The sequence below is a fragment of the Mya arenaria genome, chromosome 12 (genome assembly GCF_026914265.1).
Source record: "Mya arenaria isolate MELC-2E11 chromosome 12, ASM2691426v1".
Taxonomy (NCBI): Eukaryota; Metazoa; Mollusca; class Bivalvia; order Myida; family Myidae; genus Mya; species Mya arenaria.
In genome coordinates this window covers 22,403,842-22,692,199 of record NC_069133.1, presented here as the reverse complement: position 1 = coordinate 22,692,199, position 288,358 = coordinate 22,403,842, and the positions used below count along the sequence as shown (strand labels likewise).

The 288,358-nt window shown below is 34.7% G+C and overlaps 14 protein-coding genes and 4 non-coding genes across 31 annotated transcripts; 10 read left to right on the top strand and 8 right to left on the bottom strand.

Annotated features, from left to right (window-relative positions):
- The first annotated feature begins 27,879 nt into the window (after window positions 1–27,879).
- LOC128212471 (uncharacterized) lies at window positions 27,880–40,275 on the top strand. The gene is made up of 4 exons (XM_052917946.1): window positions 27,880–28,009; window positions 30,927–31,034; window positions 34,565–34,759; window positions 36,409–40,275. The coding sequence occupies exons 1-4, from the start codon at window positions 27,926–27,928 to the stop codon at window positions 36,433–36,435; spliced, it is 414 nt and encodes a 137-aa protein (XP_052773906.1). The 5' UTR covers window positions 27,880–27,925; the 3' UTR covers window positions 36,436–40,275.
- A 4,784-nt stretch (window positions 40,276–45,059) lies between these two features.
- On the top strand, window positions 45,060–45,131 carry Trnam-cau (transfer RNA methionine (anticodon CAU)). The gene has a single exon. It is a non-coding gene; the product is annotated as a tRNA-Met (tRNA).
- A 53,221-nt stretch (window positions 45,132–98,352) lies between these two features.
- LOC128210318 (uncharacterized) lies at window positions 98,353–100,559 on the top strand. Its single transcript, XM_052914585.1, has 3 exons — window positions 98,353–98,533; window positions 98,751–98,958; window positions 99,632–100,559. Exons 1-3 carry the CDS (start codon window positions 98,470–98,472, stop codon window positions 99,894–99,896), a joined length of 537 nt encoding a protein of 178 aa, XP_052770545.1. The 5' UTR covers window positions 98,353–98,469; the 3' UTR covers window positions 99,897–100,559.
- A 7,053-nt stretch (window positions 100,560–107,612) lies between these two features.
- Window positions 107,613–109,621, top strand: LOC128210962 (uncharacterized). The gene is made up of 3 exons (XM_052915314.1): window positions 107,613–107,801; window positions 108,025–108,232; window positions 108,905–109,621. Exons 1-3 carry the CDS (start codon window positions 107,738–107,740, stop codon window positions 109,164–109,166), a joined length of 534 nt encoding a protein of 177 aa, XP_052771274.1. The 5' UTR covers window positions 107,613–107,737; the 3' UTR covers window positions 109,167–109,621.
- A 15,473-nt stretch (window positions 109,622–125,094) lies between these two features.
- On the top strand, window positions 125,095–149,377 carry LOC128212511 (uncharacterized). 2 transcript variants are annotated; one of them, XM_052917996.1, is made up of 11 exons: window positions 125,095–125,332; window positions 128,804–128,964; window positions 129,549–129,707; window positions 130,153–130,317; window positions 132,316–132,379; window positions 132,755–132,842; window positions 133,558–137,023; window positions 137,443–137,557; window positions 138,530–138,686; window positions 139,624–139,735; window positions 140,676–149,377. In XM_052917996.1, the coding sequence occupies exons 3-11, from the start codon at window positions 129,555–129,557 to the stop codon at window positions 140,853–140,855; spliced, it is 4,500 nt and encodes a 1,499-aa protein (XP_052773956.1). In that variant the 5' UTR covers window positions 125,095–125,332; window positions 128,804–128,964; window positions 129,549–129,554; the 3' UTR covers window positions 140,856–149,377. The 2 variants fall into 2 exon arrangements, with proteins under 2 accessions (XP_052773956.1, XP_052773957.1); XM_052917997.1 differs by lacking the exons at window positions 125,095–125,332; window positions 128,804–128,964; window positions 129,549–129,707; window positions 130,153–130,317 and adding an exon at window positions 131,604–131,844.
- Window positions 149,378–151,316: 1,939 nt separating this feature from the next.
- Window positions 151,317–156,524, bottom strand: LOC128211897 (serine/threonine-protein phosphatase 6 regulatory ankyrin repeat subunit B-like). 2 transcript variants are annotated; one of them, XM_052917010.1, is made up of 5 exons: window positions 156,383–156,524; window positions 154,998–155,174; window positions 154,290–154,615; window positions 153,481–153,790; window positions 151,317–153,025 (listed from the first exon to the last, which is right to left on the bottom strand). In XM_052917010.1, exons 2-5 carry the CDS (start codon window positions 155,119–155,121, stop codon window positions 151,962–151,964), a joined length of 1,824 nt encoding a protein of 607 aa, XP_052772970.1. In that variant the 5' UTR covers window positions 155,122–155,174; window positions 156,383–156,524; the 3' UTR covers window positions 151,317–151,961. The 2 variants fall into 2 exon arrangements, with proteins under 2 accessions (XP_052772970.1, XP_052772971.1); XM_052917011.1 differs by having other exon boundaries at window positions 154,998–155,170; window positions 156,383–156,514.
- Window positions 156,525–157,810: 1,286 nt separating this feature from the next.
- On the top strand, window positions 157,811–175,845 carry LOC128211774 (telomeric repeat-binding factor 2-like). Of its 2 annotated transcripts, none has more exons than XM_052916823.1 (10): window positions 157,811–157,930; window positions 164,436–164,704; window positions 165,668–165,757; window positions 168,333–168,479; window positions 169,588–169,676; window positions 169,936–170,050; window positions 170,557–170,593; window positions 172,584–172,755; window positions 173,500–173,612; window positions 174,006–175,845. In XM_052916823.1, the coding sequence occupies exons 1-10, from the start codon at window positions 157,816–157,818 to the stop codon at window positions 174,251–174,253; spliced, it is 1,395 nt and encodes a 464-aa protein (XP_052772783.1). In that variant the 5' UTR covers window positions 157,811–157,815; the 3' UTR covers window positions 174,254–175,845. The 2 variants fall into 2 exon arrangements, with proteins under 2 accessions (XP_052772783.1, XP_052772782.1); XM_052916822.1 differs by having other exon boundaries at window positions 157,811–157,939.
- A 514-nt stretch (window positions 175,846–176,359) lies between these two features.
- Window positions 176,360–176,436, top strand: Trnan-guu (transfer RNA asparagine (anticodon GUU)). Its single transcript has one exon. It is a non-coding gene; the product is annotated as a tRNA-Asn (tRNA).
- Window positions 176,437–178,799: 2,363 nt separating this feature from the next.
- On the bottom strand, window positions 178,800–180,371 carry LOC128210553 (uncharacterized). The gene is made up of 3 exons (XM_052914902.1): window positions 180,245–180,371; window positions 179,665–180,049; window positions 178,800–179,196 (listed from the first exon to the last, which is right to left on the bottom strand). The coding sequence occupies exons 1-3, from the start codon at window positions 180,369–180,371 to the stop codon at window positions 178,800–178,802; spliced, it is 909 nt and encodes a 302-aa protein (XP_052770862.1).
- Window positions 180,372–188,499: 8,128 nt separating this feature from the next.
- Window positions 188,500–189,966, bottom strand: LOC128210552 (uncharacterized). Its single transcript, XM_052914901.1, has 3 exons — window positions 189,837–189,966; window positions 189,274–189,658; window positions 188,500–188,839 (listed from the first exon to the last, which is right to left on the bottom strand). The coding sequence occupies exons 1-3, from the start codon at window positions 189,964–189,966 to the stop codon at window positions 188,500–188,502; spliced, it is 855 nt and encodes a 284-aa protein (XP_052770861.1).
- A 5,588-nt stretch (window positions 189,967–195,554) lies between these two features.
- Window positions 195,555–197,650, top strand: LOC128210551 (uncharacterized). Its single transcript, XM_052914900.1, has 4 exons — window positions 195,555–195,561; window positions 196,091–196,216; window positions 196,428–196,773; window positions 197,245–197,650. The coding sequence occupies exons 1-4, from the start codon at window positions 195,555–195,557 to the stop codon at window positions 197,648–197,650; spliced, it is 885 nt and encodes a 294-aa protein (XP_052770860.1).
- Window positions 197,651–203,501: 5,851 nt separating this feature from the next.
- Window positions 203,502–212,655, bottom strand: LOC128210550 (uncharacterized). Its single transcript, XM_052914898.1, has 6 exons — window positions 212,529–212,655; window positions 212,027–212,321; window positions 211,146–211,543; window positions 204,748–204,873; window positions 204,156–204,567; window positions 203,502–203,772 (listed from the first exon to the last, which is right to left on the bottom strand). Exons 1-6 carry the CDS (start codon window positions 212,653–212,655, stop codon window positions 203,502–203,504), a joined length of 1,629 nt encoding a protein of 542 aa, XP_052770858.1.
- Window positions 212,656–216,129: 3,474 nt separating this feature from the next.
- On the top strand, window positions 216,130–238,932 carry LOC128211468 (nitric oxide-associated protein 1-like). 2 transcript variants are annotated; one of them, XM_052916287.1, is made up of 10 exons: window positions 216,130–216,266; window positions 218,410–219,379; window positions 219,588–219,716; window positions 221,051–221,218; window positions 221,612–221,716; window positions 222,388–222,524; window positions 223,041–223,172; window positions 225,653–225,769; window positions 226,119–226,236; window positions 238,689–238,932. In XM_052916287.1, exons 2-10 carry the CDS (start codon window positions 218,419–218,421, stop codon window positions 238,856–238,858), a joined length of 2,037 nt encoding a protein of 678 aa, XP_052772247.1. In that variant the 5' UTR covers window positions 216,130–216,266; window positions 218,410–218,418; the 3' UTR covers window positions 238,859–238,932. The 2 variants fall into 2 exon arrangements, with proteins under 2 accessions (XP_052772247.1, XP_052772246.1); XM_052916286.1 differs by having other exon boundaries at window positions 216,139–216,274.
- On the bottom strand, window positions 231,849–235,712 carry LOC128211467 (uncharacterized). Of its 2 annotated transcripts, none has more exons than XM_052916285.1 (2): window positions 235,212–235,712; window positions 231,849–234,675 (listed from the first exon to the last, which is right to left on the bottom strand). In XM_052916285.1, exon 2 carries the CDS (start codon window positions 234,666–234,668, stop codon window positions 232,569–232,571), a length of 2,100 nt encoding a protein of 699 aa, XP_052772245.1. In that variant the 5' UTR covers window positions 234,669–234,675; window positions 235,212–235,712; the 3' UTR covers window positions 231,849–232,568. The 2 variants fall into 2 exon arrangements, with proteins under 2 accessions (XP_052772245.1, XP_052772244.1); XM_052916284.1 differs by lacking the exon at window positions 235,212–235,712 and adding an exon at window positions 234,849–235,093.
- A 2,166-nt stretch (window positions 238,933–241,098) lies between the features above and the next one.
- LOC128211784 (serine/arginine-rich splicing factor 10-like) lies at window positions 241,099–250,883 on the top strand. 6 transcript variants are annotated; one of them, XM_052916842.1, is made up of 9 exons: window positions 241,099–241,229; window positions 242,921–243,025; window positions 244,381–244,484; window positions 244,934–245,036; window positions 246,019–246,051; window positions 246,743–246,784; window positions 247,473–247,502; window positions 248,340–248,396; window positions 249,546–250,883. In XM_052916842.1, the coding sequence occupies exons 1-9, from the start codon at window positions 241,165–241,167 to the stop codon at window positions 249,643–249,645; spliced, it is 639 nt and encodes a 212-aa protein (XP_052772802.1). In that variant the 5' UTR covers window positions 241,099–241,164; the 3' UTR covers window positions 249,646–250,883. The 6 variants fall into 6 exon arrangements, with proteins under 6 accessions (XP_052772802.1, XP_052772801.1, XP_052772805.1 ...); XM_052916841.1 differs by having other exon boundaries at window positions 247,470–247,502; XM_052916845.1 differs by lacking the exon at window positions 242,921–243,025 and adding an exon at window positions 243,314–243,418 and having other exon boundaries at window positions 241,104–241,229.
- A 1,107-nt stretch (window positions 250,884–251,990) lies between these two features.
- On the bottom strand, window positions 251,991–282,461 carry LOC128211574 (FHF complex subunit HOOK interacting protein 2A-like). Of its 4 annotated transcripts, none has more exons than XR_008257306.1 (19): window positions 282,326–282,461; window positions 279,055–279,133; window positions 278,438–278,607; window positions 277,167–277,271; window positions 276,661–276,783; window positions 275,741–275,857; window positions 274,893–275,086; window positions 273,055–273,246; window positions 272,579–272,658; window positions 271,774–271,883; window positions 268,292–268,745; window positions 267,890–267,956; window positions 266,784–266,874; window positions 265,796–265,942; window positions 261,305–261,445; window positions 258,842–258,945; window positions 257,448–257,480; window positions 255,798–256,878; window positions 254,488–254,616 (listed from the first exon to the last, which is right to left on the bottom strand). XR_008257306.1 is itself a non-coding variant. In XM_052916530.1 (18 exons), exons 1-18 carry the CDS (start codon window positions 282,368–282,370, stop codon window positions 254,505–254,507), a joined length of 2,364 nt encoding a protein of 787 aa, XP_052772490.1. In that variant the 5' UTR covers window positions 282,371–282,461; the 3' UTR covers window positions 251,991–254,504. The 4 variants fall into 4 exon arrangements, 2 of the variants coding, with proteins under 2 accessions (XP_052772490.1, XP_052772492.1); XR_008257307.1 differs by having other exon boundaries at window positions 255,798–255,958; XM_052916530.1 differs by lacking the exon at window positions 255,798–256,878 and having other exon boundaries at window positions 251,991–254,616.
- Window positions 262,166–262,327, bottom strand: LOC128212614 (U1 spliceosomal RNA). Its single transcript, XR_008257534.1, has one exon. It is a non-coding gene; the product is annotated as a U1 spliceosomal RNA (small nuclear RNA).
- LOC128212613 (U1 spliceosomal RNA) lies at window positions 264,391–264,552 on the bottom strand. Its single transcript, XR_008257533.1, has one exon. It is a non-coding gene; the product is annotated as a U1 spliceosomal RNA (small nuclear RNA).
- Window positions 282,462–288,358: the final 5,897 nt, after the last annotated feature.

Below are 288,358 nucleotides of genomic sequence, written 5' to 3'. Positions count from 1 at the left end.
TATTACATAGTATTATAACACACAGAGCAGTATAAATAACATAATTTATATTGATGATGATTTATATATGTTCATTCATAAGACTATTTAATAGTTATACTGTACCTGGTAATATACATACAGATTCCTCATTATAGATTATCATAATTACATGTCAGATAGTAAAACAGCTTAATGCATTATTTGTGTTAATTTTCAAAACAAAGGTTTTAGAATAGATGATATTTTTTATTAATAATACTCCAATAACAATAGTAACCGCAGTCTTTTCTGAACCATCTCATCTACCCCACCCACCAGAACTAAACTGTCCAGGTAAACAGTCAAGCGATTTATAGCTCATGACATTCAAATTATATCACAATAATGTAATATAAACTCATTTAAATGACAAATCTAATAAAAATAAATAAATAATAACAAACCTGGAACGATAATTAGTCCATATTTATCGCTGTTATAACCCGGAAGTCGCTCTGCCGCAAAGGATTATCCGGGTGAGCTAAAACCCGGTACCAGGTATCGATATCGAGAAAAGCCGTTATCACAGTTTATGATACCGGATTATGTTAATACTGTGTTATTTAAAGTATGCATTGGTTGTCAAAAAGCAATTAATAACGGACCGTGGATACTTGAATTTATCATCTGATATTAACCCTGATATTAACATAATTCGGTATCAGAAAGTGATACCGGATACCGGGGGATACCAGGTACCGGATACCAGGTTTTTAGCACCAGCCTGCAAATCAGATGAATGTTTTTCATTGGCTTAAACGTTTTTAGAGATGTTTACACCAATGTTTTTACAACAATTGCGATATCCTCTGCTTTTAATGATTTGCCGCGATAAAGTTTCATCGGCGGAAATAAAAAAAAAAACGAAATCACAATTTTATTTTTATTTCAAAAATGAGTTTTTTTGAGCGGCGGTGTTCGTAAAACATAGAATCAAATAAAAAAGGCCTTAAGGAAATCAACTTCCGAAGATGTGGCATCGCTTTCGGGGACAGTCAAATTTGTATCCTCATGTAAGCTGACGATATAGTGTTAATGACACCGAAGAAAAGTAGCAAAACATGCTTGAAGCCCTAAACAGTTACTATACACGTTGGCGTGTCGTTGTCAATACGTCTAAGTCGAAATACATGAACTTCTGGAAAGGCGGCACACAGCGAATTCAACACTCATTTCGAATTGGCGAAAGTGAACTTGAATTTGTTAACAAATATAAATACCTCGGAGTAATTTTCCATGACAAAGGCGATTTTATTTTCACATGCAATGGCACAAAGGGCATAAACTAAAAGACATTGGTTTCAGGCCATACGAGAATTAAGTTGTATAATTATTGTGTTGTACCTGTATATTACTGGACCTCAGTATGGAGATTTAAGCAGTTCCAATCCTCACACAATGTCCAAAACCGTTGATAAGATATGCCCTTGGCGTACATAGATTCGCCCCTGTTTCCGCACTTACTGGCAACACTGGCTTATATCCTAACCTGTAATAGACGTTGGATTAACATGTTGCGCCTCTGGAATAGGCTCGTGCTCATGAACCTAAACGGACTGTGCACCCAGGTGTTTTAAATGGACTATAACAGGTGAACTTGTAATTGGTAAAGCGAGTTTCAGAAGATCGTGACACACATAGGGCATATAGACAGTTTCAATAACAAACCACTATATAAACATTTTGTCAAGAGGGGTCTAATCTATGTCGAAATTTAGAACGTATACGGTATTACAGCGATACTTTAAATACGAAAGCTATTTGGACTTAGGCCTGACCAAAAATGAACGTTCTTTGCTGGCCCAAACACGTACTGGTATATTACCTTTAAGAATAGAAACTGGGCGGTATCTATCTAGGTGGACCTTTGGATGCAAGATTTTGTAGACTATGCGAAGCCCAAGAGGTTGAAAATGAGTGTCATTCTGTATTAAAGTGCTCATTGTATACTAATACAATAATTTCATGCATCGGTCCTGTGCTTTCTGAAGATCATTTCATTTATCTTACTGACATCGAAAAATTAGCGTTTTTAGTGAATTAAAAAAATGTACGGTATTACAGCGATACTTTAAATACGAAAGCTATTTGGACTTATGCCTGACCAAAAATGAACGTTCTTTGCTGGCCCAAACACGTACTGGTATATTACCTTTAAGAATAGAAACTGGGCGGTATCTATCTAGGTGGACCTTTGGATGCAAGATTTTGTAGACTATGCGAAGCCCAAGAGGTTGAAAATGAGTGTCATTCTGTATTAAAGTGCTCATTGTATACTAATACAATAATTTCATGCATCGGTCCTGTGCTTTCTGAAGATCATTTCATTTATCTTACTGACATCGAAAAATTAGCGTTTTTAGTGAATTAAAAAAATGAGGTAGTTTTTGAAATAATGTGAAAGCTTATGCTCTAAGAAAAAGTACACTGTATGCATAGCATTTATACTTGTATTAGTATGTCTTGTGTCATTTAATTTGGTATCAAACATGTATATGTTTCAACATTGTATAACCGACCAAGTATCCTCATTTACTGAAGGAAGTTAGATTAACACATTAACTGTTCGGTATTCTGGAAATCTTTATGAGTACTTTTAATTTTTAATAGTACACACTATTTGCTTAAGAGAAACAGGACCGCGACTTACATACTTATATAAGTTAATATATGTACCAATGCTTCAGAAATGTTAACATTAAGGTGACTTATTGTTTTGTGAATATCATTTGTGTTGTGCACATGTCAATGTCAAACTTACTTACTTACTTTCTGACTTATAGTATTACTATACCCGAGTATTATTTAATCCACTCCCCCCACAGAGTCCACATACTTGCATAATAGCTTGGTTTGTATCAGATTGCAGCCCTAAATGTCCCCTTTGTACCAGAACCTGGTCTTTGTGCGTCACATCACCTTCATTTAGTAGTTTTAATCTTAAACTTTGCATATAAAGACCTTTTTCGTTTAATTATGTAAAACATGAACTTACACCGTTACCCGTATCGCTATTTCTGAAAAATGACATGGGCGTAAACAAATTAAGCAGAGATATCTAATATTTTAATGGTATTTAGCATTTCACCATTTAACAGTCTAAGTGCATTTCTTTTCTAATTAGCTGCTACGGTGATATTACTTCCTAATACCGTGGTTATACTTTGTATTTCGGCTTATCCATTCTAGTTATTGGCTTCTGGCTGCGGTTATTATATTTTACATGTTTAGCAGTTATCTTCACTTGATTAAAATAGAGCCTATTTAAGGTTGATGTCGTTCACACATGGAGGGTACCTCAGATACTTTGATTAACTAGTTGACTGCATTTTTAAAACATTCTCACTTTCATGCGATGCTAAGTAATTATAAAACTAAAATGGAAATATGATTTTGGAACAAGCAACGAAACACTCAAGTTGATTTAAAGAAGATATTAGTAATAATTGATTCTTATGTGTTGTCGACTTAGTTTATTGCAGATACGTAATGTACGTGCATCATGAATTTAGTTTGAATTACTGCTTGAGTTGTCTTGAGGATTTCGAAGAAACTTGTTACATGTGGCGCTTGTAAATATATATCCTTTAACCATTCATCTTTAAATGCCAGGCCAGACCAGGTTTGGCTGATGCAAGAAGTTGCGACTAGTTCAGTGAAATTTAATGCGTTATTTTAAAGATTTTACCCAAAGCATTATTATACAGACATTTTCTTATTTAAGGAAAAACACTTTGTTATTATAGACAAAAATAACCCCTTTAATATAGCATATGATAATAATATTGTCAATTTGGTTTATTTAAAAATGCCATCAATAATACTATAACAGTAGATCAAAATTAATACAATATAAGTATCGTGATATTTTCAATTACTCTCGAAGCAGGAAACTAACTGCTAAATGTGTCTACCTATCTGTACCAGCATCTTAAAGATTGAAAGGATACGACCAAGTGTATGTTTATACAGTAGATATCAATAGCAGATATTTGTATATCTGCCTTTGAGAACGTGTTAATCCTCTTGAGAACGAACTATTCTAAATCGGCTTAAACCAACCTTATCTCTCCACTCGAGTGATGATTCTATGCGATAGAAATATCATTATAAAACCACTGATGAATGAGAATGAATACATACCCAATGTATAATTGCATGATCAAAACAAATCCTATAATCCGAATGCAGACAGTTTATTTCCCTATCCGGATGGAAATATCATAGCATTTGAATAAATTATTAACGAAATTCTTAAACATCAATTATTAAAATATATAATTTTAGAAATAAGTCTTTAAAACATTTTATTTAGTATTTGAACGACATACATCAAATTGTTAAAGCTTGCGATGCATATCCACGAAGTATTTAAACTATGTTTTACTTTGACGTTTAATAAACGGACTCGTTACGCATTTTTATGTCTCATGTACATGTTTACAAAAAGTCTGTAATCGTTTTAGCTCACTTTTAATCTTGAAGACAAGATATCGCTCATTTTGGGCAAACAAAACGATACAAGAAACACATACGTGCCTTCTGCAGTTTGGATTTTTTTGGAGGTAAACATACTAATTCTAACAACTTGTAAGAAATAATTTATTTCAGTTGCAACAGAGCTGAAATAAGAATGAGTTTTTTTGTTTGTAAATTCTGTTTTATACATATTAACGAGTTACGTATAGTTTACTACATAATATTGTATGTTTTTTAATCGACCGATAAACTGTTTTAAATACGTTTTATGTGTGACTGTCTATTAATGAATATCCCCTTAATGTTTTACAAACATAATTTGTGTGCATAAATGATGATAATGATGGATCGATACAAAGTAGATTAATGCGTGTGCGTGTGTGCGTGTGCGTGCGTGCGTGTGCGAGTGCGTGAGCGTGTGATTTGCGCGTGCGTTCATATTTCTAATAAATGATTGGTCTGTGTTACATTGATCAATGTGTAAATGCATTTGTCCAGATGGCTTTATTGGGATGAATGAGTGAGTGAGTGAGTGAGTGAGTGAGTGAGTGAGTGAGTGAGTGAGTGAGTGAGTGAGTGAGTGAGTGAGTGAGTGAGTGAGTGAGTGAGTGAGTGAGTGAGTGAGTGAGTGATCGAGTGATCGAGTGATCGAATGACCGAATGAACGAATGAACGAATGAATGAATGAATGAATGAATGAATGAATGAATGAATGAATGAATGAATGAATGAATGAATGAATGAATGAACGCATGAATAAACGAATGAACGAACGAATGAACGATGAATGAACGAACGAACGAATGAATGAATGATGGCACGAACGAGCGAACAGACGAACGAACGAACGGACGAACGGACGAACGAACGAACGAACGAATGAACAAACAAACAAACAACAATCAAACAAATAATAATAATAATAATAGTAATAATAATAATAATAATAATAATAATAATAATAATAATAATAATAATATACAATTCATTACTTATAAGCTGGACCCAAATATCTTTATTGATTGAGGCGATATAATAGATAATACTGACTTTGCGGTCAACATGAACTGTATATTTAAAAAAAATAATAAGTTAATAGCTGTTTATCTACTTGATTATGCATGTCATAATATCACGTCACGACAACAGTATGACTGTGCCATTATTTATACAGTCGGATTATATTTTAGAACTTCGCTTGTTAAGATCATCCGTGCAACATCGATGTTATGTAACTAAGTTAGTTTAGAATTAAACTGATATTAAACGTATTGTCAACCAGGTACGACTGCTGTATATTGATCTAAAAAATACCTTAAATCACAGTACAAATTAATCAATCTTTATACATGAATATTGATTTAAAAAAGGAGAAAATTAAATAGTCTATTTTCATTTTATCACCTTATCTAAATGTGTTTTCGTACATAATTGTTTTTGTGTTTGTTTAGCAAAAACCGGTCTTTAATGTTAAAACACAAAATGTTAAGTCGGAAACACTTAATAAAGAAAAGCACATGGACAGAAATAGCGAATGAATCTATTTCGGGTTGTAAAATTACATCTCGGAGTGAATAACAACTCAAGTGATGTAGGATTTTTTTTAAATTATCAACTGCTACTACTACTACTACTACTACTGCTGCTGCTGCTACTACTACTACTACTACTACTACTACTACTACTACTACTACTACTACTACTACTACTACTACTACTACTACTACTACTACTACTACTAATAATAATAATAATAATAATAATAATAATGATATTAACAATTATTATATTACTACTACTTATAAGAATAATAATCCAACTGACTGTTCGCTATGAAATGCATATCAATTCCCTGACCGCACTCTGAATAATAAAAATGCGTAAAACCTCAAAGCTGCAATGTACGTGATGTTAGCGGCCTATCGGTATTTCGGCCAAGCTGCTTGAAGCAAGCGGCCTGGCGACCAGGCAGCCTAGCGGCTTAAATTGCTTCCTAATTATTTTATTTGCGTTTTCTTCTAAAACATTGATAAAACATTGATAAATCTAATGTTCCTTTTCACAAATCAATATCCTTTAGCGAATACCAGCATCTTCCCTAGCTGGACTGGTTGATTGAATATTTTTATACCCGCTTCAGAGTGTTGAAGTTTTTAGAAAAAAAATATTGTTAAAGGGGAAAGCTCATATAAAAATGATTTCTGTTTATCTATGAATAAATATGCTTTGATTTATCATTGTTTTTTTCCCAAAACGGATGTTCAATTTCATTGAATAGAGAACAAATCTATGCTGATAGGACCCTAATTCGCGAAATTTCGCGCCGCACGGCCGCTCGGCTGCTAACTTCACGAACTTATAGCTAGCTGCCTATTCTTGCATCAAGGGATATACTGCAACAATCAGATTTGCTGGGCGTTCATAATCAGTACGAAACAAAACAATTATCTGATATGCGCATCCTTTTGAAAATTTGATTTTATAGAAGTCCAGTGCATGTACATCATGTAGCCCAGTATTTTCAGGTCACTTATATTTCCAAATAGCTGATAGTTTCTCCTTGTCATGTATATTTAACACTCAGACTCATTCGGTTTGTATTTACATCTAATCCTCCGAGGTCGGTTCAAGTGGCCTTGTGAATTTATATGAGATATATTTGGGTGCCATTTATAAAACTTATTCAGTCAAATCCACACATATGTCATTTCAAAGTGAAGAATATTACTGGTCATAAGATTTTCATGAATACAAGCCAATGTGCCTGGTCAGCTTTTTTTCTAGGTGCATAATTTTGACAATTTTGGTCTAAGACTGGACTCGGAAATAAAGGGCCGAATTCAGAATAACCAATCTCGCCCACACACAATGAGTTAATCCTCTGTAATAACGGCTCAGAAATGATTAACACGTAAGTGTTTTGTGTGTGGGACATTTGTAAGTGCACGACTAGACCACCCATAATATACATGACAAGCAGTAAAGATGAAATATTTAATAAATTTGGAACGACTATGGGGCATGATCGTTCCCTGAAAATATTCGATAGACCGGGACAGTCCATTGGAGTACATGTACTTAAAAAACGTGACTTCTGTGAAGACATCAATTTTCAGAAGGATGCACCATTCACATATTTATTTTGTTTTATGATCTTGACCGCCTTGAAAACTTGATGGGTGTAATTCATCGATGACTGCAATAAAAAACAGCATTATGTACGTGAAAACAGCGGTTTAGTGGTGTGAAAATAGCGGCCTAGCGACGTTATAATCGGATCGGCTAATGATGACAGAAACAATACTACTACTACTACTACTACTACTAATTATACGATCTTAGTTTTCCTACATTTCTTGATTTGCTTTCTGTCCGAGTTGTTATTTTTCTTAAGAAGTAGATGAATTCGCCTTTTATATCCATGTGCTTTTTTATAAAGTGCATTCAACTTCCATCTTTAATTTATTTTCAAACGCTAAGCCCACTTCATGCAGACTAAATTACATTACGATTATATACGAATATGTTCAAATCACGTGATACAATTGAAAACGGTTATATTTTAAAAACAACAGGAAACAGAAAACATGCAATTTAATGAAGTTTAGAACTGTTATTTACAATCCAAAATGTTTATTTTTTATTAGCGAACTGTTTTAAAAGGTAAGTTTCATTTTAAGAACAATAATTTTAATTGTCATTTGTTTGTCGCAATTACTGACAAAAGGTACTCAAATCACATATGTTTACATCGTATACTATAAACACCACCATGATAGTGAAGCAGATAATCCGATATGATCATTAAAACATAATGTATTTGTACCGTATTAGTCACTTGATGAAGTGGAGTGTAAGCGAGGCATGAGGATATGAACAGGCCCAAATTTCTTGAGACTTCTTAAGCTTAACAGGCTTAAGTAGCTTATTTTATTTAGCTTAAATACTGACTTAAATTGATTTTTTATAAATGAACAATGGTGTATTGTGATTATCATAGAGATAATTTCTATTTAAAGTATAACATTTCTGAAAGAAGTTAATATAATGCAATAAATTGAAAACAAACAATAATGAGATTAGCTTAATCCTGTTATAAGGGACTTAAAAAGTTTGGAGAAATCGGGGCCAGATCACTTGAGTGTCACTTCCCTTTTTCCAATCAATTGGTTACTTGAGTTTCTCTAACAGGAATGTGGTTGGAGTGTGAGTGAGAGTAGATGTCTTGAATTCGGGCAAAGAAGATTTGTAAAGTAAGGCAAAGTATATTGAAAACCTTGTACCACACTGGGCCAGTCCGGACAGCAAAAACTTAATATGAACAAACTGTGTTGAGCACCATTACATAATGGTTAAGATCTTATTTCAAGGGTCTGTGCCTTGCTGTTTCAGGGGAAAAAAGTGTTGTTTTTTTACTTCAGACGTTATAAACGAAGGCCAAGGCATGCTTTGACCAGGGACAGCTTGGGCATGGTCACTTATGACAACAAAGCTAATATTTTATCATGTTGTTCAATTGGCATTGAAAAAAAACATTGAGGCTCCTCGGAAGAGTAAACATCGCGTCCCGCACTCAACCACCAATACTTGGGCCTGACATTTTGGGACAGGCCCTGATCCTAGTTAAGACCACACACACACGTACAACAGCATGCCAATAAGAATAAATTAGTGTTCGGTTTACAGCCATAGTCAGGAGCGTAGCTCTTCCTCTATTCGTGAATGTGTTTGCCTCCACTTCTAAATTTTTTTTACCATGGTGCAATCAGGTGCATTCTGGTAGTTCGTATGTTCTTAATAAGGCTGTAGGCAGCTAGGCCTGCATACTTTTATAACCGTATTCCTGAAATCGCATAGGCAATTCGACAGAACATTTTTAACTTTTGGCGAATTAATGTGCGCACGGTCGTATCAACCCCACCGCGGTTAAAATTGCGGTGGTCACCGGCCTAATTTACATTAACATTCGCATCGAAAATACCTCGAGGGCAAAAGCTACTGCTTATTAATAAGCTTGCTATAAATAACGCTGTAATGAGTTTTCAATCTATGCTATGCGGTTAATATAGTTCGAATAAACTGCATTTTACGTAATATAACGCGATTGAAATTGTAAAATAAGCAATTATTTAATTATCTGCGAGTTACAGAACGTAATATAAAAAGCAGAATCCTATATACCTGTGTTTCGATTTTGCTTCGGCCGATGAATGATAATATCTGCATGTACAGTGTCGTTTAGAATAGAATGTGGGTCATCGTTTTCGGACAGGGATACTCCCTCTGCGAAGTTGTCAAAACCCGGAAAAATATTAATCATATCATGATGCAATTAAATGCTAAGTACGCGTTAAATATAAATTCATAATGTTTTAAATGAATCATTCATTTTATCCTACAAGCATTTTGTTTGTGGGGGGGATTTAGTTTTTTCATTAGTATATTTTCTATGTTTTAAATGTCTTGACAATTTTTATTGAGATTCTTATTTTATCCTTGTGTTTATAAAATGTGTGTCGCATTAAACCATAATCTTACTAACAACCTTTTAACCCTAAATAAATGCATATTATACATTTTTACCACTCAAATTAAATGGCGTAAAACGTTAAAAGGCTATCGACCTGCTACAATTTGTATCATAGTCATGTAATGCCAAACGGAAAGTATGTGAATATTTCTCAGTTTGTCTCAGTTATTTCAGTCCAATATTTTGAGCATGATCAATATTTTTTTTAAAAAGAACTGATATAAATGTGTTCATATAAATATGTTCATTTTTTCCACCAAAAATATACATAGAGCGCATAATTAAGATACAAGTATGTACATCAAACATATATATATATATATAAATAGTATGTGGGTTATTCGAGCCATAGGTATTTGGCGTTGTAGAAAGAAGGCTTTAACATAAACCTAATTAAAATGTCCAATGCATTTTGTTGGGATTCATTTAGTTGAGCTAACATACCCTGGTAGTAAATTAAGTCTGGTTTCAAGAGTAGAGTAGATTCTACTAAAATTTCCTTCATGCCTTATTCGTGGCAGTGCATTGTTCATGAAACCAAAGCTCCAGATAAGGGTTTAATATGATTTTGAGAATTACTCCCTACCTTATATGTAACGTTTGGCGTAGTCCACATTTCAAGTGACTTATACTGCATGATCTCATTAAGAATCAACTTTAAACTCTAAATGTGTTGGCGACGGAAATTATGAGCAAGCATATACTATCTTTAAAAAATGATGGTCTTTCGAGAACGTTTAGTTTAATTGAAAAAAATACCTTGTAGAATACATTTGCTGAGTGCTATGAGTGCAGTTGTAATTGTGGAAAGTTGCGTAATGATATAAGAATGCAAATGCAGGTATTAAGTTGATCATTTAATTGACTTACACAGCAGGGTATGTGTATAGCTATAATACGGGGACACAAATCGTTATTCATCTTTTTACTTGAATTATTTGAACTTTTAAAAAGGTACTAAATGGCTAAATAGTTAAGTACACGAGTCCTGCTTATTTAATACGACATATGGAAATTTCTTTGCTAGTAGTTTTTGCACAATGATGAGCTTGAAATACCAGAACTGAAAGTCTCTGACGTTTTGCCGAACGAGTGTTAAAAGGACCATAGTGAAAAAGTATGTTTACCATTACTTTGATTACTTTTTTAAAACTGGTTAAAGATATTATTTTAGCAAATGATGGTTTGATCAGTTTCGCAAAAATTTAAAACAAGTCTAAGAATTTGAGGACTGCTGTAGCATATATTGCAAGGTCGTAAACTGAGGAGCTGGCCGAAAGGATAAGTATTGAAAATGTATCTGTTTACAAACTTTGACATTGGCTCTCCGATATGGGTGCCAGGTTTGTGCTTCGACATTTGAAAGTGACGACAATGCTAAAAAGGGCAATTATTATATTTTTTTTATAAAAATGAGTCATTTACCAGGCGGTTGAGCGGCATTGTTGTTTCGCACGAAACCCTGCTTCGAATCCTGGTCCGGAGTGGAACTATATCCAATCAAGGAAATATGGTCTTCTGATAACTTAATATTGCCACCGTTTAGGGGCCATTTTGAGTTAAAAGTAAACGGTTTCTAACTTATCTGAATGTGAAAATATATCTCTTTATCAGTATGACCAGAAGCACATACTTTCGAGTTACTCTCGTGTACAATGCACAAAATACCCTTGACCAACAGTCACACCCAATGCTTTCTTTTTATAGATTTTATCGACATTTCATGATGTTTGAAGTATTTGTCTCATTTCAATTTTAACATTAATTAAGTCACTTTGTATTCCAAATAAATTTAAACACGGCTTGCATAAACATATATCGTCATATACTCGACATTAAAGTCATGAGATAACGCGTTGTATTGTCTACATTCAAAAAAAATATTTCTAAGACACAACTTTTATGCTAATCTGGAAAATGTACACTCTTACTTACACTAATATAAAGGTGAACACATATCAATGAGTTTTTTTACAGCGACTAAAAACTACATGATATGGGTAAAGGTTCTGGCATTAAAAGACAGCACGTGTACGATGTAACCATATAAACACAGTACAGCAAGATTGCTTATGATTGTTGGGATCACATTTTATTTGACCTGTTTTTAACAACAAAACTATTTTATGCAATTGCTCAGTTTAAGTTCCAACGGCAGGACATTCTCAGACGGGACACTAGTGCTGTCTCTTCATCGCTCAGTTCAGGGTTCAAGCGGTTAACTGTTGGATGTTTACAAACATTAAATTTGAGTATACTTAAATTTGGACTTTCTTTGGACATTAAACAGTAGAGAACTATTTTGCGACATTTTGTGTTACAAATTTAGTAGAAGAGTAACTGACAGGGAATCTCATTTAAAGATACACTCTCACTCCCACATAAGAAGTACCACCATTTACCGAAACTGAGAAAAATAATGGTTGTTATGAAGGATACCGAGTTAGATATGAAAGAAAGATGCGTAGAATACAGAATTTCCTTATTATGAGACAATAATTGATTACTGTCGGACCCACCAGTCATTCATGTTCAGTGCGTTCTAAGCTACTAAATACATGTTTACAATTCTATTATCAGCAATAAATAGTTCCCATAAATGCATAATAATGCAAGAATAAAAAGTTTATCACTCAAAAGGTATGTTTGTCATACATATGTATGGGTTTACTTTTCATACGATTGTCACCATAATATGATTTAAAACTATTTACGTACATATATTTTTCAGTAATATATCATTTCGCAGTTCTTTTTACCGTTAATAGAAACACACATACAATTTCATTAAAACAGTCAGCCATAATACTATTTTGTCCTAATTCAAAGCTATTGACGTACATATAATTTTTGCAGTTCTTTTTGCCGATAAATGAAACACATATATGATTACATAAAAACAGTCAGTCAACTAATCATTCACTATAAAGTTAATGCCGCTCAACTGGCTGGTGATAGTATTAACGCATCATTACGCGATGAACAGTTTTTCGTTTGCTAAACCGTTCTTTTTATAAAGAAATAAACATATATTAACTGAGCCTGTAACATAATAAAAAAGGTATAAGATCAAAAAATAAATAACCTAAACCACTTGTTTTTTTAATGAATTCCGCAAAATTTGTTGACAACGGAAATAAAAAAAGACTTTAATGACTAGTACGATTAGACCACACATTTTGGAATGGTTACCGGCAGCATGCAGTCTTTACGCATTCCATATAGGAAATTGTTACCTTTGATTTATGTTTCTGTAGATACGTTACCTTTGATTTATGTTTCTGTAGATACAGACTGGTCAATTAGTAGCGATTAAAGATTTTAGATACAGCTTTTGTATAAAAGGCCACATATTTTGTAGTCAACCTTATAAGTTTTCATGATAAAATGATATGTGCAGTGAAAAACATTTAAATCTGTGATGGCACAATACTAAAATATGTCAAATAACTGTTATGAATCACTATAGGTCCATGACTAAGATATATGTGCTGTATTTGGCTTGTAATGGTTCACTCTGAGCTTATTAGTTTTATCTGAGAGTTAGCATATGAACTTAAAATTGCCATTCGTTGTTCTCACGTAGTTGCGCCAGGACCGCTACCCTGGATAGTTAGGGTGGTGCAATTGTTCAATAAAACATTTTAAAATAAAACTATTATGATAAGCACTTTTGACATTTGTGTCTATAAACTTTTAAATAAAGTAACAAATGCAACGAAAAGTACAGGTCTTTCTTATATTTTGTAAAGTATTGCATTCACATCAACCTTTGGGCGACACAATAACACGGAATTTACGCATATTTCGAAACTATTTTTTTGAGGGAATTTTGAAATCTTTTAAGTTGAACACAATTAAATTTTCTGTTAAAAAAAGTTTTGTTTTTCACATTTATGAACTCTTATCTTAAACATATAACTATGACAAGAAAATTATTAATAAGAATATAAATGTATCCCAAAGGTTGTTTTCAAAATATACACACTTTTTTGAAATTCATGATTTTTCCTAAAATGGTATTCCTGCTGATTAGTGCTTAATGACTGAACCTTTTTAAAGCGTTCAAAATCGTTTGCAAAATTGTTTTATTATTTTAAAAAATAAATTAATAGAAAAAAACACAATTACTTTTGGGCGACACAACATATATCCTATGGGCGACACGAGTCTCCCAAAGGTTGCATCAAAGTTACCCAAAGGTTGGATTGTTCTAAATATATATATATATATATATATATATATATATATATATATATATATATATATATATATATATAATTTATATATAGTAGTAATACGAGCACATATACGCAGTGCAATTAGAAACGCAATCATTTTTGATGTCGAAATATTCTTGAATTAGGTCAGCGGTCAATATAGTAATAAAACAACATTTAAGTATGAATATCATTTTAACCATGTAGCAAAATTTCTGACCAACTGACTTTATTTTTGTTTACAAAAACCTTCTATCATATTAACCTAAAACTCAAATTTTAAAAACAATAGCGCGTATATCTACCTAAGGCATTTTTGAAAGGTTAACATCGTCTACGCACAGAACATACAATGCTTTCTATTTTCAATTGTAGAATAACTTGTCATGATTCAACAACAGCATTTCTATGCAGATGCATGTTGGTTGGACTGTTGGTGTGTCTTCTTGCATAAAATTGGATTTTTTTAACTAATCCTAAACCTATTAAATTGGGGACAGGTCAGGAGATAGGACGCATACATTTTCCCTTTTTTCTGTGATTAAAAAAGCTTTGAGAAAACATATTATCTGATATTTCATTTTTTGTTCCATGTTTATGAAAAATAACTATTTGACACCTGAGATAACACTTTAACTTCCTCAATTTCAGCTTATGTTTCAAACTAAAGAAATAAGAATCATTTTATCATATTTCATGAGCAGATTTTGTTTATTGTCTGTTTGAATGATACCCAAAATAATAACATCAAAATGTTTAAATTTTAATCAATAAAAATTTCATTCCAAAACCAAAACTGGGCTAAATTTTTTTAGCTATGTAGCCTGAATATTTCAGTTTTTTTATTTGAATTTATTTATCAATTACATTTAAAGAAAGAATATCACATCTTAAAACTTATCATATAAATACGTAAAAAAGTTGTATTGTCAACAGGAATGTTCATCAATGCTATATGAAAATCAGGCCACAGTATCACAAAAAATATTTAAGTCAAATCTCAATCACAACCTCATCGCATTTTTATGGGTTTTAACACCTTTTAAGAGCGCATTTTATCAAAGAATATGTCGATTAAAACCTAAACAAATGGTCAGAATTCCATTGAAATAATATTCTACTGACAAAATAGTGTTTAAGTATGATCCATTATTTTTTAACATTACTCGAGTATATGTTTTGCTCTAGAATTATTTTAATTCTGAAATATTGACAATATTTTTAACAAAGAATTCAATTAAATAGTTTGATTTCAAAAAGAGTTAAAACATGCTTTTATGTGGTTCAATGAGTCTGAGATTGAGATTCGACTATTTTTGGGATTTTAGGGCCAGACCTAGTCAGAATAATAGCCGTGCCTATATGTATTTATTTTTGTCATCGGTATCTATATAGTTAAAAATGACAGGTGTATATCAATTTGAAGAAAAAAAATCGGTCTTACGTCCAAAGTCTTAATCTTAAACGTTGAAACAACACTGACTCTAGGACCAGTACTTATTTATGTGCCGATATAATTTATTTTAAATGATGTGTGGAATGCTCGTTTAGAGTATTTTTGTAATTACATTTAGTAAAGGTCTTTATATCAAATGCGTGTAGTAAGCGTTATTCATATACCCACCTAAGATATTCATTTGAGGGCTTGGTGCAGCACTATTGTATCTTTGATATAGTTTCGATGGTGATACCATAGTTGTGGATAAACCCTTGTCATTATTGAAATATTCTGCAAAATTTATGCGAAAAGCTACAGAAACAAGCTCAGTAGCAAAGAGTTTAAACATAAACCCGGTTTAATGGCACTGGGTAAACGTCAAAGACGTAGAACATAAAATCACCAACAAGAAACATGGAAGAACAGCACAAAGCTCCACAAACAGCACAGTGGATAATGCCATTCTTCTAGCAACGACTTGAGCACTATTTCTATCACCCTAGGAATAATTTCAAAATATGTATTGTTCGGTCAGCTACAAAGGAACGTTTTATGCACATCAATAAACCTATTCACTTTTATATCTACTGATACATCCTTCGCAAGCCAGCATTGTTCATTCTGTAAATGATCCGCAATGTTTTTATACGAGTTCTTGTTAAGGTTTACTTTGTTCAATTTTTCACACAAATCACAAAATCCGTACTGGGAACCAAATGTGTAAGGGATACTTTCATAAGTGTCTTTGCGTTTCATCATATCCATATACTTGTTTTTGTCATTTCCCAACTCAATTAAATGGTTTGCAAGATCCTGTATTGTTTCAAAGTTGTCAGCACTTACGTAAGTTCCTGTAGGTAAAATCTTATCATATTCTGCACCTCCTCTGACCACTAGAATAAGATCATCGTTGTATCGATCAAAGAACTTTTCCGTAACATAATCCTTACAAAAAGTGTTCTCCAAAGCTAGATAGAATTTATGTCTCTGTAACGCCTCCTGCGTCTTGTTAGTGTCCGGTTTTCCCTGACCACAGGATCCATATGTGTTGACTTTCAATCCATGTTTCTGAAGTTCATACACAAAAGCATCCCGGCCACTTTCAGCTTTGCAGTCACCCACCATCCAAAATGCAACGTCTGTTTTCATATCATAAATAGCACTGTAGTCTTTATGCTGAGGTGAATATTTGGTCGCCAAACTTCCATACGGTATGAATACATCTGAATCGAAGCGATAAGTCATTGTCCAATTGAAGGTATTTAACCATGTTTTTGACTTAAAGTTTTGAGCATTAATTTTCAAAGGTGGTTCGTGGTTTAGGTACACCCACACTTGATTAGGGTCACGTTCAGCTCTACTGATGGGTGGATCCTTATCAATTCCAAAGGCCGCGTGATAATAATATACAACTGCAGATACGTTTCTCCATTGGGCATGCTTATTTGTTGCTTTGCAGTTATTATAGAAGCAATTTGATAGCCACTTATTGACCGCACGTTCCGTCGCGAAGGGTTGCTCTTTGTAGAGCAGTATGCCAATGATCTTGTTTGGAATACTGGTAGACTGTATTTTCGTGAAACTTGTATTTGTTGTGTGCTTAGAGTAGAAGTTAATTGGAATATCTAGCAAAGTCGTTACCTTTCCGATTGTATTGTATTTTTCTGGCGCTGATTCTCCTAACTCCCTTTTTCCAGTACACAACAAAGCCCGGTTTAAATAGACCTTCCTGTACGTCAAATAAAACGGTATTTCCTCTGACAGAACAATTATCATCACAATAAAAATAGCAATCACAACGAAACACAGTTTTGTTCCAACTTTAATACCCATAACGATAGTTTTGAAATCGTGTACGTAATCAAACAAATAAACCACACTGTTGTGACTAAATTATCCAAATTTGTGACAGTCTTCACACAGTATTATAGTCGCGTTATCTTGTTGCAAGGGAGATTGAGTCGTACACTGTACGCGGATATATTTACAAAAAAAATTTCATTATCTATCACCAGTAAAAAATATTATCAATCCGGATAAACCGTGTTGATTAAGCTTTTTTACAAGTTTCATTGAGTTACATAAAATTATTGCATGCCATATGTATAACTGGACGAACAATGTTGAGCCCTGGCTGGTTGGACCAGAGAAGCAGAAGAGGGAAGTTGACGAGGGCAGCTGCATTTCGATTACCCTAGACGATTTAAAGGTTATTATGTATTATCAATATGTAAATAGATAATAGTAAGATATCACCAAAACGATGGCTAATGTTAGACAAATACAGTTTGGATAAGCAAAAAAAACGTAGTAACAAGTTTGCCCTCATGATATAATTCCTTTATCCAATTGATTTAAAATAGAATAAATCTCCTGGCTGAATGCTTTACTGTTTTGTTACAGCTGATTAGGGAGTTTGCAGTATTTCACATCAGATAGACAAACACTTAGGGTTTCACTGTGGTATATATGAGCGTTTGGAAAGCAGTCAAACCGTAGTACGGAACGTTTGTGTAGCATTGTTCAACAAGTACTCACGATAGTCTGATCTTTGCATAAACACATAAACAAGATTGCGAAGTATTTAGATATATATCCGTATTTCCATATACTTCAATTTTGACTCCGTTTAGGTAAAGCAAAGGTATACTTTGTAAAATACATAGGAGCAACTATTGAACACCTTTTTAATTAGATTTTATGGCTATGTCTGTTTCTAAGATAGCAAATACAAGATTCAAGTTTCTTTAAAAAATGCGTGAAGCTTTACCAAGACGCTGATTGTTATTACCTTTACCCTTGTTATTCGATTATGCTTTAACTGTTCTATATCGCAAGAAGTATGAAATGAAATGCAGATCACCCATAAAAATCTAATTAGTTGCAATTTTATTTTTCGAGGACCACAATGGATTTTTGTTATCCTATGTATGAACAAGAAACGCCGCAATGCGACGAAACCAGGTTTTCAATAATTGACACCTTGACCTTGAAACTAGAAGCCCTTTACGCAATCCAATGAAAGGTCTCCATAAACTCTTCTTATATACCAAGTTTGGTTAAGATATGTGAACCCTGACTAAAGTAATTCAGTTTCAACCATTCTTCTATCTTAGTCACTGTGACCTTGACTTTAGGAACCCCAAACGCAATCCCATGAAAGGTCTCCAAAAACTCTTCCTATATACCAAGATTGGTCAAGATATGAAAACCCTGACTATTGTTAATCAGTTTCAACCATTCTTCTTTTTTTAGTAACTGTGACCTTAACCCTAAAGGCCCCAAACGCAATCCCATGAAAGGTCTCCATAAACTCTTCCTTTACACCAATGTGGGTCAAGATATGTCAACCCTAACTAAAGTCATTCAGTTTCGACTGTTTTTCTCTTTTTAGTAACAGTGACATTGACCTTCATTCTAGGGACGCCAAATGCAATCCCATGAAAGGTATCCATCAACTCTTCCTATAGACCAATTTTGGTCAATTCTTACTGAAATTATCCAGTTTCATAGGTGAGATTGACGCAGCCCGTACCAAGCTTGGTCAAGATATGCGAACCCTGATAAAGTAAAGTTTCAACCATTCTTCTATTTTTAGCAACAGTGACCTTGACCTTGACCTTGACACTAGAAGCCCTTTACGCAATCCCATGAAAGGTCTCCATAAACTCTTCCTATATACCAAGATTGGTCAAGATATGTGAACCCCGACTATTGTTAATCAGTTTCAACCATTCTTAGTAACTGTGACCTTGACTCTGGGGACCCCAAGCACAATCCTATAAAAGGTCTCCATAAACTTTTCCTTTATACCAAATTTGGTCAAGATATTTGGCCTGACTAAAGTTATTCAGTTTCGACTGTTTTTTCTATTTTTAGTAACAGTGACCTTGACCTTGATCTTAGGGACCACAAACGCAATCCCATGAAAGGTATCCATAAACTTTTCCTTTATACCAATTTGGGTCAACCTATGCAAACCCTAACTAAAGTTATTCAGTTTCAACCGGTCTTTTTATTTTAGTAACAGTGACCTTGACCTTGACTTTAGGTACCCCAAACGCAATCTCATTAAAGGTATCCATCAACTCTTCCTAAAGACCAAGTTTGGTCAAGATATGTCAACCCTTATTGAAATAATTCAGTTTCATAGGTTTGTTTGACGCAGCCCGCCCGAACAACGACGTTCGTCATTCTAATAATTAGGTTTCACTATGTGAAAACCTGGTTAATTATAAAGTACTTGACTGGGACAATTGTCTCATTATTGTTAATGTTACTTAGGGATAATGTTATAAACTGTCATCTTTTTATCATTTCATTCATTAGATAAACATTATAGGTCAGATCTTTATCATTTCCCTATACCAGCCGTCATCTTATTTATGTGAACAAAACTTTATTACAATGTACTGTGATTGGTAGATTTAAATCATACTGTATATATAATATATGAACTATTTTATTGTGTTTTATGCATCAAAGACTGAGGAGGTAGTTGGCGTCAAAGGTTCTACTGACCAAAGTCATGAAAGCATTACAGCAAATGAAATTGAGCTGAGCCTCATTAAAATACTGAGTCTAACCAAGGAAGAACTGAAGTTCGGGCATTTAACTATTGTCTTGATAGATAGGTGCATATCCTTTCAAGAAAAAAGATCCAACAGACTTGGATGTTTATCATGACGCCAACACAAAATTCTTGAAAGGCAAGACAGAAAACATAACAATTGCAACACTGGTGTTGAGTAAGATTATAGATGAAATCAAGACGAAACAGATTGCACTTAATTAGCCTCTCCAATGTATATAACAGCTTGAAAATTAAGCCGGATATAAGAAATCGTTTGAATACCCATTTAGCCGACGTCAAATTCAACGAAATGGAAGGTAAATGAAATTGGTGAGATTGAGGCCTCCTGTTTTGACAGGTGTTGGTTTGGAAGACAGCGGAGATTATACATATTGTAGGAGTTAATGCAAAGAAAAAAACCATGTCAAATATTCATGATACATATCATTGAAAAGACTAGAACTTTAAATATCCACGAGGTTATTTGCTCACTCGGATGACAAAAATCGGAAGCATATATTTGGATAGAATACAAACTTCGAAATGGTAGAAGAAGAAAACATTGAATGCCTTGCTAAACACTCCTAGAGAAAAAACTTACAAGAGGGAACATTTGATATCAGATTTATGAAAACGTAAATGCTTCGTACCAGATTTACCGAGGAAACTATCTAATCCGGTAGTTACATTGACCTGTGGGCGTAAGGTTACTAAATTTTGTTAATTTGAGTACACACACGCACGCAGGCATGCAGGCACGCACGCACGCATGCACGCACATACACATAACAGACATAACATATGAAAGAAAATCATATACAAATCAGCGTGAAGACAAAAGACATAGTCAATAGAGAAGTAGATTATTTAGTATCAAATTATTCTTAACATCATTAAGCTCTCGATTGTAATAGAAATACATGAACTTACTAACAATTTACAAAGTTCTTCTGCTGTCTGGTGGCATATGTGTATTGAATTTTGTTTGTTATTTTTCGTTTAATTATCATTGGGTGCCTATCTAATTCACCGAATAGCGCGGATACATAGCTATTACCATTTGGAAGCGCCAAAGTTCACCGTATAATCCATCTAGATTGGTCGACCTTTTTACATTTAGGGTTAGACTGTCAAATAGTTAACATTTATCAGTTGAATGTAAATCAATTTGATTGAAAACGATAAACACGTTGTGGAGTACGTATGAAGCATGTTGCTATATATTGAAGTCTATTCAAAAGGTATATCCCGATGCTTGCCGGAAATAGCCTAGTTGTTACGATTGGAGCTGAAGGCAAAACCGTTCAACCTCATTAAAGTCATATCCCTTTGTCCATTTGTCTGTCGTTGGTCGTGACAGGTCGGTGCCTGACAGATATCCCGCATATCAAGCAAGTAGTCCATTTTTGAAAACTGAACTTATATGCCCCGTCTCATGCAAACATCGACACAATAACTCTGAGCCAGATGCGTTTTTCTTCATAATGAAGAAAAAATAACTTATTGTTAAATATTATGATATCATCAACGCAGTATCTGATCGCATATGTTTGTTTGCCACATAACTCCTCCAGGCAGCAGGTGGACACATGTTCTCTTCTATCATTCTTTAACAATCAATTGATTTCAACACCTCATTGCGTTTAATACCTGTCGTTCGTTGTGCACAATGAACCACCTGGCCCCAATATCAAATCACAATCTCAATATTAACTCGTTTTAGTATTTTACATCAAAATTTATTTAAAAATGCATGTTTTACTCTTTTTTAAAACGTATTTTCGGCTGATTCGCCACTAGAAACATTCCTCAATGTGTCAACCGTCAGCTTACATACGCAGAGAATAATAAAATCACCTTTGAATAAAATGCTGACAATCTAGGCATTAAATAGAGTTAATAAAACATTTTATCAGCAATGACCTTAAAACGTGTATATTCTGAGAGTCTTGCATCAAACATGTCATTTGTCTCTTGCAGTTACTTTTATTTCAACGCCTTCCTACCAATGTATCAATTACAAATGTAATAAGAACTGCAACGATAATCCAACCAGCCAAAGAGTACCATGTCCGTTTGCCAAGAAATTGTTCCGTAACGTTTGTTTAAATCGAAATAAAATGTAGTATTCATAGTTCATACCGAACGAACAATTTTACAGGTAATTAATAGATCATAAGGATGTATTTATGTATAATATTGAACCTGTTGTGTTTTTTGTTTAAAAATGTCGTCCGAAACATTGCATTTCAATATATTAAAAAGAAGGGAATGCTGTTGCCCACCAAGACCTGGAATCAGGAGGACAGTGTTTCAATAAAAACCGCGGGATACTTAAAGCTTTAAAGAACGATATTTTTCTACAAGTATATAATCTGAGGATGTATTTTTATGACTATTATCTAGTCTGTTTTTACAAAATGTGATCAGAAAGGACTATTTGTCGGCTATTCGACATGGTACGTAAATAAAGTCTACACAACCTGAAGTGTGTGCGAATCAGATTTCTGGTGTCAACAATCTCATTTTTATTTATGAATATTACATATACCGTATTTCTATTTAAATACGATCGGATCACACGCGATACTTATGATCAAAGATAAGGTGTCGGCCCGCAACAAAATCCGTTTGTGTCGATGTATGCATTTGAGTTGTAGTCGATTAAGAAAACTCTGAGAGCTCATGTTTAGCCGTAAACGTAAACGTAAGTAGTTCTAAAAAAACAAGGATTCTACCCATTTATGGAGCATCTATTATTGTATGTATTGCAATAGTGTGTGCATTTTTATGATTGTATTTGATTTATATCATATTTGAAGACATCCGGATGTATGCGTTTCAATGATAGCTTGCATGACCTCTCCTTTGGTAGATGGATTCAAAGATGACCATTAATTTCAGCCCCTAAATGACGTTATAAATAGTGAATGTAAACATGGAATGATTGCACGAAATCAAAACGGTCTTGATTTTGTTTTATAATGTTGAATTAATGTGATCGCAATTTTAGGAAGTACCTTGTTAGAGCTAGAATACATTCTGGGAGTTCAGAATAAATGTGTATACATGAATGTATTTATATATTTCAGAGCGGGGAATTTCGGTGCGGTGCTGAATGGCCTGAATACGGCAGGCACGAATTAAGATAAAAATGTGGAGTACTAATAGTGTGTTCGAACTATAATTGCTAAAAGTTTTTATCAAAAGCAGGGGCGGTTTCATGAGTTCTAGTTAGAGGGTGCGTACTTTGGAAGAGCAGCAGAGAAAATACGCTCGTTTGTCAAATTATACGGACAAAACAACTTTTACAATTTAAGAGGAGGGCGCGTACCGGGTCCGCCCACGTCTAAATCCGCTGGTGTATACATCCTTAACAAGGATATATATATATATATCCGCTGGTTTATATATATATATATATATATATATATATATATATATAAATAAACCAGCGGATTTAGACGTGGGCGTCTTATTATAAGTATAATGTTGAAACTCTTTTGTTTTAAACGTTATCAGAGACAACGCATATGATGATGACAGTTCTATCAGAGATTGTAAGGTAATTCTTCAACATCACTAGTCCACCTAAATGGCCGTCTTTTGACGATTTTTTTTTTACTATGGCAGACTCGATGAGTTACAGGGATACATAAGAAATGTCAAAATAATTTAAAAAAGTAAAAATGAAGAATGGTAAAGAAAAATGGTCCTTTTAGTTCATTCATTATTTCATATTTCATTTCCGATATTTGACTTTTTGGGCGAATAAAATATAAAAAAATAAATGAACTAAAAGAACCAGTTATCTTTCCTCGTTTATTTTCAGAAATGTGAAGAAAATTAGAGATTAGTTTGCCTTCGCGTGACTTTTGATTCTCCATCGCTAATATAATTAATAAAAATCATTACTTCGTAAAAAAGAGAGTGTTCAATGAAGATTCTATTCTGTCAATAGTCCACTAATTGTTAGGGAACAAATAGCCCCCAAATCAAAACGTTTTTATTTGAAATTATATTTTAAGGTATATTGTAATATTTTTAAGATGTATTGCATTTACATAATTGCTAATCAAACATTTATAACCCGATTTCAAGACAAAACATTTGTTGACAATTAAAATGTATTAAAATTTATTAAAAATAATTTGCACATATTAAAGACTTATGAACAAGAGAAGATAGGGCATTTAAATTATCACATTGTGCAATAAACGTATAAATGTGAAGCGCATATGTTTGAAACATAAATAATATGCTAAAATAGTAATTAATTATGCACAATATGAATAATGTTTGCTAAGCCCCAATAAAAATATGTATTCGTACTCTTTTTGTCATAAATTTGTAAAATGAGTTAAAAAATATAAACATTAACTACACTTGCTTGCTTTTATTTATAAGTTTTACTCTGTAAAGATGCTGAGTAAAGTCTACAAGCTGTATGAAAAAAAAGGTTGAATTTGAATATTATCTAATACATACACCATACCAATTTTAAATATGTGATTAAATTTAGAACAAGAAATAATAAATTGACAGTTGAAATTGGAAGCTGGACTAATGTCGAGTATAATAATAGAAAATGAGAATTTCATCGTCTGTTAGAATTTTATGATATACGAAACGCAGTATATATATATACTGTATAGATAGTAAATACAGACTAGTCTCGTTCTCAATATTGTGTAATAAATATTATTTCAATACTCTTCTTGTCATGAAGAGTGACATGAGATTTATTTAATAAAATTGAAACTTGGTAATATATACTATTAATAAACAAATAACCTAATGAAATTTTATCCAAATGACTTGAATTATTTATTGATATATAATATACATTTCCCTTCTATGTTAATATATATTGTATTCAGGGGCGTAGCGTGTGCAAAATTGAGTTTACTCGGAATATGGAATTTGATTGCGGGGGGTTTTTTTTTTAAAAAGAACGCAAAATCAGGGGTTTAGGGGCTTATATTGATTTCAACTGTATTGTTTTTTAAGCTGATTTTTTTTTGTCTATTTTTTCTATGACTAGCCAGACTTTTAACAAAACACGTTTTCATACACTCTAATATATCAAGGTTCAAATTCATGATCTACTTCCAATGTATAACTATCAGTCGTCATAGTTTGGTAAGTATAAATGACTACAGACGTTATATATAAGTTATATTTAATATTAAAGTTAAGAATTTATCTATTCTTCTTTTTCATTGTTTAAACACGAAAGACAAGAGCTTGTCTTCTGCTCTTGCGCCTAGCAAAGATGTCGACCACTCTCTCGAAACTGATCTCCCTTTCTCTGTAAATGTTCATCAAGCCTAACCCAGAGAGCCGTTCTGTTGTCATGGTGTTTCTGAGATACGTTTTCACGCGCTCCATCGTCGAAAACGACCTTTCTGCTGTTGCCGTAGAAACTGGCATAGCCAGTAAAATTGACAGGCACATTCTTATGTTTGGATACAATTCCAACGGGGCTCTTTTTATAGCTGTTTCAAGTGAGATGGGGACATATTCCGGCGTCGCTGCTGTCCATCTAGTTTCCAAACGTCGAACTTCGTTGCAGAGTTGATCATTGTCGCCGATGATATCAGCCTCAAATTCTGTAAAGATTTGCTACACCGTCTCATTTTCCAGCTCACCAACCTGGTTTTGAAAGAGGTACTGCGCCCAAAAAAGGCCCATGTGCAACAAGAAAAGGGTCCCTTAATTCTGTAATGAGATTGTCTACGAATGGATTATACATGTTTCGTCTCCAGAAGTCTGATGGTGTTGCTGCTGGAGCATTAGGCCTGTTTTCCTGCCTATTAAACAAATTGTCCCAAGTACCATCATCGTTCCTATCAGTATCTAGTTGTGCTGTTAAAACCCTCGCCCCTAACGAAGCTTGACAAGATCGCATTTTCCTTCTGCAACATCTTTGACAGAGGGACGACGCCACTGAGAATGTACCAGACAGCTAGAAGACTGATGATGAAGTCGAAGCTTAAGATCCCGCTCCTGTATGATGCTGCCTTTGTATCTCCATGTCCAGTTTCGAGCTCATTCGGCTCTGATTCAAGGCTGTAAATGCGGACACAAACGTGAATAGAGCGTCAGCCCTGGCAGCCCAACGCGTTGCACAGAGATACTTAAGTTTGGTTCTTTTCTCCATCTCTTGCTTGCTAGCCTGATCTTCTGCTAGCTACTCTTTAAAGCAAAGCATTCGCTTAGCAAAATAGTTAAACGCAAATGCGATGGTTTGCACAAAATCCATCATATTCCTTGCGTAGATAACAGTTGATGCGTAAACAATGGCAAGATTCAAACAGTGTGCCTTACAGTGTGTGTATACAGCTCCTGGATATTGTTGTCTTATCCTTGCTTGAACACCTCTGAACCTGTATATCAAAGATGAAATAGAGTAGGATTAGCAATAAACAAATCATATATTGTCTATGTGTGTAAGTGCATATTAAAGCCCTAAATTACACATAAACATGACATTTTCCCCAAGAGATTAACTTAAACTTACGCAAAGCTATCGATACTAATACTAGCTATAATTAGCTTTTTCGAAAACCACCGAACAGTTCGGGGCGACTCTTTCGCGTATCGAGATTCAAATCCAAACATCCCAATTGAAAGGAAACGTTTTTATATGCTAACGGGAACGTTTTAAATGCAATGGCTGTTGTATAATAACCTTCAAGCATGTGTTATATATAAGACAGCCATACCTCGTATCCGTGTCTATGATTTTTATTTTGCAGGTTTGCTTAATGATACCTTTAACGATTTGTTTTAAATGTAAAATTACCGTCCGCACATGTTAGCAGCGCCGTCATAGCCCTGACTTCTCGTCTTGTCGAATTGAATGTTCAAGGCGCGCAGATTGCCCAAAAAGGCTGCGGTCAGCGTGGCACTGTCTGTGGCTTAACATTCGGCAAGATACTCGAGCTAGCTTACCCAGAGCTTACCGGTCATAAACAATATTGACACAGCGCTAGCACTACTGAGCAACTAAAAAATTGGCGTTGTTTGTTTTAAGAGATGGAACACTAGTATATTGTATCCGTTTTATTCTTACAGTAAGTAAGAATTCATCTATGATAGACCCCCCTACATTCATTCGAAATATTTTTATTGTCTTTTTCGTATTTAAAAGTGATTTATTTTTTTACTTTCAGTTCAAAAGTTTACTCGAACGAGTAAACGAGTATGCAACGTTACGCGCCTGGTATTGTACAATGCACAATAAAAACTTATGGCTTAGAAACATTTAAAATGTAGATATGATATATTATTAAGTAATATTTAAAAACGTTTGTTATTCTTACTTGGTTAAATTGTCAGATTTATCAATACTGTACAGTATACAAATAATGTTTGGTTGCACTTCATTTTGTAAAATTAAAGGTTTAAAAATGTTTTGGAATAACATAAGTATGCATACATACATATAAAAAGTGTAGGCGTTTTGGGGGGCTTTTTGACCAATTTTAAAATGTGAGTGGGGGCTATTTGACCAAAATTGGGGTTATTTGACATGGGGCTATTTGACGAGGAAGCATTTTAAGGGGAGGTCATCGCGTAGGATAATGAAACGCTACTTGTGGATTACAGTACTGTTGTGTGCTACATAAAAATGGATCGTAGATTTTGAAAATATTGAAATGCTACCTAATGCCAAAATGTCAAAACACAAGCTTTTGGACGACACTTATTCCGAGTATGAAAATTTAAGCACGCAGCCAAATGTAAGAAATACGACATTAATATTTATGATTTTGTGTAACATTGAGCATATTCTGTCATATCGATAAAAAGACGTCGATATTTAATAATAATTTTATAATTTATTAATTTGAATTTGTTTGAGGATTTTTTTATTATTTAAACGAGCATTTTCTTCACATTTCATATGGAATTATTGTTTTTAATATTTGACGCAATTGAACATAAATGAGTCCCTTTAAAGCTGCATTACAGATTTACTGTTTTGACAACATTTTTCATTTTTTGTCTTGAAATCAGCAATTTTTTTAGTTAATCACTAAATGTCTGGAAACCAGTGATATAGCATAGTCGACATAAGATCAGATTGCAGGTTTACATATTGAAGCTAGACATTAATACAATAATTTGCTCATTCCAAGATAAAAAATAAAATAGTTGTCAAAACGGTCAATATATATGTGAGAGTGCAGGTTCAAGTTATGTGTACATTGACCCGTCAACTCACTGGTGATATTGTAGCTACAATAATGAGTGATCAGGGATACGTTTTTATTATGTTGACATTTCTTATGTATCCCTGTAACTCCTCGAGTCTGCCATAGTAAAATAATCGTCAAAAAACATGTTGACATCCATTTAGGTGGATTAGTGATGTTGAAGAATCATATAAACTTTAGTTACAATATCTGAAATACTTTTTTTCATTGATTTTATTGAATAACAGAACAGAACAGAACTTTTATTAGGCATAAAACATTAACATGTTCGTAGCCAAATGCATATATATACACTCACGGCGGTAATATAAAACAGTATTGACATTAATGTTGTATGAGAAGAGCATAAATTCAATTACAAATATTAATATAGCTATTCAAATACTAATAAGCAATAATTAAATTAAATTAAAGCACTTTTGCGCTTTTCAGTGGCAATATAAACAAATTTAGCAAGTTTCCTTAATAATGCTGCATTTTCAGAACTTAACAAATTACATAGTTTTTTCTTGTTTGGCCAATGACAATAATATTGTGGTAAGCACATTTGTCTACTATCTTTATAAAATGGACATACAAGAATAAAATGATATTCATCTCCAATCATATTCATATTGCAATATATGCATTTTCTATCATGTCTTGGTATATTTCTATATCTGCTTTCTTCTATAGCTAACTTGTGTGCTGAACATCGCACTCTACTTAGAGATACTCTATCGTTAACATTAGTGACACTATCGAGATATTTTTCATAACAAAATCTTGTTTTTATATCTTTATAAGTACAAAGTTTGGACGAATCATTTAAAGTCGCATACCATTTCTGCATGTGCTGATCATATAATCTTTCAATAACTTTTGACAACTGTAATTTAGTGACTGACATATTATCCCATAGGTAGTTAAATCCTAAATCATTTAACAATTTTTTAACATCAGAATACCATGAGCTGCTTATATTTAGTGAACTACAATATCTAAAACATCTAGACAACAGTTTATCATTTGAATTTACAAGCTTATACCAATATTGCAATATCCTCTCTTGGCGTATAACATAAAATGGCACTTTGCCAAGTTCACCATAAACAGTAGCATTAGTTGTTTGACATCTAACATTTAGTAATTGTTTTAAAAATTTCAAATAAACCCTTTCTATATCGGGAGCAGAATGAAATCCGCATATTTCACAACCATATGTTAATATTGGTAAAACCATTGAATCAAATAATTTAAGTTTTTCATGTACATTTAAGGGTATCTTTTCAAACAAGGAATTTAACGAAAACATTGCACGTAGTGCTTGTTCAGATAAAGCTTTCTGGGCCACTGAAAATTTCCCATTGGATGATAACATTACTCCCAAATAGCAAAATTTATTATCAATATCCAGTTTAACTTTATTATAAAATAAACTGACATTTTCTTTCTGTGTATACAAACAAATATACAAACTTGTGTATTCTGACAGAGTTTTCTTTCAATATTCGCGTAAATAGCACACTTCCAAGCTTTCTCTTGCCACATTTATCTGGTTCTTCGAAATGGTGTAACCATTTAGCGGAAGTATTTCCATATCATATTTGACATGATTTTGTTCCTTTCAAAAGCTGTAAATGATCCCTCTCACTGATTGTCTGTGTTGACACTTACCAAAAAGTTGTCTCAGAATCGGCTGACTCTGGCATCAATGCCTTCATTTTAGTCATATAAGACCATTCACAATAGTCTGAAAAGTTCATCTACCTTAAACTGTGATTTGATCCTTTGTCAGCAGTCTTATATCACTGGTTTCTAGACATCTATGCAAAAATTGATTCACTCAAAGGCAAACAATAAAAAAGTTGTCAAACGAGCAATCAGGAGAGTGCATCTCTAAGAAAGCTCAGGTAATGTGAAAAAATAAGAAAAAAGATCAATAATTGATTTCTTACATATGTACAAAGATTGGCAATTGTAGCCACTTCTCCCCCAGGTCCGGGGATAGCTGGGGAAATGGGCCGTGTTTTTACCTTTCATGGTGGCCCCGCAGTGCTGGGTGAATGCGATGGTTTTGTCTTCGCGCAAAATATAGCGTGGAATGGGCCTTACCTAAGGTCCCTGGAGTGCGGGGGCATTCGGCGGGGATTTTACCATCAGTTCATCCCTGCAGGGTGGGGGTTGGCTGGACCGAAAGTCAAAGTCCCCGCTATTCCCCGGATCTGGTGGGGCCATGGTTACAACTGACTGGTGCATTAGACTTAGGACTGCATCTATCTATATTAGCAATTTATGCACTAATTGTGTATGTGATGTTAATAATTGATTCAATTTTGTTGTTCAAACAGTCCTTTGATTAGTATTGTCACTATTTCGTGATTGTAAGAATATTCCATAATAAGTAATGGGCTTATGGCTTTGAGTTTGATATTTAGCAGACTTTTATTATATTTTACAGAAGAGAAGATGTTTCCATGTGCAAAGCTTTGCAGACAAAAATACATCTTCATCATATATCAGTGGTTCATCACCATCCATGGTTGAAGATATGAGCTGGCAGTGTTCAGTGAGTGGTTTTTGTCTGAATTAATTTTATATTATAATGAGTGTTGTAGGGTTTTAGCGGAAGATTTATGGAAGGGTGCTGCACCCTATCATTTTTCAGTAGCACCCTCCTGCACTCATGGAGACCAGCATGGGCACCCTTCTGCCTTCATAGAATTAAATGCTCAAGACTGTCAAATATTTCTTTTCTGTTTAAAACTTATTATAAGATTGTAAATACATACACGCTTTACATATATGTCATTTAAAACCTTATATTATTTCAATTAAACACAATTTCTAACAGGTTCTGCCAAATTCATGATGTTCAATTTTTCCTAGCTTGATTCAATGTGCCCTTTTTACCCTTCAATAGCTCCCTTTCCCTTTCTATGTCCTTTTTAAATCCAGGCTAAAACCCTAGTGTTGTTTTCCCAAAAGTGCATCATTTTGACTAAAACTTGGGATTCCAATATCACCTAGAAATGGACAATATTTTGCTCTTAAAAATAGACAGAAAAAATAAAAGAATGTGATAATGTTTCTTTCTTTCAAAATAAACCAACTTTTCATTCAGAAACAGTTTGCTGGTGCATTGGTTTTTGTTGTCGTTTTTAGCAAAAAAATTACATTTGGGTAAAAAGTACCATATCATTATCAGGGGCGTAGCTGACTGTACGCAAATACTCAGTTGCATATAATGAAATTTTGACCGGTCATAGTTTTTGTCATACTTAAAACCCCAAATTTGAAATAAAAACCAAAGGGGGGTAGGAGGTGAAGGAGTTTATATGCTGCCTGTCAATGAACTAATTTCGATCTGCATAATCCCAAATTGGTCCTAGCTATGCGCCTGATTATGTTTGAGCATTGGGAATGGCCCCTGATTGACTATGAAACTCAGGTTAAAGTTTTAGGGCAGGTTGGGATATTTATAAATAACTTCTATACCCTTTGTTCAATTGACTTAATACTTCACACAGTTGTTCAGGACCATCACACAATGAGGTTACATAACTCCATATTATCCTTAATACAAGTTATGGCCCCTGATTGTCTTAGGTTAAAGTTTTATGGCAGGTTAAAGTTTTAGGGCAAGTTGGGATTTTCACTTAAAGCTCCAATACCTTTCATTCAATTGAGTAAATACTTCACACAGTTGTTCAGGGCCATCACATGATGAGGTTAGATAACTCCATATTATTCTTTACACAGATTATGACCCCTGATTGACTATGAAACTCAGGTTAAAGTTTTAGGGCAGGTTGGGATATTTATAAATAACTTCTATACCCTTTGTTCAATTGACTTAATACTTCACACAGTTGTTCAGGACCATCACACAATGAGGTACATAACTCCATATTATCCTTAATACAAGTTATGGCCCCTGATTGACTTAGGTTAAAGTTTTATGGCAGGTTAAAGTTTTAGGGCAAGTTGGGATTTTCACTTAAAACTCCAATACCTTTCATTCAATTGAGTAAATACTTCACACAGTTGTTCAGGGCCATCACATGATGAGGTTAGATAACTCCATATTATTCTTTACACAGATTATGACCCCTGATTGACTATGAAACTCAGGTTAAAGTTTTAGGGCAGGTTGGGATATTTATAAATAACTTCTATACCCTTTGTTCAATTGACTTAATACTTCACACAGTTGTTCAGGACCATCACACAATGAGGTACATAACTCCATATTATCCTTAATACAAGTTATGGCCCCTGATTGACTTAGGTTAAAGTTTTAGGCAAGTAAAATTTATTGTTAAGGGCAAGTTGGGATTTTAATAAAAAAAAAAACTTCTATACCTTTCATTCAATGCACTTAATAAAATTCAAAATTATTTACGACCATCTTACAACAAGAAACATAACTCCATTTTAACCCTAAATACAAATTATGTCCCTTGAATATATTTTTTTTTAATTTCTTTTGACAGGCAAATTTTTACATTCTTAACCAGTTTTTTACCAAGGGCAAACAAGGAGGGGCTATACTATTTGGCCATTGATGTTTTTTTTTATTATTATTATTATTTTTTTTTATTTTTTTTTATTTTCTTTTGAAAGGCATATTTATTCTTTACCACATTTTCATAATGGGAAATCAAGTTATTTGAATGACTTGCGTCATTTTTCGGGTGGTGGGAGGGCAGCATCAAAGTCACCTATACAAAGTCATGTATTGAATAATTTTAGTTAGGTTTGACATAAATAGACCAAACTTGGTAATATTACATTGTTATTGTATTCACTTCTAAGTCAAAGCGGTGAAGTCGAGCCCGCTGTCTTACGACGGCTCTTGTTATGATACATTGTATCATTTGTTGAATATACTGTGTTTTATGATTTAAATATTTAGGATATACTTCGACAGTTTTATGACTTTTTTTATTTCAAACTATTTCTTTCTAGGGACTGGTTTTAAAAACATTGTAGCAATTTAACAAATTCATATCAATGTAACAAGTTTAATATCAGTAAATGATAGGTGTTAAGACCAGGGGCAGACCCAGGATTTAATGATAGAGGGGGCCTCACTTCAGGGTGTCACCTTTTAACTTGTGCGCCTCACTAAGAACCAAAATTTATTTGTTTATTTGGGCTTATATTATTACTTTTTCTCTCCTATATAAAAATAACAAGTAAACTTGGACGATTTTTGTGTGTGCATCCGCCAGGTGCACCCCCATCCCTCCCCTGGATCCGCTTGTGAAGACTGTGAATGATTCTTGATTTTGAAAGAGTGACAGATTGCCAGCTGTGTAATTACAGTTATGATATAGTTAATGCTGGAGCTATTCAAGTCGAGTGATAAGATACCCAAGTAGATCTCTTGGCCTGAGAACTTAACAACTGGGTTTGTAGTTCACTGTGATACATAAGATAAACGAGCATTATAAATCAACAGTAACTGTTGTTTGTATGTTTTTAATATTTCATACATTCCATAATATTAAAGCTGCACCCTTACAGATTGACAGTTTTGACATTTTTTTTAGTTTTTGTATTAGAAACAGCTGATTTTGGTATCAATGCCTTCAATTCAGTCATATAAGATAACTCACAACAACATTTCTCATTTGATTGGAAAACTGCAGGTAAGCTCATTTTCTTAAAGCGTTAGTTAAACACCTTTAGCCATAAAATATCAATTTACAAACCTACCCTGGTACATGTGAAAAAACTGTGATGTGATCTTTTGTAAGCAGTCTTGTAGCACTGGTTTTCAGACATAAACATTTGTTAATGCAAAATTTGCCAATTCAAAGACAAAAATAATAAAAAATTGTCAAAACGGTCAATCTGTGAGAGTGCAGCTTTAAATCAACTGGAATAGCTTGGCTGGCTGGAACTTAACTCCAAAATTCAGGGCATTGTTGATTTTAAAATCAAAGATTTTCCATGACTGGAAAATATAGCTTTGACATGTGTTGCAATAAAAATCTACACAAGCAATATTTATAAATTTATGATAACATATGACGTGATATTTACTGGCAAAATGTGTGAGCAAATTATTTTTCTTTACACTAATTACAGGAGCAAAAGAAAGTCTTCCCAGATTTGAACAGGGAAGACAGCTGGTCTAGAAGTGATGTGTGCAACAACAGCAGCAACTTCAAGAGCAACAACAACATCTCACACTTTAACAGCACCACCATTGATAACAATGCCGCCTTTCGTGCATCGAGCATTCAGAACACGGCATGTCTGCGGTGTAAGGCAGGAGAACCGGTATGTTTCAAACTAAACATATGGCCAATTGTTCAGAGCTTTGTTGAAGTTAACAACGTGATTTACGAAAAAGTTATTGTTAAAATAGTTGATAATGTGATCATATATTTAAAACAGCTTAGTTCAGCTTAAAAAGATGTCAAAAGACAAATCTTGTTAGAAATACTGCTGCAAGTATATCCATTAACTTTCCGAGAAGTAAAAATTTAAAAGTTAACATCATGATATTAACATCATTTGTTAATTTTAACAAAGTTTCAAACTAACATATTGATAAAATTTGGCTACTCTAAATTTTGTTCAAAGAGTGATAGTGGTCAAGTGATATAGGTGTCTGAATCTCACCCCCAAGAGGTTTTGGGTTCAAACCACACCAAGAGTACTTTCTCATAGCCTCTTAAAAAGGACACCCTTCTTGTTTCTACCCATCAAAAGATGAGAGAGTGATTTATATCAGCTTTGAATTGTCTTCACAATCATGCTTAAATAAATATAGAATAAACTGAACCATCCTCTGCTGATATATGTTATGAATATACCGAGGTGCTGTGGATGAAACTAAACTAAATGTTGTTCAAATAACTAATTAACTAATTAAAATGTATGATTTGTGAACGGGTAAAAAAATTCATTTAAAGGCGAATATTTATTTATCTGTATCTGATTCATATATGCATTTTTTTGTTTCGATTCAATGTTAAATTCAAAAGAGCTAAACATAAAAGTTAATTAATATGTTTCTTTTGTGCAAATACATGTATCATGTGTAAATGTATATTGTGTCTATTGTGCTTAAAGCTGCACTCTCACAGAATGACCGATTTGGCAACATTCAGTATCAGCTGATTTTTGCATCAATGGTGTTAATTTAGTGTTATAAGATAGCTCACAATTGAATAGATCTCAATAATTTGGAAGACTGCAGAAAATCTCATTTTATTCCAAAACGTGAGTAACACTCATAGCCATAAAATATCAATTTTCAAAGTCAAACATAAATATGAAAAACCGCTAAAAAAAATTCTTTAAGCGTTGGTTACCTGTTTAGGCATAAGACATCAAATTTTTTTATGTAAATATTAAAAATGTGATCTGATCTTTTATAAGCTGTCGTACATTACCAGTTTTCAGACATCATCGCAAAATTTGGTTCATACCAAATTTAAAAAGTTGTCAAGAGTTGTCATCTGTGAGAGTGCAGCTTTAAAAAGACAAATTCATTTTTTTATAGCATTCAACATCAAAAACAATAATATAATGAGAAATTTGAACAAAATTTTTGTTTCAATTACCGATAGAAAACCTCGTTAAAAGTTCTTTAAATAACAGAAAAAGTGACAGAAATCAATCTATTTTGCCAAAGAAACCATTAGTAATGCTGTGAAATATGAATGATTTTAGACTTAGAATTCTGTTCAATTGAGTATATACTAGTTGCTACTTGGTGTGTTCTCATAAAATAGATTTAGATAATTCAATTTCAACCAACAAGTGTTTTTTTTAAATAGTTGCTGACATAAATTTGTCTCTTTAAATTAAGAATCACCCACTGGTATTAGTTCAATGTGTGTGTTTTTTGTGATATATATGTTGAATGAATAAACTGTACGGAGAATTAATGTCGATTGCATTGCTACTTTTATTTTCAGGGACACATTGGTCATATATTAAGATGAGAAGTGTTCATGAACAATGCAAAGAGGAGCAGGTCTCAATCTCAAATGGCAGCATTTAACAACATACTTGTAGTCTTTTACAGTGTTTTATTGTCTTTTCATTCAAGATGAAAAGGTCCCTGAGCATAATATGTGTTTTTTTATAATTTTTGAATTGATTTTTAAAAGTTCAGTCTACAGTGTTGAGTGAACAGGTACAGGGGGGTTTGGGGGAACTCCTCCAGAAAATTTGAACAATTTCTGGGTGACCCCCATTATTATGTTACATCCATCATTATAGGATATTGATATTTGTAAGTTCAGCCTAACATGTTACATGATATGATCATTATATGATATTGATATTTGTAAGTTCAGCCTACCATGTAACATGTTACATGATATGATCATTATAAGATATTGATATCTGTAAGTTCAGCCTACCATGTAACATGTTACATGATATGATATTGATATTTGTAAGTTCAGCCTACCATGTAACATGTTACATGATATGATCATTATATGATATTGATATCTGTATGTTCAGCCTACCATGTAACATGTTACATGATATGACCATTATATGATATTGATATCTGTAAGTTCAGCCTACCATGTTACATGATATGATCATTATATGATATTGATATCTGTATGTTCAGCCTACCATGTAACATGTTACATGATATGACCATTATATGATATTGATATCTGTATGTTCAGCCTACCATGAACAACTCAGTGAACATGATATGGTTTTAACTAACATATACTTCAATGTATGAACCTGACTTTTATCTATGATGGACATATATCTGAACATGAGGTGATATTTATGGTATAGACCTCCTTCAATGTATGATATTGACTTTTGTAAGTTCAGTCTTTATGGTATAGACCTCCTTCAATGTATGATATTGACTTTTGTATTAAGTTCAGACTTTATGGTGTAGACCTACTTCAATGTATGATATTGACTTGTATCAGTTCAGTCTTTATTAAATAGACCTCCTTCAATGTATAATACTGACTTTAAAATTGTTTAATTCAGTCTACAATGGACATTTTACTGGATATAGTATTTATATTCTTACCACAAAGCAGGCCTACTAAAGTCACTTAGAGCTACTAAAAGCTATATACAACTTTAAGAAAGGAGTTATGAAAATAAATATATATAACATAAAATATATATTTATAATCTATTGAGAATAAATTATTTTTGACATTATTAAAAAGGTGTTATGATCTTTTAGTGGAGCATCTGTTTGTGTGCTCTAATAGAAGTAGTTCTGATATTATTTGCACATTTTTTTACATATGAATGGGATTATAGCAATATTGAAGATACCTTTAAATATAACACACTATCAAGGTAGTTCATTTATCAGATATTAGTACCTTTTATTCACACACTTATAAAAAAAAATCAAAAAATGAAGAACAAATGAGGTGTGAACGGTTGAAACACTACATTAATAAAGCGATTTAAAGTATTTGATTTAAACATATTTTATTCAACATATACAAACAAACTACACAGAATATACACACACACACAAGTTGTCTATAATATTGAAATGGATTGGAACGAAAGCAAAGCTTATAGAGTTCTTCTCCTTTAAAGTATTTGATGACAGATCTGAAACAAAGCATAGGCTTTTAAGTGTTCAAGCTTATTTGTGTACAAATTGTGATTGAAATATCCGAATTGATATTGTTTAAACCGAAGTATTCAATATTGATGAAAGTGGGATCTTTTCCATCATAGTTTAGATTTTTTGTAAATAGTTTGAATATCTTGGTTGTTTTGTTTTAAAGTAGCTCTTAGCAAAATTGAAAGAATTCACACGAACATGCATTGTTTTTTCAAACCTTTGTGTCTGAATGTTTTGGCATTGCGCCATAATCTGTTTGTTTTTTTAGGTAGCTCTTAATAGTTCTTAGTGGTTTTTAGAAGGGCACCTGCTAAGCTTAGTCTATCATTTAAATGCAGCTGTGCATGACAATGTCTTTGATTATATTAATCAAACTATTTGATATGTAAATATACATGAATGATGATTTTGTTGAACTACTATCAAGCATCTCTATGTTTTTCAAAAGTGTGAATTGACTACATTACAACTGCGATCGCTCGAGGACGCAGAGGCCCGATCTTAAACATTGAGTGATCTGATGTTTCAAACGACCCAAGTTTCAAGTGTAGTGGGACAGGCAACAGTGCTCAAGTTCTCAATTTATTTAGGTTTTGATCCGTTGTCTGTATATTTTATATGAAAAAAGAAGGAATAACGGTCGGGACTAAGCTTCGACCTCGACCGATCGCCAGTTGTTGAATGACCGCCTGGTCGAACGACTGCAGTTTTACGTATTTTTAAAAGTGTTGTGGGGAAACGAAGACATCTGAAAATATAAACCGACATGTGAACTGCATGTTTTTTTGCCAAATGCAGATGTTAAAGGGACTCATCCACAGATTTTATATATTGACATTTTTTTAAATGAAGTTATTTTACTTACCTTTATTACTAAACATTAAAGAGCACCTAAAAGATTCTCATTTGTACAGAATTTTATAAAGCCTGAAATCTTTCAATAGCGTTGCTCATGCTTTTCAGTGAACTAGTGAATGTTTTGCTACATTTTTCAACAAAAATATTTACAATAGAGCTCAAAGTTGACATTTAAATGATCATCACAGTTTTATTATTAAAACAATCGTTTTGTTCACATTTCACTTAAAATTTCACTTTCAATGTCTGACACTAGAGTCTCTTTAAACTTTATATTCTCAATATCGTCTTATTGTTTAAAATGTTTTTTGATACACAATTTGACCGGTATGTCTCATTATTTTACTGCATTGTATGTTTGTTTACTTTTGTTATTATAGTACATGTAAGTAGGTAGGGTTTGAGCTAATAAGTTATAGAAGGGTGCTGCACTCTGTCCTTTTTCGGTAGCACCACTCAGCCCTCATGGAGACTGACATAATAGTCGTTAGGATATTAATCGGTTTAAATGTACTTATAATAGTCGTTAGGATTTATTTCTATGGAGGCAAAGGGTGAACATAAGTACATTTAAACCGATTAATATCCCTTCCATTTAACACAATTCCCACCATTTTCTGTCCGATCCATAATGTTGAAAACATTTACAGCCCTATACAATGTTCCCTTTTCTGCCTAAGCACCCTGTCCGTCTTCTGCAGCACCCTATTCTTTTTAAAACCTGGCTAAACCCTAGTATGTGTGTTCGTGAAACATTGATTGTGTACATTTAACTATTGCTACTATGAATGTTCAAAGAAATTAAGTACTTATGAATAAGAACTCTGGGGCCAACTTATGCAAGCATTTATCGAAAGAACGCTTTTTAAAAAAGAATTTCTGAGTAGTTATAGTGTATCTTTAAAACATTAAAAGGTGATCTCCTTTTTTGTCATGAAGGCATTATTTAGCCAGTAGCATTTTCAATTTAATTTGTGACAATCACTCAGTATCTACCTGAAATTCTCGGCTTTACGATATTTTGTCTTGCACGTGTGATCAGAACGTCACTCTAGTGTCATGTTTTAGAGGTATGTTCTAGAGGTACATGATGTCATCTTTTTCTTGTTTTCTTTTTCGAGGGTAAAATGTCGACGTATTGTCATGGTAATGATCTCGGCGTCTGCATCGTCTTGAAATCGTTTTAATCTTGGCCAGAACTCGAAAACCGATCTACATTATAAACATTTGCGTTCGCTCTGCGGCTCTTGTTTTGTTTGTATTAAGAAGTATTATATCAGTTTGCAATGCAAGTAAATTGGCAGCGTTATTTCATCATGTTGAATAAAATGTTGTACTTGTATTTGACTATCTTTTTTATTTGACTTTACATATTTTAAATTAAATCGACTCGGTTTATATAATTTTGCCCTTTGTCCGTCCGCACGTCTGTCCTTGATCCCTTCGTTAGTATATTGCGAACTTGTGTCATTCAAAACTCCAAAATTATTTGACCCAACATCTTGAAACCTCACTGGGATGTTTCTTGGATGGGGCTCTTACAAACTTGTTGAAAAAAAATGAAATCCATGCACAGAGCACTGGTTGTCATGGCAACCGAAAGGGAAACCTTTAAAAATAGTCTTGACAAAAACATGAGACTTGGAGCTTATATATTTGGTGTATAACATTTACTTGTGGTCCTCTACCAGGTTTGTTCAAATTATGCCCCTGGGGAAAAACCTATCTCTGCCTCGGTGGGTCACAAGATTATTACAAACCCTTTGAAACTCTTGTTTGAAACCGCTAGGTCCAGACCCTTGATATTTTGTATGTAGCATTATATAGTCATCCTCTATCAAATCGTGCCCCTTGATTCAAAACTGACACCGTCCCGGGGGTCACAAGTTTCTTAAAGACTTGTATAAGAAAAGCTTTGAAAATATTCTTCTCTGAAACCGCTAGGCCCACACCCTTGATATTTTGTATGTGTAGCATCATACAGTGGTCCTTCGCCAAGTTTGTTTAAATTATGCCCCTTGCGGTAAAACTGATATTGCCCTGTAGTTCATAAGATTCCTATTTACTTATATACGGAAATCTTTGAAAGCTTCTTGCTTAAAATCGATAGGTTCAAACCCTTGGTAATTTTATGTAGCAACATATAGAAGTCTTCTATCAAGATTGTTCAAATCGTGCCCCTAGGGTCAAAACTAGCCCCGCCCAAGGGTCACAAATTAACTATAGAAATATAGATGCCTATATGCATATAATAAATGAAAAAAAAAATGTTTCTGTGAATGATAGCAGTATATTTTGCCTCGTAAACACCAAAAGTGAATATTTCTCGGTGGCTGAGCCACTCGTAAAATACAGCTTTCGATGCCCACTTAGTGAAATATTATAAGTATCTTCCATGGCTGAGAGTGTAAGATAGGTTAATTCCGACCTGAGCGTAGGGTGTTTTGCAGAAACGAGGTTTACCGAGTTTCCGCAAAACACCCTGCGCGAGGGTCGGGATGAACCTATCTTACACGAGCGGCTATGGTAGATGATTTTCTCCCACCTCAGTTAAATAAAATTGTGTAAAAATGTATTTTTTGCTGGAACTCGTAGTTGCGTTGTGAAAATAAATGCGTATTGATATTTGATAATTCGTAGTTGTCATGGATATGCTCGCACAGATTCAGATTATGTTACTTGTCAAATAGTTCGAAGGAGAGTGGAGCATTACTTCTTGAAATATGCGTGAAAACCTTTTTAGGTGACATTTGAAGCGAGAAATAGTTAATTAGCATTCTAAATATTGCCACAATACAAGGTTTCTATGATGCTACAGACGACTGTTTTCAACAAGGGAGGTAATTACAATGTGGTGACCATTAAAAAGGAGTTCCATACGGGCATTTTATCTTCGCCCGTGGGCAAGATAAGAATTTCTAGCATGGCTAAATTATAATTTATTGGGTCTACTTATCTGAGGTTGGAGAAATTGCTATCGAACACCAGAAAAAAAACCCTCTATCTTATTGGTCAATTGATTGTTTGACCGGCGACTGGTCAATTCAGGCCGCGACATCACGAAAATCACGTAGTGTTTAGCTTGTATTTTAATTGATTTAAGATTAAATTGATTGCCAGTGAAGTGTATTATTGCAAGCATAATTAATATTCCCAAGAGTTTAGTCATTAAGTTTAACTGCTTAATTAAATTACTACGCGATCTAGTCGCAGCGGACTTTAACATACCGATTTCATTGTACGTAAACCGTCTATATACATCCGGCCCTAATTTCTCGAAACTTCTTAAGCTTAACAGACTTAAGTAGCTTATTTCAATACGTCAAAATACATACTGAAATTGATTTTTTTATAAATGAAAAATGATTAATTGTGATAATCATAAACATAACTCCTATCTTAGGTATGAAAACTCTTAAAGAAGTAATTATTATGCAAATTATTGGAAAGCAAAAATAGTTAGCTTAGCTTAATCCTGTTATAAGGTACTGAAGAAGTTTCGAGAAATTGGGACCGGAAGTTGTTTTCGAGAAAAATGGCCGAGGAGTTCCGAATGCTCCATCGCACATTTTTGCAGAATGTTAAAGTATAAAAAAATAAAACTTTGCAACCACAGGATTAACTTTAACAGTCATTTAATTTACTAAACAATTTATGTGTAGTTTATGCATTGCACCTACAAGTTTTATGATATGTGTAAATAATGTGAATTTGGAGCCGGTGGCCTTTGTTTACTCCAACAAAAGATATCAGATCAGTTTATTTCCTATCTTGGGTCTTAATACAGTGCATGTTACGTACAGTGTACATAATGCACAAACATACAAAACTAACATATCTCGTATAGATATATAAGGCAAATTAAAAAAAAACATACTTCGATAGAAACTCTATCAAAATGTCAAAACAAAAACATAAAAATCACTTAATTGCTATTGCAATTGTGAGCTTTTATGGCTCATTAGGTGAAACGGTAAGATTTAATACGGTTTTTTCAAAAAAAATCTAATTTTGAAAAAAACGTCTTAATATCTTACCTGCACCTAATGAGCCATAAAAGCTCACAATTGCAATAGCAATTAAGTGATTTTCATGTAAAACACAAACAAACACAAGTTATGAATATTTTAGAAATTTGTTTTTGGTCCTATGACGTAGGCACGGACCTCTGAGAAGACATATGTCGTAAGCATTGAAGTTAAAGTAAACTACTTTGAAGCTCTTAGACCAAAATGTCAAATGGAAGCAACCTCATCACAGTTCCAACCATGGATTGTGACGATCATGAAGATATCAGAAGTACTGATGGACCTACCGGAAAGAAACGTTGAAGAGGGAACTGTTGTGCCAACTAAGAAATATCATCGAGATGTTGCTAAAGCACACCTCGGCGAAGCCCACCTCAGTAAAGCAGACCTTCAAGAAGCCGACCTGCATCCTACCTACGAAGTTTGACCTAGTGGCTGCAGCTCTACACCAGACAGTGGCGCTGATAAACATGGCATAATACAGATACCTCTGTATTTAGATTGATCATTTGTAGCATTTCCCTTATACATTGTCTTGATATAGCCAAGCTTCAAAGTTTATTGTACACTCTGCACATATAAAACATGTGATACGAGCAACAAATGGCATACAAAAATAGATAGGTCAAGCTGTGCTAGAACTTAGAAAAATAATACTATAATATATCTTCTAAAGTAAACTAAACTAATACTTCATTATATATTTATACATTTTTAGCGATTTAAAGACGAATTGAGGTCATGCTAATAAGCCTGGTGTATTTTTTTGAAAATAATCAAGTATAATCTTTTAAAAACTTCGCTATATTTAGTTAACAAATCGTATGTTTTATTCATCATCTTTTTATACAATTGTGTTTCAGTTATTACTTTTAATATGCGGTAACAGTCATTTTCTTGCATCAACAGAGTGAGTATATTTAAAGAGATAATGACATCGACATTGTATGATTGACAAAGATGGCTTTTCCTATTATAACGTTCAATATGAAACCATCGCCCATACGGAGGGGTAGTTTCCAATTATGCAATATTTTTAATACTTTAAGAAGACATGACATTTACACCTTTTGACCACATTTAATCATTTCATTTGATAAAAAATCTAATCCTGCTGACTATATTATTATTTCATTTTCAGTTATATGATATTCGAGGTTATTAAAACTTTCAATCTCTTTATAACGTCTCAACATTTCTTCAAAATGACACTTTTGGCTAAGAAAATCATTTTTTATACCATATAAATTTGAAAAATGATCAACATATTTATTCTTTGATTCTTCTTTAAGGTTAGTACACAATTTTGTCATTATTATTGAACACGTTTAAGCGCTGGATTATTAATTTCTTAAACTCATCCTTCTTTCTTACAGCATTTACTTTACATGTTTCTGAACCCCCTAATAATTGGGGCTTTTTTAATGAAAGTTTTTTTTGCATTGAGTTTAAATCATTATCTAACCACTTTTTTACGAAATCGTGCATTGTTTTCTCTTGACCCTCTTTCGAAGGTCTTTTCACAAAGATCATATAGGACAGTATTGAAGGTTGTTACCAAGTCATTGACTAATCTTTCACGATTAACCAAGGATTACTTTACAAATTCCTGAATTTTAGACTTTATATCATTTGATTCAAACGCCTTTCAAAAGATGGCAGACGATTCTTTAGTCCATATATAAGCAGATGCAACAGTAAAATTTGTTGTATTTGGCATAACAACAATATCAACAAAGTTTGCCGTGATTTTCACAGATATCAAAGCATGGTCTCTCACTATTACTAGTGTATTTAAAACATGTTTATTTTCTAAACATATAAAATGAGTTGAGTTAAACTGAAGTTGAGTTGGGTTAATATTATTATTATTATATTATTATTATTATTATTAGTAGTAGTAGTAGTAGTGGTGGTGGTGGTGGTGGTGGTGGTGGTGGTGGTGGTAGTGGTAGTAGTAGTAGTAGTAGTAGTAGTAGTAGTAGTAGTAGTAGTAGTAGTAGTAGTACTGGTAGTGGTGGTGGTGGTGGTGGTGGTGGTGGTGGTAGTGGTAGTGGTAGTGGTAGTAGTAGTATATGAATTTATTTACCTCGCACCAAGCAGAGTGGCGCAGTGGAAGCGTGCTGGGCCCATAACCCAGAGGTCCGTGGATCGAAACCACGCTCTGCTAGACTTATTTTACGAACGAATAACTGTTGACAACTGCATGTCATTGCTTGCATGCGAATAGACAGACGGGGTACGAATTAATGCTTCGAAAACTGAGTATTATGTAAATATAACAAGATCTATGTATAATTTAAAGTCGTATTTTGATAACAATCATTCATTGTTTATACTGTTACTAAACATCGAGCTCGTCTTTCCAAGGTAGACTATAAATCCATATACCTTTCAATATACAAGCAGCTAAGATGTACGTGAATTCGTGAGTCGTCCGTAACGTCAAAATACAGATACAGGAACTAGTTGAGATTAGTATTTGATGACCTAATTTTAGCATCTTAATGTAAAAAAGATTTGTTTGTGTCAAGTCATAGGCATTTATCATTTTATGCAGAAAATGACGTCATATTAAAACACCTTTGAACCTTTGATGTCACTTCCTTTTTTAATGACGTGAACGCTATTGATACAAAATAAATGCAATACTCGTGGTTGCGTATTTCTATTACGATGTTGATTTGTGTAATTTTCCGAAACAAATATGAACACACACATACCAGAGTACTAGGCGTACTAAGGTTACGAAAGCATTACAAGGAAAACGATGACGCTTGACCCTTTGGGTATGAATAATAGTAGTATTTGTGAAAATGCTAACCGCGTTAAAAGCAGATCATGCATGAAAAACATGTAACGGGCTTCTTTCAACAGTCAAATTCTCTTAGCGTACCGTGAAAATCGCCTCTAAAGAGGTTCTAACGTTGAAATAGACGTCAATAAAATTTCGATCATGGCATGCGTTAAACCCCAGATGTTGACTGAAATGTTGTTCAATGAAACCAAGACGGGATAATTTGCGGCAAGTATTGGACGAAAATACATCCATCCGAGGATTTTAGCAGACAGAGCATTCTCAAATATTGTACATGATTTGCAGATAAAAGAAGTTTCTTCAAAAAACACCTGCCGGTATTACTGAATACAAGGAAGTCGATCCAGATCTTCAAAATCACACAGCGAGTGCCAAGACAACGCCAACAATAAAGACGATAGTTCCACTAAACCTGTAAAATATTTGTTCTATGCCGGATGTGGCGCGCTTGGATTTTTAAACCCTGAATAAAATATTGATATCTTTAGGAATATCTGTCTGTTCTGCTTTGAAGTATTTTTTGTTACACCATTGTTTTGGTGAACTTGAATTTACTGATACTAATACTGTTTAACAACTTCATACATATGTATTTAAGTCTTAATTGTTTTATACATTCAAAACATTAAGCATCTATTAATATCATTATAATGTAATATCATGCAATACCATGTAATGGAAACAGAGGAAAAGGCGCTTAAGTCCAAACAAACGTTAGCTTTACTTATATAATTTTAATAAAACGGACGATTGTTAATAAAGACGTGATAGATTTTGAACACAAGTTGTGTAAGTGTATTTGTATGGTACCGAATTGTGGGGAGCAGAAAGGATGTCGGTGATTGTGAAAGTACACTTTGTTTACTATTTTTACATATCTATTAGCAAATTACAATGATATGACAAAAATCCCTTCAACATACGGCTAAAATCTTGTTTAATTGAGGAAACCAGACCTTTGTGTAATGCTAAGCCAGAGACTGATAACAACGCAAACAAGATTGTTATTCTTTAATTGATGAAACTCGCTGTCTGTACAACGAACTACTTTTCATCGCAAGACAAGCGCCTAATACTAATTATTATACTTACGTCTCGGCAATACAAATGTTTAAGTGTTAACAATAACTTAATAAGCAATACGAATGTATAAATGTGAACAAGAAATCAATAAACAATACGATGTGTTAATCAATAAGCAATACAAATGTTCCAGTCCCGAACGAATGTTCAAATGTTGAAACTCAGTAATATCATAAAACATATGTCACTTACCTAGTGAATCTATAATACAGCAGAGTTTATCAACAGCTAGCAATTTTACGTTCAAGTATTTATTTGCATAATGGTTTCCATGTTTGAAAATAAGCGCGGAATGGTTTTCCCTGACACCTTGCAAGTCAAGTGGTCGTTTAAAGTTGCATTCTCACAGATTGAATGTTTTGACAACTTTTTTATTTGTTGTCTTGGAACGAGCTTATTTATGCAAAAAAGCGTGGAAACCAGTGATATAAGCCTGCTGATCGCAGGTTTTTATATTAAAGTTAAACATATGATGATGTTTAAAGCATTTTCTTATACCGTTAGTAAGGCTTTAAGCCATAAAACATTAATTTCCACACGGAAGTTTTCTGTCTGCAGTCTTATATTACTGGTTTGCAAATATTTACGCAAAATGACCCTTCAATATCATTAAACCTTCAAACATTTTTCAATTACAATTACTCAAAATATCAGACAAAAGAAATCTGATCACTCATTTCGTTCTACAAAAAAGACAATACGTTGAAATAGTAATAAATTCTCATTGGTCAACAAACTAATGAAGACCCCCAATCTGTGCTAAAATAAGTCTGTTATCAATTTCACTGCTTTTCTTTCGGCATTTATATTATGTTTGATTCATATTTCTTTCCGATAAATTATTTTCATGTTGTTGGATTCCATTATTTCATATAATCAATTGAGACAGGTTCCATTCGTGGTGGCATATCGATCAGTCGTGTATTTTAATCCTACCGCCTATTTAACCCACAGAGAACAATTTATTTAGGAACACTCCCTTCTAGTTTATTCTCTGCTAAAACAGACAAAAATAGCTCCTGTAATGCCATGTTAGGGTGTGGGAGACAGCCAGTAATTAATTCCACTGTTGACGGAGATGATGAAAGCGGGTTGTAATTGGGATTAAATTACTCAAAGATCAGCAGAAATGAATGTACGTATAAACAATTAACGTCCGTCCTTTATCTTTGTCTTATCGGTCTCACAGAGTAATATAAGAATTTTATTTTTGACTTTTGTTTTTCTCTTTTTATATTTCTTGTCATTAACAATGAAGTACATCGTGCAAGAGTAAAGTACACTATGAATGAACAATAACAGGCTTTCATACAGAGCGGGTAATCGACCTGAAGCGTACTGTTGTAAACATAAAGCCGCCATCTTGGATGTAAAAAACTTTTGACTATAAACCGTTTATAGAATAAACTTGAAGCAGAAATATAGTTATGAACCCGCTCCCCAATTTTCCAAATATTTTGGTACCTACATTGAGTACTTCATCATTTTAGGACAAAAGTTACATTTGCATGGGAAATTGAATCGATGTAAAATGACAGGATAAAAGGGCAGTGCATTTTTCTTATTTCTCGCTGTTTTTGCTCGTATATAAACATGTAGTGCGTCAATTTAATGTCACTCTTTCTGATACTTAAAGAGCATTCTTGTATAACGCAAAGAAAGACAGAAAGGATCAATGTCGGAGGTGTAAAAACTACTTAACTTTGAACGTGAAACGAATGATATAAAACGAAAGTCTCCAAGAGAATGTTGGAAAATATTTAAACCATCGATTTTTGCCGATAATATCACTTACGAGGAATTTCGGACTTTTTAGTAACATCATGTGTTGATTCTCGTGATAATAATGACTATGATGATTTTGTTGGTCAGTTTGATGCAAATTTAGACATATTGACACGTTTGACTTATTCTCTAATGATGAAATTAAGAAAGCAATTGGAAAATTAGGTTCAAATAAGGCAGCCCTACTATTGATAATGTGTTATACGAGTATTTAAAGGTACTAGTTCCACTAGTTATTCGAACTTGATTTCCCTTTTTAATCATATATTGGACATGATGTCATTTCAAATATCATGGACATCTGGAATTATTATCCCAAACCATAAAAATGGCAATCAATCAGATCCTTATAATTACTAGGGGATAACTCTTACCAGCTGAGGAAGTATATTAAAAGATGCTCAAGTATTTCACTGTGGATCCTGTTTTTATTTAGCACGCATTGATTCGAAAGCAGTTTGAAAGGAAAAGAAGTTGTAACGTTGTTTTATTGATTATAAAATAGCTTACGATTGCATCGATAGAATAGCTCTGGTATAAATTTATGAATATATATATTTATGCAAAAAGCTACAGAAACATGAAGTTGGGAATTGATGGTAAAGTTTTATCCCTAGTAAGATCTTTGTATAATGAGGTAACCTTTGTGCAAAGCACTGGAGAACATTATCAAAAAAGAAAAGTGACATTGGCCTGTTTCAAGGGGAGATAACCTCACCGATATTTTTTCCTCTTTTTCTAAATGTAATGCTATATTGTAATGCACGAGAAAACCTGGACGTCGGTATTTACATTGACCATGTTTCAATTTTTAGCTGCTTTTTGTCGACGATGCGGTAACTTTATCAGAGACTAAGGTAGGATTGAAAAATTATCTTAATAGTTTACAGTTCTATTCAAGCAAATGGAATCTCACTGCAACCATTAATAAAAAAAAAGGTTATGTTTTTCAGGAAGAGTGGAAAATTGGGGGTTAATGTCAAATGTTTTTATAATAACACGGAGGTGAATATTGTTAATTATTTCATTTAATCTAGGAGTTGTATGTTCTAGTGGTGTTTTATTTATGCAAGCTACAGAAACTCTAGCTAGAAAGGGTTTGAGAGCTCTCCATTCTTTGATAGCGCTTATTCATTATATCAAAGTTCCAATAAATATAATGCTTGACGCATACGTATAATCAGTTCTTAACTATGGTTTTGAAGTCTGGGGTTATATAAATTCGGACATTGTGGAAAGAGTCTACAAGATATTTTGTTGTGTTGAATGTGAAGCAGTCTACCAATACTTTGGCCTTGTATGGAGAGTTGGGCAGGTTCTCTCTATATATTGAAAGATTTGTTAGAATTGTTAAGTTTTCTTAAATCTTCATTTAGTGAAGCAAGAAAATTGTACTTTAAATGCTATATAACAGGATCAAGTTTATAGTATTAAAACTATTCTTTTACAAACTGGGTTTCAACAGTAAAGCAGATTCGCCAATCATCTGGTCTTTACGAAGTATAGTTACTAAGTATACATTGGATCTGTAAAAAGGAAGGGTTTGTTCCAGTACTAAAAAGTAGATTAAAAAACATTCATATCACAAATTGGGGGTTTGGGTCAGACTTGATGTATTCAAAGAAATTAAGACCAGTTTTTAACAATCTGAGTCTTGTAGAAAATACAAAGTATAGAAAATTCTTATCTTGAGTATGGTCGGTACAATAATGTTCCAATGAATGAAAGAAAATGTAAAATATGTTTTTCAAATGATATTTATATTATTTTTATGCTTAAATCGAATAAAATGTATGTTCTGTTCTAATTATTTGAAGAGGTCTCTAAGTTAGCTCTTCAAATAGTTGTGTTTATTTGGCGTTCCATTCAGTTCATACCTTTCAGGTGACGCTGAATCTTTTATTTGGTTCAGTCTGAACAAATATTATCTTATCTAAATAAGTAAAACTGCGGTCGTTCGAACAATACAGACATGAACTCATTGTAAAGATGGAGGCTCGGAGTTAGATGGGAAACAGCAAGGAGGAATGAGAGCACACTATATTACCAACTTACAGGCTAGGACTAAGACTTGAACATCTAGATAAGAGCTGAGCATGGGACATTAGAATGTTCTAGACTAAAGGCTGAAATGTGATTTCAAAATAATTGTGTTTCAAAACTTGCTGAATTATATAAGATACATGCAGTTAAGAGTTTATAAGACATCAATGAGAAATGACAACAATGCATCTCTAAACCTTGTGAAAATGTTTTATGTTTAATCCGTTTTCATACTAATTTTACACAGCAATTTTTTCAGCACTGTAAGACAAACGAACATTTTGAAAGAGCACCATTTGGTAACAGTACGTTTTGCTATTTATCTTAATAAAATGTTAAACTCATCAAAACTTTATTTTAACTCGGCAATTGCAACATACTGGAATGCACTTGTAACTAGACCATTGTGATCTTTCAATGTGTCCTGATTAGGTGTGTTTCGCCTTAACGCGCCTGCTGAATCCAGATTTGAGCTTGAATGCTGAGCGAAACTGTAGACATTTGTGACGTGTCATTCCCCTGTGTCTAGTAGAAATCTGGTCACTGAGATTGGTCGTGTCACCCAATTTGAACCCACACACATCACAGCTTAGCTTCAATTGCCCGCTTTCGCGTCTTTCGTGTATCTTCAAGTCTTGCAAAAGCGGTTTTGCCACAATATTTGCTAACGTGCAACTTTGTCTCGTCGTGATTGCTGCACCTATAAAAAAGACATGTACTGTCACAAGTTAGCGAGAAATGCTGGCAATGTCAGTACTTGAATATAATTTATAAAAAACACACTATATTACTGCCACGTAATGTGTGTTTGATCGTGTAATCAGCATCATAAAACTAAACGACCCCGTCCATTGAAACACGGACCACATTATTATGTGAAAAACGCGAACCCTAAAAAACGTTAAAAACACAGTCAGACGACGGCAAATCTTAACCTCTACACGAGGGGAGTCATAATAAAAGTATAACTGTTAGTATATTCTTATTTCTCTGCGAAAAAATAAAGCTAAAAACTAGCCTGTGTCTGTGTAAACACTTTCCCGCAAAAACGATGGCAATTGACCAGAATGCCTTCTATCGTGGTCTACTAGATGTTGTTTTTTTATTGTTCTTTCTCAAAATTGACAAAATGAAGAGTTATTAAGCAGTTATGAGTTACTGTTTACCATGTATAATGGATACAAACACGTTTTACACATACGATACGAAAAAGAAGTGGAACACCCTTTACAAAAACTTCAAGCCCTTTGTTTGTCAATTGCGAGTATATTGTTAAAATACAGGAATGAATTTTAGTGTGATAACACTTGTTTCCATAATTCATGAAAATGAGCCCATCATTTAGGCGACTCCGTCGGTCTAACTGTTAAAATGCGTTCATTCTTCCATTGCCACTCCATTACAATGCGTCTTTTCAAACATGGAGCAATGTTCAATAATGAATTTGGAGAATAGAAATAATAAATAAATTGATAATAACTCGTTTTTGCACCAGTCAGCGAAATAATGAGTATATACACTAAAGGTTGTAAACGACCGTGTACTTTATCAAACCTAAAATGTCGGTGTACTTTTATCAATTTGGTTTTAGTTCATTTTCGCCTTTGAAATAACTATAAAAAGTTCAACAATACACGCTGAAAACTATCAAATACATAAATTTTGCTTAAAATAAGATTTGTGTATGAATTATTTACGGCTAGCATGAAGTAAAGCGATAGATTTGTCAAAAGCCGTGTACTTTGCCTTAGATTTCAACTCTGAGAAATCAGTTGGTCAAGATTTTCAGGAAAACTTTAGAATATTAGAGAAAGTTCTTTATTACCGTGGATAGAGCTCTTAAATGCGGGGTTTATGGTCTTTATTTCACAAAAATTCTCCAAATATTAAGAAAGTTATCTTTAAAAACCTTACCTGAATCGAGACTTGTTGACATTTGTTGCCGTGCACTTTACCAAATAAGTCACGTGGGTTCTCCACCGTGATATCTGTCATGTGTTCACGTTCCGGATAGAAAAATCCGACCCGAGGGCACCTGCGTTGCTAGGTAACGAGGCTTGCCGAGTTACCGGCTACGCAGCGTGCCCGAGGGTCGGATTTTTCTATCCGGAATTGACACACATGATATATATTTTTTCTAGCATACCTTAAATTACATTTTTTTGTGAAGAAAATACATAAGAAAGCGCGTTTTTGTACATTTCACCAAAAAGCGCGTGCGATGATGTTTACTGTCGTCATGACGCGCAGTAATTTGTATTCACTGCATACGTCAATAAGTTCCTTCGCTATCACGTCTTTTAAGGCTTATTTTGTTTTGTTTTTAAGGAATATTTTGTAAAGTTAATGTTAATGGAACTCATCTATTGAAATCTCATTACTATGGTTACATTAAGTGTTTAATAAAAGAAATTGAAAGTATTACGTCACAGCGCGTGACTCATCTGGCATGGGGGATACCAGATGGAGTTTTCCAGCACGGCTGAAATCACCGGAAATGCCTATCCGGTGTGCTAGAATGAAATATCTAGAATGTAAATCAATGATATCAAATATGATACGTTCAAGAATACAAACAATGGAAATGCAGCTGACTAGCGGTTTAAACACTGAAAATACAAATAAAGATGAAAACATGTCTTTGATTGTGGGACCTCTTCTGCTACTTCCCTGTAAACCTCAGAGAGCAGAAACTGTATAAGAATAAACAAAAAAATCTAGGCTATATATAATTATAAAATTAAAATGATTTGCTTGTGCTCCCCTGGTAATTGCATGAATTTACAGTAGTTGCTTCGTTATAACTGAGAAAACTATTCATAAAAAAAACTACATAAAAATACTATTCATAAACATTTCTCTGAGTTCGTTGGAAACCAACGTCTAATACGAAACGAAATTCTTCTGTAATTTCTTGTGCGTTCCAATATATACAAAATCGTTCATTTTCTTGAATTCTACTTTGATCATATCTTCCTGATTCAATACGTAAATTGTGATCTGATTCGCGTAATTTAGTAATATTTATGCGAAAAGCTACAGAAACAAGCTCAGTAGCAAAAACGTTAAACATAAACCCGGTATTATGGCACTGGACATGTTTTATTTTAGAAGGCACATCATATCTATTGATATTCATTATAGCTTTAAGAGCCTTACCCGCTACGGTTTAAACTTTTATGTAAATATTGAACTAAGTTGAATTAAGACATAACTAGAATGACCATTTCTTCTGCAAAAAGTGGTATCATTATATATAAATTATATAGGGCAATTCCACGTTCAGTATCCTGCTTTAAACCCAACACTAACTCCTCCAAAAACAGTGCAAATAATACTGACGATTTATTTTAGCATTGATGTGCAAATAGATATATATATAAAAAATATAAAAATGAGTTACACTATTTTACACAGGATTTTATAACTGAGTTCATTGCTTTGAACATATTAAGTATTTTACTAGCCAAACCCATTTTGAAAAGTTTCTACCACAATGCGTTCCTATATACTGAATCAAATGAGTTTTTTTCAGATCAAAAAATGCACAGAGCATACGTAATTTCGTAAAAATAGCAGTTTCAATCGAATTATGCAAACGAATTTCGAATCTTCTGTACTTAGACCCCTTCAAAAACCTTAATTGTCCATCAGACAGTCAGTAATTTACATGGAACTACTTCTTTTCTCTCTTTTAATGAGCACACAGTTGAACGTTTTCCCTGGATTACTTACTTGCGTTTTTTGCCGGTTTCATATATGTCCCCTTTCTTATGTTTAGGCTCTATGAAATCATATGACCATGACAAAGGAAAATAATGTTTCATATACATGTCCGATTAAAATATCGATAGTTTCAATAAAGATTTTTGTTAAATAATAAAACTGTTTACCTCAAAAATCACATTTTTTACCATGTGATTGTTCTGTACTATCAGTACATAAAATGTGGTGTCGGATATGACACAATTCCATCCGAACTATTTATGTGCATTTTTCCCTATTTTCCCCGGTTTTTGATGACTTCATGCAGTTTTGAAGTTTTATGACAATCTTACAACATATTTTCAGAGGACAAACGAACTAAGTTATAGATCCCGAAATTATTATAACATGATCTGATTGTATTAACTGCATATTTTTCCAAATGTCAGTTAAAACAGCCCTATCATATGTTGAATAATGTCTTTAAAACACAAACGGTTGAGATTCCCTTTTCTCAATTTCCATTTAAAAACATACGCCTACATGAGTTCAATATTAAAGATGCACTATTACTCCGAAATAAGATTTACCACATTTAATAATATTGTTTTAATATTCCAAAAAAAGGGACGACTAAATGTCGAAAACAATCTATGAGACGATAGTAGATCACAGTAAATCTTTTAGCATTCACCAATCATTTAATATTTTTACATTTTCTGCTAGTAAAAACACGGTTACAATCTTATTATCAGTAATATATATTTTACATAAATGCATTAATTAGTAAGTAGTTAAAATCTAATCCGTCAAAATTGATGTTTGCTATGCATGTGTATTTATTGATTTTGAATAAGAGTGACACTTTAAAACATAAAACAACTTTTTTCTCGAATTATGAAACTTACAATTAACGTTCATTTGTCAAAATAACACAACACTTGAAACGCTCGTTCAGTTATTAAAGCTGGCTGTTCTGGAACATTTTCCTGAAGATATGCGCTCTTCTTTAACGGTTAAATGTTTCAAATCAATGTGAAAGACATATTTACATACATACAGTCTGTTAAAGTTCAACAGATCAGACAACAATCTTAGCCACCATAACAACATTATGCCTACGTCCGCTAGTTTGACTACTTGTGTAACGTTCCGCTGTAGGTGGAAGTGCGTTCATAGTACGTTGATGTACTTGATAATATGCAAATTGGCATAACCAGTTCTCCATGTGGAGGTTTAGGTTCTATTTATATAAGACCAGTCGAAACCCTTCTTTCTCTAAAGGGATCTGTTGGCCTTGCTTGCCTCGCACGTCACAAATTGTGGCAGCGATTGGATGAAGACACATGTCGGATCGAAGTTGCCTTACTCACGAGTTTCTCGGAGGGGAATGTAATGTAATGTTCCGCTGTATGCGGAAAGGCGTTTATAGTGTAACGTTCCGCTGTATGCGAAAGTGCGTTCGTAGAACGTTGATGAACTTAAGGTTGTTGAAATGCAAATTGGCATATCCAGGTCTCCGTGTCGATGAAGAATATATGTATATAAAAACCAGTCGACCCCTTCATGTTGAGCATGCTTTTCTCTAAGGGATCTGTTGCGTTATATTTTGAACAACACAGACTTAAAAATAGATTCATCAACATTTATTATGGACATGTTATTGTTGTTAAAATTCAACGTTTATATGTATTCGTATTGTTTTTATTGGCGGTGATTATTGTTGTTTGTTTCACAAAGATCGCTGTATTGTGAATAAGATGGGGTTTGCATTGAATATGTATTAAGATTTATCGTTATTATACTTTTGTCTTAATGTGTTACCATCTGAAAAGTTGATATTATTATTATTAATACATCTACTTCAGTAGGGAATAAATATTTTTTATGTTCACGGAGGAAGAATACTATTATATATAAGAAGAAATAAAATAATGAATATATGAAAAAATACCATTTAATTTTGGAAACATACATCATTATCGCCATAGTCTTTACGATACTGAAGTAAACAGCGAACTGAATGTGTCTCGTACAGTTATGTTACTGTATATATATCAAGCAATATCTCACAATGTCTGTATTAATTCTGTTTATAACTTCTTGGCAGCTTTACTACTTTTTGTTGGATAGTCATTGGCGATAAATGGAAGATATGATTAAAAGATTCCACAAACACACGCTGATTTTTTGATACAGTATAACGTAGTTATAATAATTGTCGTTATGTCTGTCAAAAATATGTTCTCTTATTTGACATACCTTCTGTGGTTTGGGTGTTCATTTATATGGACAAAATAAAAAAGTCCATATCTACCCCAAACTCTGAGTTGTTAATTAAATCTTAATTTGAATGAAGAATCTACACCAACAAAACAGATTTGATTTTTTAATCAAAGTGCTGAAAGCACTGATGGACTAGGGCTTCATTCAGGGGAATGTTGACAACCATGTTCTAAGCATTGAAAAAATCGGCTCACATCACAAGGGGTCACTGTTTAATGGGCTAGCTTAAACTTTAGACTAAAACTGCTTGCAAGCTGCAAATTTGAAAAATCTAGTTAAGTGTGTGTAGAGTGAGGGGGTGGGGGATGGGGGGGGGCTAAAGCGTTAAATCAGATAAAGTCATAGTTCTTTTGAATTTCTTAAAGTCGTTAAATCAGACTTGTACAAATTAATTTACGTGGTTGGCACACATACCTATGATTTGATCAATTACGTTTATATCAAAAGACTGTTATTTGCAGTTTCAGAGAAGATTTTTAATGATGTAATTATATACTATATAGAAAACCTGTCATCTCTTTTTCAGGGGAGCTTTAAACCACAGGGCCATACTTTGAACAATCTTTGTAAAATACATCTACATTGTACACCTATGTCAGACTGCATACACAATGCTATTAGGAAGTAGTTTTTATTTAAAAAGTGAAGAATTATTTTCTCCCTCTTAATTTGTGCTTGGTATTCAATTCATATAACATGTTACCATGATAACTTAGTGCTGTTGATAAATATTAGGCACTGCCTTCTGTCTAATGCTATTCATATAACTGCTGCAGACTTGTGTACATAGCAAAGCAAGTTGAGTAGACTTAGATGAGATGAATATCGTTTTTAAAGTATGAAATATTGAAATGTCTTTTACTTTGACCATCAAATTTCACAACATGGTGTCAGCAGTTCATCACACTGCTAGTGAGAATGGAATACCAAACATAATTGTGTTCTTTATTTTATACCCATCATCAATATCCACAAGCAATACATATCACAAAATACTTTAACCCATATTCCGCTCCAGTGCAATACGGCCATATACCACTCTTGTGACGTCACGTCATAACAAGTATGTTGCGCAATATTAAATTGACGTCATTAAACCAATGAGTGCATCCTTAAAATGAAATTTATTATGCAAAGATGTGGCTTCCAAGTCATCTAATCAGTAATGTATATATTAAAAGGGTTATTAGTACTGCGTTTTGATCCGGATATGGCGGAATGTCATATTTGATTCTGGTAGTTTGTTGTAGATTTTGATTTTACTCGGCTTGTTCCTTGTGGTATCCGAATCTGCAAAAATCTACTTGAGTCGAATACAACCTCCTGGATCAAAACGCAATACTTATAACCCTATTATGTACAAAACCTGTTACCCCGTGGACAGAGCATCTTTAACCCACAGGGCCATTGTAAGTTTGAACAATCATTGTAAAAGACAACTACATACATGTACAAGATGCTTAAGGAAGTAGTTTGGAAAAATTAAGAATCATTTTCTCCGTCTTAATTTGTATGCATTAGATAACTCAATAAATGTAGCAGTTGGCCATTTTTGTATTGTCCTCTGTCACTGTCCTGATAGCTCCCTATCTCAATAGATGCAAAATGTTGTAGGTTCATGATTCTCCTGGTCCAATATGTCATACAGAAAGAAGATGTTGAATGTAGAATCAAGAAGCTTTCTTTTCAGGCACTCCAAATTGAATAGTACTGTAACATTTGGAGTGCCAAGAATTTGTTGGATTCCTAGGTAACAGGTATCAGGTGTTGCAGTACATTTGGCTAATACTTTCCCCGTCCTTGTAAATCTAAAAAAGTTTTTATTTCGCAAAAGTAGTTCATATACCTAAATTAAGGTTGCTAAATCAGAGTTTGAATAATTCTGAAAACTAGATGTGCCTTTAATTGCAGCAATTTGAACTCCAACTCATAATGTCAATTAAGTTGGTTATGCAATACTGCAGTTCCTTGGTGTTGGGATTGCTTTATTTACTTGAATAAACAAACAGTTCTTGTGTTGGAAAGAGCAATGTATTAACATGAATTTTTCTTGCCCTGACTCCATCCAAGCCTAAAATCTTAGATCAACATGTACTTGGGGCTATGTGTAATATCAATGAGAACTATAAATTGTGTTCAATTTAGTGCCACTTATGATACTTCATTCCACATACAAAAACACTAACATGTTCAAACGAATATCCTATGTTATGATAAAACCATTGCCAAGTTGGTAATTTGAAAAGACAAGAAATTATATCTGGTCAGGGTTTGACATAGTCTTTCTAGACAGCTGGACTTGTTTCGCAGTTACTTTGAAAATCTTCAAAAGCTAAACTTAACAAGACTTGAGCTAAAAACTCACATTACCAAAAGGGGTTTTAAAGACTTATGAGATCATTCTCACATCACCTATACCATTAGTTCTTATCTACAAACTTAAGTCAACATAATAATTAATGTTTTACATAAATATTGCAATGAATAAAACATATTGCAATAAGTGCCAATAACATAGCAATCAAGTATGATCACTGTAGGCCTAAACATGAGATTTCAACATTTTCCTGATAAACAATAAATAATTTTACTTAACAATTTTCTCATTTTTTACACAAGCTGAAAAAAATGGTCTCTTTTTGAATACTTCACATATTTCATGGCTTTATCATTCAAACTAACATTTCGCTTGTTATTTAACGATTGTGTAAACATTCATAAATGATGGTTAAAATTAACATTCATGCTAATCATGCCTACCAAAAGCACCTGACTGACCAATCAGTATCCAATTTTGGCAGGGCTTATTGGTGGTTCATTGAAATCACCCATGACCTCCCACAATCTGCACTGATCAACAGTAGTTAATGAATTGTTTCAATTATTCTTATTTTCATAAACTTAGAAAACAACTGCAGTGAATAAAATTTATTCCTCATCTCTGAGAGAAAGTTTAGAAAAATGAACGAAGCCGAGTTACATCTAGTAGGATATCAAATCCTACAAATGCATTCATCATTTTATATAACCATATTTAGTAAATGTTATATTTTTGAAAGTCTAAAAAGTTTCATTTTTTGGTATATCAAAGAACATTTGTGTGTATAATTTTGATGATATTTTGTGATTCATTTAATTTCATTCTTGTTTCATTTAGTGTTCAATCCCAAGCTTTCTTGTTCACATTTAAGTGCAAGAAAAGTCACTGATCTGAATAAATTCATTATAATGTAAGGTCACATAAAGGATATATTGTGCTTTTTAAAAAATAACATTTTTTTTTCATCTGTTTAAAATTATGTTAAATGAAGTGCATTGACATTTTATCATGAGTTTAAAGCTGCACTCTCATTTTGACAACTTTTTTAATTTTTGTCTTGGAACGAGCCAATTTTTGCGAAAATCCATGGAAACCAGTTATATAAGACTGCTGACCAAAATTTAGATGGCAGATTTTTATATTAAAGTTAAAGAAATTGATGTTTTAAGCATTATTCTTAAACTGTTAGTAACGGTTTAAGCCATAAAACATAAATTTTCGAACGGAAATATGACAAACTACGAGCTAATTGTTTGTCAGCAATCTGATATCATTGGTTTGAAGATGTTTAGGCAAAAATTTGCTCTTTCCAAGACAAAAAAAGTTGTAAAAACGGTAAATCTGTGAGAGTGTAGCTTTAAACTATGACAGGAATAATTCAAGGGAAAGATTCTTTTATTTCTAGCATTAAAATTGTCTGAATCGCATGAAAATTTATAAATTTTGTAAGGTATTCTGACATTGGTCACACTTTTTGAACTTTGTGCTGTCTTCTTTTTGTTTGTCTCAAATTAATACAGCATTGGCTTCACTTGTTGTTTATGAAAGGGACTGTACACCAGATAGGCACCAAAAAGGTTTTTTTCCTGTAACGAATCTAAGGACACTTTTTTAATAAAATATTTTACTCTTTGATATCGTTATTGTAAATAAAATACCAAAATGAAAAAAAAAATGCAGTGAAGTGTCGTATCCACTATGCTATGAAGACTTACTTTTACTGGATGGAATTTTCCAGATGTATACCTAACTCGCTAATATCATGTAATAACATCAACGGCAGATCACGCATAAGGAATGAATTCTACTCGGTAGACATACCTAATAATCCTTTTTTAATGGAAAAACACGAAATAACTGCTATTAATAAATCATTTGTAAACTATGGGGATCATCAGTTAGTAAGTTTCAATGCATTAATTGTACACATCGATACCTAGTTTATGTCAATTTTCTACAATTTTTTTTTAATTTTGGCTTTTTCATCATTAACTGAGTACAGCCCCTTTAAACTGTACCTTATAATGCCTGTGACTTATATATTTAATAGTAATGGTCTACAACCAAGATTTGTTTTAATTATTCAGGTTTCAAACTGCATTGTGTGTGCGATTGGAAAGGTTATCTTGAAAGCTCACTTAGTATATTTTTTACAAATAACATTCACCCTGCAAGGTACTCATATTTGGATGATACATAAAGATTTGCACAGTCATTTATGTATACTTGCATTTATTGATAAAGGATACCTTTTTCAAATCTTTAATTTAGATTACAAACTAACTTATATAAATAAATATATATTCTTAACTTTATCTGAATACACAAGCTAATGCATCAGTCAATTGTAACCATGCCCCCCGCCCCCCGGTCCCGGAATAGCGGGGACCTTTACTTTCGGTCCAGCCAACCCCAGCTAAAATCCCCGCCCTGCGGAGATAATCTGATTGTAAAGTCCCCACCAAATGCCTCGCACCCAAGGGACATTAGGTTAAGCCCCATCCACACTGTATTTTCCGGGAAGACATGGCACTGCGGGGCCACCTGAAAGGTAAAAACATGGCCCATATAGCCGGCTATCCCCGGTATACCCCCGGATGTGGAAGCCGTGGTTACAATTGACTGGTGCATAATGATACATAGTGATCCAGTCTCATGCCAAGATGATTTCTGGTCTGACATCGCGAGGTTAGATATTCTTAAGCATAAAAAAGCTTGACAGCATTTGAGAAAGACTGTTGTGAGATTAAATCTTCATTACTTTACTATTCCACAACATTGGATGATAAGGGATCTTTATTGAATATTTTGATTTTTATTTTGTTCCCTAAACGCCACAAGTCAACTGATTAACTAATACAAATTCAATTCTATCTCCACAATATTCGGCACTGCATTGTTAAATAAAACTCAAAAGTTACACTTTAAATTATTTAACCAAATACCTTTCCCTCAAATATTTCACAATTTTATATTGATCTATCAACAACAATGCATCACCATACTGTATCTCTGACTGATTTTTGATTTTCATTCTTGGCTAGAAAACAAAAAGTGAGCACAAAGCGTCTTCAGAAAAAGAACTTGTAAAGTATGCACCAGTCAATTGTAACCACGCCCCCCCCCCCGGATTTCCATCCAGCCAATCCCCGGTAAAATCCCTGCCCTGCGAAAACGAACTGGTGGTAAAATCCCGTGAATAACCCCACACCCCGGGGATCTAAGGTAAGAGCAATTTCCTGATATATTTTGAGGGAAGACAAAACCACCGCAATCACCCGGCATTGCGAGGACACTAGTTCTGGCTTCCATAACTGTAATGTTGATATTTATTTTTTTTTGATGTTTACAACACGTCCAAAAAGGTATTATATAATATGTTCGCTGAAGTTCTTTAGCTACGAGGACACCTGAAAGGTAAAAACACAGCCCTTTTCCCTGGTATATCCCCGAGGGGGCCGTGGTAACAATTGACTGGTGCATTATATAAGAGAGGAAATCAAAATTGAGCATGCAAGATTGTTTTATCAATGGCGATGGTTTATCACAATGTCATGTACTTACACTGAGAGTGGCTCCAAGATTTTTCTATGCACATAGGTACACGTCATATTATTCACAGATGCTGTGCACATATTCATACATTTGGCTTCATTTAGAATGAAACTTCATAAATAAGTATGCGCATATTTGATATTTTTTTATCTCCATTTTGCAAAATTGAAATCACATGAGTTTTTCAGACGAACTTGTATTGCTTGAAAATGTACGTGTCAAATTAAAAATGCTACCCACGGTAAGATGAAAATAAATCCGTTTGATGGTGGTAATCATTCAATGGCGGCTTTATTGATAAATTTCCTCAATAAAACACTATGAAATTCACATCATCAGCATCCGGAAGTAGTGATGACATACATGTCTGATTCATTCGGCCGCTATGATCAGAGTAAATTTTGAGGTCAATAAGTAGACTTGTACCCTGATTTACTTTTCCTCAAAAATATAAAGTTATACAGGTACGCGGCATAGGGTTTTTAGTTAACATTAATAGTTTTTGAACAATAAATACCAAAAATCATGATGTATTTAAAAAAAGTGCTAAGTGCCATGCGATGATAAGTTAAAAAAAAACTTTGTATCGAAAAGAAAATATCACGGAAACATGCAAATTATGTCGAAAAAAAGATCAGGGACCGACCTCGGAATACCAACATTGTATACAAAGGATAACTATACTTTTTTTAAACCAACTTTCCTGGTTGTTTTCTACTTAGACTGCACGCTTTATTCGCTTTTAATACGTATGAATTCACAAGACATTTCGAATGCGCGACGGGCACCGCGGTTAGCTGATACTGGTTTCTTTTCAGATAAAAGAGAAAGAGGGTACCAGTCTATCAATACAGAGCATTGAACGGAAAATTTTCGATGCGTACTTTTCCAATATGTTCATATTCTTATTGCATATAATCTGACCGTATGCAAGAACATTCATGAAGTTAACCCGATTAACTCACTCGCTACGTATGAATTTCTTGTGCTTCATTAAAAGAACATACAGTTAGCTTGAATTGTTAGGAGAACTATTTGTATTGGATGTTTTTATTGTAATCAGTTCTGGTACTACTTTGATTATTCAAATTCGCTAACGGCAATCCAAACAAAATACAGCGTATGAATACATTACGTCAGTAAACCCCCAGCTGGGCTTGAGAATGCAGATAGCGTGTTTATGGCTATGAACTAGGCCACAAGTGCCCTAGTCCAAAAATGAAAACAAAAAATCGCAAATGTCCCGCACATAGCATAGAAGTGGATCGACAAGTCGGATAACGCAATCATTATGCATATGCTTTGTTTTCCGTAAATGTTTTTTGAATAAAGAATGAACGGCGCTGGAAGTGTGCACTGAATTGCCGCATACAGTTAACTACTGCATACACAGTTTTATGAGGACCACGAGGACCTATATGATGCGAAAAGGCATGCTTATACCGCATGACCGACATACACTTAATTTTCCTATTGAAAAAACTTATCCAATGATGTATTCAAGCGATTCATTATATTCAAGCTATTCGTTATTAATGCCAATAAACGCTGAATCTTCCTATTAAATGTCTTTAGGTTCGATTGTGACAAAAGCTGATGTCTATTTTGGGAGGTCATGAGAAAGAAACCTGGCTGGGGACGATCCCACAACATCATGGTTTAGGGGCGGACAATTATACCACGAGTGGTTAGCGCACTCGTTCCTCTCACATAGGCGACCCGGGTTCGATTACCAACCTGGGTGCGTTTGAGTTTGGATTGCGGTCACCACCAAGCCGGACAAGTGGGTTTCCTCCGGGTACTCCGGTTTCTCCCACAACACAAGACCACACACTCGCGTAACATCATGCCCACGAGAGTGTTAAATATAATAATGTAATAACTTGTTTCACAATTGTTCTAAAATAAATAAGTTTAAACTCTGCTTTACCACCAGATCTCGTTCACCTTTCATTAAATGATATTAACCTATCTTCTTTGAAGACGGTAATGTACACATGTGTGGCTGACTCAGTAATTGTGTAAATCCCTATTGGTTGGCTGTCAACCACACCTGTGATAGGCTCCTGGATGAATAACCCAAGAACAGGTGTGTTTCTTGGTAAAAACACAGCATTATATTTATATAAATACCAGGCACTATAAATGGAACGGTATTTGAGTATAATACAAGGGCTTATCTAAAATGACATGAACCATTCAATTTAGATCAAGTTTATATCTTTGTTATAATATCACATAAATAGTCAATATCTCTTCTTTTATAGTGACAAGTTAGTTTAAGGTATCTTCGTGTTGCTTCGAGTAATTATATTTTTAAAAGGTTAACGTAGATCAAGACAGTGTCATCTGTATTTATTTTCAAATAATTATTATTGTTGTTTTCATTATTATTTTTATTTTTAATATCTTCAGATAAATTTAAGATTATTTTTTACCAGCATCACTATTGCAAAACGTTGCTGTTTATAAAGTTGCATTACTTTATTTATTTTAACAAATACACGCTGAGATGATGCCTTAACTTCATGTTGATCTGTTTGCATTTGATGATGTAGAAAAATGAGAACCGTTTAATGCTAGCATTATAAGTTAACATATGATAATTGCTGAGTGGAAGCGTTTCATCTGCATGTTATATAAGAACGCGTTTGAACCCGAATATAAACATAATGCATTCATCGAATATCCAAGATATGTTCATACACATTTGGACGTCATTTATTTCTACAAGTCTCTTTAAAGTTTAAAGCCAAATCGTAGATATTGTGATTCAGAAGTATACATTGTTTCACTTTATAAACACATAATATGTGTAAACACGTTCTTTCAAACAATAAAACACTAATGAATCATATCATTAGTCATACGTTTTAATTTAAAGTTAACATTTGGTACACATTGGCCTTTTTCCATCGATTTTTTTCCATCAATGGAAAATGGCTAAGGTGAACAGAACGCTAAGGTAATGTCACGGTTTATTTGTTCACTTTTCTTTCAAGGATGTAAACAAAAAATATGTTTATGTAAAAGTTAAACAAAACATTAAAGATATGGTGCCTTGATTGCGAAAAGTCTTAAGTTCAAAACTAGACTCTGACTAAGAAAAGCTTTTTTATGATGGAACAAAAATCATATCTATTCCATTTCTTTTACAAAATATATGTAAATAATAATAGTACAACACTCCAAGAGTAATATAGTTCAGCAAATTTCACCATCAATGCTTTGCTAGGACAGTTACAATAAGAATAGATTTCGCCATTACTAGGCATAAGCCTTGTGAATTTGATAACAATAGAAATACACCATAGTTACATTTGGATATTTTGTACACTATTTACATTCATATTATTCATTTTATTTTACATGTGTATTTAAATTCCCTACATTTCATCCAAACACCAGTCAAACAAACACAGAATAAATTAACAGCGGCCAAAATGGTGAATTTCATGCTCAATTCATGGAATGGCGGTAATCTTTTTTTTCTAAATTTCAATTTCAAAAATTTGTTTTTATTTTATATAACCATGTTTTTTTCATACTGTGTCACATAAACATTTGTCCAAAGAAAGTCAAATAAATATTAAAATGTCACATCAGCATAAACATGTTACATCGATCGAAGAATTTCACATCAAAATTAGAAATTCACTTAAAGTAACACTCTTATTCAAAATCAATAGATACACATTTATAACAAACAAAACATTTGAGATGTAAACCTTTTAATACTTACTAAGTAATTCATTTATGGAAAATATAAATTACTGATAACAAGATTGTAACTGTGTATTTAATAGCAGAAAGCGCAAAAATATTAAATGATTGGTGAATGCTAAAAGATAAACTTTGATCTTCTATAGTTTATATGTAAAAATACCATGTTTTATGCTCATTTCTATCAAATTCAACTTGGCATCCTTTATAAGAACCATTGTTTTCGACATTTATTCATCCTTTTTGGAATATAAAGATGATATTAATAATTGTGGTAAATCTTTTTTGTGAGTAAAAGTGCATCTTTAAGCTAACCTAAGATTGTCCCATGAGTATAAGATTTTCCATTTTCTTTTCTTGGAATGTCACCAATTGTTCTCCCTTGAATAAAAAAAGAAATAAGTATGATAATATTTATAATGCCTATCCTACAATAGGTGAAATTGTCATGCCTAGTAAACCTGTTTATTTCCGGTTAATATCAATTAGAAGAAGAAAAAAACAATGTAAAAATAATTCTACAACAAGTTAACTAGCTTTTATGCGTATCGAATACCTTACTTTAGAGTGCCATTGTGACCCCATAACATCAACGCTAGTAGAATAGCTTTAGTTCAACATTTAACTATTTAGCGAAGTTAATAGGCGAGTTTTATGGACTGTTTTAAAGAACAAGAACGCCGCGGAGCGAACATCAACGCTATTCTAAGTCGAATAAATAGTAAAACTTAACAATTATTACAATCAGAGGTAAAGGCTATACTTGTCTCAAGACCACAGTTATCTGCCCCCCCCCCCGTTGACCTGGATGTGAATACAGAAAAAAGAGTGCTTGTGTTCAAGTATCAATATTTTATTAAAATTGAATGAAAAAGAAGCAAAAAATGTTCTTTTTGCAGTGAACTTGACTGAATTTGATACTCTATTGCAGAAATTGGTAGTTTTCAGTGTAAATATTGGAAAAATCATAGCTTGTGGAAGTCTGAAAATTAGTTGTTATTAGCTGATTGACTCCTTGGCGGAAGGGTTATGTATTTGAACTCAGTTTTGACAGTCGGGTCAATGGTCAACATGGTGTTTTCTTGTGATTATATTTTGTGTCTTGAATTGTTCTAGAGATGCCATGTCCTTGTTTTTCAATTGGGATGTGTTTAAAGTCAAAAGCCAGGTTAGTATCTATGTGAAACATATAGTAAAAATAACTGTGGTCTCACGCCACTTGTCCGAATTGTCATTGGTAACACGTGTACAATGTGTCCGTGCTGCATTGTCTTATATTCATGAAACTTGATCAGACTGTTTTCCTTGATGAACTCCTGGACATGTTTTAAACTGGGTCACATGTGATTAAAAATTAGGTCACTAGGTCAAATCTTTCAAAAACCTTGTCCGAAACTATATTATGGTGGTGATTCGTCTGATTAAGTTCAAATATGGTCAGAATGTTCTCTTAGGTTGAATTTCGACTGCCTTTTAAAAGTGGGTTAATGGGTCAAAAACTAGGTCACTAGGTCATATCTTACAGAAATCTTTGGAACACTCTAGATGCAATACATCTGCTCTATTTTCCATGAAACTTAATCAGAATGCCTCGATGAAATCTTGGAATAGTTTGAAACTAGAAGGTCATGTGGGGTTTTTTGCATATATCTCGACCAATCTTCATGAAACTTGATCAGAATGTTTGCCTTGATAAAATCTTAGATTAGTTTGGAACTGGGTAGCATGGAGTCATAAACTAGGTTTCTTGGTCAATTCTAAATGTTATATATATACAATATTTATTTTTTTTATTTCAAACAGTTGCAATCAAACTCGAACTCATATATATATATATATATATATATATATATATATATATATATATATATATATATATATATATATATATATATTTCATCAACAATTGATTTCCATTCCTTGACTTAGCCCAATCAGGCGGGGGATATCAATTCAACGAATTTGCTTGTTTACTTTATATTTGGAATCCCTATCACAAAAAAAAAGTTTTGCATTGAAATACAAGATGTACGCCGCTTTTAAGTTAAGTAAAGCGAATCTCCAAGTATGGTTGACGAAAATGAGATAAAAAAAAATATCACGCCTACTGAACGCAATCTCCACCACTTGTTTTAGCAAAGAAAATGAGCTGTGTACACTTCCGTGGTGCAGCTTTGCCTGTTGTTTATTTGTACACACACGGGTATATTTATACCCATATTTCCATTCCTTAAATGAACTGCATTTCGGCAGTTGCGAGTTTATTTCCACAACATCTTCAGCTATCATTCGGAACTCCTCGGCCATTTTTTCAAAAACAACCTCGGATGTATATGGACGGTTTACATACTTAAAAAGTGGTACGTTTAAGTCCGCTGCAAATAGATCGCGTAGAAATCTTATTTAGTAGTTACAATTTGTGACTTAACTCTTGGGAATCGTAATTATGTTTGCAAAAATACACTTCACTGGCAATCAATTTAAACTGAGAGCAATGAATACAACTCTTAAACACTACATTTAATTAATGCTTTTATTCAAAAAAATACGGACTACTTCAACAGATGTATCGGCATATATCCGAGGTTGTTTTTGAAAAAATGGCCGAGGAGCTCCGAATGCTTCAGCTATGTTTGCATCGCAAATCATCACGCATTAATAGGTCAGGAACCACTAAATAAATTCCCTTATTTTTCTATAGTCAATTAACCAATTTACATGCAAGATAACACTGGTTTCTAATGTTCATAACCCTCAACATAATAAGAAGACAAATCTTGTTTTCTAAGTAAGAAAAAGTAACGTTTCTCCTAAATAAAATAAAAATGGTTGAACGTAAGCACTGTGTATTCGGTAAATTGACAATATCCGGTGTACGAGGACAATCGATGCGGTGGAAATGTAAACAATTAAAGGTAGATCAAGTACTTCCTGCATGCTCAGCCTGTTTTTGAAATCACAAACCATTCAGCTTCAAATCTACAAATATGGAAGGTGTCCTGTGATGATTACAAGCAGGCATGTAACAATGACTAGGCACTTCCGAATACGTGTAATTTAACCTTTAAGATCACCCTTTTATTTTTCGTTTTTATAAAATTTCATTATTTACATGACTGTAAAAATCATTTCCAAGAAAAACAAGGTTTGATTTAAAGTTCTATCGACAAAAAATAAAGATTTTAGAGCTCTTTGAAAATAGCTAATTTTGTACATATACATTAAAAAAAGGTAACTTTACCATTTCTTTATCATATTATGAATGAAACATAGCGCAGTCTACGACGCTTACAGGGTCCCGCCTTCGGTCTTTTACCAGAATTTGCAAGCGGTTGAAAGTTTAAATTCTTAAAACACTTCCACAAACCTTTCCACAAAACCGCCGGCTAATTGAGCACTTTCAAAACATTATTTTGGAAACAGGTTTGTCGAAGTGTTTGAAGAAACTAATCACCTTATCAAACGCCTGTAATAAAACGAAGACGTGGCTCTTTAAGTGGCATAGACTGCCCTTTGTTTCAATTAAAATGGTAAAGAAAAAGAAAAGTCATCTTTATTTGAAGTCTTCATTCGAAGCAAAATGTTGCCTTCCGTTTTAGCAATCATGACGTAGTTTATCACGTGTTATACACATAGTATTACATAACACATATTAAGCCATTTCGTATTTTAATCAGTTTTATTATCCCATAAGGGAAAGTATAAACGAATCTTTCAAACACAACTGTGAGTTCATTTCAAATAGTGACACTGAAAATTAAGGATTTAAAAACAAAATCAAATTATTATCATATCCAATTTATTCAACAATAACAGAATCAAGCGCATTTCATTTTGAAGATTTGAACGTATATATTTAAAGAAATTGGTTAATTCATTTGAATCAAATGATCAAAACAAAGAATCATATGGATGGTATACAGATGAAAATAGCTGTTTTTATCGCTTTTTTACTGTGGAATTTGGGGCAACGTAGCTATTGATTGAAAAAAACTACTTTTATAAAGGCTAATATTTATTATCTGACACAAATCGTATGCTTTTTTGTTTGAACATTATTTAAAGTTAAATTAGTTTAACATTCCATTGCATTAAAACAAACAAAATGTGTTTGCTTTAACCCGCTGTATTGTGCTCCTTTAATAGTAGCAATACAAACAATATCATTAAAATCAGATCCCCGTTACCGCTTGCAGTATAAATGACATCGATAGTAGTCTGTTTACATTCCGTAATATTCCAAAAATAGTGCAATGTTTTACCAAAAAATAAGTACAAAACAAACCGTTAACATGTAGAATAAGCATTCATCTTAAATTGTTTTAGGCTGTACTATATTGCGTCTTTGTCTACTATAGAATAAAATATTGTAAACTCTACAGTATTAACTATTAACTTCTTTGAAATCACATCATGTAGATGACTTGTTATGTGATGGTACGTCACTAGTGTAGCTTATTTACTAAAATAGCCTTAGATTTTGCCTTTGCAGTGTGTTTTGCGAAATACTTTTAATGTTGTTTTATCACGTCTGTTGTAACAAATGTTACCGTGACAATACCATGTGAATAAATGAACTTGAATACTTGTTAAATTCAACAGATACGTTGTTAGAAGTGTCGTTTGTGTTCGAAGTGTTGATGGCGATAGAATGTGTGCTTCAAATGTCTGATGGAGTAGCGGGAATATCACGGAAGATTCACGGCTGTTGGTCGCCATCCGTTCCGTAATATGAGGGTCCGTTATTAGAGCACTCGTGGATTCTATCCATTTCAATCTGAAAGATAAATACATTCTCCTGGAAAAGAGATCATTTGCAAAGCAAGCAATGCAGTCAACGTATTTTCGGCAATTGTTAGTGTCCGGTTGGTGCAGTGGTTAGAAATCTCGTTTCTAACAAAGGCGTCCCGGGTCCAATTTTTGGTCACCAAACCGGACCAGTGGGTTTCTTCCTGGTATTCCTATTTCCAAGACAACGCAAGACCCCACTATCGGGCACATCGTGCCAACGAGAGCGAGTTAGCATTAACAAAATAACTTTCTTCACAAAGTTTCATCTTATGTCATCAGAACTAATTTAAATTGTCTGCGCAAACCGGGGAATGCATTATAAAATCACAGTGTAACAATTGTATTTTTTTAATTAAAAACATAACAAGCTGAGCTATTTTTTGTCTTTCGCTGAATGTTTACTCATGTTGCATGCGTATACTTAAGTTCATATTTTTTAAACACTTAAAAACTGTAATTGAACGTGGATATAAGATGGATAATAATAAAAATATTTCTATGTATAAAATTACCTGCAATAGAGCAGCCATGTTTCTATGGAAGAGAGGGTTAGGAAGACATTGGTCTGGTGCCCACTGAAACATAGTCGCCATATCGTTCATTGCTCTCTTTGTCACCCAGCTGGCACCATCGGCCCTCCGTATATGGTTCCCATTTACAAAGCCTTGCAACTTCGATGACGAAGTCATTGAAGTTTGGATAGCGATTAGAAGGATAACAGACATCGTACTCAAAGAGTTCGAATTTCTGAAACGAAAATATTGGCTATACAATTTAACACAGTAGAAACTGCAGCCTACTAAACTAAGGTGATCCAATCGGAACACCTCATCCATTTCCGCCATACAACGAACCTCGAAATGTATGCCGTTGAATTAATAAAGTAGTACGTTCAAATTAAAATGGCGGTGAAGCCTACAAAGTTGTTGTCCGTCTGTACGTCATGTTTTTGCATGAAAAATAACAGTCAAAGGTATTCTGTAATTAAATTACTATGCGACCTACTTGCAGCGTAGTTAAATGTAAATAATTCTGATATCGTAAACCGTCCATATAAATCCTAAAGTTGTTTCGAAGAAAAATGGCCGAAGTGCTTCGATTGAATGTGATCACGTTTTGTTTCCTAACATCGCAGTGCAAATGACAAACGAATACATAAACAAAAAAGGCACAGCCAAAGCGCACTACTTGTTGAAAACAATAAATGAATCAATAAAAGTTGGGATGCCGGCGTTTGAATGGCTTAGAGTTAAAACAGTTCATGCGTATTAATTTAAACCTCAACTTCCATTCCTTCAATGAACGGTCTTTCATCAATTGTGATTTTACGATGAACACAACAACTCCGGATATGTACGAGTCTCAAATCATCGCGCATCATTATAAATATCCTGCTGTTGTTTGTATTTTGTCAGCAGAATGTGATTTTTTTAACATGTTTAAAGTTGTTAATCAATGATTTGTTAAATATATTGTTGTCAATAGCGTTACGTTAAAACGGGATTTATTTTGGGACTATTTTGTCTGTAGCAATGAAAAGGCGTCTAGTTAAAGAAATTTGTTTAAGTTTCGGATTGTATCCCAAAAGTATCTCAACACAGTGTTCCGGTTTACTAACTAACTTAAATCGACAGGTGCATTTAGTCTTAAACGTTTGTACACAATGAACTGCTAGTGTTGCTTTGACGTCATCTCTAATATTCGCATTCAGTCAATGACAAACGAATGTATGAATACTCATATAATTGTATCTTCTTTGTTGCAGGTGGGAATAGTTGATTATTGGGGACGTAATGACTCTGCTGTGGACTAATCGAACTCACTCTTTTATTATTAACCATGAAACCTCATGAAACACTAATTGGTTGCTTCTTCCAATATTCGACTCCTTTTTTTTAGACCATCGTATCCGAAAATGGAAACATTTGTCTGGGTCACTATTCCCAAACGTCGATGATTAACATACCTTTTTACCTGTATGTCTTTTATTAACAATTTCGAGCAGTCACACAAACATGACCACGTGCATTTTTAAAGTTTTACGATAGTCTTACAACATATTTTTAGAGAAGAAATGAACTTTATCGCGAAATGAATACAACCCTTTCTCCGACCCCAGGGTTAATATAAAAAAGATACAATAATCATAACAATTGTTTTGTTCCTAAAGTCAAACAGGCAAAGGAGAGCAAACATGTATAAGAGGCTTGTTTTGTGAACATTTGTAAATTATGGATGGACAATCGAACAGACCAACCCATATAAAATTATATAGAAAGTATTCAACATGTGGTGGTGTAATATTTAAAAACAGTGGTCACAAGTTCAATATGTAGCACAGTTTGCGATTATTTATAAATGCTTGTCAAATTTCATTCAGCGCAGATGCCCAATGTAGTTAAACTGTTATCAGCACACCTTTAAGTTAAGTGGTTACAAAAATATTTTACGATGAAGGCTTTTGAACAGCAAAGAAAGAGTCAGAAAATATATTTAAATAATGTTGAAGGAGAAACCATTGCAAAAAGTATGTATTCTGAGCTAAAATGACCTTTATCTCGTTTCCCTTTGTAAAAGTCAGACTGGTCGAGGGGTGTCCTTTGAAATAAAAGGCATGAGAAACATGGTGACTTGGTAAACCTCTTTTCCGCAAAACACCCTACGCTTGGATTGGGAAGAACCCTCTTACACTCTCGGCCGCACGACGGAAGGTACTTATAATATTTTTTTATTTGGGAATAAGAGTGCATCTTTAAGTCCTATATCAATTTTAGACTAAACTCATTTTACAATATTTAAGCCTTGATTTGATTAAAAATCTTGCCTGTTTTTATTCTTTTTTGAAAACTGTACGTTTTAATGAAATGTGGTAAAAGAAACAAATCAATATTTTGAAGAAAAAATAATTCTAAAGCAAAAAATATACTTGAGTATTTGTAAAAAATAATGGATTGTACTCAAACACTATTCTGGCTGTAGAATATTTTTCCATTGGAATCTTGACCAAAGGTTTTAATGAACATATTCTATGATATAATGCGTTCTTAAAAAGGTATACACAATGGATATGATTTTTAATAAAAATATGATTCTATATGGTAAATTGAGTTGAGTTTGAGATTGAGATTTGACTTAAGTATTTTCGTGATATTTAGGCCATGGGTTAAGTATTTTCGTGATTATTAGGCCATGGGTTAAGTATTTTCGTGATATTTAGGCCATGGGTTAAGTATTTTCGTGATATTTAGGCCTTGGGTAAATTTGTCAACGTGTGTTTTATAAAACATTAAACAACCAATGCCCTGAACCATGGACGATCGGATTACTTTCTCAAATACCGAAACATAAAATTTACGATCGTCCTCTAAAAAGGATATTGCCCCAGATATATTTGAAACACAACACATAAAAAGCTCATTTATCAGACTCTTCTGATGTTTCAAATTTTATTTAAAACAGTGTATTAATTTTAACAAATCAGACAATAATCTAAGGCACCAGTATAACGTTATGAATATGGTCGTTTTTTTTTTTAAATTGATGCTGGTATGAATGTACAATTCAATTAGTAAATGTTATTTATTCTTTAACAACACCAACTTTAAAATAGTTGTATCAACATTTATTATGTATATGTTGTTATTCATCAGATTCCACGTATATATGTTTTGGCTAAATTGTTTGAGTTGTTATTGGTTGATCTGTTATGATGTTTGTTTCAGAAAGATGGGCACATAGTAAATGATATGTGTATTGTATTGAATATGTCTTAAGATATACTGTATCTATATAATACTTGTGTCTAACCATCTGAAAATAAAATTGTAACTGTTATCATTTAAAAAATGAATTAATGATAATTATAATAATAATAATAATAATAATAATAATAATAATAATAATAATAATAATAATAAAATAATAATAATAATAATAATAATAATAATAATAATAAAATAATAATAATAATAAAATAATAATAATAATAATAAAATAATAATAATAATAATAATAATAATAATAATAATAATAATAATAATAATAATAATATAATAATAATAACAATAATAATAATAATGATATCAATAATAATAATAATAATAATAAAATAATAATAATAATAATAATAATAATAATAATAATAATTATAATAATCTTTGTCGTTTTAGATATAAACTTCAACTATATACATTAATTATAATAAAAATCTATATAAAATATTACCTTGTTATTTTGGAAACATACTTCATTAACGCCATAGTCTTCACGATACTAACGTAAAACAGCGAACTGAAAGAGTCTCACTTAGTTATGTTACTGTTTATATACCAATACTACACAATATCTGTATAAATAGTAATAACAGCTTCTTGGCAGCTATAGTACTTTTTGTATTGTACTTATGTCATTGGCGATAAATATAAGGCATAAATAGAAAATATATTATTTTCTCCACACACGCGCTGGTTTACAATTTGATACACTGTCAAGTAATAATAATATGTGTCATTATTTTTTCCTTAATGATCTGTTTTAGATATTGTGTTCATTTTTTCGCGTGGTTTTACCGTATCTTCGCAAAATATGGCGTGAAAAGCGTTACAATATTATATCGTTGTTAAATAATGTCTATTGTTATGTATTTATTCGATGCCGTGTCATATTTATTGTTGAACAAGAGTATTCATTCACTGCGACCAAGTATTTATTCACTGCGACCAAATATTCATTCAATAATTTAATATTTTCATTCAATCCAAAACTATTTTTTGTAAATAAATATTATTTGTGTATCCGATCGCCCAACTAATTTTATAAACGAACATATTAAACATGATGATGTATTTACATATCTTAATTAGCTTTTGACAATCTCTTACTCATAATCCATTTGGAACATAAACTATTGGTATTGTTTATATTTAAAGTTGGTAAATACTGCCTTCTCTCATTTTCAAAGAAGGTACATTTCAAAATTAATGGACTCTATCGTTTTGGTTGCATAAAGTACATTTTCAGTCATTTCTTTCATTACTGTGCCAGCGACCCTTTCCATTGGTCAAATGGTTATAGAAGAAGATGTGGTTATCCGCCAGTAAATGCATATTGCTTTATGACATTTCTCATCTTTGTTTGCAAGTGCATTCATCTTAAAGGTAGTTGCCTTTTATTTTCAAAGAAATCTCATACCAAAATATAATGGACTTCATCGCCAATGTCGTTTTGGTAACATAAAGTACATTTTCAGTCATGTGTTTCAATACCATCCCAGCGACCCTTTTCAACGGTCAAATGGTTATTACATAATCCAAAATTTATAAGAGGCTGGATAATATGGAAGGAATTATCCGCCAATTAATGCAAATTGATTTATGACATTTCTTTTATATGTTTGCAAGTGCATTGGTCTAATGGTAAGTGCCTAGATGTGTAACGTACGACGCCAAACAAACACCAACAGATCCCTCCGGGGAAATCATGCTCGACCCTGAAGGGGTCCGCTGGTCTTTATATACAGTAAATTCTCAATCCAAACAGAGCCCGGGCTTTGCTAATTTGCATATTACCAACCAAGTTAACATACGTACTATGAACGTACTTCCGTTTATAACGGAATGTTATTATGAACGCACATCCGCCGCCTACAGCGGACCGTTACGCTATGAACGCGCATCCGCCGCCTACAGCGGACCGTTACAGATGCAATGGCTTTGTGCTTGTTTGTTATCTAACAACCGCATTTGTCTATGTTTGCAACTTTTAGTTGCCTTCAATTAATTAGTTAGTGCTTATGTCTAAAGGGGAAATATTTCAAGTGTTTACTTTAATTTACTACTGATTTTAGCATCATGCACAACTACACCTATTTCTACTACTTATAAAATGAATAATGTTGATGCAAAGCATCAAAGACACCGCGAACGTTTTGAAACATGACTCAAAGAGCGCAGATGCAGAACACTAGTATACCAAGTTTGAGGTACCTGGATACAAACATTCTTCAGTTATTGAACGTAATCGGATTTTTAGCTCAAGGTCACCACGGCCTTGACTTTTGACCAACTGAGGTCAAAATAGTTGAAGGTGCTGGTCAAGTTTGAGGGACCTCTACCAAGTTCAAGGTCTCTATGCGTCTCTATGCGTTTTTCTTAATTATACAAAATATTATTATTACAAAAGCAGTGTGCATTTGCCAATAAGCATATAGACGAATGCATTTGGACGAACACAAGTAAATGAATGGAATTAAAAGGGAATCAGTAAATATTGGTAGCCTGCAACTGCAACACTCAATGAGAACAAACCAAAATGGTGGTATTCTTCTTACCGGCGGAATGCAATGAGAAAGTTCGTCTGACGGGGATCGAACCCAAAGACTCTTGGTTGAGAGGCGGACAAGTATACCACTACATCACGTACACCCATTCGGAACTCCTCGGCCATTTTTATCGAAAACAACCTCGGATGTATTTGGACGGTTTACATACTAGAAAAGAGGTACGTTTAAGTCCGCTGCAAGTAGATCGCGTAGTAATTTTATTTAGCAGTTAAACTTTAAGTCTTAACTCTTAGGAATCTTAATTATGTTTGCAATAATACACTTCACTGGCAATCAATTTAAACTTAGATCAATAAATACAACTCTAAAACATTAAATTTAATCATTGATATAATTTAAAAAAAAAATACGAACAACTTCATCTGATGTATCGGCATACATCCGAGGTTCTTTAAGAAAAAAATGGCCGAGGAGTTCCGAATGCACGTTCACCTTTAAAGGCGCAAACTATAGTTTAATGCAAGCGATATTTAAAACAAAACAAAAACATTTTAATGCATTTTCATGTTTAACTCATTAAAACGATTAAAAATAATTATAATAAAATAAAATATATTATTTAGGTACATAGTAAAAATATTAAGCTTTATAAATGTTGTTGTTTTCAATTAATAACTACGCAGCCACACGAATGGCTGTACGCAAAAAAAAATATGCCTTTTTTGGTTTTGATCATTAAAATCAAATGAGTTAAAGATGATAAAGTATTAAAATTAGAGAAAAAAAGCATTATTGCGTCAACCTATAGTGTGCGCCTTTTATTTAATATTTTGTACTGATACTAAGGTTAGCTGGGGTTGACGAAGACAGTTATATGCGCAGGTGTGGTTGATTCAGTGATTGGGTCAATCCCTACATATTGGCTGTGCCTGGCAAATGCAAATGCACCAACAACCCAAGAACACATTTATGGCTAAACAGATACATTATAATATTTATATAGATATCAAAGAGGCAACATAAATGGAAATTACTTTGAAAATGCAATATCTTATATAACATGAACCATTCAATTTAGATTACATTTAAAGCTTTGTACAGTTATCACAGAAATCGTCGAAGTTTCTTTTTTATAGGCTCAAACTTATTTTTGGTATCTTTTTGTTGTTTGAGAATTAAAGCAGGATGGTTCAATCCATTGACGTCAAATGACGTGGTCTTCATAAATCGAAACCCCCCAGCTGTATTCACTTTTAAAATGAATATAGTTGTCATTTTAAAATTTAAAGAATGACAGTTTAGAAGATGATTTAGCAAAATCACAATTGCACCATGCTATTTATACAGTTTCATTTTTTTAAAATATGCATGTTTGCATATTACTCAGAGCGCTTAGATGACGCATTAACCTCGTTTTTTTCCGTTTGCATTTGATGATGTCTTATAAGTGATTTAGAAAAAAATAAAGACTGCATTGCCTTTATTTTATCAACACTAGTCTTAGCTAGAAATTTCTTGTTGTTATTGTTGTTGTTTGCTGCTGCTGCTGCTGCTGCTACTGTAGTTGTCATTGTCGTCGTTTTCTTCTTCTTCTTCTTCTTCTTCTTCTTCTTCTTCTTCTTCTTCTTCTTCTTCTTCTTCTTCTTCTTCTTCTTATTATTATTATTATTATTATTGTATATATATATAGTTATTGTTGTCGTCCTTTTTGTCGTATTCGATTCTGTTGTTGTTCTTGTTGTTGTTATCAATGAATGTTGAAAAATCACACACACACACACACACACGCACGCACGCACGCTCTCGCACACACACACACACACGCGCGCGACCGCGCAGGCACACTTAGTATAATATTTGTTTCAGAAGTTAAAAATGTATTTCCAACTTATACATGGGCAGCATAAAAAGCTCATGTAGCACACATCTGGGTCATTTTAATATGTTTTTGTAGAAAAGCCTGATCATTTTAAAATAAATATGAGAAAAGGAAACGTCGACCTTTTCTTAAAAACTATAAAAAAGAAGAAGGAAATTGTATATTTGTTACAAGAATAAATATTTCTGAAATCTGTATCATGTTAAATCTATAAAATAGGCTCTTTATAAGTTTGTTAGAAAAGTGCTAGCCTGTTTTAGCTTTTTGATTGTGTTTAGAGACTTAAACAACATGAGTTTTAACACGACCTGCCAGCCTTCATGAAAGACTTCTTGAATAGCTAAGTCACACAAACATGTACAATACAACTATATAATGTACTTTGAGCCAGAAGTAGGTTTTACTGTGGTATAAATCCCTAGTATCTCCCTGCTCGTTTCCAAGAGTATGAGCCTTACAAGTACGCACAGTACAGTACTGCTCTATGCTGCTTAAACCTCGGTACCGGTCCATATTGCCAGCACCAAGGTACGGCTCTATACTGACAATCTTTACTGCCAGCACCGAAGTATCGCTCTATACTACCTACCAGGCCGTACCGGTCTATACTGCCAACACAACGGTACCAGTCTAAACCGCCAAAACTGCGGTACCGGTCTATACTGCCAACACAGCGGTACCGGTCTATGCCGCCAAAACTGCGGTGTATACTGCCAACACAGCGGTACCGGTCTATATAGCCCAAACTGCGGTACCGGTCTACACTACCAACACAGCGGTACCGGTCTATACCGCCAAAACTGCGGTACCAGTTTATACTACCAACACAGCGGTACCGGTCTATACCGCCAAAACTGCGGTACCGGTCTATACTACCAACACAACGGTACCGGTCTATATCGCCAAAACTGCGGTACCGGTCTATACTAGCAACACAGCGGTACCGGTCTATACCGCCAAAACTGCGGTACCGGTTTATACTACCAACACAGCGGTACCTGTCTTAACTGCCCACACAGCTATACCGGTCAATACTGCCAACACCGCGGTACCGGTCTATAGGCTAAAAAAACTCGGAACAGTTCTATACTGCCAACATAGCTGTAACGGTCAGTGCTGCCAATCTACGTTGCCATGCTTTAATTACAAAACCGTTGCGATCAATGCTGTGAATACCGCGGTACCTGTCTATACTGTTTAAACCGCGGTTGCGATCTAAACTGCCAATACTATGACACCGGTATATACTACCAAAACTTCGGTACCAGTCTATACTGACAACACCGCGGTACCAGTATATACTGTTAACACCGCGGTGCGGGACTTTATTGTCAAAACCGAGGTATCGGACTAAACCTCCAAATACTCGGTACCGGTCTATACTTTCCAAACTTCGGAACTGGTCCATACGGCCAAAACCGCGGTACCGGTCTATAAGTATTGTTTATTTAATAACATGCCGTTGAGAGACACAATAGTTCATTTAAGCCTACACTTCTATGCTCTTGCTGGAAAGCGCAGCTATCCTGTGAGATATAGTAAGTTGCAACTTCTACGATCTTTCAGAGAAGCTCTGCTTTCCTGTTTGACGAAGTTAGAGCGTACTTAGAGATAGAGTGTTTGCAGTAGTAAACAAAGTAAGTGAACCTTCCTTTGTGGTAACGTATATACCAAGAAAGCTCGGCTCTCTGGTATTGCAAAACTGTTAAAGCGTTCCAATTCGAAAAGAGTCACAGATAAAAAAAAAAGAGTTAAGTAACAACTCTGTGTTTCATCAAAGAAAGCCCAGCTTTCTGTTAATTCATGTAGATCATTGACAAAGCAGTATATTTTTAAAACTTGCAATTTATTGTCATAACTTATTGTTAATAAATCGACCATAGGCAAGAAGCCGCAAGGAAATTGTTATACAAAACTTCTTCTATCATTATTCTGTGATTATTTATTTGAAGCTCATTCAAAATCGTCTGTATACAATCAAAAGGTTAAGTTACCTTGAGAAAAATTATTATGTTGTTTCATCTTTTGTTATTTATAAGTGAGTCAATGTACAGCCGCTCGATACACTCCGCACAAGTTACAATGGATCTAATTTTAAGTAAAGCGCACCCAAGTTCACTATAAAATACACTTTTATTAAGCGAAGTATAAGTAAAAATAACATATGAAAATAACATACATGTATAACAAAATCGACATTTTATAATTTTGTCTGCAGCTCAGTATATCTCTTGCCTTGCCTTGTATATTCTAAATGTAGTGTGTTATTAGTGGATTTTTCTGTTGTTTTTCCATGTTTCTGGTTTGTGATTGTTTGTTTTTGTGTTCTATGTCTTTGGCGTTGACGCTGTGCCATTAAACGGGGTTTTAATTTAAACTTCAGACTACTGTAGTTTTTCATATAAATATTGGTCGACATATTAAATATAACATTAAAATAGTCATTCGCACATTTGAGAAGTTATAGTAAATCATACTTTAAATACTTGTTTCTACATTTCTTAACCCATGCACATAAAAACAAGTCTTCCATTAAAATATAAGATGTATCCCGCGTTTGGGTTAAATGATGCGAATACCCCAGCATATTTGATTGAAATCAGATAAAAAACAAACTATATAGAAGTAGTGCAAAAGATAGGTTTGGTATGTGACTTGAATAAGTGATTGAGGTAAAAAGCTGGATGTAAAATATATATATATAATACGGTTGACAAAACTATCTGTATGCGAGCTTTGTAAAAACAACACCGTGCTTCATTGGATACTGTAACAATTGTAATATATAAAGTATACAAAAGGTATCATGAACCGACTGCTGTTCATGTGCATTGTCACAATGAGTAGCTCCAGTTTTTCAATGGGTAAGTCAACAATCGATTTCTTTTTGTTTTCGTTTGATAACAATCATTCAAAAAGGTTGAAATGCTTCATTTTGTCTGTAATCACTTATCCTCGCCACTGTCACTGTGTCACAGTCGAATATCGTCATCCTGATAAATCACCGTTAATGCTGCTGTTGCTGTTGCTGCTGCTGCTACTGCTGCTTCTACTACTGCTCATTATATGGCTTTCTGTTAAGGATTCTTGTTCTAGCAATCCTAACATGATTCCTTGTATTACAGGGCACACCGACTCTCTTGGACGACTCACCCAGATCATTGCCCGGCAGTACAAAGAACGCCAACGATCGGAGCTGATTAATTTGGTGGCAGGCCGTCTGACTTCCGGATTGGCGGACAGGGAGGCTGTTGTGGCTGACTCGGAGAGCGAAGATCAGTATAAGCGAAACTTGGTCCAGATGAAAGATGCTTTGATGAAAGAGAAACGTCGGTAGGAACATAATATTTTCACACAATGAATATATTAAAAGGGTAGATTATATGGCGTGACAAACGTTGCAATATTGTATAAAAAATATTCGTTCAAAAAAACACAAAATAATTGTTGTTAAAAAAATAATGATTCAATCCTTGAATCATTATTTTTTAATAACAATTATTTTTTTACAACAATTATTTTTTGACCACAATTATTTTTCAACAACAATTATTTTTTTACTTTTTTACAACAATTATTTTTTTACCACAATTATTTTTTAAGAACAATTTTTTTCAAGGGTTATGCAGGGTTGACAATAATACTCGAATGAAACTGTAGTATATTTTTAGCTCACCTGGCACAAAGTGCCAAGGTGAGCTTTTGGGATAGTGCTGCTAAATAGTCTATAGGTGACCTTCTATAAGAAGATGATGATGATATCTCAAAAAGCATAACTGCCAGGGGGTGTGGCTAGTTTTGCTAATATATGCTTTGTAAGATACTTTAACAATCCTCTTCTCAGAGTTCACTGTTCAGCTTTGAATGATGCGGACCATGATTACAAGGTGAGCATTAAAGGGCTATCATAGCCCTCTTGTTTTATATGTTCTAGATAGCTATAGATTAGAAAGGAAAAATTCTATTGTTCTCACAGTACCTTTGAAATTTTACATAATTATGTTGATGCAAAGTATTGATATAAATGTCTTTTGAAATACATCTGCATATATTGAATATATCTCAAAGGTTGAGTATATAATAAAGGTTTTAGACCCATAATAAACTTTTTCGAACATCGACAAACATCGGAACTCTTCGGCATTTTCCCGTATTTTCCGGAAGTAAGCCGAAATAACAACATGGCTGTTCGAACATCGGCAATGTTCGGACAGCCATGATGTTATTTCGACTAGCATCTGGATATTTTCGGCAATGATTTAGTAGCCATAATATCCTTTTAGATACGTTCTGGAATTACCGAGTAATGTCGATGTACGTCGATGTTTGTCGAAGTCTATTTATGGGTCTAAAACCTTAAATGTGCACAGTGTTTGCGTTTAAGGGGCAGCGGTACATGTCTGGTTCAGGGCGCTTAATCATAAGTACTTATACATATTGATACATATTTATTAAGCACACACTAGTGTAAAACAAAGCAATCTCAAAATATGTGTATAATTATTGGGCAACTGTGCATAAGTGTTTCTTTGCACTAGTCATAAGCACAGTTAAAGACATTCACTAATGCGGCCAAGTGTGAGCAGGTGATTATCACACTTAAGACCGCTCAGCACGAATTGCATGAAAATGTTGTAGTTTTCTCTCGCTTATAGCAGAACTGAAAAACGATACTGAAGAAGCTGTATAAGACAACCATTGAAAATAAGACGGACATCTTTTTCATGCAGCAGCTGGTTAAACAAAAGCAGAAAGCTCCATTTTGAGGTTTCTGCATTCTTACGACTTATACTTAGCAATCACTTGTCTTCAGTTAGCATTGTATTCTATTTAATATGGCTGAATAAAACAGATTATGACAGTAAAGCCATATGTTTGACTATTTAGTTCATTTTTCCAGTATTATGTGTACTAGTTGTTTTCCGTCTCGGCCAATGAAATCCGCGTTTACAAACGGGCTTTATGTATCCCATGATTCAAATTGTTGAATCATTATTTTTTTGCAGCGTGAAAAATAATTGTTCTTAAAAAATAATTGTGGTAAAAAAATAATTGTTGTAAAAAAATAATTGTTGTAAAAAAATAATTGTTGTTGAAAAATAATTGTGGTCAAAAAATAATTGTTGTAAAAAAATAATTGTTATTAAAAAATTATGATTCAAAGATTGAATCATTATTTTTTTAACAACAATTATTTTGTGTTTTTTGAACGAATATTTTTTATACAATATTGCAACGTTTGTCACGCCATAAGATTAATACCCGCATTTAAACATTTACTTGACACTATGAATTTTGCACAGTAGTACTGCTGAATGCTTCTTTTTATCCCATGAGAAACTTTGCGTGACAGTGAATCCAATTGATTCATCATTGCGTCTATCCACGTGCTTTTTGCAGGCGACGGATATGGTTGCAAGGCCGCTGGCTATATGAGGATGGAGGATTCCGAGGAGCATGGAGGATTCCGAGGAACATCCACGACCCCTAAAAAAATATCTACGACGTCACCAACAACTACCACGACACCCACAACGACACCAACAACTACTACAACATCTAACTTCATTGATCGTTGGTGTTTGTCTCCAGGGCTTGCGAAACGAAGGGCATTATGGGGGAAACTAGCGACAGGCTATTGGTGGCGAACATGCAACGGCCTTTGGTCAAGATCAAGGTGAAGAAAGTCTGGGATATCGAAATTACAAAATATGAACGACTGGCCAAAGTGTCATTAGTGTGGCAATGCGTCCAAATTCTTTTCCTTTGTAAGAGAGTCGTTTAAAATAGTGTGAGAGTCTTTTAGTGAACCTTTTAGATATGCATGTTAAGTTGTAGAATAGTTTTATATCCAGTTTACTCTGTGTGTGTGTGTGTGCGTGTGCGTGTGCGTGTGCGTGTGTGTGCGTGTGCGTGTGTTTAAACTGAAAATAGAACAAAACCAGTGTCCGTTTCCGTGAATTTATTTAAAAGACATGCCCGTGAGTGGGGTGTTAGCTATATATAGACAAAACCTGCTCGTTTCCGTGAATTTAGTTTTAAGAAATGCCCTAGAGTGGGGTGTAAGCATTAAGTATATAGACAAGACCTGCTCGTTTCCGTGGTGTTTTTTTAAGACATGCCCGTAAGAGGGGTGTAAGCTATATAGAGACGAAATATGCTCGTTTCCGTGGTTTTATTTTTAAGACATGCCCGTGAGTGGGGATTTAGCTATATTATAAAATAGACGAAACCTGCCCGTTTCCGTGCTTTTATTTTTTAAGACATGCCCGTGAGTGAGGATTGAGCTATATAGAAACAGAACCTGCCCTTTTCCGTGGTTTTATTTTTAAGACATGCTCGTGAGTGGGGATTTAGCTGTATATTGACAAAACCTGCCGGTTCCGTGGTTTTATTTTTAAGACATGTGCGTGAGTGGGGATTTAGCTATATATGGACAAAACCTGCCCATTTGCTTGTGTTACATTAGTAATGATTATTTATGTTAGCTGCATATGCATGTTACTGTTTTAACATACATACAGTTCACAATAATTAATTATTAATTATACACAAGCGTTCCGAAAACCGAAAAATAAATGCCCAAAACAACAATAATATGTTGGTCAATTTATTTCTGTCAACGTATTTCTGGTCAAGGTCAATTATATTAAGAGTATTTAAAGCTGCTCTCTTACAGGTTTTTAACTAAAAAAATGTAGTTGGTAAGACGGTGACTTTCTTCCGCATGATTCAGTCCTAACAACTCGACCATCTCCAGCAGGCTTCGGAAAATACCTCGTAAATGCGAAAAGTTATGAGGCCGCCGGCGATTTACTAAATTATCATTACGTTAAATAGACCCATTGATAAAGTTACCAAACGTTGAATACATGAACAAGCTTTCAGGTCCGGTATAATGACATTACTTCTCCTCCCTAAAACATTATATATGCCCCATAACTTTGAGAACGCATAAACACGTGTTCAATATGGGACCCGCCATGATGGACTTTTAAAGCCCTTATAATTTGCAAGGTCATATTTGTTTGATAATTACCGAGGATTTCCGATTGCAGCATGAGTGTGTGATGAAGACTCAAACAGCTGCCCCTGTATCACATTAAATAGTTGTATGTGGCCTCTCCTGGGCATTCAAAACTCCTCGGCCATTTTTATCGAAAACAACCTCGGATGTATATGGACAGTTTACATACTCAGAAATCGGTATGTTTAAGTCCGCTGCAAGTAGATCGCGTAGTAATTTAATTTAGCAGTTAAACTTAATGACTAAACTCTTGGGCATCTTAATTATGTTTGCAAAAATAAACTTCACTGGCAATCAGTTTAAACTTATATCAACTAATACAGCTCCAAAACACAACATTTAATTAATGATATAATTAAAAATATTCACGAATAATCGACCGGAAATGGTCGAATATCCGACTGGCGAATATACAAATAAAATTAATTAAAATAGTGTTTGTCAAATCTACATATGTGTACATGCATAAAGAAACATTTGGCGATATTAATTTTCCCATATGTGACCTTTAAAACCATAAATATGAACATAATCTGAATTCCCAACTACTGACTGGTTTGCAGTTGAACATTCGCGAATAATCGACTGGAAATGGTCGAATATCCGACTGGCAAATATACGAATAAAATTAAATTAAAACAATGTTTGTCGCAAAGATACATATGTGTACATGCATAAAGAAACATTTGGCGATTAATTTTCCCATATATGACCTTTAAAACCATACATAAAGACATAAACTGAATCCCCAACTACTGACTGGTTTGCAGTTGAACATTCGCGAATAATTGACTGGAAATGGTCGAATATCCGACTGGCGAATATATGAATAAAAGTTAATTAAAACAGTGTTTGTCGCAAAGATACATATGTGTACATGCAAAAAGAAACATTTGACGATTAATTTTCCAATATGTGACATTCAAAACCATATGTATAGACATAATCTGTATCCCCAACCACTGACTGGTTTGCAGTTGAACATTCACGAATAATCGACTGGAAATGCTCGAATATCCGACTGGCAACAATACGAATAAAAGTAAATTAAAATAGTGTTTGTCGCAAATATACATATGTGTACATGCATAAAGAAGCATTTGGCGATTAATTTTCCCATATGTGACCTTTAAAACCATATATATATAGACATCATCTGAATCCACAACTACTGACTGGTTAGGTGTTGAACATTCGCGAATTATCGACTGGAAAATTGACGAATATCCGACTGGCGAATATATACGAAAAAAGTAAATTAAAACAGTGTTTGTCGCAAAGATACATATGTGTACATGCATAAAGAAACATTTGGCGATTAATTTTCCCATATGTGACATTCAAAACCATACATATAAACATAACCTTATTCCCCAACCACTGACTGGTTTGCAGTTGAACATTCACGAATAATCGACTGGAAATGGACGAATATCCGAATGGCGAATATACGAATAAAAGTAAATTAAAACAGTGTTTGTCGCAAAGAAACATATGTGTTCAAGCATAAAGAAACATTTGGCGATTAATTGTCCCATATGTGACCTTTAAAACCATACATAAAGACATAAACTGAATCCCCAACTACTGACTGGTTTGCAGTTGAACATTCGCGAATAATCGACTGGAAATGGTCGAATATCCGACTGGCGAATATATGAATAAAAGTTAATTAAAACAGTGTTTGTCGCAAAGATACATATGTGTACATGCAAAAAGAAACATTTGGCGATTAATTTTCCCATATGTGACATTCAAAACCATATATATAGACATAATCTGTATCCCCAACCACTGACTGGTTTGCAGTTGAACATTCACGAATAATCGACTGGAAATGCTCGAATATCCGACTGGCAACAATACGAATAAAAGTAAATTAAAATAGTGTTTGTCGCAAATATACATATGTGTACATGCATAAAGAAACATTTGGCGATTAATTTTCCCATATGTGACCTTTAAAACCATATATATATAGACATCATCTGAATCCACAACTACTGACTGGTTAGGTGTTGAACATTCGCGAATTATCGACTGGAAAATTGACGAATATCCGACTGGCGAATATATACGAATAAAAGTAATTAAAACAGTGTTTGTCGCAAAGATACATATGTGTACATGCATAAAGAAACATTTGGCGATTAATTTTCACATATGTGACATTCAAGACCATACATATAAACATAATCTTATTCCCCAACCACTGACTGGTTTGCAGTTGAACATTCACGAATAATCGACTGGAAATGGACGAATATCCGAATGGCGAATATACGAATAAAAGTAAATTAAAACAGTGTTTGTCGCAAAGAAACATATGTGTTCAAGCATAAAGAAACATTTGGCGATTAATTGTCCCATATGTGACCTTTAAAACCATACATAAAGACATAAACTGAATCCCCAACTACTGACTGGTTTGCAGTTGAACATTCGCGAATAATCGACTGGAAATGGTCGAATATCCGACTGGCGAATATACAAATAAAAGTGAATTAGAACAGTGTTTGTCGAATTCCCGACTGGTAGTTGAATATTCGAATCCCCAACTGGCAACTGGCAAGTAGTTGAGTATTCGAATCCCCAACTACCAACTACCAACTACCAACTACCTTCCAACTTTACCGTCATATTCAACAACCATGATTCCGCGACAATATTTTTACATATTATCATAACAGAAACATAACATTTCATAAATTTATCTCGATGTGCAGCTAATACTGTCAAAATCAAATTTACGGACAAACAGGTAAATGCCATATAAATCTGAAACATACATTAAAGTACAAAAAATATATAAGCTAATAAAGCTTAACATGAAAGACAAGATTTATCAAAACTTAATATGCAATGGGCTACTAACAAATCCTTTTCACGTCTTCGTCAAAGGCGGGCAATCCTTTAATTTTGCACTGGCATATATATGAGAGGGAATATTTGAAGTAAAGGGTACACAAGTATACTTGGAAAAACACTTTTATTTAGAGCTACATAGGAAAAAAACCATACGAAATACATGTATTACAATCGATGTTTTATACATTTGTCTGCAAAGCTCTTTTTTCAGTTAGATTGCGATCCATAAATTTTAGACGGTATAATAAATCCAACTCAAATTATTCAATATTATTTGTTTACTCATGCAAAAAGGTAAGTTTTCCATTGAAATATAAGATGTAATCGCGTATGGGTTAAATGATCCGAATCCCCCATCACAGTTGATTAAAATCAAATGAAAGAAAACTATAAAGAAGTCGTGCAAATGATTTTAACAACATTGCGGTCAAAACCGGATATGAAAAATAACACGGCTAACAAAAACGAATCGAATAAGAATATTTGGTAGGATTTCGTAAAAACAACATCGTGCTTCCTTGGATACTGTAACATATTAATAATAATACAAAAGTTATCATGAACCGGTTACTTTTTATGTGCATAGTAACAATATGTAGCTTTACTAAAAGTTCTTCAACGGGTAAGTCAACAATCAACAATTTTTTGTTTTTATTTGGTAAATAGATTTCAAAAAGATCGGAATACTTCATGTTGCATCAAAATACTTACTCTCGCCGACGTCACTGTTCAAATATATTCGTCGTAGTAAAACATCGTTACTGCTGCTACTGGTGGTGCTGGTGCTGCTGATGCTTTTATTTATGTTAATGTTTCTTGTTCTAACGGTCGTAACATGATTCTTTGTGATACAGGACACACCGACTCTCTTGAACGACTCACCGAGATCATTGCTCGTCAGTACAATGAACGCCAGCGCCCGGAGACGAATAACTTGGCGGCAGGTGATTTGACTCCCGAATTGGCGGACAGTGAGGCGGTTATGGTTGACTCGGAGAGCGAACATCAGTATGATCGAAACTTGGTCCGGATGAAAGATGCTTTGATGAGAGAGAAACAACGGTATGAACATAATATTTTCACACAAGTTATGCACAGCATTTTATACATTTACTTGACACTATGAATTTTGCAAAGTAGTACTGCTGAATGCTTCTTTTTATCCCATGAGAAACTTTCGGTGGCATAGTATCCAGTTGATTCATCATAACGTTTGTCCACGTGCTTTTTGCAGGTTGCGGATATGGTTGCAAGACCGCTGGATAAATGAGGATGGAGGCTTCCGAGGAACATTCACGACACCTAAAAAAATATCTACAACGTCACCAGTAACTACCACGACACCCACAACGACACCAACAACTACAACAACATCAAAATTCATTGATCGTTGGTGTGTGTCTCCATGGCTTACGAAACGAAGGGCATTATGGGGGAAACCAACGACATGCAATTGGTGGCGAACATGCAACGGCCTTTGATAAGTCTGGGATATCGAAATTACAAAATATGAACGATTGGCCAAAGTGCCATTGGTGTGGCATTTTGTCCAAATAGTTTTCCTTATTAGAGAACCTTTTTTAAATAGTGTGAGAGTCTTTAATTGAACTTTAAAGATAAGTATGTCAAGTTGTAGAATAGTTTTATATCCAAATTAATGTGTAAATGTGTATGTGTTTAAACTCAAAATAGAACAAAACCTGCCCGTTTCGTGAATTTATTTTCAAGACATGCCCGTGAGTGGGAATTCAGCTATATATAGACAAAACCTGTCCGTTTCCGTGGTTTAATTTGTAAGACATGCCCGTGAGAGGGGATTGACCTAAATATAGACAAAACCTGCCCGTTTTCGTGGTTTTATTTTTAAGACATGCCCGTGTGAGGGGATTTAGCTATATTTAGACAAAATATGCCTGTTTCCGTGGTTTTATTTGTAAGACATGCCCGTGTGGGGGAATTGAGCTATATATGGACAAAACCTGCCCGTTTCCGTTGTTTTATTTGTATGACATGCCCGTGAGTTGGGATTTAGGTATATAAAGACAAAACCTTTCGTTTCGTGATATTAGTTTTAAGAATTGCCCGTGAGTCGGGATTTAGGTATATATAGACAAAACCTGCCCGTTTCCGTGAATTTAGTTTTAAAACATTCCCGTGAGTGGGGATTTAGCTATATAAATACAAAACCTACCCATTCGCTTGTTTTACATTAGTAATGAATAATTATGCTTGCTGCATATGCATGTTATTGTTTTAGCATGCATACAGTTCATAATAATTATACTCAAGCGTTCCGAAAACCAAAAGGTAAATGCCCAAAACAACCATAATATGTTGGTCGATTTATTTCTGTCAGCGTCTTTCTAGTCAAGGTCAATTATATTAAGAGTGTTTAAAGCAGCTCTCTTACATGCTGATAACTAAACAACATGTAGTTGGTGAGAGGGTGGTTTTCTGCGGCATGATTCATTCGTTACAACTCGACCATCTCCAGCAGGCTTCGGGATAGACCTCGTAAATGCGAAATGTTATGAGGCCGTCGGCGATTAACTCAATTATCATTATGCTAAATAGACCCATTGATAAAGTTAACAATCGTTGAATACATGAAAAAGCTTTCAGGGCCGGTTAATGACACTACTTTTCCTCCCTAAAACATTAGATATGTCACATAGCGTTTGCAAACACAAACAACACGTTTTTAATATGGGCCCGCCATGATGGACTGTTTTTAAAGCCTTAATTATTTGCAAGGTCAACTGGTGGGTGTTGGTCCAGGTGTTCCAACTGCAGCATGATGGACTTCTGAAGACTGTCCTTTGATCACATTAAATAGTTGTATGTGGCCTTTTCTGGGTGGACCCAAAGTCCATTCGAAGCATCTCGGCCATTTTTATCGAAAAAAACCTCGGATGTATGCCGGTGCATCAGTTGAAGTAGTTTGTATTTTTTTTAATTATATCATTATTTAAACGAAGTGTTTTGGTGTTGTGTTTATTGATCTAAGTTTAAATTGATTGTGAGTAAAGTGTATTATTGCATACAGTATTAAGATTCCCTAGAGTTAGTTCATAAATTTTAACTGCTAAATAAAATTACTACGCGATCTTCTTGCAGCGGACTTAAAAGTATCGCTTTTTGAGTATGCAAACCGTCCAAATACATCTGAGGTTGTTTTCGATAACAATAGTCGAGAAATTCCGAATGCCCAAACTCACGTGAGTATAGTTGACCTTGAATACAACAACCATGATTCCGCGACAATATGTCCACAAATAATCATAACAGAAACATAACATTTCATGAATTTATTTCGTTGTGCAGCTAATTCTATCAAATTCAAATTTACGGACATACAGGTAAATGCCATATAATTCTGAAACATACATAAAAGAACAAAAACATCATATCTAAACTAATAAAGTTTAACATGAAAGAGAAGATTAATCAAAACTTATTATTCAAGGGGGTAATAATTACAAACCATTTTTGCGTCTTCATCAAAAGCGGTCAATGCTTTACTTTTGAACCGTCATATATCTAAGGTTGTTTTCGATGGGAAATTGCCGAGCTGCACCAGTTGCTGTTAAAGGAAGTTTCAGCATACTGTTTTCCCAAAACATCTCAAAATAATTTAACCGAATTTGTCGAAAATTTTAACATCCCTAGTTTCTTGGCATCACAATGACGTTGGACCAGGGGTCAAGAGTCTCGCTGTTTGCTTATAAAATTAATCGTTAACGCTGGACACAACCAAAACCATTTCGGACGTAATCGACTCAGTCGCACGTAAACGCTAAGCTTTGTAAAGGCGTAAAATACTAAAGTGAAAAAAATAATATACCTTTTGCAACCATGGATATTTGTAGGGTTACCTTTGTTCTCGTGATTTGCATCTCACTCTGTGCAAATGTCCACTGTGGTATGTATATTCAAATTATCATGCATTATATTATTTACTCCTCATGTGCACGTTAAATTAAACTTGTTCTTTTTGCTATCTTAAACGGAATCGTGTACAGCTTTGCTGTTGGTTACATTTTCATTTTAATTTGTTCAACCTGAGCTTATCTTATACGGCGGGCAATCATTGGAGCCAAAAACACAATATATGCGTTGAAAATATATATATAACCCAACGCGTTTTCCGCTGAAATACCAATTAATTGAAAATAGACGTAAACGGTGAGAATTGTCTCTGATTGTTTTTCTTTCCATATATTTAAACGAGTAATATTAATCAATCGGAGCGCGTAGTTCCACATATGATCAACTATGCGGTGTGTTAACACACAGGCAATTCTATGTGGAATAACATGCCCCGTTTTCTTTTATTTCACTTGTATAAATTTCTGAAAAGAAAAAAAAGAGACCATATCCTCCATTACGTCCATTTTCCACTCATTGGTACTACAACGGAAGACGCATTGGAACATAAATGCACAACTAAGTGCCGTGGCGCCAATGAGTACCAGCCATGTTTTATAAACAAACACCAGAAATACTAATTTTAAACTTATTTCGTAAATCTAACCTTAAAGTCAGTCAATTTTGAAAAGCGTTACTAACGTTTTTCTGCAAAATTAAGCTTTCTCTCATACGTTTGAATATTGAAGAGTTAACAACAGGGCTCTTAACAGAAGTATATACAAATCTCATTTAATCGACTCAAAACGGTCAACATAGAACAAGTTGTAATGAACGTATTATGGAGGTTACATGGGTGGGGAGGGGGCGTTACATTTTTCGCAGTATCACCTAATTCAGACTTCAGTTTCTGCGAGTGTTTATATCATGAATAACATGTATTGTATTTTTTTCCAGGAATTCTAGTACGAAGCGACAGTCATCAGACACTCCAGAGGTATTATGATATTCCATAACAATTATTTTGTATCAGTTTTATTCGTTTCAATTCTTCTATTGCAACAAAAAGCAGAATGCTGGATACTGTTGTTGTTATTGTCGTTTATTAAATGATAAAATTTATTTTAGGATAAGTTGACAATTTATAAAACGTACTACATATTACATATTATGAACGTTGCTTAAATTATTTTGATGGTTAACGTTAAAACAACGCTTCGCATTTTTTGCCAATAGAAGTCGCCGCGGAATCCCACCATCGTCAGTGGACGCGGTTGCACCGACAGCAACCACAATTACCACCACTCAACCGCCTCCTCCTATAACTAGTCAGGACGGAAGTACCACGCAATCAGCAGCCGTCACAGCGACGGCAGGTCAGGACACAATCACGCAGACGACAACAAAACAATCATCGCTTACCACGGCCGCAACAACATCATCCGTATCATCAGCATCGAGCGTGAGCACTCCACAACCGGGAGGCGAGTCGTCCACGACGGTAACACCATCTGCCACTGAACAGACAACAGAGACATCATCAGAGTCAACTGTTACAACGGCCGGGTCAGCAATAACATATTCAGTTACGACGTCTGGGGGGTCAACCAGCCAGCAAACGGCCACCGCTCAGCCCAGCGGAGACTCGGACACGTCCATCCGGCGCTCCAAATGGTGGTCCTACCCGGACATGCCCAAGGGACTCGCTATGGCCAAGAATACACCCCATGGTAAGGCATGGGGGCGGAAGACTTTCGAGATCAAATGGGGATCTAAAAATCCAAGTGTCATTCCTCGAGGTCGCGGGAATTTAGTTGGTCGAGGAAACAATGGTGCATCCTAAATGACTGCACATGCATCGTGTTTGAATTGAATTCCAACCAAATAATCGCGCGTGCTAAACGGTTCTTTGAAATATATAGCCAAAACAATAATATTAAACAATTGTATATATTTGTTCTTTTATATTAATATTTGTATCATTTTTATATTGTATCCGTGTAAAATACGTTTGTGAAAAATAAAATAATTGCCAAAATGGACACTGATGCTAATTTCTTGAAGTTAGTGTGAAATATACGATAAATGCAGGGCCGGCACCAGGACTTGATGTTAGTGGGGGCATTTTCGCAGTTTAGCGACGTACCTTGAGGGTGGGGGTGGGGATGCACTCACAAGAAGAAAAGACTACTTTGCGACTAAAATAGTGCATTTTGTGAAATGTATGCATAAATTATCTATAATTTTGATATGAAAAGGAGACGCCAGTGAAAAATGAGTAAGTGTACTCAGACAAGATAAGGCTTCGACCCACCCGCTTTAGTGCTCGAGATTTAGTGCCATTTTAGGCATTTAGGCACATCTATGAGCTGGCTTAATGTGAAGTTTCTTGCGCAGTACGGAGTACGCAGTACGCAAAAGTAAATATTTTGCAAAGGTTTGTTATTCGGTATAGTTAATAACTGATATATTAAAATAATCACCACTATATATCTCATTCGCTTTTCTGACAGCTCATACACTTGGTCCGGCCTTATAAAAATTGGTGCCGTAGACAATTCAGAGGCGGTTCCAGGATTTTGCGTAAGAGTGGGCGCAACTTAGACGTGCGTCTCCTCCTTGCCACGGTTTCTTTTCTGGAAATGTGAGTTATTTTAGTGTAAATATGATGCTTTTTGTGTATTTAATGGATATTTTTCATTTTTTCATCGTTATGGAGAAAAACATGTCCAAATGTCCGATTGGACAATTCAAGAGGGAGATGAGGTGAGTGAGTGAGCGAGTGAGTGAGTGAGCGCGCGTGTGTGCGTGCGTGCGTGCGTGCGTGCGTGCGTGCGTGTGCGTGTGCGTGTGCGTGTGTGTGTGCGTGTACGTGTGTTTAAACTGTAAAAAGAACAAAACCAGTGTCCGTTTCCGTGAATTTATTTAAAAGACATGCCCGTGAGTGGGGCGTAAGCTATATATAGACAAAACCTGCTCGTTTCCGTGAATTTAGTTTAAAGAAATGCCCGAGGGTGAGGTGTAAGCATTAAATATATAGACAAGACCTGCTCGTTTCCGTGGTTTTTTTAAGACATGTCCGTAAGTGAGATGTAAGCTATATAGATACAAAACCTGCTCGTCTCCGTGGTTTTATTTTTAAGACATGCCCGTGAGTGAGGATTGAGCTATATTATAAAATAGACGAAACCTGCCCGTTTCCGTGGTTTTATTTTTAAGACATGCCCGTGAGTGAGGATTGAGCTATATTATATAATAGACGAAATCTGCTCGTTTCCGTGGTTTTATTTTTAAGACATGCCCGTGAGTGGGGATTGAGCTATAATATAATAGACGAAATCTGCTCGTTTCCGTGGTTTTATTTTTAAGACATGCCCGTGAGTGGGGATTTCGTTATATTATATAATAGACGAAATCTGCCCGTTTCCGTTGCTTTATTTTTTAAGACATGCCCGTGAGTGAGGATTGAGCTATATAGAAACAGAACATGCCCGTTTCCGTGGTTTTATTTTTAAGACATGCTCGTGAGTGGGGATTTAGCTGTATATAGACAAAACCTGCCCGTTCCGTGGGTTTTTTTTTAATACATGTGCGTGAGTGGGGATTTAGCTATATATAGACAAAATCTGCCCATTTGTTTGTCTTACATTAGTAATGATTATTTATGTTAACTGCATATGCATGTTATTGTTTTAATATGCATACAGTTCACAATAATTAATTATAAATTATACACAAGCGTTCCGAAAAGCGAAAAATAAATGCCCAAAACAACAATAATATATTGGTCAATTTATTTCTGTCAACGTATTTCTGGTAATTAATTATATTAAGAGTATTTAAAGCTGCTCTCTTACAGGTTTATAACTTAAAAACATGGAGTTGGTAAGACGGTGACTTTCTACCGCATGATTCAGTCGTAACAACTCGACCATCTCCACCAGGCTTCGGGATAGACCACGTAAATGCGAAAAGTTATGGGGCCGCCGGCGATTTACTAAATTACCATTACGTTAAATAGACCCATTGATAAAGTTACCAAACGTTGAATACATGAACAAGCTTTCAGCACCGGTATACTGGCATTACTTCTCCTCCCTAAAACATTAGATATGCCCCATAACTTTGAGAACACATAAAACACGTGTTCAATATGGGACCCGCCATGGTGGACTTTTTAAAGCCCTTATAATTTGCAAGGTCATATTTGTTTGATAATGACCGAGGATTTCCGATTGCAGCATGAGTGTGTGATGAAGACTCAAACAGCTGCCCCTGTATCACATTAAATAGTTGTATTTGGCCTCTCCTGGGCATTCAAAGCTTCTCGGCCGTTTTATCGAAAACAACCTCGGATGTATGTGGACAGTTTACATACTCAGAAATCGGTATGTTTAAGTCCGCTGCAAGTAGATCGCGCAGTAATTTAATTCAGCAGTTAAACTTTATGACTGAACTCTTGGGAATCTTAATTATGTTTGCAAAAATAAACTACGCTGGCAATCAGTTTAAACTTATATCAACTAATACAGCTCCAAAACACTACATTTAATTAATGATATAATTAAAAATTTACGAACAACTTCATCTGATGTACCGGCATACATCCGAGGTTGTTTTCGATAAAAATGGCCGAGGAGCTCCGAATGCCCAAACTCACGTGAGTATAGTTGACCTTGAACTGTTCATCACGCTATGATATACTATACCATGATTCCGCGACAATATTTCCACATATTATCATAACAGAAACATAAAATTTCATGAATTATCTCGATGTGCAGCTAATACTGTCAAAATCAAATTTACGGACATACAGGTAAATGCCATATAATTCTGAAACATAAATAAAAGAACAAAAACATCATATCTAAACTAATAAAGTTTAACATGAAAGAGAAGATTTATCAAAACTTAATATGCCATGGGGTACTAACAAACCCTTTTTGCGTCTTCGTCAAAGGCGGGCAATCCTTTAATTTTGCACCGGCATGAATACGAGAGGGAAAATTTGAAGTAAAGGACACATAAGTATACTTGGAAAAAACACTTTTATTAAGAGCTACATAGGAAAAAAAACATACGAAATCATACTATCATACATGTATTACAACCGATGTTTTATACATTTGTCTGCAAAGCTCTTTTTTCAGTTAGATTGCGATCCATAAATTTTAGACGGTATAATAAATCCAACTCAAATTATTCAATATTATTTGTTTACTCATGCAAAAACGTTTTCCATTGAAATATAAGATGTAATCGCGTTTGGGTTAAATGGTGCGAATCCCCCTTCACAGTTGATGAAAATCAAATTATAGAAAACTATAAAGAAGTCGTGCAAATGATTTTATCGTGATTGAGGTCAAAACCGGATATGAAAAATAACAAAAACGAATCGCATGATTATACTCGATAGGATTTCGTTAAAAACAACATCGTGCTTCTTTGGATACTGTAACATATACAAAAGTTATCATGAGACGGTTATTGTTCATGTGCATGGTGACAATATGTAGCCTTACTAACAGTTATTCAACAGGTAAGTCAACAATCGACTTTATTTTGTTGTTTTTTGATAAAAAAAAATAATCAAAAAGATCGAAAACTTTATTTTGCATGAAATTACGCCGAAGTAACTGTTCAAATACCTTCGTCGTAAAAAAACAACATCGTTACTGCTGCTGTTGCTGGTGGTGCTTTTATTGATGTTAATGTTTCTTGTTCTATTATCCGTAACATGATTCCTTGTAATATAGGACACACCGACTCTCTTGAACGACTCACCGAGATCATTGCTCGGCAGTACCATAAACGCCAGCGCCCGGAGACTGATAATGTGGAGGCAGGTGGTTTGACTCCCGGATTGGCGGACAGTGAGGCGGTTATGGTTGACTCGGAGAGCGATAATCAGTATGAGCGAAACTTGGCCCGGATGAAAGATGCTTTGATGAAAGAGAAACAATGGTAGGAACATAATATATTCACAATGAATAGATTAAAAAGGTAGATTTATGCCTCTCATTTTAAACATTTACTTGACACTATGAATTTTGCACAGTAGTACTGCTGAATGTTTCTTTTTTTCCCATGAGTAACTTTCGGTGACAGACAGTGTGTGTATACCACGTGATCAATTACGTCATATATGCTACGTCGGAAGGCAACATTTTGGTTAAAATGAAGACTTAAAACAATGATAACTTTCGTTTTACAACATCATTTTAAATGAAACAAAGGGCAGTCTATGCCGATTAAAGAGCCCTGCCTTAGTTTTGTTACCGGAGTTTGTTAAGGTGAAACACTTCGACAAACCTGTTTCCAAAATAATGTTCTGACAGTGCTCCGTCAGACTGCCGTATTGTGAAAAGGTTTGTCGAAGTTTTTAGGAAACTAAACTCTCAATCAAACTCTAGTAAAAGACCGAAGGCAGGGCTCCGTTAGTGGCGTAGATTGCGCTATGTTTTATTTAAAATGGCGAAGATATAGTGAAGTTATCTTTGTTTAAAGTTTTAATTCGAAGCAAAATGTTGCCTTCCGACGTATCATTTATGACGAAATGTATCTCGTGGTATTCACACACACACCGACAGAGAATCCAATTGATTCATCATAGCGTTTGTCCACGTGCTTTTTGCAGGCGGCGGATGTCGTTGCAAGGCCGCTGGATAAATGAGGATGGAGGCTTCCGAGGAACATCCACGACCCCTAAAAAATTATCTACAACCTCACCAACAACTACCACGATATCCACAACGACACCAACAACAACTACAACAACATCTAACTTCATTGATCGTTGGTGTTTGTCTCCAGGGCTTGCGAAACGAAGGGCATTATGGGGGAAACTAACGAAAGGCAATTGGTGGCGAACATGCAACGGCCTTTGGTCAAGATCAATATGAAGAAAGTCTGGGATATCGAAATTACAAAATATGAACGATTAGCCAAAGTTAAATTAGTGTGGCAATGCGTCCATATTGTTTTCCTTATAAGAAAGTCGTTTAAATTAGTGTGAGTCTTTTAGTGAACCTTTTAAATCAGCATGTTACAGTGTGTGTATACCACGTGATAAATTACGTCATATATGCTACGTCGGAAGGCAAAAAATTGCTTAAAATGAAGACTTAAATCAAACATAACTTTTCATTTACAAAACCATTTGAAATGAAACAAAGGGCAGTCTATGCCGCTTAAAGAGCCCCGCATTTGTTTTATATCCGAAATTTTATGAGGTCATTAGTTTCTTTAAACACTTCGACAAACATGTTTCCAAAATAATGTTTGGACAGTGCTACGTCAGACGGCCATATTATGAAAAGGTTTGTCGAAGTGTTTTAAGAAACTAAACTCTCAATCAAATTCTGGTAAAGACCGAAGGCAGGGCTTCGAAAGCGGATTAGACTGCGCTATGTTTCATTTAAAGTGGTGAAGAAATAGTGAAGTTATCTTTGTTTAAAGTATTTTATCAAATCAAAATATTGCCTTCTGACCTAGCATTTATGACGCAATTTATCACGTGGTATACACACACTGTGTTAAGATGTAAAATAGTTTTATATCCAGTTTTCTATGTAGATATGTATGTGTTAAAAATAAAAATAAAACAAAACCTGTCCGTTTCGTGAATTTATTTTCAAGACAAGCTCGTGAGTGGGGATTTAGCTATATATAGACAAAACCTGCCCGTTTCCGTGTTGTTGTTTTTTAAAGACATGCCCGTGAGTGTGGAATTAGCTATATTTAGACAAAACCTGCCCGTTTCCGTGAATTTAGTTTTAAGACATGCCCGTGAGTGGGGATTTAGCTATATAGAGACAAAACCTGCCCGTTTCCGTGAATTTAGTTTTAAGACATGCCCGTGAGTGGGGATTTAGCTATGTATAGACAAAAACCTGCCCGTTTCCGTGAATTTAGTTTTAAGACATGTCCGTGAGTGGGGATTTAGCTATGATTAGACAAAACCTGCACGTTTCCGTGAATTTATTCTTAAGACATTCCCGTCTTAACTTAGATCAACAAATATAGACCCAAAACATTACATTTAATTAATTATATAATTAAAAAAGTACGGACTACTTTAACTGTCCGGCATACATCCGAGGTTGTTTTCGATAAAAATGGCCGAGGAGTTCCGAATGCCCAAAATCACGTGCCCTTGAACTGTTCATCACACGATGATATACTTTTCAACAACCATGATTCCGCGACAATATGTCCACATATAATCATAACAGAAACATAACATTTCATAAATTTATTTCGATGTGCAGCTAATATTATCAAATTCAAAATATTTACAGACAGACAGGTAAATGCCATATAATTCTGAAACATAAATAAAAGTACAAAAACATCATATTTAAACTAATAAAGTTTAACAAATGAGAGAAGATTTATCAAAACTTAATAGTCAATGGGGTAATAATTACAAACCCTTTTTGCGTCTTCATCAAAAGCGGTCAATGCTTTACTTTTGAACCGTCATATATCTAAGGTTGTTTTCGATGGGAAATTGCCGAGCTGCACCAGTTGCTGTTAAAGGAAGTTTCAGCATACTGTTTTCCCAAAACATCTCAAAATAATTTAACCGAATTTGTCGAAAATTTTATCATCCGTAGTTTCGGGTTGTAATAATATAAAGACAGCTGACGGAAAATGAGAGACAGTTCCTTTAAACTAAAAAGGTAACCGCTTCGACGATCCGACTTTTAGACGACACCGTATAATTTGGTAAACACTTTTAATGACCCCCACGTGATTAACGTTAACGTAAGCATGTACATTATTAATTAAAAGCATGTATAAGTCAACAGTTACCGCTTGACATCACAATGACGTTGGACCAGGGGTCAAGAGTCTCGCTGTTTGCTTATAAAATTAATCGTTAACGCTGGACACAACCAAACACATTTCGGACGTAATCGACTCAGTCGCACGTTAACGCTAAGCTTTGTTATACATAAAGGCGTAAAATACTAAAGTGAAAAAAAATAATATACCTTTTGCAACCATGGATATTTGTAGGGTTACCTTTGTTCTCGTGATTTGCATCTCAATCTGTGCAAATATCCACTGTGGTATGTATATTCAAATTATCATGCATTCTATTATTTACTCCTCATGTGCACGTTAAATTAAACTTGTTCTTTTTGCTATCTTAAACGGACTCGTGTACAGCTTTACTGTTGGTTACATTTTCATTTTAATTTGTTCAACCTGAGCTTATTTTATACGGCGGGCAATCATTGGAGCCACACACAATGCATGCGTTAAAAATAACCCAACGCGTTTTCCGCTGAAATACCAATGAATTGAAAATAGACGTAAACGGTGAGAATTGTCTCTGATTATTTTTTCTTTCCATATATTTAAACGAGTAATATTAAACAATCGGAGCGCGTAGTTCCACATATGATCAACTATGCGGTGTGTTAAATGTAGAAGTTCTGAATAATAAAAATAATCTGATTGTCTAGATGCAAGTTATAGACGATCAGATTTTGATTTTTATTAAGATATTTTTACGTTTTACACAACACACAGTCAATTCTATGTGGAATTACATGCCCCATTTTCTTTTATTTCACTTGTATAAATTTCTGAAAAGAAAAAAAGAGACCATATCCTCCATTACGTCCATTTTCCACTCATTGGCACTACAACGGAAGACGCATTGGAACATCAATGCACAACTAAGTGCCGTGGAGCCAATGAGTACCAGCCATGTTTTATAAACAAACACCAGAAATATTAATTTTAAACTTATTTCGTAAATCTAACCTTAAAGTCAGTCAATTTTCAAAAGCGTTACTAACGTTTTTCTGCAAAATTAAGCTTTCTCTCATACGTTTGAATATTGAAGAGTTAACAACAGGGCTCTTAACAGTAGTATATACAAATCTCATTTAATCGACTCAAAACGGTCAACATAGCACAAGTTGTAATGAACGTATTATGGAGGTTACATGGGTGGGGAGGGGGCGTTACATTTTTCGCAGTATCACCTAATTCAGACTTCAGTTTCTGCGAGTGTTTATATCATGAATAACATGTATTGTATTTTTCCAGGAATTCTAGTACGAAGCGACAGTCATCAGACACTCCAGAGGTATGATGATATTCCATAACAATTATTTTGTATCAGTTTTATTCGTTTCAATTCTTCTATTGCAACAAAAAGCAGAATGCTGGATACTGTTGTTGTTATTGTCGTTTATTGAATGATAAAATTTATTTTCGGATATAAGTTGACTATTTATAAAACGTACTACATATTACATATTATAAACGTTGCTTAAATTATTTTGATGGTTAACGTTAAAACAACGTTTCGCATTTTTTGCCAATAGGAGTCGCCGCGGAATCCCACCATCGTCAGTGGACGCGGTTGCGCCGACAGCAACCACAATTACCACCACTCAACCGCCTCCTCCTATAACTAGTCAGGACGGAAGTACCACACAATCAGCAGCCGTCACAGCGACGGCAGGTCAGGGCACAACCACGCAGACGACAACAAAACAATCAACGGCATCGCTTACCACGGCCGCAACAACATCATCCGTATCATCAGCATCGAGCGTGAGCACTCCACAACCGGGAGGCGAGTCGTCCACGACGGTAGCACCATCTGCCACTGAACAGACAACAGAGACATCATCAGAGTCAACTGTTACAACGGCCGGGTCAGCAATTACAGATTCAGTTACGACGTCTGAGGGGTCAACCAGCCAGCAAACGGCCACCGCTCAGCCCAGCGGAGACTCGAACACGTCCATCCGGCGCTCCAAATGGTGGTCCTACCCGGACATGCCCAAGGGACTCGCTATGGCCAAGAATACACCCCATGGTAAGGCATGGGGGCGGAAGGCTTTCGAGATCAAATGGGGATCTAAAAATTCAAGTGTCATTCCTCGAGGTCGCGGGAATTTAGTTGGTCGAGGAAACAATGGTGCATCCTAAATGACTGCACATACATCGTGTTTGAATTGAATTCCAATCAAAATATTCGCACGTGCTAAACGGTTCTTTGAAATATATGGCCAAAACAATAATATTAAACAATTGTATATATTTGTTCTTTTATATTAATATTTGTATCATTTTTATATTGTATCCGTGTAAAATACGTTTGTGAAAAATAAAATAATTGCCAAAATGGACACTGATGCTCATTTCTTGAAGTTAGTGTGAAATATACGATAAATGCAGGGCCGGGACCAGGACTTGAGGTTAGAGGGGGCATTTTCGCAGTGTACCGACGTACCTTGAGGGTGGGGGTGGGGATGCACTCACAAGAAGAAAAGACTACTTTGCGACTAAAATAGTGCATTTTGTGAAATGTATGCATAAATTATCTATAATTTTGATATGAAAAGGAGACGCCAGTGAAAAATGAGTAAGTGTACTCAGACAAGATAAGGCTTCGACCCACCCGCTTTAGTGCTCGAGATTTAGTGCCATTTTAGGCATTTAGGCACATCTATGAGCTGGCTTAATGTGAAGTTTCTTGCGCAGTACGGAGTACGCAGTACGCAAAACTGAATATTTTGCAAAGGTTTGTTATTCGGTATAGTTTATAACTTATATATTAAAATAATCACCACTATATATCTCATTCGCTTTTCTGACAGCTCATACACTTGACCCGGCCTTATAAAAAATGGTGCCGTAGACAATTCAGAGGCGGTTCCAGGATTTTGCGTAAGAGTGGGCGCAACTTAGACGTGCGTCTCCTCCTTGCCACGGTTTCTTGTTTGGAAATGTGAGTTATTTTAGTGTAAATATGATGCTTTTTGTGTATTTAATGGATATTTTTCATCGTTTCATCGTTATGGACAAAAACATGTCCAAATGTCCGATTGGACAATTCAAGAGGGAGATGAGGTGAGTGAGTGAGCGAGTGAGTGAGTGAGCGCGCGTGTGTGCGTGCGTGCGTGTGTGCGTGTGTGTGCGTGTGCGTGTGCGTGTGTGTGTGCGTGTACGTGTGTTTAAACTGTAAAAAGAACAAAACCAGTGTCCGTTTCCGTGAATTTATTTAAAAGACATGCCCGTGAGTGGGGTGTAAGCTATATATAAACAAAACCTGCTCGTTTCCGTGAATTTAGTTTAAAGAAATGCCCGAGAGTGAGGTGTAAGCATTAAATATATAGACAAGACCTGCTCGTTTCCGTGGGTTTTTTTAAGATATGCCCGTAAGTGAGATGTAAGCTATATAGATACATAACCTGCTCGTCTCCGTGGTTTTATTTTTAAGACATGCCCGTGAGTGAGGATTGAGCTATATTATAAAATAGACGAAACCTGCCCGTTTCCGTGGTTTTATTTTTAAGACATGCCCGTGAGTGAGGATTGAGCTATATGATATAATAGACGAAACCTGCCCGTTTCCGTGGTTTTATTTTTAAGACATGCCCGAGAGTGAGGATTGAGCTATATTATATAATAGACGAAATCTGCTCGTTTCCGTGGTTTAATTTTTAAGACATGCCCGAGAGTGAGGATTGAGCTATATTATATAATAGACGAAATCTGCTCGTTTCCGTGGTTTAATTTTTAAGACATGCCCGTGAGTGGGGATTGAGCTATAATATAATAGACGAAATCTGCTCGTTTCCGTGGTTTTATTTTTAAGACATGCCCGTGAGTGGGGATTTCGTTATATTATATAATAGACGAAATCTGCCCGTTTCCGTTGCTTTATTTTTTAAGACATGCCCGTGAGTGAGGATTGAGCTATATAGAAACAGAACATGCCCGTTTCCGTGGTTTTATTTTTAAGACATGCTCGTGAGTGGGGATTTAGCTGTATATAGACAAAACCTGCCCGTTCCGTGGTTTTATTTTTAATACATGTGCGTGAGTGGGAATTTAGCTATATATAGACAAAATCTGCCCATTTGTTTGTCTACATTAGTAATGATTATTTATGTTAGCTGCATATGCATGTTAATGTTTTAACATGCATACAGTTTACAATAATTAATTATAAATTATACACAAGCGTTCCGAAAACCGAAAAATAAATGCCCAAAACAACAATAATATATTGGTCAATTAATTTCTGTCAACGTATTTCTGGTAATTAATTATATTAAGAGTATTTAAAGCTGCTCTCTTACAGGTTTATAACTTTAAAACATGTAGTTGGTAAGACGGTGACTTTCTACCGCATGATTCAGTCGTAACAACTCGACCATCTCCAGCAGGCTTCGGGATAGACCACGTAAATGCGAAAAGTTATGGGGCCGCCGGCGATTTACTAAATTATCATTACGTTAAATAGACCCATTGATAAAGTTACCAAACGTTGAATACATGAACAAGCTTTCAGCACCGGTATAATGGCATTACTTCTCCTCCCTAAAACATTAGATATGCCCCATAACTTTGAGAACACATACAACACGTGTTCAATATGGGACCCGCCATGGTGGACTTTTTAAAGCCCTTATAATTTGCAAGGTCATATTTGTTTGATAATGACCGAGGATTTCCGATTGCAGCATGAGTTTGTGATGAAGACTCAAACAGCTGCCCCTGTATCACATTAAATAGTTGTATGTGGCCTCTCCTGGGCATTCAAAACTCCTCGGCCGTTTTATCGAAAACAACCTCGGATGTATATGGACAGTTTACATACTCAGAAATCGGTATGTTTAAGTCCGCTGCAAGTAGATCGCATAGTAATTTAATTCAGCAGTTAAACTTAATGACTGAACTCTTGGGAATCTTAATTATGTTTGCAAAAATACACTTCACTGGCAATCAATTTAAACTTAGATAAACTAATACAGCTCCAAAACACTACATTTAATTAATGATATAATTAAAAATTTACGAACTACTTCAACTGATGTACCGGCATACATCCGAGGTTGTTTTCGATAAAAATGGCCGAGGAGCTCCGAATGCCCAAACTCACGTGTGTATAGTTGACCTTGAACTGTTCATCACACTATGATATACTATACCATGATTCCGCGACAATATTTCCACATATTATCATAACAGAAACATAAAATTTCATGAATTATCTCGATGTGCAGCTAATACTATCAAATACAAATTTACGGACAAACAGGTAAATGCCATATAAATCTGAAACATAAATTAAAATATAAAAAAAATATTTAAGCTAATAAAGTTTATCATGAAAAAAAGATTTATCAAAACTTAATATGCCATGGGGTACTAACAAACCCTTTTTGCGTCTTCGTCAAAGGCGGCCAATCCTTTGATTTTGCACCGGCATGTATACGAGAGGGAAAATTTGAAGTAAAGGACACATAGGTATACTTGGAAAAACACTTTTATTTAGAGCTACATAGGAAAAAAACATACGAAATCATACTATCATACATGTATCACAACCGATGTTTTATACTTTTGTCTGCAAAGCTCTTTTTTTCAGTTAGATTGCGATCCATAAATTTTAGACGGTATAATAAATCCAACTCAAAATATTCAATATTATTTGTTTACCCATGCAAAACAAGTAAGTTTTCCATTGAAATACAAGATGTTCTCACGTTAGGGTTAAATGGTGCGAATCCCCCTTCACAGTTGATGAAAATCAAATAATAGAAAACTATAAAGAAGTCGTGCAAATGATTTTATCGTGATTGAGGTCAAAACCGGATATGAAAAATAACAAAAACGAATCGAATGATTATACTCGATAGGATTTCGTTAAAAACAACATCGTGCTTCTTTGGATACTGTAACATATACAAAAGTTATCATGAGACGGTTATTGTTCATGTGCATGGTGACAATATGTAGCCTTACTAACAGTTATTCAACAGGTAAGTCAACAATCGACTTTATTTTGTTGTTTTTTGATAAAAAAAAATAATCAAAAAGATCGAAAACTTTATTTTGCATGAAATTACTAACCCTCGCCGAAGTAACTGTTCAAATACCTTCGTCGTAAAAAAAACATCGTTACTGCTGCTGTTGCTGGTGGTGCTTTTATTGATGTTAATGTTTCTTGTTCTATTATCCGTAACATGATTCCTTGTAATATAGGACACACCGACTCTCTTGAACGACTCACCGAGATCATTGCTCGGCAGTACCATAAACGCCAGCGCCCGGAGACTGATAATGTGGAGGCAGGTGGTTTGACTCCCGGATTGGCGGACAGTGAGGCGGTTATGGTTGACTCGGAGAGCGAAAATCAGTATGAGCGAAACTTGGCCCGGATGAAAGATGCTTTGATGAAAGAGAAACAATGGTAGGAACATAATATTTTCACAATGAATTGATTAAAAAGGTAGATTTATGCCTCTCATTTTAAACATTTACTTGACACTATGAATTTTGCACAGTAGTACTGCTGAATGTTTCTTTTTATCCCATGAATAACTTTCGGTGACAGACTGTGTGTGTATACCACGTGATCAATTACGTCATATATGCTACGTCGGAAGGCAACATTTTGCTTAAAATGAAGACTTAAAACAATGATAACTTTCGTTTTACTACATCATTTTAAATGAAACAAAGGGCAGTCTATGCCGATTAAAGAGCCCTGCTTTAGTTTTGTTACCGGAGGTTGTTAAGGTGAAACACTTCGACAAACCTGTTTCCAAAATAATGTTCTGACAGTGCTCCGTCAGACTGCCGTATTGTGAAAAGGTTTGTCGAAGTTTTTTAGGAAACTAAACTCTCAATCAAACTCTAGTAAAAGACCGAAGGCAGGGCTCCGTAAGTGGCGTAGATTGCGCTATGTTTTATTTAAAATGGCGAAGATATAGTGAAGTTATCTTTGTTTAAAGTTTTAATTCGAAGCAAAATGTTGCCTTCCGACGTATCATTTATGACGAAATGTATCACGTGGTATACACACACACCGACAGAGAATCCAATTGATTCATCATAGCGTTTGTCCACGTGCTTTTTGCAGGCGGCGGATGTCGTTGCAAGGCCGCTGGATAAATGAGGATGGAGGCTTCCGAGGAACATCCACGACCCCTAAAAAATTATCTACAACCTCACCAACAACTACCACGATATCCACAACGACACCAACAACTACAACAACATCTAACTTCATTGATCGTTGGTGTTTGTCTCCAGGGCTTGCGAAACGAAGGGCATTATGGGGGAAACTAACGACAGGCAATTGGTGGCGAACATGCAACGGCCTTTGGTCAAGATCAATATGAAGAAAGTCTGGGATATCGGAATCACAAAATATGAACGACTAGCCAAAGTGAAATTAGTGTGGCAATGCGTCCAAATTGTTTTCCTTATAAGAGAGTCGTTTAAATTAGTGTGAGTCCTTTTAAATCAGCATGTTACAGTGTGTGTATACCACGTGATAAATTACGTCATATATGCTACGTCGGAAGGCAAAAAATTGCTTAAAATGAAGACTTAAATCAAACATAACTTTTCATTTACAAAACCATTTGAAATGAAACAAAGGGCAGTCTATGCCGCTTAAAGAGCCCCGCATTTGTTTTATATCCGAAATTTTATGAGGTCATTAGTTTCTTTAAACACTTCGACAAACATGTTTCCAAAATAATGTTTGGACAGTGCTACGTCAGACGGCCATATTATGAAAAGGTTTGTCGAAGTGTTTTAAGAAACTAAACTCTCAATCAAATTCTGGTAAAGACCGAAGGTAGGGCTCCGAAAGCGGAGTAGACTGCGCTATGTTTAATTTAAAATGGTGAAGAAATAGTGAAGTTATCTTTGTTTAAAGTATTTTATTAAATCAAAATATTGCCTTCCGACGTAGCATTTATGACGCAATTTATCACGTGGTATACACACACTGTGTTAAGATGTAAAATAGTTTTATATCCAGTTTTCTGTGTAGATATGTATGTGTTAAAACTAAAAATAAAACAAAACCTGTCCGTTTCGTGAATTTATTTTCCGTGTTGTTGTTTTTTAAAGACATGCCCGTGAGTGTGGAATTAGCTATATTTAGACAAAACCTGCCTGTTTCCGTGAATTTAGTTTTAAGACATGCCCGTGAGTGGGGATTTAGCTATATAGAGACAAAACCTGCCCGTTTCCGTGAATTTAGTTTTAAGACATGCCCGTGCGTGGGGATTTAGCTATGTATAGACAAAACCTGCCCGTTTCCGTGAATTTAGTTTTAAGACATGCCCGTGAGTGGGGATTTAGCTATGTATATACAAAACCTGCCCGTTTCCGTGAATTTATTATTAAGACATGCCCGTGAGTGGGGATTTAGCTGTATGGATACAAAACCTGCCCATTTGCTTGTCTTACATAAGTAATGATTATTCATGTTTGCTGCGTATGCTTGTTATTGTTTTAACATGCATACAGTTCATAACAATTATACACAAGCGTTCCGAAAACCAAAAAGTAAATGCCCAAAACAATAATAATATGTTGGTCAATTTATTTCTGTCAGCGTCTTTCCGGTCATGGTATATTAAGAGTGTTTAAAGCTGCTCTATTACAGACTGATAACTTAAATTCATAAAACACGTAGTTCTTGAGACGGTTACTTTCTGTCGCATGATTCAGTCGTAACAACTGGACCATCTCCAGCAGGCTTTGGGATATACCTCGTTATTGAAAAATGTTATGAGGCCGACGGCGATTAACTCAATTATCATTACGCCAAATAGACCCATTGATAAAGTAAACAATCGTTTTATACATGAAAAAGCTTTTAGGACCGGTATAATGACACTATTTCTCCTCCCTAAAACAATAGATAGGCCCATAATGTTTGAAAACACATACAACACGTGTTCAATGTGGGCCCGCCCTTATTATTTGCAAGGTCATATTTGTTTGATAATGACCGAGGTGTTCCGACTGCAGCATGTATGTGCGATGAAGACTCAAACAGCTGCCCATGGATCACTAAATAATTGTATGTGGCCTCTCCCGATCATTCGGAACTCCTAAAACAGTTTTATCGAAAACAACCTCGGATGTATTTGGACGGTTTACATACTCAAAAAGCGGTACGTTTAAGTCCGCTGCAAGTAGTTCGCGTAGTAATTTTATTTAGCAGTTCATCTTTATGACTTAACTTTTCGGAATCTTAATCATGTTTGCAATAATACACTTCACTGGCAATCAATTTAAACTTAGAACAACAAATATAGACCCAAAACATTACATTTAATTAATTATATAATTAAAAAAGTACGGACTACTTTAACTGATGTCCGGCATACATCCGAGGTTGTTTTCGATAAAAATGGCCGAGGAGTTCCGAATGCCCAAAATCACGTGTCCTTGAACTGTTCATCACACGATGATATACTTTTCAACAACCATAATTCCGCAACAATATGTCCACATATAATCATAACAGAAACATAACATTTCATGAATTTATTTCGATGTGCAGCTAATATTATCAAATTCAAAATATTTACAGACAGACAGGTAAATGCCATATAATTCTGAAACATAAATGAAAGTACAAAAACATCATATTTAAACTAATAAAGTTTAACATATGAGAGAAGATTTATCAAAACTTATTATTCAATGGGGTAATAATTACAAACCGTTTTTGCGTCTTCGTCAAAGGCGGCCAATGCTTTACTTTTGAACCGTCATATATCTAAGGTTGTTTTCGATGGGAAATTGCCGAGCTGCACCGGTTGCTGTTAAAGGAAGTCTCAGCATACTGTTTTCCCAAAACATCTCAAAATAATTTAACCGAATTTGTCGAAATTTTTATCATCCGTAGTTTCGGGTTGTAATAATATAAAGACAGCTGACGGAAAATGAGAGACAGTTCCTTTAAACTAAAAAGGTAACCGCTTCGACGATCCGACTTTTAGACGACACCGTATAATTTGGTAAACACTTTTAATGACCCCCACGTGATTAACGTTAACGTAAGCATGTACATTATTAATTAAAAACATGTATAAGTCAACAGTTACTGCTATACATCACAATGACGTTGGACTAGGGGTCAAGAGTCTCGCTGTTTGCTTATAAAATTAATCGTTAACGCTGGACACAACCAAAACCATTTCGGACGTAATCGACTCAGTCGCACGTTAACGCTAAGCTTTGTTATACATAAAGGCGTAAAATACTAAAGTGAAAAAAATAATATACCTTTTGCAACCATGGATATTTGTCGCGTTACCTTTGTTCTCGGGATTTGCATCTCACTCTGTGCAAATATCCACTGTGGTATGTATATTCAAATTATCATGCATTATATCATTTACTCCTCATGTGCACGTTAAATTAAACTTGTTTTTTTTTGCTATCTTAAACGGACTCGTGTACAGCTTTACTGTTGGTTACATTTTCATTTTAATTTGTTCAACCTGAGCTTATTTTATACGGCGGGCAATCATTGGAGCCACACACAATATATGCCTTAAAAATAACCCAACGAGTTTTCCGCTGAAATACCAATGAATTGAAAATAGAGGTAAACGGTGAGAATTGTCTCTGATTATTTTTTCTTTCCATATATAAACGAGTAATATTAAACAATCGGAGCGCGTAGTTACACAAATGATCAACTATGCGGTGTGTTAAATGTAAAAGTTCTGAATAATAAAAATAATCTGATTGTCTAGATGCAAGTTATAGACGATCAGATTTTGATTTTTATTAAGATATTTTACGTTTTACACAACACACAGTCAATTCTATGTGGAATAACATGCCCCATTTTCTTTTATTTCACTTGTATAAATTTCTGAAAAGAAAAAAGAGAACATATCCTCCATTACGTCCATTTTCCACTCATCGGCACTACAACGGAAGACGCATTGGAACATCAATGCACAACTAAGTGCCGTGGCGCCAATGAGTACCAGCCATGTTTTATAAACAAACACCAGAAATACTAATTTTAAACTTATTTCGTAAATCTATCCTTAAAGTCAGTCAATTTTCAAAAGCGTTTCTAACGTTTTTCTGCAAAATTAAGCTTTCTCTCATACGTTTAAATATTGAAGAGTTAACAACAGGGCTCTTAACAGTAGTATATACAAATCTCATTTAATCGACTCCAAACGGTCAACATAGCAGAAGTTGTAATGAACGTATTATGGAATTACATGGGTGGGGAGGGGGCGTTACATTTTTCGCAGTATCACCTAATTCAGACTTCAGTTTCTGCGAGTGTTAATATCATGAATAACATGTATTGTATTTTTTCCAGGAATTCTAGTACGAAGCGACAGTCATCAGACACTCCAGAGGTATGATGATATTCCATAACAATTATTTTGTATCAGTTTTATTCGTTTCAATTCTTCTATTGCAACAAAAAGCAGAATGCTGGATACTGTTGTTGTTATTGTCGTTTATTGAATGATAAAATTTATTTTCGGATTAGTTGACTATTTATTAAACGTACTACATATTACATATTATAAACGTTGCTTAAATTATTTTGATGGTTAACGTTAAAACAACGTTTCGCATTTTTTGCCAATAGGAGTCGCCGCGGAATCCCACCATCGTCAGTGGACGCGGTTGCACCGACAGCAACCACAATTACCACCACTCAACCGCCTCCTCCTATAACTAGTCAGGACGGAAGTACCACGCAATCAGCAGCCGTCACAGCGACGGCAGGTCAGGATACAACCACACAGACGACAACAAAACAATCATCGCTTACCACGGCCGCAACAACATCATCCATATCATCAGCATCGAGCGTGAGCACTCCACAACCGGGAGGCGAGTCGTCCACGACGGTAGCACCATCTGCCACTGAACAGACAACAGAGACATCATCAGAGTCAACTGTTACAACGGCCGGGTCAGCAACTACAGATTCAGTTACGACGTCTGAGGGGTCAACCAGCCAGCAAACGGCCACCGCTCAGCCCAGCGGAGACTCGAACACGTCCATCCGGCGCTCCAAATGGTGGTCCTACCCGAACATGCCCAAGGGACTCGCTATGGCAAAGAATACACCCCATGGTAAGGCATGGGGGCGGAAGACTTTGGAGATCAAATGGGAATCTAAAAATCCAAGTGTCATTCCTCGAGGTCGCGGGAATTCATTTGGTCGAGGAAACAATAGTGCATCCTAAATGACTGAACATGCATTGTGTTTGAATTGAATTCCAATCAAAATATTCGCACGTGTTAACGGTTCTTTGAAATATATGGCTAAAACAATAATATGAAACGATGTATATATTTGTTCTCTTATATTAATATTTGTATCATTTTTATATTGTATCCGTGTAAAATACGTTTGTGAAAAATAAAATGATTGCCAAAATAGACACTGATGCTCATTTCTTGAAGTTAGTGTGAAATATACGATAAATGCAGGGCCGGCACCAGGACTTGAGGTTAGTGGGGGCATTTTCGTAGCTTAGCGACGTACCTTGAGGGTGGGGGTGAGGATGCGCCTACAAGAAGAAAAGACTACTTTGAGACTAAAATAGTGCATTTTGTGAAATGTATGCATACATTATCTACAATTATGATATGAAAAATTAACTTAAACTATTTATTTAAAAACAAAAATATTAATTTATTTATTTTTATTTTTTTTCTTGGGGGGTATGGGGGGAGAGAGAGAGAGAGAGAGAGACGCCAGTGAAAAATAAGTAAGTGTACTCAGACAAGATCAGACTTCGACCCACCCGCTTTAGTGCTCGAGATTTAGTGCCATTTTAGGCATTTTAGGCACATCTATGAACTGGCTTAATCTGAAGTTTCTATACGCAGTACGGAGTACGCAGTACGCAAAACTAAATATTTTGCAAAGGTATATTAAAATAATCACCACTATATATCTCAGTCGCTTTTGTGACAGCTCATACACTTGACCTGGCCTTATAAAAAAGGTGTTGTAGACAATTCAGAGGCGGTTCCAGGATTTTGCGTCAGACTGGGCGCAACTTGCGTCTCCTCCTTGGTTTCTCTCCAGGAAATGTAAGTTATTTTAGTGTAAATATTTTTTTGTGTGTATTTAATGGACATTTTTCTCCAATATGGACAAAACCATGTCCAAATGTGGACAATTCAAGATGGAGATGAGGTGAGTGTGCGTGTGTGTGTTTTCGGGGAGGGGGGGGGGGTAATTAGAAGCACACACATTTCAACAAATGAAAGCTATACCGTGTGTATAACAATGTTAATAATGACCAGTCAGCTTTAGGTTATAAACACTCTAGTAATGTTTTGTCCGACAATATTAACCTGATCCTGACCTTTATGCATGCATAAATATACGGTGATGACGGTAATGAAATCAGTTTCCGTGGCCACTATACCGTATTCCTGGTCACGTTCGATGAGTTTTGCGATGGTTGATTCTATTCAGACCGAAGCACGAAGTGTACAATAATCCCCTGTAGCCAAGTGCAAGTGTTAACGTACTACTAGTTTATCAACATTGTTAAAATCCCGTTCACATCAGCCGTTTTTTTATTGTTGTTGTTTTCTAATTCATATTAACTGTATACCATGAACAAATTATAAATACAAACATAATATATCACCGTCCTGTAAATATAGTAATACAAGACAACTAAACGAGTTAAAACACTGTTACAGTAAAATTTCAATATATGGTGTTGATATATTATATATTCCACCGAGTCATTACATGAAACATCGTACGGTACAAAATACCGTAAATATAAATAATTACTTTGAAATTGAAACTCTCCATCCCTTTAAATAAGTAAATGCATTTATTCAAGTTGTTTAAAAAGATTAATTTTTGATATTTCTTCAAAAAACTAGCAAATTAAGCACTTTGAAATTGAGGTTTTTTCGTAAATTCTGTTACTTATTCGGATTTTGGAACGTTTTTAAAGCACTTGAAGCACTAAAACCTTCTTGAATAGACAATGCATTTCTGTAAACTTTTTATGTAGACCACTTCTGCATAGTTAATATTGGGAAAAAAAATGTATTACTTAAAAAGTTTTTATTCCTTATTCGAGTTTAAATAAGGAATAGGGAACTAGTTCCTTATTCCTTATTCGATTTTTTCAATTATCGTGCATTATTTTATTCACAAAGTTATTTAATTGTGATGAAAATATCACAAAAAGTGATTTTATGCATATCTACAATTATTTATTTTGAATAAGGAATAAGGAACCAGTTCCCTATTCCTTATTCGAAAAAGGAATAATGAATAAGGAATAAGGAACTAACTTATCGTCCATGGTATGTTGTACTATAACGGCGTTTGTTTATAGAAAAGCTCGTTAGCTTTTATGCCAGACGATGATTTTCCTACGAATAAAATAATGATTTTGTAATAATGATAAGCACGAAAAGACTCTAATATAATTTAAGAAAATAAATCAGCTGCGAAATTATGCTAATAGAGGTTATAAGGATCGGGCCAATGTTGTAGAGCAATTTGCGTTGCGAATGTATGAATAAAACAACTCACTCAACAAGCTAAAATAGGGTTACGTGTGTTTAAATTCCACTTCCATCTAAGAACTTGAAGAAAACAAATCCCTGTTAGTCAGTTCCGTTAAGAACGTGCTATCCAATCCGTACACTATGTACATCGATCATCGTACCATTATCATATCAGATCCGTTCTCTTCGTCGGTTCATTCATGTTTCAAACGATTGGCTCAAAAAGTAGAAAACCTAAATATACATAGGCATCTTGTATGGACAACAGACACAGTTTCTTTTTCATTAGACAACTGTATGTTTTGTAAGTAGCCATACTTTGCACGGCTAGGTGTCCCAACGTACACAATACTAATTGACATTGATGGGAGTTAAACGTCGGCGTCAATACTGAAAAGCTTGGTTACACCCGTGTCCCATCATTCTAAGCATTCTGTTTTTATTGTTGTCAAATAACTAAGATGGCCTTTATTGTTGTTAGTAGTTCGATCATTTTAAAGTGGACTTTGTTTGGACACTAATTAAAGTGACTCGCTCATGTTTAAGGACCAAAAATAGTTTTCCCGGTAATGCATCTGAAAACACTTATTTTATCATTATTTTACTCTATGACATCGAAATTGCAGAAAAAACTACAGTTATAGCATAAAAAAATATATTGGATGTAGTGGGGTTCGAACCCACACCGGTAAAGTCAAGAAGAAAGTACAAAAGAGCTATCCTATCCTCACGATAACCGGGTCTTAAAGCTGCACTCTCACAGATTCACCATTTTTACAACTTTTATATTTTTTGTCTTGGAAAGGGCAATTTTTTGCTTAAATATCTGCAAACCAATGATATAAGATTGCTGACAAAAAGTCAGATCGTAGATTTTCATATTTCCGTTCGAAAATTAATGTTTTATGGCTTAAACCGGTTTAAGAAAAATGCATAAAACATCATTTTTTAACTTAAATATTAAAATCTGCGAACTAATTTTTTGTCAGCAGTCTTATATAACTGGTTACCATGGATTTTCGCAAAAACTGGCTTGTTCCTGGTCAAAAAATAAAAATGTTGTCAAAACGTTCAATCTGTGAGAGTGCAGCTTTAATCACAAGCAATGGATAAGTTGACCTGTTAAGGCTACATTGATAACATCACGTGATAATGTCAATCAACCAATCACGCTACACCACAGCCGTAATTAATTTTCAACAGCCTTACTTACGTGATTGAAAATTGTTGTCTTCAAAGACGATTTTTGAGCAAATATCAACATTTTCTGAACTGTTTCACCTTTTGGTATTTTCGTTTTAACACTCCTAATGATTTGCCACACTGTATTTCGTAATTAAAAAAAGTGCATTTAACAAAGAAAGCGATATTTTGTGACGTAATATGTCTTGCCCTATGTCTTTAAAGGGAATAGAACAGTACTTGTTTATGATTTGCAATAAATCATTTATAATTTGGTAGCAAAGTAATTGGCTAAGAATCTTCTTTGATATTATACAATACAAGAACATATCTAACGCCGGCGTGCCACAAGGTTCCATCCTTGATCCTCTCCTTTTTCTTGTCTACATAAACGACATTGTCTTCGACATTCAAGCCAATATTCGCCTTTTTGCTGGCGACACCAGTTCGTACATCATCGTTGATGACCCCATTGAAGCCAGTTCCGTTCTTAATAACGACTTGTCCAAAAGCATTACTTGGTCCAAGTCCTGGTTGTTAACTTTCAATCCTGCCAAAACAGAATCGATGTTGTTTTCACGCAAACGTAACAGGCGAGCGCATCCCGAAATTGTTATGGATCAAGTTCCAGTGAATGAAGTCGAAACTCACAAGCATATTGGTCTAACCCTGTCGAATGATGCTAAATGGGCGCCACACATATCGTCTATATTAAACAAAGCTTGGCAGCGAATTGGTATCTTAAGATCTCTGAAATATCATTTATCTCGACAAAGCCTCGAACGCATGTATACATGTATATCCTTCATCAGGCCGCTTCTTGAATACAGTGACGTGGTCTGGGACAATTGTCCTAATAACCTAAAGAACGACATCGAATCCGTTCAAAACGAGGCTGCCAGAATAATCACAGGAGCCACAAAATTATGTAACATAAATCGGCTACTTAAGGAACTTAACTGGATTTCTATGGCTGAAAGAAGACGCCATCATAGGCTCATACTTTTTTACAAAATGAAAAACAACCTCAGCCCATCATATTTATCCACCCGCATTCCTGTTCACAACAACCAAGTCTACTTGCTCCGCTCTGCCAATGACGTTCCAACAATACACACTCGGACACAATCCTACCGTTCCTCCTTCTTGCCCCTTACAATCAGGGAATGGAACGCACTCCTCTTTAGTGTGCGCTCGGCGCCAACACTTCCGGCATTCAAAACAAAACTACAAAGCAGAACAATACCATGGTCAGCACATCTTTATAAGTTCGGCACTAGAAGAATGCAGATATATCATACACGCCTTCGTCTTGGATGTAGTACTCTGCAGTTTGAGCTCCATCGCCGTGATCTATCTTAAACTCCTCTGTGCATCTGCGGTGCAACTGAACCTCCCACTCACTACCTTATTCAGTGTCCGAGATATCAAGATATCCGTCCTCTATACTTTTCTGACTTGCCCTGTGCGACTACTACTAACAACCTCCTGTATGGTAACGAACATCTTTCACAGGAGGAAAACAGGCTTCTCTTTACACGAGTCCAGAACTTTATTGCTGCAACCAAACGGTTTGACGTATGGTGTTGAGAGCGCGGTGCGGGCTCACCCTTGATTACGGACGGCCGGTCAATATGTGTGACATCATTTCTTACCTTCTTACTTTTTGACGTTTATTTTAAGTTAAGCATACTGTATCAACTCACTTAGTATGCACACTCACATAAAATTATTATTTCTATTACTCACTACGTTTCTGCTACAAAGCATGCTTTTGTAGATTTGCGACACATTCTAGTCAACATCCTTATCAGCTATATTACCGAATTTCATTAAAATCTAGAACATGTAAACTTCAACACGGAAAGGAACTTTATAAGCATTCAAAATGCTTGTCTTCCAATCCGCTCAGAATCATTTTATATTATACATTCGTACATTGTGTATTGATTTCTTGTTTATATTGTACTGAATAAATTATGTTTAAACTAACATATCGGACTTGAAAATGTACATAGACGCCAAATGGCGGCGCAAAAATACAATTAAAACCTTTTTCGCCTTACCTTTAGAGTTGGTAAAATCTTTCCCTAAAAACATGCATTTAATTCTATAAAACCATGTTCAAGTGTTTTTTTTACACTTCATTTAAATGTGGGACGTTTCGCCTGGAAAAGGTACATATATGCATATGTCTGAAAATGAAGCGCTTCGACTTGTCTTGAGCAAAAATCATGTGGCGGGGCAAAATTGTGACGGATTTCTGTTTCGTAGTTTCGCCCCCACCACATGTTGTGTTGTTGTTGTTTCGCCCCGCCATTTGGCGTAATTTCCTTTCTACGTATTTTCGCGGCAATAATTCGAAATGGCAGAATAAGCCATTGGTTTACCAATAGTATGTACCATGAAGCACCAAGTGTCACAGTGATCAGTTGCGTTATTAGTAAAAGACACGCCAGCATGAAATCGCAGACAACTCTTTTCGCGACAATGACATAGGAACGACTGTAGAACTTTTATTGCCGTTTCCAAATAAAAATTAAATTAACTATTTAAGTTATGTCGAAAAAGGTCTTAAAGGTTTGTCTGATAGACGTCAGATATCAATTAAAGCAAGAAATAAGTTATTATGTTTTAATAAAATATTGCTTTGTTTTAAGACCGTCAGGAAGTTTGTATAACTGGCGCGTTTTATTTCTATCAAACTTTTATGTTCGTTCATGTCTATTTCATAGAAGAAAATTAATGTTTTATATTAACATTTATAGAATAAATAGCAAAAACACATATGCTTTATTGCGCTTATTATCAAAAAACAATAGGGTATACGACGCTCGAATGTTATTTTGTTCATAAGATTTTTTGGTTACTTTATTCATTGAAGAATAAATTAACAGTAGGATCCATGATTAGACGTGAGGGTTTGGGCGTGACTTGCGGGGAGAGGGATGGGGGATGTAACTTTGTTAAAACAAACTGGTTGTAAGACGCTCTTTCGCGTGAACGTGTTTCAATGAAGGTACATGTGTCACAGAATTGTCAATTAGGTAGAGACATTAGGAAAATTGGAACATATTGGTAGTGCTATGTACACCATTTGTAGCACATTAGGAGAAACACAAACCACGTTGTTGGTTTGGAAGAAATAGTCATTCATTTGCTGATAAAAGAAAATATTGAGTAGACGCTGTCGAAGATTTTACTAAAAAAGAGAGAGAGAGAGAGAGAGAGAGAGAGAGAGAGAGAGAGAGAGAGAATAAATTAACAGTATGATCCATGATTAGACGTGAGGGTTTGGGCGTGACTGCTGAGAGAGAGAGAGAGAGAGAGAGAGAGAGAGAGAGAGAGTATGGTCAGTAGTGAGGAGCAACTTTGTACAATGGTGACTCTGAAAGTCTTGGGAATGACGGAGAAGAAGACAGAGCTCGTACTATGCACACCTACTCGTACAAACGATGGCATTAAGAGCCGATGTCGAAAACTGTACCACCAGTATCCAAGTGTGTATACTCTTTGAGAGTGTTTGTTATAATACATATTTAGGAATTTAAATGAAAGATTTCTGCTTCATTTTCCAGTGATATAATAAATTATATAAACCGCATTAAGCGGTAAAAACATAATAAATCATTTTAGATGGTGTGTGTGTGGGGGGGGGGGGTCTGAAGTTGTGTTAGTTGTCACATTAAAGTGAATTATTTATGTTTATATCTTCCTGTTCTTTTCCCGTTAGTCTACTGATAATATTTACATTCTATAAATAAACGTTTGACGCATCAAACCGGCATTTATTTTTGTAAGTTCATACGAACAATCTTTAACCATTACTAAATGGTTTCATGTGACACAGTCGCATATCCATTCATTTGGTGTAGGCACATACTAACACCCTTTAAGTTTTTTACTAGTCTACAAAATAGTGTGTAACTATTCACTTATAGGGAAGTCATTGTTTATATCTACCGCTTCACTTGATTAAAATCAATAACGGCTGACTGCTGATTTTCTTAAATAAATGTATTGGAAAACTTTCGAAAAACTGCCTTCTCATTGGACAAGATATTATGTTGACCACTAAAAAGTATTTTAGGAGAACGGTTTATTTTAATAATTCACAGACAGTGAGTCATACAAAAAAGGCAAATGGGCTGATAACAATTTGCCAGTCGCTGAATTTGCTATTTTGTGATTGGAGGAATATCGTCCTTTACAAGTACAAATAAAGTTTATAACCGATACAATCACGCATTTGTGTTAGGCAATAATATCTTAATCTATGACAATAGTACAAATATTTGATTTAATTAGAGCTCGATGTTTATTATGGTTTCAGTTTCAGTTATATTATATGAGCTCTGAGAAAAAAAAATATATATATTATATATATATAGCATTATTCTTTTTTTCTCATGCACTAATTTACGGTAGGCAATCTTATTCTAAATAAACGTTACGTAGATGTAATTTTATTATGATTATATGTGTAAATTATGTTGTTTTTTTACCTTGGTTTCACGAAATGCCTTATAAATATATAAAATATATTCACAATTGATAAATTATATGAACGCAAAGTCAAAAATCAAAATAAGTCAAGTATTTTCAAATTATTATATCTTTACAAATAGTGACAAAAGTCACTATAATTAGGTTCTGTTTACACTAGCACGCGTGTTTCTTATTTCTAAAGCATAATAATGTATGTTTGCTGCTACGGCTTCTTACAAGACTGGAGAAGTTGAACTATTCGGTGTAATATACATATTTGGTCTTATTTTGTGATATTGCTTTATATACATATTTATCTGTTATATGATTGTATAGATTACATTCCATCAACAAATGGTATTCATCTTCGAGTTTGTGGCAGACATTACAAATAATGGTTTCTCTAGGTACATTTGACCACCTCCCTGTTTCTATATACATGTAAACGATGGAAACTAAATCTTATTTTTCTACAACATTAACACTGTTCAGATATGCTTAAAATCCAAATCTACCAAATGATCTTTAGAACGTAGCTCTAGACAATTCGCTTACGCGACTATTCAGATGTTGATTGAAGTTGTGTTTGCTTTTAAAAACGAGCTTATCACGGAATACATTTGTCACCAAAACCTTGTGCAAACCATACCTAATTGCCAGTATCCAAATGTACCGGCACAGCATATCTCTTATTTCTTTTTTTTATGGCATGTGTTCCTGGAACCACTGCATACCAACGAAATGTGAAGAGGGGTGGGGAGGGGAAGGGAATGGGGATATGAAGGAGGCTCCAGGATTCGACGTTAGAATATATATAACGCAATGAATAATTATGGCGAAAACCATATCCAATAGTCAGAGCTGTGGGTCCACTCTAGGTGTCATTCATCGTAGGGCCCGCGGTATTTGGGGATCAAAATTACTCGTTTGGCGAATATCCCACAAATCGGTGGAAATAAAACTCCTTCTCTGGCCTCAAAAATATGTTTCAGTCACACTAGGGGATGTGACGGGATCAAGCCATAATGCAGCCATATGGCGCGGGCAGACCTTTATAAACTCAACAACAACAACTAATTGTGGCGGATCCGTGGTCTATTGGTAACACACTTGACTATCACTCCAGGGGTCGTAGGTTCGATTCCCCAACGCATCACTAAAAATATAAAAATACTAATCGTCTTCCGTAAGGGAGTTAAATGGGGGTCCTGCATGTGTGACTGTACACCGGTGTACATTAAAGAACCAGGGTAGCTCTAACCAGGGTTACATTCTGTCTGTGCACTATGCTCCAAAAACCTATAATGACTAACAATCTTAACGAAGCACTCGCCGAATGAGCAAGGCCCGTGTGCGAGTATAAATAAGCTTACACACCACCATGCACTAGCACTTACGCACAATCACAGGGTTTTGATTATGCAATAAAAAAGCGATTTACATGTAAATACAATTTAATTTTGTATCATAGTTAAATACAAGGTTGTTTGACTATTATGTTAAGGCATTGATTCAATACAATTTGAAACAAAAAGTCATAACTTGAGTCATAATTGAACACGTAGATCTACCCTGGTTTGTGCACAAACTCAACCTGAAACGTGAAAAAGAGTGTGTTTTTACCATCTATATATACAGCTTTAAACATATATATAGCTAATAGTAATACTCAGTTTGTCATGGGAAAAACCATCCAATCATTATTATAAATCGATTTTATTGTTGACATTTCATTAGTTCTGGCTTCCATAACTTTAATGTTGATATTTATTTTTTTGATGTTTACAACACATTAAAGTTATGGCGTAACCCCCATAGTAAAGTCAACCAGAATCAATTGAGTGTGATGATGCAATGCAATCACATGACCATGATAACGTCGATGGATTCTATTTATAGCATCGGATTCACATTGTTCATTGTAGTGTTGTATTGTATTTCTTTAGACCTTGCGGTCAAGGATAACCCGTGAAAGTGCAAGCACTTATTTCCAACGGGGTCCTTTGTTTTTGCTGAAGGGACAGCACGCTGAAGAGACAGTGGTGGGATACAAGGAAGTCCGGGTGCGATACCCTAGCTCTTTTTCGAAGAGACCCCTTGGTTCTTTTACGTGCTCGGTGTGAAGCACCGATACACGGGGTACAACTTTCCTGGGTTAAACCAGTACTGAGTACACCACTTTTCCAAGCACTACCCTTTAAATGCCAAGCGCCAGGCAAGGGAGCTACTTGTACCAATTTTTAACGTCTTTTGGTATGACGCGGCCAGGGATCGAACCCACGACCTCCCGCTCCGTAGGCGGACGCTTAACCACTAGGCCACGGAGACATTTAGTTGACTCCAATTGCTGTAAGGCTGTAAATACTTTTTGATAAGTAAGAACAATTTATTTATTCCAAATTTGTTATTAGTTATTTATTAATTATTCGAAATAGAAAAAATAACAGCAAAAAAACTAGGTTACATGGGTATTTTCTGAAAATCTTGGTGTCACGTGATTAAATTTGAACACAACCATGACATAGATATGGAATGCTTGTAATAGGATTTATTTAAATGCTAAATCAACTATCTTTAAAGCGTTTTTTGGTTTTGAAAATGAGTTTGTGAACTACATCTTACTTACCTAAGGATACAGCTATTTTGTCTGTACAATGCATACAAGTGAAATAACAGCGCGACATAAAAATGTCACGAATTCTGGTAGGGTTTGGATACGGCGTTCTCTTCAGCGAACACATCCAAAAAGGTAATATATACAGTAACGTGTTCGCTGAAGTTCTTTAGATAACATTTCATTTCATATTTCGCGCGGAAATGTGTTGCTTAAGAACGTCTGCCTACGTGAAGAAATAGTTCCGTGACCTGTATATTACTACGCAAAAGTCAACAATTTCAAGGAAAGTAAAATAAATGATCTAACATACTTTGTAAATATATAACTTATTCAAAATAGTGATTTAAAGGTATATGCATACACACATTTTATTCCAAGTAAAAACTTAGGATAAGTAGATAATGAAATTATTGAACTATTTGTAAAAAGAATGAACATCCGTTTAGTAATATTTACTTCCGTCAGCAGTGCTGAAAACATTGCCCGACGTTTGGTGCAATGATTTTTCGGCGAAGTATGCTATAAGTCGCTCCTGGTTTACTATAAACACATTGCATGAAGTTCATAAATACCTTCGATATCATGTTAACCTAAAAACTTTTAAGATTGAATCGGAATTACCGTGAAAATCGCCATGGAATGAGTGCTGTCAAAATGACCCTTCCGAGGAAAATGACAAGTGATTGCGTGATAAAATCGGTATGATGCATGGACATTATATTATCTTGATTGTATAATAGGACACTTATTTATTACCGTATAGTCGAAAATAACACTTACGTAATGTTTTTAAATCAAATATATCCGCTTGAATTCTGTTTCGCAGTTCATTTTTTATCCGATGCCCCTCCCACTTTATTTGTTTTGTTTGTGTTTTTGTAACAACGCCAACGATTTCCATTCCTGAACAGCACACATGTCTTTTTGGACTATTTAAATTTAATGGAAAGGAAGATGTTAGTGTTTCTCTGGTGTAACCATGTTACAAACAACTCTAAAATGTGTGGAATTTGTGGAGTCATAAAGTAGAACTTAAAAAGTATTAGAATTTCACACTTAAGTCGTATGAACATGACCTCAAACTGACTATTAAATGTATCATATTTGGAGAACTTGTCCCATATGTATTCTATTGTTTAAGCTAAGCTATTGCTAAGAGTTTACAACAGTATGGTGGAATCATAGTCCACCTTAATTATAATTTGGTTGTCAACTGTCAAAATAATAAAAAAAAGAATACCTGAACACTCATCATTGTAGCTAGTTGGAATCAAAGGCAATTGGTAATGTTTTCAGACATTAAGTGAATATTTTTACACTCAATCTTCTTGACTATGAATGTCATTGTGTTGTCCATATATATATTATCCTTGTTTCTGGTCTTTGACTTGGTAAAATATCTATGGGATGACTTCTCTAAACAATGTACAACTTTGTCAAGTGTTTGTACTTCTCGTCTTGTAATGATTTGAATATTGGGACAAAACAGACACACTTTTCAATTATAGTCATTTGGATCAAAAAGTACGAATACTAGCGAGTCAGAATTCCTTGGAGTGTTTTTGTCACCATTTTTACCTCGACTATTCGAAGAATAAGGAGAGCTATACTACTCGCCCAAGCATCGGCATCGGCGTCACCGCTTGGTTAAAGTTTTGCGTGCAAGCACACATAGGTTAATATCTCAGCAACTACTTGGTATTGCATTGAGACTTGATACAATGGTACTCAACCATCCAACCTATTTGGCTTACCAAGTTAGATACATCTAGTTTGCATTTAATCAGGGCTCGACATTAAACACTGCCCGATTGCCCGGGGCAAGTAATTTTTGCAGGCGGGCAGTAGTTTTTAGAATCTACCTGCCCGATCGGGCAGTAACAAAAAAAACTCGTCATAGTGGTGACTTTTCTGGTAAAAAATAGTAGTCCGTACTCTCCTTCTTGGAGAGTATTTATCAAACCGAAACCTCATGCACTCATTGGTTGTTGACTCGAAAAATCGGGTCAAATGGAGCTCCTCTGACATTTTCATTCGAAACTACGATGGCGAAGACTGCCGAATATTTTCCGACAGAGCTCGAGTAATTCCGTTTAGATCCGTTGGCCAATCGCGCGAGCTGCACCAAATCCATATAGCTAGCATTCGATTTAATGCCCTCACAATGTACACAGATGGCGTTTTGACAGTCGACACTGTCAAGTTTTTTTAATGTTTCAAACGAAAAAAGGCTAAGTCATCCAAGAAAAAGTAGGAAAAGAAACTAAAATGACGCTGGGTCGTGTCTTGGGGAAACAATTTTCCTGGACTCAGACACAGCGTGGTAATTTTGGCTATTTTTCGGACTGCTCCAATTTCCGGATGCTCGGTTTTTGGAACTTTACGAGTTCACTTTACATTGCGATAAATTGTAATTTACTTCAAAATAAATGGAGGATTACAAGGCTTAGATAAGAGGTTGACTGTTCGTTCTTATAATTCAATTTTATTTCATCCTTAATAATTTGAATGTATGCGCTAAGTTACAAATTTCATGACAACTGATTTATTTCAAATACAGCAAGCCCTGATGTGCAGGTTGAGTCTGGAAATGGGTTATAACAACAAAATGAGCCCAAAAAAATTGGGCAAGTAAAAAATCCATTCGGGCAAGTGAAAATGGCTAGAAGTATTAGAATAAGCGTCAAGCCCTGATTTAATGCAAATAATAGGCCTTTATAATTTGACTTAGAAATTCTGGTTAAGGTTTTGCATGCAAGCACACATAGGTTAATATCTCAGCAACTGCTTGTGGTATTGCATTGAGACTTGGTACAATGGTACTCAACCATCCAACCTACTTAACTTACCAAGTTAGGTAACTCTAGTTTGCATTTAATGCAAATAATTGCCCTTTATTATTCGACTCAGAAATTCTGGTTAAGGTTTTGCATGTAAGCACATATAGGTAAATATCTCAGCAACTACTGGATGAATTGCATTGAGACTTTATAAAATGGTACTCAACCATCCAATCTACTTAAATAACCAAGTAAGATAACTCTAGTTTGCATTAATTTCAAATAATGGCCCCTTTTTATTCAACATAGAAATTCTGGTTAAGGTTTTGCATGTAACCACTGTTTAGTCAATACCTCAGCGAATACATCATGTATTGCATTGAAACTTTACACACAGGCTCCCAACCATTTAACCTTCTTATTTAATCAAGTAAAATAACTCTATCTTTCATATTATATAATTTTGTCCCTTTATTATGCGACTTAGAAATTTGGTTAAGGTCTTGCATGTTAGCACACATAGGATAATATCTCATTAACTACTTGATATACTGCATTGAGACTTTATACAATGATATATTGCATTGAAATCTAATCTAACAGTGATCCATGCATGTTTCGCCAAAACTTTTTAATCCTTGCACTGAAAAGCGGCGGAATAGTCAAGCGCGCTGTCTCTGTGACAGCTCTTGTTGGAATAGGGCCAGTGTTATTCTGATTTGAAATAGTGTTTCATTTTGACTATATTTGGTAATTCCAATTTTGCCTAGAAAAAACAATTTTTTATGTTTTTGAAAATGGTATATGGATTTTTTAGTATATGTTTAAGCATTTGGAATCTGGCTGAACTTAGGACCCGAATTGGTCAGTTAAATCACTGCCTCTAGATTACCATCCTAAATAATTCGAACAATTAGAGCCTTCAAAGGGAAGTCTGTTATTTATACTATTTCAAGTCAAAAGGATGCCTTGAGATAATTATCATAATTCATCAGATCAATTCAACAAAAAAAGATGTTTTATTCATGTCCAACAAGCATAATCCTGTCTTATTTTTCGATAAGTCCGGCTAATCCTTGGACTTGTTGCTATTGGATCATACTTATATAACTTCAACTACGGTACTAAGCACTTGGTATCAATATATTCGAGTCATGCAATATGCACCTACTTTGCACATTTCGGTCATGTTCCAACAGGCCTGATTTGTGATTGGGCTAGTTTAAATTAATATTATTAAGTAATACAATCATCCTAAATCAAATATCAGAAGGTCATGACTGTTATTTTGTTCACTAATTCGGACCGTTATTCTTATGTTTACATGTTATTTATACTCTTTACTATATAACTATATAATATACATGTTATGATCTTTATTCTTTTTCAGGCATCATAATTCTTGAAGAGACTCCATAATCCATCATGGAACCAACGCAGAGATTTCTATGCACTCGTAGTCTAGATGCTTTGAAAACAAAGGATAAATTCATCTGTTAGATATTTCATTGAAGTCGTCATGTTTGATCAACATTGTTAAATAGCTTAAAGGTAAAAACTGCTGATTTCTTTTTTTCTTTTTGCTTAATATTACTTGGTGTTAAAACAGTACACGATGTAAGAGACAACAGCACAACACTGTCATGAGCTTGCATTAATTAATACACCAGACGTGAGACACCATTAGTCAAAAAATTATTTATTCATATAAACTGATAAGTGCTTTTGTCTGTAGTCAGATCGTATATTTGCATTCTATGTTTCTCAGCATCAGCAAAACCCTAATATTTTATTCCATTTACATTACATGAGTGAGAAAATTGCCTGACAAGATCTTGTTTCCATGAATATTAATAAGCTAGGGGAGACAACTCTTCTAATCTTCGAAGGAAACAACACAATTTAATAAGATTAACAATAATGTCATATAAGGGTTTTGTTAGTTGATATTGAAAACAACTGACAATATAATTTTATTGGATTTGATTCCAAAGTGGTCCTCTTTCGGCACAGATGAAACCACCTCATTAAGTATTCAATATAACGAGATTTCCTTAACAAAATGTCCCAGTGAACTTAGTTAATGAAACTGATGGTAACAGTATACCAATGTAAGATGTTTGTATTCTCCACAGTGGCCTATGCCCTTCTTGCCCATGAAGTACCCTGACTGTCGGCTGTCCATGGAGGCTATCTGGTCTACATCCGTGCACTGCTGGCTCCGACATGAGCTAGAACAGAGGGGTATTGATTCCCTTGTCTACACAAGATACATCATCAGCTTGCTATTACAGGTTTGGACAGAGATATTTGTTGAATGCTTAAAGAAATAATGAAAACTGTACAACTGTACTGTTACTGTGTCTGGTAACTTGCATAGAATTTCACCTGTAAAAGGAGAATTTCACCTGTAAGAGGAGATAAACCAAAGTATTTTCTGAATTATGTTTGACCGTCACTTTGTAACACACTGTCTCAAAGAACTTCCTTGACAGTGCTCGGACTGTTATGGAAGGATTATAAGAATTCATTCATTCATACTGCAAAATATAGCATGTTAAACAAGATTAAGATAAATTAATACAAAAAAGGAAAAATAAGGATAAGGACATGAATCTTATATAAATTGTATCAGTCTTTCAGAACTTTGAGTTTGATAAACTCATTTGAATTTAAATATTGTTAAAACAGTTTGATTGTAAGAAACAGTTTGTTTGTAAGTGTTCTTGCACTGTACAGGATGGAGAAGACTTAGATGTGTTGGACCCGGACCTAGACCCAGTGCCTGTGAAGCCACGGCGCAAAGGTCAGAGGTCGTGTGGAAAACACCAGCGGCTGTCGTCGAGCGAGGAGGAGAGGAAGAAGTTTGCAGCCATACAGTGTTTGTCTGCAGTCACAGATGAAGTGAGTACTGTTGTAAAGCTCGCCCTGAAGGTGTTTGGTGACAGTTGAAGGGAGGTTTCATATGAGGTTTAAAGGTGACCAGTCTCGTGTAGCCAGTTCTATAAAAGTTGTTTATTTTTTGGTAAGGATAAAATTAGCCAAAATGTTCATTGATTGGTCAATAATTATCATATAATAACTATTAGTTAATAAAATAATTTTGATCTGCAAAATGACCAAAGGATAACATTTGGATGACTACAATTTGCTGCAAATGTCTATCAAATATTTATCTGACCATTTTACCACATGGGTGCATTATCCATTGCATTTTAAAAACTGAAAGATTTTGCCAAACTCAAGGCAAGTTTAATTATTATTTTCTGGGTGACGAGTCAAGTTGAACACTGGACTGACCATACATGTACAAAAGTAATTTACAGACTTAAAGATTCATCCGTTAATCTACTGATTCCAACAGATGAAAAAACATAAATCTTGATTCATGAATTTTATGAACCTCCCTTTACTATCTCATTGTTCAAAATCAGAACAGGATGTGTATGAAATGGTAAATGGGCTTGATAAATATTCAAAGTCCTATCTTTGCTATTCAAAAAAACCTCTGATTTCAATGAATGCTTTGTACTTTTATTTTGGTCATTGTTTACATAGTAATAATAACTAATGTACATATCTATCTGTTCAACTAGCTTGATATTTAAAACCCTGCATAAATAAACATAAATGATAGTTCTTTTCAACTTGGAGAATTAGAGCCTAGGATTTTGTTGTGAAATTATAGATATTTATGTTACAGTAGATTTCAACTGTCTAGCTTTTATCATGAATAGGGAAATTATAAAGATTTAAATGTATTTTAACTTCCTGGTTCATGTTTATTTCTGAAATTAATCAAGTACATGTCACTAAACCAATATTGACGTTCATCTGTCCTTGATCGCTTATTGTGTCCCGCTATTTTTAGTTTCATGTCATTGTGACATATTGATATCTGTTTTTAAAATAAGTAATGATCTCAGATCATAAACTTGTTTCACAAAAATAGAAATGTAACTTGTTTTCTAAAACTTATCTGAAAGTTCTACGTAATTCATGAAAAATTGTTAATAAATTTTACCAGTCATGACAAATCTTTATAATTGGCCATTGAACAAATAATTGATTTACTTCCTGATAATTGCTTTCACAGTATCATGTCAATACGTTTATCAGAACAGGAAGTTAACCTATCTGTTTGCAATTTTTGATAATTAATGTCTCAACTACAATTGTAATTTGTCCATTTTAACACCTTGCTCATGATCTAAGTTTGGAGGAGTAAAGGATATATAAGTAGCAATGAGTGAATTAGAGTTGACCTAACTGTGTTGATGTAACAGTAGTTATTCAGATGTGAATTTACAAAGAAATAGAGACATTTGAATATATGTCTCCATTTTATTGTTCATTAGAACAATTTACGCTACACTATGTTTACAAGCAGAACATAAGATGAAATATCAGGAATCATTGACATTATGGGATGTAAGGATAAATTGATATTATTTATTGGACATAAGTGGCATTGACATTATTTATGAAATGACAGTATGGGATGCATCAAATCATTGACAATATGGGATGGAAGAAATCAGTAACATAACAGGATTTATTGACATTATTTATGGAATGTAAGATCTCTTTGACAGTATTTATGGAATGTAAAAAATTATTGACATTATTTATGGAATGTAAGAAATTACTGACATTATTTATGGAATGTAAGAAATTATTGACATGGGATATAAGGTATTATTTATGGGATATAAGGACTCATTGACATTATTTACGAATAGTAAGAAATCACTGACATTATTTATTGAGGCTTCTAATAGAGCACTTTGAAATCGAGCCATACAACAAAGTGATCTTACATTGTAGTCTTTGAAAGAACATGTAAAACATTTATGCTTTTGTGAATGGAACTCTAGTAAACTGTGTACTTTTCTGTTCCAGAAATCTGGGATTGAGACGCTGGTGGAAGAACTTTGTTCTCGACTCAAGGACTCTGAAATACAAGGTATGCTTTACTTATTCAAGTTGCGGTTTTAAAGTCACACTTTCATGTTATAAAAACTACTCTTCTAAGAATAATTTACATGTTCCCTGTAATGGTTTGGAAAGTATTCATTCGCATTTGAAATGATTTGCAGTTCAATAAAGTGAACATAAGTGAGTATATGGTTGCTAATTATAGAAAAAACAAGTTAAAACACACTCACATTGAGCTAACATAATACAGGGCTTCCATTAAGAATTTGAAACTAGAGGTATGAACTTCTTGCCATCAATTCTGAAGCTTTTCTCTAAAAGGTGAAAGTTTAATGAGTTTCTATAAAGTTTCCTGGTATGTTTGATTAAGGATAAATGATGTGAGTTTGTCTTGTCTTACTAGCCACGGTGAGCCCAGCAGTTAAATCTCGATCCTGTAGCAGCGAAGGAAGTGATGACAGTGGCACAGAGAATCAAAACCCTGCTCAGAAGTAATGAAACTTTTTTAACAATCTCTGTTTATAAGAAAAAAAATCAGTTGTTGTTGTAGCCTTGATGTCATGGTCGGTGTAAGAAGCTTGCAACACTTCAACCATGGCCATAGCTAAAATATCTTTCAACATATTGATACGTAACTTGATACACATGTTGCCAGAGGCAATCACAGGTCAAATATTGAAGGTATTTTAATGAAATTTGGTACACAAGTTTGCAGTGACAATTCGCATATCTGTATCATCCATGGAAAACAAATTTCAAAATACAAAGTTTACTCACACAGACGAGAGATGGCATTTGCTTGCTATAATATTAAGCTTCAGCATTCATTCTATAATCAGGATTTGGATGCTCATGTTTTGCATATAGATATAAACTTTAAAAGTTGAAGAAATGCTGGTTAGAGACTCACTGTTAAATGTGAGTTTTGTTGGTGGTCACCAAGGCAGACGACAGGTTTTCTTTTGTAACTTTGGTAACCCGGGTAATTGGCAGTAGCATAAAGACCCCATCGCATAAAGGGAGTGATTTATATGGTATTTGATTAACCTGTTTCACAAATTAATTCAATCCTCAGACTGAATCTTACTCTAATACTTGGAATAAACTTTTTAACACACAAGCAAGCGATACATTTTATAAGTGCAGTTCAGGGCTTGCAGGCTTGTGCTTATTTTAACCACTGTTGTAAATATATCTCTATTCCAGGTACTATGCTGCATTTCCTGCTCTGCAAGGCAGTGGTACTTCCTGCAACCAATCACCCACAGAGACTGTGTGGGGGAAGAATCCCATTGTTAGCAAGACCCTCGCCTCTGAAGAAGACAGCTCCAGCACCAATGAGGATGCTGAGATTCGTAAAATAAACCGCTCTGAACCGGTCGCTGTTCCCAAACTGAGGAAACCAAAGAGAAACAGGAACCGGAAAGAGTCACAGGGGCGAAACAGCCGAGGGAGACGAGACAGAGATCGGCCTCGGTCCTCGGGAAACAAGCAGACAAGGGGAAAACAATCGCAGAAGGAGCAAAGGAAGCTACAGGAGTTTCCTAACTGGCCACCAGGATTTGCCAAACTGGATCAAGCAATTTTACAGAATCTGGGCTACTTGGAGGAGGATTTTGTGTTCTTGGCGGAAAGTCCTAAAAGGAAAGACGATGAGCTTTGCACAAAGGTAGAATCACTTCTTAAAGGAATTCTACTTCCTGCTCCAGCCAAAACTTACAAAGAACTTGAAGATGTCGATGATGAACTGCCTGAAGAAATGCTCAAGACTGGGAAAGTCTCAAAACCTCAGCCGAAACCAACTGCGGATACTGCTATTGACAACTTGCAGACCATATATGTTAAATCTGATGCTGAATCTCAGAGGTCCAGTGCCCGGGAAGATAATGTCAGCCCTGAGCTGCAGGAACAAGAGATCTGGTACACACAGCCCATTAATGCTGTGTTTCAAAACCAAGAATGTGAAACTGCCAACACCCAAAGCTCCAAGCTGAGACTGTACAAAAGAAACAGCTACCCTGATTTTTCAACAGATGAACAGGAAACAAAGGATTCATGGGAAGATTTGAACAGCCCTTCTTCTAGTCCTCAAGATGGTATTTTCAGAACTTTCAGCGCAGCCTCCAACTCCAGTGATGATATATTTGATGGGTCGGTTCTCATTCCAGCCTGGTTGACTGAGGTTATATCAGCGGATGAGAACAGTGATGATGAAATAGATCTCTCAGCCTCTCTGAAGTCTTCAAGCCCTTTTCCATCTTTTGAACAAGGCCATGCTCGGCTTGCAAATTCTGTGAAGAAAAACGAAAGCTTTGAACAGCTGCAAAACTCATGGAAAGAAGGAAACGAATTCACAGGTTCTTTTTATCAGCAGGATCTTGGAGGCCCAGGTCATGATCAGCACTTTGATGAAAACTCTACACCAACACCAGATAATGCCTATCAAACTCAAGGGGGTGAAAGGCCAATTTCTGTTTCACTTGTTGATTTGGACTACATGGCAAAGTTTCTGGAAGAGAACTCATCTTCAGACTGGCATTCCTTCAGTCCTGAGGACCAAATAAGCCTGCCCTTTCCGGTAGAAAGCTCTGGTTCTTCTGGTATGTGGCAAAGTCAGGTTCTTGTTGACTACACTCTCTATAGTAGTCACTCCGAGACAAACTTGCCTTTACTGACAGTGCTTGATCTGCAATGCTGGCAGCCTCTGGGTGCGAGCCCCTACTCGCCACTCTGGGATGTGAACATGCAGAAAAGGAATAAATTCTCACCGTGGGGTGGTCAACTTGTGCCAGGCGATAGTCAAATCTGGTTGGGAGAAAACACACTGGTTTTTATGTATAATGTAAATGCTGACAAACAAGATGACAGCAAAGCTGATAAGAACGAAAACACTCTTATTCCAAGGATTTCTATTGACATTGTTTCTGATGCTGACAATGAGGGCTCAGCTTTCATGGATAAAGATGATCATGGTTTGGACAACAGCCATGCATACCATTTCTATGACCGTAGTGTGTCAATGGGAGATGTTCCGTCTCTCTGGGATGACCATGAATCGCCAAAGAAATCTGACCCTAAACTTTCTAAAAGCTTTGAGCTTGTTCCATCTGAGCACTCCGCCTTCAATGATGTGCCAAGGAAGCTGATACAAGTCCACAGCGAACCCAACTTGGTTCAGTTTCGTCAGGACTTCATTGATAATGGTCAGGACACTACGCAGTCTCCTAAAGAACATCTTTTCTTCTCACCAAAGACCCATTTCAGGCCAATAACTCCTGCATTTGCTCCTGAACTGTTTACTTCAGCCAGTAAAAGCAAGCAGCAAGTATGCCATGACCTGTTTGGAGGAATGCCATCCACAAAAACACCATACCAGCAATACAATGCTGTCAATGATGATAGTGATGAGGAATCCTTTGTGCCAAGCTTTAAGCTGAAAAACTACAGCAAATGTATTCAAACTGGCGAGAGTTTTGACAAAGTAGACAGCCCTGAAGTGTTGAGTGGAGCTGAAGAGAGAGATACCCCAGAAGCCTTGACTTTGAGCATTATTGAAGACATCATGGGAGAGAATGATGATAGGGATAGGCTGATACCCATAAATGAAGACCTTGACACAGCAAATACAGACTCTGCATATGAAACAGACTATGGGTGTAATCAGGGAGCGGATAATGATTCTGACAGAGTGGCTGAGGCATTTGGAGGGAGTAAATGTCACCCTTGTTCCAGCTTTGGTCAGCTTCCCCAGCGTCAGCTTAGCAGTGATGGGGCGGTATTTGACTTTGGTCATCAGGGGGACTTGGTGGACTTCAAAGTTGAGAGCTTTATGGCAACCTTCCCCCACACCCAGGACTGGCCGGATAGCTGCATGCACCACGCCTCTGTACACAACGATATCTGGGCGGACACACATAAAGATAGCTCCACCTGCCAAACCACTGTACACAATGATATCTGGAAAGACAAGCATAATGATAGCTTCACCGACCAGGTCTCTGTACACAATGATATCTGGAAGGACTCGCAGAGAGATAGCTGCAACCAACCAGCGTCTGTGCACAGTGATATCTGGAAGGACTCGCTGTCACACAAAGATGGGTGTCATATTGACAACTGGGCCAGCTTTGATCAGGTTGGAGAAAAAGAAAAGCTGAATGAGAGTCAGATATCCGCCAGCTTTCCAGGGACAGGTCATGGGTTTTGGCAAGAAGATATTGGCCTGGATCACTTGTACAAAGATGATATTGAAAAATACCGAAACATCTGGAGCACTGCGGGACAGGAGTACCTATCTGTGGATATCGCTTTGCCAGAAGAACAGGAAAATCCTTGCAAGTTTTATCCGGAGTATTGTGAGGAACAATATGATAATGTTTCCCCGGACAACATCATCTTTCACCCTATGTATCTTGGCAACCTGGAAGGTGTTATCGATGCTGAGAATGAAATCAACGATGAAAGAACGGCTGGTGATGTTAAACAGGTAGAAGGAAGCTGCAACTTTGAGTTGGATTATGACGGGTTTGTAGGCTTTCCGGAGTGTAACGATACATGTGATGGATGTGATCAAGCTGATGAGGAGACGTGCCATCAACCGGGGGACTACTTCAGTGTAAAATTGGTCTACAGGGATAAGGAACAAGAAAAGGCTGATCCTAGTGCCGAACAGGTATTTCAATCATGTATCTTTTGGCTTCATTTTGTCATGACCGTCATCAGAATTGAAAGGAATGTATTTATAAATTGTTGCATTTTTTATATGCCTGTTAATAGAATGGAACATATCATAATTTTATGTGCAGCGTGTGGGCAGTGTGCGTCCTTATATTGTCAATAACTTCAGAAGCATGTGTCCAATCACCAGTTTTGGTCAGAATGTGTATGGGCAGAATATTAGAAGATTAAGTAATAACTTAACGTCTTTATAAAAAAATGACATGAATTTGTGTTTTATTTTATTAAAACTTATAAATGAAACCACTCTTGCAGCCTGAAGCACCATGTAATTTTAAGAAATTATCTAAACTTTTTTATTTCTCTGACTTCTTTACGAAGCACCAGCCTAACAATATCATCCTTGACTTTCAGCACCACAGCTATGGTTCATACGATCTCGCTCCGATGCCAGAGGCTGTGACTCTTTCAGAGCTGGAGAGCGAATGGCTTGATACCAACTTACTCTGGGCACAGAAAAAGCCTTCCAGTGAGTAGTGAGAAAACATTGTATAATTTTTCAGTGGCTCATTTTGAGCTCACTTGAGCTTTTGTGCGAGTCTTTATCTATTGATCATCGTTTTTAATTGCTAAAAACATTTTAACTTCAGAGGAATGTTCCTTGGTTGGTCCACTTTCAGATTCTTTTTAAAAAAAACTTGTACCATTAAGAACTCACATTGCCAATCAACCAAAATAATTTATTCTGTTCTTGTCTTAAACCTTGAGCCCAGAGGTTTGATGTTTAGTGTTGTAGCATTTCCTTACGTTTCTGTACAGAAGTCCTCCAAATTATGCCTCTTGGGCCAATAGTTGGCCCACCCAGAAGTCACTTGTTATACATTAAATTATATAAGGTCTACTAGTCTTGGCTAAACCTGCAAGGCTAACAGGTTTGATACCTTGTACGTAATGTGGTTTAATAGTTCTTTACCAAATTCATTCAAATTATGCCGCTGTGTCCCATTTCAATAAAGGCCTGGAGGAAATAATCATTGGGTGGGTACATGTAGTCCATTCACTTAGTTTAGGCTGATATTTGGTATGTAGCATGGTTTAATAGATCTTTACCAAATTTATTCAAATTATGCCCCTGGGTTCAAGTTCAATAAAGGCCTGGAGAAAATAGTCAGTGGGTACATGTAGCCCATTAACTTAGTTTCAGCTGATATTTGGTATGTTGCATTGTTTAATAGTTCTTTACCAAATTCATTTAATTTATGCCTCTTGCTCCTGTTTTAATGAAGGCCTGGAGTAAATAGTTTGTGGGTACAAGCAGTCGTCGAAATTAGACTTTTGGATGAACAAGCCCGAATTCATATACTTACGCTTGGCATTGCATTTTTGAACAAGCCCTGCTGTATAAAAAAAACAGAATTCTAACAAGCCCAGAAAGCATTTAACTGTAGTCCATTCAAGCTTATTTTAGACTTTCAAACTATTAAATGCTTGTACACTTCAGGTTCCCAGCGTAAACCCTGCAGTTTCTATCTGGAGGGGAACTGCCGGCGTGCCGACTGCAAGTTTGCACACGATATCTCGAACATCACCTGTCGATTCTGGGAGGAGGGAGGGTGCTTTAAGGGCCCTCTCTGTCCATTTCTGCATGGATACCCGAGGTCAGCCCTTTAAATATGAATCTGCTGGGACTTTAAATAATGAGTTGAAGTTCCTAATTTTAGCCGTGATACACTGTGCAAAAAAAGTCTGGGCAACAAGCCTCTGAATTCCTTCGTTTTGGAAATCTCATAGATCTATAAGCATTTGAGGAGACATATATTGATAGTGTGTCTATTATAATATACAATAGGGATATTAGTACTGATATTTGATCCAAGAGGTTGTATTCATCTTCAGTGGATTTTTTCAGATTTCAAAATCTGCGAAAATCCATGGGAGTCGAGTACAATATTCAGGATCAAAATGCAGTACTAATAACTCTTATTTATATACATTATTGGTTAAATCACTTAAAAGACACATGTTTTCATAATAAATGCCATTTTAATGACACACTATTTTGTTTGATGAAGTCATTTTAACACCGGCAACGATATTTATTATGACATGACGTCAGCAGAGTGAAATATGGCTGTATTGCACTGGAGTTGAATAAGAACTACTGTTTTTTGGCGATATATATTGCGTGTGGATTTATGTTGGGTATATTTTAAATGGGGTATATTCGCATCATTATTCATACTTCATCGACATTTGAAAATATGGTTAAAACACATATTATAAACTAACATAAAACAGCACACTTTTGCCATAAAAAGTTTCATGTAAAATTTAACCATCAATTTCATCAGTCATATCAGACATATTGGTTCCTCAAAGTTGTTCCTGAATGCTGCTCAATTATTATGCACACAAGTTATTCATTTATAACATTATAAACAAGTAAAAGTGATTTTCTTCAAGTATGTTTTACTCAAATGTAGACAATAATATATTACCTAGTTTTACCTTTGTCTGGTATTAGATTTGCTGATAATTTATCTTTCTTGACGCATATGCTTGCTTGAAACTTATTAGTGGTGCTTTACATTCCAGACAAGGCAGCCCTGTGGATGATGTTCACCTGACCCCAATCATGGCGGACGATGACAGGGAGAGTTTTGATCTAAACAGTGATGAATTCCCAGAACTCTCCCTCTCAGTCAAGGTTAGTGACTTAAGTTTGTAGTGTGTTAGTTTTTTTAAAGAAAAGAAGTCCAGGGGCCATATTCATAAAGCTTCTTAATCATTTCCTAACTTAAGTTGATTTCTTAAAAATTTCATAGTCATATTAAAATAAACGTATAAGTGTTTTAACATTAAAGTATGTTTTATTTCAATAAAGTCAATGAAAGTAATATAGAAATTTATAAGCTTTTATACCATATAACCATAGAGATGATTAAATTAGGGAAGAGACTTAAGTACGAAAATGACTTGAGAAGTTTTATGAATACCACCCCAGTATTGTCATAAACTTTGTTGTTTTTGATTGCAAAAACTTTATCCTTGGGGATGACTTTAAAAAGTTCGAGATATTCGATTGAAACAGTATTAACATAGTTCCAGAGCCAATACTCACATGTATAGCAATGTGCATAAAACTATGGCTGAAATAGTTAAGATATTCTGCTTTTTCGATTGAAAAAACACCGGTTTTAGGGTTCATTCTATGGTGCTTTTCTCAGCTTTTACATGAATTGGACGTTCTTGTTTTTATTGTATGTTGAAATAACTCCTAAGTTAGGAGTCCTAACATATATTCTTTCCAATATGTTTTACCTGTAACCATGGTTGTTAGTGGTGTAAAATATATGTTCATAATTATATTCATTATTTAAGTTGCACTCCCACAAATGGACCATTTGACAACTTTTTTTATTGTCTTTGAATAAGCCAATTTGTGCATAAATGTCTGGAAGCCAGTGACATAAGACTGCTGACAAAAAAAATGAAAAAAAAATGTTAAAGAAGTCAATCTTTGAGAATGCAGCTTTAACATACTGTTACAGTTATGTGAATGCAAAATTTGCTTAAGATGAAAAAACAAAGTAATACAGTATATTCTTGTACACAATCTGTCATCTGGTTTTCAATATGTATTTCAGAATACTAACAACAACAACAGCAGCAGTACTATCAATCAAAAGAAGAGCAAGCCTCTGAAATCCCAGAATGCAAGTGTTGGAAAAACGGAGAGGAATCGTCGCGGTAACCTGCGTCGTCATAGCAACAAGGAAAATAGATGTGAAATAAATATAGTGGCCAAGTGTAGTAGCAGTGTGTGAAAATAACCAGTGGGTTAGACGTGCGATACTCATATTCGTTGAATTTGTTGTTAGCTGCTTTGGCACAAAACTGTAACTGTATGTCGGCTTTTATGCGGATTGTATGTTTTTGGCCATAGTCAAGATTTTGCAAGTTTTTGTTGAAAAGTTTTGTCATTTGTTATTATTATTATATAAACTGGTTAATGCATAAATTGATGTTATAAAGATGTTTCATTTTAACATAACTTTTCAAGGATTTTGTTATTGAAAAAAAAAAGATATCTAAGGAGGAAGCGTTACAATCTGTTCAAATCAAACATAGATTTATTTCAAAATTGATGCTAACTTTCTCATAAGTCCACTTATAAATATCAATTATTGTATTTGTAGTCTTTCGTTGCCCCATTCCATTTACATGTTCGTTGTAAAAAGTTGTTAAAATATGATAAAAAAAAAATCATTGTTAACATTGTAAGATAGAAAGAAGTCATGAAGTTATTTTTTGACATAGAGTAATTTGTCTCAATTTTGTATACGCCTCTATACTCAACAAAACTAATTAATGGTCACTTATACAATCGTTGAAAAAGTGATATAAGACAACCGATTTCTGCCATAATTCTATTGGGAAGGTCAATAAAAGGCTTATTGAGAAAATAGTGTGCCCAGTGGCATATGTTAAACCAGGGTTCAGGATTAATCATAACTGAATTGAGGATTGAAAGCTTTTTGCTTCAGAGTATTATTAAGTTAAAAAGATTTGTGGGGTTTTTTTGCTTGGACATTTGTGTCAACATTGTTTGAAGTACCTTAAAATTAAAATTAATGACTTTGGAAACAACTTCAAAAGGTGTCCAAGCCCTGTCTAAGATGGGTATGAGTCCCCCATACTCATACATACACCAGAAATTATTCAGGATCAACAATTATTAGCTGTTAGAAACCCTGGTAATAAGTTTCAATGAAATCTGAATCAGTGAAAAAAAATATTTCAAAAAGTGACCCTTGGCCTTAAGAAATTTGTTGAGTATAAATGTGTTGGCTAAATATTAGCATAGTAAATTTTTACATGATACACCCAAAAAAAATCAATTAGAAATTAAAAAGTAAGATAATTTACGCTATGAAAAAAATTTTGGTTCATAAAACGCATGTATTTATTTACACTTCATATTATTTCATTTTAACTGGAATTTTTATCTGTCAGTATGTTTCAACTTTCATTCTTGTTAAAGACACAGTCTTAAGTTTGATTTTAACATTGTAAAAAGTTGAACCATTCTGTAGGGATAAACACATTCATCTCACATCATTTTCATCATTCTAGTTTAGTCTTATTTATTATCAATGTTGTTGATTTGTTGTTTAAATGTTTATTAAAATAGTTTTATCCGAATTATATGTTTAAGAAGCTGAAGTGAGCTTAAGAATCTTTTTTTTCTCTTAACAAGAGATGAATGGGAATTTTCGTAAGGTTTTCAATAAAGAGTTAAAACTTACATGAATATACTTAAATGAATATGGAAGGTAAGCCATCCATCATAAAGGATGCAGATATGCATTGGTGCATTTAGATATTAATATTGAGATTATTTCTATGTAAAGTTTTGCATGGATTAAATTTTTTGACAAACTCCATTATGATCCTACTTTTATGATATGATGCAGGAGAAAAATAAGGAGAAAATAAAACAATATTTTACTATGATTATATTGCAATTTTATTAATTTGTTCCTTATATATCCTAATGCCAAAATAAAAAAAGCTTTGGCGAAAACTACAAAAATATTCAAACTTAACATTTTGTAACTTAAAAATGAAAATTTACTTCTTTTTTTTTGTATTAATGATGGACGTCTTACCTTAAAAAGAATTTCTGAGATTAAATGTTCAATTTTTGTTATTTTTTTTATTAACAAACCAAGGAATGAAATGAACAAAGTTATTACAACCCGCAAAAGACAAAGGGAAAATTTTATTTCTGAAACAAAACAAAAACAAATATTTTTTACCTTGTAAAATTGATGCATTTATTGTTCATTCGTAAAACATCATTATAGACACATGTTAATGTATATAATTACAGTATATTATGCATTGATTGTAAATCCAACCAACCGTTACTTTATAATTTCACCCTTACAATGTCATTGTTCTATTTACATGTACCGGTACTATAAATCCTACCTGTTGTATTATACATACATTGTTCCTCCACCATCTCAAATTGAGACACCACGTTGGGAAGCATCACCACATGTCAAAGGCTATTTGCAAGACGGACATTACTTCTTTCTATGAATGGAGTAACAATCATTTTGTGCTGAGACCATGTAGTACTGTAGGTTGGTTAAATTTCACGATGGTTTAATATTTGAGGTATTTCTTGGACTCATCACCTACGGTATCTGTTAAAGGAAGTTTTTGAAGTTTTATTCTCCCTAAAAATGGGCTAAAACTTTTATACTTCAATCATCTGTTAAGGAAGTTTGGATGTATTTTTCTCCCTAAAAAAGATTGTACTTCCAGTTTCAAATTATGGAAACCCTGAATCAGATCGAGAAGTTGACACAAAGGGAAATAGGATTTAATTCATGTTTACTAAAGATTAAATTATGGCATCGCAATTTTAAATCTTGCAAATTAGTCACAACCAACTAATTGTAAATAATCAATGTCATGAAATTGAGCCAATTTACAGTAATTTGCATACAAGGAAAGTTGGCTTATTGTTAAGAGAGAACGTCATGAAATGAAACCATTCTACGGAAATTTGAAAACTATGAGAAGTTGACATCTGTCTGTTTTTGTCATATTTAGATTTATTTGTAGTTTGAGGAAACTAGTTCTGTTCTATGCATTGTTTTTATGTCATTTATTCTGTAATTCATATCAAAGTGATGATAATTCATGTAATTCATGTACATAGTCAACGTAGTTTGCTGGATGAAAAACTGTGTCATATTACATCATAAAATTATTCGTTCTATAAAAGCCATAGTTATTAATAGTATATAGATGGTCTGTTGCAAAAAAATTCATGAGACATTTTGATTGTTGAAATACCATGCACCTTACTTTACAGTCATTTATTCATGTGATTTATAATGTCGGAATTGAGCAAAAAAATATACAGGTGTTCGCATTCACTCAACGACATTCTTGTTAATTGTCAGATTAAAGTCTGGGTGTTTGTTCCTCGTATCATTATAAGTAGTAAAACAGAGAAAAAAAATGACACCATGTTTAACTTCAATAGAAAAAAAGCTTTCCCGTTCGTCAGTATTGATGTTTCATGTAAACAGTGTATTTGTATTTGGAAAGTTTGTAAATTTTTACCTATTCTGTGATTTGTTGTGCCAATGTTTGCAAAACGTTTTTCTAAACTTCTGTTTTGAAGTTAGTGCTAAACTTACTGAAATCGTGAGGCTGAAATCATCAGTCTTATGTGCTGAGTTTGATCTGAAATTGTCTTGCCAAATTGTTCGTATTTTTATTTTATGATGATTTAAATAGTTACTGTAGTTAGCTTAAATTTCGTGCCGGTTTAATATTCGTGATATTTCATGAATCGATCAAATGAAAAATTGAACACTGAGCAAAACATTTTTTTCAAGAGTGTTTGTCCGATGTCATTGTTTAAAAAACGGTGTTGTCAACTTTAAAATCTAGCGAAATTTATATTCTAGTTTTTGTTCATTTGATGTTCAAAGGATGGTGTTGAAATTTGTTTAACTGACAAATTTATCCAAAACTAAAAATAAAATTGTGAAAAAGGGACGTTACGAAATTTAAACATTCTACTGTAGTTTAAAGGATTGGAAATGTTTTGCAAGCATTGGTCTTTTGTACTTTTAGATGTTAAATCTTATTAAGTCTGTGATTGTGTTTATCTGAGTACTTGTCATGTTGTATGATTACTAATGTTGTCATTGTTTGTCATTTACTTTATGTAGGTTTTACCAGGTTTTAATCTTGCATTATTTTGTATATGTATGCTTCTATATGAGAGGAGAATTTAAGTATAGTTTAGTGTATGTCGTTAAAGAAAAACTGTTTTACCTATAGCAATGCACATACAGTCAAATCTCGTTGGCTCGATATCCCAGGGACTGGCCAAAATACTTTGAGCCTCGCGAATATAGAGCCAAGCGGAAATACTTACACAGGGTTAAACAAAATCGGTCCTTTACATCCAGTTCGAGCCAACGAGGAAATCGAGCCAAGCGATAGCGTGCAAGCGGGTTTTGACTGTATATGTACATGTATAGTGTATAGCCAGATGAAAACCCAGGAATAGGGCAAAATATCACGAAAGGATTGTCATTAGCTCACACTATTCTCATTAAGTGTTAAGTAACAAAAAGTAACAATTTAACCTGGTTGTTATCTTTGTAGGGATTTTTAAAGTGTTCTTACAGTGAGAATAGTTTTGAGATTTATAGACCCAGTCTGATTTTTATCTTTAAACTTGCGCTTAGAAGATGAAGGAATTGTCTTTTACACGAGCACATGCACACTAATATAGTTTGAAACTGCACAAAGTATTTTAATTTCTGAGGCCACACCAAATTTATGTTTTGTTCTACAAAATGTCTGCACATATATTTTAGAAACGTCTAAAAAGAAAAAATATATATATTTCATTTACGGTTTCTTTTTTCACCCCAAAAATAGATCAAAAATGCTAAACATTGCTAAACAATGTTTTTTTTGTGAAAAAATGCCTTATAAAGCTTTCTGGTTAAATCATGTTATATCAAGCAAAGAAAATCGTATTAAATTGTTTCTGTGACAACTTCCGGAAGACTGAAACTGGTATATGAAATGAATATGTTGCAGAGTATTTTCTTTAACATGCATTCAATAGGGTGAATAATGTTGTGATTGTTTAGGATTATCTTTCTCAATATTAATTTTATAGAAATTATTTTTTTCACTTTCACCTGTTTCTATGCAAAATGGAAAAACATTTTTATTTTGTTCGGTAGCTCCAATTTTCTGTGTCCAAAGTCTGTAGAACAAAATATTAAATTCATTGGTGTGGCTTGATTGTGATTTCCTTTACACATTGTGCTTTCTAGTCAAAGAAAATCACATAAGGAAGAAGGTAGATATTGTTGATTGGAATTTTTTGATTGTTCATAAATTAGGATGTTTACAGATACATGAAGAGTAATTTTAAGAAAAATCAAAATGATAAATACACCAAAATCTATATTATGACTGTAACTTTTAGTATTAAGCTAGGTAATGTGTATGTATCATTTTGTAAAAATAATTGTGTATTTATCCAAAACTATGCAGATAGAATGATTGTCAATGTGTCATCATACCAAAACATGCGTACAAAATGTATTTAAATTTTTATTATTCTTCATTAAAGTTTCATTCATCTTTTGTAGTAAAACATCAAACAATACCACATATAAACATTAAGGAAACCTTGAAACAAGGTTTTCGTTTATACTTAACAGAGGTCATTCATTTATTCATATTATTTCCAATATTCACATTTTCGAGTGTATGGATTTGTAGTAAACCTGACTTGAACTTCTGTGGTAAAGCTCAGACTAAAATTTTTTTGAGCTATAGAACAAGAGTTAGGTTATACGGGAATATTGCCAAATCTATACCAAATCTATACGAAGAATTTTATTACAGAGCTGAGTAGGGTCAGGTCATTGAAATTTAAGTCTTGTTGTATTTATACAACTGCTCTTATTAGAGGGATGCTTGTGAAATCAAAAAAAAAATCAGATCTTTTTAGTGCACCATCTAAAATAGTTTAACACGTGTGTGAGGTATGGGGCTATCTTAACATTGCTACTATTGAATGATAGCATATTCAAATTAATATACCTGAGTATTTCTATTTCAAAAATAAAAGCTTCTTTGGTCAGTTAAGGCATAGTGCACATGTTTTTGCAAGTAAACTTAAAATTTAACATGTGACGCCTACTAAATTAAAGACGTGAAATCTTGATTTTAGGATAGTTGATCGTACGATTGTTTATAAGATTAACCCTATTTGTTTAAGGACTTCGTTAAAGAAACATACATAAAATATTTATGTTTTCTTACATTATTTTCTTGGTGTAAGAGGTTTGGATCTTAGGAATGGTCCTATAGTCTGGTTTGCTGTGTGTTACGGTGTATAAAATATATTGTTAGCCAGCAATACCCTTAATATATGAAAGCCTACTATTATATGTTACCAAATGTAGGCTTCAGTATTAACGCTGTAATGGTGTTAATTTAATTAAAACTATAGGGGTATTTGTTGTTATATATATATATATATATATATATATATATATGTTGTTATAGTAACATGAACTTGTTATACATTAATAATTCAATGTTTCAATTATCAAGCTTAAGCTAAGATTTTTTACTCCAGATATATCTGTAGTTAAAAAAAGAAATAGTCACTTAAAAAAAGTATTTGTTTCACTGGTACATATATATTTTTTTAAATCTTTTAAGCTTAAAGTTTGGGAGAAAATGGTTTTCGCTTTTATTATATATTTTTTTAGTTCATTCTAATTTTTAAGTGTTATTTTTTTCTTTCAATTCTGTTCTTATTCGCATAAGTAAATAAAGCTTATGTAGATTCAAGTTATGATTAGCAGGCATTAATAAACTTTAGTGACTTACAGATATGGAAAAGAAAGCTTTGAAGAGACATTTTAAAAATCCACATGTTTTTTTTGATTGGTGGAGTGAAGTGAAACATATGTTGGTTATAGAACATTACACATTGTGTATATATGTTAAGTCTGTGGTCCTAACTAGGGATGATAAAATTTAGGATTTGTCCTGAAAATGGAGATTAGGAGATTTCAATTTCAGACTAGCGTACATTTCTTATAATTGTTTTTTTGCTGGAAATTTGCATCAAAAACATAAGATGTTGTACGATGAATTGCATTTAAATGGCTTTGAAATGAGGTCATTGCGTCTTTGCCCTGCATTTGGCCTGGGGCCATATTCATAAAACATTCTAGTGAAAATTTTCAAATTAGTGAGAAAAAAAATAAAAAAATTCTAAGTTGAAATTTTAGAAGACTAACAAAGTTTTTACACTTAAGTATAAAAAAAAGTGTGATTTTTTTTTTTAAAAAGGCATATGAGTAATTTTGTTGAAAAATAGAGGGTATTTAAAATATTGGTTTAAAATATGGAAAAAAATAAGAGTGAAAATTTTCACTAAGAAGCTTTTTTGATATGGCTTCTTGACCCGTCATTCTCAAACTTTTCACTACTTGAATTTTCAGCCTCTTATCATCCCTATTGACTTGCTGGATACAGACTCCATGTTTGTTGTTGTGTTTAATATGAAATGTAAAAAAAAATGGAAAAACACCTTTTTCATATTGCATTTGATACTGTATGCCAGGTTATGGAAATTAATCTTACTGGTCTGTGAGGATAATTGTTGAGAAAGGAAACGTCTTCTTATTTTGACTTTTATTCAGAAGTTAGACGGACATGTTAATACTTGAAAGTCCATTTTGTTGAAGTAAACTTTTGTTTATTAGTTTGCATTTCCTGAAGAGACAAATTAAAGTACATAATATGTGGTATCATTTGCAGTAAAAGTTGTCTCCCTTCGATAAAAATAGAAAATACTAAGAATGGGAGGGTAGAAAATTGTTATTGCTTAGAAACTTTGTTAACGTGTCTACCTCCATGTTAACTATCTTGAAAATGTTCAAGAGTGTATTTTTTAGGAAAAAAGCTTGTTCAAAATGTGACCATGCTCTATCTGTTGTTATATCACGGTGTATGATTAAATCATCGAATAGCACAGAAACATGTGCAAGTACTGAAATCAGAATAGTTAACCCAACTGGTCTGTGTATCTTGGACAAAACACTTCAAACTTTTTTTCGACATAAAAACCCTGGTCACATGAACAAGCTTTTTTAAAGGCTCAGATAGATCTGCAAAATTGCTAACATTTCTGTTGACAGCGAACCAAATAAAACAGTGATTACTCATTCAAAAAGGTTCTGAGATTGACATTTTCAGTTAAAAGCTCTATGCAAACCACTTTTTTGTTATTACTAAGGATTTTCTAAATTAAGATTCGCTGTCAACAGAGATATGTTTTATGGATGTGAAATTTGGGGAAAGAGCTGGAATCCAGCTCAGTGCCATCTATGAACAAATCCAGACAAACTCACGTAATAAAATCTTTAAAGCAATTGGTAGTATTTTAAAATGAGGTACTAGTAATGGTTTTCATGGAAGTTATGGGTGTTTTTTTAAGAAATCTGCAGCAAGAGTTCTGCGTTTGTCTGGATCTGTTAATGTAAACTCATTTTGACCTAATTTGGGTCGCTTATGTCATCTTTCAATGGTTGAAATATAATGATTTTCAATGATTCTCGTATACCTTTGGTAAAAAAAATAATTTTAAAAACTTGTATTCCCTATAACAACGTATATAACAGTGATTGTTTCGAACATCTGTCAAATTATTGGTCTTTAATCCTGTTGATAAGATGACAATAAACTGAAGAGAAAAATATGAATTGTTTTGTTTGTTTTGTGTTCTCTGATGATTATTTTTATGTCTTCCCCCATTCATGGGGAGACGTATTGTTTTTGCCCTGTTCGTCAGTCAGTCCGTACGTCATACTTCGTTTCCACTCACTAACTATAGAACGCTTAAACCCAGGAACTTCATACTTGGTATGCTGGTTGGTCATGACTAGTAGATGACCCCTATTGATTTTGTGATCAGTAGGTCAAAGGTCAAGGTCGCAGTAAACTGGAGGTGAAAAACCGGTTTCCGCTCAAAGACTAAATATCTTTTGAGTCTAGGAACTTCATACTTGGTATGCTAGTTGTTCATGACTAGTAGATGACCCCTATTGATTTTGAGATCAAAGGTCAAGGTCGCGGTTACCTTCAGGTAAAAACCGCAATGTTGGCGGTGACCTTAAGCTTGAAAATGGTTTCTTTTCAATTACTAAAGAACGCTTGTACACAGGAACTTTATACTTAGTATGCTAGTTGGTCATGACTAGTAGATGACTCCTTCTGATTTTTAGATCAGTAGGTCAAAGGTCAAGGTCACCGTGACCTTGAGGTGAAGAAACGGTTACCACCCAGTAACTAAAGAACGCTTGCACCCAGGAACTTCATACTTTGTATGCAAGTTGCTCATGTAGATAAAGTAGGTCAAAGGTCAATGTCACAATGACCTTGAGCTGAAAAATGGTTTCCGGTCAATAATTGATTCACTTGCGCCCAGGAACTTCATACAATACAAACTTCGTTTACATTTTCCAAGATTAATCAACAACACTTTCTTCTCTTCACTATTTAATACTGGTAAATAAACCAAACTTCACTGTTGGTTCGTCTCCAGTCCAAAATTACAAATTTCCTGTCCATCATTTATTTTTTCTCAGCTACGACCACACAATAGGGGAGACAAGCGCTTTTTCAAAAATGCAATCTAGTTAGAAACAGAGAGTCATAAAAATAAACGAATAAATATGAAGTGATCAAATAAAAGTTACTTTCTCTTTCTTATAACCATGAACAACTTAATAAACTAAAGCTGTAAAAACGACAGCATGTCATTCGTAGGCAGTGGTTTTTATTCTTTAAAAAGATACGCGAACACCGTCAAGTTTTTAGTAAAAAGTAGTACAGTAGAAACTCACTAAACCGGAACTCCACAAAACCGGAATCCTCGGGATACCGGACTTTTTTCAGAGTCCCGGTTTTCCCCTTCTATTTTCAATGTAAAAAGATCCCTACAAAACCGGAACCCCGGAATTCCGGATACCGGACAAAAAATCGAGAAAATTTGTTAGTTGTCAACGTAATTTTACCTCACAAAACTTGAATTAATCATACTGGTATATTTGATTTACATGATAAAGGCAACAATCAAGCTGTTCTACGGGAAAAGGTCCTTCGCAAGTGTCATTTGACATCACCGACAAAATTAGACCATAAACTTGTATTAGCATTATTACTACAGTAGTTCAGAATCCGTTATTTAAACTTAACTTAAAGATGCACTTTTACTCCAAAATGAGATGATTGTTTTAATTAAACGTAAAAGGATGAATAAATATCGAAATCAATGGTTCTTATAAAGGATACCTTTTTAATTTGAAAGAAAGGTGCACAAAACACGGTATTTCTACCTGTTGAGGCGATATATGATCACTGTAAATCTTTTAGGACTCGCAGCTATTAAATACACGGTTACAATCTTGTTATCAGTTATTGGTTCATTCAATAAATGCATTATTTAGTAAGTAGTTAAAGGTGTATCACTCATAATTTATGTTTGTTATACATGTGTATGTATTGATTTTAAGCCAGAGTGTCACTTTAATGAATTCCGATCACTGGCTTTCCCCTCACAACTTTTGAAGTACGCTCATCGATCAATCAGAGTTAATGTTGAAGCAGTCATTTGGAAATAGAAAAACGACAGGGAGGAAACTCTGAGCTTTTGTATTGAATACTGAATATTACTGACACGAATAAACAATTAATACTAGTTAAAGTAGCAATAATACAAAATCTGATTCCGTTGTATAATATTGTCAAGGTAGAACACTAAAAACACTGCAGTTTGTAATTTACTAACATTTGTAAACGATCATCGTGCAGTGACATCATTCATCGTTCTATGACATCACATTCGGAACACCTTGGTCCTTTTCCATCGAAAACAACCTCGGATGAATGCCGGTACATCAGTAGAAGTAGTTCGTAAAAAAATATGTAATAGTATTAATAAACACTTGTGTTTTAACGTGTATTTTGTATAATTATTAAGTTTAAATTGATTACCGCTAAAGTGTATTATTGTATATGTTATTAAGATTCCCAAGAGTAAGTCATGAAGTTAAACTGATAATTGATTACAACGCGATCTACTTCGAGTGTAGTAAAATGTAAAGATTTCTGACATTGTAAACCGTCCATATACATCCGAGGCTGTTTATCTGGTAAACGATTAGAAACTTCAGGAACTCTTTAAAAACTCTTGGTACTAAAATAATTCTGAAAAATACAAAATGCTATCGTTCAGACTAAAAATACTGTTAACTGTAATGAATTCATCCAAAAGGAGTTTGTCAAAAATCCGGTTCTATTTTGAGGTCGAACAAGTCCCTCAGGAGAAGACAATCTCTCGCGCGGAAGGGCAGGTCGACGTCTCGCACGAGACGATGAATGTTCCGACCGCACGTGTCACGCACGTAGTTGCGAGCATGCGCGAACAAGCTCCGGGGCTGACTAGAATAATCTGTAAGGATGGCTTTGGATTCCGGTTTAGCGATGCTGATTAATTCCTCCATGTCTTCTGATGCTGTTTTATATCCTGCTTCAAGGAGTAGGTGTACGATGAAAGGAAAGTTTTTTTTAACAGCAACACTGAGTGTAGAAACTGTACAACAACCAGGGTCGGGGTTTAATCCTTCCAAATACGGAAGCCGGAATTTACCGGCGTCTTTGTGAGCTCTGCACTCCGTGACAACATTAGCGAACATAAGCTCTTTGATCATGCTTTCTTTGTTCCAGTAAACGGCGTGCCAGAAAGGCGTTGCCCCACATGAGTCGGGAATATTACAATCAGCACCAAGACTCAGTAAAGTCCGTAAAGCCGGGACATTTTGGTCGTCAACAGCCAAGTGTAGTCCAGTTCGTCCGTAGCGATCCTGAACATTCACATCATGGCCTTTTCCCACCATTTTCTGTATCGGTTCACTTACGTCCAGCCATTGCACGAAGTACCATATTGATAAGAGCGGACTCAAGTTTGTGTCTATTTCATGAACACTGTTTTTGCGGACTGATTCCCCGCCATCAACACTGTCGGCTTCGTCGTCAACATTTGTAGATTCAGAGCCACTAGAGTTTAAATCATCGTCACTCTCCAACCCAGCTAGAATGTGTTTGAACTGGGCGTTGTGGAGGACATTCACACTCTCTGGCCAGTCCAGTTGCTGGGCCCAATGTAAGGCTGTTCCGCCGAGGTTCAACTGTATATCTGCACCGTATTCCACTAGAAGTTCTAAGCACTTGTATGAGTTATGAATGGACGCCAGGATTAAAGCTGATGTTTGGCTGTAATACCCCTGGAAGATAAAGTCCGCTTCACAGCCACCGTCTAGTAACGCCTTGAGGACGGTGTCGTTGTCTGAAAGTTAATATGGACGTCGTTAAAGCGTTTTCAGAAAGTACTGGACTCGTTCAAATGAATCAGTCTATTAATGAAATATAATAAAACATAACTTAACACTTATATATATTTAAGGAATCACGATATTCCAGGTATCTATTGATAAAGACAATATTTAGTTTAGGGTGCGTTGCTATAATGCACGGGCGTAGCTAGCTCTCTATTCATATGGATTCATAATTGTGCTAGCCGGGATCCGGCGGCATGCCCTTTTTGAAAAACATGGTGCAATCCGGTGCATTCTGGGCGTTCATTGGTGCTTTATGTGGTACTGGAAAATGGACAGTTTAGGAGCATGTAGTCAGGTACGCATACTGCAACTTTGGATGATTAAAAAAATTTGTCGTACTCGCGTATAGGCAGCTACGCGCCTGTAATGGGATGCTTATCTCGTTATTAATGAAATAGCGTACCTCGTTTGATAGTCTCGAGCATGGCACAGGGATGCTGCAGCTCCTCCGGACACATGGATCTCCTGCCGTCGCTGTCATGGGCACGGCCGTTGCGGGCCTCCTCAGCGCTCAGTAGCAGGTTGACGAGATCGATGTCGTTATTGCGGACGGCGAATAGGACGGGCGATTGGCGGAGGGAGTTCCGGTAGCAGAGGTCAAGGTCACGGACCATGAGCAGGTGGTTCACCATGTCCATTCTGCGGTGCTGTACGGCCAACATTAGCGGAGTCAACGTCGTACCGTGCGTTAGTAACGGTGCGTTCACGCCAACCTAAAAAATGTGCGTGTTTATTTTTAAAAGGTTCTACAAGCTACGGCCTGCAAATTCAGAGATGAATTTCATCTAGATATTAAGTGTTTTCGAAATAAAAAGTTGCAAAATCAAGAACGTTAAAAAATATTCGGATATCCTCGGCTAGTTTCCATCGAAAACAACTTCGGATGGACGGTTTACAATGTCAAAATATTTACAAGTAAATCGCGTAGTAATTTCAATTAAGCATTTAAACTCAGTGATTATTGGGAATCTTAATTATTTATGCAAAAATTCGTTTCATCGGCAATCAATTTAAACTTAGATATACAACATATATGTAAAAACTACAATTATTTAATACAATTATTCAAAAAATCACGAATTACTTCTACTAAATTGTAATGTACCGGCATATATCCGAGGTTGTTTTCGATGGGAAATGGCCAAGGAGTTCCAAATGCATAAAACGTCCGTTGCAACAACCAGCAATGAGCAGGATGTTTGAAACACGTACCTTCTGGCTAAGCAGATAACAGAAGATGTTAAAATGCCCGTGGATTATCGCCAGGTGGATTGAGCGCAGCTGGAACAGACCGGAAGTGGATTCTAGGTCGCCCCCGGATCTGTGCAGGAATCGGAACACTTCGAACCTCCCGGATGCGGCTGCAAGGTGCAGCAGCGATGTAGAGGCGGTCACTGTTTCATACTTCCGGTCCATACACCTGTACCGCTGGCAGTGGAAGCATTTACCCTTCCGGATACACTGCAGTATGTGGTCGGGTTTCCGGAGGTATTCGACATTTTCCGCGCAAACACAGTGATTCGTAAGACTTGTACACTCTGAAAATATTTTATGAATAAATAGGCGTCAAATTTATGATCAAAAAAATATTTATGATATCGAAGCCAGGATTTTGTTGTTTAATTTGGACTCCAGAATCGATAAACGGCATTGATTTTAATCCTATATAAACACCTTTTTAAAGGAGCACAATATAAGTTTACACATTTTATTTTAATGCATTATCATGTTTAACTGATGTTTCTTAAATGATCAGAATAAAAAGATTACGATTTGTACACAGTAAAAACAGTATTAGCCTTTAAAAATGGGGTTTCCATTTAATAGCACCTTGCCCTCAAATTTTCCAGTTTAAAAAGTGCCAAAATATCGCTAATATGTTTTGCACAATTTAAAGATTTAGATCTCTAGTAGGTTTACCTATTGTTATTTGCGTGTCTAGAATGTCGGCTGCTTTGCCTAGTTCCTCCAGAGCGTGGTTCTGCGAACCTTCTAGCACGTGACCCACGAGCACGTGCATCCGTTCGCTGTTCCCGTGCACCATAATGTCGTAATGTAACCCTCTATGGGACAGGTCTTTATCGAGCGTCTGCCTGTCTGACGTGATAAAAATATGATCGTAAAAATGCCTTGTCTGCGATTTTCATACAAATTAAGCCATCGTCCATATCTTTTGGATTTCCATATAAATGCATTTCTGTGACCGTTGAAAACCTTTGTTTCACTCCGAGATGATTACGCTGATGTCTGTTAACACTGTCTGCTAAATCAGTTTATAGCAAAATGGTTATCGATACCTTATTTAATATTAAACAGAATACATTGATTATTAATTTGTGAACAAATTTGCACAAAGACGCAAGCTGATTATTCCATAATTGATTGATGTAAATGAGATATTGACAAAATATCCAACCAATTCGACATTCAGACGTTCTTTTCCCACGTTCGAATAACGTCTCAAAGTTCACAATTATCCTTGGCTTAGAACAGGATAGGCCATGTCCAACCCTACACCAACCAGTCTACAAAACTCAGAGCATGTCCCAGTTTGAAAATTCTTGTTATATATAAAATATACGTTTAAAAGTTAACAAAACTTTGCTGATTATAAGTTAATAATGACAAAAAAGTTCAATTCCCATCGAACTCCGCTTTGAAATAAAACAAAAGTTAAATGCCCCGACGACATGTGGGATTTGGAAATTAATGCATGCTTATATACTTTTGTTTTCGGACAATACAAACATATTTCTCTTTTGAAAATAGTTCAGTATTAAATGCATTGCGGTTTAAATATCGATCTAAAATAAAATAGAAATAGAATGCTTCTTTGTGCGAATGTCATCGTTGAAGCAAACCTTTCTTAAGTTTCTTTACACAGCTTTAATCTCTTTATATATGTGCAGAACAGCTTTGGTTGCCTTTATTTGTTAAGCGTTTGTTATATTTGACAGAAGAACAATGCCACGTGGTCTTAACCCGAGTTAAACTGAAAATACAACTAGTATTTAAACGGCATCTTGTCAAATATACATGCTTTGTAAAATCTTTGTTTAAATTTTCGATCAAACGTAAGCCAGTAATCACATTGCCGTAACCAAAGTCGAAAATGCACAAGAAATAAACGGAACAAAACTCAGTTTATAACACTCACTCTTGATGATTCAGTCACAGAACATCGGCAGAAAGTTAAGCAGAAATATAAAAGAAATACTTATTTTTCTTTAAAGTATAGACAAAAACAATACCTAGAGCTTAGTTATAACTGTCATAATTCATATATTTTGTGCAGACATACTCACTTTATTCCATAACTCCTCTAATCTACACTTAAACATTGATAATACATTCTCCAGCCCTCCACAAACATTGTTTAGCCGTGAAGCAATCACTTGTTCGCTCTTGTGACAGTTGTGGGTACTCAAGTGATCGATAATCGATTGATCGCCTTGATCAAATTGCCACTGTTTGTTTGGATCAATGGTTGAAGGCGTTGTAAGCAGAGTGAAAATGTAGCAATTGTTGGTCGAGCGTTGGCAATATATATAGTCGTTGTTAGTATTTGCTAAAGAAAAATTTATAAATCAAAGTGTTTGCACGTCGATTTGATGGTTAAAAACACTCATTTGCACGCTGTAATCATGTGACGCTATACAATAAATTAAACTTGATTAACTGATTGATTGATTGATTGATTGATTGATTGATTGATTGGTTGATTGATTGATTGATTGATTGATTGATTGATTGGTTGATTGATTGATTGATTGATTGATTGATTGATTGATTGATGTTTTTTCAGGTTAAACACACTAAATTTGTGACATCATGTACATTATTCTAAATATTCACACTAAAATAATAGCTACATGTACAATGTACTTGTATCACAAACATATAAACCTTTATATGTCATTGATCATGGATGTATTATCCTCACTATATTGGGAAAAAATGACACCGAATGATCAGATTTTATAAATACAGGACTTTTAAAATATTCTTTGGTGAAAACAAAATTTTCAATACTAGGGGCGAACCAAAACATACGAAAGTATACGCCCGGGTGGAATTGATTCTGGTGCATCGAAATCAGGAATAGCAATTGAAGTATAAGGATTACTTTTTAATGTTTGTCGTAATTTCACTTATTGTTTGCACTCGGTAAATGAAGAAGGTACTTAAAATGTCTATTTCTCTGCTGTATTCCTTAAAAATTTCCTGATGCCATGATATGGGACAATAATTAACACCCACCAGATTACATCCCGCATAACATCTGAGAACAAACTATCAAAAGAAAGACGTCCAAATGTCGACAAAACGTTCAGGTGTACAAGCGTACAAATTAAAACGCTTCATGGCCGTCACTAAATAATTTAGGGCTTAACTGAACGTATGTAGAACTACTGTTCGCTTTTGTTCGTAGCTTGCTGGATAAAGATTAGAGTGTAGAAACCTAGATGACCAATGAAATCCCCTTTTTATCTTCATAAGTTCGTTATTCTATAGTTTACACTATATTAGTGATTGGTAAGAGTAAATATGGGAGTTGTACATGCCAGACTTTGTAGACTGGTACCCCCTTTCTCTTTCCTCCAATATATTTTTGTATGAAAAGTAATGTAGGGTACCATTCTAAGAGTTTGCGTCAATTTATAAAACCAATGGCCGTTTCCGATTACCGTTTTGACTCTACGTGGTTCAATAGGGTTGTGGTTGTGGTATTTTCAAAATGGCGGCACAGTTGAAAGTAAATGAATGGATATTGGAATATTATGCCAATGAAATCTTCAAAGAGTTCAACGAGAACCACAAATTATCTTCACAAACCATGAGTTTAGTCGAAGGTACTGCAAGTACGTCTGTTATATTAGTACTTGAAAACGCTATCCGAACGTCAGTTTGATATCCGAAATTCAGTATTCGATTTGTGTTAAAATAAATTTAAATGTTTTAATACAGTAGTAATATTTCTTGATATCATCAATATTGTTTATCGCTGTTTTTGTAAATAAGTAGACAGATAAAAACATAATTACTGAAAAAGGTAGTGAACAGTGAACACAATCTAAAATTGTTGTTGTTGTTTGTCGAATTATGGCGTCGTCGTCGCCTATGGTCTCGATGTACTATATCGAATATTTTTGCCGATATCATCTTTGTGCTTTATTCTATGTACTTGTACTCTTGTTACTTTTTTTTTTTTGGACTCATCGAATTTTGGAAAGTTGTGTGTTTTTTAAAAAGGAATTATTTTTTGTTATTTTTTATAAAATTAAATATTTATAGCCTGTTTGTTTCTGACAGATATAAGCTTAATGAATCCATCAGTTCTTCTTTCGCACAGGTATTCGTTATTTCTTCTATTTCACCCGCTAATAACCCCAACGTAATTGCTGCTTTGGGTATGCAATATCTGTATAGTATTTGCATAGTTCTTTCTTCCAGTCCTCTTCTAGCTTCATCATACTTTTTACAGTGGAATAAGAAGTGGTCTATGGTTTCAGGAACTTGGCAGACACTGCAACAGTTGTCTGTTTGGTCTGGTGTCTGTTTTGCCCAGTGATCTTTTAGCCGGGTGTGACCACTTAGGAGTTGGTTGATTTGGCTGAAAAAAAGATCCGTCAACGTACAATTATTTGGACTACGTCCCCGGCAATTCAGTTGTGAACAAATGAGTTGTTGTTTTATTGAATTTTTCGGGTATGCCGAATGGCTTGTTGTCGCCTATGGTCTCCTTGTGAATTTGACAAAATAAATTGCTGTTCTCATTGCATGGTTCTAATTGCTATATTTGTGCTTTTTTAATACATGATACATGTTAATTTGTCACTTAAACGGTAGTGTTTTAACCAGGAATTAAAAAGGGCAGGGTGGGCCAAAAAAAGGGCAGGGTGGGCCAAAAAAAGGGCAGGGTGGGCCAAAATAAGGGCATGGTGCTTTCTTAAATTGGAAAACAATGCGCAAAATATTAGCTTTGTATTGTTGTAAAACGACCATGTACCTTATCAAAGTACATGCATGTTCATGCACATATTGTAGTAATATCCCTACAGAATACTCTTGATTCTTCTTTCTTGTTCATTTTCACTTCAGACACTTTCTTTAACATCTCGGGTTGTTGTCACCAGGGCTCTCACAAGACTGATTTTTTGGGGAGAAGTCACTTCTCCCACCAGTCAAATTAGGGAGAAGTGGGGAGACTTTAAGGAGTAGAGATACTTATTGTAAAACCTGAGATAAATATTGTGCCATTCCACAAAAATTCACATTTACTTTGATTGCTTTTACTAAATGGAATGTTTAAAACGTGTTAGTTTTTGGCTATCAAAAGTGTACTTGTCTAGAGTCTCCTTTTAGCAATGTATAGTTTACCTCCAAAAAGCGTCTAAAATAAAAACAAAGACATTTAAAAAAAAATACCATTTGAAACAATCAGAATGGTCTTATTGTTATATATGAGCTGTTAAAAACATTTAAGTGCAGGGGGCGAATCTTGTTTTGGTACGATCAGGATAGGGTACGAATGTCACATTCAGCTTTGCTGTTGTTTACTTGTCTTTGGTTAAATAAATTTCAATTTGCTGACCTTTTAAAACAAAATGACATTTAAAATCTCTATCCTTCATGAAAAATTCACTAACTCTTAATAATAGAACTAGAAAATCGAGAAATTAACTCCGAAAAATGTTATGACAAAATGGCGGTGACTCGCCAAATCTTCTAATTTTAAACATCGTACAAATGAGGAAATACTGTAAGTAAACGCTATATAAAGCAAATAAAAAAGTTTTGAGATTATAAAACAAATTTTCATTATGAACATTCAACACAAAACCTTTCAAATATTGGTCATGAAGTTTTGAGTATTTGATTTTCTTAGCGCCACCGTCTGTTTTTCAATGACCGTCTGCTCAAACGAAACAATGTTCTTAAAAGTGTGCCTAGTTTTTACACTGCAAGTATCAATTGTTTACTAATGCTTGACAACATTTTTCATCAATTCTTCGCTTTTTCTATCGCAATTTAACAAACTTTTAATAATTTGACCAGTGTCTTCTCTGATTGGTTAACATGGGACGTTTCGATAATTGGATGAAAGACGACCCAATTATGTGATTAGGAGATTACTGATTATTAATGGCTAAATTTATTAAATTTGTAACAACATCGGCATCAAAGATCGACATTTAGAGGTACAACTTCGATGTCTCAGACAAGGAATAATGTGTCATAATGAACAGCAATTAGCACCCTGATTATAAGCGGTAATTACCGTTAATCCGACCCGCAGTGATGACGGTCGTGTGCCTTAGCACGCACTGATCTGTGACAGATTAGGAAACGGAGACATTGACCAATGAAATACTTTTAGGGCGTAACTTTGTGATAAACAACGATCTGAATGGGCAGAGGGCGCAAGGGGGCGTGAAAAATATGACAGGGCCTGTAAAAAGGGGCAACGGGGCGGGGTCAAAAAAGGGCAGGGCGGGCCGCCCTTCCATTCCGCTTTAGCTAAAACACTAAACGGATAGCTGATGTTAAGTTTACATAATTAGTTTTTGTTTCTTAATTACCAGTACAGTCTTTATTATTGTTATCTTTAATCTCTTCTTTTAAATCTTTCAAGCAGGTTCAGAAATGCTGGGCACTGACTAAAGCTTGGATTTGTGATCACCAGAACAGTTTTTACACTTTCGTTTGATTTTGCATTTCCCTACAGTACACTCAACGAGTTAGACCCACTTTCCTCGGTCACTCCGAGGGAAAAAGTTGATGATCGCGGGTTTCCTCCGAGGGTAAAACTGTTGCCCTCGCTAAAATCCCCCCAAGTTCCTCCGAGTGGCTGGCTTACCGCAGAGTTTAATATGAACGATAGCGTTGAGAATCGTCCGATTTTATGATCCCACGGCGATACTCCGAGTCTAATCAGATAATCAAGAAATCATTCTTGTTTAGAAGCTATTTATTTTTATGCTTAAGCACATTGTTAAGCGTAAAAGATTCTTACACATACCAACGTTTAATTTGTATTTATGTCTGTAAACGCCAATTGAATATTGTCTTGAATAATTAAAGTATTGCCACTAATTTTATTGCATCTTAGAGCAGCTGACTATTTACACGATTCTGAACCATGACCTCAGATGTCAAGTGCGTGATCAATACAATGTGGAATATACTATTTATTATTGGTGGTTAAAAATAGCTATGACGTTTAATGGAATTTTCCACAGAAAACGAGGCAAGAAGGCCTTCAAAACCATGCGCTGTGAACTTTGAATGCGTGATTGACCTTCTGATTTTCCGAAAATGTGTAACCTAGAATTTCTAAATAAAATGTGTTTATCAGTCATTAGCAAAAACACGTTTATAAGATGCATGTGCAACTAGTGAAATACGACTGCATTCTTGTGGTAAGCTAACTTCATGCAAAACAGGCAGAGGAAAAAGAATAAAGGCAATTTACTGGAGCCGCCGTAATCGGTTGAAAATTTTAATAAAATAACATAACTTTAGCATAGATTTTTAGTGTCCGCGGAGTTAACCCCTCCAAGGAATGCCGAGTTTGTAATTCTTCAGTCGACTGATCATCCTCCGAGGGCCTTAAGTTCAAACTCTGAGGAATGCGGACAGTCGATAAAGTCATTATGTTGGCCGCGATAGCAAAAATCTGCGGAGGGAAACGGAAAGTGGGTCTTACTCGTTGAGTGTACAAATGTACATGTGGTTCTGCACAGTTTTCACAGAAATTAATTTTTACAGATAGCAGCTATGTGTACAAACTTTTGGCACTGGAAGCACCTTGTAGTAATATTCCTCTTGTTTCTGTATGCCTGTACCAAAATTGTCTTCTTCCGACTTTGAAATTACTTTGAAAAAATTATTGTTGGTCTTCAAAAGACTCACACTCTACAATTACAACTGGCAAGGATTTATGTGTATCTCTGTATCTTGGGCACCTGAAGTTTGCTGCTACAAATGTTTGTGTAATAACCATTTTACCTTCTGAGTCTACTTGTATGTTTGTTGGAACATGTTTAAAGACACACAATTGTTTAACCTTGTTTTCATGAATATTCAATGAATCTGTATTTGTTTTGAATGAGCCCTCTGGCCAACTTTGAAGTAGTCTTTCCTTGTCGCCCTGGTTGTCTGTGTGAACTCCAATTCCACCTCTTGATAAGGGATAAGCATGTTTTGCTTTCACCTTTTTGTGTTTAATTATTTTTCTTTTTGATTTCTCTGCTGCCTTGAAAATCTGATGGCGCTGTTATTCCATCAATTATAACTAGGGATGCAAACGAATGGCAAAATTGATATTCGAATATTTGGTAATTTTTTCGAACGAATATTCGAATATTCGATTGCCAAATTACATCTTTTAAAACTTGTAGTTAACTATTATAATATTCGCTCAATTAATAGCCCGGGCATTTAAGCCCTACTTTGTTGTAACCACTAAGCGCGGCCGACCCTGAATTTCACGAAATGAGCCTCTGAAATTCCTCATTTCAGAAAGACAAAAAGTTACAAATTAGGAACAAAGAAAAAAGCAAAATCATTTTATTTATATTCCTGTGCCTTCATATTTGTAAACAACGTGAACTTAGATGGATTTCTGGTCAAATGGCGTTAATACGCCAATGGAGGGTCTTTCCGTAGGACGAGCAGCCTCGTTCTGGGATTGACCTGTACTATTAAATTAAACTATGGAAAAAACAAACCAACTTGGGAAATAGTTTATTGATTAATTGGCAAAGGCATTTCAGTTTACCGAAAATAATTATTTTTTGTGTCACTTATGTTATAGCCAGTTATTGTCAAATTACAGGGACTTTTATAGTACCCGACGATATGTCCCAAAATGACATAATTTTATGACACGTGTTTCGTGTATTGTCATCACATTCAAACCTCCGGCAGTATAGGCCAATCGTTGTAAAAACAAGACAAACAAACTTTAAACACAACAACAGAGTTGTAGGCAATATGTTTATTATTATATTTATTCAACAACAAAACATCGAATATTCGAATACCTATTTTGACATTCGAATACCAAACGTTTGATCGAATATTCGAATATACGTTTGCATCCCTTATTATAACGTAATTGTCTGTGTGCCTCTCTGTATCCAATATTGTACATAGGCTTGTTCACCTGACAGGGCTTTGGAATGTGCGACTCCTCTTTAAGGTGTTTTTGAAATGTTCTGTTTTTACTTTTATGATAGGGTTATCAACAGGAATGAAGTTTGGTGTAGGTACTGTATATGTCTGGGTTTCAGCAATTATATATGATCTCTTGTTTGAAATGCTGTCTTTTGAATGTTCAAACTGAATCCAAGAGGAGTGTTCAATTATACACTGTGCGCATGGAAGCAGAATCTTATGCTTATCAATTTTCTTTAAATCTTCAACTCTTAGAAAAGAGCATTCTAAGTGCCACCAAGAGTTGCACACATCACACTTTATCCAGGGTTTTTTAGGATATCTTTTGATCTGGTCAGGAGGCTCTAGGCTTCTACAAGTGCAGCAGGTTGTATATTGGGCCATTTCACTCTTCACAGAAAGAGGTTATTTAGGAGGCGATGTTGATTATTGTGTACTGTTTATCTTTTTACTGGGCTTTATTTGGTTCCATGTGCCTGTCATGGCTTTTATAAAATCATGTATGACTCTAGCTTTCTGCTGGTGTTCACCATTGAATTTAGAATTGCTTTCGGTTTTGTTGCAATTTGTATTTTGTCAATAATTTTTTACTTCCCATAGTTATTGCTCAGCTTTGAGACAGGTTTCTTGATCGATTGATACATACAGACAGCAGTGGTAGAAATTAACAAAAGCCCGCAAGCCCTGCACTGATAAAATATCTTCCAGGCCTGCTCAAATTCTGAATTTTATATAGCAGGGCTTTTTCAAACATTTGATGCCAAGCTATAGTATATGAATTTGGGCTTGTTCATCCAAAAGTCTAATTTCAATGATTGAGACAGTGGTGGTATATCAAATTGTTGTGATGATCTGGTTGATTAAGGTTTATTATTTTTTGATGTAAGAAACCTGATTAGAACCATTATGTGAATGTTGTTAATGTATATATTTCACAGCATTTCAGATGTAACACCTTATTTTGTTAAGAATATGAAATATTCCTGTTAGTTTTATTAAAAGGTATTTTGAATACATTCCCCTTTTAAAGGGCCCCAGCCCCATTTCCCTTTCAGCTGAGTGGCAGCCATGTTGTAAAATGTTAGTCATTATTACAAAACAGAGATTATATGACAAGTTTTGGGCCAAAAAATATTATTTCGATCAATGTTTGTATAAAAGATAATTATGTTTCAGTGCTAATAATGAACCAGTCATACAACAAAAAGGATACAGTAAATGAACTGATTATATTTCTGATGGTGCTGTGCAGATTAAGTGATGGATCAGACCCAACTATAGTTTATGAGGAGCACGAAAACAGTGACGATGGTTCTGAGATCTCTCTCTCAAGTTGTACGCCCCTTGAAGATCTCATTTCACATTGGAAGGCGCTAGTCAACATGCAGGTTGATGAAGATATTGTCGCAGAGGGCAACGAGCTCACTCATATAATCCAATTAGAGGTAAAAGGTTTAACAGAACAGCACAGAAATTTTATTCTATGCTTATTTTACTATGGCATTTAAGAAGCTTATTGTCATGACACTAAAGATGAGACGGTGTTGGATATATAACATTCACTATTAAAAGAGAGAATTGTTAGGACCGTGTTTATGGTTTGTCATGAAAAAATGTTTATGCCCCCTTTTGCAATATATGAAAGAGTATGAACACAAAATTGATGGTTAAACAGTCATTTACCAAAAATAAAAAAATAAAATGTCACCCCCACCCCTATTTAAATAAAATTTGGATGAAAATCTAGCAATAAATTGATATTGGCCTTATCTAATCAGAGTGCAATATGTACCGTAAATAACAATGTCATAACTCATAAGCACTCACAATGTACTGTATTTTATGATTGTCAAATTTTCTCACTACAAAACTCTATGCCAATGTAGAAACATATTGTAATCGTATAAGTCTCAAAAGTATTTACTAATAAGGATAGTGAGTTTTAAAGAATACATCACGGTATAAACTGTATTAAAATACTATCTACCAGACAATCATAATCAAATTTTTGTATTTTGCTTTTCGTCAGACCATTTGGTGAATCCTAAATTGATATGAATTTAGATATTGTGAATCTAATGTTTCATATTAGTTTAAACATTATTTATATTACAACAATTGTGAAGAAAGACATGATTAAGTCACTCTTGTGAGAGTGTGGTCTTGCATTGTGGGAGAAACCAGATTGCCCGGAGTAAACCCACATGACCGGGAAACAAACCTGAGTCGCCTCGGTGAGAAGCAAGTGGGCTAACCACTGCGCGAACCGGACAACTAACAGTTTCATATTAAAAAGCATTGTAAGCAATGATATTTCTTTTTAGAATACTCTTACCAAAGATATTTCTTTTTAGAATACTCTGCGTATGAATAAGATCTGAAAATATTTCATTATCCTTTATTTACAGTCTGTGCTAGTATGCTTAAGGATAGATGAGCAGGACCGTGCCAAGGCTGTGTTTGATCGGCAGTTTGGAACAGTGGATGAATCCAACAAAGTAAGTGTTTGTGAGTCTAATGTGATTCATGGTTTAATCCGACAGAGTAAGTGTTTGTGAGTCCTAGGTGATCCCTTCTTTAATCCGACAGAGTAAGTGTTTGTGAGTCCTAGGTGATCCGTTATTTAATAAGACAAAATAAGTGTTTGTGAGTCCTAGGTGATCCGTAATTTAATAAGACAAAATAAGTGTTTGTGAGTCCTAGGTGATCCGTAATTTAATAAGACAAAATAAGTGTTTGTGAGTCCTAGGTTAACCATTATTTAATAAGACAAAATAAGTGTTTGTGAGTCTTAGGTGATCCCTTCTTTAATCCGACAGAGTAAGTGTTTGTGTGTCGTAGGTGATCCGTTATTTAACATGACAAAATAAGTGTTTGTGAGTCCTAGGTGATCCCTTCTTTAATCCGACAAAATAAGTGTTTGTGAGTCCTAGGTGATCCGTTATTTAATAAGACAAAATAAGTGTTTGTGAGTCCTAGGTGATCCGTTATTTAATAAGACAAAATAAGTGTTTGTGAGTCTTAGGTGATCCCTTCTTTAATCCGACAGAGTAAGTGTTTGTGAGTCGTAGGTGATCCGTTATTTAACATGACAAAATAAGTGTTTGTGAGTCGTAGGTGATCCGTTATTTAACATGACAAAATAAGTGTTTGTGAGTCCTAGGTGATCCCTTCTTTAATCCGACAAAATAAGTGTTTGTGAGTCCTAGGTGATCCGTTATTTAACATGACAAAATATGTGTTTGTGAGTCGTAGGTGATCCGTTATTTAACATGACAAAATAAGTGTTTGTGAGTCCTAGGTGATCCCTTCTTTAATCCGACAAAATAAGTGTTTGTGAGTCCTAGGTGATCTGTTATTTAATAAGACAAAATAAGTGTTTGTGAGTCCTAGGTGATCCGTAATTTAATCTGACAGAGTAAGTGCTTGTGAGTCTTAGGTGAACAATGTTTGAATCAACATAAGAGTTGGTAAGACTTAGGCAAAAGGTGGTTGAATTAGACAACATAAGAGATGGTAAGACTAGGGTGAAAAGTGGTTGAATTAGACAACATAAGAGATGGTAAGACTAGGGTGAAAAGTGGTTGAATCAGACAATGTAAAGTTGGTAAGACTAGGGTGAAAAGTGGTTGAATTAGACAACATAAGAGATGGTAAGACTAGGGTGAAAAGTGGTTGAATCAGACAATGTAAAGTTGGTAAGACTGGGGTGAAAAGTGGTTGAATCAGACAATGTAAAGTTGGTAAGACTAGGGTGAAAAGTGGTTGAATTAGACAACATAAGAGATGGTAAGACTAGGGTGAAAAGTGGTTGAATCAGACAATGTAAAGTTGGTAAGACTGGGGTGAAAAGTGGTTGAATCAGACAATGTAAAGTTGGTAAGACTAGGGTGAAAAGTGGTTGAATTAGACAACATAAGAGATGGTAAGACTAGGGTGAAAAGTGGTTGAATTAGACAACATAAGAGATGGTAAGACTAGGGTGAAAAGTGGTTGAATCATACAATGTAAGAGTTGGTAAGACTAAGGCGAAAAGTGGTTGAATCAGACAATGTAAAGTTGGTAAGACTGGGGTGAAAAGTGGTTGAATCAGACAATGTAAGAGTTGGTAAGACTAGGGTGAAAAGTGGTTGAATTAGACAATGTAAGAGTTGGTAAGACTAGGGTGAAAAGTGGTTGAATCAGACAATGTAAGAGTTGGTAAGACTAGGGTGAAAAGTGGTTGAATTAGACAACATAAGAGATGGTAAGACTAGGGTGAAAAGTGGTTGAATTAGACAATGTAAGAGTTGGTAAGACTAGGGTGAAAAGTGGTTGAATCAGACAATGTAAGAGTTGGTAAGACTAGGGTGAAAAGTGGTTGAATCAGACAATGTAAGAGTTGGTAAGACTTAGGCGAAAAGAGGTTGAATAAGACAACTTAAGAGTTGGTAAGACTAAGGCGAAAGAGGTTGAATCAGACAATGTAACAGTTGGTAAGACTTAGGCAAAAAGAGGTTGAATCAGACAATGTAACAGTTGGTAAGACTTAGGCGAAATTATGTTGAATTAGACAACTTAAGAGCTGGTAAGACTAAGGCGAAAGAGGTTGAATCAGACAATGTAACAGTTGGTAAGACTTAGGTGAAAAGAGGTTGATTAAGACAACTTAAGAGTTGGTAAGACTAAAAACAGCAGGAATGTATTTATTATTGAGGGAAGTGAATTTCATGAGATAAGATTAATCAAGTGCTTACATTAAGAACCAGTTCAGAGTATGTACATATATGTTTACCTGCCTAAGTCATTGCACATAATTCTGATTTTACAATGCACATAATAGGGGTTGTTATAATTTTTAAAGCAAAAGAAATGTGAACAAAATTCAGGCTTGTTGATTCAAAAATAACTTGATTAGGCTTAAAAAGATGTTTGTAAATTTCTGGTAACATGTCACAAAAGATATGGATCAGTTGGGATTTTTTTTTCAAGGCATGAACAATTTCAATCAGTAGCAAATAAATAGGGTTGGTTGGGTAATTAAAAACAAACCTTTTTTTAACCTTACAGTTAATCAAACTTTTTTGGCTGTAGGAACTTATGAAGACGGTGCGGCGACTGAAGAACATGGTCAGTTCTACCCAACCCGTGAAGAAGAACGTATACACAGATTTTCTTGGGAAAATCCTGAAATTCCTCAACAAAATACCCTCAACCTTGAGAAGACCTTCCCTCATTATTGTGAGTTGATAGTAATTATGCCATTGAATGAGCATTAATTAGAGGTGTAGAGTATTTATGAGCCTTAATCAGGGGTAAACAAATGTTTCAAAGTTAAAGGGTTTATCACTTAAGTAGGCGTGGGGTCTTCCCTTTTCCGGGTCGTTGGGTTTCGAAGGGCTATAGCCCCCAACCAAAAATGAATTTTAGTCTTTTTGAAATGCAAACAACATGTCATTTGGATCATGTTTTCATGATTTTGTTTTTCATTCAGAAACACATTTTCACATGAAAAAAATCCTGTACACAGAGTGTACAGGATGAAGATAGACTAACATAAGGTTCATTGAGTTCACTTGTAGCTGTCACTGTCATACTCCAATTAAGAATCATTGTTTAAGCAAAAGTATCTGGTGAGGATTCTTAAGTTGCCAGGTGATTTTACCTGCTCCCATCCCATTTCTACGACACTGCTTAACTTGCAAGGGCAAATGTTCAATTCATTTTGTGTATGTGTTATTACTACTTTCAATACTAATAGTATGTTATGAATCCCTTAGCTGTAATCTTTACTTCACTGTCAAAATTATGTTTATATGTATTTTTTTTACTTGACAGTATGTTCTATGAATATCAAATATAGTTCAAAGCTGTTAACAAGGTTGTATGCTATAATCATCAAAGGCGACTATGTTAAACTAAGGGGCACAGAGGAGCATAGTTATAATGCAGCAATGGTCCAGAAAAGGGCAGTGGGGCCCTCTCCCCCTGCTATTCTAGGAATAGCTGGAACACTGCAGTATAAAATATGTATTGATTATAATGATGACTTCAGACGTTAAAGAGTCCAACGCACAAGCTTATTTTCTGATAATTCCATTAACCTAATGTTAAATGTTTATGCCTGGTGACAAATGTAAAAGGCCCTGTCCGACTGACCCTATTCCCAAAATGGTTAAAAGAAAAAAAAAAAGCTTATAAAAGATGTACAATTTAGAATTAATGTAATACATATTTAGATAGGAAATTGAACATTGAGTGCAATCTTTTTACTTCACATATACAACTTCATATATATATATATATATATATATATATATATATATATATATATATATCATGCCTGTAGGCAGCGGAAGAGGCACTCAACAGTTTAGACAAGTGTCCACACAAGGGGGGCAGTGGAGACGCTGACCAAGGCAGTAATTCTTTCACAAGGTAATGCAGTATATTTTTATAGCTAAAAACGCACAAAAATCGAATGACTGGTGGGTTCTAAAATATTTACGTTGATCAAGGATTGTCTCATAATGTAGAAAAAAGTGTCTTATGCACATTACTTTCAAATTAAAGTATCCTTCATATGAAACATTTTTTTCGATATTTATTTATCCTTTTGAGTAATTAAAAAAATAATAATAATTTTGTCATTTGGAGTGTAAGAGTGGATTTTACGTCTGCCTGTTCTCTGTTTTAGGACGAGATCAAAAGAAAACTCTACAGATTCCACGACGAGTGACACAGAAAAGGGGAAGGCTGGAAAAAAACATGACACTTCAAATGAGAAAGAAAAAAGAAAACTGTGGAATGAGGTATCATCTAGCTTGACATATCTTTAAAATGGATGTTTTAGTATTTTCTCATACCGAATGATTCTACCTAGGGGTTTTTAAGTTCAGGACTAATCTGGAAATCAGGTTGATGAGATTTCAACTTTAGATTATTGTGCAGTTGTAATGATTGTTTTTGGTAGGACATTTGCATTTCAGGTGGAGTAAAGTTCCAAAATTCTATTAACTGCCATATTTCTATCTGTAATTTATTTTCGGTCTTTTAAAGGCGCATAATAAAAGGTTGATTCAAAAAAATATTTTTTTTTAAATATATATTTTTAATGCATAATCGTGCTTAACTCATTTGACTTACAATACCAATAATTTTAAATTAAAAAGATTGAAACAAAAAATGATTACGGTACAGATATAAATATATTAGAGATAGTTTGGCACTTTTTTACCAGTGAAATTTGTGGCCAATTAATTTAAAAACAAAAACATTTAAAAAGGGCTATTTTTTTAGTGTTTTTTTTTCATTTCAGAACAAGGAGAGATTTGGGGAAAATCAAGAGGAGCCGAGTAAGTGTGGCTTATCAGTTAAGGAGTCAAACCCACAAATAAACTATTTCTCTTATTACTCCATTAATCATAATGTGAATGTTGGTGCCTGGTTGCCCTATGAGATTTTGAAATAATTTCAAAGGGTATTGCTGACTGATTCCTTTATCCAATTGTAAGAACACAACTGGTAAATGCTTTGTCAAAGTAAGCAAAAATGTTTATTGATTGGTCAATAATTATCCAACAATTACAATCAAATTGCTGTTACAATGTATGATCAAACTAGCAAAAAGATGACCTGAAATAAGTTTACTAGTTGCTTTTGGTTGTTAGTATTGACAATCCAGTTTGCTTCAAATTTGAAATCAGGAGAGCTCTCAGACTGTTTTCTTACGAGTGTTTCTAAAAGCCAGTTTTGCTTCGCCAACAGGGTGATTCAGCAGTTGTATGAGTCTGTCTGTTTGATGTCCTGCTGTTATTTAACTTTGCATTGTATAAACTGATTTCAAAATAAAGATTTTGGCGAAAATGTTTTCCAGTAGAAGAAAGCATGTCTTATTCAAGACCCACGTCCTTACGTCAAAGGTCAAGGTCACTCAAGGGTCATTGGTTAAAGTCTGTATTTTGGCTAGTAAAGTCTGTAACTTGGCTATTCCTTACTTAGGATATTGTATCATAATTTGGCACAAATATTCACAATAAGATGATGGCGTGTAGTTTGCATGCCCTTGTATGTTGGTCAAACGTCTTACATGTACATTAAGAGTAATCTGGCAAAATCCCATGTGTTTTGGCTTGTCTTGGCTGTTAATTGCTCATGCTATGGGTCAGTTAAGGTCACATTTGGAGTTCATTGGTTAGATAATGATTATCAGTTCATTGTGAAGTCAAAAAATCTTATATTTGAAAAGATTATAATAATTGTAAACAAACCGTTGTTAAATGTTTTGTTTGAAAATGGCCATTTTTCATTGTATTGAACATGTTTTGCTATTATAATTGATAGTATTTATTAGGGATGGTAAAGAGTAGTAAAATTGGTACTCAAGTACTCGGACAATCTTCCGATCGAGTACTCAGGTACTTGATTACTCTGATAACTTGAATTGGTTTTTGGAAAAGACAAGTTCGTGTATACATGTATCGTTCATGTAATTTGTGCGTTGGTCGATATATTGGCCATTTTCATCTTTAAATAAGACTGTCATTATGTACATAAACAGAAAAATCAAAAAAAAAGAAAACAAATGTTGTTTCATGCTTTTAATTTGTCCTTTTCATTTTATACGTACATATGTACTACAATATGAATCAAAAGTAAAACTCCGATCATATTATAGAGTCTAGATGATCGAGACTACACTCAATAATAAACAACATTCAGAATTACAATGAACGAAAATTATTTATAAAATTGTTCAGTTCTTTACTCTACTAAATAATAGTTAAAATACAGTATTTCATACTGAAATATTGTTGTTTACCTCATTAATATGCATAATTCCTGAATTACGATATCCACCAATCAATTGTGAAAATCATTGCAAAAAAACGCCCATTAAGGAACCATTGCTCGTAAGGGTCGCTACTTATTCGCACATCACCGTCCATTGTTTGGTGAAAACTTTCTAATTGGTGAACAATACAATTGAGTTGGAGATGTCCCGCTATCAAAACTTCGCTAATTGACACCAGTGCTATTTGCGAATTAGGGCCCTTTGTTGACAGTTTGCAACTCTCCCAACAACTGTCAATAAATTTATTAGGGTCAGTTTTGGTCACAGCGGGGATTAGAGGGACCATAAATTGTCTCATTGGACACGCCAGATCTGTTACTTACGTCTGTAAAACGTGTATTTCGTGAATTTTATAAAAAAAAAAAAATCGAGTACTCGAGTAGTGATTTGGTACTCGGGTACTCAGATGATTGATTGAGTACTCGGATACTCGTTGCCATCCCTAGTATTTATACAAAACTCAAACCATTTACAAACATTTTTGTCAACAGGCAGCAGTGGACTGGGAAATGAACCTCAGAATAAGTCTAGCTCAGATGAATGCAAATCTCCGAATAAGAAACTTAGGAGGGATGGAAAAACTTACAAGAGCCTCATATCACCAGAAAAATCCCCAGGGAAACCATCAAGGTCCTCCACACCACAGAAGAAAAAGTCTGACTTGTAAGTACTGAACAAGTTTCTTGGTCAATGGGTTGTTAAAGAATTGATGCATTAGATGCATGTTTGTTTTGTTTTTCGTAGAACACACCTCCGTGTGTAAATGTTTCATTCCCAAAATATTATATATCATAGGGTGCTAGTGCTTCCATTAAAGGAAAGAGTGCAGCACCCTTCCGTAACTCCTAGCTGAAGGGTGCTCCAAAAAAGGACTAAAGGTGGAATAACTCTATATCTATAAAATGGTGCTACATGAAAGGACAGAGTGCAACACCCTTCCATTCTAGAGCTAAAAGCATAGCAGAATGGTGCTATCATAAAACGACAGGGAGCGGCACCATTCCATAATTCTATAGCTAAGGCCCTAGCAGAAGGGTATACCATAAAAAGGACAGGGAGCAGCACCATTCCATAATTCTATAGCTAAGGCCCTAGCAGAAGGGTATACCATAAAAAGGACAGGGTGCAGCACCCTCCCATAACAATTTCTAAAACACGAGCCTATTAAAGCAGAAGGGTGCTACCAAAGAAGGACAGAGTGCAGGACCCTTCTATAAGTCTATAGCTAAACTCTAGCAGAAAGGTGCTACTTAAAAAAGAAAGGGTGCAGCACCCTATTAAAACTCTTTAGCTTTAACTCTAGCAGTAGGTTGATACAAAAAAGGACAAATATCTATCATTGAGGTTTGTGCTATAGACAATGCCACACAATCCATTACCACTGTACATTTGTATTATGTATTTTAGACATGCTGAGAAAGCTGGCCCGTCAGGCAGGTCTAGACAGGAGAACCGCGTGGACCGACATTTAAGCGAACATTTAAACTCTAGCAGTGATTCCAGTGATGTTTGTGTCAATGGTGAGTGTTTTATTAACAGCAACAACAGCAACAAAAACTGCAACAACAACAAGTTTTAAATTAATAAAACATTTGAAATTCAGTAAAAAGGAACTGTCAAAAGAAATTTAGTAAAAGCTTAAAGGCGCACAATATAGATTGATGCAAATTTATATTTTTTACTTTAATAAATGCATTATTATTAGTCAAATGAGTTAAAGATAATGATGCATTAAAAATATGTGAATCAACCTTTATTGTGCGCCTTTTAAAACTGGATGGTTATAAAAAATATAACTCTGTAGACTGTAACATGCTGTTTATTGCATTATTTTTTTTGCCTGACAGGCTAATACCAGATACATGCTTTAATCAGTGATGTAAAAATAAAAAACCATCAATGCTTGTTTTCAGATGAACTTGAGGATGAGTTTAATAGAATTTCAACGCTATCAACAACATCACGTGGACGTAAGAAATGGACGGATGAGGAGATGGAGGAGTTTTACGATGCGACGGTCATGCTCGGTGTCGGGAAATGGGCACAAATAAAGGAATATATGGGCACAGAGCGCACAGGCGTTATGCTTAAGGATAAGTGGAGAAATATGGTGAAGAACGGAGACATTGAGAGATTCGCAAAGGTTAAAAAAAGGAAATGATCTGTAACTCATATTTAATAATACAAGCCTGGTTATTTCGTTTGACTTAATTAGCCTGTTGATGCAGTGAAAGCGTTTGCTGTTAAAATGTTTTTTTCGGGTTTATTTTTGCATAGGTATGTCTTGGAAGCAGTATTTTTCCATTAGACAACTTGTAAATGATGAGATTTATGAGAAAACTCTGAGAGAAGAAGCAAAGAAACATAGACTGAATTTTATGAATTCTTCCCAGGATTTTTGTTTCATTTGCTGTGTGAAATTGGGGTCAAATGAAGGGTGTTTCATCATTCATAGTACTTATCAGTACAGATCCCTTTCTAATTTTGAGATGTTAAGAGCATGTGAAAGATGCAAGTTCAGACAGACAATTTTCATTGCCCTGTTTTATATGAAACTATTTAATGGAAGTGTTTGTCATAACTCTGAACAATGTTCTTATGTTATGTTCAAATGAACGTTTTTCATTAAATTCTTAAGTCATTTCCTAACTGAAGTAACTTTCCTAATTTAAGTATCTCTTCAGTCATATGAAATAAATAATGAAGAATTTTCAAAATACATTATTTTGATTGACCTTATTGAACAAAAATATACTTAAATGTTAAAAACACTGATACCTTTCTTTATTTTGACTATGAAAATTTTAAGAAATCGACTTAAGTTTGGAAATGACTTTAGATGATTTATGAATATGACCCCAGAATTGAAAACAATGTGAACATACATACATGTCAATGTATGTAAATACTTATCTCAGTTGCATTGTCTTTGCTTTTGTTAATGTTTTGAATCACAATCAAATCCCCTTTAATAAAGAAGGGGTTCAGTAAATATTATACACATTTTCCGTGATTGGTTTTATTCGATTTTTAATTATCAATTATTTTAGAACAATGCATGTCAGTTATATGTCAAAGATTTTAAACAAGTTACATACATGTACCATGTTATTTACGAACAATTTTTCATTTAAACAAATAGCCTGGACTCAGTTTCAATAAGATATCTCGGTCTTTAACATCAAACTGTGTAAGAGTGCTACATATGTTGTTTACATATGGTATATGATATATATTAACTTATGGTTTATGGTATATATGGTTCAGCGGATAACTTTGGAACATGCTCTTTTATACTCAAGTTAAACTTTGAAAGTTTGTTAATTTTTTCTTTCAATTTATAACTACACCCATAGCATTTCCTATAATATTATATGCCATCGTTAAATAGATACAGTATCTAAAAATTATTGCAACTGTATAAAAGTTCATATAACTATGTTGAATTAAGTGTCATTTTAAGTGCAATTATTAAAGTTTATGAAAAGGTATGTGTCTTTATATATTGGAACCTTGAATTGATACAGGAGAAGTCATAACAACTCAAAGGCGCGACAGATTTGGAGAATCATCTTCTGTTTTATCTATTGTTTCGGTAAGGCCTTAAAAAATTGTTTGGTAAGGGTTACATCCTTTTCAAAAATAGGTAGGGTAGGTAGGCTTTTTTTTATTAGGCTTTGTATAATAAAGTCATTTTCATCATTGAATAATGGTGTTAAAGTTATCTTCTGTACAAGCATTTAAGGTTGTCAACTACAAAGGGAAAAGCAATTAAAAAAAAAATATATATATTTTTTTTTATTTTTTTTTTCAAACTGACTATAAAAACGTTAGGGTCGGGGCCTATTCCGTAGGTAGAGTCGGGTAACCCGAATCAAATCTATTTTTTAGGCCTATTCAGTGTGTGGCCAATATTAATGTTGGAGATTAAATAAGTGTTTCTAAAACTAAGGTTCAAGTTCTAGAGTTTCAGAAGGCAATATTTATTTGCCAATAGGTATCTCGTATTGTTCTTCAAGGCAAGTGACAGTGACAAAAATAATTACAAGAAAGACTTCTGTTAATTTTTGTCTTGCTCTGAAGAGCATGAATGTATTTTTTTCGTAGTTGACCTTAAATGTCACACCTTCACCTTTATGTATAAGAAAATTAACAAACTTAACTATGTACATATTTAGTTATGAAACGCCCTCTAGTATGTTTTATGAGTTTAAAACAGTAATGGTTTCCTTTTTAAGAGGCTAACAGAACGTCCTCCTGGTGGGAAGGTCCGCCCGGTTAGCTCAGTCGGTAGAGCGTTGGACTGTTAATCGGACAACCCGGGTTCGATTCCCGGGCGGACCAGGTCACTTCTGTTGTGATTGGTTATGAAATCCTTTCTACGACCATTCGCACTTTACCACTGCCCCTGGCATGTACAGAAGTTGTCAGTTTCTTGCAGAAGTGAAGGCACCTAGATAGGTGTGCGGTGGTTGAACTGTCACTCTGGGACCCTTCAATGTGCTCACGCCGGGACCCGGAGTATAAACTACTAACACCACCACCTCCTCCTGGTGGGACTCGAACCCATGACCTCTCCTGTGAGTGGCGCCGGAGTGTTATTCTTATAACTTGTGTCTTAGCAGAAATGACTACTAGTATTTTAGTGCCTCATAGTACGCCTTTTTGGCATCCATAACATTTTTATTCTTAATACGCATTTCCAACCTCTTCTTTAAGTATACTTTATAGACTGGTATACGGGACTTCCAACCCCACTGCGCGTCTCGAAAAGACGTTCGTGTAGGCTTGACTTGATGTGGGGATTCAACTTAAAATCACACGGTGTCTGAGCTGTGTGGCTTAGAGAATGTGCTATTGCAAGTATTCCGTAACCAATGCACAGGTCGTTTAACTGGTTACAAAATATTAGCAACAGCACTGGCTTTTGCAGCTTCCATTGTTTTTTCATGCAACTTGACACCTCGCAAACCAGTATGTAGGTCGATCAATAACTTTAGAAGCCTTTGTCTTCTTTGTGAACATGTTCACTTAAGTTAACATTTTAGAATTTTTAACGACGAATTGTTTATTTACCTTCTATTTTCTATCAAATTTATTTGTATGCCTTTAGTATTTGGAAATTTTCCTCGCTTATTTCTATATTTTGGTGTAAAAGCATTGTCGGTTTTCATTCAGTCTAACTTGAAAAAAAAACAAAAAAACAATAAAAATTCTTAAGGAAACAAAGATTAAATTAAGAAACACTGGCTACACCCAAACATGCCAAAATTGAAACATGGCATTTGAAATATAACTTTCCTACTTCCGGGACTAAACATCCCGGTTGAAGTGTATTACAGGGGCAGATAAACCAGTTAATGGAAAGCACAAACGCTCTTTGCTCTTCTCGGAAACTTCCGCCAGATTCAGCCAGATTTCAGTCAGTATGTTGTTGAGTTTATAAAGGTCTGCCCACGCCCTATAATGGCTGCATTATGGCTTGACCCCGTCACATCCCCAAGTGTGACTAAAACAGAATTTTGAAGCCAAAGGGGGAGTTTTACTCCCATCGGTTGATGGGATATTCGCCAAAGGAGTCCCTGTCAGTATGAAATGCTAGGTCGTCTTTTAAAGGCATTTGAATACATCCTACATTTTCAGCCAATCGAATTGTAGAAAAACAATCATTCAAGTACTAGCCTAAGGCTTAATCATTAAAATGTTCAACTTTCGCGGGTGTTTCAATGCCCGCCTTCTGCCACTAATTCGATATACACTCCCTGCGTCAGAGTTTGTGTTGACAATGTGTCAGCCTATGAGGTAGTATTCCAAGACATATTACTTGAAGTAGCATTTTAATGATTAAAAATGGGGCTCGTTTGCTTCGCTCAATCCGCCTATTCATAAGCATGAAAATATTCATGTCAGCTATTACTAAGCGCTTGTGCACGTGAAAACGTGTAGAATTTAGTAAGGCTCATAGAAAAATCAATAGACCATCTCAAGAGGTATGCTATATATGTAAATGCACGGGGAAACCGTGATTTTGCAGCTATGTTGCCACAATTTACAAAACACTCTTCCTAATGGAATAAAGAAAAACAGCGCATTGACACAAATTTTCTTTGGTAAAACGGACAATAAAAGGAGTTGTTCTTCGGAGCTTGCGATCTTATGACTTTCTACGCATGTAAATCACTGGACAAAGAAAATGCCAATGTGCGCCCTTTCTTTTTCGACCGTGAAAGAATATCATTTTAGATCGAAAATTATATGAATTGCACAATATTTTGTTGAATGTTGGAACATATAAAATCAATGTCATTCTTTAATTATTTTTTTTATTTTTATTTTTCATCAAAATTTGATAACAACAAAAAATACATTCAATATTTGGGACAAAGAGCGTTCATGAGGCATTCTGAAATAGAAACAAAGCTTTCTATGAAAAACACAGCTTTAAGATCGACATATAAACCATTTATAGGTCCGTGCTATAAGTAAGATATAGAACATATGTATTTTTAATGTAAGAATCATTTAACACTTCTGAAAAAAAGTTTTAAAACAAGACACTGTGATGTAATTGCGGTTCTTCACTGTATAGAAATACGTATATTGAAACTGCGGTACTGACAACAGTAAAACGTGCACATTTTCCAGTGCAAAAGGACTCGTCAATATTTCAAAAAAACATGATTACATAATCAAAAACTTACCAGGACTTAATATCCTCCAAAGGACTTAATGCTGCCTCCGTAACCACCGCCCATACCGCTTCCAATGATGCTACCACCGTAGCTCTGGCCACCATATCCGCCACCAAAGCCACCCTTTCCACCGAATCCGCCGGAGGAAAAGCCTCCGATGCCAGAGCCATATCCTCCGCCATAACCGCCTGAGGAGATACCTCCGTAACCGCCTGAAGAGATACCTCCGTAACCGCCTGAAGAGATACCTCCGTAACCACCTGAGGAGATACCTCCGTAACCGCCTGAAGAGATACCTCCGTAACCGCCTGAAGAGATACCTCCGTAACCACCTGAGGAGATACCTCCGTAACCGCCTGAGGAGTAACCTCCGATACCGGATCCGTAACTCTTGCCGAAGGAACCACCGATGCTGAAAAATAAATGAATTGTATAAAGTAACTTGTCCTGATTTATGTTCAGTGTTTATTTTATAATACACCAATGTTTCAAGGTATTAAGTTTTTTTACCAAAATTTAAAGATACCACAAGGTTTTCAAAAGGTGCGTTGACCGCTAACATGTAACGAATTCACCTTGCCATACAGTGTTATTTGTATTTTAACTGTTTAACTATTCTGGGAGTAATCGTTAACTTTTGCTATAAAGTAGAAAACTATTACCAAAACCAGCCACGTTTTACCTCGATAAAATCTGATTCAATTAAATGTCTAATAAATTAAGATAAATTTCGTTGGCGTCAGAAGGTTGATGTTGGTAAAATTAGTTATTTAGAATCAATTCATATTCGAACAGAAAAGTATAACTGTATCAAATTGTTCAAAGGATTCTAAAACCAAGGCCAAATTGAAAAATGCTTCGTTTTTAATGGCAAACCTACCTGTGACCTCCGATGCTGCCACCGTAACTCTTTCCAAAGCCGCTGCTACCGCCATATCCTCCACCGATACTGCCATATCCTCCGCTGATACCGCCATATCCTCCACCAAAGCCACCCTTGCCGCCGTATCCGCCGGAAGAGAAGCCCCCGCTGCCGTATCCACTGCTGATACCACCATATCCTCCGCTAATACCGCCATAGCCTCCGCCAAAGCCTCCCTTGCCGCCGTATCCGCCGGAAGAGAAGCCCCCGCTGCCATATCCACTGCTGATACCACCATATCCTCCGCTGATACCGCCATAGCCTCCACCAAAGCCGCCCTTGCCACCGTATCCGCCGGAAGAGAAGCCTCCGATACCAGAACCATATCCTCCTCCGTAACCGCCTGTACAACGAAACCATGATTACTTCTTTAATTTACTTTTCCAATGTACAAGTGAGGATAATCGGCATATTTATTTCAGACAAATATCAGAATATTTATCATAACGTGACAACAACACTCATACAGCCTGAATGTTTTTCAGAAAAAAAAGATACGAAAATTTAACACAGAACAAATAACTTTTGAAAAACTTACCAGATGGGCCCACGAATCCGCTTACGTATTTTCCGATCGATTTTTTGCTGATTCTACGTTGACGGCCGTAGTAAGCTGCGTTGACGGCGAGAACGCCCAGCAACAACAAAGCTACCGATTTCAACATGGCTGGAAACGAAAATAATAGATTAATTACAAGTGCATTGTATGTTGATTTCAAAACTGTAATTATTTCGTACACAATATTTTAACCCTATTAATTGAGTTGATACTATATTTGTGTAACAGGGACAATTTTGGCAGCACATTTATTTTCTATGGTGGCATATTACTGCCGTAAGATAACCTGATAACGTTTGCGAATTGTTTCGTGCTAACCACTTAAATTTCACGACAATTATCTAGCTATCTAGTTAATATTCACGATACGTTTTTGGTACGATAAATATAATAAGACAAAAAAAAAACAGACTTGAAAGTGCCCAGATCTGCCCCCATTACACCTTTTATGTATTCAACACTAACAGGTTAACTAGTTATGGTTTGCAAATTCCATTTAATAAGTAACATAATAACTGCTTAACTAGATAAAACAGGACCCATTGTACTGCAAGTTGGAGTTTCAAACATTCGTGATTATAACAACTATCAGAAGCTATCATGATTAATGTTTGAGACGAAAATTACGCTGGCATATAATTGCCATAAAAAAAACCTGTTAACGTTCGCGAATTGTTTCGGTTTATTTTATTATTGAAAACTGAATTATTTTAGTAAGTTACAATAGAGCAAATATTCACATGAAACATACCTTCTTTCTTTTTATTATGAATGTGATACTGTTTAGAAGATATATATTATATATATTTTAGTAGTTAACGTTATATGAACACTTACATAATATATATATATTTGTATTTAATGAAACAAACAATAACACAAACGAGGCACTTACTTTTGGTATGGGATGTCGGTGACCAATGGTGATTCAACGTCTGTGTCCATTGTATTTATACTCCAAAAACACAAGGGTATTCAATTGTTAATTATGCGATAAAATAATTAACACATCTTAAGATGTCATTCTGTCGTCTATGACTATAACGTATATATATGGACGAAAAAATGACACTTACCCTTGTGTATTGATCGTTATCTTTGACGTTGATTACGTATCTTTAGACGTCTTCAAATAAAATTATTTAAGCGAGTCGCGGTGCTCTGGTTTAAAGTATGTATTTAGAATAAAAATGTATGTACTCTTTTTTCAGGAAGAGATCTAAACGAACATCTTCAGATTCTAAAAACACAGAAAAGGGGATGAAAGCCGATGAAAAACCGGTTATTTCAAATGGGAAAGTAAAAAGAAAACTGGTGAACGAGGCGTAATTTATGTATATTAGTAGATGTAATCGGTTTAGTAATTGCAGTAGCAGCAGCAGCAGAAGTAGCAGCAATAATAATTGTCGTAGTAGTAGTGGAAGTAGTAGTAGAAGTAGTAGTAGCAGTAGCAGTAGCAGAAGCAGCAGCAACAGCAGCAGTAGCAGCAGCAGCAGCAACGGGAGCAGCAACAGGAGCAGCAGCAGCAGGAGCAGCAGTAGTAATAGTAGTAGTAGCAGCAGCAGCCGCAGTAGGTAGTAGCAACAGAAGCAGCAACAGAAGCAATAGCAGCAGGAGCAGCAGCAGCAGCAGTAGCAGCAGCAGCAGCAGCAGTAGTCGTAGAAACAGTATCATCATCATCAGCTGCAGCAGCAGCATCGTCATCATCATGTTGTATTTTGAGTAGTTTGTCTTTTTGCAAAATGCATTCTGCTATTTGTTAAAATTTGTATTTGTATGTGGACACTAGAAACACTATGTGTTTAACTTGTCAGCATAAAAATAATTCATAGTCATTAAATTAAGGAATGAATTGCGGGATTGATGTCATTATCGGGGTATGGACGCAATTGGGCTGATCAAAGTGTGTGGAGTCCGACTCCAAGCGTAATTTGACCAGCCCAATTGCGTTCATATCCCCGATAATAACAGAACAGAACAGAACAGACATTTTATTAAGACTTATACTAACGTACATTGTCTAATCACATATAATAATTCACTTTAATATGTCATGTGTTTGTACAAGGTAAGTTTAAAAGTTGAACAAATATTTGTGTTACAGGAGCGTTATGCAATCATTATTAACTACTATAAGGTATAAATATGTAAACGCAGTAGTGTAACAGCTTCATAAACAGGCTATAAAAGAGGATGAACAGAATTATGTATCATTGTTTAGAATACAGTTACGGATACATAGTGATTCCTTAACGTATTTACAGAGCTTAATACGCTCAAATCTATTAACAGAGTTTAATAGTTGGTGATATTTAAACACGGAGGGGCGAACATAATAATGACGTTTAATGTATTTCTGTCTTATAACTAAATAACATGGGCATATACATACAAAATGGTATTCATCTTCAATATCAAGATGGTTACAACACATACAGTAGCGTTCATTACGCGGTGTATTATTTCTGGCATATCGTCCAGTTTGTATCCTTAATGGATGTACAGATAATCGTAATCTACAAATATAAAGTCGGTATTTCCTTGGTAGTATATTCAGATATTCTTCATACTGGAATGCATTTTTAACTACCTTATACATATCAAGAACAGAGCTATTAGATAATGAACCATGCCATTCCTGCTTAAATGTATCTATAACTCTACATTTAAATTCGTGAACAAATGTATTTACGTTTACATTCTGTACATTATCAAATATATGTGTAAAACCATAATCATTAAGAAGTTTTTTAACATTGGTAACCCAATTGGAATATCCTTTATTACTATCAGCTACTGCTTGCAGATATACAACACTTATCAATATATTATTAGTGTTAGCTATTTTCAACCAGTACTTAATTATACGTATGTATCTAGAAATATATAAAGGATATCTACCTAATTCTCCGTATACACTAGCAGTACAAGTGTTGATTTTAACATGTAATAATCTTTTACAGAACTTCAAATGAATACGTTCTGTTTCTTTCGATTTAGTATAACCCCATATTTCACATGAATAGTTTAATATAGACCCTACAAAGGCGTCAAACAACTGACAAAATATATGAGGCTTTAGATCATACTCTTTACATTTATACAGTAACACATTTAAAGCCTTTAAAGCTTTTCCAGCTAAATATTCTTGGTTTAATGCATAATTACCAGTATAGTTAAAAACAGTTCCTATGTAGTTAAAATCGCTAACGACTTCGATGTTTTGGCCATCATAGGTCCAGCTTTCATGCGGTAATAAACGTCCGCGCTTACGAAATACCATAATTTTAGTTTTATTTGTATTTACTCTAAAACCCCAAGTATTACAATAAGGATTAAGTAAATCCAATTGATGTTGAGTTTCAGCCGGTGTCTTTCCTAAAATGGCCATATCATCGGCAAACAGTAACATCAATCCCGCAATTCATTACTTATATTTACACCAATAGTTCATCATTTCATTCAAGATTTGTTTAAAAACAAATACTTCATTTCACTTATGGCAACGATACATTTAACATATCATAATTTAACACGTTCTAAAATGTTTATCTATATTTTACGGCACCTGCTGACACAATACAAACAATAACAAGATCAAAAATGTTCATGTATATTGTTATGCGATGAATTGCGATCCGAACATATCCGAAGATGTTGCGTTCATCGATTGATAAACGCAATTGCTATAAGGCAGTTCATTTAGGGAATGGAAGTTGAGGTGTAAATATTTAAGGAATGAATTGCGGGATTGATGTCATTATCGGAGTATGGACTCCACGCGTACTTTGACCAGCCAAATCAAAGCCCGTTCATATCCCCGATAATGACATCAATAGCGCGATTCATTACTTATATATATTTACATCGATAGTGCATTATTTCATTCAAGAATTGTTAAAAAAAATACTTTATTTCATTTTAAAAACCTTTCAGTTATCCTTTCTTACCCATTCTGTAAATAGAACGACCCGACTGTAACCGAAAAAGGTTTTATCAAATGACGTCACAATAACGCTGGAAAAGATCAACCACTCGAAAGCACGTTTAAACGTAAACTTGAAACACTGATGGCAAAGATACATTTAACATATCATAAATTAACACTAAAATGTTGATATATATGTTACGGGTCCTGCTGACACAATACAAACAATAACAATGTAACGTGCGACGCCAAATAAACACCAGATAGCTCAGCTTTCTGACATAATGAAAAAACACCAACAGATCCCTTAAGGGAAAAGCATGCTCGACTCTGAAGGGGTCCGCTGGTCTTTATATACACTAACTTCTCTATTCTCACATAGCCCGGGCTTTGCTAATTTGCACATTACAAACCAAGTTTACATCCGGTATGAACGTACTTCCGTTTTATACGGAATATTATCATGAACGCACCTTCGCCGCTGTAGACCTTTGCCGCCTACAGGGGGCCGTTACACTTCGACCATCAGGAAAGCAGAGCTTTAAAGATTGTTGAAGTTCCAGCTTACTATGCCTCATAGGACAGCTGAGCTTTCTAGCAAGTGCATAGAAGTGGAGACTATGAACGCACATCCGCCGCATACAGCGGACCGTTACAACAAAATCAACAATTTCGATGTATATTGGTAATTCGAAGCTCCTCGGTCATTTTTATCGAAAACAACCTCGGATGTATTTTGACCGCTGCAAGCAGATCGCGTTATAATTTTATTTAGCAGTTAAACTTTTTTACTTAACTTTAGGGAATCTTAATTATGTTTGCAATAATACGCTTCACTGGCAATTAATTTAAACTTAGATCAATAAATACAACTCTAAAACACAACATTTAATTAATGATATAATTAAAAAAAATACGAACTACTTCAACTGATGTACCGGCATACATCCGAGGTTGTTTTCGATAAAATGGCCGAGGAGCTCCGAATGCTATATTGTTATCCGATGAATTGCGATCCGAACATATCCGAAGATGTTGTGTTCATCGGATGATAACCGCAATGGCCGAAAGGCAGTTCATTTAAGGAATGGAAGTTGAGGTGCAAATATGTCTCAATGCATCACGGTATGAAACCAACGCATACTAATTATAACCATAGGTGCGAAATGTAAAGTTTTATTGGGCCTTATTGTTAACAGTCATGTCTTACTGGGAGCAGGGATTTTCGAGCCCAAGACTTTTCAACCCCTTCTCAAAACGAAGACTTTTCAACCCTTGGACTTTTCAACCCCTATTTTAAAGACTTTTCAACCCATACCTCTTTGGACTTTTCAGCCCCTATAACAAAGACTTTTCAACCCCTAGATGAAATATTTCAATAGCTATATTGAAGACAACCCCTATACAAAATACCTTTTAACCCCCTATTATATTTGCCAGCCAGGTGTTGTCTATTTCATTGATCTATTAATGACTTGTTTGATCACAGCAAATGATACCTTTGATTAAATAATTGGATTTTTTAAAATTATATTAAATTTTTATAACTATGGTGGCATATTACAAGCCCATTTAGTAAATGGTAAGTGCTTTTAAATATGCTATATTTGTTGTAACATTAACAATGGTGCAGTAATGTAATAGTTTGATACCTGGTTATTACCCTGTACAATTGTTGTATTATTCTAAAGTGTATTACAGATGTGAACAAATTTGCATGAACTATGGACAAAGTTATGGCACTTCTTTTGTTCTTTAAATAACAAAATGTATATTTGCAAAAGAAAATAAATGCATATAAGGATTTACGGCAGAGTCACCATATTTTGCCCGTAGAAACCGATAAAACTAAAAAGCCTCCACTTGTTTTCGTAGAAAATGGCCGACGTACTCTTCCATTTAACCACATAACAGTCGGTATGAAATGGTATGTTGCCTTTGAAATCGCATTACACTACTTGTGCACGTGGAAAACGTGTGGAATTAAGGTAGGCTTATAGAATCAAAGCGCTTAAAGCGTTGAATGACTTTCGGCCTGCAACGTTTTGTGAGTATAGTAATGTAATTGTAAAACATATTTATTAAAATAAACATCTAAAGATAGTATATGCCCGCATAATTTCCTTCGCGAAAACTTAAAGAGTTTAGTGTTGATTTTCAATGAGATCATGAAGTATAAGTCACTTGAAAGGTGGAATACGCTAAATAGTTACTTATAAGGTATGTAGTAATACTCAATATCATATAAAACCTTATCTGGAGCTTTGGTTTCATAAACAATGCACTGTCACGATTAAAACATTAAGGATTTTTTTAGTAAAATCTACTTTACACTTCAAACTTGACTTGAGGCGTATTTAATTTACTACCAGGGTATGACAGCTTAATCAAATGCAACCCAACAAAATGCATTGGACATATTAATTAGGTTTATATTTAAGACTTCTTCCTACAACGCCAAATATCTCTGAGTCGAATCACCCACATTCTATTTCTTCCATGTATGCTTTATGTACATGTATCTTAATAATGCCCTCAACATATGTCACTCGTGGTCAAAATGAACAGATTTATATCAGTTGTGTTTTTAAATATGCATATGCATAATGTTACAAGCTCAAGATATTGGACTGAAATTACTGAGACAAACTGAGAAATATTCACATACTTTCCATTTCATTCGGCATTACATGACTATGACACAAATTGTGGCAGGTCGACGCTTTACGCGGTCTGATTTGAATTGTAAAAGTGTATAATATTCATTTAGTAAATTGTTAAATGGTTGTTAGTATGCACTTACACAAGATAATGGTTTTATGTGACATAGATTTTACAAACACAATTAAAAACTAACAATCTCAATAAAAAATGTCAAGTAATAGCCGATTTAGGCAATTTAAAACATAGAAAATATACTTATGAAAAAACTGATTGTAGGATAAAATGAAGCATTATAATTTCATTTAAAACATTATGGTTTGATATCTTACGCCTAATTAGCATTTTATTGCATCATAATACGATCCATATTTTTCCGTCTTTTAACGACTTCTCAGAGTTTATTTCCGGGGAATAAACCTGTCCGAATGCGATGACCCACATTCTATGCTTAACTACAATGTACATGTAGATATTATCGGTCCTCGGCTGAAGCAAAGTCTAAACACACAGGTAAACAATACATGTATTTATTTGCTTCAGTACGCGTTCATTTTGAAACTATTTTCGGATTCGGTTTATCTATATTACGTTCTGTAACTCACCGATATCAAAATAATTGCTTTTTGTATAATTTCAATTGAGTTATATTACGCAAAACGCAGCTTTTTCGAACTATATTAACCGCATAACATAGACTGAAGACTCGTTACCGCGCTTTTTATATCAAGCTATAAATATGCAGAACGCAGTCCGTAGCAATTAGAGCAGTTTCCTTACTAGGTGTTTTCGATATAAATGTTAATGTAAATTAGGTCGGTGACCACCGCAGTTCTAACCGCGCTGGGATTGATACGCCCGTGCGCGCATTAATTCGCTAAAAGTTAAAAATGTTATGTCGATCTGCCGATGCGATTTCCGATATACGGTTATAAAAGTCTGCAGGCCTAGCGGCCTATATTAGGTACATGCTATATATGTATTTGCCCGAGGAAACCGTGATTTTGCAGCTATGTTAACACTACTTATAAAACGCTCTTCGGGTAGAATAAAACGAGCGCATTGACCCCCCTTTTTTAGTTAAAACGGACTATAAAAGAAGTAGTTCTTCGGAGTTTGCGATCTTAAGACTTTCTGCGCATGCAAATCACTGGACGAAGTATTTGCCAATGTGCGGTCTTTCTTTTTTCGACCGTGAAAGTATATTTATTTTACTTTTAGATAAAAAATAATATAAATTAAACAAGATTTTTTTGAATGTTTGAAACATACAGAATCAATATCATATTTTTATTTTCTATTTTTCAGCAAAATTTGACAACAACAAAAATACATTCAATATTTGGGACAAAGAGCGTTCATGAGGCATTCTGAAATAGAAACAAAGATTTCTATGAAAAACACTGCTTTATGATAAAAATATATAGATACATATAAGTATAATATAAAACAAATGTATATTATTTAATGTAAGAATCATTTTACACTTTTCTGAAAATATTTTAAAACAAGACACTGTGATGTTATTGAGGCCCTTCACCGTATAGAAATATTCAAACTGCGATACTGACGACAGTAAAAAGGACTCGTCAATATTTCAAACATGATTTCATGTATTATGAAATAATCATAAACTTACCATGACTTAATATCCTCCAAAGGACTTAATGCTGCCTCCGTAACCACCGCCCATACCGCCTCCAATGATGCTACCACCATAGCTGCCTCCGTAGCTCTGGCCGCCATATCCGCCGCCAAAGCCACCCTTTCCACCGAATCCGCCGGAGGAGAAGCCTCCGATGCCAGAGCCATAACCGCCAGAGGAGATACCTCCGTAACCGCCTGAGGAGTAACCGCCTGAGGAGATTCCTCCGTAACCGCCTGAGGAGAAACCTCCGTAACCACCTGAGGAGATACCTCCGTAACCACCTGAGGAGTAACCTCCGATACCGGATCCGTAACTCTTGCCGAAGGAACCACCGATGCTGAAAAAAATAAATGATTGGATAAATTATCTTAAGTCCTGATTTATGTTGTGTGTTTATTTTATAAAACACCAATGCTTCATGATATTATGTCTGTACACAAACTTAAAGTTACCACAACGCTCTCAAAAGGTGCGTTGATCACTAACATGTTACGAATTTTCTTTGCCATACAATGTTATGTGTATTTTAACTGTTTTACAATTCTGGGAGTAACCGTTTACTTTTGCTGTAAAGTAGAAAATTATTACTAAATCCAGCCGCTATTTACGTCAATTAAATCTGATTTCAATTAAATGTATAATGAATTAAGATAAATAATGTAAATCACAGTAATGCAATACATATTCGAACAGAAAAGTACTACTGTATCAAAAGGGAATCTAAAACCAAGGCAAAATTGCTAAATCCTTCATATTAAATGACAAACCTACCTGTGACCTCCGATGCTGCCACCGTAACTCTTTCCAAAGCCGCTGCTACCGCCATATCCTCCACCGATACTGCCATATCCTCCGCTGATACCGCCATAGCCTCCACCAAAGCCACCCTTGCCGCCGTATCCGCCGGAAGAGAAGCCTCCGCTGCCGTATCCACTGCTGATACCACCATATCCTCCGCTGATACCGCCATAGCCTCCACCAAAGCCACCCTTGCCGCCGTATCCACCGGAAGAGAAGCCTCCGCTGCCGTATCCACTGCTGATACCACCATATCCTCCGCTGATACCACCATAGCCGCCACCAAAGCCGCCCTTGCCACCGTATCCGCCGGAAGAGAAGCCTCCAATACCAGAACCATATCCGCCTCCGTAACCGCCTGTACAACGAAACCATGATTAATTCTTTTATTTATTTTTTCCAATGTACAAGTGAGGATAATCATATTTAATAAGTAAAATAACACACATACGTGACGTGAATGTGTTGTGTTTTTTTTTTCAGAAAAAAAGATACGAAAATTGAACACAGAACAAAAGTACTTTTCAAAAACTTACCAGACTGGCCTACGAATCCGCCTATGTATTTTCCGAACGATCCTTTCTTGCTGGTTCTACGTTGACGGCCGTAGTAAGCTGCGTTTACGGCGAGAACGCCCAGCAACAACAAAGCTACCGATTTCAACATGGCTGGAAACGAAATAATACATTTATTACAAGTGCATTGTAAGTTGATTTCAAAACTATAATTATTTCGTACACAATATTTTAACACTATTAATTGAGTTGGTCCTACATGTATATTTGTGTAACAGGGACAATTTTTGAAGCATATTTATATTCGTCTTAAACAATAATAATGATAGCGTCTGATAGTTGTATTTTCGCTTCAAACGATATGATAGCTTCTGTTAGTTGTAATAGTCGGGAATGTTTTGAGCTTCAGTGTGCAGTAAAATGAGTCCTGTTTTTATAAGTTATTGAAAACTAAAACATGTAAGTCAGTACCCATTAAACAGATATTCGATCACTTGGAACATACTTTCCTACTTTATGTTATGATTGTGATACTGTTAAGAAAAACATATAAATTTAAGTAGTTAACGTTAAATGTTTACTAACATAATGTTTGTATTTAATGAAAAAAATAACACGAACGAGACACTTACTTTTGGTATGGGATGTCGGTGACCAATGGTGATTCAACGTCGGTGTCCATTGTATTTATACTCTCAGCACTCAAGGGTATTCAGTTATTAATTATACAAAAAAATTATTAACACATCTTAAGATGTCATTCTGTCGTCTATGAATATAATGTATGTATATGGACGAAAAAATGGCACGTACCCTTGTGTATTCATCGTTACCTTTGACGTTGATTACGTCGACGTTACGTATCTTTAGACGTCTACGAATAAAATTATTTTAGCGAGCCGCGGTGTTTTAAATAACTTGTTTTGAATAAATGTGTGCATTCTCTGTTTTAATGAAGAGATAAAAACGAATATCTTTTGATTCGATAAACACAGAAAAGTGGAAAACCGATGAAGAACCGGTTGTTTCAAAGGAGAAAGTAAAAAGATAACTATGGAACGAGGTGTAATTCATGTAAATTATTATTATTATTATTATTATTATTATTATTATTATTATTATTTTGTTATTAGTAGCAGCAGCAGTAGCAGTAGCAGCAGCAGCAGTAGTAGTAGCAGCAGCAGCAGCAGGAGCAGTAGCAGTAGCAGTAGCAGTAGTAGTAGTAGTAGGAGTATTAGGAGGAGGAGGAGTAGGAGCAGCAGCAGCAACAGTATCGTCATCATCTTGTTGAAGTTTGAATATATTGTCTCCTTGCAAACTGCACTGTGCTACTTGTTTAAATTTGTATCTGCTGTGACCAAATTTATTTTGAAATACAACAATGTCAGCAGTATGCACTGGACCATAAAATCTACAGGTCTATATAAATCTTTTACTAGATAGAAACGGAATGAAGCCAACTTTTAGTAATTAAAATTTGTAATAACTAATATTCAGTTACAACTATCAGTCAGCTAAAAAAAATATGCGGACACTAGAAACACAATGTGTTTAACTTGTCAGCAAAGAATGGTCATTAAAGTCTCAATACAGTAGGGTATTTATCACCGTATATTAGTTATAACCATAGGTGCGATGTGCGAAATGTGACAGTTTTATTGGGCCTAAGTGTTAACAGTCATGTCTTACAACGGTTTACGGACATGACAAGTACTTGAGAAAAAAGTTGTACACATTGCATACTAATAAAGCACATTGAAATCTTACACGATGTTATACATTTTAATATACATCATAACATCGTCCACTCAAATAATAATATTAACCGTATTATTTTTTACATATCGACTTCTAATGAACCAACTGATAAAACTGATGACTTTTGAGTCACAGATCCTGCACGGTATATCCAGAGTATGAAAACACTGGACACTGAGTGAAATTGCCGAAGTGTTTCGCCTGTGAATGCCCAACTACAAAAGCCATATTGGAATATTGAAACGCACAAAGTTAAAATTCCACATGCAAAGCTTGTGTTACACTTTACCCTATAACTAAAACATAAAACATTAAGTTTATAAATGTTAGTATTACAGCATCAGGGACTTTTATGTCCCAAACGGTGGTTAGTTATCTTATTGTCCGTCCGTTCGTCCGTTAATCCGCCCCGACGGACGGACGATCCGTTTTAGAATCTTTCCATACATGAAAAAGGTACAGCACGGACACGACCACATACACTCTTTGTCCTTATATGCAGCATTCCATAGTATTCAAACAGTGTAACCTTAAACTTAAAGGTATGAACACAGGTATTGTACGCGATACATCGTCTTTATATACAAAACACACGCGGCAAGTTATTTTAAAATATGTCCATACAAGAGAAAGTTTCAGCCCGGACACGAGAAGTTGAGCCGGACACACGGACGGACAGAAGGACGGGCGTTTCTATTTTGATATGCCCACCTTCGGGGAATACAAATAAAGGAGGTCCTAGCCGTCCTGAAAATCGATCTATAACATTATTAAGTTGTCTTGGTAGATTATTTACTTCCTTATAGAATGTTCGCCTTGATAAATTCGTCAAATCTAATAACCTTGTTGATCGTAGTCAAGCCGGTTTTAGAAAAAAAGTTATTTAACTACGGGCAACATGTTTGTATTGAATCATTTAATACAGTACTTGAATAATAGAAACAAATAATTAGTTTGTTCGTTCTTCCACATGTAACAAGCACTTGACACAGTTTAGAGATCTGGGATTTGGCAGAAATTAAAAAAAAAATACAAATATAAATGTAAAATGTCTAAAACTTTGAGTAATTTATATTTGAATCATTTAATACAAATCATTTTTGGCATTTATAGACTTGAAACAAGCATTTTACCTAGTCTGGAGGACAGGATCTAATAAAAACAAATATTATTGTAAAATGTATAAAAAATAATTAAGAACATCTAAAACAATATAGAATATTGTGTATCAAACAATACAGAATACTCAAACGTCTTGTCAAGTAACCTTTGTGTCCGCCAAGGGGACAACATTTTACCTCTTCTTTTTAACCTTTTTAAATGGTTTACACTCAAATTTTGCCCGAAATGTAATGATGCCCGACATGCACACCTCTTACTAAGAATATGTATTTTGTTGTATGCTGATGATACAATAATCATGTCCGAAACAGAAATGGGTAACAAAATGTTCTTAACACGTACCCCAACTATTGTGGTATATGGAAATTAACGGTAAATACTACAAAATCAAATACTGTTGTGTTTTTTGTAAAGCCCGGCAAAATATCAAGTTCAAAAAGATGTAGTAAATGAATATATAAATACCTTGGGATATATTTCAAACGAACCGGTTTATTTGCTAGAAGCAAAAAGCATATACCTTCTTTGGCCACTCGATTAGTCTGCAATTCAAATCGTCTATCACTACCAATTGATCTACGCATAGAACTGTTTGATAAATATATTTTATTATATGATGCAGAAATCTGGCGTTTTGGTAATAATGATATTTAAGAAAGGGTTGAACTTAAATATCTAAAATATCTACTCAAACTGAAACGCTCGATGCCTTACTACATGATATACGGCAAAACAGGAATGAAACACTTATCGATTGATATAAATAAAAAGTATAGCCTCTTGGGGGAGATTACTTTTTTCCAAACGGTAACACACATGGCAACCTACATGATATACAGAGTAATACATAAAAATATAGCATTTCCATTTCATGATATCATTTTAAAGAAAGATATCCTTGGATATAGTTTATTAAATCGATCCCTATCAAATGTGGTCTGAATAACTTATGGCTTAGTCAAGAGATAATAAATCCCAAGTGTTTAAAAATAATGCTAAGCAAAAGCTCAATAATATTTTGTCAAAGTGATTGGTTGTCTAATATAGAAAAGGCAAGTAACAGAGGTTTTTTTAACAATTAATATTTGGCCTTAAAAACATCTCAATGCCAAACAAACAATAAATTTTATTTATTAAATTTAGGAAAAGAAATCACATGATGCCTATTGAAATTGGCAATTGGCATAGAATACCACTGAATGGAATAGTATGCAATCATTGTATTAATAAAGTAAGTTACGATTTTCACTATTTGTGCGAATGATACCATTTAAATATCGAACGTAATCTCTTTCTCAATATGTATGCGAAAAACTACAGAAACAAGCTCAGTAGCAAAAAGATTAAACATAAACCCGGTTTAATGGCACTTGGTAAACGCCAAAGACATATAACATTAAAACGAAAAATCACAAACAAGAAACATGGAAGAACAGCACAAAACTCCACAAACAGCACAGTGCATACATACAATATATAAAAAAACTAGGTATGTTTATCAAGGAACCTTACTTCTATAGATACCCCCATACATGTAAGTTAGAAAAAAATAATGAATTCAGGCAACAACCAAACGTAGACAAATTTGTATAGATTTGTAAATGATGTTGTTTTTTTCAAAGATAAGCTTGTCGAATTGTTGTAAATACTGAGGAAGTTGCAGCTAAACTGATATGTTAATTACAGAAAATTTGTATGTTTGTACTACTCTGTTTAATTTTATAGTACTTGTTAGCACTATATGTATAGCTTATTTGTATTGTGATTAACTCAAAGACATATGAATATGTGTATGAGGAAACGTGAAATGGTACAAATGAATGCTTATTCATGAATAAGAAAAACATATAGTGCTTAATTTCACAAGTGGCTATTTGTTAGGAATTAAATTAACATATTTATATAAACATAAAGCATATGATTTATGTACGTATAAACAATGACCTTTTAAATTATTAAAAAAATATTTATAGCTACGAGGCCACACATTCCCTGGTTAAATATATATATTTATATATTCATGTCTCTCCGATGTTCTCTGATGTTGCGCATCACATTCTGAATTTAAACATGTTTCTGTCGCCATGCCATGTATGTATATTGTATATACCTCAATTGCCGTACACAATGGTATGTAAGAATAAACACTGATGTTGACTTTGACTACCTTAAAGGCGCACAATATAGGTTGATACATTTTATTATTCATTTATATTTAATTCAATGTATATTCATGTTAAACTTATTTGACTTTAATGATAAATAAAAAAAGACATATGATCTAGGTACAAATAAAACATATTAGCTTTTTTTAACTAGGGCATTTGTGGCCACGTTGTTATAAATTAAACTTTTTTAAATAAAGGTCATTTTTATCTATACATAAATCATTTGCTTTTTTTGTTTTTATCATTTAAATCTAATTAGTGATATTTCAAGTGATACATGTGGTCAACTTTATATTTTGTACAATGAGTAGGCAGTATTTGTCAGGTTTGCCAATTCATTTATTTCACTAAACAGTAGAATTTATGAATAAAATCACAAGCAAGACAGCGGTATATGCAAACAAAGACTGAAACTACGTCGTTCAGCAGTTTTCTGTTTTCTTTCTTAATTAAAACATCAAGGTTTCACCGGTTTACACCGTGTCTGTGTGAAGTTTGTTTTGATCCCTTCCTAAATGAAACTCATGTAAGAGCAGTTAATAAATTAAACAAGATCGCCGCGGCTAACTATAAATATTTTTATTCCTAGGTGTCCAAACTTATGTAACCAACGTCAACAGTAACGCTCAATACACGAGGGTACGTGTCATTTTGCCGTCTCTATACATACATTATATGCGTAGACGACAGAATGACATGTATGGATGGGTTAATTAATTCATTTTGTTATTAGCAATTGAATGCCCTTGTGTTTTGGGAGTATAAATACAATGGACACAGACGTTGAATCACCATTGGTCACCGACATCCCAAACCAAAAGTAAGTGTCTCGTTTGTGTCTTTGTTTGTTTCATTAAATACAAATATATATATATATATGAAAGAAAACATGTAACGTAGATTACTAAAATATATATCTTCTTATTAAGAGTTTCACATTCATTGCAAAAAGTATGAAAGTCTGTTCCATGTGAATATTTGTGCCATGGTTACTGACTTAATTGTTTCTGGACTCACTGTTTTGCAAACTTAAGATCGAAACATTCATGACTTTAACAAATTACAATTTGTTATAAGCGAAAATAGTTAAGCTTCAAACAATGTCCCTGTTACACAAATATCAACTCAACTCAATATTATAAAATATTTTGTACGAAGTCATTACACGGTTTTAGATTCACCATACAATGTATTCTCTTTAAACAATTGTATTTTTTTCGTTTCCAGCCATGTTGAAATCGGTAGCTTTGTTGTTGCTGGGCGTTCTCGCCGTAAACGCGGCTTACTACGGCCGTCGCATCAGCAAAAAAGGATCGATCGGAAAATTCGGAGGCGGTTTCGGGGGCGGATATGGTACGTTTCTGAAAAGTGATTCTGTTCTGTGGGTTTTTTTTAATGTTCGTGACCGTTTTTGCAAAATTGTGTTTTCAGTGATATGAAATTTATCATTGATACTATAAAATAAAGTTCCGATATTTCCCTAAAAATACATTTGAGAAACATTTTGCACAAACAACATTTGAACAAAAATGTTCCTCACATATAATCATATTCCTTTATACAGGTAGTTATGGAGGGGGATTTAGCTCTGGAATCGGAGGCTTTTCTTCCGGCGGATACGGTGGCAAGGGTGGCTTTGGTGGAGGTTATAGCGGTATGAGCGGAGGATATGGAGGTATCAGTGGAGGATATGGTGGTATCAGCGGAGGCTATGGCGGTATCAGCGGAGGCTATGGTGGTATCAGCAGTGGATACGGCAGCGGAGGCTTCTCTTCCGGCGGATACGGCGGCAAGGGTGGCTTTGGTGGAGGCTATGGTGGTATCAGCGGAGGATATGGCAGTATCGGTGGAGGATATGGCGGCAGCCGCAGCTATGGAAAGAGTTACGGTGGCAGCATCGGAGGTCACAGGTAGGTTTGTCATTATTTACGAAGAATTTAGCAATTCGGCAGAGGTTTGAGATTATTTCAAACTTTCTAATAAGATTGTGTCTTTCTATTCGAATATGGATTGTTATTTTTCAAATAAGTTATTTAACCAAGACCAGCATCTGAGGACAGCATAATTTATCTTCTTTTATTTGGCCTGTAATCGAATTCAGATTCAACATAAATGTTTATGCAGGATAAAATTATAACTAGTGTTCGGCTTTTTCGCAGTAAACGTTATCAAACAATACCTAACAGTTTCTGGTAAAGCGAATTCGTTACATGTTTTCGGCAAACGTATCTTAATAACACTTTGTGGTATCTGAAGGATGTGCAAAATGAGTGTATGAGTAAACAAAACCATCACCCGAAAATAAATAAATAAATAAATATGTAAAAAAATCAAAAACATCAAGACTTAAGTGTAGTTATACAACTTATCTAATTAAACAGCATCGGCGGTTCCTTCGGCAAGAGTTACGGATCCGGTATCGGAGGTTACTCCTCAGGCGGTTACGGATCAGGAATCGGAGGTTACTCATCAGGTGGTTACGGATCCGGTTTCGGAGGTTACTCCTCAGGCGGTTACGGATCCGGTATCGGAGGTTACTCCTCAGGCGGTTACGGAGGTTCATCCTCAGGAGGCTATGGAGGTTACTCCTCAGGTGGTTACGGAGGAAGATATGGCTCTGGCATCGGAGGCTTCTCCTCCGGCGGATTCGGTGGCAAGGGTGGCTTTGGCGGCGGATATGGCGGTCAGAGCTACGGAGGCGGCTATGGTGGTAGCATCATTGGAGGCGGTATTGGAGGCGGTATTGGCGGTGGCTATGGGCGCAGCATAAAGTCCATTGGATATTAAGTCATGGTAAGTCATGATTAACAATTTCTCTATGTATACAGTGAATACCGTAAATAACATCACAACGGGTCTTATTTTACAATTAAAAGTAATTACAGAAAAAGTATAAAATTATATTAACATGAACACTTTATAAACTACTTTCATTCCATTTTACTTCTATACATAAATAATTCTATGTAAATTCTTGATCACCACTAAGACTTCTTCTTTGATATTCCAGAATGCCTCATGAACGTGATTTGTCCCAGTTATTGAAATTATTATTGTTGTTGCTGAAAATAAAATGAAACACAAAAAGAACTTTGCCTTTATATAACATGTATGTCAAACGTTCAACAAAATCTTACATGTTTTATCCATTCTGTCAAGAAATGACTTTTGAATATTTCCTCTGACTATTCAGTGCTTTTCCTTTCGATTAAAACATCCATTTAAATGTCAGTTAATGACATATGCAAGATATTTTCTCATTAAGGTAATATAAACAAGACCAAATATGACATTGTCTAGAAGGTAAAACAGTATAGATTTTCTATATATACTGTCATGTTTTCATCACACTGTTACATGCTGTTAACGGACGGCTATTACTATTACAGACAAGATAATAGTAAATTGTAATCCTTCAATACCTATATACAAATTCATGATATGCACATGATCCGAAACTGAAAAGCACAGTTGTTAATAGGTAAGTTTAAAAAAATATTATAAAGCGCGTCTCAAAAAAGGAAAACAAGCATACAAACATGCAAACACCATAAGATCATAGGCGAAAACAGTATGTTTTGCAAAAAAACGAATACAGAACTTAGTGTGCTCACAAGGAATACCGTATTTTGCAACAGAGTGATTTAAAAAGGTGGTACGTTCTCTTCGCCTCTCAAAACCCACCAGTGCTGCTGAAAGCTGTCTTAACAATCGAGTATAGACACAGAAAACTAAAACCACAGATTTCTCACAAATGTGCCTTAAGGGCGTTTTTGTTGCTACCAAACTAGTTTCAATTTTAGTTTCAAGGGTTTCGGCTATTCGGAACCTGTTTCAAAGTTTTGCTTGAAGTAACAAGTGCATGGTTTTATGTACAGCTTCAACAACATGATGGAGCTTCTGCATGTAGCCAATATTTCTAAGTTTCTTCAAAACAATGATACCGCAGATGGTCGTTTGCTTGCTTTAACTAAATGGTGTTTAACTCATGTGTTGGATCACTGTCCGCCATGTTTGTTTTTTTTTCAAAGTGAGCTAGTTTTCGGATGGAACGAACCGACGAAACCGCATCTGGAGGGGGTTTCGATAGTTTCCGTTTTCGTAAAACAAACGATAAAACTGGTATTCATTTTATTTAAAACTTTAAAAACAAATATTTGGACTGTCACAACAAATACACAGTTCATGAAACAAATATAAAACCAAAACTAGTGTATTACTAACAAAAACGCCGCTAATGTCATAGTTTATGATAATTATAAAACGAAGGATAAATGACAAACTACAACCATTTGCTAAGGCCATCCTGTTTTTCTCGACAGTCATGGGGCATAACTTGCCAATAATCAAAGCCAGAGTTAAAGCCATTGCGTACATAACAATACCTCAACCATTCTTTCATAATTGAAGCACTTTTGATTGTCATATATGTATACACACCCACATAGCACATTCACTTCTCATGACAAGCGAACATGACAGATGATTGCACTTATGTCCCCTTTACAAAAAAAACACATGTAAATCCAATGCAGAAAACACGTACTTACAAAATTCTTTGACCATTAAGATATTTACACGTTTGAGGTTCAAAATATTGAAAACGAAAAAAGACGTGTATTTTGTTATGGACATTATGTTGCCGAAGAAAACTACAACACAAACTACAACGTATATAGAAACAAAGACGCAATCGCATAAACATTTATTTTGTGTAAGTAAATACAAACATCTTTTAAAGTAGTCTACATTATAATATGTAAACTACCCAAAAGCTGGGTTAGTAACTGTTTACATACCGCTTCACTTGATTAAAATCAATATTGACTTACCGTTGATATAATGAAATAAATGTATTGGAAACAGTATGGTGACAAAGATGTACATTATTAAGATGAAACACAAGAACAATTGAAATGGCAAACACCAAAGACGCCGCGAATGTTTTTTTTAAACATTACTAAGAGGGAGCAGATGCAGTTCATCAATATAATAAGGTACCTTGATACAAGTATTCTTCAGTAAATTTGTCGAAATAGGATTTTTCAGTTCAAGGTCACCATGACCTTGATCTTTAATCAACTGACGTCAACATAGTTGCTGGTTGGGGCTGGTCATGTTTGAGTGACCCTCTACCATGCTCGATGTCTCTTTGCCTTAACCTAAACCTTTTTTCAATAATGTATAGAAAACGGTGCATTATATCAGCTTACGGTCACAACGAGCTTGACCTTTGCCCTACTTACCTCAAAAGCAATAAGGTTTATTTGCTGGTCATGATCAACCTACCTACAAAGTTTGAGGTCCCTAGGCCAACGCGTTCTTCACATATTGAATGTAAACCGATTTTTACCTAAAAGTCAGCATGACCTTTATTTCTGACCAACTGACCTTAAATAAATAGAATTCACAGCATGACCATGACCAACCTACCTGAAAAGCTTAAGGTCCCTGTGCCTTAGTGTTCTTTATCTATTGATCGGAAACCGATTTTTAGCTGAAAGGAATCTAAAGGTCGCCACTTCATTTTTATTTGACCAACTGACCTCAAAATCAAAAGGTTATGTCTGCTGGTCATGACAAACCTGCCTACAAAGTTTAAGAATCCTGGGCCTAAGCGTGTTTTAGGTATTGGTCGGAAACCTAGGGAAGGGACAGATGGTCGGACAGACGATCAGATAACTGCCACCCTTTGGGACATAAAGTCCCAGATGTTGTAATACTAACAATTATAAACTTAATGTTTTAAGTTATGGGTTAAGTGTGACACAAGCTTTGCATGAATAAGGGAAATTATGTTCTTTTTTAGTTTATAGGGGGTATGATAATAAAAACAGAAGCATATAAGAGAAAAGAAATTAAAAGTAATTGTATAAGTTAAATGGTTTTTATTATCAAATTTGAGCATTTATCATATAACAAATAATATTCACATGATTGTATATTCTAAATAAGCAATTATACAATATTATGAATAATCGAGCTGTACTGTATAGAGCGTAGTGTTGGAAGTGCAGCAGGGCCTGTATAACAGAAGCATCTTAAGTAAATTTAAAAAAATTAAAAATGATGTATTTTCAAAATCATATTTGAACTAAAAGATGTTTTAACTGCTGTAGTTCTTTTCTTAATAGCACTTATATTAACGGACACTTATTCTTATTCTGCAGCGAACAAAAACTGCATAATATCTCCACGGCAAACATAAAAGGTGGTTAGACATAACAAAATTTGCCAAATAGTACCCATGTTAAGTGCATAAGACGTCGTCAAGAAATTGATGCCAAGACTCGCAAAAACTCGATAACAAAAAATGCTAAAATGGGTCCAAAATGTTATATTTGATTAAAAACACAGTTTCAGGTCACGAAATTTCTATTTTTACATTTCAAACAAACAATAGTTCAGCTTATACATTCATATTTTTTTGTTAAGGCCTATAGAAACATATGTTAAAACCCGAAAAGAGATTACACTGGCTGTTACTTTCTTTGTCTTTCATTTAACAAGTTTATGATTTCAGACAAGATACATGTAGTAGCAATCCTCCAATATCTAGATATACGTCCATGATAAAGGAAAGAACACTCGAAATACACGCTACTTTAAACAGTAATGCATAGCTGATATTGATGTAAGGACGTTTATAATACAGCAAATATTTACAGTATAATGTTTCACTGAAATATAAGGTTATATATATATAAAAAAAATCATTTTTGTTAAAAAAATGCATACAATAAGAAGTAAATTAATTGACGCGTAAACTCTGAAAATATACCAGTACTGGTTTATTACAAACTGGTTATCTTATTTTTTTTCTCAATAAAACATTAAAAATATGAAACATATTTCACATGTCTTTTTGAAATAAAATAAAATGCCACAATCTGCCATGTACCCAAACACGTAGTCTTAATTGTTTATATTCTCAGTGAAAAAGCCAACTCCACTCATCAATTGCTTAATCCGAACTCACGTCCACTTATAGCTTTTATCATTTACAAATTATCTTGCGGTGAACATACCATTGTCTAACAACTTAAATAAACGAACATCTACAAACATTAGCGGTCAACATATTTAAAACAATATTTCTCCAGTTTTCCAAAACATTAATTTTAGTAAATCAGCAGTTATCCGTTACTGATTTAAATCGGGTGCAGCAATATATGTGAACAGTGGCTTGCCCATTTAGTATGTAGTTTACACAATACGATGTAGACCACTTAACATATAAATGGTTGTTAGGAAGAAATTTCAAAAAATGGACATACTTACAATATTTTACCATAACCTAATAAACAGCTGTATTCATAATTACATTATACAAATGATATTATACATTCACAATATATAGTTCTTCTAAGCTACTTATCTTTTCCAAACACAGCTTAACCAATTAAATTGTATTACTGCTTGTTTAAAGGGTAACGCCTTTGAATATAGACTTTACAAGTCTTTGTTATTGTTTTCTTTTCCAACGTCATGTCCGTAACCAAATACCCCATTTCAGGTTTTATATTTACAACGAAAAACATCTTGGAAGCAAGGGTCAGCTGCACTGCATATATCCAAAGAATATTTCAACTTTTTCAACTTTTAAATAGTAAACGTTACGTTTATTGATCTTAATAGTACAGAAATGGGCAGTTAACATATAATGAGTTCGTAACACATGTCGTTTAAATGTTCTCGTAGAAGGAAAATCAGTGAGTTCATATGTCAAAATGATCACTGGTGATGTATGTCTAAATTTAGAGTCTATATTTGAAAGATGATCCGTAGATGATCCGATTCTATATATAGAAGAACACAGAGGCCCAGAGAACGTACCATCTTGATTAGTTATACAATTGCACATATCATTGAGGTTTCTATATATCACGTTTCTTTTATCACTCACTTTTTTTTACAAAACATACTGTTTTCGCTTCTGATTTTTGCGTTTCTTTTTGAGACGCGCCCAATATATTTTTTTTAATAATCGATATTTCGACAATAAACTTATCTCCGGCTTTCAATTAAAACACACATCAAACTTACTTGTTACCAAATGCGTTCTTCTGAAAACAGTTTCGGATCAGGTGCATATCATTAATTTGTATCTGGATATTGCAGGATTACAATATCACGTTTGTAATTGACATTTGATTTAAATAAACACCCCTTAATAGTATGCAACAGTATGATGCCAGTATGTTTTGCACACAGAAATGATTTCAATTCTAGATCAAATCATATTGGGTCTTGTTTATACTTCTTTGGATAAAGAGCGAAAAAAATGCAAAAGTCATTTCGAAACAGAATGGATACAACATGGAAGATTTGGTTGGAAATTTGAAACAGATAAGAACAACATCCTTTTTGTGTTTCATTTTATTTTTTCAGTAAGATTGCACAACAATAATAATGTAAACATTTGGGACAGAGCACGTTCATGAGGCATTCTGGAATGAAAAAAGAAGATATCCGATTAGTAAGAACTTACATTAAATGATTTATATAATTATAGAAGTAAAATAAAAAGACTGTCTTTCATTAAGTGTGAGTATCATCTTAAACTCTTCTATAATTATTTTAAATATTATATCTAGTAATATTGCTAATCACGAAATAATTCATGACCTACCAGGACTTAATATCCAATGGACTTAATGCTGCGTCCGTAACCACCAAAACCACTGCCAATACCGCCTCCAATGATGCTACCACCGTAGCCGCCTCCGTAGCTCTGGCCGCCATATCCGCCGCCAAAACCACCCTTGCCACCGTATCCGCCGGAAGAGAAGCCACCGATGCCAGAGCCGTATCCTCCTCCGTAACCACCTGAGGAGTAACCTCCGTAACCGCCTGAGGAGTAACCTCCGAAACCAGATCCGTAACTCTTGCCGAAGGAACCACCGATGCTGTAAAATTAGGTAAGATGTATTAATACACATATTATTTTTGCACATAGCTAAAGTTACCAGAATGTGCATTAGCCGATTACATGTAAAACACTCGCTTTAAAAGAAACTGTCACGTATTCTTTGATTACGATAACTTCGATGAAGCCGAACACAATTCATCGAAATCAGCTTTTATTTGCATTTATTTTGAATCTGAATTCAAGTACAGGCAAAATAAATAAAGATAAATTATGTTGTCGTCAGAATGTTGGTTTTGGTTAAATTAGTTATTTAAAAACCAATCCATATTCCAATATAAAATCAAATCGTATTAAAAAGTTTGGAGTAATCGAAAACCACTCCAAAATTGCAAAATGCTTCGTATTTAATAATTAAACTACCTGTGACCTCCGATGCTGCCACCGTAACTCTTTCCATAGCCGCTGCTACTGCCATATCCTGATCCGATACTGCCGTATCCTCCGCTAATACTGCTATACCCTCCGCTGATACCGCCATATCCTCCACTGATACCGTCATATCCCCCGCTGCTGATTCCACCATATCCTCCGCTGCTGATTCCACCATAGCCTCTCCTGATACCACCATAACCTCCGCTGCTGATACCACCATAGCCTCCGCTGATACCACCATAGCCTCCGCTGCCGTATCCTGCGCTGATACCGCCATAGCCTCCGCTGATACCGCCATATCCTCCGCTCATACCGCCATAGCCACCACCAAAGCCACCCTTGCCACCGTATCCACCGGAAGAGAAGCCTCCGATTCCAGAGCTATATCCTCCGTAACCGCCTGTATAATATGGAATAATGATTTTTTTGTTAATGTACAAGTTAAAAACGTTTAAAATATTTATTGTCAGGGAAATATCGGAACTATCTTTTATAGTCACAATGATAAATTTCATAGCAATAGAACAAAAATTTGGCGCTCCTTAAATTTAACAACGAACATTTTTTTTAATTAACGTACCATATCCGCCACCGAATCCGCCTCCGTATTTTCCGATCGATCCTTTTTTGCTGACGCGACGGCCGTAGTAAGCCGCGTTTACGGCGAGAGCGCCCAGCAACAACAAAGCTACCGATTTCAACATGGCTGGAAACGAAAAAAATACAATTGTTCAAAGGGATTACTTTGTATGATTAATTCAAAACTGTAATTACTTCGTATACAATACGTAAAAAGTAGTGAGTTGATATGATATTTGTGAAACATGAACAATGTTGGAAGCTTTACTATTTTCACTTTAAACGATATGATAGCTTCTGTTAGTTGTAATAGCCATGAATGCTTCGAGCTTCAGTGTGCAGTATCATGAGTCCGGTTTTACAAGTTATTAAAAACTGAAACATTGAAATTAGTAACCAATAAGCAAATATTCAAATCGAACAGACTTTCATACGTGTTGCAATGAATGTGAAACTCTAAAGAAGAAGATTTATATTTTAGTAATCTACTTTACATGTTTACGATCATATATATTTGAATTCAATGAAACAAACAAAAACATAAACGAGACACTTACCTTTCGAATGGGATGTCGGTGACCAATGGTGATTCAACGTCTGTCTCCATTGTATTTATACTCCCAAATCACAAGGGTATTCAATTGTTAATTACACAATAAATTTATTAACCAGTCTATACATGTCATTCTGTCGTCTACGCATATAACGTACCACCGTGTATTGAGCGTTACCGTTGACGTTGATTTAGTGTCTTTGGACAGAAGTTTTATTTAGGAGGGGATCAAAACAAACATCACACAGACAAGGTGAAAGCCGATGAAAAACTTGATGTCTTAAATGAGAAAGAAAAACAAAACAAAACTGCTGAACGACGCATAATTAAAGTTAATATACTTATTCTTTTGTCATCAGTTATATAAATATTATTGTTATTATTATTATTATTATTATTATTATTATTATTATTATTATTATTATTATTATTTCTCTATGTGACCAAATTGATACTGAAGATGAGTTCGATTTAGTGTATAGATCCATGTTATTATATAGTGTTTAGGCAGATACATGTATTTTACAACTTTATCATTATAAACTACCTCCAACCTCAGTTAATAAATGTGATGTGATTAGGCTCTGCAATTGTGTGATAGGGTTCTCTTAATAATTTTCATCCTGGTTACCGAGTCCCATACTGCAGCATTATTATATTACAAGCATACATATATGTATAAATTTAACTTAAACAACAACTCTATGTTCTGTTCAGTTCTATTTATTGTTGATATAATACAAAATGAATGCGCACTTGCAAACGATGTGCATACGCTTGGCATATATTAGATAATTTCATATGCTCAGACGATTTTCTTCTGTATAAATCCTAATAAACCTTTGTTCTGTTTTGTCTTGTTCTGTTCAACATTTTATGCCTGCGAAATAATTTATCAATGAAAACACATTAGTTTTAGTCTTTGATTGCATATACCGCATGTTTGTGGTTTGCATGTGACTTAATTGATAAAGTCTACCATTTAGTGAAATAAATGAATTGGCAAACTTGGCAAATTCTGCCCACATGAATCACTAATTTGACTGAATGATTAAAAAAAGCATATGATTCATGTACAGATAGCAAAATTACTTTTATTAAGAAAAGATTAATGTATAGCTACGAGGCCACAAAAAAAACTAATTAAAAAAGCGCAATAAATATCACTACTATTATTTTTTTACCTGTACCCGAATAATACGTTTTTTTTTATTTATTATTAAAGTCAAATGCGTTAAACATGATAATTCATTAAGTCAACAAAAAAATGTTTAAAAAAGTCAGCGTTTTTTCACTCAAACCATAATATATGGCAAATGAGGAATATACAATATACATAAGTGGCATGGCGACAGAAACATGTTAAAATTAAGAATTTGATACCCAACATGGGTATCGGAGAGTCCTGAGTTTGACTAGGAATCTAATTTACTAGTATATATTATATATATATACATTTATGAATGTATGTTAATTAAATTTCTAACAAATAGCCACTTGTGAAATTAAGCACTATATATTTTCTGATTCATAAATAAGCATTCAAATGTATCATATCACGTATACTCTTACACATATACACATGTCTTTGAGAAAATCATAATACAAATAAGCTATACATTTAGTATATGCTAACAAGTACAATATAATTAAATAGAATAGTACAAACATACAAATTGTCCGTAATGATCAATTTAGCTGCAAGTTATGATTTACAACCATCCAACTACCTAAAAACTAGTTGTTACAAATCTATACAAATTTGTCTCCGTTTCTTGTTGCTAGAATTCATTCATTTTTCTAACGTATGTGTATTGGAGTGTCCCTAGAAGTATGGTTTTAGAAACTTATTTTTGCAATGATTACATACTTTTTCATATCATGGTATAATATGCAAATTGCCAATTTCAATAGGCATCATGTGATTTTTTGTTCTCAATTTACTAAATGTAAATAATTGTTTGTTTGACATTTTACTGAAAAGTTTTTCAAGATCACATATTTTTGTTAAATACTTTAAAATGTTCTATGATTTGGTCAGTTGGTTGTGATAGGCGATTGTGATTTCAGACTATACATAGCTAGAGTGGCCTGCGAAGCTTTATGCTTTTTGCATCAAGCAAATGAACCGATTCGACAAAAATATATCCCATGGTATTTGTATTCATTTATTACCACTAGTATGTTATTTGTGAAAATGAAATTATATAAATTTTGTCGGCCTTAAACCAAATACAACAAATATTTGACTTGAAGTGTTGACTGTTAATTTCCATATATCAAAACGAAGTATGTGTTAAGAGCACTTTGGAACCCATTTTCTGGCATGATAATTGTATCATTAGCATACAACAAAATAAACAATTTTAGAAGGTTGTGCATATTGTAATAATGAGCAGAAACATGAATATTAACATCGTCATTTATTACATGTCGGGCAAAGAATAAGTGTGAATCGTTTAAAATATTGAAAATAGGGCTTAGAAAGATTTCCCCATGGCGGACACCAATTTTACTTGACAAAACGTTTGAGTATTCTGAAGTGTTTGATACATATTGTTTTCTATTGTTTTACATTTTCTTAACAAGTTTTAGACATTTTACATTTATATTTGTATTTATAAGATGCTGTTACAGCAGCTCAAATCTCAAGACTGTGTCAAATGCTTGTTTCAAGTTTATAAATGCACAAAATATTTTTTTGTTTCTATTATTCAAGTACTGTATCAAATTATTTAATATAAGCATATTGTCCTTAGTTGATAACCGTTTTCTAAAACAATCTTTGTTACTGTTTAATTTATAAACACTAACTTTCAAGTGTTATATATTGGTTTAAATAATTTAACAATTCAGTACAACCATTAACTGTATGTGCTTAAGTGAACAGTAAGTTGTTACGACATATCATTTTTTGTCACAGAAAGCCATACAGACAAAATAGCCGAACTCTTCAGATTTGAAGAAGTGCAAAGAATGGATGGTTGTGACTTTCTTTGTCTTTTATTTAACAAGTATATGATTACCTAGAAGATATAAGCAATCCTTTAATATCTAGATCCAATTCATGATATAGGAAAGTACAATAGAAATACATGCTACTGACAGGTATGCATACTTCATATTAATTTAAGGTCTATAAAACAGAATATGAATATGTTGAGACATCATATAAGTTGTCACTGAAATATTAAGTTATTTCAAAAATGAAAACTAATAATTTTATACGATTAGAAGTAGATTAATTGACACTGGTAGATTGATGTTCCATAAACTCTGAAAAGTTAATAGGATTAGTATATTATAAAACCCCTGATTATCTGTATTTGTTCTCAATGAAACATTAAAATGTAATATGTATTTCGCACGTCTGTTTGAAATAAAGTTAGTTGCCACAATCTGCCATGGACCCAAACACGTACTCTTAATCTGGTTTACACTCACTGAGGAAAACTCCACCCTACCATTGCTTATTCCGAATTTATTTCCACTTGTAGGTTTTATCAGTTTGAAATTATCTTGCTTTATTGTTCTATGTCTTTGGTGTTTACCCAGTGCCATTAAACAGGGTTTATGTTTATTTATTTTTTATACTGAGCTTTTTTCTGTAGTTTTTTATATAAGTATTGCTGTGAACATACCGTTGTGTTACAACATTAATAAACGACTATCTACATATATTAGTGGTCAACATTTTAAAAGCAGTGTTTCTTAAGTTTTCCAATACATTTATCAGTAAATCAGCAGCCATTCGTTACTGATGTAAATCAGGTGCAGCGATGGATATAACCAGTATGTAGTTTACAAAATAAAATGTCGACCACTGAAAGGTAGAAAAAAATACTTTCACAAAATAAATGGTATTGTTCATGCGTCGGATCAAACCAGTTTTGTAAGTTCATACTATAAAATGTCGACCACTAAAAGTAAAAAAAAACAACTTAATAAATAATAAATGATATGGTTTCTGCGTCGCTTCAAACCATTTATTTTTGTAAGTACATACTAACAATCTTTAACCATTACTAAATGACCAGGTATATTCAGAACTACAATATCCACACCCCAACTTACATCCTTTTCATGAACGGCCTTTCGTCCATTGCAAATATTTTCCGATGAACGCAACATCTTCGGATATGTTCGGATCGCGAATCATCGAATATTTATATAAAAAGCGTAGTAGTGTTTGTATTGTGTCAGCAGGCCACGATTTTTAAAAAAAAAAAAAACATGTTAAAAAGTTTGAATCTATGATTTGTTAAATGTATTGTTGTTATTGTTGTTATTAGCGTTTCAGTCTTACGTTTAAGAATTACTGAAAGGTTTTCTTTAATGCAACTAAATTTTAATGAACAATTCTGGAAAGAAATAATGAACTATTGTTGTAAGTATAAGTAATGAATTGCGTGTCATGTCATTTTCGGGGATATGAACGGGGTATGAACGGGGTTTGGCTGGTTAAAGTATGCGTAGGGTCCTTCGGACTTCACTCTTCAATTAAACTAATGAGTAATGATATTATACATTATACAAATGCTATTATACATTCACAACGTCTAAGCTACTTGTCTTTTCCAAACACAGTTTAACCAATTAAGTTTTATTACTGTTTGTTTAGTGGACAACGCCTTTGAATTTAGAGACGTTGCAGTTCTATGTTTTTGTTTTCTTTTCCAGCGTAATGTCCGTAACTATAAATACCCATCATTTTTGTTTTAATTATTTCAAACGAAAAACATTTATTGAAGGTCAAAGGATGATTTTGCAAGCATGTGTCTGCAGTGCATATGAATAGAATATTTCGACTTTTTAACAATAAACGTTTTATTATGTTTGTATATAACCGATTCTATTTACAGAAGAACACAGAGGCCAAGAGAGCGTACCATCACGGTAAGTTATCATTTACGCTTTTAAATATCACTCCGATGCACTACGGTTCTTATTATCTTATTCCCTTTTTTACAAAACATACTGTTTTCGCTTAAGATTTTGAGTTCCTTTTGTGAGACGTGCTCATAATATGATTTTAATTATCATTTTTTCGGGAATAAGCACACATCCAATTTTCTTGTTTCCATATGCGTTCTTCTGAAAACAGTTTCGGATCATGTGTATGTCATGAATTTGAATCTGGATATTATAGGATTACAATTTGCTATTTTCTCATTTCTAATTAACTGTTTCAGTAATGAATTTGTTTAAAACAAGGCAAAGAAAGAAACAATCATCCGTGCAAAAGTATGATGGCAGTATGTTTATGAAAAATATTGTTTTCGCTTCTGAAACATGTCCATTTGGTCCTGTGTACGCTTCCTTTCAAAGCAATGTATTTCCATGACATGGCATTTAATTGCCATTTAACTAGATATTTTTATCGAAAGTCAGAAAAAATGAAAAGCCATTTCTAGACAGGATGGAGAAAACATGCAAGATTTTGTTTTGAGTTTGACATACATATAAATATAAAGACAATGTTCTGTTTCATTTTATTTTTCAGCAACAACAATAATAAATTCAATATTTGGGACAGAGCTTGTTCATGAGGCATTCTGAAATATAAAAAGAAGAAATCTCAGTGATACGCAAGAATTTATATGTAATGATTTATATATATAGAAGTAAAATGAAATAAAAGTGTTTCATAAAGAATTAAGGTGAGTATTATTTTAGACTTTTCTATAATAAGCTTAATTGCAAAATATAAGACCTGTTTCGATGCTATTTAGAGTATTCACTTTTTAAAAACCCCCAGAAACATTGCTAATCATAAATTTATTCATGACTTACCATGACTTAATATCCAATGGACTTAATGCTGCGTCCGTAACCACCACCAATACCGCCTCCAATGATGCTACCACCGTAGCCGCCACCGTAGCTCTGGCCGCCATATCCACCGCCAAAGCCACCCTTGCCACCGTATCCGCCGGAAGAGAAGCCTCCGATTCCAGAGCCATATCCTCCTCCGTAACCACCTGAGGAGTAACCTCCATAACCACCGCCTCCAATGATTCTACCACCGTAGCCGCCTCCGTAGCTCTGGCCGCCATATCCACCGCCAATGCCGCCCTTGCCACCGTATCCGCCTGAAGAAAAGCCTCCGATACCAGAGCCATATCCTCCTCCGTAACCACCTGAGGAGTAACCTCCATAGCCGCCTGATGATGAACCTCCGTAGCCGCCTGAGGAGTAACCTCCGAAACCAGATCCGTAACTCTTACCGAAGGAACCACCGATGCTGTAAAATTAAATAAGTTGAATAAATACATTGAAGTCTTGAGATTTTTTGATTTTTTGGGGGTGGGGGTGGGGGGTGGGGGTGGTATTACAAATACACGAATCTTTCCTGGTATTCTTTTTGCACAAAAAAAATAAGATACCACAAAGTGTTGTATAAGCTAGGTGCGTTAGCCGATAACCATTCATGAATTTGCTTTAAAGGAAACTGTTATATGTATTTTTTGATAACGGTAACTGCGATGAAGTCGGACACTAATGATGAAATCAGCCTTTATTTATATATATTTTAAATCTGAATTCAATTACAAGCTAAATAGATTAAGATAAATTTAGTTGTCACCAGAAGGTTGGTTTTGATAAAATAAGTAATTTAGAAACCAATCCATATTCGAACATAAAACTACTATCGTATTAAAAGGTTTGATGTAATATAAAACCACGGCCTAATTGCAAAATGTTTAGTCCTTAATGGCAAACCTACCTGCCACCGTAGCTCTTTCCAATGCCTAGGCTTTTGCCATATCCTCCACCGATACTGCCATAACCTCCGCTGATACCGCCATAGCCTCCGCTGCCGTATCCTCCGCTGATACCACCATAGCCTCCGCTGCCGTATCCACCGCTGATACCACCATAGCCTCCGCTGATACCGCCATAGCCTCCGCTGCCATATCCTCCGCTCATACCGCCATAGCCGCCGCCAAAGCCACCCTTGCCACCGTATCCACCGGAAGAAAAGCCTCCGATGCCAGAGCTAAATCCTCCCCCGTAACCACCTTTATGAACGAATTTAGAAAGTATGATTATATTTTTCAAACGTACAAGTGAAAAACGCTTTTCATTTTTTGTAGAGAAAAATCGGAACTTTTTTATACTTGATAAATTTGATTAAATTAATTATAAATTTCAAAGCACTCAAACAATAATTTTATAAAATGGCTACGAACATTAAATACAGACAAAATCACTTTTGAGAAACGTACCATATCCGCCCCCGAATCCGCCTCCGTATTTTCCGATCGATTTTTTGCTGATTCTACGTTGACGGCCGTAGTAAGCCGCGTTTACGGCGAGAACGCCAACCAACAGCAACGCTACCGATTTCAACATGGCTGGAAACGAAAATAATACAATTGTTTCAAGAGATTATATTGTTTGGTGAATCCAAAACCGTGTACTTACTTCGTACATAGTACGTTAACAATATTTAGGTGAGTTGATAATTGTGTAACATAAACATTGTTCGAAGCATTCTTATTTTTGTTTAAAACGAAATAACGGATTCTTCTGATTGTAAATTCACGTGATATATTATGTAAATTACTTATCATGTAACAGGAAACAATATGTTTACGTTACTTATTAAATGTGTTTGAATCCTGAATTCAAATATCACGATTGTTTCGCAGTACAACGAGTTCTGTTAAAACAATTTATTGAAATTGAAACATTTAACTCGGTAACCATGCATTTTATTTTCATGAAACAAATTTCCATACCATTTTTAAAATGAAAATAGATATATTTCAGTAACCTACGTTACATGTGTACAATCAGTTATATTTTTATTTAGTGGAAACAAACAAAACAGAAATGAGACACTTACCTTTGGTATGGGATGTCGGGGACCAATGGTGATACAAAATCCGTGTCCATCGTATTTATACCTCCAAAAAAGTTTCGTGATAACGAAATCTATTTATTAATCTATCTCCTTTATTTCCATATACATGTCATACTGTCGTCTACGTATATACGTTTTACCCACATGTATTGACGTTTATTACGTATCGTTGGACGTCTAGGATACTTGGGCTTGGAATAAAACTAAGAAAAAGCGAGTATTTGCTGTCTGGATACGACCGCAGTATTTTTTTAATGCGTACCTGCGGCTATTTGTCAACCGTTTGATTTAGAACGGGGTAACGTAGACAAATTGTGACAGGGTAACTGATTAGCATAATTAGCTCCGGTGTTTGCATAGTTTACGTCCGTTCGCGTACATTCGCAATGACAAATCATTTGCTTATATTGATAAAAAAATGTTATTGTTTTGGATAATTAGAATGGAATTTTGAAATCGATTAATTAATAAAAACTGAACATTGCTTGTCGGTCATTTAATTTGTTTTTCAACGGCGGAGATTATATTAGATATTATCACTTTGTCATCATATTCCCTTTTCCATTATAGTTTTGTAAATTATTGAGTACCTCTTATTCCATTTTATTAAACACAACGAATATTTTGAAAAGAAAAAAAAAGAGAAAAATATTAATGTAATATTCTCCCTGTTTCGCAAGCCTCGTTGGCAACGCCAGCACCAGTCATAGGCAAGCTCTTGCTGACGTTGTCTAACTTACTCAGAACACACATTACCTGTTAGTATAACATGTTGTACAAGTCGTTAATTTGTTACACTATTTATTTCAATTGTAAATATATATATACATTTTCATGCGTTTTATTTCATATTTGTAATATTTGTTTATGTACGTTTGCGTCTTGGCCATATCAATAATTATCCTATGTGTAAATGACCAAAGACAAGATGCCGATTTGCCAATAAAAACTTGTAAACTTGTGTAACTTGTATTCAAAGAAAATACAAACTTAAATTGCATTAACTTTTTTAATGCAAAATCAATCTGAAAGACGACGTTACAAATCTTCTTCACATTTGTTTATAACCAAAGTTTATAATGTTAACATGGGTACGTACACCTCAATTTCAACCTAACTCTTACATATTTCAAAATAAATCTTGGTAAAAAGAATCCAGAACATTGTTTCATTTAACCCTGAGTTAAGAATCACTCAAGGATTCACTATGAATGATGAGGTTATAGTAATATCAGAGATTGTATTATTTTTTTATTTTTTATTTTTTGTGTACACACGTAATATTGTATTAACAAGAGAACTCAGTTAACTTCAGTTAACTAACAATCAGTCAGAATGATTTACTTCAGCAAATTTTCATATAAGAGTTCACTCTAAGAATTAACCAGGAAGCGCAGTTTTGTATTGGTAACCAAAAAATATTCGGAGGGCGAGACCGGCGACCCCATCAGTCGCCCCAGTGTCAATCTGCTTTCAGCGCCCCTGTTACGATTGTAAGAAACAAAGGAAAATATTAAATGATAATCATTCACATACTTGTCTGACAACTTTATACGAAAGTTATACGTATTAGGGCCACTAAAAGGCAGATATTTAAAACTCGCAATCAATATAACTTTCATAAGGCGTCACAACGCAAAACAATCGTTTGAATGATTAAATTGGCATAGGAATATATACATGGAAAAAAATACAGAAACAAGATCAATAGCCAAGAGTTTAAACATAAACCCCGTTGAATGGCACAGGGTAAACGCCGCGAAAGTCATAGAACACAGAAACAAACAATCACAAACAAGAAACATGAAACAGCATAAAACTCCACAAAAATAAAATAATGAATTACTACGAGTTTGAAAATAAGCTCCTACTCAAAAAGGCGTATATACGACTGTTAGACCGTGTTATCATGAGGTTTAAAAGGCGTTGTTATGAGTTGTAAAAGGGGTTATGAAGAGTTTCAAAAGACAATATTACGCAAAAATAGGCGTCGACACGCGTTAATATTACGCTAAAAAGCAACAACATCATAATCATGATCATCGAAACAAGTCATGATTCAACTGTTTTAAATAAATTTGATATAAACTTTTTCGAGCTGAATGAAAATGATATGATAAATATAATTCTCACGACACATGTAGTTGTTTACTGAAAGAGGTAAAACAATTCTAATCCATTAATCTCAATGTATTGTATATAAGATCCTGCTAGGACCTACGATCCAGGTCAAACAATTTTTAAAGGCCTAGTTTAAGGAATGTTTGGCCTGATAATCCCCTGCTGTGCATATCCTGCTAATTGCACTGGTGTCACAGTAGGGGCAAATTTCCTGTGTATTCGTGTATTGGCTCAGGGCCATTTAGAGTCCATTTCTATCTTAAAATATCCCAAATTGCACAGCAGGATACCCAGATCGGAGATCTGATAAGACAATTTTCGATTAACAGAGGTTGTGTACAAATACGCGTGTGTTTTTGTGTGTGTGTGTTGTTTTTTTTTTTGTTGTTTTTTTTTTTGGGGGGGGGGGGGTACACTTAAAGTAGGCCTTTAATGCATTCTGTAAGGCCCAGCTACGATCTACGACCCAAGTCAAACAATACTCATTGTATTTCAGATGGTCGATTTGAGATTCACGAGCCAACTTTACACAACTGTTTAATTTTACAATATTTTTGTCGTTTCCTTTTTCTTTTAACATTATTTGTTGTCTATATATTTTGAGTGTTTTTTTCCGTAACACGCGGTGTTCAGTATAATATGCATTTATCAATACATACTCATTTAAAAAAAAATCAAAACAATGCCAGGTGCATTTATGCGACGGTGAATTAGGGTGAACATTGCTTGTTATTAAAAGCATTTCATTATTTATTTTTTTCACAGCAGTTGAAAATTTAGCTTAAATTCAGCAATCAGGTGTTGCGTAACCGAAAGCGTTTTTCACAAACAAAAAATATATTGATTTTGACAGATCGGCATGAGACATTGAATCTGGCAAATAAAGGATACATACTGATAAGAACATCGAAATTGACATTCAGATGTAGTGGCAACTAGATACTGGTGTTTTCTCTACTCTTCTAAACGTCAAAAAGTATATAAGTATGCCAATTGAATACTGAGATAATGATTTGCAATATATTTTCGCGACATGACAAAATATCATCTGTTCATTAAATTTTATTATTTTTTTTTAGAAATAGAATAAAATAAAGAAAAAGTTTATAAAATATCATCTGTTCATTAAATTTTATTATTTTTTTTAGAAATAGAATAAAATAAAGAAAAAGTTTGTGGTAAATTAGGAAATGTAGGATTATTTCATTAACCCGGTCTTAAAAGATGAATTCAGAGATAAAAATGTTTTTTTCAACCCAATTTTGATGATTTATTGAAAATGATATTAACAGTGTAATGTGTCAAAAACTTGCATCCAGTCAAAATGCCAAGATATCTATATTATATCATATGGTATCTACCACTTATTTACACTCTTGAAAAAACCCATACATGTAGTGATATTCATTGCTGTCAGGCACACGACCATTGTAGTCTAAAATAATAGATGTGTTATACGGGATTCTTCCAATCCCTAACGTCTAAACGGGAATGTGCAAAAAACAGGGGGGGGGGGGGGGGTAAAAATATTGAAATTGTTTTAAGTGAAGTATTTTATGGTTGAAATTGATCATTAAGAGTTATATTCATATTTTACCATGTAAGTGAAATGTTATTTTGCACTAAACAAGCATTTAATGCATTAAAACAAGTTGTTTACCTTTCCAATAAAACGAAAGTTGACTGACACAGAAAACAATTATGAGAAGGGGAACAACTCGATACAATCATAATAACTTGGCCTCCTCCGACAAAGCTTCAAGATAGACCTCGTTATACAATCGTAACAACTCGGCCATGGCCGAAATGTTCCGAGCGATTTAAAACTGGGCCCTGAAGCCTTGCAGGTGCCCTTCATGTATATATTGCTATGTTTTGACAGAATGAAATGAAGAAAAGCCGTCAAACTCATAATTATAAGTTGGATATTTATTTTTTGTGTACGGAACTAATATAAAATAACATTATCTGGTAATATTTCTTGTTTTTATGATATTTTATAGACTCTATATGCTTAAACCAGGAATCCTGATCGGAACAACTACCCACTTTTGATACTAAACAATTTGTACGTGAAGGATTTGCCATATCAAGTAAAAAAAAATCCACCAACGTACAATTATTTGGACTAACGACCATTAGTGAAATGGAATTGGGATATGATAGCGAATTATATTTCGATTTAGTTGGTTCATTTGTATTGATTGGTTTTCTTGATGTAATTCTCCTTCTTTTTTTCCTTTTATAAAAAGTGTTACAAAAAAATCCATCCTAATGTGTCACATTTAAGATGCAATGTTTGCTGTTTCTGCAGTTGAAGCTCATTATATTGAATAATCAATGGTTATATGCTAAATGATACTGAGCTTATGAAATAGAATTGGTGGAAAGCTGCTGCTGTTGAATTCAAATTTTGACTCATGAACCCATCGTTTTGGCTTGTAAGGAAGTTGCACCAATTGGGTTGCATTGCGCCAACTTTGACAAGATAGTAAACACAGCTCATTTATCATTTGTATTGAGCCAGAACAGCCTATAGAAAATAGATTGAAAAGGCCAATGAAGCCCATTTTTAACTATGTCCAAGCTTGTTTAAAAGCTCTAAAAAACATGTATAGGAATAAAGTTGGTGGTAAAAACATGTAAAAAATTGGTAAAAAATGCATATTTTGTTCATATGCTTTTTTTAAAGATTTTTTGCATGTTTTTACAAATAGTATGTATGTCTGCAAATCTGACCTAAAAAATATGGTATATATAAAAAGGTTTCAAACCTTGAAGGTATGATCATTGATTTTATGTATAGCAGCATGAAAAGCGAAAGTTAACAACATGATTAACGACATTTTCATTAACTTTTAAAGGTGAGATATTTGATGATGTGCTCAGATATTTCATAAAAAAGTTCAGCAGAAACGGTTGTCTGAAATATTGTTATAAATACAGCAGATCATAAGTGTATCCACTTTCACAGTGGTAACTATTTTAAAGTTGACAAATGACGTTAACAATGTTGTTTACTTTAACAAAGCTCTGATCAATCAGCCCCATGTGTCATTATTCATATTACTTCAGTACATAAAGGCTTGTGAATTGTAATTTTTTATTTATTTTTTCAGACACCTGAAATGAACGTTGTAAAGATAAGGAACACGGCGAGGATGTTTGGATGCTGCAGATTTTTTCAATATTTTTCCAAGATACAGGCAACGCCTTTGTCAACTGTGCGAGTATTCAGTTCTACAAATATTTCCCAGTTAAAAGAAACTAAGCATCAAAAGAAGAAGAAAGTTAAAAGTGTTCCTCTTGCAATTGAAGTGCTAAAAGATGGCAATTCAAATTTTGAAATACAAACACCAGAATTACCTGAATATCTTACAAATGAAAGTATTGAAGACATTAGAAGCGAGATAGAAACTCTAAGAAAAATGAAAGAAAATTTTAAACATGAGGTGAAACAATTTAAAACAGATAAAAACCTTATTGAACAGTTAGATGAAGAAGGGAATAATAAAAAAGATGAAGAATACTTGCAAAAAGCAGCGCTTATTGGAACAGCTAATGAAAAGATTGAAATGTCTGATGTTCCTTGTGGGGGTTGTGGAGCTCTGTTACACTGTGTAGATCCATCTTTGCCTGGCTTTGTTTCACAAGAGCTGTATTTGAATCATAAACTGGAGGAATTGGTTTGTCGCAGGTGCATTGATGTGAATGGTTCACCAGAAAAAGACGTCACTCAAGAAATTGACGTGGGCGTTTACAAAGCTATTTTCAAGAGAATAAAGATGGAAAAGGCTTTGGTAGTTATGGTTGTTGATGTGACGGACTTGACAAATTCCATTATACCAGGCTTTGTGAAAAATGTTAGTAAAAGAACTCCTCTGGTAATAGTGGGAAACAAAATTGATCTGATTCCTAAGGATAGTGATGGTTACCTTGACAGAGTGTTACAAAGGATAGAGGATGAATGTTTGAGGTCATCCCTGTTATACAAAGACAATATCAAACATATTTGCCTAGCTAGTGCCAAAACTGGATATGGTATTGAAGATTTAATAAGCAAGTTGCTGACATTTTGGAAAAATGAAGGTAAGGGGAAATAAGAATGTTTTAGGTATCCCTTGCTTTGTTTGGCCTAAAAACCCTGTTTGTTTAGGGTAACATCCCCAAAATTATAGGTCTTCAGTCTTTTATACCAATGTTGAAATATGAGAGATTTTATGGGTAAATTAGAACTTATCAACAAACTTTCCAACACTACAGATAAATTTAATGTTGTTGTTTTTTTCATTTTAAGGCAATGTGTATGTAGTCGGGATAACAAACTCCGGGAAATCATCACTGTTCAACAAGTTTCTGGACTCGGACTACTGCAAACATTCCTGTCGAGATGTTGTACAGAGGGCAACGGTTTCCAGGCTACCAGGTAATGTTGTGTTTCATGATTCATGTAAATATATTTGACTCTGTACACTTCATGTGTCTCTCTGTAAGGAGTTGATTAAGTTTGCGACTTTATGACAATTAATTCATGTGGTTATCTTGTTAATAGATCAGAGAGTAGAATCGTTAACTAAAGTTTCATAGTATTTTTCGTTGACATGGTTGGTATTTAGAATTTAACCATAGGAAACTAAATTACAATTTGATTTGTTTTTACGTGACAATACATGAACACCCATAAATGTAAACATAAATGTATACTACTGAATGGACCTACACTACTTAATAGACCTCCCCTTTTATTGTGCAACAATACTATGGGAGAGTACAACTTTATGGACATACACTACTTAAAGGACCTACACAACTTAATAGATTTTTACTTCTTAATACACCATCACTACTCAAAGATTGACACTATTTAATGACCATCACTATTAATAGATTTTCGCTACTTAATAGACCTACACTACTCAAATATTTACTCTATTGAATGGACCTACACTACTAAATGGACCTACACTACTAAATGGACCTACACTGCTTAATATATTTACACTACTTAATGGACCTACACTACTTAATATATTTACACTACTTAATGGACCTACACTATTTAATATATTTACACTACTTAATGGACCTACACTACTTAATGGACCTACACTATTTAATATATTTACACTACTTAATGGACCTACACTACTTAAAGGACCTACCTTACTTAATGGACCTACACTATTTAATATATTTAAACTACTTAATGGACTTACACTACTCAATATATTTACACTACTTAATGGACCTACACTACTTAATATATTTATACTACTTAATGGACCTACTCTACTTAATGGACCTACACTACTTAATATATTTACACTACTTAATGGACCTACACTACTTAATATATTTACACTACTTAATGGACCTACACTATTTAATATATATTTACACTGCTTAATGGACCTACACTACTTAATGGACCTACACTACTTAATATATTTACACTACTTAATGGACCTACACTACTTAATATATTTACACTACTTAATGGACCTACACTACTTAATGTATTTACACTACTGAATTGACCTACACTATTTTATACATTTACACTACTTAATGGACCTACACTACTAAATGGACCTACACTACTTAATTGACCTACACTATTCAATATATTAACACAATATTAAATGGAATTACACTACTTAATGAACACACACTTCTTTGATTTCTTGTTTTCATGTTGTATCTTGTATTTTTGTAAGAGCAACCTAACACATGCAGGTATATGTTGTAATCCATTTTAAGGAACCACATTGAATGTATTGGGTTTCCCAATCATGCGTGCAAGGAAACGCTACATGGCGCACAGAATTCAGCGTCTTTTGGCAGAGCGAGAGATGGAAAAGGAACTAGCTGTTGCTCGCAAGGAAAAACTAAAGCGGGAAGGACGCAGCCGCAATGCCACACTGATTGGTAAATTATTATTATTTAGTATTTACTAATTTTGTCTCTTAACATCTTAAGAACATGTGGCTGCAATTTTGGAGCTTACTTGAACACTACAGTTAAATTCATCTCTGTTTTAGTAAGAAATACATTAAAAACAATTATATATGTACAATACAGGTTCATGTATATTCAGTTATTCACACATGATAATGATACAGTATTCTACCTGCACTGTTGATAAAGACTCATTTTTAATTTGTGAGATTTTCTAATACTGTATAATTGACATTTTATTCAAGTTGAGATGAGTTAGTTAGAAATACGGTAGTTGTTTTCTCTCAATGCATTTCGAAATAACTACAATCAACTAAATATTGTTTTCACTTATTGCAATAGTGAATGTTGTTATACATTCAGGAAATGTTGGTAAGACAGAGTTTCGCTCAGAGACGGCGCTGGAGGAATGGGTGGAGAAATATGCTTCAACTGGAAACACCTTCGCCACTTATTCCCTGGACAACTGTAAGTGTTACATGTATCAAAGTTCTGCCTGGAAATCTATTCTTTAAGTTATCGGTGTTGGATGGCTGGTAACTGTTGTCTGCCAATTGTATAAAACTAGTTAAGTCTTTTGATTGGTCAAAGTAAGTCAAACAATTTTTTGATTGGTAAATATTTATCCGAATATTTATATTAACCAATCAAATCATTTCAATGTGCAAATTTGCCTTAAGATTGCCAATAGACAACTTGGCCAAGTTTTGTACAATTGGCTACAGCCTTTTCTCTTGGTATTTTGGGAGGAAGTACATGCACCTGAAAGAAAAGGTACCTATAAACATTTAGACTGACAACTATTGTTTTTGTTGATGCTTTTTTAATTTTGTTTGAATGTTACATAAAACCCATTAAGATCCTCTGTCTATCATGGGGTAACAGATATGGTGACAAGCAGACCTAGAGGGTACCGATTTGATCCCTGCTGCAACAAATTTATTTTTTCAATTTTTATTTTTTTTTATTTTGGTTTTAAGTGTTATATTTTAAATTAAATTCAATAATCAAACTTCTCACCTTGATATGCTTCACCATTTTTTTTTGTTTTATTTTAAAAAAAAATCAGAAAAGGATTTTTTTTGATTTCTAAACAAAAGGCAACATTTCCCCTAAAAGTATTTTATGCTTATCCCCAGTACAAGATGTAGATGAGAGTGACCAGGTCCAGGAGAAGGCTGAATCCTGGTTAACGGCGAGGAAGTTAGTCCATAATGAGGAGTTTCCGGATAGCTGCTGGTGTTATGATACTCCTGGCATCGTCACCGATCAACAGGTATTGTTTTTGAATGATGTTTCAAAACCTTGATTATTTTCCTTATATAATTATAAATTTCAATGTTAAGAGGAAACATTCAGACTGGTTTAAGAGCCACTGCTAGAGTCTCATTAGCACTTCATAAGTGTTGTGTCTGGATTTAATTCCATGGAAGAGATGGGAACATTTTCATTTTAAGCTTGTCAGATTTTCAGAGAAAACAAGTCAGGTTATTATGATAACATTGATTGCAGCTTTGTCAGCATTGCGGAAACATTAACCCTGGCAATTACTTACCGGTAAAAGAAATTCAAGATATTGAAATTGAACTTGGTACACATTTGTGATAATACACACATTTATTGAAAGGTGCATAACTCTTGCTTATATGATTGTTGAGTTATTATTTATTAGTTGTTTGTTTGGAGGTTGTTTTTTTTTGGGGGGGGGGGGGAGACTGGGTGGGGGGGGATGTCAATATCATATATTCAATAGAATTTAGTCTGTCAGTATATTTATTTTCTTATTTTGAAGGTTACAAACCATTTGAACCAGACAGAGTTGCGGCACATTTTAAAGAGAAAAGTGATCCACCCCAGGACGTACGTTATGGCGCCAGGTGATACCATGTTTGTGACAGGGCTTACGAGAATTGATTATCTACAGGTATGGTGAACATTGTAAACGTTTAAAATATGTTGGTTTCAAAACAAAAAGTTTATTTACACACTTTTTCCTCTTTGATTTGGAGAAATGAGCTTTGCTCAATTGACCTGCCTTGAACCTGTTCTGTACAATCTTCAGAACAGTAAAAATCAAACATCAATGTAAATACATTTTGTATGTATTTGTCTTCATTTCTGCTGGCACATACAGATCATGTTCTGGACAGAGTTCTGTTTTGTTTGATTGTTGTAACTCTTTATCATACATGTCATATTTCCCAGTGGGAGAAAAATTCCCCGAATTTCAATCCATCCCCTGGATTTCTGAACAAGATCCCCTGAGGAGGTCTCCAGGAATATGTCATGTATATTTGTATGCAGACAGAACACCCTGTTGAGCACAGCCTGGGTATAAACTTTGCAGTAAAGATGTTGCGATGGCTTATCTAAGAACACATGATTTAAGTGAAGTATATGAACATAATTGAACAGATTTTAATCTATTTAAGATGTCTTTACAAGCTGAGCAGTTTCATTTGTATTATCAAATTAATAAGGGCTTGTTTACCGGTATTTATTTTTTCCCTTTATTAACCAGGTTTTCACATAGTGAAACCTGGTTATTAGAATGGCGAACGTCGTTGTTTAGGCGGGCGGGCCACGTCAAACTCACCTATGAAACAGAATAACTTTAGTAAGGGTTGACATATCTTGACCAAACTTGGTCTTTAGAAAGAGTATATGGGTCCCTTTCATGGGATTGCGTTTGGGGTCCCTAGGTTCAAGGTCAAGGTCACTGTTACTAAAAATAGAAAAACGGTTGAAACTGAATAACTTTAGTTAGGGATGACATATCTTTACTAAATTTGATCTATAGGAAGAGTTTATGGAGACCTTTCATGGGATTGCGTTTGGCGTCCCTAGGGTCAAGGTCAAGGTCACTGTTACTAAAAATAGAAAAACGGTTGAAACTGAATAACTTTAGTAAGGCTTAACATATCTTGACCAAACTTGGTCTATAGAAAGAGTTTATGGGTACCTTTCATGGGATTGCGTTTGGGGTCCTTAGGGTCAAGGTCGAGGTCACTGTTACTAAAAATAGAAAAAACAGTTGAAACTGAATAACTTTAGTTAGGAGTGACATGTCCTGACACAACTTGGTATATAGGAAGAGTTTATGGAGACCTTTTATGGGATTGCATTTGGGGTCCCTAGGGTCAAGGTCAAGGTGACTGTTACTTAAAATAGAAAAACAGTTGAAACTGAATAACTTTAGTTAGGGATGACATATCTTGACTTAACTTGGTCAATAGGAAGAGTTTATGGAGACCTTTCATGGGATTGCGTTTGGGGTCCCTAGGTTCAAGGTCACTGTTACTAAAAATAGAAAAACGATTGAAACTGAATAACTTTAGTTAGGGATGACATATCTTGACTAAACTTGGTGTACAGGAAGAGTTTATAGATACCTTTCATGGGACTGCGTTTGGGGTCCTTAGGGTCAAGGTCAAGGTCACTGTTACTAAAAATAGAAAAACAGTTGAAACTGAATATTTTAGACAGGGTCTACATATCTAAAGGTATAAAGGAAGAGTTTATGGATACCTTTCATGGGATTGTGTCCCTAGATTCAAGGTTAAGGTCACTGTTACTAAAAATAGAAAAATGGTTGAAACTGAATAACTTAAGTTAGGGTTGACATATCCTGACACAACTTGGTATAAAGGAAGAGTTTATGGATACCTTTCAATGGATTGCATTTGGGGTCCCTAGGGTCAAGGTCACTGTTACTAAAAATAGAAAAACAGACACAGGCTGAAGTTCTTCCGTCAATCATTAAAAACCTGGTTTCGTTGCATTGCGGCGTTTCTTGTTTCATGTTTTGTGGTGGTTTATTTAAGTATATCTTATTTAATTATAACATTAAATGATGAACACATCACTGGGACCATGAAAACAAGGCTGAGACACTAATCTCATGGTGCTTCCTAGTTGTGATACATTGACTCGATTGTTCAGAACTCTGTTTTAGTTAACAATATCGTTGTTAACATTCAAAATTCAAATCATTACTGCTCCGGATGTTTAATAAATACATCTGTGATCTGCAGTGTTCTTAACCATGTTTTAGACGACTGTTTCAGCTGAACTTGTTGTATTTGAATATATTAACATATCATGAAATAGTTCGCTTTTTAAAAGTTAACAATGATGTTGATAACTTTAACTTAGTTCTGAACCATCGGCCCATTGTGATCTTACTCCAAGACAAAGCAATAAACAAGAATGCCAATGTTCCTCTTTTCAGCTGATTTCCTCTTTTTTGGCTACAAAATTTTCAATTTTTTTTGCCTTTTTCTCCGATCTATACAAAAAATTGTTTCTTTGTATGTGATATGGATACTCCAATTTCGCACTGGTGTCCTCTTGTTTTACAAATTTGCATTGGCATCCCTGAAAAAATTGTATTGTTCTTTGTAGGGCGTGAAGAACACACTTTTCACAGTGCACATGGTCCATTTCCTGCCTGTTCATGTGATGAAGACAGCAACAGCTGACCAATTCTATGCTGATAACATTGGCACAGAAACTTTTAGGGTATATTTTGCTAGACTAAAATATTGATAAATAAATAATTACAATTATTATGTACGAAATTAGCGCAAGCCTGCAAGCATTACACTGGTTAAATCCTATCTGAACTTGCTCAAATTCTGTTTATACAGCTGGGCTTATTGAAATCTGTTCATGCCAAATGGTTGTGCAAGAAGTTGAGCTTATTTATTTAAAGTTTGATCTCAATGAATGTATATATACTGTTTGTCTATACAATACTTAGGTGGAAAAAAAACATGTTAGTAAATGGAATGTGCCGTTTTGGCCTTGTTTACTTACAGACTAAAACATTATGTTCGAATCAAGATAATTATGGTATTGTTATTATAAGGTGCCTGTTGGTGATGAGGACAGACTGAACAAGCTGTCTAGCCTGTGTGGAACGGAATTTACCATGGAAACGGAGGATGCTAACTTCGCGTCTGCAGACCTGCAACTTTCCTCCTTAGGTAAATGTATTCCCAGAATGACTTTTCATGTTGCATTTTACAGGACATATTCTGTGCAGTTTTAGGCCTTATTATCTCCCAAAACAGTATGTTTTCCATTTAATTGCAAAATAAAAATATCTAATATCTACCTTTAATGATATTTAAAATCATCAACTAAGTAACATATTCTTCTGTTATGTATTTTACATTGTTTACATGTCTCTTATTGATGTAAAAAAAAAATACATTAATCCTACACACTACACATACCCTATGATGCATAAAGACATTGTTTTGTTAGGATTTTACAAAACTGAAAGGACTTCAGTGACTTCACAATCTCTGTTTTTAATATTATTGGATGTGTATGTCCATGAAGCAAGGCTAATAATAAAGCTAACAATATAAGTAATTGCCCATCCAATCTCATTATCTGTAAGTCTGTGGGTTAATTCCGTGAATCAGCCATAATTTGGTTTTTATTAGCTCTACTGGCCAAAGGACAGAAGAGCTTATGCGATGGTAATGTGTATGTAGTATACATGTGCGTCCATGCGTTTGTGCGTCTGTAAACAATTGCTTGTGAACACGATACAGTCTTCAGTTTTGATTGTTTCTCGATGAAACTTGTACAGTATTTAGATATCCATTAGAACTCTGTTCCTTTCGAAAACCAGCCAGATCCGCCCATGCATGCCTAGATTATGGGCCTTGATAGTATAAAAAAATGCTATTGTGTAAACAATTGGTTGTGAACACGAAACAGTCTTCATTTTTGATTGTATCTTATTGAAACTTGTACAGTATCTAGATATCCATTAGAGCACGGTTCCTTTCGAAAACCAGCCAGATCCGCCCATGCATGCCTAGATGATGGCCCTTGATAGTATAAAAAAATATTCTATTGTGTAAACACTAGCTTGTGAACACAATACAGTCTTCAGTTTTGATGTATCTCGATGAAACTTGTAAAGTATTTAGATATCGATAAGAGCTCGGTTCCTTTCGAAAACCAGCCAGATCCGCCCATGCATGCCTAGATTAGTATAAAAAAATCAGTTCGTCTGTAAACAATTGCTTGTGAACATGATACAGTCTTCAGTTTTGATTGTATCTCGATGAAACTTGTACAGTATTTAGATATCCTTTAGAACTCGGTTCCTTTTGAGAACTAGCCAGATCTGCCCATGCATACCTGGATTATGGGTCTTGAAAGTATAATAAAAAATGCTATTTTTAGCCAAGTCTATTTTTAGCCAAGTCTACATGAGCGAAGTTTATTTTTAGCCAATTTTACATGTAAAGTCACAATTGCTTGTGAAGGTTTGTTCAAATTATGCCCCTGGGGTCATTACTGCCCCCACCCTCCCCACGCAGATTGTCCCACAAGGGACCAGTGCGGCAACATAAACGACCTCGGCGACGTGGCGGAGGCCCCGGGAAGAGTTCTTTTTTCTTTGAAAGGGACGGACTCCCCCACCCCTTAAATTGGGAAATGTTAAAAACCTTTTTGTCTGAAACCACTATGCAAATCCTTGCTATTTTGAACAAGGCTTTATTTAGTGGTCCACTACCATGGTTGTTCAAATTATGCCCCTAGGGTCAACACTGACACTGCCCTGGGTGTCAAAATTTTCCTAGAGACTTATTTAAGAAATATTTTCAAAATCTTCCTGTTTTAAACCACAAGGCCCATACCTTTGATATTTGTTGTGGAGCATCATATGATGCATTTGAAAACATTTGAAATAATGCCCCTTGGGCAAAAGCTGGCCCCACCCCTTTTGACTTACTTTTTAATTTTTAAAGCCACGGTAATGAAATTTTGACCATGTGTTTTGCAAACTAGCATCAATGTTGTCCTTGGATGTCCTTGACATTGACCTTTGACCGACTTTCTATTTTTAAAGCTACAGAAATGACATTTTGACCATGAGTACAGTTTTGAAAGCAAATATTTTTTACCCTCAGATTACCTTTACTTGGCACATATTAAAATAGTTCATGCAACTAATCTGCTTACAACACTTCCTGTCCTCAGATGTTGAACGTGCAGCGTTTTCAGCTAACCCAAACACTAAAAGTGAACTATATATTTGTTGCCTATTACTCAAACGTACATGCTCTGGATTGAAAATGACCACAAGAGCCATGCCAGTAGAGCATAGGCCCTTTTGGGCCTCTTGTTTTGACAGACTTTTTATCAAATTACACAGAAAAGAAAGGGTACCATACTTTGGGAATATGTGTAGCACACATACAATCTTGGAGGTCTGACAATGCAATTATACCTTATTTAGATTTCATAGCACTACTTGAAACTAAATACTGTCGTAGCTATAACTTAGGTACAATTTATGGGATTTCAATCAAACTTAAAGAAATTGCAGAATTGTATAGAACCATTGGAAGGTGTGTCATTGACAAAATACATGATTTCAACTCGAAGGTCAAGGTCAAATATGGAACTCAATACTTTGTTGTTATTTTTAATGGGATCTTGATTAAACTTCACAGGATTGTGGAGAACTATTGGAAGGAGTGTAATGCAGTATCAATTCTTCTCAAAGGTCATGCTTGGAGGTCAATATTGTCTTATTTGGATTTTATAACTTTATTTGTGTCACATCCCTAAATTTGTCATCTTTAAGCTCTACTGGCCAATGTTCAGAAGAGCTCATATGATTTCACAGTGTCCGTCATCTGTGCGTCTGTAAACTGTTGCTTGTGAACACCATGAAGTCTTTAGTTTTGAATATATCTAAATCAAACTCATACAATGATTAGACATGAGAGCTTGGTTGCTGTTCTTTTAAACCAACTAGATCGGCCCATGCATGACTGGATTATGGCCCTTGTTTATGGGATGTCAGTAAAACTTCACCAAATTGTATATCAGCTCAGGAAGATTTGTCGAGCAAAAAGTGTAGTTCTTATCTAACTTCAAGGCAACACTTCAAGGTCAGTGTTGCAACATAATTGTAAAGCATCATGGGAGGTGTGTCACATATTAAAATAAAGCTAATATCTTATAGGTCAAGGTAACATTTGAATGCCAATGATGCCAAATACTTGATATAAACTTCTTTTACCATTTTTTGTGTGTCTCAACCTGAGCTTTGCAATCAATATTTCTATCCATTTGTCGGATATAAATATGGCTATGTGCCAGTCAAGCCAAACTGCAGCATTTATTTTGTTATTTTGACAGCTCCTGTTTTATAAATGAACATGATGAATGTGTTTAAAGCTACTTAATGAATAAATTAAAGTATCTCGCTCATGGTTTGTAAAATGCATTTTTTTTTTAATAACGAAATAAAGTGTGGCAAATCATAAGGAGTGTTATAACAAAAATACCAAAAGCAGGAACTCTTCAGCAAATGTTGATATTTGCTCAAATATTGTCTTTGAAGACCACAATTATCATAAGCATTTATAACGCATTGAAAATTTATTATGGCTGTGGTATTGTGTGATTGGTTGATTGACATTATCATGTAGTGTTATCAATATATCCATAACAGGTCAACATATCCACCACTTTTGTTCAAGTCCCGGTGGTCGTGTGGACTAGCTGGCTGTTTTCTAATTTATTTCTTGACTTTATCGGTGTGGGTTCGAACCAAAATACCCCGGTACTTTTTTATGCTGTAACTGTATTTTTTCTGCAATTTCGATATTTTAGAGTAAAATTATGATAAAATAAGTGTTTTCAGATGCATAACTGGAAAAACTAATTTTTGGTCCAAAAACATGAGCGAGTCACTTTAAGCTAAACCATAGCTTAATTATGTGCAAAAGCTCTAGATTAAAATAATGATAATGGTCAAATTGTGCTGAAAACATTTCCCTTTAAAATTTAGTGTTGTGTAGTACATTGTAACAAACAGAAGAAAACAGAACAAAACAGTTTTTATTTTGACATAACCACAAGCTTATTGTCATACAAACAAATAATTTAATATACAAACAAAAAACATGGCATGTGACATGTCGAAAAACAAATGCTAATAAATATGATTTCCTTCATCACATTATAAGAAATTAATTGGTGAGAGTAAATATTATATAATAATCTTAAAAACTAGGATATAAGTTTTTCATATAATGGCGCTTTAAACTATCACAGTACAATGGCAATAATTTATATAACGTTTTATATGAATGCACATTAAGACCACAAATGACTGATTATAGTATAACAGTTGGTGATCAAACATTGGATATGCTGGTAACAATACACAAACAATATTATTATGTACCGATTGTTTTAAGGAACCGAAAAGGCATTTAAGGACAAAATGTTGTTTAGATTTCAGAATTCCTATTATTTTCTTGGAACTTTATTGTGTCTTTCATGATCATTAATTAGTGCTTGTGAAATATTTCTGTGTTTTGTATTTTGAAGAAGTTTAAGGTATGACGAGTGTTATATCAAGAGGGCAATGATGGCCTTATATCGCTCACCTGAGGGAAACACTTGAATGGTGCTCTAGACATTTTCTATAATTTAAGGGCAATAACTCTTGAATGACTGTAGTGATATGGAAGGTTATCACATTTTTCAACATATTTTGCCCATATACATGTACATTCTGCCGAAATTTGGTGATGATTGGACAAACTCTTCTTAAGTAATTGATCGGACAAGACCAATTTCAGGTAATTTCTATAATAAATGTGCCATAACACTCAAGTGATTAGAGCCATGTGGCTGGTTATCGAACTTGTCCAAGATAATATGTCCGTACACATTCTGACCAAATTTGGCCAGGATTGGTCAAAGGGTAGTATTTAAGCTATTGATCAGAAAACATACTGAATGCCCCCCGCACAAACTCCTGCCTGCCCGTACGCCGATTGTGAAACGTTAATATGTCTTGTTTTTGCGTATACAAACATAAGAAAAAGTATGTGTTTAAAAGTTACAAAAGGCCATTACTCTAACAATATTTAAGTTGGAGTTAACTTGTCACGAAAGAGCCCATTGTTACTTTGAATAAGTTTATGAAGATAGATCTTATAAGGGAAAACTTAAGAGTCGATTCTCAATATAAAATTTTGTACCAACGCCTGCTTCTTCCAATACAATCGTAAGCTTTTTTTGTAATCAATAAATACACAATGTAGCTTTTATAATTTGCTTTCAATGTTCTTTTGAATTAAACACAGGATCCACTGTGCTATATTTTATTTTTTTAATCCTAACTGAGCTTTTAATAAAATTCAAATTTCATAAGCCTATGATTTCAGTTTTTCATTCAATATGACAGTGGCTAATTTGAAATGCAGTCACGCGAGGTGTGACTGTGGGAGTTTCTGTGGTAATAACGTCATTTACATCTGTACTACAGTCATACTATTTAGGTCACCGGATAAAGACATTTTCCCACACCCACTAACAAAAAACATTTTCTAACTGGGTAAAAATGTCATCATTTTACATGTTTTATACTGGAGATCATCATCAATATTGAAAATATTCTTTGTGAAGTTGTATCCAAATAATTCAGTCCATTGATCTATGTATTAGGTGAACACCATTTCGAATATTATCTTTAATACACACAATAAGGCCACGACTTCGATTTTGATTATAGGATAAGAAAACACTTTAATTTCATTAGTAGAGTTCCGTTTTAATCAATCACTCACTTAGGCATACAATGTCATACTCACAAAAATGTAATCTTCAGAGTCATTTGATGTTTTTCTAATGAGTAAGTCCTTATACATTCCAAGAAAGACACTTGGATACACTCCCACAAGAGTCCTAGCATGGTCCATGTAAAAACAGGTTGTTAATGAACAGTGTATCGACCTCTTTGTAGTCCCTCCGGGCCATGAGCATACTAGAAATCAACTTCCGGCGCTTTTGACAATCTCTTTTTCGTCAGGGAGTCGATGAAACAGCGAAATTGCCATGCGTTCTGTTGCTTTCTGATATAAGCGAAATTTCGGTGCCCTTGTTGTCATTTTTAAACTTGCTGATTTGTTTTAATAAAACTGTGTAAGTCTTTGTGTTGTTTGTTTATTTCCGTTGAATTTTGACTTGATGACCCATGATGTTTTAGTATCATTTAAAAGGGTTTTGTATGCAGAAAAAATATTTTACATGAAACGAGTTCTTCTTGTCTTCAGATTGTATAATATTTCATTTAATGTTCGATTTCAGTTGAAATTAAGAGTGAATATACAACCTGTTACAAGCTTGTGTATGATGTTATTTCAGTTATTTGTTTTACATATAAGTCAACAGCAAGCAAACAATTTATTTGGTACCAAATTCACATGGGGTTCGCCGGGCATCATAATGTTTCATTAAGGCTCATGCACCTATAAACGAACTAGCTTATTTCTGAGTCGGATTCCTTAAGTTCTGAGACGTGCATGGGATGATTTCTGCTATGCCACAACTTATTTAACGCAGCAATTCTGTTCCTTACATGTTCATCAAATTCTCGTATGTTATTATCCTTGGCTATCTCCTGTGCTTTAAATGCCATACTATAAGCCATCTGTAGGTCATGTTGTCTGAAGTAGAAGTCACATTTTCCTAGACATACTTGCATTTGTATTATCGGAGGTAGGGACGTTTCAGCAGCTTCTAAGAGATTGATGTATTTCCTAGCTGCCATGATATCTATGTCGGGAGGTTCTAGTTCTTTATTTGCCATTGTTAAACCATTGTCCCCACAGCACATTAATAAAATAACGAAACGACACGCGGCATAGGCAAGCCCTAGGTCTCCCTCTAAGCCGCATTCATTCCTCTCAAAGGTAAAGTTATCCATTGACCGGAAGAAACTGTCTCTAGCCTTTTCATACAAATCCTTGTATAATTTTAAAGCAGTTTTCCTTCGGAAATCTATTTGACACATTTGAGCTGTTGTGCATCTGGCATCGTTGAGAAAAAGCCATCCCGCGAGTCTGCCCCTACATTCCAAGTAATTGCTTCTTGCTTGTGCTATCAGCTCATCAAGAAGGGTTCTAAGTTTTTGAAGTTGCTTTTGCCCAAGGTATATTCTAGATTCAGAATTTAACAGTTCTAGCGTAAACAGATGGGGATTACTTGATTTCTTGGCGATCTGCAAGGTTGCTTGGACGTGTCTTTTTGAAGATTCAAAGTCGTTTGCAAATAAATCTGCCCTTGCATGTAAATATCCAACTATAAAACGAATATCATAGTCATGAGAAAACTGTTTACTAAATGTTGAAGACATCTCTTTGAAAGTATCTATTTTTCCTTCGTTAATTAACGAACTTAGTAAAGCGAATGTTGAATTAGTTTGTAGTTGATGTTGATTACACGGAGAAATCATTGACACCTGTTTGTATAACTCATTGTGTCCTTCGTCAACCCTGTTGCTAGATCCATTCTGTTTACAATTGTCACTATCTATATATGAATATGCGGAAGATATACTGACGCTTTTATCATTATGAAACGCATTTCCGCTTTGTAAATATTCCTTGTGGGTGGTTGTGCCAGTCTTGGTGAAGATCACATTGTCCTGTAAACGCAATGGCTGATGCGTTGTCTCACTGCGTATTTCTGCTCTTTCAAATGGTAAAAAGCTGTCACAAGTTTCATTAAATCCTGAATCAACTTCGTCGAATGGAACTGACTCATGCTCCTCGGACTCACTCGGTTCTGCTCCATTTTTAAACTGTTCTTTATCAATAGCATCTCTTATTGAAACATTTTTACCACGTTTGGTGTTTAAATCAGAACATGTGCTCTGGCCAGAAGTGTGGACGGTCTGGTTAGTGTCGTTGTCTCTGCAATCATTTGTTTCGTTAGTTATTCCTTGTGGATTCAGTTGATTCATGGCATTCAAAATATATCTATATTTCTTCATCAACGCTTTGTACAATGTTGGCACAGTTGCGCTATCCTCCTTCACTAATAAAATTTTAAACAAACACAAGCATCTGTCGTATTTAGTCTCTTTGGCACCGATTCTGTCCAAATTACGCTGATTTACAATACTAGCTTCAAATAAAACATCAGTCACATTTTCAACCTCAATATTGTCTAGAAATAAACATGGGTACTTTTGAAGAACAATAAATAAATCTTTATTTCTAACATCATTTTGGACACTCTTTAGAAAGTCGTCACATTCGTCACAGTGAAGTCTAAACTGTCGTTCTTCTGATGGTAAACTCGTGGTGTCAGGCAGCTTTTCGGCAAGGTGGTCATAATCTCCATTTTTCAACGCTTTTCTGAAAGACTCGTATGCGGCCGGACCTCTGGTTGGAAGAATCGAGAGCAGTTTCCGTACCCGCTCTCTTTGCGTAGCAGACGAAGTGATAACTTGGGCATCGTTGTCGGTGAGAATACCGTCCTGAATAAGTGAATCCAGCACTGGTCCTCTTGGGTCAAGGTCAGAGGTGAAACTGACCCGATTCTTCCGCAGAGTATCCTCTTGGCACAGATACATGGCAAATCTGTACAATGAAAATATAAATTTCTTTCAGCGTTGTTGTACAAAACAAATACACGTGTTTTCTTAGAAATTGTACATAATTTTATTCTTAGTCCAAATTTTAGAAATGATTTTCTTAATTAAGCCTTATTTTCCTTTACAACCTATTTAAGTTCTGTATGTTTTATGCATTACGTGCACAGTGATTGACATGTCATGCAATATGACCCATGATTGGAAACAATTTATTCGTATGGTTATAGTGCCAAATCATTTAGATGATACTGTAATCGTTTAGTTTCGGTTCAGTTCAGCTTGGCAAAATTATTGCATCATCGATCATAACAATGCTATAAATAGCATAAGTGGAAAATTATTACGCAGTTTGGAAAACATTCTAGGCCAAGTTAAGTATTAAGTTACTCCGCCTACTTACATTAAATCTATAAAAAATATGTATTGCAAAATCAAATCATTGGCAATAAAGTTGCGGTTTTATGTATAATCTTTAATGAAGTTTGCTGTTGAAAATCATTCATTTTTAAAGCATGTACTCACCATTTAAACTTGGAAACAAGTCATGTTTTTTTCCAATTTTCTGTTTTATACGCGTCTGTTTTGCCTCGTTTCATTTAACATCCAGTATCCACTATCTGAACGATTGTTTACTTGATCTACAAGTCACGTTGGTCTCACACTTCCTGTTGCATCCGTTTTGCCAGCCTCAATTGTTTCTGAATTACATTCAACTCACTATAATTATAGAACGACAAAGGACGTAGTGGTTTAACGATGCAGGATGCATTATGAAATGGTGTATGTTTTAGCGTCTGTTATTTTTTATACAAGACAATTCACGCTTTGTGATTAAAGCTGCACTCTCACAGATTTACCGTTTTTATAACTTTTTTTTTTATTTTTGTCTTGAAATGAGCAATTTTTGCGTAAACATCTGCAAACCAGTGATTTAAGACTGCTGACAAAAGATCAGATCGCATTTTTTAGCTCTACTGGCCAAAGTTTACATGTACATGTAAATTCAAGTCTAGAGTTAAGGGAGACAATTTGCAAGTCTAGGTTTTTGAGAGACAATTTGCTTTTTGCTTCTGCAGTTGATTTTGTGAATTACTCTGCCTTGTTCTTGTTGAAAGCCCAAAGGCCATTTTTTAGCTTTAAGTTCTGTAGTTTGCACATTCATCTTAACAAAATTGGTTGTGAATGTTTAAGTTATGCACCTGGTGTCATTACTGGCCACACCCAGGGTTCACAGGTTTGGTAAACATAAATCTGGAAAGGTTTGAAAATCTTTTTGTGTGTTCGTGCATCCATCTCAGCACAATTGATTGTGAAAGTTTGTTCAAATTGATCAAGGATGCCCTTGACTTTGACCTTTTGACCAACTTTTTTTAACTTTTAAAACTACAGAAATTTTTACTATGAGTACAGTTTTGAAAGCATTTTTTTTGTCAGATGACATTTACTTGGCACATATTAAAATAGTTCATGCAACTAATCTGCTTACAATACTTTCTGGGCTCAGATGTTGAAAGTGCTACGTTTTCAGGTAACCCAAACACAAAACATAAAGTATATGTCTGTTGCCTTTTACCCATACATACATGCTCTGGATTGATATGACCACAAAAGCCATGCCAGTAGAGCATAGGCCCTTTTGGGCCTCTTGTTTATATTTCCGTTCAAAAATTAATGTTTTAAGGCTACGGTTTAAATGCATAACACAACAATTTTTGAACTTAAATATAAAAATCTGAGATGTATTTTTTTGGTTTACATGCATTTTCGCATAAATTGGCTCGTTCCAAGACAAGAAATAAAAAAGTTGTCAAAACGTTCAATCTGTGAGAGTGCAGCTTTAATAATAAAATTATTGGCCTTCATAGGTATTGTTACATAATTGTCTAAAGTTGTGCATTTGCCAAAATATTGAATCGGTAACAGACATAAGCAATGAACTCTCCACAATAACAAGTAAACCTATATACTTGTTTACGTATGACGCTTTGAAAAAACGTTCGGTATTTATCAACTAGGACTTCCTGAAAGAAGACAAAACCTGTGTTTCTTTAAAATAAGTAGTTACTGAATAACTTGCGCAACTCATTTTACCACTTAAGAGCTTAGCAGGTTTAAACGTGTAAAATGATTCACCCTGTAGATCCGATTCTCTCATAGATTATACTAATGTAGTCTTCTGGTCAAAAAGTAAGAAATGTACTTGATTATACAATACTTTTCTCTATTTACGTATTTAGTGATAATAAAGAAATGTACTGCTCCAAATTTGGTTCACTTGAAATATAAAGAAATATTAAACCCATCAAAATATGAAAGTTACAAAATGAGTTTTCTTTCTATTAAAATGCACACAGGATTTAAATAGTACTCAGTAGAGGGAAGAAATTGAGACTTTTCAAGCAACTGGGGTCAGAATGATAATGAAGCGCCCGTTCACTTATCGAGGTTTAATAGTATTTTTTGTACATTATATTTTTTTTGAACCTCGTCGGATGTCCACGGTTAATCTGTTCGACTATACTCGAAACATCAGTTCGTGTATCATACATCGATCATGTTTATTCGACAACGGCTTTTCGCAGGAGGAAATGAAACAAATTAGGAATGTTCAATAAAATAGATACATTGTTTTGTTGGGCCAGCCCATCTTTTATCGTGTAGGTTTAGATGGTATTTTTGCAAAGCATACGTAAAGTCGCGGTGGTTATATGTTTTTAAGCACTTATTTGAGGTTTGGATTGTAAATTATCGGACACAAATTTTGGTCATATTGCAAGCAATACATGTTCTTGTTTAAGTGATTAAAAAATAAATAATTAAAACTACAAAATATACCGGGGGGACATAGTTAAATGACTCAATGCCCATCAAAACAAACGTCGATTTTTAAGCGCATTAGCGTCTCTGCTGTCTTTTCAACCGGAAGCTGTATTCGAAGTACCGCCTTATTCATCGTCTGATAAGTAGTACATGCAAAATATTCTGATATTAATGAAGGTTAGATGTGTATAGTGACTGCTTTGTCTGGAAATGTTAATTGTAAAATGACGATGATCTAGATATTAACTGCTGTTTGGGATTATTTGTGTCATTTTTGGCGAAAGAGTACTGTACAAATAATCGCGTTTTAATTTGTATGAAAGTAGGTCGGTGCATATGGAATCAAAGGACTGAAAGTCCTTTAACCTGATTAATTGGTAACCAATTATAAACACACGTTTTGAAGTTGATATAATTAATACTATACGTTGGATTTTCATCTATCACAATATCGAAATGATTAACACTTAATTTAAACTTCAAAAATACTTCAAAGTTGTAAAACATTCGGCTATTTATCAGTTATCACTTTTGTATATTTTCGTTGACACAGTTTCCACGAAAATTTTCCCAAAATGTTAATTTGTATTAAGTCTATATCACGATTGAGTAGGTGTAAAATGTGGTCGAACATATTATTAGAACTGCATACTTAAACCAATTTGTCGCATGAACGACATGGCTCACTGTACTGTGTGGTAAAACTCCCACATAACTTCACAATTGCGATATGTTTGCACATTCTGAACGAAATCGATAATAGAACAGTTTAAAGCGCATTTAAACTAATAAAGGCACATTTAATCTTAGTTCTTTCTTAGTAAAGCCACATAATAGCATACGGTGGGTTGCGCAAATATTTATTTTCATCTACATGTATATCATATATTAAGCTGGCAAGTCGACCAAAGATCAACGCAATCATAATTATGCGCAAATCTCTATAATATATACATGTACATATTAAGACACCGTATTATGAACAATGCTTAGCGCTTCTTAGCACTTTATGATTGGAAGTAGCAAATTGGCTCTAGCAGTCCTCAAATGGCTTTTGTTTAAACTTTAAAAGGTCTTCCCGCTTTAAGACCCCGTCTTCTCAAAACATAAGTTTAATGCGCTCTTTTCGCAATTGATTAATGAATAAATAAATTTACCAACCCGGACTTTCCTTTCCAGGCTGGGTATCGATCGCCGCGGCCCCTTCGGAAGTTGTGGTTCGCGCCTACACGCCAGGTGGACGGGGCATGAGTCTCCGGTCCCCGGCTCTGCTGCCTAACATCGTCGCCTTCAAGGGAACCAGAATACCTAGAACTAAACAATATCAGATGAGAAAATTGAGAATGTAGTTTTGTGAGACTACATGTTAATACATTGATCTGTAGTATTGTTATAATGAAGAGTTTAAAATAATAAATGACAGTACAATATAAACGTTGTTATTGGTTGTTGGTTTTTAGAAAAACTTAAAAACTGCAATTACCATTTGGACCACAAGGATATATACACCATTTAAGCTAAAGAGATACTAGTATAAGATCATTTTAAATGCCATGGAAAGTAGTGGAACCATATAGTAGAATTCCTGTCATTATGTGTCTGCTTCTCCGATCGCTGTTAGTTACACTACTGACGTCGCTTTTGTATATTCCATCAACACTGTTAACACTCCTGCCGTCGCTACTACCCCTCCCATCTTCGTTGTATGCAGCCATTGATGTCCATCACATCGTCATTGTTAATGGGGGGTGGGGGGGTACTCTGGATGTTATTACTCACCGTTACATGTACACTTGTTTTACATCATGTGTCCTTTTCATCTATTTCAAATCTTAACAGAACATCGTTGGCAACCACAGTCCTTTCTTCCGACACTCCATGATAAATACCCTGGGGAAATTGACTGACAAAATCTCGTTCTAATGATTATGCATGGGGCAGGGAGACAATTCTTTTTCCAATGAAATCGCACGTTACAATAAAATGCTCTTCAATAAGCCTGTATTGTCAGATGTCTCCTCAGACGAGTGGTCTACTTAAGTGTTTTAAAATTTGTTGCGATCTGGAAGACTGAATCAAATCCAGCTATCGCCTGAATACTTTTCAGTGCCTGTGCATATTCCCGCACTGATTCCTCGCGGAACAAATGAAACTGCCTCATCAATTATTCATGATTACGAGGTTTTCCTAGCCAATTTGTCCACACAACGAACTCGGCGCAGTTATGTATCGGGGGTATCCAACGATGCAATTACAAATGCACATAAATGAATATGAAAAGATCAGATTTTAAATTCGACTTCTAGCTACTTTTGCTACATGATACCGATGAAATAAAGAATCACTACTTCAGAGCCTATCGATACCGGGATTTCTTAAAGGCCTAGTTTAAGGAATGTTTGGCATGACAATCCCCCGCTGTGCATCTCCTGCTAATTGCACTGATGTCACAGTAGGTGCCAATTTGCTGTTTATTTGTTTATTGGCTCAGGACCATTTAGGGTACATTTCTATAATAAAACCTCCAAAATTGCACAGCAGGATATTCAGATCGGAGCTCTGATAAGACAATTAGGCATTTAGATTAAAATCAATACACAGACATTGTGTGCAATACACTTTTTATTATTATTATTTTATTTATTTATTTATTTATATTTTTTTTGGGGGGGGGGGAGGGGGTCACTTATAGAAGGATTAAACTAACTAGCCCTTTAGCACAATTCATAATCCGGTATTGAATTTAGCAAAAAAGGTAAGTATCATGGTCAATCCTACGTCTATTGTGTTAAAATATAGCATATGTTAAGCAGAAAACTGTTTTTGTTATAAAGGCGTTCATGTTTCTACCATTAGTTAGCCATTTGGTCCACAGAACGGGGCAAATGCGCAAAGTCGTGATCATTTTTGGAGCTACTGTTACAATGTATTTTATAAGTTGCATCCTTTGATTATAAATGACATCGCCAGTATGAACTATCGGCTTTATATAACACGCTTATCAGTACTGCGTTTACATCCGGGAGGTTGTACTCGGCCCTTGTGGATTTTTTTTCAAGATTCTGATTTCACACATTCTCGTTCACCAGAGTGATAATACTAGTCTATGCGTACCATTTATCATTATCAAACCTCTGATGAATGGGAATGATTTCACAAGGCGCTAGCCCAAAATCCACGATAGTCGAATACTATGCGTACCATTTATCATTATCAAACCTCTGATAAATGAGAATGATTTCACAAGGCGTTAACTCAAATTCCACAAGAATCGAATACGACATTCCGGATCAAAACGCAGAACTAATAACCCTGTAATTATATACATAAAATTTTACTGAAAGATACAATATTGTTCAGAAAGTTGTTAACTTTCAAATCGTGATTTCTCTGTAAGTTATCTGCATTACTTTTTTAACAAGATTATGGATAACTGTTTCAGCTGTAGGTCTACTTCTTTCATTTAGATATATGAGCACATCACCAGATAGTTTACATTTAACAGAAAAGAGAATTAGGGTACCAGTCTAAGTCCGACCAACAGTCGTTTACCGTTTTGACTTAAACGGGAAAGTAGGGTACAGGATTTTCGAAAACCGGAAATAAATTAGAACGAGGCAACAAACGTACTAAAAGTAAAAAAAATAAAGCAGACATGTCGAGGTATTCACGTCCCCCAAACACCTCTTTGTATGTAAGAAATGTTCCCGACCAAACAAGGTAATTAGGACTTCCTTTTTATCTGTACATGTACGCATTTTGATATTAATCGTTTGGAAATTCGTTAAAATCGGAAGCAGCAATAAAGGATTTTCTTCCAAAATAAACAGAATCGTATTTATTAATATCCAAACGCTGTGTTTTGATTATAACCCCACCAAATTATGTGTTTGACAGAGTTTACAGATCATTAAACATGTGTGATTAACTTTGTAAATTTGGACACATCCTGTTCAGATTTTTGCAGAACATCTTTTTTTGGAGTGCGGAATGAGGAGCAAGTTGCACTAAGTGGAATATTAATGTGCAATGGCATTGTATATTTAAAACACTGAAGGGGTCATATACAAGATTGAAGTAGATGTGTGAAAAGAATCTTCTGTTTTAGTAACATTGCATGGTATATAACGGTTATGTGGGTATTGTGAGTTGTGGTTTAACCTTTTTATCTATTGTTTCATTTGTTAACTAACTTCTATCTTTATTAGAGAGCGCTAGTCATTGAACAAAGCTGTATTGACCTTTTGTGGCCAGATCTCAGATCACCTAACTTACAGCAAATTGAACAATGCAACTAGCCCCAGGTTAAATCATAGAGGGTATGAATGGGTGGAAAATTTGACCTGGGTACCCCATCGTCAATTACATTTCACAGTTCAAGGGGCAGAATAAACATAACAAAGAATAGTAAATACACATTTTCTGAAGCATCTCGAAGTAACCATGTAGTATAGGAGAAAAACAAATATTGTTTTGAATTTTTCTGATCATTTGTCATACAAATAGACAAAAACTGTATTGGCCAGGTATTGGGTACTATTATTGCACCCACCCAAACATATTGGGCTCGCAGGTACCCATCTTACTACATACATGTGAACTCTACCGGCGGTGGGTAAAATATACCGCTTTTGAGACCCTTCTAACGCTTTGCTGTCGAAATCTACCGATATTTAAAGCTCTTTTAAAAAACCTTAAAATTATATCAAATTGGCCTTACTTTTCTTTTAAAAACCTCAACATTATATCAACCATGCTAAAATACAACATTAATCTGTAACTTTAAAGAACATGGTGCAACAAACAACTTGTCAAATCACTTCACACTTCGGCTGAGATCATTGCTTAGTTACCAGTACGGTACAAAAGACCACTAATCAGCAGTCTTTGTTAATTGGCATCCTACTAATCAGCATTTTTTAAATATCAAAGACATTAAAAACTGTCAAAACATCAAAGAAAACAACATTTCCAAGGTGTTATTAATTATCTACAGTGTATAAAATTTTACGACATTTTGTTGTCTGCACTTACACTCCAACCTGTTTTGGCAGTCTGATTTGATTTTTTAGTAGCTCTTCTGAATATAAACTTGTAGAGCTAATATTACTTCTGTTTCTTAGCAAAAACACTGACATTTGACAAGTCTCTTCACCATGACGTATTTGATGCGTATTTTTCGAAAATCTAAAAATAGTAACAAATATCAAGTTTTTGTTTACATTGTATCCATCATTGTTTTTGACTGAAAAATAAAGAAATTAGAAATTCTACCGCTTTTGAACCCAAACTACCGCTTTTGAGACCTAAATCTACCTCTCTGTCATTGCAAAAGGTTCCAATGTATGTTACTATATGCCCTAATGTTGATTCTGTGTGTGAAACAAACAACCTTTAGTATTACTTTACAGGCCAGAAGAATTGAGATCATTATTTGGAAAATATGGACCTTTGTCAGATGTTTATGTTCCTGTTGACTACTATACCAAACGAGCCAGAGGATTTGCGTACATACAATATCCTTGTGATTATGTGCAATACACCCATTGTATAGAGTGATGTATTGATGATGGTTATGTGTGTTTTTATTCATTAAGTGTGGTTTTAACCTTTTTACATACTTTCTTCATTATTTACTAACCATATCTTTTAACAGGGATCGCTGGTCATTACACAAAGCAGATTCGCCTTCTGGTACTTGCCCGAGGTTCAGTTAAAAATAACAGAAACATCCCTTAATGCATTTGTATCCCGTAGATACTATGTATATAATAAAAAAGCTAAAAAAAAGTATTGTTTTACAGGCCGGAAGAATTGAGATCATTATTTGGAAAGTATGGGCCTTTGTCCGATGTATATGTACCTCTTGACTACTATACGAGAAGGTCCAGAGGATTTGCTTACATACAATATCCTTATGATATACATTGTTGTTTTATATATTTTATTTTGTTCTCTTCACTAGCTCATATAAAGATAAAGTCCAAAGTCACGCTAAAGACAAGGGTAATGGTCAAGTAAAGGCACAGTTTTCAAGTAAAGGCACAGATATAAGGTCAAGTCGAGCGCGGTAAAGAATCGAGTACAGGCGCAGTTTGTCAAGTCCGGTAAAGGCAAAGATAAAATGTCAAGTCAAGGCACAGTAAAGATTCAAGTTAAAGGCACAGTCAAGCGCCACTCAGTCATGATTGAGACATGGTAGGATAGGTTGTTAGATTGGCACCCGTCGTGCTCAAGCCAGGCTCTTCAATGGTACATTTTCAAGTCAAGTCTCGAGGCAAAGGAACAGATCAAGGTAAAGACAAGTCATGGTTTGGCTATAAAAACAGTCCGGGGCCAAGAATTCAACTTGGATCGTCAGACGTTCTCATTAATATCCTGAAATAAGCCATTTCCATTTATTCTATTCACATAATTGTTTATTTTTACATTAAATTTCTCAAAAATTTCTCTAGTTCTGTCAATTTATAATTAGTAGACATCTGCGTAAACAAACTGTTACCGTTTTCATTTTATTTTTTTTCTATTAATTTTGTCTGAAATATGCTATTCAGCTTGGTTCAAAAATCTTTTTTTATATATATTTGAACTAATTAGAGTTCAAAGTATAGACATCATTGATAGTTTTTTTTTTTTTCAAATTTTCATTTGCCTTTTGAAAAAACTTGTAAAAACTAGGAGAAAACTAGTGAGAAGATTCAGGCTTTAGCTCGGGATGGAACCTGGGTTGCCTTAGAAAAAAAGAAAGTGTGCTTTCCTCTAAAAGCCTACTTACCAGACAGCCTAAAAAAAGTCTACAGCCTTTTTGATGTTTAAGATCCCACACAAGGAAATTTCTATTTTGTATCTGAAAATCCTTAACCAAGTGAACGTTCGAAGATCCCCGAGATGCAGATGATGCCCTATATCACCTTGACAGATCAAGGTTCTACGGACGGGAGCTGGAAATCGAATTTGCCAGAGGAGACAGGAAGAGTAAGACTTATAATTTATTGTTTACTGTTTAGTAACTGTACCTTAGAAAACAAATTATGCTTGAAAACTAAATGGCTTTGCCTAAATTGTTAGAATCAAATAAATAAATAAAAGTAAAGAATGAAGGGTTTTATCTATCACATACGATACAAGTAAGTTTGCAGTTATAATGAGTCAAAGCAATTATCATACATTTTACTTGTAATTATGGTAAAAAGATAAAACAGTAAAGTATAAAAGGAAGTTGTTAATTATTGATACTAAAACTCTAGAGATGTGCACTTATTATACAAGTGTAAGAATTCTCTATAAAGACATGCAAGCTGAAACAAGTTGGATTCACAAATATAGCAGTTGGTTTTACTCATGAGGTTTCAAAAATAATAGCAGTTGGTTTTACACATGATGCACTGGTAGATTGTAACCTCAACATTTTTTTGTTCATTCAGCCCCAAATCAGATGAGAACTAAAGAGCGCCCAAGCAGGAGGTCTCCACACAGAGGACGTTATGATGATAGGCGTAGCCACCGGTCTCACAGCAGAAGCCCAAGGTTCGTGAAAATATCCCCATATCTGACACTCAAGTGTTGTTGGATTTCATATGGGAATATATTAAGGATGCAAACAAATGACAAAATTCGAAAAATCGGTAATTCTTTCGATCAAATAAATACATTACCAAAATGAATCTTTTAGAAGTTATCGTAAACTATTATTATTTGCTATTGTAATGTCTGGTACCTTTTTACCCTTCTTTGTCGTGGCAGGTACACATGATGGACCCTGATTTTTTCAAAAATTAGCCTCTGAAATTCCCCATTTTCAAAAAAATCCAACAGAAAGCAATACATTTTGAACCAACAAACAAGTAATGAATAATTTTAATTCCACTGCATTCATATTTGTTAACGATGCAACATTAGATGGGAGAAAATCTTAAATTCCCGGCTGATGACAATATAGGCCAACAGTGTTCAGTAGGGTGAGCAGCCTCGTTCTGGGATTGACCTTTGATAAATTTAACTACGGAAAACCCAAACCAACTGGGGAACTAGTAAAATAATTGACATATGACAAGTTTATAGTGTACCTGTATTGTCATCACATTCACACCTCTGGCATTGGGTGCCAATCTTTGTTTAAGCATTACAAACTTTATACACTCTACAGTTTTAGGCAAATTATTTTATTTATTCAACTAAAAACACATCAAATATTCGAATACCAATTTTGATATTCAAATACCAAATCATGTTCAACTGAATATTTTCAAATATTAGTTTGCATCTCTAGAATATATGAAGTTTGTTATTGTACTTGTCGGGCTGAGCAGTAATTTGTTCAGTTTATTGGCCACTTTTGAAAAGTATTGATACTTAAATATCTGCATGTTCTGTACTGTAAACTTTAAATTGATATTTACGAGTAAACCTGTGCATGTAAGTTAAAAAAAAACAACAATACTACAATTATTACAAATCTATTATTATGAAATTTATTGTTTTAAATGTTTTATTCTTTTTTTTTCTCCAGGAGAAGGTCAAGATCCAGGAGTGGTGAAAAAAGGTATTGTTTCGATATATTTTTTGTTAAACTAATTTCGCAATGAACCAACCCAGCGATGGAATATATCCGATTGTAAAGTCATGTCAATATGTTATTATAACTATTGTAACTAAATCAGCCTATGATCTAGTTACGTTCTCTGGGGCAGTATTCATTCAATATTAATCATACATGTACTGTTTATTTGCTATAAGCCAGGACGTTTACTCCTTCTTTGGCATAAGCCTCGTATCATCTACTTCCGAATTGAAATAGTTATGTTTTCCCCCAAATTTAGACATTTGTTTTGCCAAAAAACCCAGAAAATAACAGTTGACTTATATTTGTGTTGTTTGGCATTGAATTTTTAGTTATTTTGCTTACAGACTGAAGCATTTAATTTTTCATGCCTCTTCCAAATTTTTGTTTTAGCCCTGTAAGGCTTCTGCAGATAAATTTAAGAACAGAAATTTTATTGGGCATAAATAAAAAAACATGTTCATAGCCAGAAATATATATATAATTTCACATTCACGATTAAAGTAACTTAACGTACATGTATGATTTTCCATTATAGGACTCCGTATTTTTTAATTATAATTTATTTAGAGGATTTTTTTTTTAAATTTGTATTTAATCTAATTATCTTTGCTTTTGCAGTAGACATTGGTTTAATGATGAATCTTAATGCGTAGTTTCACATCTGTTGCAGATACAGATCTAGATCTAGGAGTAACGATTATGATCGTAGGAGGTGGGTCCTGGTCATTTCTTGAAATAATTTAATCTGTCGATTTACAATGATTTAGTTCTTACCCTATGATTTTTGTTTTTTTTGCATGTTTATGTGCTACTTATTATACTGCAGCATGCATTTTAACTCCCAACTAAATAAAAGTTATATTTAGTTGAGAGTAAAATGCATGCCATGTCTTAGTATGCATAGTTGACAATTAAGTATATATACAGTATTTGAGTTTCTTAGGCTAATGTAGTAATGTACAGACTTGGAATTAGCCCAAGCCTTACACTGGTCAAATGTTTGCAAGACTTGCCCAAAACAAATTATACTTGACTGGGCTAGTTGATTTCCTTAGCCCTGTTCTATTTTGTGGCTGATCTTTAACCATACCAATCAAAGCCAAGTATTTCGTACACTGTATTTGTGTTATTGGTGTATATGTGCAAGTTGATTTTTATACTGCTTTGTGATAATGAATTACAGTGGAAGATAAACTATAAGTCAGTTATAGTTCATGTATATAAGTTAAACAAACCTATTCCAACAGACATTGTCGCCCCCTCAGATAAATTTGATTTCTTTGTAACTGGGCCTGGTAAGCAGTTGATACATTCGTACAAATGTTGTGAAAATTGACTTTATGTGATGGTTAATTGATTTAACCAGTCAATGAAGTTCTGTACTTGATAAATTTCAGCAGAAGATCCCGCTCCAAGAGTTATGAGAGAAGGTAAGCAGCTTGTTTATATCAGCAGCTTATGTCCTCAATATTGAAGTATTGTAAAACGGGGCATAAAAATTCATCCATTGTAGTGGTCGAAATTGGCAAGCCCTTCCAAACTTGCTCGAATTTGGGTTTAATCCAATTATCAATTTGATGTATTGGACTTGAGTTAAAAATGTTAAAGCAATAAGTATGATATTTACAGGGTATTATCAAGTATATTTGAACGAACTGAAACATGTGTATGTATGTAACAATTACGATAATCATGCTGATGTTATGTGATTTACAATTGTGGATACAATGCTATGTCAATGTTGAATGAATCAGTTCAATGCTAAGTCTAAAAACTAATGTATATATAATTTATGTCATCAGGGCTTCCATTAAGAATTTGAAACTGGAAGTATGAACTTCCTGTGAATCACTTTTGGAAGTTTTACACGGAAATATGGAAGTTTAAGGCTCCATAATACAATATCTTTTTCAACTATTTTTCAACAAATATATTAAAAATCAAACAATTTTCACTTTAACTTATATCATTATAATCCCTTTTACTTAAAAACACTTAAACTGATTGAAATTAGGACTATAAAAGTAATATTGACAAAAGGTTTTGATTTTTTGTACTTCCAAGGTATCAACTTTGGAAGTTTTCTTCAAAATTATGGAAGTTTTTGTACTTCCAAGGAATGAATTTTAGAAGTTTTAACCCATTTCTAGGAAGTAATATACTTCCAAACTTCCTTTAACGGAAACCCTGTGTCATAATTACAAATTCATAATCATGTAATTGTAATTAGAACATTTATTCACTGATGTACTCTACTTGACTTACAGACGTTCCCGAAGCCGAGGTCGCCGTTCGTACACCCGATCCCGGTCCCCCTCCCCAAGGTACTACATGCAATACTGACCATCCTCTTTGTACTGGTACCAACTCCATTGGCTCCTGGCCCTACTTGAATCATGGGGGTCAATGGTGTGGGAGTTGGTCCACATCAGCATCATTTTTCTGTTATTTGTTTTTCATGTATTATTTAATGAATACATAATTTTGTTTGACAATCTTGTTTATCTTTGCTTCTATTCAAAGTTTTAAGTTTATTATTTACAATGTAGACCTTCACAGCCATTCACTGAACAGCTGAACTGATCTTATCACAAGATGACTTAATCTAGGGTATTAAAGCTACATTTCATGCAATTTTAGCTTAGCTGCTGTTGTTGTTTTTTAAAGAAAAAGAGTCTAGGTATTTTCATAGCTGTGGTGTAGTTGACAATGTCAGCATTGTGCATTTAAGTTTAACCTCATCCATCTTCAAAATCAGATATTCAAATGAAACTAGGTACATGTTTCCAGGGACAAAATGCTCATGTATGGCAATGCCCATAACACTGGCTTTTAATAATTACGGAGTTATTCCCCATGTTTACTCAACCATAACGGTTTCCATTAAATTAGGATACACTTTGTTTTTATTCTTAGTGTTTAGTTCATTTAGATTTGCACAGGTGTGTCAAGATCAGGCCACAATACCACGAAAATACTTAAGTCAAATCTCAATTCATTTTACCATTTAAAAGCTTAGATTTGTTCAAAATCTTGAATGTTATTATGCTTTTTGAAAACATATTTTCTGATAGACTGTGTTAGTTGAAAGATTTTGACAATATTTCAAAGACAACTTACTTTAGAGTAAATTATATACTAGAGTAATTATTAAAAGGCAATGAATTGTACTCAAGTACATTTTTGGCTGTAGAATATTTTTCCATTGGAATCTAGACCAAAGGTTCCAGTCAACATATTCAATGATAGAAAGGATTTAAAAATGTGTCAAAACATATTTTCAATAAATGTTGATGCTATATGGTAAAATGGTTTTGAGATTCAGTTTGAGATTTGACTCAATTATTTACGTGATTTTGGGGCCAGGAATACCTTTACATTTTGCAGCAGTCTAAATTAGTTCTGAAACATTGTTGTTAATGTTCTCTGACAATATTGCAACACAACTGTATAAATGACCTTGATATTTGTAGGGGGGCAAGGTCGTACAGTCGATCAAGGTCAGGATCACCACCACCGAGAGCAGCAGAGAGGGGGCCTAGAAGTCGCACAAGAACCCCAGACAGAGATTAAAGATGTTACGAACGGAAATAGTATTAGAACCACTTAAACTTGCACAGAATTCTTACTGTTGACACGTGATTGATTGATCAAATGTGACAGTTTAAGTTATGCTTTATACTGAAAGTACAGTTTATTTTACTTGTTATACATTATGAACAAAACGTGTACATGCTCTGGTTGATGGATATGAACAAACAATGTACATGCAATAGTTGATGGATATCTCAATATGAATAAAAATGTGTACTTGATATGGTTGATGGATATCTTTATATGAACAAAATGTGTTCATGCTAGCATGGTTGATGGCTGTCTCATTATGAAGATGTGTACATTGTATGGTTGATGGATATCTTGTTATGAACAAAATGTGTACCCATACATGCTCTGGTTGATGGCTATCTCAATATGTACTTAATATGTACAGGCTCTGGTTGATGGATATATCAATATGAGTAAAGATGTGTACATTGTATGGTTGATGGATATCTTATTATGAACAAAATGTGTACCGGTACATGCTCTGGTTGATAGATATCTTGTTATGAACAAAATGTGTACATGCTTTGGTTGATGGATGTCAGTTTTAGCTTCCAAATTACAGGGATGATATAGTCTGTATTAATCCTGAAATCAGGCTTCAGAACTTTTAATTTTAGACTTTATTTCTTTCTACATTTGTAAAGTGTTGTTTTGAGCTGGACATGTTAACATTAAAGCATAAGGTATCCTGAAATAGATGTGAATTGCTCTGGAAAAAAATAATAAGAGTGATCTTAGCCCATTATTCTAGCTCTAGTCTGAATCATTAGTAATCCAACTCAATCTTTTGGATTGGGATTTTCAGCCTGTTATTATCCCCGATATTGAAATAAACTTGTCGAGATGTTTGTTTCTGCTCCCGCACATAAAATGCATGTTCGTTTCCGAAGCATACTTCATAGTTTTGTGTTTTAAGTGAAATCTTAGCTTGATTGGCAAGATCATTGCCAATTGTAATAGCACTAATAGCAAGCTAGGATCGGTAAAAAAAATCCTGATTATTTGCTTTTACTTTTTTGTCGTAGATGAGAGATTGCCCTTGCAAAGACATTGTTTTATTTTTGTGTGTGTTTTAAATAAACAAAGAACTGTTTTATGTACAAATTTGTTTTCATTTATCTACATGTAACAAATTTAATAATCACTTCTTCATTCATTGTGTTATAACATTCAAATTGTCACAATAAACATATAAAAAAACTTTAGTCTTGTTTAGGAATAGTTGGAAAATCGCATTTTGTGTTAATTATTTCTTATGACTGCCCTAATCATTGCGAGGATTATAACATTCAAACAGCTGGTCAAGTCCTGAAATAAACCACAATCTTAAATGACGTGAAGTGGAGATTACATGTTACTGTTAGCCCAACTTTTTTTTAAGGTCACATGGATCATTATCATGCACCAGAGTGATGATGCTATGCATACCATACATTAGGTTTAGCATTGTCAAACCTCTCATGAATTAGGATGTCAAGGATAGGTAGTTTGTCGAAAATAGTCATGACTGAAAATTGTACATGTCCAGCACATCCTAAAATTTATTGGATTGTAACTTTACGTGCAATCAATGAAGACCGGCTTTGTACTATGGAAATGACTAGCAATCTATAATGATCATCTTTGTGCCATGAAAATCAATAGCGATTTACAACACAGGCTTTGTACGATAAAGATGGCTAGCGATCTATGAATACTGGTTTTGTGCAGAAAAGATGGCTGGCAATTGATAAATTCCAGCCTTGTGCCGTAAAGTGGACTAGCTATCTATGACTTTTGGCTTTGACAGTATGGTTAAAGGAAAAAGTATGGGTCAAAATCAAGTATGATCTTGTAAAGTCCAAGAAAAAAGTTGCACTGCTGCCTAAGGTTTTCCCAAAGATTGTGGTTCCTTGTTTTAGAAAAACGGGTTGCAATTTTCCTAAATGAAGATAAGTCATGTGAGAAGTACACTACATTTCACTGCCATTAAAAAATAATACGGCCATTCCCCGCAAGCTCCGGATTGACCTCGTAAATACAAAAAAATGAGGCCGCCAGCAATTAACTTGACTAATCGGGCTAAGTAGACACATTCAATAACATAGGTAATGTACTGAAATTATTTTAATTTGTGTACTAATTATGCCTTGGAGAAAATTGACTCGGTTCCAGTATAATATCACTACTCATCCCTAAAACATAAATGCAATGTGTGTATTTAATTTTCTTATTTTGTGTATCAGATCCCATTATGATATAATTTATGCACAGTTATAAATATAGTAAGACATATTTGTATATCTAAAGGTTTAAAGGGCACAAACTTCAAATGAGATTCATGATTTTATTCAATTTTAAATAATTATGCAGATTCATTCACAAAATTATAAACTTTGACTAGAGGTAAAATTCAATTAACATAATTGATCAGAATTCAATTTATTGTCATAACCAATACTTAATTAAGTTCAATGCATCTTGTAATTCACTTTCATTTGGGCATAATACATCAGTATACACATATAATGGTCAAACATACATAGCATAATTGTACGTACAGGTACTATTATAAGCTAAGCAAAATAAATGCCATCGATGATTTTTGTCAATATCACAGAAAACCCATATAAATAGGCCATTGGATATAATATATATTGGATTTACTTAAAAAAACACAAACAATCCTTAACAAGCACATGTTTATAGCATACCGTCAATGACTGGTTATAAGACGCAGGCAAAAAAATCCGTGAAAAACTCAAGAAAAAAACTTGTGATATATAACTTGTTCGCTGAAGTTCTTTAGCTAATTTCTCTGAAGAGCCAATTTCGGCCTGAAATTGACCTCAGAAAAAAATGTCAAAAGCTTGATACTGTTTGTAAGACGCAGGCATTTTTTTTTACATCAAAATCTGAGGGACAAAAGTGTGTTTTATAACCAGTCAAATATAGTACATGTATAGCATTATGATTTTAATAACATCAATTAATACTGTTACAATATTAAATTAATTAACCAATCATAATCGGCCCATTGATCAGAACTTTGTTACCGTTAACAATGTTGATAATTGGATCTTCGTTAACTTTCAAATAGTTACTGTTCTGTAAGTTTAATGGATACATTGGTAATCTGCTATATTTCTAACAATATGTGAGAGAACTGTTTGAGCTGAACTTGTTAATATCTAAATATGCAAGCACACCATAAAGTATTCCATGTTTAAAAGTTAATAACAATGTCGTTCATCACTGTGCATAATTATTTTAACAACAAAGTTCTGAACAATCAGCCAATAAAAAAACGAATATTTCATCAATAACAAGATATTGACTCGAGACAGATTCATCATGTTCTGTCCCCAATTTCTCGAACAATCTCGAGTCCCTTATTACAGGATCAAACACATCATTATTTGTTTTTCGGTATTTTTTTCTTTTAAAGAGTTCAGAGACATTTAAAGAAAACTAAACTTTGTATTAACACAATATACATATTTTTATTTTGTAAAATCAAGTTAAAACAGCTAATTGAAATATACTTCTTATGTGTAGCCTGCAAGCTAAAGAGTTATGGAAGGGTTCTGCACCATGTCTGTTTTCTGGAAGCAACCTTCTGCCCTCAAATTTCTATCATTATAAATGGTACCCGGTACATACAAACTCTACATTGGCAGTTGTAGTTCTCCTATTAAACACCTTCCTACCAATTTTAGTCAACTTCATAATGTTTAAAATCTTCACCTTAACCCATTACCTCTTTTGCAGCACCCTGTTCTCGTAAAACCTGGCTTAAACCCTATAAGTGTTCTACACTGAAAATTTTTCTAGAAATTGGGGCCAGTATTTCATGGACGTACCACCGGCATAACATGATACAGTCTCAAAAATGGCAACAATATATTGCATAACAAACTTGTTTGGCACATCAATAAGGTTTAACATAAAATTAAATATCAAACATAAAAAACATCCCTCATCATTAGGTCATGATTAATAATAAGTTTGTTTCGTGTTACCCGACAAACTCACAATATTATAATACTTGCGACTCATAATATGCTTTGCCTCTCCTCTGATGCCTCATGGTTATATATTATTTTTATGTTTTTCATATCGGTATTAAGAAGTAAGAAAGTAAAAAAAGGCCTTTATTCGCACACTTTAAAATGTGGGAAGGGAACACGAAACAAACTATTTTCTGTTGCCTTATCATGAAAATCCATAACAACTTTAAAATGTATGTGTGCTTTTCTGGCAGTGTTTTTTTTTATCATACAAGCACTGACGGCCACTTTACAAAACATTGTTATCAACACAAATATCAAAAATAAAAATTAATACAACATATTCCTTATAAAGAAATTATGCTTTTACCCTGAACATGACTGTGCCTATCTATAACACATTGTTAAAAATTGGAATTACGGTAGCAAAATGTTTAAATAATTATTCATAAAAATGTTTTCAAAGTTCATAATTATTTTGTTATGAAGGGTAAGCACTCAGTGTACATGTATATTCACCAAAAGTAATATTATATAAGTGTTGAAAGCAAGGCAACAAATCTCATTAATGTAACAGAACTGATGTAATTTGAGTTGGAGCACTAAGCACATTTACATTGTTTTTGTTGCAGTGGAATTATTTGAATATTCAAACTTTTGAAAGTTTCACTGTTTCAAATTTTGAGTTTATTATGATATAATAAACTGTAAATCCACTAAAAAGCATGATAATGATATAAATAGCTCAAAATCACACATTGGTTTAAATATCATCATCATCATCATCATCATCATCATCATCATCATCATTATCATCATCATCATCTTCATCATCATCTACTTGTCCTGTGTCACGGCAGCATGGTGTTTCACGAAGGCGATGGCTGACAGCTCCTTACAGAACTCTTCAAATACGATAATAGCCTCCAGTCTGCTCTCACTATCAACCCTGAAACACACAACAAAGGTCAAGCCAAGGTCATCATCACCACAACAAAGGTAAGATCAAGTGAAGGTCGTAGGTCAGGTCAAGCTCATTATCTCCACAACAAGGGTCAAGTCAAGGTCAACATCTCCAAAACAATGATCAAAGTCAAGGTAATAATTTCTAAAACAAATGGGTCATTATCTTTACAACACTGATCAAGTCAAGGTCATCATCTTCGCAACACTGGTCAAGTCAAGGTCATTATCTTCACAACTCCAGTCAAGTCAAAGTCATTATCTTCACAACAAATGTCAAGTCAAGGTTATTATCTTCACAACAAATGTCAAGGTCATTATCTTCACAACAAATGTCAGGTCAAGGTCATTATCTTCACGACAAAAGTCAAGTCAAGGTCATTTTCTTCACAAAAAATATAAGGTCAATGTCATTATCTTCACAACAAATGTCAAGTCAGGGTCATAATCTCTACAATAAATGTCAAATCAAGGTCATTATCTTCACAACACTGGTCAAGTCAAGGTCATTATCTTCACAACAAATGTCAAGTCACGGTCATCATCTTCACATCAAATGTCAAAGTCATTATACTCACATTAAACGTCTGGTCAAGGTCATCATCTCCACAACACCAGTCAAGTCAAGGTCATCTTCTTCACAAAAAATTTCAAGTCCCGGTCATAATTCTACAACAAATGTCTAGTATAGGTCATTATCTTCACAAAAAAGGTTAAAGCAAGCATCATCTCTATTATTCTGGTATTTATATATAAGACATATCATTATTTATTACTGTATATGTTATGAAGACACATTTGGTAACATACAACGTACATCGTTCAGTTTATCAATCACTCAAAAGATTTTTACACCTACTGAAAAAGGGACTTAGAATGTATACAAATATGCAAACTGCCTGGTTTATCAAACATCATTTTGATTCTGAATATAAAACTAAAATTCCGTGAATGAGATGTTTTGCCTGTTGGGAGCGCCATCAACAAGGTCATCAAATGACTATTACCAATCCGCATACCAAGTTTGAAGACTTAACACCAAGTTCTTCAAAAGTTATTGATCAGAAATGAAAGTGTGACATAGACAATGATAGACAAAAGTAGTCCCTGAGAGCCTGCTATGCTTTGCAGGCGACACAAAAACATGCTCCATATAATAAAACCTACCATCATGCATATAATAAATCTATCACACAGGTAAACCATGCAGTGCTGCTTGCAATGAGACAACATCCAATCCAGAGTGACAAGTGCATGCATGCAATACGGATATTGGGACCATCTTATCCATGCACATATTGTACGATCAATTATCCCAATTAAAATTTCTGAAAAGTGATAAAAGTAAAATCCCTTTCAAAAGAAATACATGTAGCTTTATAAGTCAGGTAATGCTGAGTTTGATTTTGCAAAAACTTTCAAATTAACTTTTGTAAATCTCACTTCATATTTAATTAACTGAAGGTCTTGATCTTAAGATACGCTCAATGATAAGGTGCGCCCAGTGCTTCTACAGGGTATACAACCAAACTCCACGCAGCAGTAACTTCCCTTTGGTAAGGAATCATCGCCTTCATATTAATCATGTGATGAAGATAATGATAAAAATCACGTGACATTGTTCATACAGTCAACATTTTCTTTCATTTGAAATGAATATTGATATTTTACTTTGGAAATAACGTTATTTAACGAAACTTTAATAAAACAGTGAACAAATGTGTTACAAAATATTCTCTTAAAAAAAAGTTACAACAGAAATCCTGCCTCGAATATCACAAAAATACTTTAATCAAATCGTCATCTTAATTTCAACTCATTTTACCACGTAACATCAAAACTCCCTTCTACAAGCGCACTCCCTCATTGAACATGTTCATTGAAAATTAAGGTCAAAATTCCAAATACAGCAAAAAGTGTAATTGTGTACAACTCAGTATTTTTTTGGCAATTACTCAAGTATAATCTTTGCTCTAATAACATATTTGGAAATATTAACAAAATGTTTTCATCAACATATTCTATGAGGGTTTTAAAATAATGTAAAAAATATATACGATTTTTATTATTTTTTATGTTCTGTGTTAAAATGAGTTGAAATTGAGATCAAGATTTGACTTGAGTATTTTACTTCTATTTATGTGATATTGGATATTGGGGACAGCTATTTTTGTATGTATTGGCAAAAATTCTCGCACGTCAAGGGAGTTCACTGCGTAGGAGAGTGAAGCAATGACTTACCAGGCATCTTATGTGAGGCAGTAAATATCTACATGTGTATTTTATACATATTATAGACTTCCTTAATAATAACTTACAAAGCACTCTAGCGAGATAATTTATTTATCATAGAAAAAAATCACTAATCAATATTAAGCGTACCTGGAGTGAATATTTATTGCTTAAAGAAGCGTATGGTGATACAAGTCGCACTATACTATGAGTGATGTACTGCCATTCGGGAAAGATGAAAATAAGGACTCACAGCTATTTCAGTAAACATATAACCCACGGGGGAAGCAATTATTTTTATAGTATATGGGTGGTTTTTTTTTTTTTGCTAATATGGACCCCGAAAGGGTTTTAAGTTTAAATGGAATACCCTCAACAGAAAATTTATCCATTTAACTTGATTGTAAATGTTGTTTGTTTTTCTGATAGCCCCAATAACATATATGCTTAAGCCATTAAGTCATGCTTCAGAAGTTGAATGTTTTTTTTGGATTCCAAAAGCAGCAAGAGATGAAACCCAAATTTCCATCTTTCCCGAATGGCACTGAAGAAGGTACATGCATAGGACTATGATTCTACACTTACCTAACTGTACCTGGTAAGGCCATGTCTCTTAGTCTATGGATGGAAGCATGCATACATTGGTTTAACACATCTAGAACTAAAATGACACCTACCAAAACGGGTTTCACTCCAACAAAACTGCACTGGTGCTACCAAAATAGACTCTCTATTCAACATGAAACACTTGCACATATTTAAATAAGTTCCTTGCAATTGATTTCCTATATATATGCAATAGTTTGAACATAATTATTATGTTCACTGGTAATAATAAGGATGACACAGCCATAAATTGAGCCCTTCTGCTTCATTAAAACTTTACATTAATAGGATTTCCCTTAAATTATAATGAATATTCAGGAGGCAGATAATCAATGCACAGAGGATAATCGTTTGTTTCAGTGTAAGATCGCAATATATTTCACAAAGTGTGCACAAAAGGTTATATTTCATGAGTGGCATATATTGAGAAAATGACGTCATTGAAATTGTATCCCAGCACTGTGTATTCTGACGATTGATTTTGAATTGAGAGCGGGTTAAAATTTCAAACCAGTAAAATAAATTATCAAAGTTGTTTGAATGTTTACAACAGTGAAATAACATTTTCATTTCACTGATAAATCTCAATAAACTGCCAGAAAGCATATAATAAGAAGACATTTTTGTGAGGTTGTAAAACTTTGAAGTTGTAAAACTGTGATTCTTAACAAATAAGCTTGGTTCTTATGGGAGGTCCATGGGCAAACTCATTGGATGGAACTGTTAGTTATAATCTAAGCTAGATAAGTCTTGCGTCACTAGTTCTAATGATTTTTTTGTAGAAAAGATGAGCTCTAGTTTGTAGTATTTGCACCAGTGCAGCAGCAAGACTTATTCAAAATTGACATACTGTTCTTGGCAACAGAAGTGCTAAAAAAAGGTCAGCCTTTAAGTTGAAGTCTGAAACAGGTGTATCACAAATCTTAAATTCAAAGCATATTGGTTTATACTTTAATACTAAGTTTGGCAAATCTTCCTTTGAATAATCCAAAAAATCTGAAATAAAGTGATCTTTCTGATAATTCAGACTTGAAACTATATACACACAAATACCTACGGTATATCGAAAATAGACGCTGCAAAGAAATATGCATCACAAGTCAAAACAGCATCTTAAATATCAATCCCATACATTAAGTTACTTAATAAGACAAAATCAAGAGCACAAAATGCATTTTTCGATTTTCAAAACAGTCTAACTAATGCAAAAGTAGAAATGTTAAATACACATTCAATAAGACAATACATCAATCTATGCAACACTTATAATAACTAAAAAGTATTAGAATCATTCACTTCAGAAATCTATCTTACCAAACCATGCATATTTCATTCCTCGATGCAGATAGAGTCTTGAAGAGATATACACTTACTTTTGTAATGTCGAGCCAGTTCCCATGAGCTTTTTACGAACTCGGACCAAATGCATGCCAAGATTAGGCTCAGAAGAAAACTGGGCTTTAATCTCGTTGGAAATCTGCAATGTCAATATTTTGTTTGTGATAACATGTACATAAAAAACAATTGTAGTTATTCTTTTTCAGAGAAATATAAAATTATAACATTTCATGTATTGTTATGTCAAATGTCATTAGATTAAGGTAATGTTTAAAATCTGGTATTTGAAATTTTTTAGCACCTTGCCTGGAATATTCAAGATTCAATATCAAAGGCATATAATATGAATGTGATGATGATAAATGATTGAACAAGACATAAAGAAACAGTAAATACAAAGAACATGAAAATATTAATTTGATAAGACACAAAATAGCCATTTTCTATACATGTACAGGTATCTGTTTTACAAAAGAAGTTGTCCAGTTAGCACAGTGGTTAGCGCACTTGTTTCTTATAAAGAAGATCTGGCTTCAATTCCTGACTTGTCCAAGAACAATGTCAAAGATATACACCAACAGCTATGCTAAATAATTAAATATATTATTACTGACAAGCAAAAGTCTCCATTTCAAAACAGCCTATGACAAGAATATGCCCATTTTCTGCGCTCTCAGATCATCAAATACCTCCAGGAAGACAACTTCCAGCTTCTAGTTCCAGGTAGCGCTATGAATAGCTACCATTTTGTGAATGATTGCAACATGAACTTGCTAAAAAACTTCTTATTTCTTTTAGCTCAAATGTGATGAAAACTAATAGCCTACTAAGGTACTTGTATATATCATAACATAATTATGTACAGTCCAGACTCGCTATGTCGACGTCGGATATGTCGACTTTCCGGTTGTGTCGACTTTTTTTTCGGTCCCAAACTTATTCCTTCTTATTCTATATAAAATAAATCTGTTTGTGTCAATTTTTTTATCTCGACTTTTTCGCTATGTTGACCTTGTTTTTCAGTCCCTGTGGTCGAATTTCACACATTTCCTATGTTCTTTATGTCAAACTGTAGGTAGAGTCGTAGGTGTGCAAATATTCATGACGGTTTGCGGCATGTCGCAAAATACCGTGCATGTCAATATAACAAACTGTCATAATTGGAGGATAAAAAATGTTACTGGTAAGTGCGAATAATTAAAGTTGTTTGTTTATGTTTTTGATTAAAGAGACATTTATTGCTCAAGCTCTTTTTGGTTTTGTATAAAACATGAACATTTTATTGATTGGATAACAATCCCGAATGGGCACAGAAAGAATAACTTCAAAATGTCAAATGTTAGTTCCACTACTCTGGTAGACCAATTCAGAGAATGACCCCGTATAAAATCCGGGGGGATATCTGGATCGGCCATTGGGTGTAAGGGTTCTAAAAGAAAATTGTCATTGAAATCATAAAACGAGAAGTACCAAGCCATCATCGAAGTCGAGAAGGGTATCAAGACAAAGAAGCAGATAGCGGCAGAATATGGCGCCCCCTCAAACACACTATCAACCTATAAAAAAATGAATCCTGTATCTCATTCTATGAATAATAGCGCTTGAATGCTTTTTGAGAATGTGCTATATTGCTGTGTATAAACGAAACAATAATGTGTTATTTTATAAAAGTTATTGTCATATGTGCTATACCGTTTTCTTACAATGTTCAAGTTAATGCGATTGTGGTTTTATATTTGTTTTGTGTGATCCATAAACATAAAAGAAATAAATTTGACACAAATAATTCTTCTTTTGTTTCACTATTTTTCAATAATAAGTTTGCCGTTTTCACAATTCGGATGAGTCAACTTTTTGTTATCTCGACTTTTTTCACTAGGTCTCGAAAAAGTCGACATAATGATTTTCGACTGTATATATAATCATTCTTCAGTCTCCCTCTTCAGTAGAAATGAGTGCTGGGCATTATGATTCTGAGATCCAGGCTTAAATGTTTCAAAACATCTATAATATAACTAGATTTTACAAATGATGTGTGCCTGATTGAAGAATTGGTTATTTTTTATAAATACAGATTTTTTTAGCATCTTGACAACAAAATTGAATTTTAGATTTTGTGAGACTGAGTCTCAAACTCACGCAAGTAAATATCGGCCTTTGGGTCAAGACTCAGACTCAGGAAAGCAATTTTATCAAAATACCAAGAATTATATTAATTCCATTAGTTTTACAAAAATAATTGTACAATTTCATATAGTTATACAATTCAGCAATTTGCAAAGGCAATTTACAATGTAATGAATGTAATATGCCCCTTGATTCTGAACTTAAACTTATATTCATGGCCCCAGGATTACACTTTAAGAGTCCATGAGAAAGTTCCCAAGCTGTGGATTGAACTCACAATGTCTTGGCTGAAAGGCAGTTGCTGGTGCCACTTCATCACCTCAACCTCAACATAAAATAAAAATGTGACCAAATCATATCCCAACTGTTACCTTTAGGAAGACAGTGTATAGGTTTCTGGTTCCCGGCTGCATGGACAGAAAGGGGTCCAGGAGGAACTCGTGAAGACATGGATGGGGAACCAATGCCAGCCTAGATATAACTGATGTCAACTGAAGGTTGATCGGGTAACTCTGCAACATGAATGTTAGAATAGAATTAAAAGATTGTGTCAACAGTCAAAGTCCTGGCTCTTTATACAATTCTTCATTGCCATCTGTAAGAAGCAAAAAGTAAAGCAAATTAAGTCTTAAAGTAAAGCCAAAACAAAGATTGGTTAGAACAAAACATAATAAATGTGAAAGGGAGGTAAACTAGGGATCTATGGATTATAAGTTATGGTTCTTCAAATGGGAGCAAACACATACTGCCATCAACCAATTTCCCATAAAAATCATTTGCGCCATGAATTATACTTTTTGTTCCTTAAGGGAGGCAATCAGGAAACAAGAGTGTACAGAGTTATAGTTACCGAAAGTTTCATTCCTCTAAATCCAAAACCTTGCCAGTTCTTATGAAGAAAAATCATACATGCTCTTCAAATCAGTGAAATATAATTAAACTCCAATACATATAAAGTAAAAATGAACCTAATTAACCCTCACAAATTCCTTCATGAAACTAAATGTGATACTAATAAACTTTCACATAACAAAATAATTCCATAGCTGAATTTAAACAGCGATTAGTACTGGTAGAATCCATTCAGAATGTCAAATAAAAGCAAACTTATCTATGAAATGTTAGTGGCTCTCTTGTAGACAGTAAGAGTTTTTAGACCTTGTAAGTCATATGATTTGACTTGAATTAAATGTCCAAGTCTTTCTTAATTTTCCTAAGATTGTTTATTTATTCAGGGACAGCGCGAACGCAGTCCCCACACCAATAAATTACGTACCCGAGTAACCAACATTTGTGGCTATCGCAGGCGTCAGCCCAACCGAAGTGCAATGGGAGGGCCTCTTCCTGGGGGAACCGCCTTCATGATCACGGTATCCCCTGTACCAGGTAAGTATGCTTAGACAAGGTTAGTTCATGACTTTATACTGGGCCACTATAACCATATTGTGATTAGCTGAACCTGATATTTGGGGAAATATTTGGTATGTTTTTCAGTTTGATTATTTTATTCAGCAAGTCCTGTTTTTGAATCAGATAAAATTTGTAAATTAAGATTTTTATTACTTTAATTTCAACCTAAATGACTAACTATTATCCATATTCATTTAAATATGACAAAATATTTGAAAACCTAAAGTATCTTTAAATGTGGCTTTGTCTATTTATAGCACATGGTTGTTCACTTCACGCTTTTTTGCTGTGTGTATAGTATTAAAGATAACTGTCGACCACACAAAACATGACATTTTGTATTACTCTCCCTTAGGTGAAAAAGAGCAGGTGTGTCGCGGTTGAACAAAGATGATACCATTAATCACAAATATCCCCAGGACAATATCATAGTCAAGCTCTTTATTAAATTATTAAAGAAATGTCTCTGGCTTTACCCTCCAATTTGACTTAAGCTGCTAGATAGTGCTGGGGCAGATTTTCATGGTATTTTTTAAACATGCTTCACATCTGTGAACCCTTTTTTTCAAACAGTGAAATAACCAAGAAGTATTTTGCAAAAAAACACACTTTTTATGTAGATGCTTTGCAACATTTGAAATGAAAAGTAGAGAGAGTTCCATGAAAAATTGCATTTTATTGAACCTTGTGAGAACAATATCTGTTAACTGTCAAAGCTTGGTATTTTTTAACATGCTTCACATCTAAGAGCCTTTTTTCAAATAGTGAAATAACCAAGAAGTATTTTGCCAAAACACTTTTTAAATAGCTGATTTGCAACATTTGAAATGTAACGGCAGAAATAATTTCATGAAAAATCACTTTATTACACTTAGAGAGAACTAGAAATGTGTCCATAGGACACGGATGCCCCCACTTCGGTTTTTTGTCACAGAAAATAAGCCATAATGATTTTTGAAGTATTTTTGGCAAAAAAGGGCCGTAACTCCTAAATGACTAAAGCGATTTCCATGACAATCGAACTTGATCAAGATATTATGGTCACAAACATGTGTTTAAAGTTTGGTGAGGATTGGACAAACAGTTTTCAAGAATTAGATCGGAAACAATCTTCGGGACGTATTTTTCAAGTCTTTTTTTGCAAATAAAGGGCCGTAACTCCTAAATGACAAACGCGATTTCCATGGCTATCGAACTTGATCAAGATATTATGGTCACAATCATGTATGTAAAGTTTGGTGAGGATTGGACACATACTTTTCAAGAATTAGATTGGAAACATATATTTTTGAAGTATTTTTGGCAAAAAAGGGCCGTAACTCCTAAATGACTAAAGCGATTTCCATGACTATCGAACTTGATCAAGATATTATGGTCACAAACATGTGTTTAAGTTTGGTGAGGATTGGACAAACGGTTTTCAAGAATTAGATCGGAAACAATCTTCGGGACGTACGTACGTACGTACGTACGGACAGACGTACGTACGGACAAGGGCAACCCTATATGCCGCCACTTTGTGGGGGCATAAAAATATCTGTTAACTGTCAAAGCTTTGAAAACCCTGGGAAGGAGTTTGTGGGGTCATGAACTGCAAAATGAAAACAAATGCATGTGGCATTGTTCACTTTCCTGTAGCTTGAAACATTACTTCAGCTATATTAAGCACAGGTACAGAATCCCTCTGCATGAGTGATAGTTTGTTTAGCTGATAAACATGCCCACACAATGTTCCCTACAAGGGCAGGGATTTTTTGCAGCTTTAAATAAAAGGTCCATTCAAATAGCTCCTTTTTTTATCTCCATCATGTTACAGGCAACAATTTCTCATCATTACAATAAACTTACTAGATATTTATAAGGTAAATTTTTCTTCAGACCCTTGTTACATTGTACTTGTGATAAAGCCTACACTCCTTCTAATATATATTCTTTTTATTATATATTTACTTTATATTTTATTATCACAAATATTTCCAATTTTTTGTTTTTCAAATTTATAGAACAACATTATATTGTTTAAATTTCCTTAGATTGTTTCTTTATTCAGGGACAGCGCGAACGCAGTCCCCACACCAATAAATTACGTACCCGAGTAACCAACATTTGTGGCTATCGCAGGCGTCAGCCCAACCGAAGTGCAATGGGAGGGCCTCTTCCTGGGGGAACCGCCTTCATGATCACGGTATCCCCTGTACCAGGTAAGTATGCTTGTACAAGGTTAGTTCATGATTTTATACTCGGCCACTATAACCATATTGTGATTAGCTGAACCTGATATTTGGGGTAACATTTGGTGTGTTTTTCTGTTTGTTTATTTTATTCAGCAAGTCCTGTTTCAGAATCAGATAAAATTTGTAAATTAAGATTTTTAAGTACCTGTGTTTCAACCTAAATGACACACTATTATCCATATTCACTTAAAAATGACAAAATATTTGAAAACCTTAATTATCTCCAGATGTGGCTTTGTCTATTTATAGCACATGGTCGTTCATGTCACACTTCTTTGCTTGTGTGTATAGTTTTAAAGATAACTGTCGACCACATAAACACACGACATTTTGTATTACTCTCCCTTAGGTGAAAGAAAGCAGAGATAACGCAATCTGTATGTCGTGGTTGAACAAAGATGATACCATTGTAATAACAAATAACCCCTGGACAATATCATAGCTGGGAGTAGGATTGCTATTGGTCCCAGATCATAATAAAGCATTAATTAAAGAAATTTTAATGGCTTTAAAGTTTTTAGTTATTCAAATGGCTTTATGTAACAGCAACTCTTTCTCATTAAAACAATAAACTTTAAAGATATTTTAATTGGTTATTTTTCGGGCGCTAGTTACTAAATGTGACATCTTCTCCATTTTCTTTGTACTTGCCACAGCATCAGTGTCAAGCCACCTCTACCACTACAATATACCGTAGTTTTTATAGTGAAATCTTGAGTAATATTTTTTAAATCAGGTGGGGTTTTTTTGTTTGTTTTTTGTTATTTTAGAAGTTTAAACAACACACTATGCACAGGAGAAGGGAAACTAAACTAAAAATGTTTCCATAGGACACAAATGCCCCAACTCCTCACTTGTTACACAAGCCAGGGTCATTATTTTGCCAATGGGTTGGTGAATGTGGATCAACATTACCAGTAGGACAACAAAAGAGTGGGAACATAAACCGCAACACCAATCTCTCCAATTCAAAATATCCCATAACTATATTTTACCGGTATCACTATATGTTCATTTGCCTATTTTTTTAGTAGGTTAACGGTGACCATGAGCAAACCTTACATGCAGACTTACATCTTTGAGAAGTTTATGAATCTTACTCAAATAATTGTTAGGTATTTCATGCTCGATATGCCCAGTTTGTGTTATTTCACAGGCTAAAACTCTGCTTGGCGCAGCCACTAACTAAAACAATAGTAAGTTAGTAACCTAATTTACCTGATCTAAAAGGTGGGTGAGGCGGTCTAGAACCATCTTGAGGAAGGCGCCCTCGTAAAACTGGGCACTCTGGGCCCCATCACTGGGTGTACATGTAGGGTCGGCAGGGTAGCCCCAGGACTTGCAGCTCTCCAACATTGCAGAGAACTACAGCACATTGAAGAAACAAGGGATGAATAAGACATGGTTAAAAGATACAGCTTTACAGCCTAGCTGACTGCAAACTTACTACATGTATAATGACAAGCTATATTAAAATTATAATGTCTAAATAAGTCTTCTGTTCTCAAACTCATAAGCTGCCTAACACTGACATCTTGATTTGATTAACAATCATTACATGTATGTGTCCAAAACAATTCTTTTAAACAGGGCCAGAAGATGGTTTTGATTGTTAGTCTTACAAGTCATGTAGATATACTTTTAATGGCTAACTGTTATAATCATTTATCTTATGGATGTTTTGCAATAGTTTGCATCAGTACAGCAGCATAATTTTTTAATCTATATCAATAACAAATATGCTTTTTGAATGTAAAGAGAATTAAACACAAATATAGGCTGAATTCTCTTTTTTTAGCCTATTTGAGCTTCTTATATGATAAATAACAATATTGAAATATCACATTATTTTTTGTTTTCTAAAATTCACAGATTTCCAATTCACTTCACAGATTTCCTGTTTACTTTTGAAAGTATTAACACAAATGGAAAGTTCCAAAAGATAATACAAAGCAAATAAATTCAGGCCCTAATTTTACAAACAATCTTTAGTTCCCTGCAACAAGACCAAGCTCAGCACACTATCTTTGCTTTGCCATTATTTGTCTATAGAGATAATAATCACAATATATGTTTTTTTCAAATATTTTTGCTGAATGCAGAAATTTACACTTGTTATGCTTAAGATTTTCAGCTTAATTGTGAAAATTAATTATACGTAAGATTTTTTAAGATATTAGCTTAAAGCCATGACATGACTCTGTACCTGTTTGTTAGCATCTTTGAGGTACATGTCATAGCCACTGTCTGCCGTCTGGTAACTGGACTTGAGCTCCTCCGGCAAAAGGGTCAGGAAACTGAATTATAGAAACAAGCATTAATGTGAGTAATAAACAATTATTTTATTTGCATTTGTAGCAGAGGGGAATGGCACAAAACATTATTTTCACTTCAGTCTAATTTGATTTAAACAGGTACCTCTAGGAAGCAGCCATAATGGCCTCTTACAACGAGTTTCTCGTATTTGATGAACTAGAATTCCGCTAAAACACTTTGTCACCTGTTCGAAGTGCCTATGTATTGAAATTGAAAGTGATACTAGAGCATTTTTTTCAAATTTTGATGAATCAAGCGGGCCATAGCTCCCGAAAAATGTGTAATCTTAGCTGTTGATCAAACTTAGTGAAGATTTTATGCCCATAAACATCACAACCAAGTTTGGTAAAGATTCAGTAACAACTGCTAAGTTAAACAGCAGAAATGAAAGTGTGATGCCGCCGACACTGGACCAAGTAATCGCTTGCCATGCATGATGCTACACAGGCGACATAACAATGATGTCTTTAACACTTTCAGGCGCCAAATATATAACAAGAACATACTATATTATTTTGTTTTCAATAATGCTACATCGGCATTGGCAGCCTTTCAGACTGCCATATTTTTTAGAATATGGCACCAAAAGAGAAAAATTCAAACAACAAACAATGGGACCTACAATGGTCGAAATTAGCACAAGCCCTGCACTGGTAAATTACTTTCTGTGATTGCTCAAATTCTGGGTTTTATACAGCAAGGCTTGTTCAAAAATGTCATGTAAAGCAGTAGTATATGAATTTGGGCTTATTCATCCAAGACTTATTTCGATGACCGGACCCATTGAGTTCAGTTGGTCAGTTGCCCCAGATCAATTCCAAATACATGTATAAGTAGTAAATGCTTTACTTGTAATTAATCGGGGGCCACTGCCCAACTCCATGGGTTCTGTTGAGTTTTCATATTTTTTTCTTATGTTTCAAAACTGAAAGAGAAATAAGTCACTTTCAGCTTATTTGTCTATAACTTTAGGCTCTCAGTTGAGTCATTTCTCACCTATTGACAACCTTGTGAACTTCTGTTTTTACATGCTGAGGTGTGGAAAATGGGGATATCTCAATTCCTGAAAACAGATTGGCAATCATGTCTTCATTTGCAAGTAATAAAATAAGCAACATCATTATATAAAGTTTGTTTTGTATATAAATATGATAATAGATTTCCAAGTCACATATTATATGATTGAACTTCATATTCTATGAGAAATGTGACAAATTTTGCGATTAGCAGGCACCTCTGTGACTTCAGATTTTTTAAGAAATGCAAATTTACGTTGTGACCATTCATGGTATGGGCCAAAGAAGAACAATAAGTAATGTGAGTAAGTTACAATGTATAAACACTTTAAAAACAACAAGTGTTTTTATATCTATAAACATTGTTCTATATTTATTGTACCTGGAATTCCCACTTTCTGTTCTATATCTGGAGCATCACCTTCCATAGACTCGTTAAGACCATCCCTAGGCTTATCATCACCTTTGTCTGTATCCTCATTGAGACAACTTTTATCAGTTCTATCTGGCTCCTGGATTTCTGAACACTTATCACTTAGAGATTCTGTTGTTTTTTGAGACTCAGAGGGGCTGTTATGATTTTTAGAATCTGATTTGGAATCTGTATCATATTCCACAGTGGAAGACTGACAAACATTATTGTTAGAACTGTCTATCACAATATTGTTTTGGCACTGAGTGGAAGATTTTGTGTCAGTAATACGGGAAGACTTGGTTTTGGCTGGTGGGTTATAGTAGGCTCTAGCCTCAAGGTTACGAAGCACTAGATTGTGGACAATATGCTCATCGTCTTTCTGTAGGAGGGTGTCAAACAGCTGTAGGGTGACTAGAGACATCTGAAATTGTTGAATTCTTCATTTATACAATATGCATGTATATTTTAGTAATAATTGTTAGGATACACATGTGACTTAAGTGTTACTTGTTTGATAACACACCTTTTTAGCCAATACACATTCTTATCACAAATGATATTCCAACACAAGAGCTGTCACAGTATGTGATGAATGCCCCCGAATGTGACATTGACCTATGAACAAGGTCAGTACATGAAAAGTTGATCTTGCCTTTACGTGTCAAATACATATGGCAAGTTATTTTAAATTGCCTCTGAACATAAAAAAATACCAACCATACTTGACAACCTACACTGTTATGTCCTTATATTCAGAATTCCCTTGTGAATAAACACTAAGGGTATCTTTCACCTTAGAGGTAGGGACATGGGTCTTGCACACGACACGTCGTCTTGGTATGTGGAACACATGTAGCAAGTCATTTTAAAATCTGTCCATACAAGGGAAAGTAACAGCCCAGACACGACAACCTATACTCTATGTCCTTATATGCAGCACTCCATTGTGAATAAACACTAAGTGTGACCTTGACCTTTGAGGTAGGGACACGGGTCTTGCACGCGACACGTCGTCTTCGTATTTGGAACACATGTGGCAAGTTATTTTAAAATCTGTCCATACAAGGGAAAGTTACAGCCCGGACACGACAACCTATACTCTATGTCCTTATATGCAGCACTCCATTGTAAATAAACACTAAGTGTGACCTTGACTTTAAGGTAGGGACACGGGTCTTGCACGCGACACTACGTCTTGGTATGTGGAACACATGTGGCAAGTTATTTTAAAATCTGTCCATACAAGAGAAAGTTACAACCCAGACACGACAACCTATACTCTATGTCCTTATATGCAGCACTCCATTGTGAATAAACACTAAGTGTGACCTTGACCTTTGAGGTAGGGACACGGGTTTTGCACGCGACACGTCGTCTTGGTATGTGGAACACATGTGGCAAGTTATTTTATAATCTGTCCATACAAGGGAAAGTTACAGCCCGGACATGACAACCTATATTCTATGTCCTTATATGCAGCACTCCATTGTGAATAAACACTAAGTGTGACCTTGACCTTTGAGGTAGGGACACGGGTCTTGCACGCGACACGTCGTCTTCGTATGTGGAACACATTTGGCAAGTAATTTTATAATCTGTCCATACAAGAGAAAGTTACAACCCAGACACGACAACCTATACTCTATGTCCTTATATGCAGCACTCCATTGTGAATAAACACTAAGTGTGACCTTGACCTTTGAGGTAGGGACACGGGTCTTGCACGCGACACATCGTCTTGGTATGTGGAACACATGTGGCAAGTTATTTTATAATCTGTCCATACAAGGGAAAGTTACAGCCCGGACACAACAACCTATATTCTATGTCCATATATGCAGCACTCCATTGTGAATAAACACTAAGTGTGACCTTGACCTTTGAGGTAGGGACACGGGTCTTGCACCAGCACGTCGTCTTGGTATGTGGAACACATGTGGCAAGTTATTTTAAAATCTGTCCATACAAGGGAAAGTTACAGCCCGGACACGACAACCTATGCAGCACTCCATTGTGAATAAACACTAAGTGTGACCTTTACCTTTGAGGTAGGGAAACGGGTCTTGCACGCGACACGTCGTCTTGGTATGTGGAACACATGTGGCAAGTGATTTTTAAATCTGTCCATACAAGAGAAAGTTACAGCCACGACAACCTTTACTCTATGTCCTTATATGCAGCACTCCATTGTCAATAAACACTAAGTGTGACCATGAGCTTTGAGGTAGGGACACGAGTCTTGCACGTGACAGTCGTCTTGGTATGTGGAACACATGTGGCAAGTTATTTTAAAATTTGTCCATACAAGGGAAAGTTACAGAGCCAGACGGACGGATGGACGGACGGTGCGATTTTAATATGCCCACCTTCGGGGGCATAAAAACACAAATCTCATTTAAATTAATTCAAAAGATGTGAAAAAAGGTTGTCAGGCTAGTGCAGTAGTTAGCGCACTCACATCTCACCTATGCGAACCAGGTTCGATTCCCGGCATGGGCGCATTTGAGTTTGGTTTAGTGGCCACCAAGCCTGACAAGTGGATTAACAATTTTCAATATGCTGACATTTTAGAACCAAATGACATTTAAAATCACTGTCCTTGATAAGAAATTTACCAATACATAAAAGAAGGTTGTGAAATTAACTCCAAAAATTGTTCTGACAAAATAGCGATCTCGCCATCTTTTGACATCATAAACATGAGGTAAATACTTTCAGTAAACGCTACATAAAGCAAATAAATAGTTGTGTGATTACAAAACAATTTTTTATCATTAACATTTCAATATAAACTATCAAATATTTATATATCAATGTTAAAAATGTCTTGCATTGTTTGTATAATACATATATCAATTAGTTTTTAACTTTATTAATGTTTGACAAGATTTTTCATAATAATGACACCTTTCTATCACATTTTAACAAGATCTATCATTTGATCTGGTTCTTCTCAACGTACATTCTGATTGGTTGACTTTCAATAGCTCCGCCTACTGGGGATGTTTTGATAAATTGGATTATACACGGCCCAATTAACCTTATTAGGAAATAACCAAGTATGAATGGCTAAGTGCGATGTTTTGACTGATGGGGGACAATGGCCTAATACTCTCTAATTGACAAACTTTACAATGTGCAAAAAATTGTCGGCAAAGTCAATGTTGCTTTGATGATACAAATGGGCGAAGTCTGGGAATTTTAGGCGACCGCTTCACCCAAGTCGCCCCCTCATGAGAGCCCTGTAATCCCATTGGGGCCTTTAAGAAAGTCTACAACCATATGTTCAAGGAGCTTGTGCTGTTTTTAAACAAAAAAACAGTATAAAACTGTTTAGGCTGTCAGATTTCTCTTCAATATGCATTTGGTTAATCAACATGGTAGAATAAAGAGTGCTTCAAATTGGATTTAACAAAGAATATGAATCCAAAATCTGCAACCCATCTCACCTCTTCTGAGACGCCGGAACAGCGCTGTATAAGGCGGGCACATAAGGAATCGCCAGAGTCGGCCGGTGTTTCTGGTTTACGATCATCACCAAGCAAAAACAGCACCAACTCTGTAGTGAGGGAGGAATATGATATTGACAGTTAGGATAAGAGATGTCTAGTAGTATAGGTTTTGGCCTCACACCTTAGAGGTCGTGGGTTCATTCCCAGCAAGGGTGAAAGTGGTTTAGTTGTATAGGTGTCCACATCTCACCATAAAGGTTGTGGTTACAATGCCGAGCTGAGTGAGAGTGGTCTAGTGGAACAGATGTCCACATTGCACCATAAAGGTTGAGGGTTCAATACCGACCAGGGCGAGAGTTGTCTAATGGTCGAGTTGTCCTCTAACCTTAGAGGTTATGGGTTTGATCCCCATCATGGGTACTTTCTCACAGCCTCTCATATTGAACACCAGTACTGGTTTCTACCCAGGAAATGACCTCGAGAATGATTTTATAAGCTTTCAAAACAAATTAGTATAAATCAATTGTCAATAAGGGGCTTAATTCGTCAGACCCTGTCCAATTTTGGAAGTTTTATAAATTAAAATCATGCAGTTTCCATTTATCATAAGCTGAAACCTAATAATTTTAAAAAAATAAGAAAATTTTAAAAGTTTTTCACAAATTTTGTTGCAGGTATATTTAAGTAAATATTGTTTGGATAATTAAATTACCTCTACAGATGGTAATAACAAGGTTGTTTCTAAAAACAAAATGAAACAAACAGAAAGGCTTAAAAAATTCAACAAGTTTTTGGTACTAACCAGACAGAAGTCGCTGAGAGCAGACGGTGCGTAGACATCTGTTCATGTACGCCGTAGCTGTGATACAACCTGTCTCCGACCTTGCAATGAATCAACAATGTTAGCATGGCTACAATGAACTTTTTAAACAACGTTATCAAAGACATTTGCTTTACAAAGTTACGGAAAATAGAATAGTATTTCACATATTCTTAGTATCAGAGTAAATTAGATGAATAACAATATTTTGGACTCATGTTTTCTTTAGTGGCTTGGCATAAATGAAGTTTAAAAACCTAACTAAAGAAATTCTTTGTAGAATTTACAGTCTTTTTTCATTTCATACCGCACGAAATCATTTGCCATCAATTTAATTTCATAGATATCTAATGAATGTATAAACACTTTTCAGACTTCTTAAAATCAAAATACTAGTAGAAAATGAAATATACAGATATAGAAGTAACAAATTCCTATAACCCATAAAATGTACATACATCTGCATGAGGTCCGGTTTGAACATGGTTGTAAGAAAATGTTGGTGTATATTGCGCGCCAGGGCCTCAGCCACAATGGGGTTGGCTATGGAGGAAAGCTGGTCGAGATAGTCGAGCCAGGAGAGGAACGATACCAGCTGACGTCGTCCTGGAAACGCTCCCTCATCTTCTCTCTGGGTGACAACCTCAAGACTGAAGAGTATTCAACATTTACACATAACAGCTACAGTGCACAGGCCCCAGTTTCACAAAATAAAAAAATAAAGTCAAATCTTTAAGCGACACTCATATTTAAAATCAATACATACTTATGTATAATAAACATGAATTTGGAGCAATAAACCTTAACTACTTACTAAATATTGCATTGATGGAAAATATTAATTACTGATAAAAAGATTGTAACCATGTATTTAATAGCTGAAAACGAAAAATAATAAATGATTGGTGAGTGCTAAAAGATTTACAGTGATAACTATCAACTCATACGGTAGAAATACCATGATTTCTGCACCTTTCTTTCAAATTAAACTCGCTATCCTTCATAAGAACTATTGTTTTTCAACATTTATTCATTCTTTTTTGGTATATCAAAACAATTTTATTAATTGTGGTAAATCTTATTTGGGAGTAAGAGTGCATCTTTAATCTCAATCGCATTTCATTTTACCACTTAAGTTCATAGTATATTATGACTTATTGTATGTTTTTACTTTTTCTAAAGGCGTTTTTTTCACAGAGAATGTGTTGATAAAAATCTTTTGTCAAATAATTTTTCTATGGAATCTTGCCCAAAGTTTTTAATTAACATATTCTGTGAGAGCATGGGCATTTAAAAAGAGTAACAACATGTTTACAATTTTCAATATTTTTTGATGTTTTAAAAAGAGCTGATATTGATAATGATATTTGAATGAATAATTTTTGTGGTACTGGGGCCTGGTCTAAGCAAAAAGGCTTAAAGCACAGCAAACAAATTTCAACACTAGACCATTTTTCTCCATTGATCAAACTCAAAGACAAATATTAAAGCTTGAGTCATGGGCCTGCGTGCATATATGCATAATAATAATTCTTTGGTTACAAGTGCCTTGAGTTCTATGCGAGTAACTTCAATATGGCAATAGGGCATACACTACCATTAACAATTATGCCAATGCTTAAGATGAAAACACCAAGCATCTGTTCTTTTCTCCACAGCTACAGAAACCTTTTTACTTGTGTATGGTAAGTGTATTGTATGCCCTTATGTCATTTCGTAAACCTTGGTTTCATTCAATAAAGTGTAATGGCGAATGATAAAGTCTAGTGGCACATTGAAGTGCAAACATGCATGTATTTTATATACACAATAGGTGCTATTCTAAAAGCAGTACTTAATCAATTTAAAACACAGGACAGTGCTTCCTTCCCTTTGCATTATAAAAAAAATTCTTGTCAAGGGAAATCACTGCGTAAGAGTTGAAGTGATTCTACAACAGTCTAGTGGTATCTTCAATTTTGACAAGACAGTTGTTCCCGAAACGGTTTTAAATTGATCATAGTAACAGCAGGCCTTGTAACAATTTGTATTCTTACTGATACGAACAGATGTTTGATTTTATATCATAATTGGCCTATTTTAAAGGGTTATTTAATGAACAGATGTTTGATTTTATATCATAATTGGCCTATTTTAAAGCATATTTGTGCCCATTACGACCCTTACCTATAGCTCTGATTCTCTGGAAAACAGACAGGCTTAATATGAAAACTCAAAAGCACACCTACCAGTATTCAAACTTAACAGAGCAATACTTCTCCTACCTTACTATTAAAAATATCAAACCACTACATACCCCCATTTTGCCTGGACATGTTCCAGGTCAATGGGGTTGACCTGTGACGGTAGTCTGCGGTAGGTATTTATAAGGCGACGGGTGAGATCGTGACAGAACTGGGTGCTGTTCAACAGACAGTGGGCGGCTACTGGGTCCGGCAGGCTAGAACACAGCATCAACCCCTCACACGCCTTCACTGCTACGCGACTGTCCTGTTTGAAAGAGTCAGGGAATAAGGAAAGAATAAATAAACATTCTGGAAAGGTATGGAATGCTAGAACTACATGTACATGTGTAAATATCAACTCTTCATAGATGCTATCCTTTATTGGTGAGATTGACAATCAGATAAGCAAAACATCCACTCTTCCCAGACTCTATTGGTGAGAGAGACAACAGTTAAGAAACTGCACAGTGAACTTTACATGGCTTTAAGCACAGTGTTCAGTTACCAATACAACACAAATACAAGTGTACAAGCTTAAAGTGACACTCTTATTCAAAATCAATACATACGCATGTATAACAAACATCAATTTTGACTGCTAAGCATAGAAATACCATGTCTTATACTGATTTCTTTATAATTAAACTCGATATCATTCATCAGAACCATTGTATTCGACAATTATTCATCTTTTTTTTAAATATTTAAATAATATTATTCATTGTGGTAAATCTTGTTTGGGAGTAAAAGTGCATCTTTAACCAACACAAAAATGGAGAAACTGTTAAGTAGCTTTGTTAAAAACTCCTCCTTTTACCAAAACTTTTATACTTCCAACAGATTCCTCAATACACTGAAACAAGCGAACATTTACAAGTATTACCACCAGCTTACATCAATGACAATCAGCCTATAGTACCTCGCTATTTGAGAGTGCCAACAGTGTTTTAACTAGCGGGAAGTCCTGTTGTAGCTTGTCCTCCGAGTTCAAACCCTCCCCAGGAGGGCTGCTTACAGAGCTGGTGGACTTTGGAGCCTGTAAAAAACATTCAGTTCAGGAATATGGCAAAAACATTCGTTTTATCATTAATCATATAAGTTTTATAGTACAAAAGTTTGACTGTTTAATGTTTTAAATGTTCTGTTCTTTGTAGATGCTCATGTGCTTTCAACATCATCTGTTATATCTTAAAAATGTCCCAAATAAGTCAGCTGTGTTTATATGTGAAGTCACATGAGAAATTAAGTCATTTCAAGATAAAAGTTGCATGTTCTTCTTTGCTCAGGAAGTAAGTGCTATTCTTAATTTTATTTTAAAATATCTTTCAATTAAATATCATACATTGCTTTTAGATGAATTTCATTACCAAATGCATGTTTACATTTAGTTTCTGATGATAATCATTAATTTAATGTGAATGCCACCACAGGACTCATTTTCACAGACAATGTCACGTATGTCAGAGTGATTTCAGAAACAATACCACATGCATGGTGAATTTCAACCCTCTTCTGCTGTGTAATCACAGTAAAATGATCCTCAAAAATAAAGTATCACAGTTAAATGATGATCAAAGATAAAGAAAAGTGTTTAAAAGGGATGAGTTTTTTTTAATACTTTACTTCAAGGAAGAAGATGACAAGGTTGGGATCAGCCTTTTTTGGCACACACAGCACTCATTCTGCATGAACATATCTGACTAAATGTACTCTGAATGCAGGGAACCATATTACCCCAAGGAAGAAGTTGACTAGGTAGGGATCGGCCTTGATTTTGGCACATATTCTACTTATATACATTTGACATACATGTAGTCTGAATGTAGGAAACCATATTACCTCAAGGAAGAAGTTGACTAGGTAGGGATCAGCCTTGATTTTGGCACACACAGTACACAGGAACTGTATCTCCTCAATCTCTGTCGGACCTGCTTTTACCTCCCCACAAGTCTTGATCAACCGCTATAACATGGATACATGTATAGTGAAATTTTAATGATGATATTATTCATTTATGTTAATGCAGCAGTTTCCGTATTTGACAGATTTTGTTTCGAATAGAAAAGAAAATATTTTCAAAATTGTCGAACATGATTATTGTGGTACACTCTCAGTTCAAAGTATCAAAAAACTTACTTCAAGATTTTAAATGGTCACTAAGAGTAACCACTAAGATTAATTATCAATGTAGGCAATAGTGGATATATTTATACCAACAAACTTCATTGGTTATATTCAAATTGACAACCAGTACCTTCATCTTTGTTACAGTACCTTCATCCTTTAAACAGCATTCATTGACATGTGCTGTACTGCATAAATAATTGTATCTACTTGAACATTACCTGGACAGCCCTATACACGTTCACATGGGCCAGGAGGGGCTGTCTGACTCGTGACAGAAGACGGGTGAAAAATGACAGCACTATCTGCTTCATGCCGGGTGGGTACTGCAAGATAGAAATGTCGAGTTATTCTCCTGTAGTACATAGAAGTGTAAAGTTGTTCCCCTTGTAGTACATGGAAATGTAGAGTTGTTCCCCTTGTAGTACATGGAAATGTAGAGTTGTTCCCCTTGTAGTACACAGAAGTGTAGAGTTGTTCCCCTTGAAGTACACAGAAATGTATAGTTGTTCCCCTTGTAGTACACAGAAATGTAGAGTTATTCTCCTTGTAGTACATAGAAGTGTAAAGTTGTTCCCCTTGTAGTACACAGAAGTGTAGAGTTGTTCCCCTTGAAGTACACAGAAGTGTAGAGTTGTTCCCCTTGTAGTACACAGAAGTGTAGAGTTGTTCCCCTTGAAGTACACATAAATGTATAGTTGTTCCACTTGAAGTACACAGAAATGTATAGCTGTTCCCCTTGTAGTATATTTAAATGTAGAGTTGTTCCCCTTGAAGTACACAGACATGTATAGTTGTCCCCCCTTGAAGTACACAGAAATGTATAGTTGTTGCCCCTTGAAGTACACAGAAATGTATAGCTGTTCCCCTTGTAGTATATTTAAATGTGGAGTTGTTCCCCTTGTAGTATATTTAAATGTAGAGTTGTTCCCCTTAAAGTACACAGAAATGTATAGTTGTACCCCCTTGAAGTACACAGAAATGTATAGTTGTTGCCCTTGTTTTACATAAAAATGTATAGTTGTAGTACATGTCAGTGTAGAGTTTGTCGAAATTACATGTAGCTACTAAAGTGAAACAAAATCAGCACAAGTCTGCAAGCTTAAATCAAACCACGCATATAGAAATATTTGGGTTTCATTATATATTTATGTATGATTATACATACTTGCTTGTGGATAATTGTATAATAATATTAACATTATAATAGTATTCAGGCTTGTTTTAAAAGACTGCAAAAATATTTGACTAATCCAACCACTTCAAGTAAATGCAAAAGAAACAATGGTAATTTAAAAACATTTCATTTAGAAATACATAAAATTATAGTCTGGTAAAATTTGAGTATAGCTGGTATTGTAGCCAAATTTTACAATCAACATAGAACAAAAGTATAGAAGATAGTTTTTGGTCTGTTTAAAGCTGGAAGTATTTTAAGATGTCTGGTTTACACTACTTATGATGATGAAGAAAGCCACTATGTGCTTCTTACATCTGTCCTGCCGAGGGAGTAGAGTGTATCAAGCAGTTTGTGCTGTAGGAGGTACTCCAGACACGGCCCGTACGATCCCCCATCCCCTCCCTCTGCCTCACGCTGTAACAGGACCAACATCTGCTCCACGTGTGCGCCCAGATTCGTCTGCTCCACAGGAATCTTCTCTCCTGATTAATCAGAGATTTTTTTTATTTAAGGGATCATTATATTTCATTCGTTTGTTCAAGATGTGTGAACACAGTGAGGCACATGAGCAAATTCCATGAAGCCCGCTTGCGTTTTTATAAAAAAAAAGGGGGCTAGTAATTGTAACATCGTATACAGTTAGTTAAAGGATGTCGTGCAAATCCAATCAAATATTTTTTATAGAAGAAATGATCACATTTTTTTGTGAGTTCGAGCCGTATGAAGGCAATAGGGCAAAAATAAACTGGCTTATTTGTATGCAAGATTTCTGAATATTGATATCATCACAATGTACACAATCTTCAGCTGTTGAATATGTAACATGATGATCTATACAAAACTAAAAATTGACTGCTAAATGATATATACATTGAAACAATTTTATAGAGTTATCAGTGAATGATCTTATACTTGATCCACAATCTTACCCTTGTTATCTATGAAGAATGATGTGATGGCTTTCCAGTGATGAACAAACTCCTCCTGCAGTGATAGCTGGGGCGCCAACTGAAAAGTATATTAAAATAATTTTAGTACAGGAAATATATCTAATTAAATATAGTTAATATTCTGTCTATCAATATAACATGGCAAGGGTTCTCAAAAACTTTGGTCTGAAAATGTTACTGACCAGTTTTCTTATGATTTGACAATATTTTTTTTAAAAAATGGTTAATTCTAACTGGCTAAAAACTAATTCCGCAGCACAATGTAAATGACCAAGGTGTTGTCATATAACCCCCAGGAAAGAATAGTCTTCCATATATCTAAGTTAATCATTGCTTATCTTTTACACAACCATAAAAAGCAAATCAGTCATCAAAATTAGTCTTTTGGATGAACAAGCCCGAATTCTTACAATAATGCTTGGCATTACATTTTTAACAAGCCCTGCTATATATAACCCAGAATTTGAGCAAGCCCGTAAAGCATTTTACAAGTGCAGTGGTTGAAATTAGCACAAGCCCGCAAGCCCTGTACTGGTAAAATGTCTTCCGGGTTTGCTCAAATTCTGGGTTATATATAGCAGGGCTTGTTAAAAATGTAATGCCAAGCATTATTGTAAGAATTCGGGCTTGTTCCTGAGGGCTTGTTCAAAAATATGATTCCATGCAATAGTATAAGAATTCGGGCTTGTTCATCCGAAAGTCTAATTTCAATGACTGCAAGTGCTACGGCTTGCGGGCTTGTGCTAATTTCGACCACTGGCAAATTATCCACAATATATATATGCTATTCATGATACTTTAATATTTTTACTAATTATTTGTTGATTACAATTTACAAATCACATACATGTATGTAACAGTATCCTGGAACAACCTGTTTTCGACCACCTAAGGATTGTTTACATTTCAATCATAAATAAGTGATAATAAAAGATAAATGTTTGTGTGTACCATTTAAAGCAATCATTCATCTTTGAAAAAATAAAAAAATAAAATCTGTTTCAATCGTCTGTTGTTTACATTTTGCATCCAAAATGACCTTTAACTATACTTCACAACAAAAGTTAGTGTACAATATTTTTCATTTTTTTTTTTGTATAACTTGTTTTAACTTTTTAAAGTATTTTTTTTTTTTTAAAGTAATTAAATGTTTACATATTTGCCATACAGTCACTTTATAGTTACTTATCACCACAATAGGGACAAAGGAATGCATAATCCCTTCTTATGGCTTTCACATCATGACATGGGTACAAAATGATAAATTCACCCATCATGAACCCTGATATCACTGGCCCAACTCTGAATGAGCCTCATATGACCTGCCTAGGCTGCAATATGTATGACTTTATGATAACTGAGAGCCCAATTATAATTCAATATAGTTACCTGTAGATAAATTTCATTAGTTTTAGAATAAGCAATACACCAGATTTTGATGCGCTTTTAATGTTGTGCACTATACTTAGAAAATGATAGGGCATAGGTTTTAGGCTCTGGTAGATATGTAAAATCTGGCAAACAAAAACAACATGATTTTAAAGAAGTATTTTACACCTGAAATCATTCTGAATGAAGGGTTCAGGGCTCGACATTAACTGTGGTCCGATGGTCCGGGACCACCAGATTCATGGTCCGGACCAGTAGAAACCAGTTCTGGCTAGTCCGACTGGACCAGTGAAATTTCCAAGAAGAAATAATTTAATCAGAAATGTTAAGCACGATCCCTGACTAAATCTGACAATATATATAATCCAACAAATAAATGCAGTGCAAGCAGCGTTCGTTGTTTTTATTTACATTCCCTTGCGCATGCGTTACATCTGCGACCGGAAGTAAACAGCACAGAACAGTTTACGATAGCTGTGAAATCATCGGAATTAGGTCAATCTTTATTACGATGTAAAATTCCAATAACTTATTTTAGCAAATCATTTCGTCCATATTTATAGCATTGAATTTGGTTTTTCATCAAAAAGTATCAATTTGGTCAGGACCAGTAGAAAATATATCTACTAGTCCGAACGGACCAGTGGATTTAAAAGTTAACGTCGAGCCCTGTGGTTTAATTTGGCATAAATTAAAAATAAATAATTGGTGTTGTTTCAAGTAGAACTGATTTTTTTTCACGCTATCATTCCCATTCTTTTTCAAATGAAGTTTTCTGACAGTTCTACTGTTATGGCTAACAATTGGAGCTTATTTTTACCTGAAGTGACACAAATAGAAGTGTTTTACTTATTTTTCGGGGGCGGTCGAAAATAGGTTGTGTGGGGATACTAGTCCAAATAATTGTACGTTGACGGATTTTTTTATTTTTTTTGATATGGCAAATCCTTCACGTACAAATTGTTTAGTATCAAAAGTGGGTAGTTGTTCCGATCAGGATTCCGGGTTAAAGCATATAGCGTCTATGAAATATCATAAAAACAAGATATATTATCAGTTAATGTTATTTTATATTAGTTCCGTACACAAAAAATAAATATCCAACTTATAATTATGAGTTTGACGGCTTTTCTTCATTTCATTCTGTCAAAACATAACGATATATACATGAAGTGCACCTGCAAGGCTTCTGGGCACAGTTTTAAATGGCTCGGAACATTTCGGTCATGGCCGAGTTGTTACGATTTTATAACGAGGTCTATCTTGAAGCTTTGTCGGAGGAGGCCGAGTTATTACGATTGTATCAGGTTGTTCCCCTTCGCATAATTGTTGTCTGTGTCAGTCAACTTTCGTTTTATTGGAAAGGTAAACAACTTGTTTTAATGCATTAAATGCTTGTTTAGTGCAAAATAACTTCACTTACATGGTAAAATATGAATTTAACTCTTTATGATCAATTTCAACCATAAAATACTTCACTTAAAACAATTTCAATATTATTAAAACATCCCTGTTTTTTGCACATTCCAGTTTAGATGTTAGGGATTGGAAGAATCCCATATAACACGTCTATTATTTTAGACTAGTGGGGATACATACAATCTTCAAAAAATGGCTTTAACTTTAATTATTACGCAAGAAGACATTGGATATTTTAACAGCAAATGATAGCAATTAAATGCCAGGCCTTCCTAAAATAAAAAAGATTATTGTTGTCTCTAATAAGTCAGCATTTAAGTAGTCATTTATTTATATTTTTAATTCAATAAATTACTGTTAAACAAAATTAGTGTGTATAAAGAGTAAGCGAGAAAAATAGCCATGCCAATTCATTGTGGCTTTTTAATTATAAACGGCTTACTGCATCCACGGCATGTTGGATAATACTTGAAAATTTCGAGAACATGTCGAAATTTGATAGTGCTAAAAGAACGTAATTATTTATATGTTCATCTTAAGCTCAGTTTCAGCAGCTGTTGGCACCGGAAGTGGAAACCCACATTTTGGCAAAACGGTTTCTTGACAGACGGTTATGGACACAATATTGATGCGGGCAAGTACTAAAGTGCTGACGAGATAGCTGACGATATAGAAATAGAAGAGAGATGCTGACCAATTGCTGACCATATAGACAAAGAAGGAGGAAAAAAGTTTAAAAATTAAAGATTTTTAAAGACTTATTTTGTTTAATATATTTTTATATATACTCCTTAAAGTGTACGTATAAATGGATGTCTGTGTATTTTTTTTTAAAATGGCATTTCATTGAAATGAATTGAGTTATACATTTTTTTGCTGGTTTGGTGAAAATATGAGAAAAATATCACTGATTTAATTACTTTTTTAGGCGTTTCATTTACAATAGTTTAAAGGCAATTATATTAATTGTGAATGTAGCTTTAAATGTTGGCCTCATTACCTGTAAAAAACTATCTGCACTACATCAAAGAACGATCAAAAGAATATTGTTATATTATCATGTAATATGTGTAATTGCAAATTCTTTAAACTAATTGTGACTTGTTAAGTGCATTGTTCATTTGGTGTAAACAAATAGAGCATGAGTCATGAATGGCGAAATAAGTGTGTTTGTTTTTTTTTCATTTTTATTCTTTATTTGTTCATTAACTTGTACAGTCCATTAAGCCTCAAAATGAATGCTAACACTGTGCCAGTTAAGACCAGATCGAGGCTTGCAAAATGTCGGACGTTTAAATTTTTCGCTCCGTTTTTTTTTTTTTTTTCTAAACAGTGATAGAACGTACAAAAAAATAGTTGTTCTAATTGATTTGCATCTTGTGGTGATTAAAAGTAATTTGTGTATAAGTGGATTAGTTTTAAAATGGCAGATAAACAGAATAAGGACAATAAAAAAGCAACAAAAGCTGGCGCCAAACGATCGGACAAAGCGCACGTAGTGGGAGGGGTAAGTGCATGGGGTAAGTGGGAAGATTTCGAACAGTAGTTATATCCCATCCCAGACTCAATCGCAGCCTCAGACTATGCTGAACATGCAAACTATGCAAAGTTGTAACCCTAGTGTGCAAGGAAATACTCAAACAGCAAGTAACTATTTTCAAAATTTCCCCCAAAACTGCTCATACCCATCGCAAACCCCTTCGCTTGCCCCAGCCACCGCCTGCCAAACAACCATGAACGATCATACGTCATACGGAGGTGCAAGTAATCATCCAAGAAACTATGGACAATATAATACATACCGTAACATGTATGGACCGCATGCACCATCCGCCCAAGGGAACCCTGATCCAAATGTCACGCAAAACGTAGGTCCACCGGGGTTCGCATCCCCGGCCTATCAGCAGCACTTCCAGAATGGCAACACACAATCGGACCCAACCACACAAATGCTCATCGGAATGATGCAAAAGATGGACTCTAGATTACAGTTCATTGAGACAAATGTGTCCAAAATTGATTCAATCAAAATTGAAATGTCGACAGTCAAGTCAGAAGTCACTAGCTTAAGACAAGACAACAATGATATAAAATTCGCCGTGAAGGAACTGGAGTTATTCCGACATTCAATTAGTGATTTCATTGACGATTGTAACTCGCACACTCAAAACTGTTTTAAACATTCTAAAGACATGAAAGCACTACAAACTGAAATATGTGATAATATCAAAACACTAAAATCCCAAAATGAAACACAAAAAAGAAGAAATCCTGGATCTTAAGTGGAGAAGTATGAGATAAAATCTAGTCTTCGTAGGTATTGCAAAAAAGTATCTAGGCGAAACAACAAACACAAGTAATAGCACCAATGTACACGCACAAACACTGCGAAAATTGCTCACTGAATGTATTGAAAACGACAGCAATATAAACACAAATGAAACCGTTAAGGTCAAAGATATTCATTTCCACCGTGTACATCGAACAGGAGGCCCGCCCAGACCTGGACAACCGAGACCGATATTTGCAAAGTTTGAGCGATACAGTGATCGTGAGGCGGTCCGTGATGCAGGAGTAAGACTTAACCAGCGTCGCACAGGGATGTATATAAACGAACAGTTTCCTCCAGAAATGGAGGAACGTCGCAGACTTTTATTCCCCGTCTTGAAACGCTACAAATCAGACCCAAAATGCACAGAAAAATGCAAAATAGTCCGCGATAAATTGTTTGTGGGAAATAAACTATATGACCCAGTATCTGATATGTTTGTGTGGCCGAAACGAAGACAGCAACAGCAACAAACATTTGCCCAAAGTGACAACAGAACTTTCAGAAACGGACAGATTCGGAACGAAGGCTCGTTTCGACCCCTCCCCCGTCACGAACGCGGGACCTAGACTTCACGACGCCCAACAGATATTTACCACTTACTGACAATGATGTCCCAGTGAGAAATAAAACCCTATTCAGATCTCCCCCCCCCCCCTTGAAGACACTTATGTAAAACGCCCACGCGACGCAAATGACCAGACGAGAAGTGAGGAGTCCCCCGTCGGACCTCAAGAAGACGACAACACAGAACACGAGATAATCATGGAGACGGTGACAGCTAGCGGCTATGATCTATCGGAGGAGTGCTCATCTAATGACTGTTTACATAATAGTGATACAAATGGTAGTCAAAATATAGGTCAATTTATTAATCTTAGATTTTTGTCATTGAATGTTTGTGGAATAGTATCTAAACAAATTAATCCTGATTTTGTGTCGTTTATAAATGGTTACGATATTGGGTTTCAAGAAACAAAAACAGATATATTAGACAATGTTGAGCTCGAATATTTTACTCTATTTTTTAAACACAGAAAACATATTGCAAGAAAAAAAGGTCCGGTGGTATTTGTATAGGTAAACGTAATGATTTAATGCCATTTGTATCGATTATTGATACGGATTGTGATCTCGCATTGTGGTTTTCATTGTCTGACAAGATTAACGCTATCGGCGATATTTTATATGGTGTTGTGTATATCCCCCCGGAAAACTCAATTTATGCACATGGAGACCCGTTTTCGCTTTTACAAAATGTTGTTGATTCTCTTTCAAGAAAATTTAATAAACTATGCATATTTGGTGATTTGAATAGTAGAACAAAAGACTTGGAAGAGTATATTGCCCCTGATTTTAACATTTTTCATGAAATGCAACTTGACGATTTGTTTCAAGAACTAAACTATGATAGTTATTTCTTTAACCAATCGCGTATAAGCCTGAAAAGAAACAATTGTGATAAAATAGTGAATAACTACGGATATAAATTAATTGATTTCCTTAAAGCAAACAATTTGTTTATTTCGAATGGCCGTAACCCAAGCGATTTAAACGGTAGTAAGCGCTGTGGATTGTTTTGTGTGTAGTCCAACTTTGTTTGAGAATGCTGTAGATGTGTGTGTCAATGATTTCTGTTGTATGTACTCTGATGTTCATTGTCCTGTGAATGTTACGTTTAGTTTTAAGTGTAATGAGATTGTTGTTAATGACAAACATGACACGCCCCAAAAAGTGAGGTCATGGGAAAATGATAAAAGCGACATTTTTATTGATAACATTAATAAAGATAAAATAAATTATATTGTTAACGAATTAGAAGCGTTGCAACAAACGAATGGTATTAATATTAACAATATAAATAATATTGTCCATGAAATAGGACAGTTATTCCATTACAGTGTAAATGCTAGTTTTAGCACTCGCCAAGCTAAGGTAAAAGGTAAAGCTTGGTACAATAAGAAATGTAAAAATTCACGGAAAAGATTCCATAGAGCTAATTTTTTGTACAAATTACATAAAACTGAAGTTCATAGAAATACTCTTAAAGATAAAAGCAAGAGTTATAAAAACAAATTGTCTAAAACTTACAAAGGTTATCAAAAGGCAAATGCAGATAAATTGAAGAAAATGAGTAAATCTAATCCAAAACAATTTTGGAAGTTTTTGAGCTCTAACAAATCTAATAGTTGTAACGCAACACTAGGCGAAATGTATGATCACATTATGGGGTTAGATAACTCCATATTATCTTTTATACAAATTATGGCCCCTGATTGACTATGGAACTTAGGTTAAAGTTTTAGGGCAGGTTGAGATATTTATTTATAACTTCTATACCCTTCATTCAATGGACTTAATACTTCACAAAATTGTTCAGGACCATCACCCAATGAGGTTAGATAACTCCATATCCTTAATACAAGTTATGGCCCCTTATTGACTTAAGTTAAAGTTTTAGGCAAGTAAACGTTAAGGGCAAGTTGGGATTTTAATAAAAAAACACACTTCTATACCGTTCATTCAATGCACTTAATAAAATTTAAAATTATTTACGACCATCTTACAACAATAAACATGACTCCATTTTAACCCTAAATACAAATAATGGCCCTTGATTTTTTTTTTCTTTTGAAAGGCATATTTGTAATATAATTCTTAACCACATTTCAATAATGGGAAATCAAGTTATTTGAATGACTTGCGTCATTGTTCGGGCGGGCTTGTGAGAAATCACCTTATGTATCGAATAATTTTAGTTAGGTTTGACATAAAGAGACCAAACTTGGTAATATTACATCGTTATTGTATTCACTTCTAAGTCAAAGCTGCGTAGTCGAGCGCGCTGTCTTACGACGGCTCTTGTTTGTAAATGATCTACATGACTATTTTCAAAATAGCACAGTTGTTAATGGCTTGATTATTACAAAACACGACGATGATCAAAGATTAATAGATTTCTTAAAATTGTTTGTACTGCTGTATGCTGACGATACAATTATCATTTCAGAAAGTGCTGACGATTTACAAAATGCTCTACATGTATACGAACATTATTGTAACGAAAATAGACCCACAGTCAATACTTCAAAAACCAAAATTCTTATTTTTTCCAGAAGTAGATTGCCTAGATACGACTTCACTTTTTGTAATGCTAATATTGATGTAGTGTCTGAATATAAATATCTAGGAGTGATATTTGGTAGCAGTGGTTCCTTTTGTAAAGCTAAAGAACATATTGCAAAGCAAGCAACAAAGGCCATGTTTAGTCTATTAAAAAAAGCAAAAACATTATGTCTATCTATTGACCTACAGATTGATTTGTTTAAGAAAATTGTAAAACCAATTTTATTATATGGATGTGAAGTGTGGGGCTACGGAAATAATCATATTTTAGAAAAAGTACAGTTGAAATTTTTGAAGTATGTACTAAATATTAAAAGCAGTACACTAAACTGTATGGTATATGGCGAAACCGGTGTAAAGCCATTGCAAATAGATATTGATACTCAAATGATCAGTTATTGGTCAAAGCTTATAGTCCCACACTGTACAAAACTTCCAGTATCTGTTTATTATGTTATGCTAAGTAGATATATGTATGACAATAGAATTAGAAACAATGAATTTCAATGGATAAAACATATACGAAATATATTTATAAAATGTGGTATGAATAATATTTGGGAAAGTCATGAGTTTACAAACACATTATGGCTTAAAAGATCCGTTCAAATGTAATTATCTGATCTTTTCAAAAACGAGTGGTATTCTACTTTAAATACGTCAAGAAATGTTGTAGCTATATACTGTTTGAAGAGAATTTTGAATTTGAAGAATATTTAGTTAAAACACCTGCTAAGTTTTTGAAATATTTAGTAAAATTCAGAACAAGAAATAATAGACAACCAATTAAGTAGGAAGCTGGAACAATATAGAACTGAATGATAGAAAATGCGAACTTTGTGATAAAAACAGCATTGGTGATGAATTTTATTATTAGCTCGACTATTCGAAGAATAGGTGGGCTATACTCCTCGCCCCAGCGTCGGCGTCGGCGTAACACCGATAATATTTTGACTTGAAAGGTACCTTTCTTGTTTTGTGTCCTGTCATGTAAACGAAATGGTGTCCTGTCATTTACGA

What these genes read in the sequence shown, in the direction of transcription:
- LOC128211784 (XM_052916841.1), top strand. Translation starts at nt 241,165, where the DNA reads ATGTCGAGGTATTCACGTCCCCCAAACACCTCTTTGTATGTAAGAAAT. An exon ending in AATGTTCCCGACCAAACAAG is followed by an intron (nt 241,230 to 242,920) that starts GTAATTAGGACT and finishes ATTACTTTACAG; the next exon opens with GCCAGAAGAATTGAGATCAT. An exon ending in TCCCGGTCCCCCTCCCCAAG is followed by an intron (nt 248,397 to 249,545) that starts GTACTACATGCA and finishes TGATATTTGTAG; the next exon opens with GGGGGCAAGGTCGTACAGTC.
- LOC128211467 (XM_052916284.1), bottom strand. Translation starts at nt 234,871, where the DNA reads ATGACATGTCAATCACTGTGCAC. An exon ending in ACATGTCAATCACTGTGCAC is followed by an intron (nt 234,676 to 234,848) that starts GTAATGCATAAA and finishes TTCATTGTACAG; the next exon opens with ATTTGCCATGTATCTGTGCC.
- LOC128210552 (XM_052914901.1), bottom strand. Translation starts at nt 189,966, where the DNA reads ATGTTGAAATCGGTAGCTTTGTTGTTGCTGGGCGTTCTCGCCGTAAAC. An exon ending in CGGATTCGTAGGCCAGTCTG is followed by an intron (nt 189,659 to 189,836) that starts GTAAGTTTTTGA and finishes TTCGTTGTACAG; the next exon opens with GCGGTTACGGAGGCGGATAT. An exon ending in GGCAGCATCGGAGGTCACAG is followed by an intron (nt 188,840 to 189,273) that starts GTAGGTTTGTCA and finishes TATTTTTTTCAG; the next exon opens with CATCGGTGGTTCCTTCGGCA.
- LOC128210962 (XM_052915314.1), top strand. Translation starts at nt 107,738, where the DNA reads ATGAGACGGTTATTGTTCATGTGCATGGTGACAATATGTAGCCTTACT. An exon ending in TACTAACAGTTATTCAACAG is followed by an intron (nt 107,802 to 108,024) that starts GTAAGTCAACAA and finishes CTTGTAATATAG; the next exon opens with GACACACCGACTCTCTTGAA. An exon ending in TTGATGAAAGAGAAACAATG is followed by an intron (nt 108,233 to 108,904) that starts GTAGGAACATAA and finishes TGCTTTTTGCAG; the next exon opens with GCGGCGGATGTCGTTGCAAG.
- LOC128211574 (XM_052916530.1), bottom strand. Translation starts at nt 282,370, where the DNA reads ATGTTCTCGAAATTTTCAAGTATTATCCAACATGCCGTGGATGCA. An exon ending in CATGTCCAGGCAAAATGGGG is followed by an intron (nt 273,247 to 274,892) that starts GTATGTAGTGGT and finishes AATACTCTTCAG; the next exon opens with TCTTGAGGTTGTCACCCAGA. An exon ending in GTTCCGGCGTCTCAGAAGAG is followed by an intron (nt 268,746 to 271,773) that starts GTGAGATGGGTT and finishes CAACAATTTCAG; the next exon opens with ATGTCTCTAGTCACCCTACA.
- LOC128210553 (XM_052914902.1), bottom strand. Translation starts at nt 180,371, where the DNA reads ATGTTGAAATCGGTAGCTTTGTTGTTGCTGGGCGTTCTCGCCGTCAAC. An exon ending in CGGATTCGTGGGCCCATCTG is followed by an intron (nt 180,050 to 180,244) that starts GTAAGTTTTTCA and finishes TTCGTTGTACAG; the next exon opens with GCGGTTACGGAGGAGGATAT. An exon ending in GGCAGCATCGGAGGTCACAG is followed by an intron (nt 179,197 to 179,664) that starts GTAGGTTTGCCA and finishes TTTATTTTTCAG; the next exon opens with CATCGGTGGTTCCTTCGGCA.
- LOC128212511 (XM_052917996.1), top strand. Translation starts at nt 129,555, where the DNA reads ATGCCCTTCTTGCCCATGAAGTACCCTGACTGTCGGCTGTCCATGGAG. An exon ending in TCATCAGCTTGCTATTACAG is followed by an intron (nt 129,708 to 130,152) that starts GTTTGGACAGAG and finishes TGCACTGTACAG; the next exon opens with GATGGAGAAGACTTAGATGT. An exon ending in CTGATCCTAGTGCCGAACAG is followed by an intron (nt 137,024 to 137,442) that starts GTATTTCAATCA and finishes CTTGACTTTCAG; the next exon opens with CACCACAGCTATGGTTCATA.
- LOC128210550 (XM_052914898.1), bottom strand. Translation starts at nt 212,655, where the DNA reads ATGTTGAAATCGGTAGCGTTGCTGTTGGTTGGCGTTCTCGCCGTAAAC. An exon ending in CGGATTCGGGGGCGGATATG is followed by an intron (nt 212,322 to 212,528) that starts GTACGTTTCTCA and finishes TCGTTCATAAAG; the next exon opens with GTGGTTACGGGGGAGGATTT. An exon ending in TGGTAGCATCATTGGAGGCG is followed by an intron (nt 204,874 to 211,145) that starts GTATTGGTGGTG and finishes TTTCGTTTCCAG; the next exon opens with CCATGTTGAAATCGGTAGCT.
- LOC128210551 (XM_052914900.1), top strand. An exon ending in CGGTTTCGGGGGCGGATATG is followed by an intron (nt 196,217 to 196,427) that starts GTACGTTTCTGA and finishes TCCTTTATACAG; the next exon opens with GTAGTTATGGAGGGGGATTT. An exon ending in GGCAGCATCGGAGGTCACAG is followed by an intron (nt 196,774 to 197,244) that starts GTAGGTTTGTCA and finishes CTAATTAAACAG; the next exon opens with CATCGGCGGTTCCTTCGGCA.
- LOC128211774 (XM_052916822.1), top strand. Translation starts at nt 157,816, where the DNA reads ATGGCGGCACAGTTGAAAGTAAATGAATGGATATTGGAATATTATGCC. An exon ending in TTTAGTCGAAGGTACTGCAA is followed by an intron (nt 157,940 to 164,435) that starts GTACGTCTGTTA and finishes ATTATGTTTCAG; the next exon opens with TGCTAATAATGAACCAGTCA. An exon ending in GGCAGTAATTCTTTCACAAG is followed by an intron (nt 169,677 to 169,935) that starts GTAATGCAGTAT and finishes TCTCTGTTTTAG; the next exon opens with GACGAGATCAAAAGAAAACT.
- LOC128210318 (XM_052914585.1), top strand. Translation starts at nt 98,470, where the DNA reads ATGAGACGGTTATTGTTCATGTGCATGGTGACAATATGTAGCCTTACT. An exon ending in TACTAACAGTTATTCAACAG is followed by an intron (nt 98,534 to 98,750) that starts GTAAGTCAACAA and finishes CTTGTAATATAG; the next exon opens with GACACACCGACTCTCTTGAA. An exon ending in TTGATGAAAGAGAAACAATG is followed by an intron (nt 98,959 to 99,631) that starts GTAGGAACATAA and finishes TGCTTTTTGCAG; the next exon opens with GCGGCGGATGTCGTTGCAAG.
- LOC128211897 (XM_052917010.1), bottom strand. Translation starts at nt 155,121, where the DNA reads ATGGTGCACGGGAACAGCGAACGGATGCACGTGCTCGTGGGTCACGTG. An exon ending in GTTATCTGCTTAGCCAGAAG is followed by an intron (nt 153,791 to 154,289) that starts GTACGTGTTTCA and finishes CACATTTTTTAG; the next exon opens with GTTGGCGTGAACGCACCGTT. An exon ending in GCTCGAGACTATCAAACGAG is followed by an intron (nt 153,026 to 153,480) that starts GTACGCTATTTC and finishes ATTAACTTTCAG; the next exon opens with ACAACGACACCGTCCTCAAG.
- LOC128212471 (XM_052917946.1), top strand. Translation starts at nt 27,926, where the DNA reads ATGCTACCTAATGCCAAAATGTCAAAACACAAGCTTTTGGACGACACT. An exon ending in ATATGAGCTGGCAGTGTTCA is followed by an intron (nt 31,035 to 34,564) that starts GTGAGTGGTTTT and finishes CACTAATTACAG; the next exon opens with GAGCAAAAGAAAGTCTTCCC. An exon ending in GGTGTAAGGCAGGAGAACCG is followed by an intron (nt 34,760 to 36,408) that starts GTATGTTTCAAA and finishes TTTTATTTTCAG; the next exon opens with GGACACATTGGTCATATATT.
- LOC128211468 (XM_052916287.1), top strand. Translation starts at nt 218,419, where the DNA reads ATGAACGTTGTAAAGATAAGGAACACGGCGAGGATGTTTGGATGCTGC. An exon ending in CACTTATTCCCTGGACAACT is followed by an intron (nt 221,717 to 222,387) that starts GTAAGTGTTACA and finishes GCTTATCCCCAG; the next exon opens with TACAAGATGTAGATGAGAGT. An exon ending in CGAGAATTGATTATCTACAG is followed by an intron (nt 223,173 to 225,652) that starts GTATGGTGAACA and finishes TGTTCTTTGTAG; the next exon opens with GGCGTGAAGAACACACTTTT.